Consider the following 263,806-nt stretch of genomic DNA (forward strand, 5'->3'; position numbering starts at 1 on the left):
TTATCAGACCAGTACGTAAAAGATTTTGGGGGAGTATGAATTGCACCTTTTGTACATGCACTCTTAATATAAGTTGTCTAAATTTTGACTAATTTGAAAAGTTGCCAATAATAGAGACTAGACTAATAAGACACGTTTCATTGTTTCAATCTTCAATGGTGAAGGCGAGCCCTCTCTTTAGACAAAGTGGTAAGATGCATAGCTAAGATCTCTACATCAACCTATGACTAAAAAGACTTTAAAGTAAGAACTAAACCCATGTACGTTATGTTCTTCGTGGTAGGTTCTTTGGGTTTTGTACCATCGATCTCACTCAAACCTCAGCTTTGACCCCATAGTTATTAGTTACTGTGAACTGTCAAAGTTAAGTGCACGTGCATGTTTGGTAAATGTACACCTAAGACTGTCTTCCTTAATTCTCCAACTATATATTATAATCTCAAAAAGTAATATAAACACAAACTAAAGTAAGCCTCATTAGTCAACTCCATTATCTGGTGTTTTGACCATGCTTTAAGTACTATAGACTGATTCCTTGTTTTAAGGGCATCTTTCTTCTAATTATAGGACTTTTATTATACTAATTTAAGACCAATAATCAATTAGATAGGCATGCATCAGTACTTGCCTAACACAACCATTATTAGATCAATATTCTGTTTCATCAACTACTGTAACTGCCTATGTTTAATACTAGATTGATGTTTTTTTTTTTATCTTTTTAAGCACCATAATGAAAGCTCGAGAATGAAACCATTATTTTATTTTATTTTCGTTTTATATTTTTACTCTTTCTTTTTTTTTTTTCTTATTTTAAGGAGTTTTCACCATAAAAGGATTGTCATAAAACCTCAATCTATATTTATAAAAGAAACTCTTATGCGATACACATAAAATATTGTGGTTTTTAAAAAGGTATCGCCCCATAATACAATATAATACTAGTATTTCACAAGTACATAATCTATCAATTCTATTTTTCCTTTATCTTTGACTATACTACTAAATACTAATACTATTTCATCAATTAGTCTAACATCATGCTTCTTTTCACTAGGGTATTGATGAAATTAATGAGGATCATGGTTGACCAATTGGTTATATTGTCCTCCTTCTATTCCTGTAAAAACCCCTTACAAAAAAATCTCCAATGTCTTACCTTTCTTGCAAAATTCTTCTTACCTAAACAAAAAAATGGTGAAAATAATACTTTCTCTATTTAAATAATTGCACCATTTGATTTGGGTACAAGAAAAGAGAAAAGGGAGTGCAAATGACATAAAAAACGGTGATCTATAAGCTCCAAATGGTTGGACGGGTAAGTCAAGTGATGAGAAGGTAATTATTTTAGGTTCAAAAAGTTTCTCATCATAGAAAATGATTTAACTAAAAAAAAGTACCAACAAAAAGAACATGATGCAACTAAAAAGCAGAGTAAGTATATACTCCATCCACTAATTTATAAAAAAGTAAGGTTATTAAAGAAGTTGAAGCGAGTCAATAATAGACAGGCCATGAGGCCAATAACACATCACCTAAATTAAGATTACGGGTCAATTTTGGCTCGAGAATGAATATGTGTGGACTCTTTTTTAGTGTTACAGAATTATTAACATACCATTATGATGTTATATTAACCATGCATATCTAATTAAAACACCTTAAACTTAATCATACAGAACAAATCGGGCTAGCATATTCATACCTACTAGTACTCCCTATATATAATTGATTAATTGAATAATGAAAAGCTCCTGATCTGCTATGCCTATATCAGCATCGCATGGGGGCTGGGGCAGAAGACTGCCGTGATGCCATGTGGCTAATAAGGGAAGTCCAGAAAGCCACTTACTTCAGACATAATACTCCTAATTTATTTAGCTTGTCCAGTTAATTACTTCTTAATTATTTAATTAATGTTGTAATTATTTTTTGTTCAAAGTTGATAATCATGTTTCTCAATAACCGGCCTTCCGACATTAAACTAAAGACTTTGTGCTTAAGAGAAAGCAATTTAATCAGGGAATAATTAATGATGTCAACATATTAGGTTTCAATGTTGTAAGTGATTGGAATGTTATATTCTTCAATTTGTTGGACAAATCCACTACATATACACATGAGGAATCATTTTTATTATACCTATCGAATTATTCTTTCAAGTTCCAGTCTCTATCTAATATGTTGACAATCTCATCGTAATTAAGTTTCAGAAATCTATTATATAGTATAGTACTCGAGTGATGACATATAATTAAAGAGTAGTAATATTCTTGTAAGCTAAGGTAATCTTGGTCACCATTAGTTTCATGTAAAGAGTCAGATTTCACCCCACCACTACAACCTATTATTTGTAAATTGTACTTATTCCTTTTTTTTTAATCAATATTCACATGTCGTAATAAAGGTTTTGATACATGCAACCTTTAGGATATAAAACATTAAATATATATTTTCTAAAATAGTATCAAGTTAGGTACTTATAACATAGTCACGCGTCAATTGATATAGTTAAGGTAAAATTGACCTCAAAGCCATGAACTATAGTGGGAGTGCGTGTACCAAACAACCCCAACTACGACTTATAACATAGTATGCGTGACAGGCGGTCCGCGGTCGGGATACTTGCCACTATGCTACAAACTTTCTTCCCCAAATTCCTTCTTATTTTCCCATGCATATTCCCTTTCTTTCCAAATATACGCAAAATTTTGAGAGAGTGAAACCCGCATGACAACAATGAGCTCAGCTTCATCTTCAAGTTTCAATAATAATTCAAAAACTAATTTAGGTAATGGTAGGATTCATTGTCGACATCGATTGTCTGCAATAGACTAAAATACTTGAAAGTTCAAAGACCACAATCAAGGAAAACACTTATATGGCTGCCCAATATCTAGCACTCGATTTATAGCTGGTGAGAATTAATTATGGTTGTTGACCTCATTAATGGTACAGACTGCACACAGGTCCATACTTTGTGGTGTTCTGGCTATAAGTCGTAGTTGGGACTGTTTAGACACTTGTGCTATAGCTTAAGGTGTTAAGGCCAATTTTGCTTGTAGTTAATGCTTATTTATTGCTTAATAATTTCATTTAACTTCTTAATTATATGCAACCTTAATAAGTAATGCATATATTATTTTGCTTGTAATAATAGTAACCCCATTACAACTTTAGACATTCTTTCAATAATTTAATGTATTCCTTTCGTTTTTTTTTTTCTAATTGAAATCTTTTTGTGAGAAAAAATGGTTCAAATTAGAATGAATTTTTCAAACAAATGATATCGATTAGCCGTAACCTTATTAAAATCTTAGTAATTCATACTAGTAAACTTATATATGCATTACCAGTGATCTTGCTTATACTAATAAATTAAACAATTAACTCACATAGCATTACCAACTAATAAATTTTACTTGTCAACCGTCGTATGTATAAGAATGTGTAAATTTAAATGGGTATATAGCTATAGGAGAAAAAGAATAGTTTCAAATAATATCTTGGTTACTCTTCAAATAATTTTCTTAATCCTCCCTCCCCCTCGCAAAACAAAAATCAGTATTATTACAAGTTCTTGATCTAGTTGCTGACGTTTTATAGGTAAAAAGGAGTCAAAATAAACATGGTGTTAAATGAATCAAATTAGTGAGGGATTACACAAAAGCATAGGTAGGTCCATGGCAGGTAATAAATGAGGCAGCCTAATTAAAGTAATGGATTCCAAGTTATAATGGACTTATTGGTCATCAACCTAGATTAGGATTTAAGGCATTAATAATCGGGTTACTCAGTAAATTAAAGTGGTAAATAGCCCTCTACCTTTATGGCAATTGTATAAGTTTTCCCATAACTTTTATACTTTCGCCGTTCAAATTAAATGCAACATATAGGTATTATTTGTGAAGTATTATTAATTCTTTTATACCTTTAATTCCCCATTTTCATTTTCCAATATTACTACTAGCACCAGCACAAGCTCCCAACAATTCTCTTTAGTTTTAAGCTAATAAATTTTCCACTACTTAATTAGTTAATTGTAATAAGGGTGTATGGTCAACATCGCTAAGAAAAAGTCAAACACAAATGTCTTTTTCATTCACTCTCTTTCTCAAAACGAGCTAGGGTCTAACGTCCACGGCTTACGTAAGGCCCACACGTACTTAGACATGCAGTGACAATTCATGCTAATTGCTACCAAGATTATCAACGCGATAAACTATAATTTCTACGCGCAATATTTTTGAAATGGTACGGAGGAAAACCAAATTAGACTGGCCTGGTATTTCCGAAGTATTTCCGTAGTATTTCCGTATGATTAAAACTAGGACACTTCAGAAAGTTATACTACTATCATTTAAGAGGCAGCATTTGGCACAGTGGCACATTTATTTTGTGTCAACAAATTAATAGGGCCAAGTTTTAAATATACAACTTTTACATCACAATTGAACCTTTAACCATTAAAAGTTGATCCAAAATATGTGAATTGAATGTTCCCAAAATTTGCCATTATGCTACAATATATTTGCTCCGTTCTTTTTTAGATGTAACACGTTGACTTTAGGTATTATTCATCTATGCACCTCCCCTTGATCATTAATTATGATTTACATATAATTAAGGAAAAATATATATAGTCATGTGCATCTTGTTAGATTCGTCTTGATATACACTTTCCAAATATGTATTTCTTATAATTTTTACATTTATAAACTTAAAAAAACTAATATGAACCCGGTGCACACTAATTAGTGTGCACCCGATCCATATCACGTGAGTTTATGATAGTGTATATTGATATGATATAGTGTATGTTAAAATGATATAGTATATATTAAAATGATATAGTGTATATTAAAATGATATAGTGTATATGTTAAAATGATATAGTGTATGTTAAAATAATATAGTGTATATTAAAATGATATAGTGTATGTTAAAGTGATATAGTGTGTGTTAAAATGATATAATGTGTGTTACAATGATATAGTGTGTGTTAAAGTGATATAGTTCACCAAAAAAAAGTGATATAGTGTATGTTAAAGTGATTTAGTGTGTGTTAAAATGATATAGTGTATGTTACAATGATATAGTGTATGTCAAAATGATATAGTGTATGTTAAAGTGATATAGGATCACGTGCCCGGGCCTGGTCCACACTATTTTTAGTGTGAACCGGGTCCACACAAGTCAGATTCTTATAAACTTAGAGATATTGTGAGTTAAAGTTGTGTCTCGACAAATGTGAAAAGTCAAATGTTAAATATATTAAAAACAGAGGGAGTATATATATATACACTTCATATATATAGGTATGATCCACTGAAACTAACTTTAAACTGAAAACGACCTTTTTATTTATTTGACAGATTTTTGCTCATTTTCAGAAATTTTCGGTCATTTTAGAAAATTTTTGTTCATTTAAACAAGTTTTTGCTCATTTTATATCTTTTGCTCATTTTAAGAAACTTTTGCTTATTTTACAAATTTTTGTTCATTATATTTTTTTGCTCATTTTATATTGCAATTATCAATTTTTAGTATAATAATTGGGTTTTAATATAATCCTATTCATATATATATTACATTTATAAATATGTTAAAAAATTTTTTATCAATGACGAGCTCTCTATTAGCCCAATAACTAAAATCCTAACCACTTTGGGGATGGTCAAATGAATTTTTTGCCCCCAAATAGTCTATCCATATTAAGGTTTGAACATTCTCATCATCAGGTTAAATACTAATTGGTTGAACTTGTAGTTTTTTTTTTTGTTTTTTTTTTTATAAGAAGAAGTGGTCCGGATCCTGTTCGGGTCTTAATAGTTAAATACTAATTGGTTGAATTTGTAGTTGTACATAAGGCATTGAAGTGATTTTTTCATACATTTAAGTAGGGATGTCAATTCAGTCCGAATCCGACCCTAGTCCGCCCCAATCCAAAGGAAAAAATCCGAGTTTACTCCGACAAAAAAGTAATCCGACTCCGACTCCGACTCCGTTTAAAAAGTCCGACTCCGAGTCGGAGGAGGGTCGAAGTCGAATCTCATAAAATAATCCGACTCCGACTTTGAGTCAATCAATCTTTTTTTCTTATTTATGTTAATGTATAATTTATGTATAACCTAACTTCGACTCTCAGCCAACTGTATTATATAGGATTTTTCTATTGAAAAATTTATTGTTTTAAATAATGGTAATATTTGAATTATTTGTACTATATAAGATTTCCAAATGATTATAAGAATAAATTATAGTGATTAGATTATTGTATTATAGAAGACTATTTTATCATAAAAAATGGGCAGAAAAATAAGTCGGGTCGGATTCGGAGTCGGATGTTCGGATTTTAAGTCGGATCGGAGTCGGAGTCGGATGTTCGGATTTTAAGTCGGGTCGGACTCGGATTATCGGAGTCATATGTCGGAGCCGGATTCAGATTTGAAATCCGACTTCTTGTAGGGTCGGAGTCGAATTATGCATAATCCGGTCTAAGTCCGACCCGTTGCCATTCCTACATTTAAGTGATAGTAGTATCTTTGTGTTACCAAACAATTAGTCGGCCTATGTATTACTAAAAAATTGTAGAAAAGAAAAAGGGGGGTGGGGGGACAAAGTGCCGCTAGTTGCAGGTTAGATGTCTGAACACAAGTCCCTCCTGTGGCAACTTAACTCCCTAAATTTCGCCATCCCTACCTCCCCCGTCCCCCACAACTAACGTGGCCGTTTATAATCCCTTTGATTATCATTCCCATCCATTACCTGATTACCATACCCACACCATACATTCTAAAATCTCCATTCTTTAATTGGGTGAGCATATTTATGGAAGCAGATAGGAGCCTAATTCATTAGCAACATATTAGACGCAGACCTAATTACTGTTACTAGTATCTTACGATAATGACCATTTTATGGCATTCAATATATACTACTATACTTTCCTACTTACTTCATCAAGACACATGCCATTTACTGTTTTTGTGTGTTGGATACTTAATTGTAAATATGTCATCAAATTGTTTGATTGCTATTAGTAAAGTCTTGTATGGTGGTACTAAATATTCCGAGATCAAATTTCTAATTTTCTCTAAATATGAACAGGTATCTTTAGGAAAATTGATCATTATCCCTTGCCAGATCATCATCTATTTGTTTTGTTCAAGTCAGACGTCAGAATTATGATACAATAATATGAACAAGTATCTTTAGAAAAGTTGATCATTATCTCCTATTAGATCACCACCTATTTGTTTTCTTCAAGTAGTCAGACGTCAGAATATGACACAATTTGTTTTCATCAAAATTTAAGAAAAAACATAATCATGTGGAGAAATATTTTTAGTTTAATCTCGATGTGTACTTTCAAATATCAAACTCTAATAATATTACTTATACATAGTTAAAGGTTGAATGCATAAATTATCAAAAAAAAACAACACAAATAAGCAGAACTTTAGGGCAGGGAAATATTTTATCCTTCAGGTTGTGATTGTATTTTACCCAAAAATTGTACTCCATCCCTTTCTGATACTTTTACTATATACCAATTGGGGTCGGCGTGACTGGTTAATGGTCTCTCGTTTCTTAACCAAGGTCTTGGGTTCGAGTGTTGGGTATGGAAAAAATCACAGATAAGTGAGATGTTGTCTTTTGAGGTACCCATGCAAACTCACGCAGAAGATTAGTCCACTTGCTGAAGGATGTGGGAAACTACTCATAGCAAAACAAAAAAAATACTTTTACTATATTCCTTATTGAAATGTTTATAATTATTTGAACAGTTTATTTTGTATAGCTTAGGCCCCAATTAATAGGTCCGTTCTCTCTTACGTTTTTTTTTTTTTTTTTGAGAGGGATCTCTCTTACTTTAATTTATCAGTACTTCAATTCTATAGCTCATTTCTTCATTTTATTGTTATTTCGGTAGTTTCTTTATTTCTTTAACCAGTCAAGGTTGCAGGTCAATGGCCGTACGAAATTGACACTTCGCACATATATGACCACTCAGGTGTGCAGGTCATACACCTTGAAAGTTGGAACGAGGGGGATGATAAACGGAACCTCACACCAAAAAGCCCCTAGTGAGATTTGTTCTCATGGCCTCATAGCTGATACAAACTTAAATACTAAGGATCCAATTAGATCTCATGCACACTCCTTTAATACACTAAAACAAAATAATTTATGGAGTATTATTACTAGTATGTTGCTTCATTCATATCTACCCTTTTAACCTCTTAAATGCTTTGCGCTTTATTTGAGCTCTTTTGCAAAGACAGAATATGAACCCAAATCATTTTAATTTATTAGATTTTATTTTCAATTTTTTTTTGTTTATTTAGTGGATAATAATCTATTTACCGTAGATTGACATTGTGCTCTATTTGAATTGTTTATACTTCTTTTTAGATGCTACACTTTTTTTAAAAACTTGTTTTAAATAGATGCATTACTTTTTTTTAAAAAATAAATCCTTTCTATCTCTCTCATATAATCCTATGACATGGGCCTCATTTTGTTTCTCTTTATCTCTATCATCTCAAAAAATTACCTGCGAGTCCACAATTTCAAAAGTGTAGCCTTTAAAAAGAATCTCATATAATCCTATGACATGGGCCTCATTTTGTTTCTCTTTATCTCTATCATCTCAAAAAATTACCTGCGAGTCCACAATTTTAAAAGTGTAGCCTTTAAAAAGAATTGAAGAAAGTATTACTTTAATTTTATGGTTATTATTGACAAACTTTTGTATAACTATTATTGCACAATACATTAGCATTTCTTATTTGATCCTATCCATTACTTGTACGAAAAGCCTCTGGTCTTTCAGCATCCAAAAAGAAAAATACAACAATTAAATAAAAATAAATACAAGGGGCAAGATGGGGGGACAAATTTTCTACATCATATGTTATAATAATATACATAACCCCATGGTCCCACCATCCATCACACCCCCTTCCCCTTCCAATCTACCCTTTAATTTCATTTATTTCATTAAAATATATTTTGACCACCCTTATATATACCCCCTCAACCCACCTTCAAAAAACCCACATATTTTCTACAACACCAACAAAAATAAAAATACCTTCAATTTAGAGAGATCAAAGCCAAAGTGATTAATTAGCAAGATTATTAATAATTAAGGTTATTTAATCATAATAATCATGGTAGTTTCTTCTCCAAATCCCCTAAAAAGAACCAAGAAAACAAAGGCAGTTGGAGTGCCAACTATTGATCTTTCTCTTAAGTATGAAGATAGGCTATCTTTATCAGACCTCATTGTTGAGGCTTGTGAAGAGTTTGGAATTTTTAAGGTTATTAATCATGGTATATCCTCGGATATCATCTCTTCTCTTGAAAAACATGGCCTCGACTTCTTCGCCATGCCATCGTCGGAGAAACACCTTGCTGTGGGTCCCAACGTCCCTAAGCCTTTTGGTTATGGCTTTCGTAACATTGGTAACAATGGTGACGTTGGTGACCTTGAGTACCTTCTCCTTCACGCTAACTTATCTTCCACCCGTCCACCTGTTTTGAGGTAATTTTTCTTATTATAATTCTTCCGTTTCTTAATACACGCAACATTTTTTTAGTTTTAGATGTTTCAAAATACATGCAACATTTTTCGCTTTTACGAACATTAATGTTGCATGTATCAAAATGTTAGGCAGACTATGCGTATATTGTCATACAAAAAATAACTAAATTTGGACGAAGGTAGTATTAGACGCATGTATATAGTATATAGTATATAGTATGGTAGTAAGTATGATGCATGGGTTAATTAGAAATTGAGATAGTAAATTAATGTGCCGACTTCAAAATTTACACATTGTCGGCCAGAAAATTAAATGTTGTCTAATCGTCCACCAAAAAATTTGTGAGAGAAAGTAGAACAGTTGACATGACGCGTAAGGAATATGATAAAAAATACAATGTAACAATATAATGTTAATGTTGATTTCTACATCATATCCTAAGCTTAGCTTGTCCTAGTACTACTATCTATCTTATGGGGTTAGGAAAGTATAAATGAGAGTAAACAGTGACATTTGCCCAAGAGAAATGCCTGGTAGTTTCGTTAGTTGAAATACATTATTTTAGGCTTATTTAATGATACTATAATGTAGTAGTACTACTACAATATGGGCTTAATTTTTTTAATAATTTTTTATACTACTTATTTATGACATTGTTGACTTTTGTTCTACAATTTCTTATTCAACTATATATTTAAGTAATCGTTTGTTAATGATTTCCAACTTTTCATTAGTTGACTTGACCAACTGTACTGTAGTAGACTTCAATGAACATATAATATGGAGAAAAATATCAACTTAGATATTTCTTTAGCTTTAAAAATGTGTTGGTGTTCAAGTATTAAACACAAGATATACTGTATTTTTCAGAAATATTCACAGTATATACTCCATCCATCTAAAATTTGTAGACGCACTTGATAATGAAAGAAAACTCAATAATGGACAAGTTCACTAGTGAACTAGGTGATGGGCAAGTCAAATTTACCAAATTACCCCTATTACATCTATGCACTAGATATATATGTTTTAATTTTTGCCTCATTCGTAATACTTCATCTGCTTCGTTTTAAATGTAACAAATGAATATTATTTGTGAGATATAAATATTACTTCGGAGAAAGTATTTGATTAAACAATATATATGACAACATCTCACAAGAAAATCCGAATAGTATTTGATTAAACAATATATATGACAACATCTCACAAGAAAATCCGAATAGAAGTGAATAATTATAGTTGCAATCGATATGAGGTGTACAAATACATATATGTTGTTGCCATGTTGGCATGCATTAATGCCATAGAATGTAGAATATGTACTCTAGCTGTTGAATGCAATATTGTACTAGTATTATTAAGTAAGCAAATGGACATAATAGAAAGAGTCTTATGACTATGTGGTTCAACAAGGGAAACGTTTACACATATCCATTATTGTGCAACGTATCATCATCTATGATAGCTACCTTCTCCACGTTGCTTCTTTATCACATCATTTGTTTGGTGAACTTGGAGGGATCATAATCAATAATCATTACTAATATATTCATGTCTCCAATACAACAAGAATATTCTTGTAGTATTCATATTCTAAAACTAGGAGATATACCACTTCATATGGAGTATACTTAACTAAAATTTAATTTTCTTATCTTCTATGACTTTGAATACATTTGATTATAATCTTATCACTCAATTTGAATACACTAAATTTAGTTACCTCACATTATCAATGTGGCAAATGAAGAAAAAGTTGAGATGGAAAAAGTAGTAATAATAAATCTCCATCTAATAATGTCCCTACATTATCCATGATGAAAATCAAACGTGAAAGTTTGAACTTTACATTACCTTTCAGGAAGTTATGTGAATTAGTTCCTATCAACTCTTTTGTTCGAGAGGTGATCATAGGACGGGTCCAATTCACATTTATTTAATGTAGGATTTTATCATGCTCATCTTATTTTTACATAATTTCAGAAAAAGTTTAGATAATTAATAAGTTTGGTTTAAGGAGTTCAGATTAGTTATATTTAGGAACAATAAATCGTTCTAATCAATTAAGTTAATTGTCCATAAAGGTGTAATTTGTTCTAATTAGTTAATTTTAGAGCTAATAAGTGAAAAAAATATGCACTCTTAGCCATAACTTAGTATTGGGGATATATATTTTCCAAAAAGAGGAAGTATGATAATTATGTGTGATTTGCTATACATGATATAGATGTTGAAATTTGAATAGGAGAGTAGTAATAATAGTGTAAAGTAGATAAACAGGGGATTCAGAGTCAGAAACATATTCAATGACTTCTCACTAAGAGATTTCTGATCTGATCTCTCTATCTCATATATCAAATCAAATCACCTCAACCAGATAAACGATACTACTATTGAATTTGTGAGTGAACAATGTGTCAGTTATCAGTGTCATTTTCCATATTCAGGGTGGAAGGTACTCCATTTACATCTTTCCAATTGAAGAATCCTCCCTACCTCTCATATTCACTCCAATATCACATGTTTTTTTTACATATCTTCTTAAACTTCAATTTGCTACAATAATTTGCTAAGCCGGATTGGTTGACCTGCGATAGATTTAAATACAGCATCGTGTTTATCTTTAAACTATATATTACAATTAAGGATAATTAACCCTTAGAAGGGTATATATCTAGCTAGATGTTTAATTCATATACTAGTATACTACATATTAATGTAAAAAGTCAATCATTTTGTATGATGGAAAAAACTTAAGATTTCTTTTAAAAAAAACAAAGTCAACTATTACCTTACTTGTAGATTTGATTGAAAATGTGGCATGAATTATGATGCAAATGTTAATTATAAATGAATCACATTTTAATATATAAGAGGTAATGAACATGTATTTATATTTATATATATGTGCAGTGACGCAGTAGATGATTACGTGGGGGCGGTAACAGATTTAACATGTGAGCTATTAGATCTGATGGCTGAAGGGATGTGGGTCCCAGATAAAACCATCTTCAGCAGGTTAATCAGAGACGTCCAAAGTGATTCTCTCTTGAGACTTAATCACTACCCTCCATTAGAAAACTTTGATACATTAATCAACGGTTCTAATGAACGCATTGGATTTGGAGAGCATTCTGACCCTCAGATCTTAACCATCTTAAGATCCAACGATGTTGGAGGTCTTCAGATTTCTATGCCTGATGGTTTGTGGGTCCCAGTTCACCCTGATCCTAATGCCTTCTATGTTATGGTGGGGGATGCTCTTCAGGTTGGTACTCACTTACTCACTCTTTCTTCTTTTTTTTTACCACTTCTTTTTAAGATTTCTCATACAAATTTAAATTTGTATGTACAATACAACCATCTTTATCCTAGCATCATTTTCTCAATCGTACGTGCTAGTTACAATAAGCTACATAGTACTATTTGCTATGGCCTATGGTTGCGTCACGTATTCTCCCAACTAAATACTGTAATGGTAATCACAAGATTTATAGTGACGTGACTAATTATAGCACAAATAATATAAAGGCGAATCTCTTGTGTTTCGACTTTGAATTATTGTATATATGTCTGTTTCATCAATTCGAATATACTATACGAAAGTTATAATGTACCCTTTTAGTTGATTTATAAAGACGTTAATAATAATAATATGATTGTTGATTAATAATTTTGAAAAATTAACGTTTGTGAAATAAATGTAGGTACTGACAAATGGGAGGTTCGAAAGTGTGAAACATAGGGCGATGGCGAACAATTCAGCAAGCAAGGCAAGGATGTCTATGATATATTTTGGTGCACCACCTATAAATGCAACCATATCTCCGATACAAGAGATGGTGTCACCTATGAATCCAAGTCTCTACACGCCCTTTACATGGGGGGAATATAAGAGAGCAATGCATACTTCAAGATTAAGTGATTGTCGTCTCAACCTCTTCAAGAGACGCAATGATCAATGATTTTCAATTTTAATTATGATCCATAAACCTAGTTTAGTACTAAGTTTATATTCAACAACAAGAGAAACTAAGGGGTGCCGGTGGTGGGGGAAGAAACTCCCATTTTTGGTATGGGAATATGGGATCCATTATGATGAATATCATAATTTTAACCTTGTGGAGTTGTGGTGGGCTATTTAGCTAGCTAGTTGATAGAGACACCTGGGAAAAGCAGAAAATGATGTATATAATCATGGGGTTTTTGTTAGGAGTTGAAATTGTTGGAGGGTGTTTATATCAAGTTATGGGTTTCATATAATTTGCGTATAAGACACCTTCCATTATTTCAATGTAATGTAGGCCTGTGGCTTAATTAAGCAAAGTATATCTATTAGAAAGTTAATCTTTAAAAGAAAGTCTCGAACTAGCTATAATCTGATATGACTTACTTTTCTTTGGTTGTTGAGCATGTACGATAATGCAATCTTTCATACTTGTAGACTTGTATTTAGAGATGGAAATGGGTTAGAATTGGACTGGGTTATACATAATCCTACTGCAACCCTATAAGAAGTCGGATTTTAAATAAAACTGAGACGTTGACATTCAACTTCGAAAATACGAATTCGATTCGACGTAAAAACCTAATATTCGACTCCCCACTTTGACCCAATCCAACTTTTTTTACGCCCCTTTTTTTAAGCAGAAAAATCTTATATATTACAAATAATTTAATCATTACTTTTTTTTAGCAATCATATGTAGATCTTATATAATACAAATAATCTAATTGTTACCATATCTGACTCCGACCCTCCTATGACTCAGAGTTAGACTTTTTAAACCGAGTAGGATTCAAATTATTATTTTCAAAGGTCGACTCGAACCTTTTTTTTGGGGGGGGGGGATCCGATGATTGGACCAATGTCGAATCTGAACTGTTTAGCCATCCTTAGAATGCCTTTAAATACCCTATTTATACTTTTTGGGTGCAACCTCAGAATATTCCCTAAATGGTTGGGAAAGCTGTCATATGTTTGTTTCAAGCCACGACAGTTCTTAAATTTGACCTCCCATGTCCCCAAGAGCCATCCCATGGCCTTCGATGCCTAGGCCTTCGGAATGTCAGAAATCGTGTATCAATTTTTACAGTTTAAGGGGCATTTTCGGACTCTTTTGGGACCCGTCATATTTTCTCCCGAAAATTTCATAGGGGCTCCAATATGACTTGTAACATATCTCGGGTGGTTGAGACTCTTTGCGTTATAAGCCTCTGAAGTCTAAATACACCCATTTATATTTTTCTATTGCAGCCCTAGAATGGCTCAAAATGGTCGTGAAAGTTGTCATATGTCCGTGCCAAGCCATGACAGTTCTTAAATTGACTTCTATGTCCCCATGAGCCATCCCATGACATCCGATGCCCATACCCCAAGAACCTCCGAAAGCGTGTATTAACCTTAAATTTCAAGCAGCTGTTTTGGACTCCTTCAATCCCTATCATATTTTTTATTTCAAAACATTTCTAGGGGATCCCAAATGACTTTAAATATATCTCGGATGCTCGGAACGCTTTGCATTGCTCAAAATGCCTATAAGCTAAGTACCCCATTTATACTTTTCCATTGCGATTCCTAAATGTCCCCGAAATTGATGTGAAGTTGTCATATGTCCGTTTCAAGCCATGAGTGTCATCTGAATGACCTCCCATGCCCCCAAGAGAAATCCCATGCCCTCCGGTGCCCGAGCCACGGGAAATGCCTAAAGCGTGTATTACAACCTCCAGTTTCGGTTGTTTTGGGGCCTTTCTGAATTATATAGGCCCGACCATATATATTTTTCTCCTCAAACTTTGCTAGGGGAACAACGATGACTTGTAACGTATCCCAGGTACTTGTGACCTATTACATTGCTTCAATTCAGAGTGCCTCAAAATACCTCCATCTATACTTTTTTGTGCAACCCCGAAATTGTCGTTGAAGCCGTTAGATGTCTGGTCTAAGCCTTGGGAGTTCTTAATTTACCTCCCATGTCCCCACGAGGCATCCCATGGCCTCCAGTGTCTGGTCCTTGTGAACGTTTGAAAGCGTGTATTAAAAACCCTCAATTATGGCGGTTTTTGGGCCTTTTGGGGATACTTCGGGACAGATAACATTTTCCTCTCAAAACCTTCCTAGGTGCTACTTCATGAGTAGTAACGTATCTCGAGTTCTTGGGACCCTTTGCATTTCCTTAGAATTACTCTCAATTCCCCTTTAAATTTTTCCGGTGCAACTCGAAATGGCCGTGAAAGTCGCTATATGGTTGTTGTAATCCATGAGAGTTCTTGAAGTGACCTTGCACGTCCCGAGGAAGCATCCCATAGCCTCCGATCCGGTGCTCGAGCACCGGGAACATCCGAAATCATGTATTATAACCTTTAATTTTGTATATTTTTGGGTATTTTCGGACCCTTCCTACTCAAACATATTTTTCTCACGAAACGACCTTTCTAGGAGCTCCGTCATGACTTGTAATGTATATCAAGTGCTTGAGACTCTTTGTATCGCCTCATAATGCCACTAAGTACCCCCATTTGTATTTTTTTGATACAACGCTAGAATGGCCCTCATATGACCGTGAAAGTCGACATATGTTTGTTCTAACCCATGGTAGTTCTTAATTTAACCTCCAATGTTCCCAGAAGGCATCTCATGGTCTCCGGTGTCCGAGTAATGTGAACGTCGGAAAGCGTGTATTACGAGTCTACATGCCCATCCATATTTTTCTTCAAACCTGCTTCTTAGGGACACCGGGATGACTTGTAATGTGTTTTGGGTGCTTCAGAGCTATTACATTGCCTCAGAATGCCTCTAAATACCCTATTTGATGCAAACTCAAATTCAGCCATTAATATGGTTATATGTCCGTTTTGAGCCATGAGAGTTCTCAAATTGACCTCGGAGGAATCTCATGGCCTCTGATTCTCGGGTCCTGAACTTCTCAAAATGTATGTGACTACTGACGTTAGGGGGGGGGGGGTTTCATAGATATCCAATCATTATTCTACATGTATCAAAATAGCTACGCAAGTTGGCGGTGACTTTTAAACCAATCAGTTGAATATAATGAAGTTATGCTAAAAGAGTAAATAGTCATCTTAATTTGTTTGGCCACCCAATTCAGCTATAATCATCACCTAGTAGGCTAGTATATCATGCTTCATTAAATTACATAATCGAAAAACTTGAAATATATCACATATAATCATTTCGATTTTAGAAAATTAACAATACATGCCTTCTTGATAATGACATATTAAGAAGATTGGCATGTGTGATGTGTGTTCCAATTAGTTGATGTTACTATGATAATGGTGCGATGAAAGTTCAAGTAATTGATGATAACACTTAAACTAATAATGATTGGCCAAAAGACTACTATAACATTAATGGAAATTTAGGCGTTTAAACAATATGGTGGAGAAGTATATGAAAGTATCTAAGAAAAGTAACGTGTTTTACTTCATTGCAAGTTTGCAACTATTAAGGAATTAGGCAACTATGACTATGATGATCCTTTTATTGCGAAAATATGTAAACATATTAATGGAGTAAGTACATTGCCAAGAGTTGTCAATTGACACTCCAAATATTATATAAACTAATTAATTTAATTTTTCATTGGCCTATTGAAAAACAAAAAAAAAAATTAATAGTCCACCACAATATATAGCTGACAACCTTAAAACCTTGTCTGTTAAAGATGTATACCAGAAGAATTGGGTTTGCATGGGCTTTGTGTTTTGATAGTACAACTAACTTGGATGCTAAAAGAATCTCAAATTCAGGCAAAATATTAGCTTCACCATACAATCGCCATAGCATTAATGTGACATGCTAATTTCAAGGGCGCGCTGGTTTCTTGTCCTAGTCATTTGCCTAATTTATTTGATGGTCAAGTTTCACAATTATGTTAATTGTTATTATAAAAAAACATTCAATTAGAGAGGTGTACAATAATTTATTATATAAGGGAAGTATCTTTTTGCATAGATCACTTATATAAACCTTAGCTTAGAAGTGATTTATTTAAGGTGACAAATTATAAGTAATCTTACCAAATTATAAGTAACTCATATTATATTGATTAGTAACTCCGAAAATAAGTAACTCTAATTAGGCACATAAACAACTCGACCTATTATTAGTAACCAATATTATAGTAGTAAGTAATCTCAAAATTATAAGTAATTCTAGTATATTGATTAGTAATTTCAAAATATAATATTAACTTTATATGTGGACTGACCACACCATTAACTAGGTATGACCAGCCACATATAAGAATATAAAGACTTTGTGAATACAGTGATATATTGGTAGTAATTTCTACTTTTTCTTTACGGTTTTTTGGACTTGATTGAGATTACTTTTTATTTTTGGATTCATGGGAATAACAATAATACTGTCATGATGTTGCATACTTGCATAAGTCGCATTAAGATGATAATTATTTGACAGAATGGTACACTATTAGTAGTTAGCTAAATTTCTTTATCATGTTTAGTGAGCACATGTGCATATCTTTACTTCATATGGGGCACACAATCCTCTAACTTCTCATTAGCTAAGTAAAATTTAGCTGAATGAAGTTCTTGCAATGACATGATGAAGAAACTATTGTTCTTAAGAGGAAAATAGAAGACCAATATCGACAGATAATATGTGTATTCGCCAATTGCGTCAACCAATTTAATTAAATAGGTGGAGTATCCCAACTCTAGTTATGTGATTTTCTCTTTTTTATGTTCAAATTGAATTGTTAGGTTGGGACAATTTTGTTGTCGTTCTTGTATGGTTAGTTTCCTTAGCTTATATTGACACAACTCACACTCAGTTATATATAGTTCATTCAACACTTGTAATTTTACGGTTTCAATAATATTATTTTGACCCTCAAAATATTTTTATTTATATATAACTAAAAATTATTAAAATATTACTTTTTAAAACTACACATCGAAGTAAAAGTAGTAATTATTGCATGAATTATGAAAGGATAAAATAGTGGGTATATATGGAGGCACGAAATCTTCCTACGAGTCACTTGTCAAATTGATTTAGTCTTCTACACTTGGGCGTGAGCTTGAGTGAATGGGACCAATCCATGATGTTGTGGCTATGTCTAGCTGTAGCCATTATTTGAAGAAATGACTGGATATCTTTGATTATTAGGTTGATCATAAGACTTGAAAGGGAAAAAGGTACTAAAAAGAACGAAAGAGATTAGCTTTGGGTTATTTTAGTATTAGCATTGCATTCTATCAATTGCTAATGATGGCCCAGATGATTGAGATGGTACTTTTATTTACATCAATCTTACAAGATAATCATGCTTGTTTACATAAGTGACATTTAACATTACTTTCATACAAAAATTAATCTTTAAAGGTATTAGGTGACTTTATTAAATTACGAAAAATTGAACTTGCTCTTTGGTATAAAAAAATCTAGTTAATAGCATCTCAATAGACGTTCTCTATTTAGTAGGTAGAACAAGTCTATATAAAATAGATAAATTAAAAAAAGTCCTCTTAATTCTCGAATTAACGACACTGTTAGTTAAATTATAAATCATTTTATTATGATCTGATATGAAATGACTTAATCTTTATTGATAAAGAAACATATTTAAAATGTTCGGTGTAAGGTAAAAATCATTAATATAATCGGTCAATTTCCTTTCATGTCACTTTCAGGAGACAACCTCATAATAGAACTAAGGTAAGAGAAATTAAAATGCCACCATAATATATACCCACAACTTCATGCTGATTTTAAAAGTTCAGTTTTATGTAGCTATCATTAGTAGTTGCTAATTGGTACTCCTACTAGCTAGCTAGCTAAGATGATAAATCTTATCAATTAGACATTGGCTCCAATGTTAATTAAATTTGTACAATTACAAGGATATTTGATCAAGTGCTCGTGTCGTATTGCAATAGGACCGAAGGCTTTTCCTTTAAAATATGGCAAAGAGAATGATATTTTAGGTCCCATAACTCTGTTCAAACAGTTCAACTCAGCACAACAGACTCTTTAAAAATGAAGGAAGAAAGTTTTTAGTAGAGTGATTTGATGGTAATCTTATTTTTGTTTTGATTTGCGTAAAAAACAAGAGTGTGAATGTGTGATTCTATGACCTCTATTTGATAGATTACTCATATCTTACTATCAGACCAAGTATTAGACGTGTTGAGATCCTCTAGAGTTTCAAAATAACTCTACATGGTAGAGTTCGTTAAATATTAGTCGCTGATTAAGAAAACAAAGACTTACTAATACATCAAATATAGCATAATCCCAATTAGGCCAATTTGGCTAATAATAGATCATTGACTGTTTGAATTGCATGATTATAATTGTTATTTATTTACTGACCAATTCAACTAATGCTTGGTCCACAAAATTTAAGGAACTACAATATTTCGGAAAATATCCCAAATTAATATAATAATGTTCATGAGCTTCTTCGGGGACATATAGTCAACATTGTTTGGCACTCAAATCATTATTGGTTGGTTCATTTGACATTTTTAATTAGTTTTTATGGTCATTCAATTGAGTCGATTATTTGAGTCAGTTGTTTGTATTGACGATTGTCTGTTAAAATATCTCGTACAATAATTAAGCTAAGCTATTAATTGTTAGCTACTACTTATGTCTTATGTTGGATTAATGCAACATTTCAAGTAGGGAATTTTTTTTCCCTCTTTAACCTTATATGATTTGGAAGAGCTAATAAGACTTAGTTTAGTGTTTGGTTAGTTTCAATTTATCATTTATGTGGTTTTTACTAAATTTGTAATTTCGAGTTTAATTAATACAAATTTTGTTGGCGTAAAAAAAATCCTCATACTAACTTTTTGTTGTTAGCTGATGGTTTAGTTGATTTTGTTGATTGGTTGACCATATTACAATTAAAGTCAGAAAGTAGTTAATTAATTTTGAAAAATACTACCAATATCGTCTATACATTAACATCTAGAGCGACATGTCGTGAAGATTAGCATTTCCCAATTCCCATAGGCAAGGATTACATGCAAAAATTGAAATATGGTTCAAATCTTCCAAAATCGGGAAGTTCTAGACGGAGGGGCTCCATATTCAAGTCCTTGTAGTAGGTTTGAACTTTATTACCTTGATTTTTTTATTTTTTTAAAAAAAAGTTAAGATGAAGAGAACGCACTTGAGGAAGATAAAGGAAAATTCTAAAATGAGTTATATAAGGTTTGATTTCTAAACCCCAAGAATATGAGGTGGAAAACGATGTCACTATTCCACCACCTCAACCTCACTTTATCATTACCTTGAATTGGATTTAGGAAGAGCTTGTCATCTAAACATGTCATATCTTATTACGAAAGTGTATTGTATTTCTTGACAAGTATAAATTCACAATAATGCATTTTGTATTAAGTAGAATAAACTAGATAGAGAAGGTCTTTTACAATGCAATAAAGTCACAAAGAGCAACGATATTAACAGAATCTTAACGAAGCCATAATTGATACTATTAGAGTAACATTGTATGTAAAAGGACGGTATGATCTTTTACTAATCGTAGACATGTATTGTAAACATTATATATATTGAATGTCAGGGTTAACCTAATCAGGTTAACACAATTATTCTCCATACTTTTACATATACGTCCCACAACTTTACTAATTGATAGATTTACTTACATATGTGTTTAGGAAAAGACTTATGTATTAAAATATTCATATCTATTCATTAGTCCATTTATATTTAATTATAAAATTCTAACTCATCAAATTATGTGATTGTATACTTAAAGCAACTCAAATTATGCTTTAATCTAAGATTTAAATGTCACATATTTAAAAGTTACAACCTAATAAAAATTAATTATGTCGAAAAGAACATGACCTAAAAAGTAATACTGTATTGTATGAATAGACACTCAAACTACTCGAGATGCAAAATTGCAAATATAGTTTACAAGTGATTGAAGCTACGCCTAGAGATCACAGATGGGACCTTGAGACCTTCACCTTACCAATAAATTACGTTCGCATCCACCATATTTTATTATGTCATGTTTTTACATCATATATATCATATCACTGATGAACAAATCTTTGCATTTTCCTTTTACGTCTAAACTATGTGGTTGTCCAACTACCCACTTGAATACTACTATCATGCAAGAGGAAACACCCTACCCTCATCAAGAAACTTTCAGGGCAAGAATTGCATGAAAACTCTTAAGTACTAATTAATTTAATTACTAAAACTCGTGTTACCTACTGCATTACCAGCTATTTTTTCCCACCAAAGACAATAACTTACAGTCTTACACCACTTATATGTCCTAATAAATCTCTTAGGCTCCGTTTGGTAGGGCGTAAAAGGTTTTCCCGGAAAACTGTTTTCCTCTATTTTCAGTTTTACATTGTTTGGTTGGCAAAAGAGTGTAAAACCATTTTCCCTTGGGGTAAAATTACTCTCCCAATGATGGAAAACCATTTTCCTTTCAAAATGAAGGGAAAACTATTTTCCTTATCTCTCTTGTACACTCCTCTCACTACCTCCTTACTTTTCCTTTCATTTTCTTTTCATCTCATCATTTTTCTTACATCGAACCAAACAACGGAAAACTAATTTTGGAATTGTGTTTTCCATTGTAAATTGTTTTCCATGAAAATCATTTTACACTGAAAATATTTTACGCCCTACCAAACGGAGCCTTACTGTCCAATTTCTAATCAGATCTAAAATTTCTTTGCCTATAATATGTAGACAAAAAATGCTCATCAACCTTTTGTGGTTAACTGTGTTAATGGAATTAATATTTCAAAAGTAGGTTAGAAATTAGATATATGATCATATCATAGTTTACCTTAAGATACGTATATATATATAAGGGTTATGACAATGTCATATAATTGCATTAACTACTACACATTTTCTTAGAATTAAGCTTTCCTAATTGTTGTACTACGTCAATTAAGGCGACATTTAGAGAAAGACTTAATTAAAATGGCTTCATTAGTCTTGTTAGCGAAAGTGCTAATGACATATCGCCGAGAGAAGAAATGCTTGATAATGACAATAATGGAGGATAATAATATCAGTACTAGTCAAGACAAGGGTATTTATGGCAGCGTCAACTTGGATGAGAAAGAAAAAGATGATATCCCATTTTATATGAAGATGAAGAAAATTGAGTATGGTACAACTTTTTTGAGCCAAGAATTAACTAGTTGTTCCTAGATGAGATATGTTTGGTTGATAGTGATGTTACTTTTGTGCATGAATTCAAATTAATATGTAAGTTCATAGGTACGTGCTATATAGTTTTTGACTTATTGGTGTTGGAAGTCCGTTTCCTACTACTACTACTAGTTCCTAGTCATAGATATGCTTTTCATGACTTTTCTCTCTGTACTCGCTGGTAAATCAAAGCTAGACCCAAGTGGTTTATTCAAGCACATCAAACTCTCAAAAGAAGCACCCATCAGGCTATCACTATCAAGTTGGATTCATTTGTAATACTTCCTCCTCCGTTCTATTTTAAAATGAAACATAGGGCTTTGGCACGGAATTTTAGGAAAAGAGATAGATAGAGAGAAAGAAAAAGCGAAAAGCCGTGTGATACGGAGAGAAATGAGAAAAGTATCAAGTAACGATTCATTTATTTTGAAATATGCAGCTTAAAATAATAACAAGTGTTTCATTTATTTTAAAACGAAGAGAGTAACTATCATCATTGCTATTGTGTAAAATGTAAAAACAGAAATGTATCAACAACCAAAAAAAATTAGAATCGTGCAGTTTTGAAATATATATATGTGATGTTACAGGCATATTAAAGATTTTAATCAAAATTATTGTATAGGGTCTTATAAGAAGTGTTGTAAGACTTTTCTAGCTACTGCACGATTCCCCCGATTCTGTATCGAAATCGATCTTTCTTGTAGCAAATACTAACTTGGATACTTACTTTAGTTCCAAGGTTCATAAAGAATTGTCACTATAGATCGACATCACCATTGATTTGCTACCTAGTAACAAGAACTTTAATTTGTAGGAGTCTATATATATAGGTTGTAGTAGTGTTGTACAAATTAAAGTTGCTAAATGATAGGTTTTCTTTTGGCTATATGAAATAGCCTTTTATTTGAGAAAAGTAACCCTATATTACATAACTTTGATTGGAAGATTTATTTGACAAATAGGTTTTTTTTGGTTCAAGAGACCTTTCAGAATGAATTTTTCTAGAAGTATAGTTAATGGAGAATAAAAGGTGATTAATTCCTCCAATTATATTGTTTGAATTAACCGTATATACGTAAGTTTCTTCTTTGGTTGTCTTTGTCTCTATCATCAATATGTAAGGTGATGGGTACTTCACTATAATTACATAAAGGCGTTCTTTAAAGAGGAAAGGATGTTCGTGTCGACTCTTAAATTCGCACAGTATTCTATCATTAATAGAGAAGAAATTAAAGTTTAATGTCAAGGATGATTACAGTAAACGAACCAATTAACCAATATGTTAAAATTCATTTGCTTAAGTTATGAGCGAATATTAAGGAGCACTTACTTTTGTTTATTAGAAGCCAAGCATGCACAATATCTGTATAGAAAACTCTATCATGGTCATAGATAAAGATGACCATGTAGATGTAATGGCCAGTATGATTTTAAGTTTTAAAGTGTAGGTTCGGCCAGAATTATTCTGATTCATTAGATTTTCATAATCATCTTTATTATGACCATGATAGATAATTCATACATGTATTAGTTAAATGATTTATCAATAATGCTATATGTAATATGATGAGAGTAGTAATTACTATACTACTTCAAAGAAAAAGCTCTACCAAATCTGTAGTACCTTTTCAATAGGACTATATATAAAAAATTGTTTGTTTTCCAAGACAACACTAATAAACACAAGTAGACATAACCAACTAACTTCTTTTTTGGTTTTGGTAAAATGAATTGCCTTACCGGATTAGAACCTTGCACAAACTCGCTCCATATTAAAAGCTAAGGCTAGACACTCTGAAGTGTCCCTAATAAGAATTAGAATTGAACTAGGCCAAGCTTAACATGGTAGGACATAACTAGCTAACTGCAGCATAACTCCATTATTTGAGACTCATAATAGATGTACACTTGTAATTGAAGAATTTAAGGTAATCGGTATAATTATGATAAAGCACGAACATAAGATATTAGTACCTGTACCAGCTAAAATTATTGCTCTTTTCTAACAAAAATCTTATAGGAGGGACAAACAAGAGGGGTCACCTGATAGAACTCAAAGGAGCGCAAGTAGCAGAAGTATCTATCAGTAAATAAGTGACATGCTATGCTACACGTATATATAATGCGAGAAATAAAATTCTATCCAATTATATATATATCATTATAATGAACCTTTGCTTCAAATTTTATATGCAAATTCTATCCGACGAGCCACACTATTAGTTCATTAATTGTGCGGTATGTATATCAGTATATGTGGACAATGTCAGGTTGGTATTGATAATTTTTTTTAAAGATAGGATGAATGGGACTCGTTTAAAGGAAAATAAAAGGAAAAATTCTCAAATGATTCTCATGAATTTTGATCCCTAGACCTCAAGGATATTTGGTGGGAAGCGATACCACTACTCTATCACCTCAACCTCGACTGTCATCGATAAATACTACTAAAGTTTTTATAGAGTCACGAGCTACTAATTCTCCATATATGTTGGTCACTCATAGGCGCAAATGGGTTACTCATAATTACATACCACTTTTATGCTACTTATTTTTTTCTTTTTCTGAATGATCAATGTTACTTAGATTTATTAATTAACTCTTAAATCTTGAATGGAAATAAAAGAATAGGCCATAGTGATAATATATCAACTATTCAAATGAATGGTATAAATATAATTTATTATTAAGTAGGAAAGGGATTTACCCTCACACGGATTAAAACATATGATACATTTTGAGGATCGAAATAGTAGAACCTACCTGATCATATATATATAGGGTAATTTTTAACCCCTTTAGGGTAAATTTTAACACTTTTAGGGTAACTTTTAACACTTTTAGGGTAACTTTTGCCAGTTTTGGGGTAACTTTATTATATTAAGGGTAGTTGTATATATTTGAAGGATAACTTTATTTATTATAAGACTAAATATTACCACTTTTAGGATAATTTTTACCGTTTTTAGGCTAACTTTTAGCAATTTTAGGGTAATTTCATATATATTTCAAGGGTAACTTTATGCACTTTTAGGGTAACTTTATATTGCGTGTTTATGAAATCTTATGGTTACATTACTTGGATGTTGTTGCTTTCTCTGATGTAAAACTGATAATCTTTCCTTGCAATTTTAATTTTCCTAATCTTTCGTTTCATGTGGTATTGTCTACTTTTTACTTTTGGTGTTCTCTCTGTTATTTTATCTTGTTCTTTATGGTGTAGCATACTCTGTTTTTATTAGTTTCAAAAATTGTTATTAGTTGTTGTATTAAAGCTCTTTGTTACCCCTCTCACTAACATATATTTGGCGAAATTCATACAACCTATTAGCACAATTGGCAAAATATTGTGTAAGACACAACGATGTAGGTTCGAATCCTTCATAGGTTTAACTATAATCAAAGTTAAAATAAGTTACCCTTAAAATCTAAAAAGTTGTCCTAAAAATGGTAAAAGTTACCCTAAAAGTGGTAATAGTTACTCTTATAATAAATAAAGTTACACTTGAAATATATAGAACTACCCTTAATATAATAAAGTTACCCTAAAACTGACAAAAATTACCCTAAAAGTGTTAAAAGTTACCCCAAAGGGCTTAAAAGTTACCTTGTTTTCAGTTTTCAGATTAAAAGCTGTTTTCAGCGGATCCTACCCTATATATATATATATATATATATATATATATATATATATATATATATAGGTCTAGCAACTACGTACATAGGCTTACCCAGCTTGAAAGCTTAGTTTAGCTCCTAGGTTCATAGAGGATTACCCATAGTTACACTTTAATTGACTATAATATCGTGTCAAACAATTGGTTAATAGTGATGTAAATTAACTAATGCTACATTAACCTGTTGTGTAATTGATCCAACTAAAATAAAGAATAAGAAAGTTAAGCCTCGTTCTTTTAAACTGAGGGTAATAACTTGACTGAACTGAACTAAATTGAACTAAACAGAACTGAACTGAAAGAAACTGAAATGTAGGGAGTAACAGAACCGAAGTAAAAATGTCCACTTTCAGATCGAATTTTCAAGTTGGGTTAACTTTTGCCAAATTAAAATTTTTACTCTGTGTATCAAAAACAAAAAGAGGTAGGTAATTTCATTTCAAAGTAAATAAAATAAAGTGGTAGCCTGGTAGGTACTACAGTTAACGTGAACAAACTCATTGTTAACGGCAAACGTCATTGTATCTTTGGTTAGGTATTAATATCAGAAAAGAGCTGTGCCTTAAATGTTATGATTTGGACATAATCAATTACTAACATTTATTATCGCTGCTGGGACCAAAAGTCGGAACCAAGAAACCAATGATTGTAAAAATCATGAAACAATAATCTTGTCAAAGTGCCTTTCATAACTTGTACGGTTGTACCCACCAATGATTTTTGATGTTATGTTTCGTAACTTAATACTAGATATTTCTAAAATATTAATGGTCCAAAGTTATTCAATGGGCTGGATAGAAATTAAAAGCTGAAGAAAAAGAAAACAGAGCATTGTTTTCTAGGTACATCAGATGTACCAAGTATTTGCAAGAAGAGGAAGATATCTATAATAATTATATGGTAAATGTTACTACTTGTTCCAACATGTGCCAACAAGATAAGCACAAACATAAGATATTAGCTAGTACAAGTACCATCAGTAATTAATTGCTCACTATTTTGATATTTTCTAACAAAATTTGGTATCCCTGTCAAATGAAAAGAAATTACCCTATGAGAGTTGGAATTGGCTCATGAAGATACCATCCACAGCTCAAGCTAGTAACTTATAATCTAATCGAGGAACTCTCTTTGCCAACTTGTCTCAAAGCCGAAAATTGTTGGCAAAGGAACCTAGTTCAAGGAATAAATAGTCTGCTTCCATTAAAACTGATTTCGCTCGAACAAGAAAAGCCTTCGGCAGGAGAAGTAGCTGGTTACTGCAAATTGTTTGGGTTTTCACATCAGGGTAGAATTGTCATACCATATCACAACTCATCATGATCTGCAGCCTCCGGGTCCGCATTATCAGTCGCTGAGCCATCAGAACCTTCTGGAGCTTCCTTGTCAGTAGAGCTTTCTTCACCAGTGCTGGATTTAGATTTTGAGGCATTTTCTGCATTCTCGCTGTCTGTGTCATTTTTTACGGGCTTCTCTACTTTGGGTTTTGGTTTTGGGATTCTATTCAACCTAGCAGCCTAGAATCAAACTAGCTGTCACTCATGGGTTCTTAAAGCATATAGAAGATGATAATTTTAGCATTGTGTCAGCATTATTTTTCATAAGAAGGATCAAATTTACCTCTGCCTGAAGTTGAGCCAACTTCTCATCAACTTCCTCGGAAGTAAAAACAGGGACACTTGAAGCAGGAATTCTGCGAAAATGTTTACAGCATTAGAGTTGGCAATTAAAAACCAAAGAACCCCATTAGTGTACCTATCAAATATCAATAGAATAATATTGAAGGATGCAACTATAACCAAATAGTAAGAAAAACACTTTTCATTCATTGTATTCAAACAAGATGTGAATTACTAAAAACCATAAAGAAAATTGGCTAATCAAACATTGGATCCCGCAAAATAATATTTGATGCGGAAAAGCACAGCAGATCAATAGAATCATGTCAAAAAAAATGTCGCCAAATATGATCAAATAAGACTTTTGTGGCTCTGGCCTTTCCAATCAAAAATATATATACTCATTCCAGAATAGTCCGAACACTTTTTTTTTGTTTCCACCAAATTAGTTTAAGCACTTTTATTTTTGGAGTGGTCCCACTATTATATCTCCATCTATCGATAAAATACCCAACTTCCTCTTTTCTTCAATAATAAAATACCCCCACCAACTCCAATCGCATTACTTTTTAATAAAATAACATTCGGTAACCACACTACAAGTCTACAACTTACTACGTCAAACAAGACCACTCCCATAAGGTGCTCTCAGCTGCCCCCAAATTGCAACCCTTCAACATGGGACACATTGTACAAAAATTCTTCAAATAGAAAAGTAACAGTGATATGTTACTTCTCATCTCTGTTGTTGATATGGGTAACATTAGGGGTTACTTTATCGCCAAAAGTGAAAGTGAGTCTGAGAGATAATATTCACAAAAATTTATAGTAGTACTTAGCAGTTAGCAACTGTTAGAGAAGAAGTTTTACTTATCCTGTTCAGCTTGCTTATCATCCAACCACTTCCTGAGCTTATCAGCACGATTCAAAACCTGGAAACTCAGATATGATTGACTCAAGTTAACAGCAGCGCAAAAAACCCAACTACCCAACATAAACAAGCAGAAGGCCAACTTAAAGATCCAGATGTTTACCTCAGTTATTCTTTCTTTTGAGATCCAAGATTTGTTTATCTCCCAGCCACGAACAATCTGAGATCATGGAAAAACTAGGTGAGCATCCTCTAAAAAAACAATAAACTTTCTTGCCGAGAGTTATTTGCAAGTTAACTTGTAATATATAATAAAATACGGTGGTCTTCAATCACATCTTTACAAATATATTAAAAGGCGTGCGAAAACAAGAAACTGTGCCACGTGGCGCTCTCCATAGGGAGTTTTCGTTCACGTAATTCATGTACAATAAAAATTAAGAAATTGCATAGTATAGGATTTGATCCCAAGACCTCAAGTACATATACTAAAGTTCTAACCACTAGGCTAAGTTGTATTTAGTGTTACTATCATAAAGTATTGTATTAATAAATGAATTTATTTCTTACCCGGAGCATAGCCCGGGCTTACTAACTAGTTTATATAACTGTAAGCAGCACAACATACCTCTGCTAGCTCAGTAAGATATCGTCTCGCTTGTTCAACTGCTATTGGACGAGCACTCAATTCATTCAATCTAGTGTAAAAAGACATTAGTCAAATATAAATATCTGGCTAGAAGGAATCTAAGATTCTCTCTTGGTGCCAAAGCCAACCTGAAAAATATGGGTTCACCAATTGCTTTTAACATCTTGAGACGTTCTTCAAATTCTCCAGCAGTAGCATCTTCCCCATCCATATAAAGCCAATCTTGGATCTGAAAACACCAAAAGGGTTTTTAAGAATTTTATTTCATAGAGATGCCATTAACTCGAGAAACTTCATGAGTAAATGACTTGCCTCCTCAAGCTTTCCAATGAACGATTGCCGCTCTTCATTAGTTGAAACTTTTTCAATTTCGCCTGATGAATCGATCTATTATAGAAAGAAAAATGAAAAAAGACATAATCAGGCATTATTTATAATGATTGACTACATTATTCTGCACCATGCAGCAAATTCTTCCTGTACACAGATACAGAGTCAAATGTAAGCAATATCAACATAGTCAGAATAGATGTCAAAGCATCATAATGGATGATTCATCCTATCCTGGATATAGATATGAACTCGGTGGCGGACCTTGGACCAAATACTTAAGAGGGCCAAGTTTTGATCGCCTAAACATTATATCAAAAGTTGAATCCTTTACCATTATGCTACAAGATTTCTTATATATCCAATACAACATATGTATTATATCCAATATGCCAAAGAAAGATATTGGGGGCTAGGCCCCTACCAGCCACAACTAAGATCCTCCTCTGGCAACTCCCTCAACCACTAATGACATAATGCATAAAGAATTATAAATATAGAATAACAGGCAAAATATAACACTTGCTATCCCCGTCTAGATTGATGATCCAATAAACTATTTAACTTTTAGCTTCAGGAGAGGATGTGATATATGTTTCAATAGGAAACCAGGCATTAAAACTGCACCAGAGTCATCTCTTCGCCAATAATACAGCCAACTGGATAGAAAACCCAGAGGCCAGTGTTTAAGAGTGTAACCCAGATGAAGATATCAAGCAGAAGGGCCAAACAGAGCAGGATTCACATAGTCCAACTGTCCAAGGAGAGTTTATGATTCAGGTTGATGATCCAAGAAACCTTTTTCATCTCTTGTCTGAGAAGAATGTGGGTATTACACTATGTCTGAAAAGGAGATCTAGACATTGCTACCGCACCAGAGCTTATCTAGTACATGCCAACTAGCAATAGAACCCAGAGGCCAGTATTTGGGAGTAAAACCCACATAAATACGCTTGGCAAGACGGCCCAAGAAAAGCAGGAATCACATATCAAGATTTTGAATAGATGAATTAAACTAATACCTCAAACCGTATTCAGAAAGAAATGGAAGTACTACAGAGAACGAGAATACTTCTTAAAAACCAGGCATCTATTGTGCATGATGCCACCGACATTGTCATTATGCAGCAACATAAGTAATTATATTTTTTGGTGATTGCTTGTGTAAAAATCCACCTAGGGCTACTGAGCCAGCACTCAAAACAGAGAAGACCGTTGCTTCCAAAATGAATCTGTTTTACTCCCATTGCTATGAAAAAAGGCATTCCAAATTGATGCAAACATATAAATGGTTAACTAGAAACCTTTCATATCAGCAACATGTTTGCAATAGATCAAATTCAATAAGAAAGGCATGAACCTTTTCTCTGGTAAGATAAATGTATTCTTCCAAATTATTCTTCAACTCTGCTGTCCTCCTCCGCTCTACATCTCTGTTGTTAAGTTCTGCCAGCTTACGCTTTGCATCAGCCAAAAATTCTTCTGATAGTGACATCCCCGGTCCAGTTGTCTTCTCAACTACCTAAATGTAAGCAAGAAATAATGTAAATAAAAATAATAATATAAAACTTCACTCATATAAAAGGTCTATTCTCTGACCCATATGAGTATATCAGCATGAAAAAATTACCTTCAAAGGCACCCTGAATGTCCGTTTCTTTAACTTCTTTTCAGTAACCTCTGCAATATTTCCTTCTGTTGCACTGGAGTTAGAGGGATTGTTTGTGTCACCATCATTCTGCAAATTTCCATTACCTTCTTCCGCTAAATCTCCACTACCTGATTCAGCTGATGTCGCTTCAACTGATATGTTTGCTGAAGTGGTGGAGTTATCCAAAGTCAGATTCTTTTTAGGAAGTTCTACCCACTCAGTTATCTCAATAACAGCCTCCGCACGATCTAAAGTTAGCACTCCACTTCTACTTAAAGAGAAATGTATGTTTGCCTTGATCGGAGCAGAAAGATTCCGAGATTCATATCTGGAACAGAAAAGCAATAGATAAATTTCAGGTCCACACACAGAACTTCCCAAATCAGGGGGAAAATCTTAGTGCTGAAAATAGAAGGCAACAGATACTCAAATCAGAATATGCTACATATAGCACAAGCCCACACCTCTCAGTGGCATTGGCCAATCCAGAGACTGTATACTGAGCAAATGTGGGAGAAGAAACACCAGGTGGCAGGAGGTCACTGCTCTCATAGGATAAAGACACCTCAAAGTCTTTTTTATGAAGAATTGATCGAAACATCTGCGATAAAGTAACCAAGATAGAAAAACAAAAAACATGATCAATAAAGGCACCAACTATTACTAATCATCCCCTAAAAGTCCTGAGGACAAAGTGAACTACCTTACTAGGGACCTTCTTCATGCATGGCACAAGGACTTGCTTCGTGCTTTCATCTTTCACAAGATCAACACCATCCAATTCCATCACATACCCATATGTAGAACCATCAATCATTCCCAATTTTCTATTCAATTTAATTCCATCACTTAAATTTGCTGCATGTAATGCAGCACCAAGAACTATAGCTTCATCAGCGTCCAAATGTTTGTCCAGCTCTTTCCTCCCAAGAAAGTCTTGAAGCTTAGCCTGTTAATTTTCATAGTCAAATTGATAAACATGGCCTCATATGAGCTTTTTCAAGGAGGGGAAACCCAGAGAGATTTATAACCTGCAACTTGGGAACTCGAGTGGCACCGCCAATTAATTCCACGGCAGATATCTCTTCAGCTTTCAAACCTGAATTCTGAAGGACTTCCTTTAGTGGGACCAGAGCTTTTGCCCAAAGGTCTTCACAGAGCTCTTCAAACTTCTCACGGCTTATAGAGCTCCTACAATAATGATAAGCGAAAAGGGAAATTCTTTAGCAACTTTTAGGCCACTTTCATTTGTTTACTATTATTTTCAATGGTTTACATTTTAGAAACAAAAAAGTGAAAGATGAAAGCAACATAAATATGAAGATGCTTGATCCCTGCAGAAAAGTACCAATTGCACCACATTGCCTATGATGGAGGGATGTGGGTCTCTATCTAATGGATTTAAGCTCTTGTAAGTGAAGCAACTCATACCGTTAGCCAAATTACCTTAATAAATGACTAGGCTAAAAGACCTCTTATTAACCAGATTGGCCTCAAGTCTCAACAACAGAAATGTATGCCCCCTATAAGCCATTCCATGGCAGGTTTCTAAGCACGTCAGCTTCGAAAAAAAACCAAAGCCCAATATGGGTTTTGCTATTGGCAGGAGTGCTGGTCAAACTTTTGGGCCCACAAACAATTCTTCGGCCTATCTAATACTCCCTTTGTTTCTATTCCACTTCCCTTTGTTTTAGGGAAATTTTTGAGTTGATATATCTATCTGTTATGGCCTACATTTTTTTCCCATTTCACCCCAGTATTCCCCACATAATGCGTCTCACATAGGTGTGTCAATGATACAAGTCGAGTTCGAGTTTGAGCTAGCTCGACTTGACTCGTTAGCATTTCGAGTCGAGTTTGAGTTGAGTCGAGCTCATTCGAGTCGAGCTTTGACCAAATCGAGCATTGACCGAGTCGAGCTTTGATTGAGTAGATTTCGAGTAACTTGCAAGTATCTCATGTTAAAAGCAACAATAAGGTAGAAAAATGTTGAATTCAAGTGTTTTGCTATTAATAATTGTGTATTCGAGCTTCTCACGAGTTTTGGATTTGAGTATCGAGTTGCTCAAGTCGACTCACTAACATCTCGAGTCGAGTTCGAGTCGAGTTCGAGTTCGATTCGAGCTCACTCGAGTCGAGTTTTAACAGAGTCGGTCTCGAGTAACTCATGAGTTGTCTCGTCTCATTACCACCCCTACTCTCACACTCTCACTTAGCCTCACTAAATTCATCTGCCCGTTAATCCCCCACCAATGGGTTCCCACCATCACAATTACCCCCATTAACTCCAGTAACCTGCTTTTATTAATTACTATTTACCCACTTTCTCTAAGTTTTTGCTCACGATTCTTGTAGGAATAACAAAAAGAAACATAGGAAGTACTTGATAGAGTGATCCAAAACGTTCTTTAGGTGGATTCTCTATTTCTACAAATGGATAAACACCAGTGTGGCAATATGAGAAAGCATTAACATAGGCATTGTATACACAATGCAATTATTATTCTTCAAAATAAAAGAAAGCACCTCTTACTCTGGGTAAATTACCTATACACTAGGTCACAGGACATAAACTCGCCTACTATTTCCTTTCCTTTCTCTACTCCTCATTAAAACATAAGCCAGCCTCGTAGATGATTAAACACATGGAATAATCAGAACATACGGCAATACTAGATAGCAGTGCAGTGAACGCAAAATACAATAGAGGGGAAAGAATTGGAAAAGCCTATAGGGACATAATTCAATTCGGTCTTTCAAAGATAACAATCCACAAACCTGAAATCACGGTCATCATAGATAGATTCTACTGATATTGGAGCCATTGTATTTGCACTCAAAATTTCTTTAGTACGCTTGACTTGCTTCTTCAATTTAGCCATTGCCTTGGGAGACTTCCTTATATCAACCCCATTTCCAAGTTGCTTATTGAACTCATCAGCAAAATATTCCACCAATCTTAATTCCAAATCTTGACCACCAAGTTCAGCATTCCAAGCTACATCCCTCACCTGCATGTAATAATAATATAAATATACTATAGTATAACGAACAGATGAACGTACAAGTTCGGCAAACAAGTGATCCAATGCACAAACTTTTACCCTACCTAGTTTCACTATATTCCTTTTTATAGGCAGAAGGAATTTTGCAGCACGGACCAATACAGAATCATAACCATTATAGCCCTCCCAACCCTAATCCAAATCAAAGTGCTTAAGTGGAACGGTAAAGGGTTATAATCCCTGATCTATTGGGCTGAACTGAAGTGCGATGAGCTGAACTAAAACTGTGAGCAAAGACTAGCTACTGAGTTGAGTTCAACTGAAATGTCCCAAAAGAATAGGGCCATAGTAATGCTATAAAGATGACTAATTTCATAGTAAAAACAATTCTATCTGTTAGGCTAAAATCGACACAAAAGCAATAGAATTTCACAACACTCACTTGGAACTTTGAAGTCCCTCGTGTAACTAGTGACTGAATGCATACAACATTGAACAACAAATCATCAAAAACCAATAAGAGACAAAGCTAAAACACCAAAGTTTGCCAAGTATTGCCTCAAGCTTTCATCTTTTGCCTCAAGATACAGTGAGCTAGACCAATCCTTATACTACCAATACTAGTAATACCCATAATGCAAACTTTTCTTCACTCATTAACCAGATTAAACATTTTTCAGCAACTTTAGCACATTATCAGCAACTTTATAAAGTAGACAAGTAAAAAAAAAACTATTACTTCAAGAAAATTAAAATGTACCAAACTTTCAAGAAAGAAGTGAATTATACCTGAAATTGGTTGGCAGAAACAGTTTTACCATACTCCTTAGTATCATACGCAGAGAAATAGACAAGAGCAGCATAAGTACTACTTGCACCCATATCATAAAACACAACATATTTCGACTCATTCGCAAACTTTTTATCAATTCCATACTGCAAAGCTGCCCCAGAATGCTCATTAATCAAAGATAACACATTAACACCAGCCAATTGAGCTGCTTGAATCACTGCCTTCCTCTCCGATTGCCCGAAATACGGCGGCACACTGATCACCGCATCTCTCACCGGAGTTTTCGAATGAAACTCAGCTAAATTCAACGAATAACTCAAGATCATCGCTAACATCTCCTCCAACGAATAAACCTCACCATCATCAACCTTGATCGCTGCAACACCTCTAGAATCTTCCACAATTTGATAAGGCAAGTAGAATGAATCGATCTTTTGTTTCGTATATTCGTAAGGTTTCGCAATTAAGTCACGAATTTGGGCGTAAACTTTATCAGGATAACGAGCGATCAAAGCCGCGGATTCTTCGCCGATCAATCGAATTCCAGAATGAAATGAGACCAAATTTGGGGATTTTCGTTTCGACATTTCGTTGATTGCGACTGAAATCGGTGGTTGCCCTGGTTTTAGGTTTACGACTGCAACTTTGAGCCATTCGGAACCTAGATCTATGCTTAACACTGCAGATTGAGATTTAATTGGGATTAATGCGAGTATGCATAATATAAACCCTAATTTTAACAACATTGCAGATTTCTAAGATCAAAATTTTCCCCAAAAAATTTATAATTCGATGAAGAAAACTTTGAGTAAAGAAGAGTGAAGTAAAGAGTTTAAGAGGGGTTTTGGGGAAGAAGATTGACAACTGAATGAGAAATGCAAGGTCATGGGAACCAATGAGGGAAGCACATGTGGAATATATAACACGTGGCAAAGTATGAGTCGATCTGTGCGTTGTTATTTCTGTTATTATTTGTAATGTATTTACTGTGTTGCAGATTCCAGAGAATTACGATTATGCAACTGACTTCTCTGAAAGCATAACGGGCTGGGCTCAGCAGATCTAAAACACCCAAACTACTACACATGTTGGCCCACTTTATTGTTTTGGTTACTCTACTTTTTCCAAGTGTTGTCCCAATTCACTCACTTCTTAATTCTTATACTCCACTCTTCTAAAACTCTCCCAAAAGCCATCGAACCTCATTTGCTAGCCATACATAATTGGTTACCGAGAAGTCAGGAACTAGACATGGACCATGGAGAAGAAAGGAAATCGTACTATTAGTTTTTCGAAAACTTATCAATCGTCTAAGAAAGGCTTCTCAACCAAGGCAGAGACACCCCCTATGAACGTTTTTTAATGGATATTTTCTTTTATTCAAATGAGGGAGCACCCGAGACTGTGACTATGTGAGAGTTAGTCGAGGTTTCCGTTTTCATGCTCAGGGTCTTTGCCGCTTCTAGCATTTCCAACCAGTTATTGTAGCTTAGTTGGATTTGCGAACTACAAAAAAGTTCATAGTTTACTAATACTTATAGAACCTCTTAGACACAACATGTTCTTCAAGGTTTAATTATTGAGATTTACCATGCATAAATACATAACTTTTTTGAATGAGAAGATAAATACACTTTTTTCCCATATCGATTTCAACCATGTAGGAGCCCGATACATTAGTTTAGCAGCCCAGTTATTTATGTGAAAGCTATTATTCCTTGTATTATTGTCTAACAACCTTCTAGTGGTACGGTTGGTCTAAATTGTCTTGTAATAAGTGTTGTTCTAAGTGATACAATAAGGAATAAGATCATATGTTGTGAGTGGTACTGATTTGTCGGGAGGAGCTTCTATTACCAAATTGAATATATACTTAGAGCACAAGGGTGACAATCTTGCTCTCTATCCCTGGAGGCCCCTAGACCCCGAGTTCTCTATTTTACTCAACCAATAATTATATATACGTTGTTAGAGCTAAGTGTCGATTATATGTTGACTATTTCCTTAATTGTTGTGCATTGTTCACTCACATCACAATCTTATCCGCACTACTAGTCAAGGCACCCAATAGCTTTGCTAGGACTAATAAGTGGCTAAGAAATGTGATAAGAAAAATAGCTAAGCATGAGAGTGTTGGAAAGAATGCTCTTATACTACTTGAGAAATATATATTACTTTTATTAAATAGAACGATAAATTACCATTACTAATAAACCATGATCCTAAGATCCATTAAGTTTACACAACCACAGATCAAAAGCAGAGTACTTAAACCACATTCTTCGAAGTACCAAAGAAAACCAAAGACATTATATACGGAAAAAAGCATCCAAATTACTACAAGTCTAATCCAGAACCATGGTGCTCTTCCTCCTTCACATTATGAAGTTCATTGGTTTTTCATGTAGTTAGCAAAATGTTAGAATAAGCATACTTCACTTAGAATAAGCATTTACATTAGACCCACTAGAATAATAATAAATAAGATGTTCAGAGCATTCTAGCTAGATAGATTTTCTCAACACTCTTTTTTAGTTTCATCTTTTTATAGAATCATTGTGTGACAGTGTAATTAAAGCTAGTCAATTGTTCTATAATGAAGAATAAACTAGTGACAAAAGAAACAAGTGCAGTAGATAGTGAGAAGCATATAAGATAGATGTAAAAATAAACCTCCCCATGTGAGTTTTACTTAAAAGATGGAAATTTTGTAAAAGAAAGGCGTTGAATGCGCTCGACACTTGCTAGTCCCCACAAAAAGGTGGCTATATTTTTCAATTCACGGGTGTTTGCTCACAAATACTCTACGATACAAGTGTCAAAGGACACCATGATTGAGGCACCTCAATTTTGTCAAATTCACCTCATTGCGAATTTGCGATATAAAGTACCTGTGTTGGCTGTGTATTACAACAAATCAACAATATGTGCTAGCTTTACTACATTTCTTAGCTTACACATGGAGAACATTTAGTGGTCCTATAATTATACCTTAATAAGTACTCCTATCAACAACAGCTTGTCCACTAGCTAACAATTTGGTAACTTATCAGTATATATAGTTCCCATCCGAAGAAAGTTTTTCATGTAGTTAGCAAAATGTTACGTTAATTACTGTTGAATATGGAGCCTTGCTTTGAGATAGTGTTGGAGCCTATAGGAGGTTAGCTCATAGCTGGTTGGTCATGAGTCATGACATGGCAAGGTATGAGTGAGCCAGAAATTGCAAAGTTGTTCATGAGTACTGACAATATCGATGATAGAAAATATATATATTTAGAATATTTTCTCTACGTATTTAGGATAAATTCTCGATCAATCGACCTTGTCACTTAATAAGACATCTCGATTGTGGACATTGTTTGACTGACACAGTTTTGCAATAATATAGGAGAACATATACAAAAATATAATTGAGGAAGAGAACGAATCCCCACTAATAATGATGGAGAATACAATTAAGAGAATTATAATCACTCTCATATACACAAAAGGACTTTGGGAAAAATTAATCTACTGATATAATTGACAATAACGCATTTTTAACTCTAGACATAATCTCACTCGATCTCTTATAATAAACCTGGAGCTAAAAATCTTTATGCACAGCACCACCGTATCAATTCTAATTTACGAATATCATCTGAGATACATAAACTATTTCAATAAAGGTCACGTAAAATACAAATTAAACACGTTAAAGGAAAGTGCAAAAGCTAACTAACATAGACTGATCCATGGACTAGGTTAGGAACCAAGTTCTTTTAGAACACGAATTCGAGACACAAACCCTAATTGGCCTAATACAACCAAGAAAAACAGGCTTGAAACACATGCACCTTAACTACCCGTACATATGTCATAGGAATGTCGCAAGGTTTCAACTACAACCAAGCAAACAAATTATAAATCATCATCATGAATCATGATGACCGTTTTGTCTTGGAATATATTGGTTTGATCTGAATCCAATATCTCCCACAAAAACAAAGATGAGGTATACAAGGCTGAAGATCTTTGACACTTTGTTGGGTAAGTTGATTTTGGCAGATAATGTTCCTGAAAGTCTAGCTAGAAAAATAGGCTGTAAGACACCACTCACACGGGTGAATGATCAACGACCCTGTGAACAAAAACCTTCGTGTCATAGGATGTTTTTTTTTTTTTTTCCTTTTGCATTGTGTACATTCTATCTTCTTGGTGCATCATTTCGTGCACTTTGTGGTAAGACCAATTTTTATGTTAGATTTATATTTAAATATATATGTATCTATTGTTCTAATTTGATGTTTACACATTCCACTAAGAAGACTTTGATCATAGAGTCAAATTTAATATAAATTTCACAAAAATATACTATGATGTATTGACGTGCGATCTAATCAGATTTGTTTTGACATGTCTTTTCAGTTATATATGAAATCATCATATAACCCTCTTTCTGGTTTCTTTGTTTTTCGATGGTCCAACCTAATTGGTTACCTAACAAAGAAAATGACTTGATTGTATAGGTTTTTTGGTGAATACAATTTTCTTAATTAGCAAAAAAATCATCATAGCCTTTACTAATGCATAATTTAAAATTTTAATGATTATATGTACGCATGAAATATTTATAGAGTAAACAACTAGGAACTTAAAAAATATAATTGAGTACATACATATGCTACTAGATTCATTTATAAATAATTACATAACTTATATTTGTACATACTCTCTATGTTTCTTAAAGATGTTCCTATGTTCAGTTTAAACGTGTTTCGAAAAGATCTTCCTATTTTCACTTAACTAATGCGTAAGATTTATTCTCTTTTACTTTTTTACCTTATTTGTAGACCGTACATAGCTACATAATTTTACCCCCTCTAACAATCACATTATTTCTCCTATGGGAAAAAAAAAACAACTTTTCACCTCTCTCTTTCTTGTCTTGATATTTGTTTTAGTATTGGAAATTAATCACGAAACATCTTTAGAAAACGGTGGAAATATATCCTTATATGTGTTGCATGTATTATTCCTACGAAAGTCTTTCTCACCCTTAGAAACAAGGCGTCATGCCAAGCATTATTGCATACACTATTTGGATATACGACGGTTCAATTTCAAGATATAATATCCTCATTAGAACTAATATAGACTTTTTATAATTACGTACACACTTTTTGAAATTGATTGTCTCATCAACTCAAATCATCGTAATTATTCATTTGCCGTAAATAATCTAAAATAGTCTACTCATGCATTATTGTAGTTGATGTCTCCTTATTCTCTTTCCATCATTATTACTGCATGCAAGTGGGTTATTTTTTAGAACATGCTGTTATTTTAAATATTTCAAAATAGTATATATATATGACTATTATATCCAAATGGAAGAAGTAACAAACGAAGCTGTAAATAAATTGATGAAGATATCTCGATACAGAATTTTTGTTTTGTTTGGGCATATCTAGAGTGTTTATCAGTGATCAAATCAAATAACTAAGCCAAGTTAACGTCCTTGAAAAATAAGGGATGCAAGAATAAATAATTGGTTGCACTCAATCACGCCACTGTCCTAAAGAAAATAATTATACTTTCTCTGTTTTAAAATAAATGAAACACTTTTTAAAAAGTATAAGTAGTATTTTAGTGATTTTAAGATGAAGAAAGTATAATAATATGCTAAATTGATGAGAAGATTTTATAAATTTATATACACATTAAACATGTTAAACTCATATCAAACTTGTATAAATTGATTAAAATGGTCTTGGATTAATAATATATATGCATAGAATGAAATAAATAATTGAGACGCCTCTCAATTCAACTAAAACGCTTTAATATTCTTCAGTATTACTATCTTTGTTTCTTTTTAATCTAGACATACAGTTTGATGTTTACACTTGACAACACATAACTTTGACCATTAATATCTTCAATTATAAACAAATAAAAATAATAAAATGTTCTAAATGGAAAAAAATATACCTAGACAAATATAACAAAATTTCACTTGACTATATTTTTTCTTGTATAAAAATCTCAAACGATGATTACAGTAAATTTTAAAAATAATGTCAAAATACAAAATGTATGCAATTAGGTTCTGCCGTGGGGGGTTGGTTATGTAAACTCCACTTCACTAAAGGTACCAAACATGTGGTCCCTTATATAAGAACCTTTCTTAGTTTATGTTGCTCTTAAGGGAAAGCTAAAAGGACAAATATTTGGCGCACCATGAACCACTGAGATCAATTATTATAAACACCATGAATGATTTGAATAATGCACTATTGCTAGCTCTTACATAGGAAAAGTGAACCAAAAAAAAGAGAGAACAATTTTCACAAACATAACGAAGCTCAAAGCGGCATAAAAAGCTTCAATCACAAAAATTCACGCAACTTGCATAGAGAACAATACAAAATAAACTACCTAAAATTCTGCGTGCATTCTGCACTAATCACTATGTTCTTTTTTTTTTTTTCTCCTCCTCTTGCTTTTCCCATTTTTAGTCAACAAAATTGCCGTGTCATACGGAAAGCACACGTATTATACTCTCTATTATTTATATTTATTAGCACTATTATCCTACACTTTATCGATAGAGGATCAGGATGTCTTGATCGAGTGGTTAAGATTAAAATGTTGTAACTTGCAAATGATAGATAATAGGTTTGAGTCCCCCTCCTTCTTTTTGTATTTTGTACTTCTTTATATAATGTTTTCAATATAAAATTTTGACCATTTATATATTTATTATATTTTAATGTAATTTTTTTAAAAAATATATATTTTAAAATTACACATTGAGATAAATTTAACAAAATCTTACATTACTATGTTAATATTTTTATACTAGTGGAAATTCATGATCAAAATTTATAAAATTTGATAAGTTTGATTCTTAGAATGTAAGTATTGCATTCTTTTTGAAATACAGGAAGTATCATTTAAGTGTATCATGTTATAGCATAATTAAAGTTATCTTTTTTATTTACTTATTTGATAAACTCTAAATGAGTATGCAAAAGTAAGTGAGATTGGTTCAATAAGCAGAAAATTAATAAAATGTTGATCATTTATATATTTGATTATACATATATACTCCCTCCGTCTTTTTTTATTTGCTACATTTTGCCATTTAGGGGTGTTTCAATTTATTTGCTACATTTGCAAATATTTCCATATATAGTACATAGGTCCCACACTTTATTTACAAATTTGCCATCACTCCCTTCTTGATTTTGTAAATGTTTCCATATATAATACATAGGTCCCACAATTTACCTATTTGCTTTTTTGTTAATTCTATTTATGTCAATGGTCCCCACTCCCTCCTTGGTCTTTGTGAAAAAGTGCTTGTAGCAAATAAAAAAAGACGGAGGGAGTAGTATTTATTACTCTATTTGTTCCAATTTCTTTGCTACTTACAACATGTTTTTTTTTCTACAATGGGGACACATGTATTTTTTTTATAGTCATGGTTCATCAATAATATTGACCATATTTTTTCACTTATGCTTGAAAAATGATATTATATATTCCTCATACTATGACCTTTTATGAAATTTTAAATGTATTAATAGTTAAAAATATATATTTATTTATTAGAGTCACAAAAAATAAAAATTGATTGACACGATCAACTAATCTGAAGCCAAGGGAGCACTAGGCACTGCTCTTTTAAGCTAATATTTAATTTGCTGAATTAGTTATTAGGTTCGAGCTATGTCCCGGGTAAGAAAAAATTTCATTCATTAATAGAATACTTTATGATAATAACACTAAATACAACTTAGTCCAGTGGTTAAGACTTTAGTATGTGTACTTGAGGTCTTGAGATCAAACCCTATACTATACAATTTCTAATATTTTTTATTATACATGAATTACATGAACTAAAAATCCCTAGGGAAAACGCCACATGACATAATTTTTTATTTATACACGCCTTTTAATATATTTGTATAGATTAAAGTACTGAATTGAACTTAATTTTGCTCATCAATTTAAATTGAAAATAATATTGCTAAACTGAACTGATGAAATAATAATAAATCAAGGAGTGAAGCGACAGTAAGTCCTTGAGTCAAAGATTCTGATCAAATTTTACAAGATTTAAAATTACAATTTCTTAAATAATAATATAATAATGTTGAACACTTTAGCAGTAATTCATCATGCAGTAGCTCAAGAGGGATAGACACAAGGTGGGATGATGAGTTGGAAGGGGAATCTGAACCCTAATTGCCTAGTATTCCAAACCTATATTCCAGGAGAAACACTTTGGTTCACCTATAAACTAGGGTTAAAGGGTTTAAATTAGGTCTTACAAGGTCAAGAAAAAGGTCTTACAAGGTCAAGAAAAATAAAAAGTGAAAAACATAAAATAAAGAACTTGTAGTAATAAAGCTCAGGTAGGATAGCACCAAATAAAGTTTAGCCAAATTTAATGACTAATAACAATAATGGTGAGCAGCTACTTCTTGTTCCTTCATTATGGTGATCATCATCAACAAATGTTTCTGTGTTTATTGTTGGGATATCATCTTCATGACAACCATGGTGCTTTATGGAAGCTGATGAGGAGAACCTACATATATATTTTGATGTATGTATGTCAAACAAATTAAAGCAAAGTATGAATTATTAATCACATGAATGAAGTATAAATTATGCATGAGATCTATGCTATTGAACACAATAAAAACTTCTGTTTTCTTTTTGTCTCATGCACTGATGGAAAATGAAAACTATAAATTAACATCAACTTTAGATGTAACAAATCAGATGCATATATATAAACACTAGCTTAGCTTCAAGTATTCTCAATCATTTTTCATTCAAAAAAATGTATCATAAATGGTTGGAGATGGTTAATTCATATGGATTTTAGATGTAAAAGATGCATATATACAAGAGATGTATGTTAATATGAAAATCAGACCACAATATATATACTGCTAAAGTAGGATCTATTATTGATATAACATACCTCATGTTAATTCAACCTAGCTTGGATTGGCTTGAAGATGAATTAAGATTATTGTCACTCTTTTTTATTGAAGATATGATATGATGTGATACAATAATGGGGCCGGGCCTCTTTTCAACAAAAAAGGATTGGTGTTAGAGAGAGAGAGAGAGAGAGAGAGAGAGAGAGAGAGAGAGAGAGGGGAGGGGGGGCTGGGAAGAATAAGAGCTCTCTAGGATAATATAGAATCAAAGATGGGGAGACTTTGAGAAGATATATATAGGGAACAAAGAGAGTATCCTACACATGGGTGACCACTTTTATCATTTTATTTTAATGGTTTTCAGTTTGTTTTATTTAGTTTGCTATTTTTTTTAACTGCAGAAGCAGACTATTTGGTATTAGTGATGGCCACTGGTGCGGGCTGGGCAGGCCGGACCGTGGGCCGTAGCGGGCTGGGCTGAGATTTCACGGCCCAGGACCGGACCGTGAAATTCATGGGTTGGGTGGGCTGGTCCGCGGGCTGAAAAGTCTTGGCCCACACCGGTCTGTTACCGGTTTTCATGGTTCGAGAAGCGGTTCTGGCGGTTCGTGGGTCTAGTGGGCTGGACTGGGCTGGCGGGCCGGCATGAGATATTTTTTTTTCAAAATTATTTAATCATTGAAATTATTCATTATTGTTATATAAAATCTTTAAAATGAATAAAAATATATACAATTATTAAAATTAATGAATAATTTCATTATTATAAATTTTGATTGAATTATAATATATGCAATTTGATTAAAATATACACAATTTGGTTCAATAATAACTTGGACTGGGTTGGTCTGGTTCATGGGTTAGGCTGGACCGGTTTCGTGGTCCGGGCTGGGCGGTTTTAGTAGCGGGCTTTAGTGGGCTGGGCTCAAGAAATCTGGCCCACGACCCACCCACAAATTTCACGGTTCGAGCAGGATTGGACCGGTCTTTTTGCGAGCCCAGCCCACACGGCCCATGAGGTGGGCTGGGTTGGATGGGCTGGATTGGCCCGCACTGTTGGCCATCTCTATAATTGGTATCATATACTTCCAGTTGATCTACTAGTTGAGTTCAATAGTTCATTACCAATGCTATCTTTATGCATGGATTGTTGGATATATACATTGGTGACTTATTATCTCAAAATAGATTAAAATTTGTATTCTTTTTTATTATTATTATTTGGAAAAGTACCCATGTAAAATACTCCGATCCTTATCATATTTGAAATGTTTGTTTTACAAATTAAATCTCACATATTATATCATATATGTAGACTTTTTACTTAAAGTTATTCCATCTTCTTCCCTTGAAAGTTCATGGAAAAATCAATTCAAGTAGATTTCCATCATAATTAATAACTTATATAATAAGTTCCAACTAGTTCAAATTAACACCATAAGTTCAATTTAGAATTTCAGATAAGTTCAGCATATAAACTTACTCCTAAAAGTAATCAAACTTCTCCAAAAATATAACATGTAATAACACTTCAAAAGTTGACACGGCCATTTTTATATAAAAAGGAAATCAACAATATCACATGATTATACTTCCTCCGTTTCTTTTTACTCGCTACACTTCTCATTTCACGGACTCCTAGGCAATTTTCGGAGAAGAGAGAGGTAGAGAGTAAAAAGAAAAGGGACCCATGTGGGAGGAGAGAGATAGAGAGAGTTTATTACCCAAAAAAGAAGTGTAGCAAGTAATGTGAAACTTCCCATAATGGAAAGTGTAGCGAGTAAAAAGAAACGGAGGAAGTATATGATTTTCCTTGTGTATAGGTCACAAATCAAAAACAAAGTAAAGTAAGTGCAAACATCATTATGGTAAAGAAAAAAAAAAGTAATAATTAGAGTGCATTCTATTCACCTTAAAAACATAGGAGCAAGCCTTTGTTTATATTTGCTTAGATATTTTGGGTACTGATTTCAATACATTCAAAGAAATGATGCGAAAAGAACGCACTCTATGGAGGACTCAAGAAGTTTTTTTTAAAAGAAGGAAATAAAATCTAAGGTAGCCTCTAACATAGTTCGGATAGTATAATACTTCAAGAGATCATTACAAAGAGTAAACAAAAATAAAAGGAATAGGTTGCCCTCATACCTGGCGCTAAATATTCCACTTAGCAATGAGGGGGTGATGAGATTTGAACCTGTGACCTTTATGTCACACTGGTTCTTGATACCATGTCAAAGGACCAACTCAACCAAAAGCTTAAACTAATGATTGAGGCCCCAGAAATAGATTTATACTCTATCAATAAAGTATTGAGATAAACTATGATCATATCTATCTCTATTATATAAGCCAAGGGAGGAGGTGTGGTGTCCTCTTTTGAAGTGCCTAAAATACCCTTAATGATCTAATTAATGGAATGAAAAAAATTACAAAAGCAAATCATTTAAAAATTCTCATTCCAACTTGCCATTTAAAACAAGTTTAAAATGGTATATGCATCAAATACTTCAATCAAAAATTAAATGGCCAAAATATTTATACCTTATTAAAAAAGATGGCATACATAACGTGCACATGAAAAGTCTGAACGTTCACTACCTTTGATACTCTTTAATTCAGTAAAACCAACTCATTATTTTTGTTCTTTCTGTTCAATATTCATTCACAAAAAATTAATGTTAACAATCACTCACAATCTTTTTATTTTTTTACAGTAGCGAATTAATGTATCTAAATTCATCTAACTGTTGAAATTTTCACATTTAAGTTTAATCATAAATAAAATACGAATGGAGTATCTAATAGAATAACAAATTTTAAAATTAACGCACGCATCGCGTGCATATGAAGGCTAGTACTAATATATTAAAAGGCGTTCCTAAACGTGGAACGGTGCCACGTGGCGCTCTCCCTAAAGCATGTATTTTACTCCATGTAATTCACAAACAATAAAAAAACTAGAAATTGCATAGCACAAGGTTTGATCCCATGACCTCAAGGTTATATATCAAAGTCTTAACCACTCGACCAAGTGATATTTAGTGTTACTACTCTAAAGTATAATATTAATAAATTAAAATTTTCCTTACCCGGGACATAGCCCGGACCTAATAACTAGTTTAACCTCAAATCTGCCGCTTAATTTGCCTCTCATCTTTCGATAAACAGGAGGATGGAATAGGAGAAAAAAAAGTGATAGTATTTGCCTATTTGGGTCGAATCTTTATGCGGACAAGGAATTCGAGCCTCCGAGGCTTATCAACCGGGTCATTTGAGTTATTGAGTATCATCGCTTCGTTTCTTTTTTTCCTCAAAACACACTTCGTTTCGTTTAGATTTTCGCGCTCGAAACTCGAATGAATCAGAAGAAAAAAAAGCCCTAATTTCGTCGATTTCCATTCAGTAGGGCGACTAAGAACCCTAATTTAGGTTCCAATCCTTTCTCCAAACTCAAAATATTCACCAATCGGCAATTATACATGATCCCATAACTTCCTAGGTCATAAAAAAAGCCTAATTTAGTGATCAAAATGGATGCTAAAGACATACTGGGATTACCCAAAAATGCACTGCTGAATTCTCAAGAGAAGAAGGCTAAGCCTCCCAAAGAACCTCAGAGAAAGCCCGATGGCATTTCTCGTGAGGTAATTTCTTTTTTTTTTGTTTTTTTTTTGGGTTTTGGCGAATGTTTAATTTTTAGTTGTTTTTGTGAATTACAGGTTTATATGCTTACTGGAGGAGTAGCACCTCTTATGCCGGCAATTGATGCGTCTCAGCTGAAGAAACGTCCGCCAACTGATGAGAAGGTCTGCGTTTCATTCATATTTGTTACAATGTCTTTCAAATTTGGTTTTGTTATATGCAAATTTGAGCTGTATTATCTTGATTGTAGCTAATTGTAGTCTTAAGTAGTTAAGTTTCATTCTATACCGGAAATAGTTATAAAGTAGCACTCTTGGTGGTTTTCTATGTAAAAGGATTCTGGCTGCTTTACTACTCGGAATCTTCATTGTACCTTAAGTTTTGTATGGATGTCAGTTAGTAATAATGTTAGAATATATATAGACATTTGACCATAGTTCACAAATGCGGTTTCTGTCGCAATGATGCGGTTGTTGTACAACCATATATTGGCTCAGACCATGAGATATCCCTTGAACCCACCTAAAATGTGGTTTCTTTACACATTTACGATGCGAGTAGTATCAATTCAATAGATTTGAAAACCTCTACAACACGAGCAATACAATGTGATGCAACCTTGTTTCGACAACATGCATTTTACACTTCAATTTGACTAAACAAATGCAATGTTTTCACCAAATGGTTGAGTCTGGCACCCGGACACATGTATGTGCACTACATTGGTAGTTACCGAGAATTACAACAGTTTTGTGTTCTTGGCATTTGGCAATGCTGAGTCTGAGCTAGGCTCAGGGTGATTGTGTTGCTCTACCGGTTTATTTGTTATACTAGAGTTGCTCGTTGATACAGGGATTGCTTTTATCTGGATCATGTATGTAAATTTATTGTAAGTCATTATTGTAAGTCACCCTTTTTTCATGTCCGTAACAGGTTACCTGGCAATGGCTTTCATTCACAAATTCAGCTCGGAAAGATAATTTGGAGCTCTACCACTGGGTATTTTTTTCTTTTTTAGCTTTTGATATTGTGATGAAATATGATGATAGTTGATCTCCTTTATGGAGTGTTATCTGATCTTCATTTCTGCTGTAGGTCAGAGTTGTGAATGGTGTTCCTCCAACAGGTGATTACCCTTTCGCCAAATATAATAAGGTAGGTGTATATATTGCTGATACTATGTCTTCACCAGCTCAAGAAGAGAAACATGTTAAAACTAGAATGAAGTGTGTTTTAGTCTGTTCTGTATTATGATTTCTTATTGGTGAAGTGTATAAAACAAGTTCTTGAATTTGTCTTTCATTTTTATTGGCTTGGAAGAAGAAGCTTTCCAAACTATACCATACTTGGGCTTGGGCTAGTGTTGTGCCCAGGGGAGGGGGAAGTTAAACTCCAGGGTACCATCATGTACTTCTCTTCCAGTCTCCAGGCTAGGTCATATGGGCCTTTACCCTACTCATGCCTGAGTTATGGTGGCCCTACCCCATGAGCTCCCATGTGATCTCATATTGTTTAGTCTTTTGGCTAATTTGTTATATTGCATCCTGAAATGACTTTTTTTTTGCTTCCATGTTCCAGTCAGTTGAAGTTATAAAGTACACGGACGAGGAGTACGAGAAGTACTTGACAGATCCTGTAGGTATCAATTAATAATTAATGCATTATAGCTTTTGTTTTGATCTTGACATCTCTTCGTGATATGAATGATGAATATGGATGTATAACTACTCAGTAGTCATTCTGCTGGCTCGGTTAGAGATCTGGCTCTGATGAAGCTCTTTTCTGTTCTTTTTCTATGCCTATTGTCTGTCTAGTCAAGTCGAGTTTGTTGGCCTTTCTGGTGATTTGACCCTGCACAAACATGTTATTTCCAAACATTTTAGTTGCCTTTGCTGGCCTCTTCATCCTGCATAAACATTTTATTGCATAACATCTACTTCAGCACATTGAATAATGTACACCAGCATTGAATTCATAGAACCATCTTGTTTCTGTTTTTTGCAAATTTTCTTTTTTTTTCCCAGAAGTGGACTAAGGAAGAGACAGATACCTTGTTTGACTTCTGTGAAAGGTTCGATCTCCGCTTCATATTAATAGCTGATAGGTTTCCATCACCTCGGACTGTGGAGGAGTTGAAGGATCGGTATTATAATGGTATTTCCCTGTTCGACTTACTTTCATCTTTACCGTGCTCTCACCCTCGCCCCCCTCCCCCACTTTCCTCCCACTCTCCATTTTTTTGAAGGGTTTTTTTTTTCATAAAAAAGTGTTAGGAAAATGTTGGGTTATGGAGGATACATGAGTATCTAAGTTCCTCAGCAATTGTGATGCTTTTATTACTTTACTTAAAAATGTATATTTTCAATAGTGTGCAGAGCTATACTAATTGCTAGAGCTCCATCACCTGCTGATGTTTCTGGGCATCCATTGGTAAAGGTATTTAAATTGATTGATAATTTGTGATGGCTGTAGTGTGGTTCATGCATCATTTTCTTATGTATTCTGCTTCTCTACTTCTATTTATATTAAGATTTCATTACAACCTGCATTCTTTTTGTAGGAAGGATACAATGCAAAGCAGGAGACTGAGCGCAAGCGTGCTTTGTCGATGGTTCTTTCTCAAACTAAACTGCAAGAGCGCAAGGATGCTGAGGTCTTTAACTTTACTGTGCTGTCACTAGTTTCAAGAACTATATTGTTAGTCGCAATGGCGATCTTCATTAGAACTGTGCAATTAGCTAACATGTTTAGTAATATCACTATTATATATCAGTGTCTTCATGCTATGTTTTTGTTTCTGTTTTGCAGGTTCTTGCTGAAGCCAAAAGAATCCAAGAGTCACGTATGTTGGCTAAGGTATGCTATGAGTTGGTAGACTGTCTCTGTTTGCTTCTGTTTGAATACCAACATTGAAGAGGATGTACTGATTTTGATTTCAATTACTGCATCTTTGTGACTGCTTTCATTTAATCGGATTGGTGGGAGTAATTGTGCCTTTAGAGGGTAATATTTTGTAAATTGGAATTTTCTGTTTTAGGGGTCCAAATTTATTCATCTAATTCTTGTTTTAGTATATTACATCATCATTCGTCTTAAACTCCAATGTGTTATTTTATGTTAGCTGGTCTCACCTATCCTGTGTCTTTTGGATTATCCCCTTTTCGATCTGATTGAGCAGTCAAGATTTGTTTTTAGCTATGAATTGGCTCATTCAAATGCTCTTGCCTCTTGGTTATTAGACAAGATATGTTCTTTTTCCCTCTGATTATTGATCTAGGCTTTGGTTATTATCAATAGAAAATAGTCCTTTTTTTTTTGTGATTGGAAGAAACAATCTTCTGCAGACTGCTTAGTATATACTATATTCGAGATGCTCATCACTGTTTGATAAGATTTTGCACCATTATGTGCTCGAATAGGGTATATGTATAATTATCTCAATTTATTTTACTATTGAATTGAACTAGGCTGGCTCTTGTTTGAACTTTTCTTTCTCCTGAAATCTCCTTTTCATAAGGTGAAAGGAACCAAGCCTAATTTCATGGCTTTTCCGCTGCCTAATATGTTGTCATTTGCTACAGGCTGAATGTTGCAATAGGGTAAACACGTGCTCAGTCATAGTATGTACTACTTAAGTATTTCTGTTGCCTTATATTGTGTCCATAACGTCTACTAGTTTCTGGATACCATATATTTCAATAATGACATAGGTTAAAGTTGGAATTTGTACCTTAATGAGGGAACATCTTTTATTTCTCCGCAACCTGTCCCCCAATTATTAATGGAGGAAAAAGAGAAAATGAGCCTATCATTCTTGGATTTTTCTTTTCAGGGTGCCGAAGAACCTGAACTACCATCAGCATCAGATGTTGGCGCAGAACACGCTGATCGGATTGCTCTTCCCGGCTCTGTGTCACCTGTTGCTGCAGCTCCGACTGCTGCAGCAGATAATGCAACCCAGGCCTCTCTTCGCATGGTGAGCTTCATAGCCATTGTCTTGCTTTACCAAATTGCTGGATAGCCTTTTTATCGCTTGTATTCTGTCAAGCGATCTGTATATTGTTGTAGTACCGATATATTTTCAGTCACTGTATCTTTATATTGGCTCGTGAACTATTTGCAGTTGCGCGTATACTTGAGGACGTATGCTCTTGACCAAATGGTACAGGCTGCTAGCGCTTCTGCGGGCCTTAGAACCATCAAGCGAGTTGAGCAAACTTTGCAAGATCTTGGGGTTTGTTCTATATATTTTTTCTAAAAGTTGCACTAATTTACGTGTAATGTACTGTTATTATGGACATGCTGTAATGTATGTGAGGCTGAAGCCATTGATGAGTATCAGGGTATCTATAACTACAGCATCTTCTATACGGATTGACTTATTAACCTAGCCCTCATATCCCAAGAATTGAATCTCTTCAGAGATTCTTGCAGTAAATGTTATTTAGTGTAGGAATTTGTAAGTTCACTTAATGACAATAATCTATCTGACAGTAAAGCTTATGCTATATACACAGCTGTAGCCTTCTAATATTGCAGTGTTTTGTACCTGACCATCACCATCCTCTGTGTGCATGTGTGTTTACATATAATCTTAAACGGTAATTTTTTTTTACTAGAATCTTAGACAGTAGTTCTAGGATAAGATGGGTGCAAAGTTATGCTTTGAGAGTAATTTACAGAGATGTGATTTCCAAGGGGATATGAAGTGACTTTTAATGTGAATGAAGCAAGCTTAACTGTCTTGTTGTGTGCGCTCATGTTATCGTAAAATATCTTTGCTTGCAAATGTTTTGCTTTATCTATTCATTCCTGTCCGTTGTTTTTGAGTTTAATCTGCAAACAACTGTCCCACTAAGCCCTAACGTACTAGGTGGGTTTTGGCCATGTAGAGTTATAGTTCGCATGTGTGAAATGCAAGTACGGGAAGTTCTTTGCAGCCACCTTAACCCGCGCAACCCAATCCTCACTCCCTTTTACCAAAGAAATAGGAAAATCCAGCCTGATTTCAACTTCCTAATTATGCCTACACCTTAAGATAAACACCCCGTTGGCCCCTTTTGACAGGTTGGTAATATTGTAGAGCAGGAAAGATAAACAAGAGATATAGATGGCTATGCTTTCAAGTGATTAATTTAGCAGCGTCAAATCAACTTGTTTTCTCATCTTACTTACCATTTTTTTTAAAGATCAAAACCATATATTTCTCAGGTTAACTTGAAGCCAAAGATTCCAACAAAAGCTGTATGTTCAGAGCATCTCGAATTGAGAAAGGAGATTCTAACTTTACTGAATCTTCAGAAACAGGTAATCTGCTCCCTGGATATAATATTTTGGGATTTACTTTTGTCTTTCAATTTTAACTCGGTTACTGTATGTGTTATCAGTTGCAATACAAGGAGGCAGAGGGTTCATCTTACCGTGAGGGATCATTTACTGAAACTCCAGGAACACCCAAGGTCTGAGATCAATGCTTTAACATCGTCATTAATCATAGTATATTGTATATTTGTTTTGGAGTTGCATGAACTGACCATTTTAAGCCTTGCTTCATCCAGTATAATACTCCCTTATTGGTTTTTTTCCCCTCTATTATGGAGTAGTTTTCTGATGTTTAAGAATAGTCGTTTCATGTGTATAAATTGAAACTTCATAATTGTGATGTTGTACACAAATTTTATTCTGTCTTTTACTGTATTGTCTCTGTTTAACAGCGCACCCCTCGACCTGGGGATCAGGACCGACCTTTCGTTCCCGAGCCTCTAAGTTTTGGAGGTAAACATTTCTAGCTTACTTGTGATTTGTCTACCAAGGATTTTCTAGACAGCTAGATATCTCACAATGTGCCCTGAAATTAATTCCAGGGGATAGAGTTGGCAAAAGGGACCAGAAAAGAAAGGTAAATGCAGTAGATTATGTAAAAACCATTTTGTTTATGCTCCTGTGTTAACACCCCCTCCCCTCCCCTCCCCTCCCCTCCCCTCTTCTTGAGATCTCTCAATTCCACAACATCCTTCTGAAATTATTTTTGATTACAACTTGCAGGGGCCTGGAAGATCATCAGATGCTCCATCATCACCAGCGACTAAAAGGGCTCGGAAGTTGAAAGCAGACGGGTGATTGCAGTGCCATGTTTGAAAACTAGGATATTTAGGCAAAATTTCTGATGAATGTGACTTATGTCGCTCTTGATTTATATGTTTTTTTTCCCATTTCTCTTTGTAACACAATACTAATTCATTTATATCTTACCATTGTAGAAATCAGGCAATTCCGTCTGTGTTTAGTATGAGGTTTAATGATACCCAGTTAACCATAATCAACCAATAGCGTTTCAAATATAGTTTATATCAGTTGGAAGACAAAGAAGTTATGTAAAGATATCAATAGCTCATGTTATGGGGAAAAAGAAAAAGCAAAACCTTGATACTTCCTCCATTTCTTTTTCTTGGTTTGATTGTGTAGGTTTGTTAATACACTTTTTTTTTAACCTTAAGTACATAACTACATTTTCTTATATAATGAGAAGAATTTAGAAAATTCTCTATGATTGTGAATAGTGTCAAAATTTCAAAATAAGAACAAAAAGAAAGGGAGTAAACACTATATTGGATCAAGAAACTGTTTAGGTTTTAATCCTTTTAAAAAAAACCATGCTTTCTTGTTATAGTTTGTTGCGGATTCTTTTTTCTTAATCTTTAGGCTATAAGGTTTTATACTTCCAGTAGTGGTGTTTGGGGGTAAGGAGAAGGAATCTCCTTACTTTTTACCCTACACATAGGTGTCTAACTCATAAATATAAAACCAAAAAATCATTGCGGTTGAGAACTTGAGGTTGATGTCTAGTCAAGGTTCTTGTCATTACCAAAAAAAAAAGTGACTCGATGAAATTTGTGTAATATACTATAGCAATAACCATTATAGTTGATCTAATCTCCTAAATTAAAGATCTTTTGGTCCTATAATATATCAATAATTGATTAAAGAATGTAATATATGAATAAAAAAACATCTTGAGTTGTGAGCCTATGATGCGGTGTCAACTTAAATTATTATTTTTCTTTTTGTCACCTTATTATCAACATCGTGTGGTTTGAGGATATTTGCTGCACTTTGAGCTACCAGACAACTCCCTCATCAAGAAACTCAACAAACATACAGTAGTAAATTGTTGAGATTTCACTATCAAATGTAAGAAGAGATGCAAAATCAAATTGCTCTTTGCTCCCATTTTTTGCCTTCTGTGCACGCCAGAAATGCACAAAAAAGATCAGTCTATATTGCGAGCAAACCCCGGTGCAGCAGCCTAAACCAGCAGGACAAAGTTAGACTTAAAACTTCTTGGCCTTTGATAACTCTCTCCTTGTTTGGTTCAGGCTTTTTCTTGGGCCCCCTCATCGACGGCCTCCATTCCCGGGTTAACCTCGTGAATTATCAGAGTGGTTCAGTCCACATTGGTCCTCTGCACACTAATATCTGGGTTAGAATTCTATATCCTCTCTCTGCTCTTTCTCTCTCGTTGATGAATAATGAAGATGGTTCATCTGGTTCAGGTTCCTTTTCTACTGGGATTGTTCTATGCCACCATTGGAATATTGCAACTCTACTTAGATGAAAGAGCTTCCCCTAATGCAGTCCCAGAAGGAAGCTTCAAGAAAACAGCTATCTCACTAATGTCAGTAATTCCTAATAACTATGATCATCCTGATACACAGAGATATACACATTAACGCAGAGTTTCTGTTTTGCTTTGTATCACAGATCACTGGTGCTATTTATTGAATTGAGTGCTGAGATGTATAAAGGAGGTGTTCCAGCCAACATTGAAGCCTATGCATTGTTTGCAGCAGCAGAATTTGTATGGTTTCTTGCTGATAGGACATGGTTCGGGTTTGCCCTTGCCTGTATTGTAGGCCTTGCTTGCCCACTAGCTGAGATACCACTGATGAAGTAAGATTGCTACAGCCAACCTCTTAGTTTTCTAAATAAAACTAGGTTTTTGAACATTGATTAGCCTAGATTAACCAAGGATCTCGGGTTCGAGTCCTTGGAACACGAGAGCACTCATTTGGAGAGCCTTACCGTCAACTAACCTTCTGGGCTTCAATCTGAACTAGTCATGGGTCAGGGTCCAGTAGGCTCTGCATCATCAGATGCTTTGGGAAAAAAAGAACTTTTTGGACTTTGTAGTATAAGTTAGAAAGCTTATCTGGCAATACAATAGGCTGTTTTTTTTTTTTACTTTGTAGAAATTCAGAACTCTGAGAGAGTGTTTCTTCTGCTATTTCACAGATTTTTCCATTTATGGTACTATCCTCAAGCAAACGTACATATCTTCGGAGAGGTAATTATTCGGATATAATAAAAACTTTGCTTGCCGTGCTTGTTACTGCTGTTCTTCACCAAGTTATATAACGAGGTGTCGTGTAATGTAGGGACTTGTGAGCTGGACTCTCACTTGCTATTTCGTTTACACACCATTCTTGATCAATCTTTCACGATGGATGAAAACGATATATCGTGCTGATGATTCAAAGGACGATACCTAAACATCAACCAGCATGTTGTACCCAATGGATGGCAAGAAAACACCACAAGAGTCAAGTAATGTTGACAAATTTTGTTGTACTGGATGAATGTATCACCTTGTCAAACTCAGAAATCATCAATTATCAATATACAAATTACTATGTGGTGCTCCACACCACTAGTTTGATGGCAGTATGGCATGATGTGGGTTACTCACTGGCATAAATAAAGATGAGTAATGTTATATGAGGTTACTCTGAATGCATATACAGGGTTCCCGACAAGCATAAATGGGGTTACTCATAATGTTGCACCATCGTTTGAGCCTGTGACACATCAAATAATGGAGATCGTACCATGTATGTACAACAGAAGGTTTTTAAGGCGCTGTGAGAATCATACAAGGATGTACCCATTTACATAGCAAACTGCAAACCTGAAAACTATACTTGTATGTACTGAACTCAGAAAGGTGAACATCACCTAGCTAGTAAAGATCACATTTGATATGTCTGGAAACCTCTCCTTGATAGCTGCTTTTATTCCCGAGCCAATGGTCTCTGGTCCCCCATATCTCACTGTGCAATCCCCACCCTCAATGGCAATTACTTCCACCTCTCCACCATAGTTCTTAATAGCAGGTCTAAGTATGTCTAGATGACGGTTCACCACCTAGAACAACAAAGTACTGTTAGACAGTTTGCAAAACAGAGTATTGATCTTATACTGCACATTCAAGAAAAAACATACCTCGACAGTTGTTTCATTCACTTGCTCGTCAATGACTTGCCGGATATCCTTGATTGCATCACCAAATTTCTCCTTCAGCACTCGTTCAATACCCATTTTCATGGTGGTCGTTGAACTCGGACAACTCTCACATGCTCCTGCAATGCAATATGAATTAACCACGAAAAAAGAAAAGCCACAAAAATACTTACTCCATTCCAAAATAAACTTCCAAATTACAGTATCTGGATATCCCTAAATAAAATCTTCCTCTTCTCCTTCAAAGTAAAAGTCAGTGGTTTGAGTAATGGAATACTTTTTCCTCTCTTATCATAAAACTTTCTCTTCCTTTCTTCTCTTCACCCACTTCGAATTATTTTAATCATATCCAAGACTCTCTTAATCGCATATAAAAACTGAAAAGTAACAGAGATGTGTTCGAAATAATCCCTGACCAAGACTTGAGCACATTTAGTAACGCAATTACAATACTCTACATGGTATATATTACAGCCTGAACCAAACCTTAATCACCCATCTGAATTGCTTGTTTATCACATCTTGCTACTGTGCTCTTAGTCCAATCTCAATGGGTAGTTGGGTACCAACAATAATAAATTGGCATCCCAAATGACCAAGAACTATCCAAACCCCTCATTATTATGACAATTTTGAACTCTCTCAAACTCTAGCATGGCAAGAACAGCTTGAGAGTTGAGATCACATCGCATTGACAATGATTTTGCTCAAGCTTGTTGATGATAGTATCTGCCACCATCGATGAGATGACCATCACCAAAGAGAACCCGGAAAATCCCAATCCAAGCTGTCATACATGGATTTTACAATACAAGGTCTTGTAGGTATGCTGTTGCCCACACTGACAACTCTCATTTCTCAAGCCAAGACCTAAAAAGATGTGTGGGACATCCTTGCTCATACTTATGCTCGTCCCACTTGTGGAAATATAAAACTAGATACATTCTCAAACAAATTGCCGTTTGCCAAAAGGTCACAACTAATACCATCTCCAACTCCGGAATAGCTCCAAAGGCCTCTATTCCCTATCATATGCTCGTTCGAACTAATGTACATGTTTTGAAATGGTGTCTTATGACTCCAGGATGCATTCCATAAGATATGCTGCTAGGCTACGGAAAGATTCTAAAATCGTGTATTATAGCCTTCAAAATTGGCTATTTTGAACTATTTTAAACATTTATAGACCTAGAATTTTTTTTTATCCGGAACCTCCATGAGAGTTTTGAGACACCATAAGACAATTCATGTGTGGTTGTGACCCTGTAAATTGACTTAAGTTGACTTCCATAGCTTGTTATATATATCTCACGTTCAAGCCAAAATAGCTCTAAAGACCTACTTTCCCCACCATATGCTCGTTTCAACTCATGGTTATGCTTTTAACTAGTCTCTTATGATCCCAAGATGCCTTCCATGAGGTCTGGTGCCCAGGCTTTGAAACGATCCTAAAAGCGTGTGTTGTGGCTTTCAAATTTGGCTATTTTTGGATCTTTCTAGACTTGGTAATATTTTGATCTAGGACCTTCCCGAGGGCCTTTGGATACCTTGGGTGTAATATTTGGTAGTTAGGACCCTCTAGATAAACTTAAATTGCCTTCGACAAATTTTTTATATATTTTTCTCGCTGAACTTCAAAATAGCTTTGTAACCTCCATTTCCCACCATATGCTCGTTCCAACTCATATATATGCTTTTAAATGATCTATGATCCTAGGATGCATTCCATGAAGTATGTTGCCCGGTCTATGGAAAGGTCTCAAAAGCATGTATTAAAGCCTTAGGTCCACCTACAATTAAACAATCACTGCTGCCCCAACATTCTCCTAACACCTCAAATCTCCATCCCAAAATGAGGTGGCACCCAAGACCACGTGGTGGCGCGATGCATATTTCTGTCAATGAATCTCTTGGGCTCAACCACCCTCCATGCAACACCACCACGGAACCTAAGATCATGTAGCCGCAGCCAACTGTAGTACATCTTCCTAAGCTCTCAATTAGTGGTGCCCCTCAGCATCTCTCTGCGCCTCAAGATGCTTAATAGAACAATGATCATAATAAGAAAAACCATTTTGTAAGAGATGATATCCAAGCTCTATACTAATATTTTCTTATACTCAATTTGTGAGGCAATACATCAAGGAATTATAACCAGCAAAACTGTCACTTGTAGAGGCACCCCAAGTTGTCTAGCTACTACCCAAAGGATCACTCTACCTTGAAACTGTACTACCTTTGACTTCTCTTCCAGGCAAGAGTGGAGGAAAATGAAGCATTATGCCAAATACTTTACTTAGTAAAGGATAGAAACAGGATGAAATAGACAAACTCTTGTTGCCATTTGACAAAAAAGACCAAAGATAGAACATGACATTTTCGATCACAATAACAGAAAATTTTAATGATGAATACTTAGATTGGACATCTGTTCTCCACCTTGTTTTTCAAGTATGTTGAGAGCTAATAGATTAACAAAAATTAAGTTAGTGCCAACAAAAACTCAGCTATGTCAAAGTTTGGGGCCAAATAAGAACTAGCCAAGTCAATTCAAAACTACAATAACTTCAGACTTAATGGCCAATAAGGTAAGTGAAAATCAGGTAAAAATAGTGTACTGTAGTCTAAACAGCATATAGATGACAAAGGCTGCCCACAATTGCTACAAACATAGGCTCAAAGTGTTATCAACACTTTAATTTGTATTCCCGCCACACATCCCCTAAAGTTATTATAAAGAAGTCATTCGGCTCTTGAAGTTGGTGATACAAAAATCCATATAAAATCAATGAGGCTCAGGTATGAAAAAAAAGCGGATAGTTTTTTTAGGAATGCAATGATCCCAGTCCTTATCTGATATCCTGATCCATGAAATAGGCAGCCAAAAAGGCAACAAAAAAAAGGGTCTATCATTGTGACTTTGGATATTGGTTCCCCTCAACTGATTGTGATGGCTGATACATGTCACACATATAAACTCAAATGAACCTTACATACCATTAGAAAGGAAAGATTAGTTCACAAAAACCTAACACCATAACCCTTAATATGAGATTATTAGATTGGTGATCCCATCACATTCTACAACCATTAGCTCTACTTCCGAATAACTTGTATTTGCCAACAATATCAAACATATTTCCATCAGCAAAGCTTCACCTTTGCACAACATGTGAAAAAATGGAAAATAATCTCTAACACAAGAAATTCAAGCGGCATGAATCACATAGTATGAAACTTCTAAAGCTGAAAATGTAAAACATAGAGATATAAACGAAAAATTAAACTTTTGAGCAGTTAGCAAACACTAAATATGATAATAAAAACCAAAAGTTCATTAATTAAAAACAAAAGAAAAGAGAAAACCTTGAAGTTGGAGAGTTATGACACCATCTTGAACAGAAACAACATCCACATTTCCGCCATCAGAAATGAGATAAGGCCTCACTTCTTCCAACACCAGGTCAACGTTCTTTGTTGTGAGTTCAAATTGCTTAGAAGAGTAAATTCCTGTAGACTCCTTTGAAACTGATGCTTTAATACAATTCCCCCTTTGGAAATTGACCCACTTCACAAAGTTGTGATTTTTCACTCCAAAGGTAGCAAACGATGGAGATTTATAGAATTTCTCTGGGTTTTTTGGCAAAGAGATTGAGATTGATGGGTTCTTGACCAATCCCACTGAGGTTATGGAAGCCATTGTTAAACAAGTATCACAACACGAATGAAGGCTGAAGCTGATTTTTTTTCTTGGTATAGGACAAGGACCGTAGAACACTTTCACATTGCAAAAATCTATTCTTGCCAGTTGCCACATGCCAAATATTCCCTCAAATCTCAATAGTGGTGTATTTTCCATCTTATCAATCTAATTTTCGCATATTATTGACTATTAATATCTTTGATTAAGAGCTTTGCTAAAATACGCCCTAAATTTTCCTAGTTACGCCCTAAATATGGTATTTTCATACCGTATTTATATACCTGCATTTCTTTCCTCTCTTTCCCTTTCACTCACTCACTTTCTCTCTCCTCTCCACCACAACTGCCACCAATTTCTCTCTCCTCTCCACCACAACTGCCACCACACCACCACCACCATATTCTTCTCCAATTTCACACTTCTGACTCCTATGTCTTCTAACAACAATGTGCCGGCACCACCACCTCCGACCTACCCCCGACACCCCACCACTGTAGTATCCCGGCCACCACCGCCGTACCCCCGACACACCACCACCATCCCCTTCTTCTCTCCTCTTTTTTCTTTATTTTCTGAATTTTTTTTTTAAAAAAAAGGGGAGGCATCCACCATGGACGGGCGTCCATGGCAGGCGCTCCACCACATGGTGAGGCGCCTGCCATGGACGCCTCCACCAGTGGTGGGGCGTCCATGGTGGACGCCTCCCTTTTTTTTAAAAAAAAATTCAGAAAAAAAGGGGAGGCGTCCATGGCAGGCGCCTCACTATGCGGTGGAGCGCCTGCCATGGACGCCTCCACCAGTGGTGGGGCGTCCATGGTGGACGCCTCCCCTTTTTTTTAAAAAAAAATTCAAATTACTGTTAATGAAGAAACAAAGAAGAGGAGGGTGGGTTACGGCGGTTGTGCTGCGGCGGTAGTGTGTCGGTGGTGCGGCGCAGTACTGGTGCGACGGCGACTGGTGCGGCGGTGGTGGTGCACCGGTGCCCAATTGTAATGTGGGAGAAGAAGGGAGAAAAGTGAATGTACATGGTGGAAAATCTGAAAATGGAAAAATAAGTATATTATACGTATTTAGGGCGTAACTAGGAATTCTAGGGCGTCGTTTAGCAAATGAGTTAATTAAATATTAGTAAAACTGCATATTAAATCAAGTACAAGTACAAGTACAATAAGATATCCTATGATCATAACTCTTTCATATATAAGGAGTATATATAATAAATATCATTTTAGGGTGTAGTTTTCATTTTATCGTTTTCTCGCTCTTCTTTTGTGTCCCTCCCTAGTCCTCCATCTAACCAACTACAATTTGCCAGATCCTTTTGTAACCTTTTAAATTATTTTTTGAGGTCACTAGATTATTTTGAAAAGATACCCACAATAATTGAGAATAATATAGAATAATCTATAGTTGAGATTATTATGAGATAATCGGTCATAGTTCAAATTATTCTACGAAATTTTCCTTTAATGCATAAGATCAAATTCAATAGTGAGTTCACAAAATGAACTTAGTATTGGATCTGAATCCTCATATTGACTCGATATCCATAAATCCAATACACATTAAATCCCGTGAAACCAACCAGATCCATTTTGTATGCACACTAAGACCTTGTTTGGTTGTATATAGGAAGTCATACTTCCTAGGAAGTTATTTTTTCCACGTATTTGAAATTTATAGGAAATGTAAAATTGTGTTTGGTTGATAATGGGAAGTATAACTTCCTATTACCTAGGGGGGCCTAGGTAAGTAACTTCCTCCATTTTGGAGAAAGTAGAACTTCTTAGGAAGTGCAAACAATTTCATATACTTCTACTTCCTAGGAATTTGTACTTCTCATGATTTGTTTTGTCAACCAAACAAGGCCTAAGTGCAATATAGTTGTTATTCTTAGAACAAAAAAGAGGGTGGTAGAAAATATTCACAATCGTAATGAATTTCTAGCTATATTTGGTTGTTACATAAGAAGTTATAAAAACACTAAATAAACAATATCCAATTCCATATCACGATTACTATCTCGACAACTTCATCTATTAAACCTAGTTTATCACAAGATTAATTAATGGCTATTGGTTACCACTTACCACAAGCCAATTAGATAGTGAAATCATTAGGTTATAATCCCGCCAAAACCTAATTAGCAAAAAATTAGCCAAGAAATTAGGATTAGGGGTGTAAGTGGATGGTACTAGATTTGATTTTGCCAAATCCAAATCCAGTCAAAAGTTTTTTAGATTCGAGAAATTGAGTCGAAGTCCGATCAAAATATTTTTTTGAGTTCAGTCCAATTCGATAGATTTTATCTTAAATCTGAATCCAGTCCAGTCTAGTTCAATTATTATATTATTTTTCTCCCCGATTTAGATTTAAGAATACACAACGTTTTCTCAGAATTAAACTTGAAATACTAAACTCATTATCTCCATTATATAAAATAAGTCATATATTTCTTTTATATTATATATATATAAATATTAAATATATATACATTTTATATATAAATATTAAATGAAAAAAGCTAAATGCAATCCTAAGGGCTGCATATAAGAAGCTAAAAATGGAAAAAACAAGCATTAACTGATCATTTATTACATAGATTAATGCAAACTTTTGTCATAAATTTACAATTAAATTTCATTTTAAGCAATGTATTTATGTCTTATATAAATATATATACTTCCTCCGTTTTTTTTAGATGTTACACTTTCTATTTTGGAAAATTTTAAATTAGATGTTACACTTTTATTTTGGGTAATAACTTCTCTCTATCTCTCTCCTATCACATGTTCCCATGGGACCCTTTTGTTTTTCATTTTCTCTCTCTCTCTCCTTTCCAAAAATTACCTAGGAGTCCGTGATTTAGAAGTACATTATATATATAAATATTAAATATAAAAGTATTTTTGGACTAGACTGAATTGAACTCGAAAGGGGTGAATCCAAATACAATAAATACAGTCTAATCCAACAAATTTAAAATAAAATGAATTAAACTTGGTACTTTTCACAATGCACTTACACCTCTACTTTTAGTAATTAGGAATTAGGAATTAGGAATTAGGATGATAATATTAGCACCCTCACAAAACCAGCTCAAGTACAGATAGATGACTAGAGGGCTTCGTCAGAGAGAATAATGACCAATGACCCCCTCGCTTTCTCTTCCCCCAAAATGAAAACGCAACTTCAATCTCAACCTAAACCCAAAAACAAGCGTTTTCTCCAAACCCAAACAAAACCCATTTCTTCTTCTTCTCCATCAATTTCCCCAAATCAATTTCCCCTTTTTCCCTTTGGATCTGAAGTTGAAGTTACCTCCGACGAAGAAGGTTTTACAGGTGCTTGGTATTTAGCTACTGTTCTTCAACCTCCATCTTTATCATCTTCTTCTGCGCGAAAGGTTTTGGTGGAGTATAAGAATTTGTTGTCGGATGAAAATGGGTCTGCACTTTTACAGGAATTTGTAGATATTGAATTTGTTAGACCTAAACCTCCGATTGATGAAAATGATAAGGTTTCTTTCCAAATAAACGACGTCGTTGATGCGTTTTATCAAGATGGGTGGTGGTCTGGTGTTGTTACTCAACTTGTTTCAGATACTAAGTTTAGGGTTTTCTTCTCTAACCCTCCTGATGAGATGGAATTTGATTCTTCTGATTTGCGTATTCATAAGGATTGGGTCCATGGCAAATGGGTTTTACCCCCAAATCAGGTATTTTTTTAGGGTTTTGAACTTCAGATTTTGAGCTCAATTTTGGGTTTTTATCTATGATTTTCTTCTTTTTTAGTGGTAAAGTAAGGAAGTTTGCGTGTTTTTTTTTTTTCTGGGTGTTTCTACTTTTATGGGGATATTCTTTTGTTGCATTTCTCTGAGGTTTCAGTTGAATTTCGAATGGACATTTATTGTTTTAGTCAAATTATGGTTAATAAGATACTTGCGTGAGTGATGTATGTAATATATTGGAGCTTTAACTTGCTTTTTCTTAATTAGGGCCAGTTCTTCTTAACTCCGGAAAGTTGTTCTTGCTGTTCGACGTTAGCGATATGATAATTCTAATGTTTGCATTACTCCTTAGCTCTTCATTTGCTGAAGTGGTCTGAGTTTTCAGCTCAATTGCCAGTGCTAGTTTGTTGCTGTTGTCTGACTTTTCAGCTCAATTGCGAATGATAGTTTGTTGTTTCAATTGAATTTATGAGTAGAAAGCCTCTTGTTTGACTGATCAACGGAGTATGTTGGAAGTTAAGCTGAGTGTCTTCATTGCTCTCCAGTGGCAATTGATTTTTTTGTTTTGTTTTTGGTGCTTGTCTCGGTTCTCAAATGCTTTAGTGACTTAGTGGGACAGAGGAGAGAGAGTGTACAAATTGGTTGTTTTATAAATTGGAGAGCAAATGTGGTTGTGAATTATTGTGGAATTAAAATGGGGCCAACCAAGTGCTGGCAATGTAGGGTGGAAAGAAAAATTCTATATACATATTAGGAATAGAGCAGAAGCGGACGAAAGCAGAAAGTAAAGGAACTTCAAGGAACAGGGAGAAGTAGTTCTCAGTTCAAGTTTCACTATGTTATATGCATCATTTTAAGGATATGACAAGGTCTAGTAAAATAGTCACAATTCTGATCTTTCTGCTTGGAACAATCTTTTTGTTTGGCAATGTATGCATCTCCTTGGAAATTTGTAAACCTGCTATATTAAGTTTTATTGCCTTAGATTACTATCTTGGTTTTTTGTTGGTTGTCATTCGTCACCAACTCTAAAAAAGATACATTTAGTAACAACCCAATATTACTAGAACAAAAAATTCGACATTACATACCTTTAATGCCTCAATTTCCTGAATATTTGGATTTAATTACTTTTTTGGGGAATTAAGTAAAAATAAGAAAAAAAAATATTTACCCTCCAAACAAGGCCAAATTGGTTAATAAGATCTAAACTTTTGGTCTACATACTGATTTTCAAATTCAGCACTTCAGGTTAGGATTTTCAGTTTGGTATCCCCATTTCTTACTCATCCATGTCGATCCTAATTGTAGTTTTGCGGTGGTCTGGTTGTTCAGATGTTTCTTACTTTTTGGAGAGATTATAGTTCTAGAGTGCTAATGTTAAATTTCATGAAGATTTTTGGATCCAGGTGTACAGCTTTTCATGCTACTTTCTGGTTGTCTTACGGTAAAAAATTCCTCCCCTTGAAGCTAGTCATGGATATTTAGATTATAGTTTCGTTGCTTGTCAGAAAGTTTAGGGGATCAGAAAGTAAGCTGGTTTTCCATTTTTTTTTCTATGAGTGCATATTGTCCTTTCTCTTTAAATAATATGCCAAGATTGATGTTTTCTGTTGTACATGATTCCCTCTCGAAGTTTAAGGTTTTCCTTTCACTAGTCTTCTCCTTTTGTGCAGCTCTTTTTAAGTTATGATACCTCCTATCCATACATCTAGAAGCTTGGTGGTTGATCTGGCCTTTTAATTCTTATTCTTGACAGAGAATGAGGGATTTGAATTTTAGCCCAGGGACAGCTGTAGAAGTGAACATTGATCCAGATAACTCTTCTGATGTCTGGTTCCCTGCAACTATCATTAAACAAGTTGCTAATAACTCCTTCTTGGTGGAGTATCAAAGCTCAAAGGAAGCTGGACTTCAGAAAGTATCCGTAGATTCTTTTCATATTAAACCTTCACCTCCTAGTTCGAGTAATAAAACGTTTAATTTGTTGGAAAAAGTGGACGCATTTTACGATTGTCGTTGGTTGAGTGGAGTGGTGACCAAAATTCTTGCAGACGGAAGGTACATAGTCTACTTTAAGCGCACAAAAAAGGAGAAGGAGCTATCTCATGCAGATTTGAGGCTCCACATGGAGTGGAATAATGGCAAGTGGATTCTTTCTTCCCAGGTATGCTGTGCTTTTGCCCTTGATTTTGAACTTGGAATAAAGTGAATTTCAGAATTTAGATTGCTATCATTATATCTATCCTTTTTGTAGTTTTATTTTGGGTTTTTTCACCAAATACTCCCGAGTTTTCACGAAATTCTCCGGGTACCCTCACACTTTTGAAAATACACTTAATACCCCTCAGTTTCAACATAATACATCCAAACACCTCTAATGACTAATGACGTTAACCACCTTGAGTCATTATTTCTAATTTAAACCATAATTAATCTTAATTCTAACCCTAATTCTAACCTTAAACACTAACCCTAACCCTCCCACCATCCCCACCCCAGCAGCTCCTTCATCCCCGTCAAATTACCCCACCCTCACCTCCACCCCATGTCGGATCCCCCCTCCCCCACCCCCGTCGAATTCCGCGAACTCGACTGCCGATGACGAGCGGGAGAGTGGGCTGCAGACGACAAGCGAGAGAGAGGTCGAGGTCGAATCTGGGCTGCGAAATTGGGGGGGCGTGAATTCGACGGGGGTGGGGGAGGGTGGGGATTTGACGGGGGGTTGGGGTGTAGGGGAGGCAGTGTTACCTAATTCGCCTTTTGAATTTGCCAATTCGCCCAAAATGAGCCAAAAATGAACCAAAACCGACCATAATTCGCTTTTCTCAATTCGCGATTCGCGGAAGAATTAGGTAACATTGATGCATCTTTGAAAAGTTCTATTTTGGGAGGGTTAGGGTTAGGGTTTAGGTTTAGGGGTTAGTATTTAGGGTTAGGGTTAAGGTTAGAGTTAAGGTTAATTAGGGTTCCGATTAGAAAATCAGGGTTACCAACGCCGTTAGTCATTAAGGGCATTTGGGTATATTATGTTGAAAATGAGGGGTACCGGGTGTATTTTCAAAAGTGCGAGAGTACCCGTGAAATTCGTGGAAACGGGGTATTTGGTGAAAAAACCGTTTTATTTTCTCTTCTTGGTAGAATGTATGTGTGTGTGCGCGCGTGTGCGGGGTCCTCTTTTTGTCATCATGTTGCTTCCCAATATTTGATTCTATTACTTGATTTGATTAGCTCATTGTGTTACGATAAATTACTAGCTGATTTTGTTAGTTGGTTTGGCCAAACCAACTAATTGCAATAGCAGGCTGCATCAAGATTATTGCTAAAATTAGTTGGTAGCTACTACATCTAAAAGACGAGTATGTTTTTTTTACCCTGTCTTGACGATAGTGGCTAGACCCTTATACTTGACACACATTTTTTTGAAAATGGTACTTACACTACTAGGACTTATTCCCATTTCTTAGAGATTGGGTCCAAATTTTGAACTTCACGTTATGAGAAATGAAGAAAAATATGGCTTTTTTTTTTGCACCCAGGGTGGCACGTGCGTGGGTATTAAGCTGGCTGGTTTTGGGTATGGGGATATAATAGTCTTATACTACTAGTTAATTGTTTAATGTGTTAATTGCTATTGTTAGACAAATTTAATTTATGATAATCATTCAAGATTTGAAATAAGAAAAGTTTACCTATACGAAAATATGTGTTTACTGTTTAGAACACCTAATTTAACTTAGAAAGGTAACACCCTCCCTCCCTTGGAACAAAAAAAGTCACCATGTCACTAACTTTCAGAAGTGGAAGGGTTAAAAATTCTTTAATCTCATTTGATTCCCTTTGCTATCGCCCTTCCACCTTTGATGCATATTTTACCTCCATTTCTAATTTCATTAAGCTCAACAAAGGCCCTATAAATCCTTACTGGAATTTTTTAGTTTTTCCTAGTGTAATTTCAACTCCGTCAAATCTAACTCCTCCATAGATATATCTTCGGCAAAGCTACTCCAACAAGTGACCTAGGTAGCACGGATACGGGGACGGAAAAATCAAAATTTCCGAAAACGGGTACAGCTTGGGTTTGGCAAATAACAAAGTAAATAAATATAATGCATCTAATAAGTAATACTGCCTTAAAGTCTTTTCTACATATAATCTCCATATAATTTTTGCATGAAAAACATTATAATAAGGTAATAAGTTTTGCACCTTCTTAGAATATTAAAATATATAGGGGGTCAAAAAGAAAATAGAAAAAAAAAATGTTAGTTGGACACCCATAAGTTATAACTTCTTCCATAGATAAGTCAGATCATGAGAGAGAATAGAAGGTTGCAACACTACAAGTACAACTTTATTAGAAAAATAAACAAATATGTTGTAGAGGTACTGTAATGGCTCATGCTCTAAAACCCTTACTTTTCACCTTCTCCTTCAACTAAAAAAAGTAAATCAGACAAGAAACCGAGGAAAGAAAAATTCGAGCATGACGGGACTGACTACCGAGCACTTGGACCGACTGCTGGCGACGAACGATGAGAAGGAGGAGCAGCGAAGAATTTTGAAGGAGTTTTCAGTTCAGGTGAGAGAGAATTTGAAATTCTCCAAAAACCCTTGGATGTGATAACCCCATCAAAATTTCATAAATTGACTGGGTACGTTTCTCCAGCTTCAAAAACGTCCCCATCCCGTACCCGTTTGCATACCACCCGTACTAGTTCTTGCCGCCATACCAACCTTCCCACATTCGTTTCGGGTACGAATCCCAGGTTAATCTGTCCCGTACCCATCCCAAACCCGGTACGAAAACGGTGCTTGGGAGGCGTACCCGTGCTACATAGCGAGTGACCTCTGGTGTTGGTGATGCACCTAGCAGATTTAGTTAGTTATTTTAGAGTTTCAAGTCTTCCTGGGGAGTGTGGAATCTACTTTTTTGGGCGAGAATTCAGATTCAAATTTTGCTAGATCGGACGTGCAATTGTTACTGTTGCTGATGTCAGTAAACTCTCTACCTCCTTCCCTTTTATTTTTTGTATGTTTGTCACTTGGTTGGTGGATATGGATCTATTGGAGGCAGTCACTTGGTTGGTGCATATGGATCTATTTGAAGCAGATACAGATATCTGCCATTGGCTTGTATGTTTCATAATAATTAGAAATGTTTGTCTTTTCCCAATTTGCTCATTTAAAATGCTGGATTGAGAATGTTTCCAAAATTTAAAACAATTGGACAATCCGCTGATGCTATCTTCTATTTAACCAAAAGGGTAATGCAACATTTTGACTCGTCAAACCTCTAATCCGCCTTTAATACGCTAAAAGTTAAAGAAAGAGCTCTTTACCAAAGAAGACCTGTTTCTCGTTTGTCGTTTCTAGTCGATGTTGGGTCTGCTTTGTCTTGGCTTTCATGCTACTCTTTTAACTATCATTGCATCATTTGCAAAATATGGTACGTGTAGTTGCAGGTGGGTATTACTCATGCAGCAAGATTCATCATGGTCTTCTAGTTGTTTTTGTTGGTTTCTTGTAGTGGTGATTATGGCCGGGCCGTGCTTTGCTTAAATAAGTGGCTCTTTTAGGACAAACCAAAATTTAGCGTAAATTTCCAGATTTTAGTTTGTCCATGGCTTGTCGTTTTTACCCAATAATCGGGCCGGGCTGGGCCCGTGCTAGATCAATGTTGATCACTTTAGACTTTCTTGTTAAAGTCTTTGGCCTTCCTTGCTTCTCATACTTTTTTTTTTTTCTTTTTTACATATTTTAACTCATGTTTCTTTTATAGGATACCTCGATGATGTCAGATTCTGAAAAGCGTTTAAGGCATGTTGTTAATGGTGGTAACAAGGAGAAGACCCGTGCCTCATCTGAAGCTTCAGATGCTATGAAAAACAATGATCAAGATAGAACATCTTCCCTAACTCTTGAGAGTTGTCAGAAAGAGTTGCATACGCCTGTCAACGAAAAGGATAATTACAGTAGCATAAAACCTAGTAACAAGAGAATGAAGCAGACAAGTGCTAATGGCGATGCTAGTTATTCCAGGCCTTCAAGAAGATTAAGTGAAAAGCCTGCATCTGGTGTGCCATTATCTCCTGAAACAAGCAAATCAAAGATGAAACAAATTGAAAGATCAAATTATGGAACGTCAGATCTTGACTCTTCAAAACCTGATCACCCTGTGCAGTCAAATTTGAAACACTCTGAAGATAGCAGTCAGCCTTCTGATCCTATGGAGATCAAGGTATATCTCTGGTATATTCTTTTTGTCATGTGTTCTGCTGTACTGAGTGCTGGATCTGTAGTTCTATTGGTCATTTCTTTTATTCTAGGGTTTCTGGGTAAGGCTTTTGAGGGCGAATATTTAGTCGTTGATTAGTACATTGGTTGGGACCGTGGGTCTAGATAGGTCATGTGTGTTTAAGGTTTTCTCTGTCTGAGCTAGTGAGCACAACTTAAATCCCAATGCCTGCTGTCACCCTCCTCCCCCCTAAAATATTCTTTTTCAGGTTAAATAATACAATGCTTGAAGATCCTTAGAAGATTAGTGTGACCAAGCTCAGATTCATAATCTAAGTTATGATGCTCTGATATAGATTCGAGATTCCGACATATAAAATGCAGAAAACAAGGACATGTTTAAGAGGTGTCCAATGTTAGGATATGGACTTGCAGATTGAAAGCACTAATTATTTTGATAATATATATATATGTATGTATATTTATATTTATTTATTTTTTTTTTTTTTTTTTTTTTTTTTTGGTAAATAGAGAATATTATTACCAAAGAGAGAAACGGTTAAAACCAACCATACAAACTGTTCAAACAAGAAACAAAAGGAGCAGACTACATAATATAGCTACTCATTTTCTTTACTCCTATACATCTCTGAAACATCAAAATTTGAGCTTGTTTAACAATGTCATCCACTTGAACAATCATGTTCTGAAATCGCTTGTAGTTCCTTGCCTTCCATATGAGATAGATTGAGATAGAGAATCCCATTCTATAGAACATATGTCTTGGTCTGCTTCCTTGAATTTCTCTTCTCTGTAACTCAGCTAGCCAAGCTTCTGGTTGTCTATTATAACCCATCCATTGAAGCATTTTCCCCCAAACTTCAGCAGCAAATTTGCATTGAAACAGAAGATGATCTTGTGTTTCTTCTGCTTCATTGCATAAACTACACATAGAGTCACATAGCACTCCTATTTTCTGTAATTTGTCACAAGTTGCAAGCCTGCCAAGGATGGCCAACCAGGTGATAAAATTACATTTTGGAGGTGCTGGGTTGTTGCATATTACTCGCTTCCAAGTAACTTTATCACTCGAACCCAATAGGAGAGTATATATGCTTCTAATTGAGTAAGTGTCTTTGTATAGCATATCATGACCTCCAGGAATCTTGTGAAACCACTGAATTGCTCCTAGTATCTTCCTAACAAGCCAAGAAGCTTGTTGAGGCAAATCTAAGCTTGCTAGGTCTCTTTATTTAATATAAAATTCATGAACCCATTTGACCCACAGTTTATCTTTCTTCTTAGCTATGTTCCAGAGTAATTTGCAAATTGCAGCTTGATTCCATAGCTTAATACACGTGAGATTCCAACCACCAGCAGCCTTGGGTAAACACAACTTATCCCAAGCAACAAGGGCTCTCTTAGAAGCATTTGACTTTCCAGTCCAGAGAAAAGTTCTACAGGCAGCTTGAATTAGCTTAATAACCTTTTGAGGTAAAATAAATACCTGACACCAGTACGCTTGAACCCCCATAAGCACGGACTTTATCAACTGAAGCCTACCAGCATAAGATAGCATTTTAGCAGACCAACAATCTACCTTCTGTAGGATTTTTCTGATGAGAGGTTGACACTGCATTACTGAAAGTTTTTTGGTAGAAAGTGGCACCCAAAGGTATCTGAAAGGGAAATCCCCTCTACTCCAACCAGTCTTCTCCATAATCTCCTCCTGAATCTCCATAGAAACACCCCCAAAATAAACTGAACTTTTAGCTAAATTAGCTTTTAGTCCAGAAACTTCACAAAAGTGAGTGAAACTCTCATTCATTTGCACAACTGATTGTGTATCTCCCCTGGTAAAAAGTAGCAAATCATCGGCAAAGCAAACATGTGTCAAATTGAACTTTTTACACCTAGGGTGGAACTTGAACCTCTTGTTATCTTTTAACCCTTGCAATGTTCTATTAAGATATTCCATACTAAGAACGAAAAGATAAGGAGAGATGGGATCTCCTTGTCTTAGTCCTTTCTTCCCCTCCAAAGGGCTAGTGAGACTACCATTTATATTGAATGAATATGATACAGTAGATAAGCAAGCCATAATCCAGGTAACAAACTGATGTGGGAAGCCCAGCTCAAGCATTAAGTATTTTATGAAAGGCCATTCCACAGAGTCATACGCCTTCTGGAGATCAATTTTCACCATACATCTTGGTGAAACATTTTTTCTACCATAACCCTTGATAAGTTCATGACTCAAGATAATATTATCAAATATTACCCTTCCTTTAACAAATGCAGCTTGACTTTCTCCCACCACATAACTCAAAATATTCTGCATTCTATTCGTCAAAGCCTTGGAAATAATCTTGTATAGAACACTACAACAAGCAATTGGCCGAAAATTCTTGATATCACAAGCATTTTCAATTTTAGGCAACAAAGTTACATACGTACAGTTAATTGCCTTAGGGAGAAAACTGGTTGTTTGGAATTCTCTAATAGCATTAACAATGTCATTATTAATGATAGGCCAAGCATGCTTAAAAAAATGAACATTGAAACCATCGATGCCAGGAGCTTTAAAAGAATCCATACCAAATAAAGCATCATGTATCTCCTGAGTAGTGAAAGGCGTACACAAGGCATATTGTTGATCAGTATTTATATTTATTTTTAAAATAACTATTTATAATTTTTTCATAAGGAAATGGGAATAGTTGGTAATAAAATAAAATTTTTGTTGTAAAGAAAATACAACTAAAGAAAGGTTTAAAAAGACTACAGAGGAAAACTAAAACGTGTCAATAGGTCTACTATGTGAAATTCTAAAGCATGCCATACTTTACTCCTCCACCCCATGTGATGTTAGCCCAATTGATTCCTCTTATGCACGGGAGAGAGAAAACAGAAGTGGTAGCTTGACATCCTAAAAAAATGGAGGGAAGAAAAGGAAACTTGGGAGCCCTATTTTGAAATATATAGCAGGCGTGGCAGGAGAAGGTGGCCGGAGGGGTGTTGATACCGGGAAACTGTACCAATTAGGTGGCCCTGACAAATGGAAGAAATTATCTTGATTGGTATTATGTTAGATCTCTAGCTTCACTTATAGATCTAGGTTAGAAGGTGGCTAAGTCCGTTCTCTCCTTCCTAGGCCCAATTTGTGGCCAGTGTCCACACTCAAGTCCAAGTTGTGTCAACACAGGTACGGCGAGGTAACATGGCGAGTCTGAGCATCACATAAGCTTCTTTGTACCTATCCAGCCAATTTGAAGCTCTATTAGCCTCTGTGATCATGATTAGTATTTAAACTTCAAATATGCAAGTTTGCATAGAGTTGTTTAGAATTGTATTGCTGGACAGAATCATGAGACGCTGAGCAAGCATGTCATGCGTTGGTCATCTTCAGGGCTCATTACTTTGTGCATTGAAAAGGTAGGGTAAGTTGCAGCGGTCTGATTTTGTATATTGATGCTTATTTATGGAAAATTGTGGGGAACCACCTTTTCTATATCACATCCTACAAACAATTGCTCCGTTCTTCCATGATAGTTAACATGGGGTAACTAGGCACGCTCTTAAGGCAGACCATTGAGGCTTTGACTATTAATATCTTGAATTGTATATAATGAACCTTTTAGTGCAAATTAAGGGAAAATTGCAGGAAACTACCGTTTTTAAATCATTTCCTACTAAGAAATGCTCCGTTCATACCATGATAGTTAACATGGGAACATATTCAAGGCACACTTTGAGGCTTTTCCTAATAAAATCTTTAATTGTTTAATGATGAAAATTATACTTTTTAACTTCTTCGGAAAATTCGCATTTAAATGAAATTTAACAAGATTTTACATGACAATGTTTATTCTTCTATACTCCCTCCGTCCCTTAAAGCATTGCTCATTTCTTTTGGGCACTAATGTTAGGGAAAGTTGAGAAGTGAGTAATTGAAATAGTGAAACCCATAAAAAAACAAAATAAGAAATCTAATTGGGTTAAGTTAAAATGGAAAAATGGGCAATCCTTTCAGGATGGAGGGAGTATTACTTAATAAATACTGTCCAGCTGGATGAACTGTGACCAGTCAAGTTTCTCTATGTTATTAATTGTGGGAATCCCTTTTAAAAATGAAAATAGACGAACTATCTCACGAGACAATTTGTTTAATCAACACCACCCTTTGATAGTTTTTGTGAGCTTCAAACATTAAGGCCTTTACTGGGAAAGTGCCTTACCTTTCTACATTTATTCAAATATCAAATAACCGGGCCTCTGGAAAAAGGAATGATACACCCGGTATGGCCTACAAAACCAATTTTACCCCTTTTTCTCCTAGTGCGCGATTGAGCCTCTATAGGTTATACTTAATGTTAAAACTCATGGAAACCATCACATGGTAGTTTTACTAAAATAAGTCATTTAATGTTTTTGTGGTGCATAGAGAGCCACTGAGGGTATGATGTAAGGGTTCGATCCTAGGTCTCGTGTACCACCCTCACAAGGCTTTATCAACGAAAATAGCTGTTATCCACAAGATTATCATGAGGTGGTCAATCATAATATTTTTAGAAAGGTGGCTATAAAAGGTGGTGCATAAAATCTAGTTACCACAAGTTTCCTTGTTTTAAATTTGAGTTACCTTTTAGGTCCACATTCATGCAAAAAGATGACCTGCTGGTGAGCAGAATAGATAATTTAGACCTAAATGCTTTTTTTTCCTTAGTTTATTTCATTATTGTTTCGAAATCTGTTTGCGACTAGTATGCTTGGCTGCATATTTCTTTTCAATTTGTCAAAACTTAAGGTATTCATCTTATAAATGTTTGCTCTTGCTTTTTAGGAGGACTATGAGAACCATTCTGCCTCAAGAAAGAGGGGAAGACCACCGAAACTACGGGCCCTGCTGTCAGGTATTTTAATTTCTTTTCATAGAAGTTCAACATCACTTCTGATTGAAATAGTTGGTTGACCACATCTTTGCATAAAATTTCAGCGGACGTACCTGGTGATACCGTTGACCAAACCCCAACTACAAGTGATGTGGTCACACCATATAGACCTGTAGTCCAAGCGTTGACACATAATGGCAAGATGATTGACTCACTTGGGGAAAGTTCAAGTCAGCATTTGAATTCAGAGCATAAGAGGGCTGTGGGGGATGAAGAGAAAGACGTGGATGATCAAGAAAGCTTAGTAAGCAATGTAATCAGATAGCTCCTTTTTGTTTGATCTGTCACTATGAAACCATTTCATTCTTTTCCAAAAACTTCTCTTCAATATCCTGATCGCCTTCAGCTTACTCTTTCATTCTTAATTTTTTTAATTAATTTTTTCAGGGCCCTCTTTTTTCTCTCATTTAGGGTGCTAATGAAGCAGGTTTTTTTTGTTTCCTTCCATGTAGGGGAGTGAGCAGCAGAAAGACGGTGAAGTCACCAATCTGAAGAGGAAGAGAGGCCGACCGCCTAAAGTGTTGTTTCTTCTTGGTAGTCCAAAGACTAAAGAAGCTGGTATACTTATATATAGGCTATAACCATCTACAATTTATTACATTGGTTGATGTCCTTGCAATTTTCATTGTCTTTCTTTTTTATTCGATGTAATTTTACCTTGGTGCTAGAATCTGTGGTGGAGGAGGAAAAGAATGATGCTTCTGATGCCAAAGATGATGATGAAAGACTCTCTCCAACAGCAGAAGTTGAAAAGCCTGTTGCTATCACTGAGCCTTCTTTGATTAACGACTCAGTACCTATTGATAGTAGTATAAAACGTGTGATGAAAATTAGCAATCAAATAGAGCGACTGAGTGACGTACGTAGGCTGAGTACGAGAGGTACTTCAAGGAGGAAAGCAAGAAAACCGCGGAGTGTCTCAACAGATTCAGTTATGGTGGATATACAAGAACCAATAAAACCTGTTATTTTGAGGAAAGGAAAGAAACAGAAATCAATAAAACAGTTTGAATCTCAAATTGAAGGTATTAACCATCTTTAGGTTTTGTTCTCTGCACCTGAAACAAGGTGATCCTGTTTGAATTAAATATGGGGTTCTGGTATGAGTTCTTGTTGGGTTTGGCATTGTCTGGTTCTTCTCTGATTGATATTTGATCTCCATCATGCTAATCTGTCTTGTTTCAATTTGATTCAATTTGTATTTATGAATATCTTAACTTATTTAGTATAACTATAGAAGATTTTATCTAATCTTTTTGATCTTGCTGCAACAAGAATAAGTAACAAGTTCCTGAAATTAGAGAATATAGACTCAATGCAAGTTAAAATTGGCCTTACGACTTTTTTATAGAACTTTTTGGTTGGGTTTGAGAGATGGTAAGCTGCTGAGCGTAATGGTACTTTCTTTCAAATGGCTGCACTGGATGGATTTATAAAGGAAAAATATATGTTCTTACACACTATTGAGTCAACTGACCATCTTCACACCCATCTGATAAGGGATGAGATCATTGAACAAATATAAATGATTGGCTGGTAGCAGCAGGTAGTCTTTTTTATCTGTTACTCGGAGTCCTTGAAGACCTTTGTAGCTGTCGATTCAGCTGTATTACTGGTGTCTTTCGGTGTTTGGAAATCGACACACATTGTTTCTACTGTGTAAGTTTATATTTAACTTTGCTGATGTGAATTTCTCTGTATTATTGGCAGATGCTGTAGATAACTCTAGAATTAGAGCCATTGATGTTTTCAACGATCGAGTAGCCAGAGATGCTAGAATGTCAAGCAATGCTTCTGATGATGATAGGCCATTGTCAGCCTGGTTTGAAGGAGCACACTCTCCTCCCACAACTGATGCAAGTAAGTTGCAGTATCTTTATGCATTGCCCTTTTTTAATATTTGTATTAAACAAAAATTTGCTGTTTGAAATTGCAGGAATATCTCCAGGTGAGGCTGTTGGTCAGTTTGGTGAAAGTGAAGAAGAAGAAGAAACTAAGACAGCACCTGCCGTTCAATTGAAAGAGAAGGAGCAAAATAAAAGGGAGTGTACCGCAGCTGAAAATGTCAGCCAAGACAAAGATAAGAATACTCCTGATAGACCAGATGAGATGCCATTACAATCACAGTCCACTGCAATTGTTCCCGTGGATGAACGAGAATTACCCTTTGTGAAGATTTCTCCTATTTGGGGACTGATCGAGTCCATGGAAGTTATGAGGCGGATTCCTCAAAAACCACATTTTCGCCCTTTATATAATTGCAAGGAAGAATGTCGTGAAGGATTAGCCATAGGTAGCATGGTAACTTTCACCAGTTTAGTGGAGAAATTATCAAAGGCTTCTTTTGATGACCCGAAAAGTCTGTTGGATGGGTATCTGGAAGCTCTTGTTGACTTGGAAGAACTAGGTTTCAATGTAGTACCGGTGAGAGAGCAGTTAAATATGCTAATATCCATAAAGGCCAGGTATGAGCAAGCTCAAAGTACATCTAAAGAGATTGATAGCCAGATCACGGAGCGCAATCTTGAGAAATCCAAGATCATCGAGGAGATTGCAGAGGTAGACAAGAAGGTAGCAGAGCTAATGATGAAACGGGCCGTAATCTTGTCAAAGAAAGAGAAAAAGGATGCCGAGATTACATTGCTGCAATATAGTGTTGATGCTGCCAAGGATTCCCTTGAAAGCGCTGAACAGGAATTTGAGAAAGTAGCTTCTTCACTTAGGTAACTGTAGTTGCTTGTATACATCTTTGTAACTCTTGCTGTGTGTACAGATATCAGCGGGTTTCAGATTGTTTGAAACAAACTAACTGTTGTATTGCCAAAGTCAGAGTAGGTTTAGGAAATACTTTTTAGCCAAGGCTAACAAAACTGAGCTTTTTCCTTAAAGAGTGAGGGTTTCATTTATCCTTCGGCAAACTTCAGGCAGCCATTTTTTTTACCAATTGGTTTTGCAATGTTGCAGTATGCTGTTAGTACTTAGTAGTGCTGTCCATTGGACCAGCTGTTATAATTTCTTTGCTTGAGGAGCGCTCTTTTACTTACTGCTTAAGTTGAGCGTCTAAATTTGAGGCATATATATATATATATATATATATATATATATATATATATATATATATATATATGCTGGTTGTCCATACTTTGAGCTTTTGTGACCGGTGGCCTTTTTGATAGTTGGTAATAAAGGGTGGTATATTGGTCAATTCACATGCTAATATTCATACTAATATTTGTCTTCTAAATAGCTCATTTTCATCATAAATTTGCATTATTCATTATTGTTTTATAGGTGGTAATTGGGGTACGGATTATTTAAAGGCACGTGTTTGAGAATTAAGTTTTATTACTATGAGTATTTATATGTATTAACATTAGCCCCGTTTATTAATGGTTGTTATATGGGTTGTCATTTTTAATAAACACGAAACAAAAAAAGATAAAAGTATGTGCAAACTTTTTTGCATTTATTTTGATTATTCTTTCATTCAAATTTGGGGGAAAAAAAACTACTACAAATTTAAGTGAATTAGTATAATCATTAGATTCTAAATATTTGTCGCGTGTTGCTTCAAATTCATTGTTACTCTAGAATATACACAATCGCTTTAAATTTCAATGTGTTAATATATTTCTGCATATTCGTTAATTAACTAATCAAAATAACCAAAACAACTTTAATCTAACAAAACTTTATAAAATTCGTCAGTTTCTATGTGACTGATACTATTCCACGAAAATACTACAAAAAAACAGGGGTAGTATTGTTTAAATACTAATGAAGTAAATCAACCATCAACGGACGAGATCTATACTAATATATTATAAGGCGTGCCTAAGTCAGAAACGGTGTCACGTGGCGGTTTGATCCCAGAACCTCAAGAACATACACTGAAGTCTTAACCACTAGACCAAATAATATTTAGTGTTATCATCTTAAATTATAATATTAATAAATGAAAATTTTTCTTACCCGGGACGTAGCTCAAACCTAATAACTCGTTTTAAACCCTTACCCGGGACGTAACCCAGACCTAATAATTAGTTTTAAACCCTAAAAGGGAAAGTAGAGATACTTAATAGACATAATATAATTCTTTTAAGGAGAAGATTAGTGATAATTTAATACTCTTACCACTAACAATAAAAAGAACAACTTAAACGACATGTCATAACAAAAGACTCCAAGATTTCCCCCAAATATAGCAGTTGGTAGAAAAAGTTTGACATAAATCAACTCCATTTTCCCACTTCTTCTTTCTACCTAAACTAACATCATTTTTCATCAACACAAAACTCCATTCATCATCTTCTCTCTCTAAACTTCCAACCTTCAACAATGGCGGAAGAATCAATTTACGAAAAAACCTTCCAAAAAGGCACCATTGTTGAAGTAAGCTCAGAGGACGAAGGTCTTCGTGGTTCTTGGTACACTGCAACTGTAATTCGAAAAATATCTCGTAATTCCCACAAAATCTTAGTAGAATACCACAATCTCATGACAGATGACGCAGGTTCGAAACCTCTTCGTGAATTCGTCGACGCCATTCTTATTCGCCCTATCCCTCCTCGTGAACCTCACCGTATTTTCTCTCTCATGGAAGAAGTCGACGCTTTTCATAACGACGGTTGGTGGGAAGGTGTAGTTACGAAACTTCTAGAACCTTCTAATTATTACTCTGTTTTCTTCCGTTGTTCTCGTGAACAGATCGATTTCTGTTCGTCCGATCTTCGATTGCATCGGGAGTGGGTCCCACCTAATTTCTGGTTTCCTCCTTTGGATTCTTCTCCTTCTTCTGGGTATGTAATAGTATTATCTCTTTCTCTCTCCTGAATTATTTAATACTACTATAAGTTTTTTTGAACTTTTGATTTTTTTGTGATTTCGAGTCAAAGGAGTGTACTTTATTAGTGGTTGCATGTTAGAGAAGAATGTGTAATTGATGGATAATTATTGTAGTAGTGGATTTAATTTAGGAAAGTTGAACACTCCATTAGTTAGTTTTATGGTTGATGGATTCTTGAACTGGTTCATTGGTAACACTCATTTAACATTCTATTATTTTGAAATATGTACTTGCAAGAATCTTTCAAAGAGAAGATAGCATGTGTTTAATAAGTGTGCTATAATGACAGCAATCAAGAAATAAAGAAACAAGAAAATTTGACATAGAGATCTGACGTGGTTCACCAATTGTGTATTAGCTACATCCACATACCGGGGGTAAACCGTGCTGGGTTGCTTCAAGCGTCAAATACAAGGTGTCTTATGCATCTTACATGAACTTTGGAAATTTTTTAACCCCAAAAGCTAGTTTTGTGATGCGAGTAATGTTTGATTGATATATAGCATAATTATGGTGGTTTGGATGAAGTGAAAAAAAGAATTTCTATGGTGCTTAATGATTTTTGTATGATTTAACTAGTTTTGTGAGACAAATTAAGTTTGGTCAAATCTGATCTATAATTTGAAGTTTGGTTAGTAATATTTTTTTATCATCATATAATTCATGGATGCATGGATCATGTTCACAATCATGGTATATGCTATCATACCGATGTTAGCCCCCGATTAGTGTCCTTCCCATGAAAGAGAAAGAAAATGAAATGAACAAAATTATGCTTATGAACTATATGTTGATTGGCAGCCAAAGAAAAAGAAATGGAGAAGATGGGAGAAATGGTGTTCATTCTGCTGGTGGTAGAGATAGGGTGATGAGGAATGTTGGAGAAATAAATGTTGGAAGGAGGAATGGCAATACTCCAACCAAGAAAGATGGTTTTTTGAAGAATATAACATGCCGGGAAGAAACACGGAGCAGTGACCTTATCATCAATAATGACAAGGTAACTAAGAAACGAATGGCTGGAAAACTGAGTGTAAGTAGCAATGGTGCGTGCAAGAAACATGGATTGGGAATGAATGGAAAATTAAAAGAACCTAGAAGGAGAGCTAATGCGGGTAAATTCATTATTGCTATTTGAAGTTTACTTTGGCATGGTTGCATTCTTAATATGGTGTTGTGCTCATATATATACTTGTCTTTTAGGACGAACCCTTATTTTTTTATAGACCAATTCTTTTAATAAATAGCTGAACAATATATCAAGATGCTTCGAAAATAAAAGGTTGGGATGTTTTAAAATGGCAGGGTGACAAATTTTATTAACTTTTGTAACCCCCTTATCTTTCTTATTCTCTTGTGCTTTAATACTAATATGAGATGACTGATGAGATGGGAAATTACAATAGGGGACTGTCTAAATTACCGCCTAATAATGGTGGTAGAGAAGCTTTGAATTGCTTTGTGCAAGAACAGTTGCCGGATGAGAAAAATGTGGCAATTCTTTGTGGAGATGCTCTATTTTTGGCTGTTAAAACTGAAAATAGTGTCAAATGAACGAACTATTTGGAAAAAACTTGAGGTCTTGGCTTCTGATATATATGCTTCAGAAATGAGCTGATTGAAAAACTTGAGGTCACAGCCTCTAATCCTACTATGCCTCAGTGTCTCCTACTCCCTTATATTGCATCCTTTCATTTTATAAGGCTGGCTGATCAGGCCTTGACCATTCAGTTGAATTCATCAAGAAATATAAGTAGAAGTTAATAATATTAAGACAATGGGTCTAGGCCATGTTTCCTTCTGCATGTTTGTTTAAGAATGTCAGTTTAATGAGTTCATTGACATGCTGTGGAATAATTTTTGATTGAAAACAGGTCGCCAACTATTTAAAAAGTGATGGATGACGCTCACTCTATCATTCGTTGTTTCTTTTTTAAGAGCTTTCTGGAGGATCCTAATCATCCTATGCTATTGATTAATTTTTGGTCATGAACAATTTCTTTTTTGGAGGTTGAAGGGTTACAGGCATTGTAATGGTAAGCTGCCCTTTCATTTTATCCTATCACAAGCTTCAATCTCCTTATTATGCTGTCCTCTATCATTATTTATTATTTGTGACTGGTCACATGTACCATTGGACGTTCTGTTTTGAATTTTGATGTTGTTGATCCTCCTGTAGGAATAGAACGATGTTAATGTACCCTAATGCTTCTGATTAGTACAGTCAATGCAAACTTTCAAGAGAGTCATCTGTAGTAGTATATAATCAATTGCCGTGTAGAAATTTTAAAACCCTGATCAACGATTTTCAAGTGCTGTGTAACTTTTTACATATACAGCAAGTTGGCAACTAAAGTCTACAACATTTTTTGCAATACATATTTTCCTGTGCTCACAGCAGATAAACGTGCTGACTGCAAATTGCTGAATGTTTATTGTTACGAGAATGCCACACTATATTATTTCTTAGTTTATTGAGGTCTAATGGAAATTTCCAAGTTCTAGAGATATATAGGATCTTACCTTTTGTGCTGCTCTTTTTTTTTTTAAGAACTCATCTTGTGCTTCACGTTAGTCTTGACTCTTAAGTTGGTTTATCTTTCTTGTGGGAAATTCTTTTGAGGATGATATTATGTTATCTTACAGAAGTTATTTGGGTTGTTTTAGCAGAGAACAACTGGGTTAGATATTCGTAATGAAGTACATGATCCAGTTATGGAGAATGCTCCCAGAATGTTGGTTGCAAGTGACCAGAAAAGCTCTTGATGTGGCTTTTGCTTTTCATAATCAAGAATATGTATTGTAGTGTAGTGTAGTGTAGTGTAGTGTGTACTCTACATGGCTTATTAAGGTCTATTTATGTCACTAATATAGAAGAGCTGGCAAACAATGTAAATTAACTGACATCAGCCAACCACGACATGTACTAATTACTTTATATATCGAATATGTTGGCAAACACAAACCGTGAGCCACGAGTGCAGTGATTTAAATTGGATTTGATCCCAAATTGTGGGTAACACCACGCGACTTTACCAACGGAATAATCTAGTTGGTATCTACTATCTACACATCATTGTTGTAATATTATTGTGCATTTTTCTTTTCTTTCTAGGTTGAGCTTAGCAGAAGCAAGGTTTTGCTATTGGGCCAATAGATCACAAACAAGAAGACATTATATGATGCTGATTGTTATAAAGTCTTTGTAGTATTGCGAAACTACATCTAGTACTGAAGTATATGTTTTTACAAAATATGTCTTCAGTACCTCTTTTTTTTTTTTGAGGGAATGTCTTCAGTACCTCTCTAATAGGAGTAATTGGTAAATCGCACATCATTTACTAGATGTAAATGTAACAATTCGTTGAGACAAAGTGACTTTACCAACACCGTTTGTGTTCCTAAGCTTCAAAATGGAATATTCATTATTTCATCGTTCTTCAAAAATGATGAAATGGAATATTCCTTATTTCATCATTCTTCCTAAATGGAATAGCCACCCGTGCTAGTAAGTAGTATCAACCCGAATTTCAGGTCACGCCCAAATTTGTAACAAGTAGGGTACGGGGTTAGTAATTTCTAATCAATAATACAACTAACTTATCCGAATTGTTACTACAGCCTAGCGTGAACCACCAACGAGTTTGAGCTACTATGAACATCAAAAGCTTCAAATCCTACACCACACCCGCTCCAAATTTCCCAGAAATCTCAAATTGCAAAAACATCAAAGAATTGAAACAAATACATGCCAAACTCATCAAAACTGCCAAAATTCACGACCCACTAATAACTGCAGAACTCGTAAAGTGCTCCGCTCTCTCACTTGGAGACCTCAACTATGGCCGCCTTCTCTTCTACCGAATGAACCAACCTAACCCATTCTCATACAACACCATTATTAGAGCCATTTCAGAGGTTGAAGATGACCCACTTGAAGCTTTGTCTATTTTTACACTTATGTTATGTGATGATTTTATCTCTCCTAACAACTTCACTTTCCCTTCTGTGCTTAAAGCCTGTGCCAAGCTCGCAAATCTGGGTGTGGGTAAGCAGGTTCATGCCCATGTCACAAAACTGGGTTTAGAAGATGATGATTTTGTGGTTAGTAATCTTTTGAGGATGTATGTTATGTGTGGTGTCATGGATGATGCTCATGTATTGTTTTCGCGGAGGATTTTGCATGATGATGATAATGTTAATGGTGTTAGTAAGAGGAGAGAAGATGGTGATGTAGTTTTAAGGAATGTGATGGTTGATGGGTATGTTAAACTAGGTGATTTGGGAGCTGCACGCCAATTGTTTGATAAAATGCCTAAGAGAAGTGTGGTTTCGTGGAATGGGATGATAGCGGGGTATGCGCAACGTGGTTGGTTTAGGGATGCTATTGAGATTTTTAGGGAGATGCAGTTGGTGGATGAGAATGTTAAACCTAATTATGTTACATTGGTTAGCATCCTTCCGGCGATTTCTCATATGGGTGCACTTGAATTAGGCAAGTGGATTCATCTGTATGCTGAGAGAAATGATATTGAGATTGATGATGTGCTTGGCTCTGCTTTAGTTGATATGTACTCCAAATGTGGGAGTGTGGAGAAGGCAATTCAAGTCTTTGAGAGCCTACCAAGAAAGAATACCATAACATGGAATGCTATTATTAATGGACTTGCTACCCATGGCCGTGCAACAGAGTCTATTCACTATTTCTCAATGATGCTAGATATGGGGATTGAACCTAGCGATGTTACCTACATCGGTGTTTTAAGTGCTTGTAGCCATGGTGGAAAGGTGAGTGAAGGCAAGATGTTCTTTGATCACATGATAAGGGTAGCTGGGTTTAAGCCTAGGATTGAACATTATGGTTGCATGGTTGATCTTCTAGGTCGAAATGGGCTCTTGCGTGATGCTGAGGAATTGGTAGGCAAAATGCCCATGAAACCTGATGCTGTTATTTATAAGTCGTTGTTGGGTGCGTGTAAGATGCATAGTGATATCGAGATGGGAAGACGAGTAGCCAAACATCTCATGGAAATAGCTCCTTCTGATAGTGGCTCTTATGTTGCTCTATCAAATATGTATGCATCTTTAGAAGATTGGGATGGAGTTACTGAGGTTAGGTTGTTGATGAAGAATAGAGACATAAGAAAAGATCCAGGATGCAGCTGGATCGAGATCGATGGAGCAGTCCACGAGTTTCTCGTAGAAGATGACTCACATCCGCATGTCAAGGAAATCCGTTTGATGTTGGGAGAGATATCTAACAAATTGCAATCCATAGGTTACCAGCCAAATACCAAACATGTTTTGCTTAATGTGGATGAAGAAGCAAAGCAGAGTGCCTTGTTCTATCACAGTGAAAAGATTGCTGTTGCATTCGGGTTGATTAGCACAAGCTCCCAAACACCACTTCGAGTAGTTAAGAATCTTCGAATATGTGATGATTGTCATTCTTCAATTAAAATGATCTCGAAATTGTATAGTCGGAAAATTATTGTCAGAGATCGGAAGCGATTTCATCATTTCGAGGATGGATCTTGCTCTTGTAATGACTATTGGTAATTTATCATGAAACCAATGATACTACAATATGAAGTATTTCATATACTCGTATCTAAGGTGTGAATGAGCTAATATGTTTGAATTCGCTAACGTGGTTGAACTTAGAATTCAACTTAAAGATACGAGTCTGAGCTTAAAAGATTACATAACTTCAACATCACATAAAAATAAACCCTCAAACATTTTCTTTCTCTTTCTGCAACCTCCCCCAACACAAAAACCCAACGCTGCCCAAGCACGCTCGTTGGAGGTCAGCTGAGCGCGCGTCGTTCTATCAATCGCTGGGGAGCCTGCCCACCCATGCTTTTTCACGTTTTTGGGCCATTTTTCGATCTCTCTGAGTCCTACGAGTTTTTTCGTCCCGGGCCATCCTTGGGGATCTTAGGAGCTTATAAATGGCTACGAGTGCCACAGACCTTCCTTTCTTGCCCTCATGCCTTATTTTGGCCCGATTGGCAACACTACCACTTTACTCTGTAAGGCCTCCAGATGGCGTCGAATGCCCCTTCCAGGCATGAGTGTGCCTTCTACGGGACTACCACAACCCTTCGATGCCACCCATGAGCACCGGTGCCCGGCCCCGACAAGAGCCCCGAGCCGTGGACTATAATCCACGCTTTTTCGCGTTTTTGGGCCAAATATCGACTTCTCCAGGCCCGACGACTTTTTTTCGTCCCGGGCCATCCTGGGGGTTCTAGGGTGCTTACTAATGGCTACGAGTGCAACAGACCTTGCTTTCTTACCCACTTATTCCTTATATCAGCTCGATTAGCAACGCTCCTACTTTACTCCATAGGGACCGGATGTCGTCGAATGCCCCTTCCAAGGTATGAGTGTGCCTTCTAATGGACTACCACAACCCTTGGATGCCACCCATGACCAGCGATGCTCGGCCCCAACCGGACCCCCGAGCCGTGGACTATAATCCACGCTTTTTCACGTTTTTGGGCCATTTTTCGACTTCTCTGGCCCTTACGACCTTTTTCTTCCCGGGCAATCCTGGGGGATCTAGGGTGCTTATTAATGGCTACGAGTGCCACAAACCTTCCTTTCTTGCCCACTTTTGCCTTATTTTTGCTCGATTGGCAACGCTCCCGCTTTACTCCGTAGGGGCTTCCGATGGCGTCGAATTCCCCTTCCAAGGCATGAGTGTGCCTTCTAAGGGAATACCACAACCCTTGGATGCCACCCGTGAGCACCGGTGCCCGGCCTCGACGAGATCCCCGAGCCGTGGACTATAATCCACGCTTTTTCACGTTTTTGGGCCATTTTTCGACTTTACGTGCCCGACGATTTTTTTCGTCCCGGGCCATCCTGGGGGGTCTAGGGTGCATAGTAATGGTTATGGGTGCCATAAACCTTCTTTTCTTTGCCACTTTTGCCGTATTTTTGCACGATTGGCACCGCTCTCGCTCTACTCCGTAGGGCCTCTAGATGGCGTTGAATTCCCCTTCCAAGGCATGAGTGTGTCTTCTACACGGACTACCACAACTCTTGGATGCCACCCATGAGCACCGGCGCCCGACCTCGACGGGATCCCCGAGCCATGGAGTATAATGCACGTTTTTTGATGCTTTTGGGCCATTTTTCGACTTCTCCGGGACCGACGACTTTTTTTGTCCCGGGCCATCATGAGGGATCTAGGGTGCTTTGAAATAGCTACGGGTGCCAGAAACCTTCCTTTCCGGCCCATGTTTGTCTTATTTTTGCGCGATTGTCAACCCTTCCGCTTTACTCTGTAGGGGATCCGGATGGCGTCGAATGCCCTTCCAAGGCATGAGTGTGCCTTCTAAGGGACTACCAGAACCCTTGGAAGCCACCCATGGGCACCGGTGCCCAGCCCTGATGGGAGCCCCGAGCCGTGGACTATAATCCACGCTTTTTCACATTTTTTTGCCATTTTTCGACTTCTCTGGCTTTACGAATCATTTCATCCTGGGCCATCATGGGGTCTCTAGGGTGCTTAGTAATGGCTACGGGTGCCACAAACATTCCTTTCTTTCCCACTTTGGCCTTATTTTTGCGCGATTTCCGCTTTACTCCGTTGGGCCTTCGGATGGCGTCGAATGCCCCTTTCATGGCATTAGTGTGCCTTTTAAGGGACTACCACAACCCTTGGATGCCACCCATGACTAGCGGTGCTCGGCCCCGACCGGACCCCCGAGCCGTGGACTATAATCCACGCTTTTTCACGTTTTTGGGCCATTTTTAGACTTCGCTAGGCCTTACGACCTTTTTCTTCCCGGGCAATCCTGAGAGATCTAGGGTGCTTATTAATGGCTACGAGTGCCACAAACCTTCCATTCTTGCCCACTTTTGCCTTATTTTTTCTCGATTGTCAACGCTCCCGCTTTACTCCGCAGGGGCTCCCGATGGCGTCGACGGCCCCTTCCAAGGCATGAGTGTGCCTTCTAACGGAATACCACAACCCTTGGATGCCACCCATGAGCACCGGTGCCCAGCCTCGACGGGATCCCCGAGCCGTGGACTATAATCCACACTTTTTCACGTTTTTGGGCCATTTTTCGACTTCTCCAGGCCCGACGACTTTTTTCGTCCGGGCCATCCTGGGGGATCTAGGATGCTTAGTAATGGCTACGGCTGCCAGAAACCTTCCTCTCTGGCCCACGTTTGCCTTCTTTTTGCGCGATTGGCATCGCTCCCGCTTTACTTGGTAGGGCTTCGAATAGCGTCGGATGCCTCCTTCCAAGGCATGAGTGTGGCTTCTAAGGGACTACCACAACCCTTGGATGCCACCCATGAGCACCGGTGCCCGGCCTCGACGGGATCCCCGAGCTGTGGACTATAATTCACACTTTTTCACGTTTTTGGGCCATTTTTCGACTTCTCCAGGCCCGACGACTTTTTTCGTCCCGGGGAATCCTGGGGGATCTAGGATGCTTAGTAATGGCTACGGCTGCCAGAAACCTTCCTCTCTGGCCCACGTTTGCCTTCTTTTTGCGCGATTGGCATCGCTCCTTCTTTACTCCGTAGGGGTTCGAATAGCGTCGGATGCGCCCTTCCAAGGCATGAGTGTGACTTCTAAGGGACTACCACAACCCTTGGATGCCACCCATGAGCACCGGTGCCCGGCCGTGACGGGATCCCCGAGCCGTGGACTATAATCCACGCTTTTTCACGTTTTTTTGCCATTTTTCGACTTTTCTGGCTTGACGAATTTTTTCTTCCTGGGCCATCATGGGGTCTCTAGGGTGCTTAATAATAGCAACAGATGCCACAAATCTTCTATTCTTGCCCACTTTTGCCTTATTTTGGCTCGATTGGAAGCACTCCCGCTTAACTCCGTAGGGTTTCCGGATGGCGTCGAATGCCCCTACCAAGGCATGAGTGTGCCTTCTAAGGGACTACAACAACCCTTGGATGGCACCCATGAGCACAGGTTCCCAGCCCCGACGGCAGCCTCTAGCCGTGGACTACAATCCACACTTTTTCATGTTTTTGGGCCATTTTTCAACTTCTCTGGCCCGACGACTTTTTTCGTCCCGGGCCATCTTGGGGGATCTAGGATGCTTAATAATGGCTACGGGTGCGAGAAACCTTTCTTTCCGGCCCATGTTTGTCTTAGTTTTGCGCGATTGGCAACCCTCCCACATTACTCCGTAGGGGATCCGGATGGCGTCGAATGCCCCTTTCAAGGCATGAGTGTGCCTTCTAAGGGACTACCAGAACCCTTGGAAGCCACCCATGGGCACCGGTGCCCGGCCCTGACGGGAGCCCCGAGCCGTGGACTATAATCCACGCTTTTTCACGTTTTTTTGCCATTTTTCGACTTCTCGGTGCTTAACGAATTTTTTCTTCCTGGGCCATCATGGGGTCTCTAGGGTGCTTAGTAATGGTTACGAGTGCCACAAACATTCCTTTCTTTCCCACTTTGGCCTTATTTTTGCGCGATTTTCGCTTTACACCGTCGGGCCTTCGGATGGCGTCGAATTCCCCTTCCATGGCATTAGTGTGCCTTTTAAGGGACTACCACAACCCTTGGATGCCACCCATGACCAGCGGTGCTCGGCCCCAACCGGACCCCCGAGCCGTGGACTATAATCCACGCTTTTTCACGTTTTTTGGTCATTTTCCGACTTCTCTGGGCCCGACGAATTTTTTCGTCCTGGGCCCATCTTGGGAGATCTAAGGTGCTTAGAAATAGCTAGGGGTTCAATAAACCTTCCTTTCCGGCCAACGTTAGCCTTATTTTTGCGCGATTGGCAATGCTCCCGCTTTACTCCGTAGGGGATCCGGATGGCGTCGAATGCCCATTCTAAGGCATGAGTGTGCCTTTTAAGGGATTACCAGAACCCTTAGAAGCCACCATGAGCACCGGTGCCCGGCCGTGACGGGAGCCTCGAGCCGTGGACTATAATCCACGCTTTTTCAAGTTTTTTTTGCCATTTTTCGACTTCTCTGGCTTTACGAATCTTTTCTTCCTGGGCCATCATGGGGTCTCTAGGGTGCTTAGTAATGGCTACGGGTGCCACAAACATTCCTTTCTTTCCCACTTTGGCCTTATTTTTGCGCGATTTCCGCTTTACTCCGTTGGGCCTCCGGATGGCGTTGAATGCCCCTTTCATGGCATTAGTGTGCCTTTTAAGGGACTACCACAACCCTTGGATGCCACCCATGACCAGCGGTGCTCGGCCCCGACCGGACCCCGAGCCGTGGACTATAATCCACGCTTTTTCACGTTTTTGGCCATTTTTAGACTTCTCTAGGCCTTACGACCTTTTTCTTCCGGGCAATCCTGGGAGATTAGGGTGCTTATTAATGGCTACGAGTGCCACAAACTTCCATTCTTGCCCACTTTTGCTTATTTTTTCTCGATTGTCAACGCTCCCGCTTTACTCCGCAGGGGCTCCCGATGGCGTCGACGGCCCTTCCAAGGCATGAGTGTGCTTCTAAGGAATACACAACCCTTGGATGCCACCATGAGCACGGTGCCGCCTCGACGGGATCCCGAGCCGTGGATTATAATCCAACTTTTACGTTTTTGGGCCATTTTTCGACTTCTCCAGGCCGACGACTTTTTTCGTCGGCCATCCTGGGGGATCAGGATGCTTAGTAATGGCTACGGCTGCCAGAAACTTCTCTCGGCCCACGTTTGCTTTCTTTTTGCGCGATTGGCATCGCTCCCGCTTTACTTGGTAGGGGCTTCGAATAGCGTCGGATGCCTCCTTCCAACGCATGAGTGTGGCTTCAAAGGGACTACCACAACCCTTGGATGCACCCATGAGCACGGTGCCGGCCTCGACGGGATCCCGAGCTGTGGACTATAATCACACTTTTCACGTTTTTGGGCCATTTTTCGACTTCTCCAGGCCGACGACTTTTTTCGTCCCGGGGAATCCTGGGGATCTATGATGCTTAGTAATGGCTACGGCTGCCAGAAACCTTCCTCTCTGGCCAACGTTTGCCTTCTTTTTGCGCGATTGGCATCGCTCCTTTTACTCCGTAGGGTTCGATAGCGTCGGATGCGCCCTTCCAAGGCATGAGTGTGACTTCTAAGGGACTACCACAACTTGGATGCACCATGAGCACCGGTGCCGGCGTGACGGGATCCGAGCCGTGGACTATATCCACGCTTTTTCACGTTTTTTGCCATTTTTCGATTTTCTGGCTTGACGAATTTTTCTTCCTGGCCATCATGGGGTCTCTAGGGTGCTTAATAATAGCAAAGATGCCACAAATCTTTATTCTTGCCCTTTTGCCTTATTTTGGCTCGATTGGAAGCACTCCGCTTACTCCTAGGGTTTCCGGATGGCGTCGAATGCCCCTACAAGGATGAGTGTGCTTCTAAGGGACTACAACAACCTTGGATGGCACCATGAGACAGGTTCCAGCCGACGGCAGCCTCTAGCCGTGGACTACAATCCACACTTTTTCATGTTTTTGGGCCATTTTTCAACTTCTCTGGCCCGACGACTTTTTTCGTCCCGGGCCATCTTGGGGGATCTAGGATGCTTAATAATGGCTACGGGTGCGAGAAACCTTCCTTGATGGCCCACGTTTGCCTTATTTTTGCGCGATTGGCAACTCTCCCGCTTTACTCCGTAGGGGCTCCGGATGGCGTCGAATGCCCCTTCCAAGGCATGAATGTGCTTTTAGGGAATACACAACCTTGGATGCCACCGTGAGCACGGTGCTGGCCTCGACGAGATCCGAGCCGTGACTATAATCCACGCTTTTTCACGTTTTGGGCCATTTTTCGACTTTACGTGCAGACGATTTTTTTCGTCCGGCCATCCTGGGGGTCTAGGTGCATCGTAATGGCTATGGGTGCCATAAACTTTTCTTTCCACTTTTACGTATTTTTGCACGATTGGCAAGCTCCCGCTCTACTCCGTAGGCCTTTGGATGGCGTCGATTCCTTCCAAGGCATGAGTGTGTCTTTACGGACTACACAATCTTGGATGCCACCATGAGCGCTGCGCCGACCTCGACGGGATCCCCGAGCCATGGAGTATAATGCACGTTTTTTTGATGTTTTTGGGCCATTTTGACTTTCCGGGCCCGACGACTTTTTTGTCCCGGGCCATCTTGGGGGATCTAGGGTGCTTAGGAATAGCTACGGGTGCCAGAAACCTTTCTTTCCGGCCCATGTTTGTCTTATTTTGCGCGATTGCACCCCCAATTATCCGTAGGGGATCCGGATGGCGTCGAATGCCCTTTCAAGGCATGAGTGTGCTTCTAAGGGACTACCAGAACCTTGGAAGCCACCCATGGGCACCGGTGCCGGCCTGACGGGAGCCCGAGCATGGACTATAATCCACGCTTTTTACGTTTTTTTGCATTTTTTCGACTTCTCGGTGCTTGACGAATTTTTCTTCCTGGGCATCATGGGGTTCTAGGGTGCTTAGTAATGGTTACGAGTGCCAAAACATTCTTTTTTCCCACTTTGGCTTATTTTTGCGCGATTTTCGCTTTAACAACCGTCGGCCTTCGGATGGCGTCGAATGCCCCTTCCATGGCATTAGTGTGCCTTTAAGGGACTACACAACCTTGGATGCACCATGACAGCGGTGCTCGGCCCGACCGGACCCCGAGCCGTGGACTATAATCCGCTTTTTCACGTTTTTTGGTCATTTTTCCGACTTCTCTGGGCCGACGAATTTTTTCGTCTGGGCCATCTTGGGAGATCTAAGGTGCTTAGAAATAGCTAGGGGTTCAATAAACTTCTTTCCGGCCGACGTTAGCCTTATTTTTGCGCGATTGGCAATGCTCCCGCTTTACTCCGTAGGGGCTCCGGATGGCGTCGAATGCCCATTCCAAGGCATGAGTGTGCCTTTTAAGGGATTACCAGAACCCTTAGAAGCCAGCATGAGCACCGGTGCCCGGCCGTGACGGGATCCCCGAGCCGTGGACTATAATCCACGCTTTTTCACGTTTTTTTTGCCATTTTTCGACTTCTCTGGCTTTACGAATCTTTTCTTCCTGGGCCATCATGGGGTCTCTAGGGTGCTTAGTAATGGCTACGAGTGCCACAAACATTCCTTTCTTTCCTACTTTGGCCTTATTTTTGTGCGATTTCCGCTTTACTCCGTCGGGCCTCGGGATGGCGTCGATTGCCCCTTCCATGGCATTAGTGTGCCTTTTAAGGGACTACCACAACCCTTGGATGCCACCCATGACAAGTGGTGCTCGGCCCCGACCGGACCCCTGAGCCGTGGACTATAATCGACGCTTTTTCACATTTTTGGGCCATTTTTCGACTTCTCTGGGCCTTACGACCTTTTTCTTCCCGGGCAATCCTGGGGGATCTAGGGTGCTTATTAATGGCTATGAGTGCCACAAACCTTCCTTTCTTGCCCACTTTTGCCTTATTTTTGCTCGATTGGCAACGCTCCCGCTTTACTCCGTAGGGGCTTCCGATGGCGTCGACGGCCCCTTCCAAGGCATGAGTGTGCCTTCTAAGGGAATACCACAACCCTTGGATGCCACCCATGAGCACCGGTGCCCGGCCTCGACGGGATCCCTGAGCCGTGGACTATAATCCACACTTTTTCACGTTTTTGGGCCATTTTTCGATTTCTCCGAGCCCGACGACTTTTTTTGGCCCGGGCCATCCTGGGGTATCTACGATGCTTAGTATTGGCTACGGCTGCCAGAAACCTTCCTCTCTGGCCCACATTTGCCTTTTTTTTATTCGCGATTGGCATCGCTCCCGCTTTACTCCGTAAGGGCTTCAGATAGCGTCGGATGCCCCTTCCAAGGCATGAGTGTGGTTTCTAAGGGACTACCAAAACCCTTTGATGCCACCCATGAGTAGCGGTGCTCGGCCTCGACGGGATCCCCGAGCCGTGGATTATAATCCACGCCTTTTCACGTTTTTGGGCCATTTTTCGATTTTACGTGCCCGACGATTTTTTCATCCCGGGCTATCCTGGGGGGTCTAGGGTGCATAGTAATGGCAACAGGTGCCACTGATCTTCCTTTCTTGCCCACTTTTGCCTTATTTTTGCTCGATTGACATCACTCCCGCTTAACTCTGTAGGGCCTCCGGATGGCGTCGAATTCCCCTTCCAAGGCATGAGTGTGTCTTCTAATGGACTACCACAACTCTTGAATGCCACCCATGAGCCCGGCGCCCGACCTCGACGGGATCCCTGAGGCATGGAGTATAATGCACGTATTTTTGATGTTTTTGGGCCATTTTTCGACTTCTCCGGGACCGACGACTTTTTTCGTCCCGGGCCATACTGGGGGATCTAGGGTGCTTAGTAATGGCTACGGGTGCCATAAACCATCCTTTTTAGCCCAGGTTTGCCTTATTTTGCGCGATTGGCAACGCTCCTGCTTTACTCCATAGGGGATCTAGATGGCGTCGAAGGCCCCTTCCAAGGCATGAGTTTGCCTTCTAAGGGACTACCACACCTTGGATGCCACCCATGAGCACCGGTGCCCGGCCCTGACGGGAGCCACGAGCTGTGGACTATAATCCATGTTTTTTCACGTTTTTTGGCCATTTTCCGAATTCTCCGGGCCCGAAGAATTTTTTTCGTCCCGGGCGATCTTGGGCGATCTAGGGTGCTTAGAAATGGCTACGGGTGCCATAAACCTTCCTTTCTGGCCCACGTTTGCCTTATTTTTGTGCAATTGGCAACGCTCCCGCTTTACTCCGTAAGGGCTCTGGATGGCGTCGAATGCCCCTTCCAAGGCATGAGTGTGCCTTCTAAGGGACTACCAGAACCTTTGGATGCCACCCACGAGTACCGGTGCCCGACGACTCTTTTCGTCCTGAACCTTCATGTAATATTTTAGTCTAAAATAAGTTTAAAGGCCACCATATGTGTGTTCTTTGGCATGGATTATCATTGAATAGTCTCCTATTGTTCAAGGATGCATCTCTTGAAGTATTTTTGGGGTTTGGGAAGTATAAATTTCACTAGTTTTGATTATGTTTAAAACTAATGATATTTTTTTTTCTACCCGAGCCCTTAACAAGGGCATTAAAATGATTGGGAAACTCTATAACATTACAATATATAAGTGATATGTTTTTTTTTGTTGGTGAGGATTGTAAATGAAACATTACTAATTTACTACTTCCTCCGTTTCTTTTTACTCGTTACACTTCTCATTTCACGGACTGCTAGGCAATTTTTGGAGAAGAGAGAGGTAGAGAGTAAAAAGAAAAGGGACCCATGTGGGAGGAGAGAGATAGAGAGAGTTTATTTGCCCAAAAAAGAAGTGTAGCAAGTAATGTGAAACTTCCAATAATGGAAAGTGTAGCGAGTAAAAAGAAACGGATGAAGTATATACAATAGTGATCCCGCTAAGTCGCTCACCAAACAAGGCTCAACAACCCACTGAAAGGGAAAGTAAGAGGTGATGTAAATTGTAGACCGGTGATTAAGTAGGCTCAACAACCCACGAATTTCCTATAAATAAGAAGCGCACGAGTAGCAGTTTGTCGCAATTAACCTTGAGTGCAGCAAATCCCAAACCGTTTGCTCTCTTCTCTTTCATCCTTGTTTAGATCTACTCTCTCACTCTCTTCGTCCAGGTACTGTTTTCTCATTTCTCTCTCGATCCTTTCTTTCTTTTTGAAACGTTTATATGTTTTTTTTGTCTGGTATGATGTAAAGTAATTCATAGATCTGCAGTTAATCTAGTATTAACAGATTATTCGTACTTTTTTATGAACAAAAATCAATAAATTCGATTGGTAATTTATCTAGGCTTCTTACTGAAAACTGCTTCATAGATCGGTCATTCTCCTTGCGAATAAGAATAGAAATGGCAAATCAATTTTCTATAATAAAAAATTGTAGCAGTTTCAAAATGAATATGTTAACATGCTTCATTTGCAGAATTCTTTTCGAAAATATAATCGTTGTTTTTTTTTCTCTAGTGCCAATTTTGTATATCATGCTAATTTCAGAACTGTGATGTGAACATGATCCATTGAGGCGAAGATCAGGCTTCCGTTTTAATTGGATCTAAAGATCTGGCTTTGATGCATTTGCTTAGACATTTAGATGGGTTTAGATTCAGTATCTTTGATGTCTTTAATACACTCACATGTTATTGGAAAAAAACATACGAGGAACTTCAACCCTTACTGTCCTAGTCCTCTAGTGTTAAGATTCTGAGTTTTCTTTCTTGCTACACATTCTTGAATATGAATAACTATAGGTGCTGCCTTGTTGTCGTAAATATTGTCAGAAGTGGAATTCTGATCTTGTTTGCTGTGCTTTGTGCAATTTTAGGAAATGGAGACCTTCCTATTCACCTCGGAGTCTGTGAACGAGGGACACCCTGACAAGCTCTGTGATCAGGTGTCTGATGCAGTGCTCGACGCTTGCCTTGCCCAGGACCCTGAGAGCAAGGTTGCTTGTGAGACTTGTACTAAGACAAACATGGTTATGGTGTTTGGTGAGATTACAACCAAGGCCGAGGTAGACTATGAAAAGATTGTCCGTGACACATGCCGTTCCATTGGCTTCACGTCTGATGATGTGGGTCTTGATGCTGACAAATGCAAGGTCTTGGTCAATATTGAGCAGCAGAGCCCTGACATTGCACAGGGTGTCCATGGTCACCTCACCAAGCGCCCTGAGGAGATTGGTGCTGGTGATCAAGGCCACATGTTTGGCTATGCCACTGATGAGACCCCGGAGCTTATGCCTCTAAGCCACGTTCTTGCCACCAAGCTTGGTGCTCGCCTCACTGAGGTGCGCAAGAATGGGACCTGTGCATGGCTGAGACCTGATGGTAAGACTCAAGTTACTGTTGAGTACTACAATGACAATGGTGCCATGGTACCTGTTCGGGTTCACACTGTCCTTATATCCACCCAACACGATGAGACTGTCTCCAATGATGAAATTGCTGCTGACCTTAAGGAGCATGTCATCAAACCCGTCATCCCTGAGAAGTATCTTGATGAGAAGACCATCTTCCACCTTAATCCATCTGGCCGATTTGTTATTGGTGGACCTCATGGAGATGCTGGTCTCACTGGTCGCAAGATCATTATCGACACATACGGTGGATGGGGAGCTCATGGTGGTGGTGCTTTCTCTGGCAAAGACCCAACCAAGGTGGACAGAAGTGGTGCTTATATCGTCAGACAGGCTGCTAAGAGCATAGTTGCCAATGGGCTCGCTCGCAGGGCCATTGTTCAGGTGTCATATGCCATTGGTGTCCCTGAGCCTTTGTCCGTGTTTGTTGACACCTATGGCACTGGAAAGATACCCGATAAAGAGATTCTTAAGATTGTCAAGGAGACCTTTGACTTCAGGCCAGGAATGATGTCTATCAACCTTGATCTCAAGAGAGGTGGCAATGGCAGATTCCAGAAGACAGCTGCATACGGGCACTTTGGAAGAGATGACCCAGACTTCACCTGGGAGGTCGTCAAGCCCCTGAAGTGGGAGAAAATCCCTGCGTAATGCCCACTAAATGCTACTGCTGCTCAAGTACGCGGAACCCATGCATGCTGATACCCTTTTTTAATGTCTGATCTTTTTCCATTGAATTTTTTCCAATTTCGATTCGATTCGATTCATGTACTGATTGAAATGAAATGGATTACTGTTTGCTGTTTTGGTACTTGAAAGTAGCCTAAAGCGTTGCTGGCAAGTATGATATTACTAATGAAGTGGGCATGATTTGGATGCTACTAAACCCTATTAATTGAAGATATTGTACTAGAACAAATGCATGCATTTTATGTAGTTGTCATTCGAATCTAACTTTCACAAAGGCTGCAAAACAATACTTTTCTTGTGAGACCTTGAGCCTTGGCTGTCTTGTTGTATGATATTGCGATCTACTAGCTGCTTTGACTCAGCTGCTTGCTGTGTGAGCTAAGTCATCGTTCGGCTGTTTCTTCAGCGATTAAATTAAGTAGAGAACTATGGCTGCTTCTTTCAGTCAACAACTGGCATTTACCGTCAACAGAAATCCCAAATATGAGAATATATCTTCAAACTGGAATTTCAGAAAGCAAAGCCAAGGGAAAACAAAATATTTTCTCGTCTTTGACAACAATAAGGCTGGTGCTTCCATAACATTTTTGTTCAACTATGCAAAAAAAGATGGTTTCAGCTTTAAAGCAATCACAACCTACTGCATGCTTGTCGCTCAAATCACCACGACACAATGCACCCTTATTTTGGTGAATACTACAGAAAAACAAGTGCAGTTAGAAGCAGGACATAAACTTTTTTAGACTCGTAAACTTGGCGCTTAGGCAAAGTTTGTATAAGCATAATTAGGAAATTGTATTTTATGTTTGCGATATTTCAAAGTAAAGGACAAGGTGGTTATTGAGGGCATGAATAAGGATAGAAGTAGACTGTCATATTTTATATAAAAGCCTAGACAGTCTAAAACAAAATGAAGTTAGATATTGATCTGAAAATAATACTAAATAAATTTAATGCCACTAATCAATATTTATAGACTTCTTTGCAAGATCCAACTTAACAAAATTAATTCACATTTGTAGAAACCTTTTGGAGGGTTGAAGATGAAGTTATTTACAACATATTTCAAGCTGATAATGTAAGAAGTAATTTACAACATATTTCAAGCTGATAATATAAGAAGTAATTTACAACATATTTTCAAGCTGATAGTACATGGGGCATAAACAAGTTCTGGACGAACTCAAATTCTGACCCTGCCAATAACATTTGAAAATAGAATGTGTTGGAAGCTTGATAAAAGAAAAAAAAATAATGGAAGAAGCAAAAAAGAAGCATAAAGCAGAAAGAAAATATGCACATCATTATTCAAATTCTTCGACAAACAAGGCAAGATGGCCATGATCCTTCAAGTTAGCGCTTTTGGCCCGACAGTCCAGCCAAGACGAACACCGGTGAATCCAGCATACTTAGAAAAGGAGGCGGTCTCAATAGCAACCTACACTAGCCATGACCACAATAGGTTAAGATATCTACAAGCTTTCTGTGGTCAAATAAAGACATCAACTAGGAGTATACAGAAACAATGCATGCATGATATATCAATAGGTCAGATGGATACGTTGTACTCAAAAGGAAGACCTAGTTAACTCCAGCAGAACTAATTAGATGTCGGACACAACTTGAGAGATATTATGCTCATCAAGCATTATTCTGGGAAACATAAAAACAAAAAGATCCAGAACTGAATACTGCATACCATTAAAATGCTTTATAAGCAAGATAGTTTTAGAAACCTACATCTAAACTGTCCAACAAGATATAATTTAAATCTCATGGAGAGCGAACTGCTAAGGACAAAAGGTGTATGCCACCAAAAGCATTAATAATGGTCAGTCATAGAAGTCAGAAAAAGTACAAAAGAATTTACTAAAACAGCCAGAGCAACGAGAAGTCGAGAACACATCATTTTTCCCTAAACCAAAGGTGTTTATTAGCAATTATCCAAATTAACCATGTTCCCTTCTACCTAGAAAGAAAATAATTGTGAATATGGCAATGGAAAACCAAGAAACCGACTGACAATTGGAGGGTAAATTTGAGTTCAAAATAAACCAGTTCACTGATGGAAAAAGTCAGAAGATGGTGACCAGAGAAGAATTGAGATACAAGGGTTGTTTTATATTACTTGCAATCAAATAAACTTTTTTTTGTGCTGATAAGCCTATTCAAATCACAAGTTCGTAATTCTATGGAGAAAGTAGAGAAGTCATACTTGTATGGAGAAACAGAGGGATGGGTACATACATTTCCCCCCCTCAACTTTGAAGAGTGACTGAAGCACTTGGCTCCAACCTATGTTGCTCGGACTTGGCCGATCGATTTCTGAAACTTTTGCATGATTTTTGTACAAAAGGTGTCTTAAGTGTCATACCTACACATAAGTGTCAGTAACCAACACGGATATTTGAGGTAAAATGAATAGTCAAATTAATGTAGGCTCCAACTAAGCAAAACCATCGAAAGAACTTGGAGCACTCGTTTGGTTCAACATATTTGGGCTCCAAACAACAGAATCAATTATATATTATCTTTCTTCTTGTTTGGTTCAACCCCTCCACAATCCATTACCATTACTCGGTGGTAATCTTACATTCCCTCCCCCTCAAGTAACAAAACCCATTCCCTTTTCATTCCATAACTTGAACCAAACACCCAATAAAGGTAACAATCTTTTACCATTCGTTCCCTTTCCATTACCATAGCTTGAAACAAACAAGCACGTAGGTTTATACCTTGAACAATAATGTCCTCGAAAAATCCACCAATTTAATCTCACTTGTTCATAAACCTACATTAGCAAGCAACCTGGACATCTTTCACACATCCTGGTTGAACCCAGTCAACCAACAAGCCGGAAAATATGGGAAGCTAAAAAGCCACCGAGAAAGCACCCAAGGGCAGTGAAGTAAGAAGTCGGTACACCTACTTGCATACAGGGGGAGAGTGGGAGAGGGGGAGAGCTGACCAACCTGGCCCAAGTTGCGGCCCTTTGTATTATAGGCTATCCCCCCAAAAGTTCAAGTTGTAAACTTATAGTAGCATACTATACCTTAATGTTTAACTTACTTCAGCGTTAGCGTTGCTCTGGAGTTTTTTGCCTGTATGCAGTGAGCCCCAGGTTCAAATCCTACTAGCCCATTGATCTTTTCTTTTCTAGAAATTACCCTTTTCTTGTCTTTTTCCATAGATTGTTCACCATTCATATATTTACAATCTTATCTTCTTATATTATCTTTTTATTTACTTTTCATAATAATATCACTAAATGTTTCCCTTTTGAACTCAATTCCAGAAGTCTTACTGCTTTTCTGTTAAATTTCAGATTGGCATGCAGAAAAGATTTGATGTATTCCACTTTTTTATAACAGTAAAATCCTACATAGTAAAGAACAAACAACCCACCTTCAAGAATTCACTCAGCATTGTAACTAATCGAATACAAAGAATTACATATTAGTGAAATCATCGTAACGCTACACTAGCAGCAGGAAATGAAGTATAACACACTAATAAGATCAAGCAACATTATATCACCTCCTTGGCTCCAGGAATTTCAAATATTGAGCGTGGGCTGTCATCTGAAATATACATAGCATATGCAGAATCATAGACAATAATTGACCCATTGTCCTTAGCAAATTGCACCAATTCCGTTAGTTGCTCTCTTGTTGCAGCAGCACCAGTAGGATTGTTTGGTGAGCAAAAGAAAATCAGCTCTGTCTAGCGAACAGCAGGAAAGAAGCCATTCTCAGGAATACACTTCATGTACTCAATCTAACCATACTTCTTCAAACAATCCTGATATTGTCCTGTCTGTCCCATTGTAACAACTCAAGTCTACATACGCCTGCAGCCCAAAAAGAACCTTCCAGATTCGATGGTTGCACGACAAAATAATAAATGGGTGGTTTGATGACCATCTGGGCAATTCAGATGGTGGGAAGCAACCGGGATACATTATAAGTCGTGTCGCACCTCATAGGAAGGTTCTTGGCGAAAAATATGACCGGGGCCAGAGGAGCCCTAGAACAGTCAAAATTGAAGCCTATAAGTCACGCTTTTAGACGTCCACGGGACCTATGAACCGAATGTCCTGTAAAGTCTCGAGGGGACATGGAAGGTATATTAAGGACTCCCACGGCTTTGAACGGACACAATAACAACATTTACGACTGTTTCGGGGTCATTTCGTGGCTGCACAACAAAATCATAAATAGATGTTTTGATGGCATTCTAGGGCAATTCAGATGGTGGGAAGCATCCGAGATTCATTATAAGCCGATCCGCACCCAATAGTAAGATTTTCGGCGAAAAATATGATCGTGTCCGGAGGAGCCCTAGAACGGTCAAAATTTAAGGCTATAAATCATGCTTTTAGATGTCCACATAACCCGTGCACCAAATGTCGTGAGATGCCTCGATGGGACATATTATGGTATATTAAGGACTCCTACGGCTTTGAACGGGCACAAGAACAGCTTTTACGACCGTTTCCACGTCATTCCGTGGCTGCACAACAAAAATAAATGGGTGGTTTGATGACATTTTTGGACAATTCAGATGGTGGGAAGCACCCGGGATGCATTATAAGTCGTGCCGCATCCTATAGGAAGGTTTTTTGCGAAAAATATGACCGGGCCCGGAGAAGTCCTAAAACGGTCAAAATTGAATGATATAATTAGACATCCACGGGACCAGTGCATTGAATATCGTGGGATGCATCAAGGGGACATGGGATGATATATTAAGGACTCCCACAACTTTGAACGGGCACAAAAATAGTTTTTACGAACGTTTCGGGGTCATTTCGTCTGCATGACAAAATAATAAATGTGTGGTTTGATGGCATTTTGGGACAATTCAGATGGACCCGAGATGCATTATAAGTAAGTCGAGCCGCACCCCATGGGAAGATTTTCGGCGAAAAATATGATCGTGTCCGGAGGAGCCCTTAAACGGTCAAAATTGAAAGTCACGCTTTAAGATGTCCACGGGACCCGTGCACCGAATGTCGTGGGATGCCTCGAGAGGAACATGGGATGGTATATTAAGGACTCCCACAAGTTTAAACGGGCGTAAGAACAGCTTTTCCGATTGTTTCGGGGTCATTCATTGGCTGCATGACAAAATCATAAATTGGTGGTTTAATGTAATTCAGGGGCAATTCAGATGGTGGGAAACACTCGGGATGGATTAAAAGTCGTGTTGCACCCCCTAAGAAGGTTTTCGACGAAAAAAATAGCCAGTCCCGAAGGGGCCCTAAAATGATCAAAATTGAAGCCTATAAGTTACGCTTTTAGACGTCTACGGGACCTCTGCACCGAATGTCGTGGGATGCCTCGAGGTGACATGGAATGATATATTAAGGACTGCTACGGCTTTGAACAAGAAAAAGAACAACTTTCGCGATCGTTTAGGGGTCATTCCGTGACTGCACGACCAAATCATAAATTGATAGTTTGATAGCATTCTAGGGCAATTCGGCGAAAAACATGACCCGACCCGGAGGAATTTTGAAACAGTCAAAATTAAAGGCTATAAGTCACGCTCTGAGACGTCCACGGAGCCGTGCACTAAATGTCGTGTGATGCCTCGAAGAGACATGAGATGGTATATTAATGACTCCCACGACTTTGAAAGGGGGACAACAACTTTTACAATTGTTTCGGGGACATTCTGTAGATGAGCGACAAAATCATAAATGGCAGATTTGATGCCATTTTGGGGCAATTTATATAGTGGGACGCACCCGAGATGCATTATAAGTTGTGTCGCATCCCAAATGAAGGTTTCCTGCGAAAAATATGACCTGACCCGGAGGAGACTTAAAACGGTCAAAATTAAAGGACAACTTCTAGATTGACCTAAATCACGCTTTTAGACGTCCACGAGACCCGTGAAACGAATGTCATGGGATGCATCGAGGGGACATGTGGCGGTATATTAAGGACTCCCACGGCTTTGAACGGGAAAAAAAACAACTTCTACGACCGTTTAGGGTTCATTCCGTGGATGCACGACAAAATCATAAATAAGTGGTTTGATGACATTCTAGGGCAATTCAGATGGTGAGAAGCACCCAGGATGTTTTATAAGCCGTGTCGCACCCTGTAGGAGAGTTCTGAGTGAAAAAATATGACCGGGTCCATAGGTACTCCAAAACGGTCAAAATTGAAGGTTATACGTCACGCTTTTAGACATCTATGGGACTATGTACTAAATTTCATGGGATACCTCGAGGGGACATGGGATGGTATATTAAGGACTTCCACAGCTTTAAACGGGAACAAGAACAACTTTTACGATCGTTTCGAGGTCATTCCGTGGGTACACGACAAAATCATAAATGGGTGGTTTGATGACATTCTGGGACAATTTAGATGGTGGAAATCACCCGAGATGCATTATAAATCGAGCCGCACCCCATAGGAAGGTTTTTGGCGAAAAATATAACCGTGCTCGGAGGAGACCTAAAACAGTCAGATTTAAAGACTATAAGTCACGCTTTTAGACGTCCACGGGACCCGTGCACCGAATGTCGTGGGATACCTCAAAAGGACATGGGATGATATATTTAGGACTCCCACGACATTGAACGGGAATAAAAACAACTTTTACGAACGTTTCGGGGTTATTCTGTGGCTGCACGACAAAATCATAAATGGGTGGTTTGATGGCATTTTGGGCAATTCAGTTGGTGGGAAGCACCCGGGATGCATTCTAAGTCGTTCGGCACCCTATAGGAAAGTTCTGAGTGAAAAATATGATCGGGCCTAGACGAGATTTAAAACGGTCAAAATTAAAGGCTATAAGTCACGCTTTTAGACATCTACGGGACCTCTGCACAATATCGTGAGATGCCTCAAGGGGACAAGGGATGGAATATTAAGAACTCCCACAACTTTGAACGGACACAAGAACAACTTTTAAGACCGTTTCAGGTTATTATGTGGCTGCACGACAAAACCATAAATTGGTGTTCTGATGGCATTTTGGGGATATTCAGTTGGTGGGAAGCACCCGGTATGCATTATAAGTCGTGCCGCACCCAATAGGAAGGTTTTCGGAGAAAAATATTATTAGGCCCGAAGGAGCCCTAAAACGGTCAAAATTGAAGGCGATAAGTCACGCTTTTAAACCTCTACGGGACCCGTGCACTGAATGTCGTGGGATGCCTCGAGGGGACATTGGATGATATATTAAAGAGTCCAACGACTTTGAACGGGCACAAGAACAACTTTTAAGATCGTTTCGGGGTTATTTCGTGGCTGCACAACAAAATCATAAATTGGTGATTTGACGTCATTTTGGGGCAATTCAGTTGGTGGGAAGCATTATAAGTTGTGTCGCACCCCAAAGGAAGGTTTTTGGCGAAAAATATGACTGGGCCCGGAGAAGACATAAAACGGTCAAATTTAAAGGCTATAAGTCACGCTTTTAAACGTCCACGTGACCCGTGCACCGAATGTTGTGGGATGCCTTAAAGGGACATGGGGTGGTATATTAAGCACTCCCATGACTTTGAACGGGAATAAGAAATTTTACGAATGTTTCATGGTCATTCTATGACTGCACGACAAAATCATAAATTGGTGGTTTGATGACATTTTGGGGCAATTCAATTGGTGGGAAGCACCCGGGATGCATTATAAGTCGTGCTGCACCCTATAGGAAAGTCCTGAGTAAAACAAATAAGCGAGCCCGGAGGAGCTCTAGAACAGTCAAAATTGAAGGCTATAAGTCACACTTTTAGACATCTACGGGACCCGTACACCGAATGTCATGGGATGCCTCGAGGGGACATTGGATAGTATATTAAGGACTCCCACGACTTTGAACGGGGACAAGAACAACTTTTAAGACTATTTCGGGGTAATTTCGTGGCTGCACGACAAAATCATAAATGGGTGGTTTGATGGCATTTTGGGGCAATTCAGTTGGTGGCAAGCACCCGGTATGCATTATAAGTCGTGTCGCGCCCCAAAGGAAGGTTTTCGGCGAAAAATATGACCGGACCCGAAAGAGACCTAAAACGGTCAAATTTAAAGGCTATAAGTAACGCTTTTAAACGTCCACGGGATCCGTGCACCGAATATCGTGGGATGCCTCAAAGAGACATGGAGTGGTATATTACGCACTCTCACGACTTTGAACGGGAATAAGAACAACTTTTACGAACGTCTCATGGTCATTCTATGACTCCACGACAAAATCATAAATGGGTGGTTTGATGATATTTTGGGGCAATTCAGTTGGTGGGAAGCACCCGGTATGCATTAAAAGTCATGCCGCACCCCATAGGAAGGTTTTCGGTGAAAAAAAATAAGCGGGCCCGAATGAGCCCTAAAACGGTAAAAATTGAAGGCTATAAGTCACACTTTTAAGCATCTACGGGACCAGTGCACAGAATGGCGAGGGATGGCTCGAGGGGACATTGGATGGTATATTAAGGACTCGCCTGACTTTGAACGGGCACAAGAACAGCTTTTAAGATCGTTTCGGGGTTATTCCGTGGTTGCACAACAAAATCATAAATTGCTGGTTTGATGGCATTTTGGGGTAATTCAGTTGGTGGGAAGCACCCGATATGCATTATAAGTCGTGTCGCACCTCATAGGAAGGTTTTCGGCGAAAAATATGACCGGGCCCGGAGGAGACCTAAAACGGTCAAATTTAAAGGCTGTATAAGTCACGTTTTTAGACATCTACGGGACCCGTGCACCGAATGTCGTGGGATGCCTCGAGGGGACATTGGATGGTATATGAAGGACTCCTACGACTTTGAACGGGAATAATAACAGCTTTTACAACTGTTTCGGAGTCATTCCGTGGCTGCACGACAAAATCATAAATGGGTGGTTTGATGGCATTTTTGGGCAATTCAGTTGGTGGGAAGCACCTGGGATGCATTATAAGTCGTGTCGCACCCTATATGAAGGTTCTGGGTGAAAAATATGACCAGGCCCGGAGGAGCCCTAAAATTGTCAAAATTAAAGGTTGTATAAGTCACGATTTTAGACGTCTGGGATGCCTTGAAGGGACATTGGATGGTATATTAAGGACTTCCTTGACTTTGAACGGACATAAGAACTTTTACGACCGTTTCGGGTCCATTGCGTACCATTTTGGCCCAATAACACACTTAACTTCTTTTTTTTTTTTTGCATTTAGGCCCTACCGTCCATTTTTCATCACACCTAAAACATAAACCCTTGTCAAGTTTGTATTGTAACTCATCATTGAGTCTTCTTATCTCTTCGACAGGTTAGGCTATGGGTATGTGGTTGTTGGTGGATCTAGATGGTTGGTTTGAGTATGTAGTGAAGTGGAGTGAGGCTACACGCTGGTTGTGATGAGACATGAGTAGGTGGATTTTTGTGGGTGATTGGTTAGGCTATAAGAGTGGGTTGGGCCAGTGGTGTAGGAGCGTCACTCCTCCCACCTTTTCTTCGGATAGTAGTTGAGTTTGGCTTCAATTTGAACGCCTAAATCCATGGTATGTGCCAAAGATTTAGGCCCAATAATTCTAAGCTCATTCTTGATGTCTTCTTTCAGCTTACTTACAAATTAGGCATGGTCTATAGTTTCTGGTATGCCTTCTAACGGGGCTAACAATTCAATAAACCTCCTAATATACTCCACTACTCCACCCCACCCTCGTGCTAAAGGCTGAGCCACTTCTCTTGGAGGGATCCGAAACTGGCGCAATATCATAACCTTCATCTCCGACCACCGGGAGATCGGTCGGCGACAATTCTCCCATTGATACCACAATAAAGCGTCCCCATCGATGGAAACCACCGCAGTTGCAACTTGCTCTTCCTCCGTTAACCGGTAAAATTGGAAGAATTGCTCCGCATGCATGAACCACCCATCAGGATTATCCCCCCAAAAAATGGGTAGATCCAATTTTTTGGCCCTCCAACTTCCACCACCGCAAAACCCACTAAGGTACCCAACCTCATCTTCAAACTCCTCCAAGCGATGTTCCCTTCCACCTCTCCCTCATTGGTAGCTCCTCCACTTCGCGAGGTGAGTGATCTCCCCTGCCTTTCTCGCCATCGTCATCTCTCCGGTCTCCTCGGTTTTATAACTCGAGGCGCCTCTTTGCCAAAGTTGCTTAGTGGCCGACTCGAGGTTAGTGGCGATACGAGCAGCGAGTGTTTGCTGTTAGTGGCGATACGAGCAGCGAGTGTTTGCTGTAGCGTCTCGAGTGCTCGAGAACCCGCTGTAGCTACCTCCTCACTTAGCGAAATTCCTTGCTACACTTGCTCGATCCGCTGGGAATGGGTTGCCACCATGTTTTCTATCGCCATAATTCTTTCTGATACCAAATGCTAAGATTTAGGGGATCTCAACTAGGCAAACAGTAGAAAAATACAATAAAAAATAGCACAATAGTAGGATAGTTTTGTATTAAGCAAGATTTAAGAATCTCCTCCTAACACCCCTTACTTTCGAGAGGCAAGGTTCTCTGCCATTAAATCACTCTCCATTCTAATTTCTGGATACTTCCCTCTTTGGGCGAGGCCCCTATTTATATATTTACACACATGCCTTTCTCTCTCTATTACTCATAACTAATTTCTGTTATGATGTCAGGAATTATGCTATTCCTCCTCCACTCCTATGTTGCCTTCTTTCACTCCTATGTTGACATGTGTCCCTCCATGTGTGAAGACGTCTGGACCCTTCCTTCCTCTCTTCCTTCTTGCATATGTGTAGATAATAGATGAGTGAGTACCGGGCTTAGCCGTATCAAAGTCTCAAAGATAAGCAAAAGAAGAAAAGAAGAACGAAGAAGAGAAGATAGGGGAAGAGAAGTGAAAGCAGGAGAGATGAAAGTCGTAGAAAAAGAGAAGATCAAAGAAGAGAAAGATAAAGAAGATTGCTCGACTGCAAAAGATGGGTCGGGACTGATGGTGGATGGCTCCTAGGCACCCTATGTGACCTCCAGTAAGTGTTGACAGCCATCAATTGTCACCAAATCTTGAATTACGAGTTTTTTCCAAATTTAGGGTTTCTTACTCACGGTTCAAAATGATGAACATAAATGCAATTAAAGGCAAGGTAAGTTTACAATTGAAACTTCACTGATTTTTTAAAACTTTTGACTCAGGTTTACTCTCCCTCCTTTCTCTCCTTAACGAGTAACAAGTCACTCTAGAGCATTTTTGGCATACAATAGTGAAGATTATTTTGAAATAATCCATAGTTTGAATCATTAAAAGCGGATGGGTCATAGTTGGGATTTGCCAATTAATTTTTCACAAGGAAATAACCTCTCCTATGTTACCCGGACTCGCCTAGGAGTGTCGAGTTTGGGTACGGATCCGAGTGTCGGGTACGACACTTCCAAAAAATCAGGACACGGGGACACTGTCCGGATTTTGGACACGGGTACGGGTATGGCAAAATTAATATTCTATAATATAAAATTCAATAATTAATCTGGTAATTCAGATTTTATAAATGTCTGTTTGTAATATACTAATAAAATTAAGGTATTTGTTTAAAAACAAAAAGAATAACAACCTAGCCATAGGCTAAGAAGAACAAAAATGATTTTTAAAAAAAACAGAACCAAGGAAGGAATTGAAAAGAGAGAAAGAAAAATAAAAAGAAAAAAGAAAAGTAAAAGAAGAAATGTCACGTGAAAACAGAACAGAAGAAGGAGAGAAAGAAAAAGAAAAGTAAAGGAGTCACGTGGACTCATAAAGGAAAAGGAAAAGAAAAACAAAGAGAAGGTGACTAGGTGAGGCGAGAAGTTCGAAGAGAGAGAAGAAGAGAAAAGTGAAGAAAGGATACAGCAGTAAACATACCGACGAGTTTGAACCTCCGGTGGCGAGTTTGAAGCTCTGGTCGCTGAGTCAAGGTGAGTTATCGCCTTTTCCTTTTCTCCTCTTCTTCTTTTCTTCTCTTCTCCTCTTCGAACTCTAGGGTTAGAGAATCTAGGGTTTAGAGTCGCCGTGTCCGAGGGAACTTTACCGGATCCGACACGTATTTCGTACCGGTGTTGGTGTCGTGTCGTACCAACACCGGTATATGGAAAAATTTGCCGAGTCTGGGTAACAGAGAACCTCTCCATTCTCTATTTCACAAAATTTATCGAATTAGATTGATGGTAACCTCAAAATCGTAAAGAGCACACTGCTCTTCTAATTTTAGTTTAGCAATAACAATAAACTATCTCAAAAAAATAAAAGTATGACCATGATTTATGAGCCCATAACATACATTAGTGACCGAAAGCCACTAATGTTCATAAGAGGTCTTTAGATAAAATTTAGATGAGGTAACCAAAGCTTCTTATTGCAGGCGCAAAATTATTACAAACACACGTCACACAAACATCTGCGCATATACACCCGCACAAAGAATACTAATATGTACTACCTCCATTTCCAAAAAATTAAGACCGTGTTTGAATTCTAACGTAGTATCGACCATGAAGTTATTAAATCATGTATTGCTGGTACATTGATAAATAATCTTGTTAGGCTTTTATATACCATTGTCTATTTTATAGATCACCATTCCATAAATTTAACCAAAATAATTGTTTTTTTAAAAGACGAAGACTCGTAGCTGAATATGAAGTTGTTTGCACTGATTCTAGAAAGAAATCGCAAAACAAAATTGATGGTAAAATCTTGTTTTAAAAAAAAGTTCGCCTATTATTTGGAAATGGAGGAATGTGATGTGTCTATGTAACTATATGAAAATTTCCCCTAGCACACAGAAGAATTTCATTCTCATCAACAACACAAAAAGAAAAGGACCCTAACAAATACTTCCTCCGTTTCTAAATAAGTGCAACACTTCTTGTTTTCAATGCATTATTTTAACCATTAATATCTTCAATTATCAATAAGTAAAAATCATAAAAAGTTGATATTAAAAAAATTCACATTCAGACGAATCTAACAAGATCCCACATGACTATGTTTTTCCTAAACCCTAAATCACTAAAGCTAATTAGAGTTTAAACTGTGAATAGTAAACACTATGTAAATGTTGCACTTATTTAGAAACGGAGGAAGTATATGAGAAGGTTAATGTTACACCAAACCAGCATACCGGATAAGATGGGTCTTGAACAGCTATTGATATATCTGATCCAAAAAGCATCTGTCACAGAAGAAAAGAGTACAAAACTTTAATCATAAACAAGAGAATGAGATAGAAGGTGAAACACTCAAAAAAATTCAACGCAATCTTGTTCGAACTACCCCCATGTAAACCCACACCACAGTTAACAATGAACAAATTACCACCAAGCTTTAGATCGATGTAGACTAGAAATATACACTCTCCATTCTTTTTCACTTCTACCACTTTAACTTTCACATTTGTCAGCATACAACTTTGGAATTACTAAAAGTTGTTATTTTGAAAATATACCATTCAGACAAATCCGATAAAATCTGAGTTCATACGAAGTAAAAAAAACATATGGTTAAATTAAAGTATGTGAATAGTACAAAAGTCAAAGTAATAATAGATTTAAAGGGAAAATATATACATTCGTTCCTTTGGTAGGAGCTTTTTTACTTTGGACACTGTAATTAACTTTCACCATATTCTCTTACTAATATACTTCCTTTGTTTCATAAAATTTGCTACAACGAGAAAGTTGGGAGTTTTAAGAAAAAGTATGAGTATTTTGAGGGAGAGGGAGAGGGAGAATGGGGGACCCACCCTTTTTAAATAAAAAAACATTTGTTAAGGAAAAAGTATGGAATTTTGAAGGAGAAAGTGGGAAACCACAAACATCATAAGGGTAATTTTTAGAAAGTTTAGGGGTAAAAAAGTTCATTTATGATATGTAGGAAGTGGTGTGACATTTCCATTTTAAAAAAGTGTAGCAAGTATTTTGAAACACATGAAGTATATATAAACAAATGTTGGTATGATAGATGTTTTATACACTTACTTCAATGTGTATTTTTCATAATATACAATTTTTGTATTTATAAAGTTTACACTCATAGATATAAAATTAATGGTCAAAGTTGTGCATTGACAAACGTGCAAGTCAAAACGTTGCCACTAAAAAGGAGGAATTGTATGTCACACTTAGCTCATCAATAATTCAAAGTTCATGTTACACGGATTAAAACCAACCTGAAGTCGTGATGTCACACTTAGCTCCGGCGAGACAAATATATCACCTTCTTCAATGTCGAGGCTTCCATAAAACGATGAAGCAATTGCATATCTTACTTTCTAGAGACATCAACATTGTTTATCATCTTTAGCCACATGCAATATAATTATAACAAAGCGAACAAACATATACGCAACATTGAAACATTTGACAAATTATGTAATTTCAGGAAAAGATGCATAATAATCAAATAATGTAATGCCTTCTTAGAATTTCTAAACAAAGAAACACAGGTAATCCACTCACAAAGTACTCAGCATCATGTATACCTCATCGAAGAGGTCCACATTGATGTAGTAGACGCAGCAGTTCACTTACAATTTGCAATATCCAAGAACTATCTAGCATCATGGAAGTCTCGCTAACTTTACCTTCAGGAGATTTTGAAGAAAATGGGTGCACAGAAAGGGCAGAGTGAAGACACGAAAGTGGTTTTCAAGAAGATAGAGAGCACCGGACAATAAAAAAAAATACTCCCACGCTGCTGTCACATCCGTACCATCTCCCAACTCCTAAGACTTTTTTTTCCGGCAACCAACACTTATCCTCCCCGAGTCCCCGCCACAAGGGCTGCACTCCAGCAAGCAAAGAAGCAGCTGCTAAATTTTATAGACACAAAGGCAAGGGTGCCATTTCCTTCCTTCTTAGCCTTGAATCTACTATTATACAGAGTGCTAACATAGTCCTTGAACGGACACAACCACAGACCTAACACTCGGAGCAGCTGATGCATTGAGCAACATGATTACAACTAATGGCCAAAAACAAAGTTTGCCAGCTTAGTGAAATGACCGAGGGAAGTAGCAAAATTATTTTATCACAATCTGAAATGATTGCAACTGATTGCCCTTTGGAACAAACAGAGCACATAACAGTGACACAAAGTCGTGGATGGCATGAGCACATAAGCATTACAAGATAGGAACTGAAGGACACCAGAAAATCCTCCAGCAAGGCTAAATTCGATAGGTAAAAAAGAATTAGATTAAAAACGCAACAAAGGAGTTCTCTCCCATGTACCAAAGGAGAACAAGGACAAATACGGCTAAAGCCTCAAGTTATGGGCAAGGCAATTTATAGAGGAAAGGCAAGTGACACTGAAAAACTGTAACTTCACTCCAGCTGTACGCAAGCCTCAAGCAATGGAACTCGAAACCTTCACAACTGCACACTAAGCCCTCTGCAATCCGTTGGTATACTTTGTTCTCCTATACCCAACAACAAGAACATTTTTCACTAGACATGGTTCAACCAAGCCAACCCAGAGAGAAAAACATGGTTGTGGTTGTGGTCGCGATAACGATCGCGGGAATGGCTTGTAATGGGGAAATATAACGTTTAGCGGCCGTCGCCACGTGAATTTTTTTTAAAAAAACATCACATGGCATTTTAAGCTTGTTTTACCTTTATATTACTTTTTACATAATACTATGTCCAAAACTGTTATAAATACAATATTTGGGGTACTTTTAATGATAGTCAAAAATATGATTCCATACAAAAGCTTGTTAGAAGTATAAAATGACACTACTCCAAAAAGAGAAAGGGAGAAAAAGAGAGCAATTAAAAAAATCACTGGCATTATGGAATAAAAAGAAAGGGGGAAGAAAGCAGAAGGGAGAGAAAGAGATAAGAGGTATTGACGTTTGCTAAAAAAAAGCATCTCACATGAGTAGGTTAGTGTCGGGTTTAAAAAAAGAGAAAGAAAAGATAAAGAAGATAGAGAAAGAGATAAGAGGTATTGACGTTTGCTAAAAAAAAAAGCATCTCACATGAGTAGGTTAGTGTCGGGTTTAAAAAAAGAGAAAGAAAAGATAAAGAAGATAGAGAAAGAGAAAAGACGATTAGATCGTAGGAGGGAGAACTAAAGAGAACGAGATGATGAGAACTAACCTCAATTAACCGCTGCCGTTCATCAGAAACTCTTGCGCCAGAAGATGCCGGACATATCTCGCCGGCAACCTCTGCAATGAACGGCGAAGCAGTGGCCCTCAATTGCCTCCCACACATATTAGGGTTTTTTCAAATTTAGGGTTTCCATTTTAGGCTCCAATTCAAAGTAATTTAATTGAGGGTAACTGCTCGAATTTAAGTTCTAAACCCTAGGTAAGATTTTATTTGAATAGAAATGTTTTTTTTATATTCATTTCAGATCTTGGCATTTTGCTCGTCTTTTTATCCTTCGGCTTGTTCTTCCCATCTGGTCCTCTGATAAATAACGTCTGTTATATTAATGTAATGGTTTTAGAACATCATGAACCCGTTACGTAAAGGTCAAACGGCCGAGTTTGGTGTGAATTTCAATTCACCATTCTATAACAGGATTTTGCGGAATGGCTGAGTTTTTCTTCCATGGTTCGACCCAAAAAACGGTAAACAAAAGAACCAAAGAGGAAGAACGAAAGTGCCAAATAGAGGAATGTCATGGACAAAAAAAGAGGAGACGATTAACACATACCTTCTACTTAAGGCACAAGTAGCAAAGACTAGTAAAGATGAAGTTCCTTCTCCTAATTGATCATAGAGAAAGAAAATCAAAAGCTCTACTCCATACTTGATCCAAGTAAGTGAAGCACATTACCGTACTCAAATCTTCTAAGATAAGTAAAGTAGTGATATTAATCAAAATGATGCAATGAGAGAATTATTTTTCTTTTCAACATCTCATAGAGGTATGAGACGAACTTCTAAGAAAAATTTTCCTACAAAATAAATAAAGAAAATCTTTAACCCAGCAAGTACTATCTAAACCATGCTATTAAAACTTGGCTGCATCACGGCATTATAAGGGTTTTGCGTTACCACAACCAAGAGAGGCCCTGCAACAGTAGCAAACCATCTTTCTCACAAATGTGGTTCCACTTCCACACCATCACTTTAATCGTGGTCACATCGAGATTCAGAATCATGCTCCGAACCAAGCTAGATAGTTTCTTATCACTAGGCTCACGTCCAAACTGGACTTTAATTCTTAGTATTCCTAACAGACATAAAACCTAAGGATTATATTACCCTGGGTCGAGAGAGCCTACATAGAATTTAATAGTGGGTCACAAAGTTTTGTGTTTCTTTCCCTAAAAAGGCTAACCAGCCTATACAAAGATCAGGCATAACAGCCCTCCTACTTGATCCTCCAAATGCCAGCAGAATTGGTAGTTGAATTTAAGATAGGAACAACATACATAATGCAAATTTTTTAAATAAAAAAAAGGGAATAAGGAAACAAAAATTGCCACATACCTTTTCACCTTATTCAGCCCCACAACCACTATAACCTTCTAGCATTGACAGGTCATGTGCTCTCTACAAGTTTGGTACACACAAAAATCGTTCAAAGAAATGAAAACAAAAATCTGGAAGCAGGACAAGAACATAATACAGACTACAGAGACAGATCATATTTTACTTTGTACACTAAATTGTAGTACAGGTCTCCACATAAATGCATTAAAACCATCCATCAAATTCTAAGGCAAATGAAACATAGCATAACCACCAAGAAGAATATAAGAAACCAGCCAACTAGACAACTTCTTTTTAAGCCTAGACAACTTTTTTGTAAGCTCACAAGTTACTACTAGACAACAAGGCTTAGCTATTTCAAAATGTTTGTAAGCATGTGAACGAGACGACTAAAAGAATATACAGTAATTATTGAGTCAGAGCTAAATGATGAAGCAACATTAGATAAATGCCAAACTTGGTATCAATGAAATAGAAGAACCATAAGATTCTAGAGTTGCGATTTCAAAAAAAAAAAAAAAAAGTACCTTAGCCATAGATGTTATAATGTCAGGTATAGGCTCAGTAGTGTCACCAATTCCAAGGCTTATCACTTGAGCATCTGGATATTTTACCAAGTGTGCTGCTCTTCTTTTGGCAATCTGACCACCAACAACAAGACGTGCAAGATAAAGAGCATGATTAAAGAAAAAACTGAGTAAAGAACACACTAGATAATCCATTTCAAAAACCATGAAATCAAGTTACATCAACAAAACTGGGGAAAAGATTGAAAGTCACACAGAATATATTATGAATGATAGCAACAACGTTAAAGGAAAAAAAAATCCAAGAACAGGAATTTCAGCCATCAAGCATTCAGTTTAGTAGCTTTAGGGGAGGTTTGGTGCTCTGGTTATTAATAGTGTAGAAACTGGATTGACACGATCGAAGAATCAGGTGTAGTGCTCGAACTTGAACCTAATACCTTGTGCTTGGTTCAAAACAACGATCAACTTAATCTCCAATCTGATGTTATTTTTACTTTTCCGAATCAGGTTTCAAACTATATATATTTATTTTAATCTTGCTTTTTTCATAGAATTCTCCAGTACTATATATATATATACTATTTCTGTTTCTAAATAACTGCAACATTTTCCATTTCTCTTCCCTACGACTACCACCACCCAGACCACTACTCCCTTTCTCTTCTGAACCCTTCTCCATCCTCCCCCATCTCTCTATCCTCTAAACTAAACCTCTACACCTTTGAACCACCATTTTACTCACCCAAAATCACCACCGGCGGCCGAATTCCATAAGTTCCTTAAATCTTCATTGATTTTTGAATTTTGAATTACCACTCCTCCTCTCTCCCAATTTCTTCATTTAATAGAAATTTTTCGTAGATCTACAAATTTCATTTTGTACGCCATGGCTTTGCCTCGTAAGACTTGTCGGAGTTTAGGCTTAGAAAACGAAGAGACTGAAATGGAGGCGATTGCAGGGAAGAGAGGTTGTGAAGAGAGACTGAGAAAATGGAGTTCGTTGGTGGCCTTTATCAAGAAAATCTCCCCTTGATTTGCACACAAGGAGAAGAGAGTTGAGGAGAGAGACTAAGAAAATGGAGTTCGTTGGTGGTTTTCATCCAGAAAATCCCCCCTTGTTCTTCATTGGTGTTGGTGTGGGTGGCAGTGGTGGTGGTGATGGCGGTGGTGATGAAAGAAGGCGCCAGCAAGGAGTGGTATTCGTGAAAGAAGGGTGGCAGCGGCCATGGTGTTGGTGAAAGATGGGCGGCAGCCGCAGTGGTGGTGGTGGTGGTCGGGATTGTGGGTGGGTGGTGGTTTGGTGGATAAATCACATAGATTAATTGTTTAATCTTTTGTTTCATTGTAATTAAATTCCCATTTTACCTTGTAATTGTGGTCCCCAAAAATCCTTCTCTAAAAACATTGGTATTTGTGTCCTTTCTCTATGTTGCACTTATTTAGAAACGGAAGTTAGTACATATATATTCCCTCCATCCAGCGTAATATGAACATACACCAAAGCCCAATTGCGCTGGAGCATTTCCCATTCCAAAAAAAAATTGCATCACCTGCGTAAGATGAATCTATTCTAAGCCAAAATATACTCCCTCCATCCAAATATAATTGTTACATTCACCCCAATCTAGAGGATATAGTGTAACAGATTGGCTTAGGGGGAAAGGGCACTTTTGGTAATGCAATATAATTCAGAAAGAACTTCGATGAGATTGCAAAGAGGTTGTCAACAAGGCTCTGTGAAGACATAGGGCACATAATTGATAAGACTTTGACAACAATCAAACGTGAGATTCAATTTATTAAAGAGGAGTTGAAGGAAGAGGAACTCAAAGAGAAAGAGCTCATGGAGGAGCAGATTGGAGAAGATTATAAAAGAACTGAAAACAGCCTCAAATATGTTTTGAGTGAATCTGGTTGCTCGATTGGTACATATCAGTACATACTTCTCTTATTTCTATAAATTACAACACTTTGACCTTCATCCTTGCCAACTCATAACTTCAAACAACAATATATTATTAAAGGAAGTTGAAATTTGAAGAAGACACGTTAAGACAAAACAAATCTATTACACTACTTATGGACACTTATTTTTATGTATTAGTTTTGAAATATGGTCAAATGAGATACGTGAGTAGCGCCCGAGTCAAAGTGTTCTAATTTTAGAAAAGAAAAGAAAAGAAAAAATAAGTAACATACTGAATGAATTAGTAGCTTAATACTCCCTCTGGTTTTTAGTATTAGTTTACTCCCTTTCCTTTTTGAGTCAATCCCTTGTTAGTTTACCCACGTTTTTCCTTTTTTAGAATGGTCCTACAAATTGTTTATTATTATCTTTACCTTCTCACTCTACTTTTCTTGACCCACAACATTAACTTTAATACAATATGGCAATATATAATACTTTATCTTTTCTTCTATGATCCACATACCTATTTTTCCTAAAACTTTGTGCACAAAAAAGTGGGTAAATTAATAAAAATCGAAGGGAGTACCTGTCATGAATATACAGTATAATAGGCAATCAAGTAAGAAAAATAAGGTATCAAATCAACTATTATAATTTATTAAATATAGTTCAGCAAAAACAAGGTGTTCCCTAGAACTTGCATAAACAATTCAGCGTGAGATAAGCTCATCATTTTTTATGGCTAAATTCTTCTACGGGTATCAAAGTTGAATAGAATAAATAAATGAAACAACTCTCAAGTATGTATTTAGTTGAGTAGCAATGCCTTTTATGAAATCTTGAAGGTAGTTAGTGGCAGGTAGCTTAAGTTTATGACGAAAATTGGATAAGGCTAGGTTCTCCTCTTACTTACAATAATGATTTTGAGCTTAAATAAACTAGGATAGAGCTTAAATAAACTAGGATAAGAAGAAAAAAAGTTCAATGCAACAAAAATAAGTATAATTCAACAAAAAAAAAAAAAAAAAACTTAGTTAATAAAAACAAGTTAGAAAAAAATGCAAGTAATAATAATATAGTAAATGTAACTTTTGTTTAATATTAAAGGGATAGGTTTTTTTCCCTGAAAAAAAGGACAGGTCCCAATCTGCGATAGTTTCTCGTCAAGTTCGTTTAGGCTTTAACAAAAATGAAAGATAGCACAAAGCTCATCAATTTGCATCAACTTGAATAATGAATATCCATCTAAAATAATATAATGACCCTTTTATATAGGGTCATTAGGTTAGCATAAACCCTAAACATAAGATAAAAACTTAAGAAAACCTTAACTTCAGAATAATAGTATAATATTACAATGAGGAGCCCCGTCCATCCAACTCACATATTAAACCCACAAAATCAACTTATATGATGTTGGCTTGTAAAAATACCCAAATATTAAAAATCATATGCAAATAATTAAGTTTGAATTTCCCATTTAGTTAGGCATCATTAGTTCAAGAAGAATAAGAACATAGAAGTATAATGACAAGTAAAAGTAGTAAAAAGTAAAAACAGACCTCGGGGAAGAGATAACCAGCTTGAAGCATAGCCATATTCGAATTTCGTGAGACCTTAGTTGTGTAAGCTTCATCAAAAGTAGAAAGCAACATCAAATAGGAGGTAATCCAATAAAAATGAACTCAAATCAAATTGAAATGTAGATCAAGGGGATAGGAGTACCAGTGTGTTCAGCAGATGGAGTTGCAACACATTTGCAAACCCCTGCATTTTTTACTCTACCATAAACAATATGAGCTCTGCAACTCAGCATAATACTATGTTAATAAATAATATAAGGAAGAAAAAAAAAACATAAAGGAATTGTGAGAGCGAAAACGTACCTGGAAGAATTAAAATTGGAGGGGGAGAATAAGGAAGACGAAGAAGAAGAAAGGGTCGTTGACACAATTAAGTGATAATTGAGTATTGACTACTGCCATTGTTGCAATTATGAAAATACAATCGACGGAAAAACTAATTAGTCAAAGCTCAGGGAGCAATGGAAGCACAGAGAAAGAGACGCAAAGCAGTAGACTGGTAGAATGTAGAGAACCAGATTAGGGTTTAAACAAGGGTTCCTGATGTTTTCTAATTTGTGTTTTGACATTGTGATTAGGTAAAGATAATCGGAAGGAAGCATAAGAAACTGAATTCTCCCTAATTTTAAGGTGACTTTTTTTTTTTGGAACAATTTTTAAAAAAATTCGGCAATATTTATAGATTATACTTCTATACGAATCTATTGAATTATTTCACGATTTATTTAAGGTTTTATACTAAAGTATTAAGTATTAATTATTAGACCAAGTGATATGTAGTGATATTATCTCAAAGTATAATATCAATAAATAAAAAAAACTGGGTTGTTAAATGCAGCTATTAGTTAAAACAAATGAGTGTTTCAATTGATAAAATTAGTTAATTAGTGAGATGTCAAATTACTTAGGGTGCGTTCTCTTTACATTAATAAATTTAATTTGGTTTAGTTTCAGGTCTAATAAAACCAATTCAGCTAAGTTTCAATCAGGTCCAATCAGATATAATAAGGTCCAATAAATTTTTCAATTATTTAAGCAATCCCAATTCCTATTGAATTATTGCTTATTATCAATCTCTCAATACTGAGATATTGGAAGTATAATTGACTAATTGAGGCACTTGAATACTTGAAAAGTAGGCGACGCGTTGTTTGTGTACGGGAACGGGAGTGGGACAGACAAAGTGAAGTAGTCAAGAAAAGGCCCAAAAAGGCACTAATCCAAGAAGTATTAACTTATAAGATGGGGCGTTTAAAGTTTAAAGACTAAAGAGGGATAGAGGATCACAATTGACAGGAATAAGGAAAGGCGGACGAGAGAGAGAGAGAGAAGGAGAAGGTGCGCAGTAGCAGACAGCAGTAGAGTAGAGAAGTAAACAAGTGTGTGTAGCAGACAGAAGAGATGGGAGGAGAGGAGGGGGCGGCAGAATTGTTACAGGGGAGGGCGGAGGCAGACTATCGAAAGGCGAAGACGTCGGTGTGGTGGGATATAGAGAACTGTCAAGTGCCAAAAGGATGCGATCCTCATTCAATCGCCCAAAACATCACCTCTGCCCTTATTAAATTGGATTATGGCGGTTCCGTTTCTATTTCTGCTTACGGCGACACCAACCGCATTCCTTCTTCCATTCAGCACGCCCTCTCCTCTACCGGCATCTCCCTCAATCATGTACCTGCTGGTCAGTCTTCTTTCTTTGTCTTTCCAATCTCAATTTTCATCTATCCTAATTTCTATACTAGTATATATTTATACAATCTTCACTTGCTTCAATAAACCAGGTGTTAAAGATGCCAGCGACAAGAAGATTTTAGTTGATATGCTCTTTTGGGCTGTTGATAACCCTGCCCCTGCTAATTACCTCTTAATTTCTGGCGATCGCGATTTCGCCAATGCCCTTCATCAGTTGCGTATGAGAAGATACAATATTCTTCTTGCCCAACCCTTTCAAGCCTCTGCCGCCCTTGTTGCTGCTGCCAAAAGTGTCTGGTTGTGGACCACTCTCGTTGACGGTGGCCCTCCTCGTTCGGACAATGCTAATGCTAATGCTAATGCTAATGCTATTTCTGATAATAATAACAATAATACTCTCAACCTTCATATGCCCGATAACAACCTTCTTTCTCATTTGCCTCCCAATAATCCCACTCCTGCTCCCAAATTTAACGCCCCTCCCAGAACTGCCCCAGGGGATTCTAAATCTAAACCCGTCTATGTCCGCAAGAACTCCAACCAGAACCATTCAAGTCTGCAAAAAGCCCAAAGCATGCCTCCTGAGGCTCTCCAAAGTAAGAAACTAGATTATACTTGCCACTTGGACCATACTGAACCTACAACACTTAGAAAAGCCCCACATGAATTTTTTGGTGCTAACAACCATATTGCCTCTGCAGGTCCCTCTACTTCCAGTAGCTTCACTGCCAATCTTGACCCTTCTGCTAGGAGTAGGTCTGACTTCATCGCAAATCAACGACCTCAATACTCCTATCCATCTAGGCCTACCAGTGTTCCTGTTCATTCTAATTCCGCTCCTGGAAACCTATATCCATCAAATGCAAGTAACCATACTATCAATTCTGTGTATTCCAGACCTGTAGGTCCTCCTATCTCATCAGCTTCTTTCACTAGTGTCCCTGATATGGGTAAATTGTGCATATCTCAGCACCCGAATTATATCCAAAATCCTCCTAGCTTTTCACAGCAAGCTAGAGGAGAGCCTAAGCTAAATCCGCACAGGTATTCAAGCTCTGTGAACCGAAACTTGCCGCACAAAGGCTCTAATATGCATTCAAACCATCCTTCTTACCGGAATGGACATTCATCTGCTCCTGCATCTACTTCATCACCTTTGCCCACCACCAACGTCGCTTCAGGTGCTCGTGTACAACATGGAGCTGGCACAATATCACCACCCTCTGAATATGAGCAGGGTCTTGCCGGGCTTATCTTGCTTGCTTTAGACAGCCTTAGAAAGGAACAGATTACGCCAACTGAGGCAAATATAACAGACTCTATCCGCTTTGGAGACACAAAGCACCGTAATACTGATGTGAGAAAGGCCCTGGACTGTGCAGTTAAGCAGAACATGGTAGTGAAGCAAATGCTGGGTCAAGTTCAGCTATATGTTATTAAGAAGCAACTGGTGTGGAAGTGTGTAAATCCAATGGGAGCCAACCCTAACGAGTACCCAAAGGAAACATGGGATAAAGTTAAGGAGTTTCTTACTTCTTCTGATGGACGATCAGCCATAATTGCTTCAGCGTGCGGGTAATAGTTACTTTCTATTCACTATTTGTTAATTATAGCTTCTTGGAGTTTAATTTTGTTTATTCTTATAATATCTACGCAGGTATGAAGCTGCACTGATCTTGAGAAATTCATGTCTACAAGATCTTTCTCTGGGCAAAGCGCTCCAGATATTGAACATGCTAATTGCTCCAAAGCGATGGATAAAACACCATCCATCAGGATGGCAGCCCGTTACCATTACACTAACCCAGGGTAATGTTGCAACAGGTAATGAATCCGGTCCTTGATTGAGGATCTGCTAAAGGGATGGAAAGTAATACAAATATTATAATTTTGTCCACCATATTGTCATGCTCTTATTGGTGGACTACAAAGAAATCTACTTTGAGGTGCTTTATAGCTTTTGTCAGATTGAAGGGAACTTGTTTACGGGATGTGGGTGGCAATGATTGGTGTGGGTGGAGTATTGGTGTTTATGTTTTTATCTATGGAAGCATTAATCTTCTCTAGAGAAAGGGAAGGTTGTATGGCAGTCTTCTCTAAAAAGTAAGTTTTAAAGGCTCCAGAGTTAGTATCTCTGTGCACCACAAATTTTATGCTACAAATTTATGTTACAAATTAGGGGTATATGTCTGCGCTTCAATATGAATTATTGAGGCATTACACATTTCTGTCAACTTAAGAGTATGTAGGATATTATGAAGCCAGCATGGGGCAGGTTAAGCAGGACATAATTGAAACGGAAGTAATCAAAAGTGTTTCTGTTCTGACTGCATTGGAAGTGCTTTAAGATTCTAAAATATCAAAAGGTTTGCTGCTTTTGTTGATGGTAACATTATGCTTATTACAAGCATAATTTAGCGAACAATGAAGCTACGACTCAACTTTATGGATAATCCAAGACAATGGGCAAAATGAAGTATGTTGGTGGCGTATTAGGCGTGCTCGGTGGTTATGTGCATGAAGCATACGTATCAGCTGAATGCATATTCTGAAGACTTCATTAGATCCAATGTATTGCTTATGAGTCTTTCTTTTTGTTTCTTAAAAAATTATGTTAACGCTCTGTAAATTAGATTTTAGAATTCTTTGTTTCCGTTTGTAACTTGGCTTAGATTTTGAAATGGTCTTTTTTAGGATTCTCTGCCGCGTTTGTTAATTCAACAATAGTTTGTATTCACTTTTATTTAGCTGCGTACCAAGACTATGCCAAGTGTTATTATTGTTTGTAGCAATGCTACTATCGTTTCTCACCATAATTGTACAATTATGCTTTAATCGTCTATACATTAATTAGTGCCAGGATTGGTATATTTTCGTGGACTAAAATTTAGGTCGGAAAACTTATGTGAAAACATGAGAATAGTAAAATAGTAGTAATTAATTTTCCTAAAAATATAATCCTTTTTTAAAATAAGACATGGTAATTCTTATATAGTGAAATAGTAATCCATTGTTAAAATGCTGAAATAGATTCCACATGTTGGAAAAGTGATACTACACATTGTTGTTATCAGAGGAACTCAACCCTATTTAACGACCATTCCAAGATTCCGGTCGTCTTCAATTCATAAACAAACAATGCTTTAATGGCAGTTGGCACCAGAAAAGGTGAATTCATAGATCAAACAATGCTTTAATGGCAGTTGGCACCATAAACAAACAATGCTCAACTCCATACCAAGTTACCAAAAAGTGAATTACCAAAGCTTCTCTGTACTGCACAGAATTTCGACAAGTAGACAACAAGGGTTTTGAGCTGAAATATGAACATTTGATGTTTTCTGATAGTGATGAAAAGCTAAGCCTTCCGCACTTCCGATCATAGCATTTAAAAGACTTTCACATAAATTTAACAGTAGAGTTTCTCTAACACAACATCTAAAGAATGAAATAATGGTAATACTATTACATTATTTTCTGGGTTGCAGCCTGCAGGCTCCATTTAGCACAAGTCAATGTCTAAACTCTGATATTAATGTTGTGCCATCCGGGAATGAGCTTCCACTCGATTGATTTTAGTGCTTGGTGGGCTGGCTCTTATTCCTATATCATCATATCATGCTCCTCAAAGGGGACATATAAGTATATGTATGTTTAATGGGCAAGAAAACTATGAACAACGGTAAACTTCTTGGTCGATAGTGTAGCATTTCCCATATAAAGAGACTGTCTATCATCAAGTCAATGTCTTCAATACTCCATGCTAGACAGAGGAACTAGATTTGGCCAGTTTTTTGGATTAAGGAAGAAAAGGATTATGAGATGGATTTGCTTCCTTTTCCTTCCTGTAAGTCCTGATTAGCAAAGCAACAATAGTCATATCAATGAGCCCAGTACACCAGTAGTATTTCATCAGTATATCTTCATATATCCAAGGACAAAATTGGTAGTTTAGCATTCTGCATATTCAAGGCTTATGTTCTGTACCTGATAACGTTTAAACCTCCAAGTCCAACTGTCCCAAGTATAATGAAAACAAAGGGCAGGCCAACTGAGAGATGATGTCTTCCCCCTCCATGCACCCTTGGTACCCCAGTCCGCACGACCCGTGTGTATGTAACTAATGGTATTTCAGTATGACAGCTTGAATAAATGTAACGTCTTTTTAAAAACTTGATACATGCTTACCTGAAGTTAAATCTCCTCCACCTGCAGATCCATTGCATACTATATTTAAATTAATATTTCAACCAAACCTAAAAATGCATCTCTAAGCTGACTAAGAAAATAAACAAGTTATGGTTTCAAATCAGTGACATCATTATATCAAGAAATCAGAGCAAACGTTTCCTTTGAATGCAAAAATGTTGCCGTGTTATGGTTCAGTCTTCCAAATAAAAATGGAGGAATTTGGCAAAAGACCTCCTACAAGTTTTGGGATTGTTGGAGTTTATAAGTATAAACTATGTTTGCTTCAAGAGAATAGATGGGAAGAGTAAGGTTTATAACCATTACTCTTCCTCTACCCTTTGAATTGTGTAGCAATGAGGCTTTCAGTGGGTATGCGTTGATGTGGTGTTACCATACGCGTGCCGCCGGGTCCGGGCTAGGGCCATGGGTCATGGTTCATAAACTTAACAATCTTTTTGGGTCAATAATGTATCACCATTTAGGAAGGGTTTGGTTGAGGGGTGTCAAGAAAGGGAAAGGGTTTCCAAACTTATGTTTCCCTTACTTCCCTTACTTGATGTTTATTGATTATTTTTACCTTTCCCTTTACCCATTTTTTCAGTTTAGAATTACCCCCCTTATCCAACTCCCCCAAAGGTTTTGGATACCCCCAAATCCCTCTACACCATAACACAATTGACCACCCCACCACCACCACCACCACCACCACCACCACCAACAGGCTAACCCTACTGACCACCACCACGACCATATGAGCCACAACCACCACCCTCCACCTAAGTCGCCGACCCCTGCCACCCACTGAAACCCCACCCCACCCGCCGAAAACATCCCCCCAACTGCCGAAACCCCACCCCAGTCCTTGGAAACACCACCATAACCGCTGAAAACCCCACCCCGCCGAAACACCACCCCAGCCGCCGAAAACCTCCCCCCACCCGCCGAAACCCCACCACAACCCTCGAAAACCTCCCCCACCCGCCGAAAATCCCAACCCAACCCTTGAAAACCTCCCCCACCCGCCAAAAACCCTAGTCGAGCCCTCGAAAACCCCCCACCCGTCGAAAACCAGCCCAGCCCTCGAGAACACCCCCACCCGCCGAAAACCCTAGCCTAGATGCCACTGGTCGCGCGGCGACGTCGGTGCTAGCATAAGTGAGAGAAAGAGATGGGGGAGGGAGGTAAAGGGTCAACTTTTGTTACCCTTTCTCTTGTCTAACCAAACACTAAATTGGGGGGTTTGGAGTTCCTTTCCTTTCCTAACCTTTACTTGATTCCTTTCCCTTTCCCAACTTCCAACCAAACGCCCCCCTTAATGACCGTTCTTTGTAACTGATTAAGTTAGCGTTTTTTCCCTCAGTATTCTAGTATTCCTTGGGTACACATAAACACATCTTCTTCTCTCTTCCAATTTCCTCGATTATTCTGGGCAATATTCAAGAGCGTTCTCAATCTGCTTTTCTGTCAACACCGGAAAGGTAGAAGTCGTGTATCCCTCGAGGTTGGTTGTTGTGAGTACGTGTGTTGTTGCGAGGTAAATTCATCTTTAGGCAGTGATCATTTCACGCAACGGTTATCAGATAAGTTTGTTTAAGTTGTTACCAGTTTACATTCCTACAAAAGTCATCAGGCTATTATGTAATTTTTATCAGCTCTTACAGTGCCATTACCTATCTTCTCTCAAACGAAAAGTTCGCAATTTACCATTAACAATCGTCCTTATATTCCAATTCACTACATTTTGACATGATATAGACCATGACAAGGGAAAGATTAACTTTCACGAAGGTAAGCATCGAATTAAATAGGTCACTTCATGACTAGTGTGCCCAACTTATAAACATCACTGATGAAACATCTAATAAAATTGAACTTCACGACTGAAACTTTGAAAAATAGGGGATACTTTCACTCCTGCAATCTCATTAGAATTTCTGGTCCTTTTCATTTGCATGTTAAGGCATAACAATTTGTCCTCTTTTCTTACCCTCTCACCCCCCCCCCACCCACCTTTCCCACAAAGAAAAAGAGGGATTGACATGAATAATCCCACATTTGAATGATTCGGAATAATCCTTACTTTTGATTAATTAAGAATAATTTCCAAGTTTCAGGGGACCTTTTCAACAAATCCGAAGTGCTATCCTTCCTACATAGTACAATGTACCCAAAAAGGACTCAAAATATAAATTTGTAACACTTCACATTATTTTTAGAATGCTCCCCAAATTTTGGGATTAGTATATGTATATAGTTGGGATTTTTGTGAGTATGGGCAAAAACTAGGACTATTCTAAAACAAGATAAAAGGACATCTCAACGGTGGATCAATAAGGAAAGTATTACCTAACAGATTGGTTTGTTTGCTTATAACCATGCGTCATGCAGAAAATTGGAGCTTAATTAGCAATAATTCCCAGCTTAAAATTTATGCACATACCACTCTACACTCTAAAATGCATCTCATCTTGGAGATTTGTTAATAACAGTATTTTTGGAAGTAGAAATGAGGTGAGATAGGACAATCTAACAGAAATTTTCAAGGTTATTATCTGTTGAATTAGAGAAACAAAGGTAGGTGATATATAGCTATTCGCAACCAAAGAAATTGCAAACAATAACCAAAGAATTACCAGGCAAAAGGCAATTGTAGGCTTCAGAAATCTGCAACAGAGTGAAACATTACCAAAATAAGATTGCTTCCATCCACATTGACCCCAAAAGAAAAATAGAATGCGTCCATATACATTGTGGAAACCCTCTATATCCGACTCTCTTTTCTTTCAATTTTGCGGCAAGGGATAGTATTGTCATTACAGAGCAAGAACTATTTTGTCATTTGCAGTTATTATGTATCATACATGCAAAAAAAAAAAAGATTAAAGTTCAATACTTAACTGCAACATATTTTAGCAGCCAAGCATTAATCATATACTTATAATATAGTTGGAAATTTAATTCAATCATATATAGTGTTTTATCTTTGTTCCTCCAATCCTATCTAGTATGGACGCATTCTTACCATTTTGAATTGTGATTCAGCATAACTTCTTTTGTCAGCTGGAAAACGGTCAGGGTGAACATCCCAAACCTTCCTTCTATAGGCTGTTTTCACCTGCAATCATGGTCAACAGCGTGATTCATCTCAAGAAAGTAACACAAGTTTTAAATCAGACTTGTAAATATGTTGCACACAAGTTCTAATATATGAAAGTTTGAAAAAGTGGTGGACAAAAATGAGTAAATTCAAGAAGAACATTAAGCTGTTGAAATCTTGCTGAAGCCTAAAGGTGCAATGATCAAGAAAATATACGCAGACATAGACCTTAAGTATCCGACTGGCGACTACATCTCAAAATTTCTCTTACCACTGATTTTTTTTGTCATCATGAACAAGAGATGCAGAAAATAAACGTTTCTCCTAACTTGTATTCATCCTTGTTTTACTCGATCACACCAAGTGCTCAGAGTCAGAGATGATGACAGGAGAATCATGGGCAAAAGTATGAAATTCCCATTGAATGAAACTTTCACCATAAACTAACTTCATGAAATCGTTAATAAAGGTGAAGTTGATTAAACTAGAAGCAACAAACCCTAAACCCCAAAACCAAACCAAACCAAACCAAACCAACCCCTAAGTCCTCACACATGCTCATAGTTATAGTTCACACTTGACAGAGAGATGCAATTGATAATTGATAATTGAAACTGAAAATAAAAGAGGGATGGGTTACAGGTTGTCCCTTACCTGAGAATAGGTGGGACGAGAGTTGGGAGGGAATCCCAGTAGAAGCCTGGCTTCTCCACTCTTCATTCCCCGATCCTCAATACAACGACAAACCCCAACCCTCCAACCCTCCAACACCACTATAATGAATGATCTTTATCTTCTCTTCTATCAGATTTTTTAATATATCCGCCTGGTTTGCTGAGGAGATGTTTTCATGTAAAATTAAAAGTTTTAACTTATATTAGAGGATTTTTTTTTTTTTTTTATAATTTGTAACTTCATTAATCATCGATGAGGATTTAACTCGTCAATTCTCTAATTAGAAGTTTAAACTTATATAAAAGGATTTAAATAGTCATTCTCTTATTTGAGTATTAGAGGTTTCAATTAATTTATTGAGTCCATAAACTTCTTTTTGAAAAATTTGGGAGAGCAGCTTTTGACATTAAAGGTTTGATAATTAGTGTACCAATTATACTTATGTCTTAAAGTTGTTAAAAAATTACATTAATAAATAGATTATGCAGATTTTCTTATTGAATCATTTTATACAATAATGTAGCAATCATCTATTAACTACTCCCTATGTTTCATTTTAATCTACACACTTACACTTTTTACGTATGCCAATACAAAACCTTGAGGACATATATCTTTAGTTTTTTATTTGTAAAAATTATAAAAAGTACATATTAATAAAATACATGCTAAGACGAATCTAACAAGATCCCACGTGACTATGTTTTTATTCACGTATAAATCACAAACGATGGTCAAAGTGCAATTTGTGAATAGTGTAAAATGTCAAAGTGTGTAGATTAAAATGAAACGGATGGAGTATTTACCAAACATTTTTATACAAACAACTAATGCAATCATCTAATACAATCAGCTATCAACTATCAGCTAATACAGTCAACTAACAGCTAACAGTTATCCACTGATTGTCACACATGTCCATCATATTTCACAATGTTATTGAAAACAAAACAATGAAGTAGAAATGCACAAAGTAATGTGGAGTAAATCACTAAATCTGAAGAGAGTATGATGGATAAAGTATAAAATTGGAATGGATTTGAAGTGGGTGTATATATTAAACTAGTGGAAAATTGATATAAAACGATCTGGAGTTTATAATTGAGTCTGAGGGATAAACACACTCTAAGTCACCTTTCTACCTCAAAGGGGTCACTTTTATTAAAAGGATCACAAGTTAAAAGGGTTACTTTTGATTGAATTGACCCCTTTAAGACAAGGCTTATCTTATTATAAATCATATTAAGACGGGCTTGTATGAAATTTTCTACTTATATTTTATACTCCATATATGTGCACCGTGCTTGAAGTGCCCGTGCTACAATTAACCTACCATGTAGAACTATTTTGAAAAGTATTACCCACCATTACAGATTACGTTAAGTTGATGTAAATGAAGAGAAATTTTGTTAAAAAAAGTTATAAGTTGAGATTATTAATTCATAGAAGTATTAAATTTTTTGTTGATTTTTGATTAATTTTAAATATGTGTCGTTCTTTATTTCTTTGGTTAAGTAGGAGACAAAAAAAAATGTTATAATGTTCTTTTTGGTAAAGTGCTAGATTAAGTCTAACTAAAATCTAATATAAAATTTCCTTGCAAAAAAAATCTAACATAAAACCAAAACTAACTAGTATGCACTAATAATGTATTTTCTATTTTAATTTTAAAATTCCAGTGACAATTGCTTTGTTATCTAAATAAAGAGAATTGACAGGTTTTTGAATGATGCATTTTAGCACCAAAAGGGGATGGCCACATAGAAACCAAGGGAATGTGAGGCGGAGAAGGAGCTAGACTAAAAATTATCTTGCTCCATCAAAATATTAGTGGTATAAAATTTTTCACACCATAATATCTTACCTTTACAATTGTGATAGAGTATTGTGAATGAACACAGAGAGTTGAGAGAGATAGAGAGAAAAACAAAAGCTCTCTTTTTCTCATCTCTCTGTTGTGTGAATCATGAGAAGATATATAGTTACATTGTAATAAACATATATATTCATATCTAACAAAAAGAAAAAAACAAGGGTTAAATACTTATATAAAAAAGTAATTGTTATTCAAAACAAAAGAAAAAAGAGAAAATGGGAGGTAGGGCAATGTTGTTGGTACTATCCATCATATTGATGATTGGACTAGGAACAAGAGAGGTGAAAGCCCATAAGTTGTTCGACCGTAAATTGTTATTAAAGGGGCTTGTGCATGCCCATGTGCAATCTGCTCATGGTCAAGCCCATATTCACGCTCAAGCTCAAGATCAGGATCAACTTCAAGTTCAAGGTCATCAGGCTCAACTTCAAGCTCATGCTCTGAATTTAGCTAAGGTCCAGGCTCAACTTCAAACGGACGCCCAGACCCAGGATTTAGCTAAAGTTCAAGCTCAAGCTCATGCTCTGAATTTAGCTAAGATTCAGGCCCAGGCTCAACTTCAAGCCCATGCTCAGGCTCAGGCTCAAGCTCACGCTCAGGTTTCAGATGTAGTCAAGCTTCAGGCTCATGCTCAACTTCAAGCCCACGCTCAGGTTCAAACCCAGGCTCAAGATAAGCATAAGGCTCAAGATCAGGCTCAAGATAAGCATAAGGCTCTAGATCAGGCTCAAACTAAGCCTAAGGCAAAAGCTCAATCCCCAGCTAAAGCTCAGGCTCAATCTTCAGCTACACAAGCCCATCAGGCCCAAGCTCAGTCTCAGACGCAGGCTAAATGTCAAGATCAACTTCAAGCCCACACTCAGGCTCAGGCTCAGGCTCAGGCTCAGGCTCAAGCCCATGCTCATGCTCAGTCTCAGGCTCAGGCTCAGGCTCAGGCTCAGGCTCAGGCTCAGGCTCAGGCTCAGGCTCAGGCTCAGGCTCAGGCTCAGGCTCAAGCCAATGCTCAAACTCAGACTCAAGCCCATGCTCAGGCTCATACTCAAGCCCATGCTCAGGCTCAAGCTCAAACTCAAGCTCAAGCCCATTCTCATGCTCAATCCCATTCTCATGCTCAATCCCATGCTCCGGATCAAACTCAAACCCACACTCAAGCTCAAGTGAAGCATAAGACTCTAGATCAAGCTCAAGCTAATCCTAAGGCTCAAGCTCAATCCCCTGTTAAAGCTCAGGCTCAATCTCCACCTACTCAAGCTCAAGCACATGCTAATGCTCAAACTCAGGCACAAGCTCAGGCTCAGGCTCAGGCTCAGGCTCAGGCTCAGGCTCAGGCTCAGGCTCAGGCTCAGGCTCAAGTTCAGGCTCAGGCTCAGGCTCAGGCTCAGGCTAATGCTAATGCTAATGCCAATGCCAATGCCAATGCTAATGCCAATGCCAATGCCAATGCTAATGCCAATGCCAATGCCAATGCCAATGCCAATGCCAATGCCAATGCCAATGCCAATGCCAATGCCAATGCCAATGCCAATGCCAATGCCAATGCCAATGCTAATGCCAAGGCTAAGGCTAAGGCTAAGGCTAAGGCTAAGGCTAATACTAATGCTCAAGCTCAAGCTAAACCTCAAGACCAACTTCAATCCCACACTCAAGCTCGGGATCAGACTCATGTTGAGGCTCGTGCAAATGTCAATGCTCAAACTCAGGTTGATCATGTTCATGCTCGTACAAGTGTCGAAGGCGTGAAAGCTAATGTCCAAGTCACTACAAAACCTGTTGTAGGCGGTGTTGATTCGATGAAGATGGTGAATGAGCTTTGCGCGACAGCCACATATAAGGATGCTTGCATCAGGAGTTTAAGCTCGTTAACGAGTAATTGCGGCAATAATCCTGGTGCATACTTAAGAAGTGGTGTAAAATTGGCTTTGGATGAGATAACCAAGGTCTCCACCCTCCCTAACACCCTCCTCCCAAAAGCCAACACGGAGAGGGCTAACTCAGCACTTAAAACTTGTACGGATCTTTTGGAACAATCAATGGACCGCCTTAAAATGGTTTCTGATCAAGTGGGTGGGGCTGATCTCAACAAAACTCTAAAGGACCCAACGGTTGTCCTAAATCTCCGTCTTGAGCTAGGTGATGTCAACACCTTCTCCACTAGTTGTTTGGACGAGTTCACCGAAGCTCAGGCTCCACAACTCCAACAACTTATGCAAGCCGGTATTGCCAATGCCCAACAACTTGCAATTAACATGCTCGACATTGTTTCCACCTATCAATTTTAACCCTTTTTTCAATAATCATGTGAACTATGTACAATTACATTAACGTTATGATCTCATACTTATTTATCTTCTTAAGTTGAGATGTATATATTTCATAATAAAAAAATGGATGTGTATCATTAAATGATCCTTTCGTTTTAAAACTTGATCTGAAATCATAACTTTTTGTTTAGTATAATGTATAAATGCTTCAACTAATACTTTTTAAGTAATACTAAGTTGTCGGCCTAAGTGAATTAAGATCCAATTAACCAACAATCAATATACTAATCTATTTATTAAAAAATCTTTAGGAGGAAGTAAGTTAGGCCGAGATATTATTGCACATTAATCTCCGCAAAGTAATAATACTTTGGGGATCGAAACCATACAAACAAGTTCAAAACTCCCCTTCATATGGGAAAAATTGGAAATAAAAGCCAATGAAAGCATTGTGAACTGTAGTGACCACGTTGAAAACATCGCTTTCAAGTGATTAGTCAATTTCTAATACAAATGTTTTATGCCTATGTATACTCCTCACTTTTAAAAAAATATACAAGTGTAAGGTATCCAACACATGACCTTTGAAATAAAAAGTAAGAGTTTAGCCATCAAAACACTATGACTTTATTGTCTAATGTTTCAAATGATATATGATGAAGTCTTGTAATAATTATAATTAGCTAAAAAGACTTAAACAAATATATACATATCTAACACTCTTATTACGTAACTTACAAGAGAATATTGATATCATATTCTCTTAACAAAATTCTTTTTAAGGTATTGTTTTCAAACTCAAACCTTTTTAATTTTTTTTTACTTATCACGTCGTAACGTGAATTTTTCAATTTCTTAATGGATAAAAAATATGAAAAGTAGCAAAATAAAGTATGAAATTTAAAAATAATAACATAATTGTTTATTGTAACTGACCCGAGGCAACGCCTGGGAAAAAAAAAGTAAATATATTAAAAGGCATGCTTGACAACGTCTATGCGCCACGTGACACTTTCAATATGCCACTAGAATTTTGCCACGTGTCTTAACCAACAATAATTTAGGTGATCATTATTTTAAAAAATATATATGCTAAATCTGGGCTCGAACCCCTAACCTCAAGTGAGGATTTTCAATGATTTACCATCTAATCTAACATCTTTTAGTGATTCATATTTCCACAAAATTATAGTTATGTGTTGTAACTAGTAATGTGGCAGTTAATGCCTACTTCTATAAAGTATTTTATTTGATTTCTTTTTTGCAGTCATCCCCTTGCTCCATCTCTCCTTTCGAAATTCACCATGATCGTTGTTAGAGTCCTTTAATTCGTAATTAATGGGGTACCGTTGCAAATTATTGTTGATGCTAATCATATCTTATTGTTGTTGTTCGAGAATACGAATCAGGAGATGAAGTTCAAAGGACCAAATGACCTATTAATAAGAATTAAGTTACAATTACAACTACACCAAGTGATATATGGTGTAATAATTTTAAAATTAAATTATTAGTAGATGAAAAATATAAATACCCGAGATATAGCCCGGACCTAAAAACTAGTTGATATTTATATATATACACATTTACCTATGTGAAGGCGACTTGGCGTGATAATATTAAATGGCCACACTATATAATAATTGTTTAGTTTTTTTTTTTTAAGATAATAATTGTTTAGTTTAGGCTTTCATCTATCAATTCAATAATTTAGATAGGAGTGAGTCCAACATAATTCGAAATCCGTCCTCTCTTTCACAGTACATGTAATATATTTTTTTCACATACAACAACAAGCTTTTTTGGATACTAATATCTCAAATGGTGTATAATTAAAAATCACGAAAGTTCATTTTTGGAGTCCTTGCATTATCAAGACAAATTTAACAAGATTCCAATTGACTATGTTTTTTCTTACATAATGGTGAAAGAAATATTGTCAAAGTTGGCTGATGAATAGTAACAAAATGAGAAATGTTGCATGTATTGTGAAATGGATGTAGTACGTAGTAAGGAGCTTTTTGAATATATGAAAAGAGAGAGTAGAAAATTTTTAAGAAATATAAAGAGTATATGTTTTATGAAAAGAAGATAGAAAAAATTAGGGTTAATTGGCTAGAATAGCACAACCTTTAGCTCAAGTGCAAGGAACAATACAACCTTAAACGGGTGCAAAGCGTAGCACCAACTTAAACATGTGGTGCAGAAAATAGCATAAATGACACCGGAGCACGGAGATTCCACCGGAGCTAGGGAATCTCCATTATTTTAATATTTTCTTTAATTCTCTCCTTTTTTATATTAAAATCACGTGCCTAACCCCATTTCTTTTCTATTTGTCTTTCTTCTCTTGAACTGCCAACTTTCAACTTCAATTTAAAAAAAATTGATCTTCTCTTTACTCTTTTACACTACTGTGCTCTTTCCTCATTTTGGGATTTTCTTCCCTGTAAAGTGCATTAGCGCCAATATCGAAATCAAGCCACTGGATTTACTTCTATCATCATCAATAATTGACGTGTAACAATTGTGGCGGCTGATCTTAGTTTCTACTAGCTCGATATTCACTGTTGATTCATGGTGTACAACGTCAATCTTAGGATTTCAGGTAAGACTACTCCATGTGCTGTTTGTAAATGGGTTGGTTAGATAAGCGCCTGCTTTGAGGTCGCGCCATGTCTTTTTGTGTGGTGAATTAGTATGGTAGAGCTTACTCATGTGGGCTGGGAGTAATGTGAGGCTGTGGTGGAGATTGGTTTGGTGTGGTGGTGCTGCAATGTTTGGGGCAGAGGATGACGTTGTTGGAGTGGAGGTGGTGTTTGGTGTGGTGAAGGAAGATGATGGTGCTGAGGGCGGTGGTGGGGTTGTAGTGTTGTGGGCTAGGGAAGAGGTGATGGTGATGTAGTGTGGTGGAGGTTAAGGAATGGTGTGTTGTAGGTTAATTTTTGCATTTTAAGGCTCTGTTCCTCGAGAAGAATGTATGCAATTTAACTGGAGGAGAAAAAGAGAAGAGAGAAATAGAAAGGAAATGGGACAGGCACGTGACTTTAACAAAAAAGGGAGGGAATTAAAAGAAAATATTAAAATAATGGAGATTCCCTAGCTCCGGTGGAATCTCTGTGCTCCGGTGCCATTTATGCTATTTTTCGCACCACTTGTTTAAATTGTGCTACACTTTGCACCCGTTTAAAGTTGTGTTGTTCCTTGCACTTGAGCCAAAGATTGTATTGTTCTAGCCAATTAACCTAAAAAATTATCATTAATAAACTGTCATAACACATGTACAACAACAATAACTATCCTTAATTAAGTTAAAAGGTGATCTAAATATCAATGAGAAATATTTAATCTAATATACTACTTTTCTTTGGTGCTGAACATCTTTTAGACATGATGCTAATTGATAAATTGCAATCTACCTTCATGTCGATGTTCAACCAATAAAATAGTTATCATTTAACTAAAGAATTATTTAGATATATACAACCATAATATAGATGGAGAAATTTTTCAAAACGGAGGATCAATTATTAGACATATACTAAAAACTAATAGAACTTGAAAATGAAGGTGATGCGAATTAAAAGAGTAGAGCTTAACCGGTAGATTCGATGGGAGTCTACAGTGTGCAGATCCGTGTTCGATTTTCTCAATCCAACCCGCCTCTCGAACTGGTCCAGCGCTTTACATTATTATTTATTACTTGTTCTATTAAATGGTTAAACTCCTCCTTTTGTGATTAAGCTCCTATAAATTAATAAACATGTTAAAGCATGGATGTTTTTATGGTGACTTTTTAGAAAAAAAAGGCAACCGTAATGGTTTGATGTGAACCACACATTGCTTCACATGAGCACTTGTATATATACGATGTTAAATATGGTATCTTTCTTATTTTTTGTATTTACATTTTAGAAAGTTCATGTTATACGAAAAAGTTATGGATAACTTCCAAAATAATATTTCATTAAATTGAAATTATTTAACGTATTTGAAATTTATGATTTACCAGCTTATACAGTAAAATACAAGACATTATTCAGTTCCTTGAAATACAATGAAAAAAAATCTCAAAGCAGGGAAGGAAGGGAGAAAGAGGAAGAAGACGAAGACGAAGAAGGGGTGGGGGACTTCACAAGGGGAGGCTTCTCGGTAGGGGGGAGGATAAGGATGGACTCAGCGATGCGGTACGAAGGGAGGGGGAGAGGGGTAACTAGACGACACAACGCGAAGGGTGAGGAAAGGGGGCATTGGGAGGCATGCGTGGAAGGAGGGGCCGGGGAGGGGTGAGGTAGGGGAGAGGGGGTTGCGGGTTTGGGGAGGGGCGAGGGAACGGATGGGGAAAGGGGAGGGGGTTGCAGGTATTGGGAGGGGTGGGAGGTTGTTGTGGGGGTGGGGAGGCTGGTAGTTTGGTAGTAATGGTGGCTTGTTGGCGGTGTTTACGAGTCCAGGCGGCCAGGCCAGACATTCGGGCCATGGGCCGAACTTCCTGGCCAGACGTTTGACCCTTAACTAAAAAAATTTTGAAATTTTTTTAAGTGGATGAACGTCTGGCCAGACGTTCGACCCTTATCCCCAAAAAGATTTCGAAATATGGGTGGTTGACGAGGTGGTGGTGGGGCTTGAGGTGGGCAGTGAGGGCTGGAGGTGGCGGTGGGCTGGTTGTGGCAGGAGGTGATGGGCCGGGTAAAGTTAGAAAAAAAGGAAGGGTAAAGTTGAAAATGTTTGGTGGGACCGGGGTAATTTTATGTAATTTCGGGACGATAAATAAAAGTCATTTCCTTTTTCTTTGTAGTTTTATTTGTTGTGTCTATTAAGTAGTCTAACTTTCCTTTAAAATCACGATAATTATTGAAATTATAGTGGCAAAGAAGAGATCAAGTCCTCTGTTTTTGTTAGTGAATGATGATTATTTTGCAGTTTGTACATAGGATAGGAGTAGTATTAAGTTTAAATACATCAATAATGTTTATTCTTAAAATAGAGAGGGTTTTTCTTGCACTAGTCCATATTAGTGTTTTTTTTCCTAGACCCCTCTTGTAATTTATTTTTTCAAATTGGTCTTCTTACAAAATCAGTTTTCTCGATTTTTCCTCCACTTTATTAGTTAAAAGTACTTTGAAAATTAAAGTATTTAAACACTAGCATATAAAATCAAATGTAAATATATAATACGTTGTTGAATTCATCTCAACATATTAGTAATGTTGCAATCTAACGAAATTTAGAGGAAATATATTAATAGCGCCACTACAAATTAGCTTAGTCTTATAGTCATGTATATCATACTTTGAGAACTAGTGTAAGTCTCCATAATATAAAAACAAAACTAGCGTAAATCTCCATAATATATAACCTTAACAAATGAAGTACATGTCAATATATAAACTCATATAAAATTTTGCTTAAGTGTCCTAAAATGTCAAACCGATCCTGATAAAGGTTAGAAACTAAAGTAGTGATTAGATAACTTTTGAGAAACTTTTGTAATCCTAACGTTTCACTGTTAAAGGGAGAGGTTTACTTAGTTTGAAGTTTCAAATATCAAGTAAAAAAATGTGAAAAAGTCCAGTTACCTCTATTTTAAAACAGGGAGAAATACTTTTCTTATAAATTAAAGCAGGAAAAGATGAAACATCTAACTACCAGTCTACCACCAAAATCTTATGTTTGACATTGCTATATAAATATATTTGTATTTTTCTTTTACTTGAATAAGACATATATGTAGCAAAAATAATACTAGTTCATATTCACTCGTGCATGAGCCATGGAGTATAAATTTTATTTTTGGTGCAAATGCATGGAGTATAAATGAATGATGCATATGCACACCTTATAGAGTTATATTTACCATTTGACTATATTAAACTTTGACATCACATACAAAATATTATGACTGCTCCGCAACTTGCGATGAATTATGCATGGTGTGTTATTAAAGCATGGAATATAGCAATAAAGGTGGCGAGCCACCCAGGAATCAAGTTGTATTAGCTATATTCTAGCTAGAGAAAATAAGCAAAGGAAAACAATGGATGTGAGATAAATAAGGGATAATCTTAATTTAAGCATTCTCATTCCTTAAAATGATATCAATGTAAAATGTTTAACTCCATAAAACATAACTGCATTTCATTGAAAGTTTCATATTATACAGCAGAGTAGTTGGAAAATAAAGACAGGGAGTTGAGAGAGATGGAGGGGGCAAATTGAAAAGAGCTCTCATTTCTCTAGCTACCTCTCTGCAATTGTATGGAATAAATGACAAAATAAAATTTTTTTTTGAAAACTTTTGCAATATACTGAGCTTGATTGTTTTTTGCGGCATATATATATAGATAGCTAAAAAAAGAAAGAAATGGGGGGAAAGGTGGTGGTATCGGTGATATCCATAATCTTGGTGATAGGTGTTGTAATAGGAGTGGTGGCAGTTGTGCATCGAGATAAAGGTGGTAGTCACAAGGATGGAGGTAAGGATGACGAGAACTTGTCATCTTCAATGAAAACCGTGAATGCACTTTGTGGACCAGCAACATATAAGGATGCCTGCATTAAGAGTCTAGGTTCGGTGGCGCAAAACCAAAGCGCCACTCCACATGACTACATAAAAGCTGGTTTCAAGTTAGCATTGGAGGAAATAACTAAGGCTACCAATCTCACTGATACCCTTGTGCCAAAAGCCAACTCAACCAAGAAACCCGAGATGACTAACATGGCCATTGAAAGTTGTAAGAATTTGTTCGACCTCGCTATAGATCGCCTTGATGGTGCCCTTGAACAAGTACATGATCCTACAATATATCAGGACCAAGAATTAGTATGGAGCCTTCGTCTTTGGCTTAGTGATGTTGTCACATTCGCCACTAGTTGCGTCGATGAGTTTGGAGAAGCAGAGGCTCCTGATCTTCAGAAAATCATGCAAGATGGTGTTGTTAATTCCACTGAGCTCACCATCAGCATGCTTGACATAGTTACCTCCTTTAATCAAGCCCTTGGTAACTTAGACCTTTCCCTTAATGCTACCAATTTGGCTGAACAGGTTAAATCTACCAGTGCTAGTCGTCGTCTCCTTGGCATGGCTACTTCTGATGGAGACGGCTATTATCCCAGATGGTTGTCTGCGTCAGACCGTAGGCTTTTGGGAGAGGGAAAGCAAGGCCCCAAGAAGGTGAAGAAGAATAAAGATAAAGGGTCTGGTAAGGGAAAGAAGGATAAGACAAAGAAGGGGAAAATAGGAAAGAAGGGGAAAGGTATTGCAGCTGGAGCAGGTGCAGCCGCAGCAACAGGAGCTGTTGTAGCTCCTGCTATTGTACCCGGTATGAAGCCTAATGCGATAGTTGCACAGGATGGTAGTGGCCAATACAAAAGCATCACACAGGCTCTGAACGCACACCCAGGAAAGAACATACAAGGGCGATATGTGATCTATGTGAAGGCTGGAATCTATAAGGAGGATGTTTTAGTAGGAAAACAACAAAATAACGTGTTCATGTACGGGGACGGGCCAACAAGAACAGTGGTAACAGGTGATAAGAGTTTCTCAAAGGGTGTACAAACATCAAAAACAGCTCCATTCCAAGTAGAAGGTTTCGGGTTCTTTTGTAAAGACATGGGTTTTCGAAACACAGCGGGTCCAGCAGGGCATCAGGCAGTAGCTTTAAGGGTGAATGGTTTACAAGCAGTGTTCCAAAATTGTTTCTTTGATGCTTACCAAGATACCTTATATGTACAAGGTGGATCACAATTTTTTCATGATTGCCAAATATCAGGAACAGTTGATTTCATATTTGGAAATGGTGCATCATTGATTCAGAATTGTAGGATAATTGCAAGAAAGGGAAATCCAGGACAACAAAATCTAGTGACAGCGCAAGGTGGATTAGCAGCAAACGAGGCGACAGGAATCGTTATACAAGGGGGTGAAATTCTTCCAGGAAGAGATCTATTCCCAGAGAGGTTCAAGGTTGAGACTTACTTAGGGAGACCATGGAAGGCTTATGCTAAAACAGTATTTATGGAGACTATGATGGGTGACTTGATTCGACCTGCTGGTTATTTTCAATGGCAATCACCAGAGGGAAAGAATAACCATTTGACAGCCTTTTATGGTGAGTACGCTAATCGTGGACCGGGTGCCAACACTCGTATGAGGGTCAAGTGGCCTCATGTTAAGGTTTTACAAAAGCCTGAGGCACAACGTTACTCAGCTGCTATCTTTTTAGCAGGTGCTCCTTGGGTCAAGGCAGTTGGTGTGCCTGTCAATCTTAATGTTGTTTAATCACCACTTCTCACATCAAATTTACTTATTATCTTTTTTTTTTCCTTTTCCCTTAGGCCCAATTAAATTTTAAACACATACGTCTCTCTTTTTAGTAATTAGAACTAGTTTTTAGGCCCGAGCTACACCCCGACTACATAGTGACAATTTTCATTTATTAATATTTCGCTATAAAATGATAACACTAAATATGACTTGGTGTAGTAGTTAAGACATCAATTGATGAGGTTGAAGTCATAGGATCAAATCTTATCCAATGCATTTTCTAAGTTTTTTTATTGTATGTGAATTACATGGATTAATAAATCTTAATAGAGAACGCCACGTGGCACCGTTCCTTATTTAGGAACGCTTTTTAATATATTAGTATAGATATAGATAGATTTTGTATTACTTCTACTTCTACCTTTACTCAATCTGCAGGTTCTATCATTGCTGCTAAATCCTGACTAATTAGTTATCCACAGACCACAATGCTCATTTTTTTCATACTTTGCACCTTTAATTTAATTCTATGTGCAATTATCTAGCACCTGTTTTAGCCTTAAATAAAGTTGCAACCAAGTTGTACTGTACAGCGATTTAATCTAAGAATACATTGGGTAAATGGCTTATATATCGTGAATGTACAACAATTTTATAACATTCCAAGTAGATTACGTCTTAAAAGTAATATGTTACACCATAACTTATTTGTATAATATGTATAATGACATAAACCCAATAATTTGTGTTCCAAGTAAGGTGATAGTTTTGTAAGGTTATTCCGTGACTCTCCAAAACTCCTACATCTATGTAGTTTTTTTTTTTTCTGGTTTTTTAATCAAATACCCCCAACAAATCACGAAATCCGCCATATACCTTCAATATTTCAGATATTTATCATATACCCTTGAGTTTTCAAAATTGTGCGACATCTACCCTTTTTCTAACGGACGTTAAGTCGCCGTTAGCTTTATTTACGATATTGCCATTATTAACCCCTAACCCTAAAATCTGAACCCTAATCTAAACCCTAACCTACCCTTCACCCTCTCCTATACCAACTCCTGACACCCTCCTCCCCTCCATCCTACCCCCTCCCTCCACCGCCGCAGCTTTCCTCCCCCTCGCCGTGCCAGCACAGCCCCGTCCTCCTCCCCTCCGCCGCAATCCTCCACCTCCTCCCCTCCGCCACAACCCTCCACCTCTTCCCCCTTGCGAACCCAGCCCCCTAACTCACCCCACATCGATTTACTTCCAGCCACTGCAAGCACCACATGAAGCACGAGTTTGCACCGACCGAATCTGAGTTCCAACTTGAAGTTAATTGACAAATTTTCAATTACCCCCTCCTCGAATTTCAACAACGCAGGCAAGAGATCTCCGCAATTCAGGGGAGAAATTCTGCAGCGCCACTCCCTTCCCTTCGATTTATCTCTCCCCGACGCAAAATAACTCACTCACACCGACGTTTCCCTCTCTCTCCCTCCGGTCGTTGCCGCTGTTGTTGTTTTAGTGGCGCGAACGCCAAGGAAAAGTCGACAAGGCCCCGCGCAGGTTCGTTGTTTTGGTGGTGCACAGGTGTGAGTGCGTCGGGGAGAGAAATCGAAGAAGAGGAGTTGGGGGTAGGTTGTGGCGGAGGGGGGTTGGGCTGGCGAGGGAAGGGGGCTGCGACGGTTGGAGGGTTGGGGGAGGGGAAGGGGTTTGCGACGATGGAGGGTTGGGGGATGGGAAGGGGATGGTGGAGGGGAGGGGGAAGGGGTGGGTTAGTGTTTAGATTTTAGGATTAGGGTTTTGATTAGATTTTAGGGATTAAGATTTAGGTTTTAGAATTAGGGTTAATAATGGCAAAATGGTCAAAAAAGCTAACAGCAAGTTAACATCCGTTAGAAAAAGGCTATTTGCTGAACATTTTCGGAAAATTAAGGGTATATGGTAAATATTTGAAATATTCAGGATATATGGTCGATTTCGTGATTTATCGGGATATTTGGTGAAAAAACTATTCCTTAATTTATAAATTAGCCTTTCTGCAAGATTAATCTCACAGAAGAATATTAACGTTACCATTTCCTACTTTGATGCAGGTTAAACAATGTGCTAAAGATGATGAAAACATTTCAAAAATCATGAGGTACTTAAGAGTCTTGACTCATCATGCCTCCCTTGATCCTTTATCTATCTATGCAAATATATTAAAAAGACGTTTCTAAATAAGGATGTGGCACTGTCCCTAAGGATGTTTCACTCTATATAACTCACATACAATAAAATAAAAAATAGAAATTGCATGATATAAGTTTTAATCCCGTAATCACAAGTTCATATACTAAATTCTTAACCATGAAATATAATTTTGGAAAATTTTCGATCAAACACCTGGCACGGGATGATTAAAAATTGGCAACTCACTCACATGGCAACTCATTCTGTCCATTGTTGGTTTTGTCACCTGACACAAATCCTTTAACCTTTTCAAATTATTGTTCATTCATTTATTTCAGAATTAATGTGTAGCAAAAAAGATGACTCCCGCTAACGTCATCTGTAAGCTCGATGGACAATGACAGAACACAATGAAGCTCTAGTTAAAGGAGAGACAAGTATACCAAATGAGTCTAGACTTCAAGGGTAACCTTAAATTCTAACTGGCTGAGAAAGTTGCAACGGCATCCATTTCCTGCTGTAAGAGAAGAGCATCAATAAATACATCTAAACTCTCTCCCTGCAACACCTCATTTACTGAGTGATGAGTTATTCCAACACGATGATCAGTGACACGTCCTTGCGGGAAGTTGTACGTACGAATTCGTTCAGATCTGTCACCACTGCCGATCTGTAAGAGATATTAAAACTTCTGAATGACTAACCAAAGAGAACAACAACAAAGCCTTAGTAGACAAGCCAACAACACTAACGCATGCGAGGCTGCAACAACAAAGCCTCAGTCCAGCAATGATTTGGGATAGGCTAACAACATGAATCGGCATGGATAAAAAACAAAGCCAAAATAATGCTTGCCACGCTCGAGGATAAAAACTTAGGTTAAGGCAACTTCACCTGCTCGATCCGAAGCTTTGATTGGCTCTTCTGAATTTTATATCTCTCGACTTCATAAAGCTTCGCATAAAGTATCTTCAATGCTTTGGCCTTGTTCTACAAGCAAGAGCATATAAAAGGGAGACAAAGTATGGAATAATGACAAGACAACATCAATATGCATATAGTTCGGTATGCCTTCGTGTTATCACCATACAATAAGGCTCCCTCTCAGAATAGCATCACAAAAAAAGTACTTCCTCCGTCTTTTAATATCCGTGACATTGCAATTTGCACAAGGACCAAGGAGAGGAGAGAGGACCAAGGAGGGGAGAGAGATACAAAGAAGCTAAAAAGAACCTCCATATGCTAGGAGAGAGAAAGAGAGAATATATTGCCAAAAAGTCAATGTTGCAAGTAACAGAAATTTTCCTAAAATGGGAAACATTGCAAGTATCAATAAAACAGAGAAAGTACATAGCTAATATGACTTGCTAGGGCTGTGATTACCCTTTGCTTTTGTTATTTCAGTTTTTTTTTTCTTGCTCCAGACCTAATATCATGTGGTGTGTAAACCTAGAGCAAATGTATGCATACTAAATCAGTAAATTGAAGGAAAGATTACTTTTGTAGTGGTACTGAAATTTACTTTTACTTTAAGGCTCCATTTGGTTGAATGGAAAACAATTTGAACCGAAAATTATTTTCGAAGAAAAAACATTTCATGGGAATTGCAGATTAGGGGGAAAAGTTAGAGAGAAAAGGAAGTGAAAATGGAAGGGAGCAGATGGATGGGGGGGAAGTAAAGAAGAAGAAAAAGAGTAGGGAAGAAAATGCGCATTCCTTCATTTAATAAGGAAAATGCTTCCATCCTTGGGAGTTGGGAGAACTATTTCCCACCCTTCACAAACCAAATATAAAAAAAATGGGAAAACTATTCATTATCAGAAGTTGCACGAAGCCTCATAGCAAAGCACTAAGTTAGGTAGTTTCACCTGAAATCTCTCTCCTGGTAATTGTCATTTGGCAATTGAGTGGACAAAGCGACAATTGTATATTAGGGCACTTCCTATTGGCTAAATACAGCAAATTTTATTCTCCCCATACCCCTTGGCCCTTATTTCATGGCTTCATCAATATAGCCTACAGCTCTTCTGCTCATTCATTTTCCTTTTTACTCGCTATGTTCCATTTTCAAACTACAGATTTTAAATTCATCAATTGACTTTGCCTAGGTAAGAAGATTGATCAGAATAACCATAGACAACTAAAATGAATGGCATGCTTGAGTTTACAAGATCAATAGCTCAAAACTCACATTTTCCAGAAAAATGAGACCAGAATTTGAAGCAAGGAATGCAACATGCCATCACTTACCATGTGCTGTGATCGTTCATCTTGAATAGCCACTGTCAGCCCAGATGGGACATGAGTTATCCTCACAGCACTATTTGTAGTATTAGCATGCTGACCCCCTGAACCACCAGAGCGGTAAGTATCAATTCTCAAATCTTCATTCCTCAATTGGACATCGACCTGCAGAAATAGGTAATAATAAGTCTATGAAGTCATACAGATTACACACGACAATCCAAGAACAATTCATCAGGAAAATAAAAATAAGATAAATTGAGAAGATCCCAAAGATAACTGGTGTATACATAAAGCTTCAAGCTCACTTACTGCTGAAGAACACCAGTTCAATTGGTTTACAAATTGCAGTTAAAGTATAACATAAGATAAGACTGAAGTGACTTAATTTTCCGAAACAGGTTCAGAGAACATGACGAACAGCTTCATTATAGAGGCTACTATAGCATGATCAAGACAGAAAAGTACCTCATCAGCTTGAGAGAGAATAGCAACTGTTACAGCACTTGTATGAACGCGGCTGGACTTCTCTGTCACAGGAACGCGCTGAAAAACAATAGGAGGAAAGCAATGATTATTATAAACTGTTGGAATATTTTGGTTTTACTCACAGCAGCTTTAATACCTGAACTCTGTGAATTCCACTCTCAAACTTGAGCTTCCCATACACACCAGCCCCCGAGATCAATCCAACAGCTTCCTGGCAGGTACTCGTATAAAGAAAATACTCCATGACCATCACAAAATTGACAACAATATATTTCATTCATTTTAACCCATGCAATGACGTGGAAACCACCTTTGACGATCAAAAGATCAACGTAAATCTAATGCTAACTATTTCAGGCATACCTTGAATCCCCTAAGATCAGACTCTGTTGTATAAACAACTTCAAATTTCCATCCCTTCTTCTGTGAGTACCTCTCATACCTGCCCAGTGTCAAATACAAATATTTTTAGTTAAGACTGTGTCATATTTTATAAACATAGTGGGTGATTCAAAGTCATAGATGGCCGCAAACTGACATTTTGAATATCTCCATTGCAAATAAAGAAGCTTCTTCACCTCCAGTACCTAGTTCAATAGCTAGTATTAGTTCCAGATTAAGAGAACAGGTTTTAAAACCCATGTACCTTGTAAAGGGTGCTGCCCACCTGCTCTCACCTCCAGAATGCTGTCCCTTTCATCAGCATCATCCTTTGGAAGCAATGATTTCAGCAGCAACATTTGCATCTTCTTTTCTTCTTCAACCGCCTGATTCAATTCCTCATATGCCATCTTAAGCATATCTTTCTCGTCAGCACATTCAGCCATGAGTGACTTGAGACCATCAATTTCCTTTAATGTCGAAAGCAGGTCAATATTTCTGAATAACCTTCTCCATAGCATAAAATGATTTTGTAGACACTAACAGTCTCACACTATACAATATAACAGCGGCTTAATGCTAGTAAGACAACATTATGAAATCTTAATAAACGATTGATTTTCAAGAAAGAAAGAAAAAAACACCAGATAACATCAAACAAAATCAAACACCTCTTTCAAATTTGTGAGAGGTTTACATTTGGGCAACCAAAATGGTTCAAACTTTAAAATATTCAATTGACAATTCCATTTTTGAGTTAAAGTTCGATGTCATAAGGACAAAGATGGATATCTCTTCTAAATTTGGCTTTGCTCAAAAAGCAAAATCCAATTTCATATACTCTGATTCTGCTAGTACAAGTGAGATGTAACATAAAGTTGGACATAAGTGTCAGAATTTGTATCATTGACGTGTAATCGTGTATCTATTTTTCATGTTCATCGAAAGGTTAGAAGTCAAGCATATAATAATACAAGAGAATATAGAGAGCAAAAAGCAACAGTAGCAAACTCCAATAGGGGAGCACCATGGTTCGAAGAAATTTCTCCTCACAATTCACATACAACGAATATTGGGCTTACTTAACATGCGCATAGTATTCCAATGTCGAACGTCGTTTCTATCTTATAGCCAAGAGAAAAGGGAGAACAGTATACCTTCTGTTTGGCCCTCAAGTCCTGTATTAAGTCCACAGAACTTCGGAGTTTCCTGAGCTCCTTATTGGCTCTTGCGTACTCTGTTAATGAGGCATCTGGCTGTCTTCAATTGTCACGAAACACAGATGATGATTGATGATATGTACTCAATCTTAAATTTAAGAATGGTTCATGGAAGACATTATCGACGCATATAATTGTGGAAAAATATATATCAATACATTCTTAGCAGCATTGAACTGTGTTAAAATATTAAACATGATATAATCTAATTCTGACTCCTAAAAAATACTGGTTTTGGACACATATAACAACATGAGATGGATGAGATTATCAGCAATTACCGTGTTGACGAGATCCTGGAGAAAAGCACTCCTCCGCTCAATAGCTGACAACCTTTGCTCCATTATCTGGATGATGTCGATTGATAAATGAGGTTGAATTTCTGCGAAAAAAAGGATGCACAAATTATTCGAATTTAATTTGACAGCAAGTAAGCATAAAGAGTAGCAGAAGTTGCAGAAACAAACCAGAAGTGGATAGAAATCGAATACACTCAGCAAGAACAGATGTTGATACGCGAGGTGATATTTTTGACAAAGCAAAGCAATATCCATTCAATTTCCCCCTGCACATTGCTAACGTCCCTAACCCTAATTTTAAGTAATTTTTCATTTTCACTACTTCCTAATCCCTGATTCTCTATTCCACTCACCTTCTTCTTGTTTCGTTTAGCAAAAACATTAATTCCATTTCACCATTCTTCTTCGCATACACTATACAGACAGAGTTTTATCACCAGTCACCACCGTCCACCGACGGCCGCAGCTATCAGTATTGCATTTCTTTCTCGTCTTATGTAACACGTCAATGGTATTGGTGGCTGGTGCACATCCTAGTACAATCAGATTTTTTTTTTTTTTTTTTGGTACATAAAGAAAGTTAGGACACCCTTCTCTCAAGGGAGATTCCTAACGAATCTAGAAGAACTAATTTATTTAATAAAGGTTCCATAGAAACATCCACGTCTACCGATGCAGCAGAACTATTGTGACCTTTTTTTTATAGAAGATCTGCTACCCGATTAGCTTTATGCTTGATGGTGTAGAACTAAATTGTCGAAGCAAATTTCGAATGTCATCAATTAGGGTTTGGATAGTCCAGGGGCAATTGTAATGCCCTTGCAACACTCTTATAACTACTTGATTATCTCCTTCAATATATAAATCTTGAATATGCTGCTGAATGGCAAGTATCAATCCATTTCTTAATCCCCAGGCTTCAGCAACGAGAGCAGAAGTTTGGCCAAATCGATAAACTTGAGCGGCCACAAGAAGACCAACGGAGTTGCGAATGGCAACACCGGCAACGGCTGAAGAGTCAATGACTGAACCATCAAAGTTAAGCTTGAAGTAATTGGGAGGTCGAGGCTGCCAGCTAACTGCGATGGAAGTAGGGGACCTGCAATAGGAGGAAGTGAAGAGATAGTAAAGGAAAAATTCAATCGTAGTTCGCATAGTCCATTCCAAATACAAATGCCAGGCTCTGTAATAAATTCGATTTAAATTAAGCACAATTTCCTCTAAGATAATTGAGTTGCGATCCTTCCAAATACTCCACAAATTGTAGCAGAACAATTGAAAGGCCTCAGAGTAGGAACGTCCTAGTACAATCAGATTGATATCGCAAAAGAGTAGCTCGTAATTAAACATGCATTTTAATATTCGCTCTGTTCTATATTAATCGATTGATATACTCTCCTAAAACGCCACTTTTTCCCTACATTTTTTTTTGGCAACGGGTAAATTTTGCATTAAGTAAAATTGGAAGTACATCCTAGCGGTAGTACAACCGTACACAAACAAAGCAAATTGAAGCTAGAGGAGCTTCTTTTTTTTGGTAAAACAAGAGGAGCTTCTTTTCGTACATATTCTAAGGAACAAAAGTAATGTATTACATATCGAGACCGACTTAAATTTAGCACGAACAATGATAGGAGGAATTGGGGACAGTGTCTTGTTGAAGAAGACACGATATGAACGGAAACCTGTTGAGAGACGACACCATACAATATTCAGAAATAGATTGTCGCAGTTCCCAAGGCCCTTGAACAGAAACGACTTCCTGGGATCTTACTGAATGAAGTAACAAAGAAGCTACGTCTATTGGTAACTTCTGACCCTGCTTCGAGGGTAACCAGAGTTTAGTCTCACGAGACTGAAACTCTAAAAGGGTGGAGGTCGAAACTTGTCCCAAATTAAATTGGGGGGCCTCCCACAAGATGCATTTTTTGAGTGTGATGACTTTGAAAGTCATCACATGAACTTGGTGTGAATTATAATAAAACAATTCACCCAAACTACGAATTCGAAGACCCCACCACGACATCTCTAATTTAGAAGATCGAACCATAACAAGATTAATGGAGCCATCACCTCTCATTTTACCCAATACTTGAGCCCCTACAAATTCATAACTGGATCTTAATAGATCTAAACTAAAGCTTAGACTAGAAACATAAACAAGACAAAGAATATAATCCCAAAACATAATACTACGCCGATATCAACGCCGCGTAACCTTCAGAAAACTGCAAGACAAACTTAACTGTGAGCCAGACGAACCAACAACTAACACTAGCGGGGAACAGGGAAGGGGACACTAAACTCTAAGTCTCACACTAGGGCGGGGGAACGGGGAGGGAGAGCTTATGACTTACGACTACCAAAACTAACACGGGATCGGGAAAGGAAAGGCTACATGTAACGTCCCAACTACTAATTCACTATTTAATATAATCTAATTAGCAGCGGAATACCTATCTAGTCGCGGCATTATTGTCGCACCTTCTGTTAGGAAGGTGCAAGGCTACAATCATATAACATATTTAAATATTAAGAGATATAATATAAGATGTTGGAAAACCTATTTAGTCGAGGCATTACAGAGGATTACCACCTTATTAAATCATCTAGTAATAGTGCTACTAACTTGTAAGGTTAACTTAATTAGAATACAACTAACGACAACATAACGTCCGTTAGAAAAGAGGTAGATGGTGCACAATTTTGAAAACTCAAGAGTATATGGTGAATATCTGAAATATTGAGGGTATATGGTGGAGTTTGTGATTTGTCGGGGGTATTTGGTGAAAAAATCGTATAAGGAAAAGTTATTGTTGTAAATATTGTGGGATATAAATCGGATTATTTTATAATATAATCTAGTAATTTTAATATCATTTAATTATAGGCTTATAGCAACATTAGAAAAGTAAATATTTACCGAAACAAATTAAAATTTGAGATTGGATAAAAAAGCAAAATAATGTTCCTTTTTATTTTTGGTAAATAACTTCATATGATTGTAGTTGTCGCACTATGAGCACAAGACAACATGAGACATCCAAACTACATGCCAAGAATGTGGAATCCATAGATATATGGAACCATATATTTAGCAACAAAAACGGAGAACCATATATATTTAATAGTTTGAGGATTATCAGGGGATATGAGGAAGAGACAAGTTATTCTAATTTTAACATGCTCCTTTAAAGTTTATATAAAAAAAATAAGCTCATCCTACACAATTAATTACCGCATATTGTATGTTTAAAAGGAGTGAATATATTAAAACAGAGAGAGACGGAGGTTGGAGATAGAACTCTCTCTTCTTCGTCTCTCTGATGTACGTTGTATAATGCATTAATTAAACAAAAATATTAAACTCATTCCCCTCGTTGAATATTTATATAATTCCTTCAATCATTAATAATTAGTAAAAAAAAAAAGAAAAAAAGGAAAAAAAAATTGATAAGAGGGGGGAAGGAGAAAATGGGAAGCAAAGTAATAGTATCAATAATATCCATCATCTTGGTGGTTGGGGTTGTAATAGGAGTAGTAGCGGTGGTAAACAAAGGATGGGGAAAAGGTGGTCATGATAATGGTAAGGATGATGAGAACTTGTCAGCCTCGATGAAGACCGTGAATGCTCTTTGTGCTCCATCTACATTTAAAGATTCATGCATTAAGAGCTTAGGTTCTGTGGCTCAGAACCAGGGCGCCACCCCTCAAGACTACGTCAAAGCTGGCATTAGAATGGCTTTGGAAGAGATAATAAAGGCCAACAACCTCACTGACACCCTTGTCCCCAAAGTTAATGCATCAAAAAATGTTGAGAGGACTAACATGGCTATCCAAACTTGTAAGGACCTCTTCAATTTGGCTGTAGATCGTCTTGATGGTTCCATTAATCAAGTTCAAGATCCTAAAATGTATAAGGATAAAGACCTTGTTTGGAATGTCCGTTTATGGCTCACTGATGTTGTCACCTTTGCCACTAGTTGTGTTGATGAATTTGATGAGGCTGAGGCTCCTGAGCTTCAAAGAACTATGCAGGATGGTGTTATCAATGCCACTGAGCTTACTGTCAGCATGCTTGATATCATTACCACCTTTAATGAAGCTCTTGGTGACTTGGGTCTTTCTCTTAATGCTACCAAATTGGTTGACCTTTCAGCTGTGGCTAATGTTACATCAAACGTCGTTGTTAATAGTCGTCGCCTCCTTGGCATATCCATTGATGGCAATGGCTACCCTACATGGCTGTCTGCTATGGACCGCAGACTCTTAGGTGCCAAAAAAGTTGGAAAGAAGAAAATGTACAAGAAAAAGAAGGGGTTTGGTAAGGGGAAAAAGAAAGGCAAGAAGGGAAAGAAGGGAAAGAAGGGAAAAAAGGGAAAGAAGGTTGTAGCTGCTGGAGGTGCCATAGCTGCAATAACAGCTCCTGCAGTTGTACCTGGTATGAGGCCTAATGCCATAGTTGCACAGGATAGTAGTGGCCAGTTCAGGACCATCACCGATGCTCTTAGGGCCCATCCAGGAAAGAACATACAAGGACGATATGTCATATATGTTAAGGCTGGTATTTATAGGGAGGATGTCCTAGTAGGAAAGGAACACCCTAATGTTTTCATTTATGGAGACGGCCCTACAAGAACAGTGGTAACAGGTGATAAGAGTTTTTCTAGGGGGTTTCAAACATCTAAGACAGCTCCCTTTAATGTGGAGGGTTTGGGGTTCTTTGCCAAGGACATGGGATTTCAAAACACTGCAGGTCCCAAGGGGCATCAAGCCGTGGCTTTAAGGGTCAATGCTCTTCAAGCTGTATTCCAAAATTGTTGGTTTGATGGCTTCCAAGACACCTTATATGTCCAAGGTGGGTCCCAGTTCTTCCGTGATTGCCAAATTGCTGGAACTGTGGATTTCATCTTTGGCAATAGTGCTACCTTGATCCAAAACTCAAGGATTCTTGCAAAGAAATGTGATCCTAACCAAATGAATTTAGTCACAGCTCAAGGTGGAGTAGCTGCTAATGAGCCCACTGGGATTGTAATCCAAGGTTGTGAGGTCCTTCCTGATAGAGAACTTTTTCCACTTCGTTTCCAGCTCAAAACCTACTTGGGTCGTCCATGGAAGACATATGCCAAGACTATATTCATGGAGACTCTGATGGGGGACTTGATCCAACCTGCTGGGTACGAACCATGGGCTGGAAATGCAAACATCAACACTGCATTTTATGGTGAGTATGCCAATCGTGGACCAGGTGCCAACACAGCTATGCGGGTCAAGTGGAAGAATGTTAGGGTCTTAGGTAAGCCTGAGGCCCAGCGCTACTCTGCTGGTATTTTCCTAGCCGGTGCTCCTTGGGTTAAAGCTGTTGGTGTTCCTCTCAGTCTTGATCTTGCATAATGTGTTTGTATGAGAAATCAATTCTCTAGCTACATTTACTTGATCACTTTCTTTCAAGATTCATTATTTTGAGAGGAATCTCCAAGCCTGATTCTTCTTACCTTATCTTAGTATGTAACCCACTCTTATTGATTTTCTGGTTTACTATACGTTGCTAATGAATGAACTGATATGGAAGTTTCCCAACTTACACTTTTAATGTAGGACAAGCACTCTACACATTGCTAATGATGAATTGATATGGAAGTTTCCCAACTTACACTTCTAATGTGGGACAAACACTCTGGCTAAATGATATTTACTTGTTTGTGGCACTTAAAAATCGCAAATTTCAATTTTTGAAGAGCAAAAATCACTTCTCTTTTACATTTAAAGATTCGTTTACAAATGATCATAACAAAATCATGTGCCAAATCCCTATCGTTTTTTGCTTGTGGCTTGCACTCAAAGGCGGATCTAGAATTTTACTATTGTTTTTTCGGGAGGGGGAGCGAGGCGGGGGGGGGGGGGGGAGAGGAGGGCTTGGCCATAAATAAAATTTAGTGGGGGCAAAATGATATTAATAAGTTTTTTTAATAGGCAAACTATCTATTATACAAAAAAAAAAAAAAAAAAAATCAAAAAAAATTCAAGTTTTACAATTATTTTTTTATTTTCTCAAGTTCAAATGAGATCAATTTATGACCCTAAAAATGAGTTTAAGGGGATTCGAACACAAGCAACAAACTTCAGAGAATCAGAACGCAACCATTGCTCTGCGTCATTCTAGGTGATTTTAAGATGTAATTTTTTTATTATATAAACTAGCTCAATGCAAAAACACAAGCTGGATTTTTCTGGATGGGCCGGTACCACCCAAGACCCTTATTGGGTCCGCCTTTGCTTGCACTTAACTTATCCATGTAAACGACTAAACATACAATAATTTCTTTTCTGCATATCGTGCGGCTATTTGGAAAACAGTTTTTGTAGCTCTTGTCTATGATGTGATGATGACATTGAAGTCACTGACTGTCCATTCTGCTACCTCCTCTTTGTCACTGACAAAAATTTCAGTCCCCATATCAATTGAAGTCCATATTCTCTTTGCAGGAGTAGTACCAGGATCCTGAGATGCATAATGTGTGGCAATATATTAGTGATCGCGAGAGAAACGAAGCGAATATTATTGTATACTCCTAGTTAGATTTATTAACTTAATACTGTAACATATTACTAGGAGAAAGAATGACAACCTGATAAAAATAGAGCCTACTTGAAAGGCCACCAACATCCAACTCCCAAGTAGTAGGATCACCAACCCAACCTTGGCCAGGTTTGGTAGGATATCCATACTCACTCCAAATAGGATGAGGCAACAACTGAAGTATCTCTTGTGCCTGAGGATTGCTGTATGGGTCACATGCGTCAGACGGTTGCTCTGGATGCTCTGCATTTCCGGGACGACAGTAGTAATGGTAGGCACTATATGGGAAGTGGGTGGTGTCATTCCTGTGAATCTTGGTGTTATTCGGTGTAATGTGATAGGGTGGACAAGACTTAAGGCTAGTAGAGCTACACCACGCTGGGGTTTCAGGGTTAATGATCATCTCACTGTATCTTGTAACATCAGTGAGTACATCCCCATCACATGGATTTCCGTTGTTTTTCCAGCAGCTTCCGATATCAATCAAGTAAAACTGACTCTTAGGTCCTCCACCTTGCTTTATATCCAAATGCATTCTCACTTTGAAGTTTGGGGACACAGGAAGCTGCAGGTAAGACCCAAAAAAACTATATCACTCCTAGGCTAGATAGTAGCCTAGTACTATAATTGTTGTTGTGGTACTCAATTCGGTTACTTGCAAGTTGCAACTAAATGAAATTAAACATGGTCATATACTGAAATAAGCAGACAAAGGATTTCTGGCTGGCATACATTCACATTGTACGCTATTAATTTTTATGCTGTGGCGGGAATTGAGTAATAATAAACTTTACAAAATTAACCCACATTGACTTGAATATAGAATTGGTGTATCTAATTTGATTAAAAAGTAGAATAAACTAATTGACCATAGCAACATGAAACTGAAATAGATGATTGATCACCCCAATTTGATATGAACGAAACTCATCCAAATGATGCATTTACCACCTCTAAATTTATTACTAGTCAAATAATTGATGCTTCGTCCAAATCAAATTGATGCTTATTATTATATTTTATTTAATTGAGCATAAATTTTACCGCTAATAATTCTATATGAAAGTTACGTGGACAAAACAGAGATCAGTCCGCTACTATATATGTTGAAGTACCAACTACCAATAGAGGTGAATAAAGTAATAAACAAAATCTCCAGAGAACGTCACGACAAAACCCCAAACTAGGACAGATCATAATCTGGGGGTTTTAGCAAACAACTTTATTTGGTGGAGACTGGAGACTGGAGAAAGGAGAATCACATGGATCTTGCAAACTTAGTCAAATAATTGATGCTTTTCAACAACTTTGTAACACCCGTAGGGCCGAATCTAGTTGAAATATTTTAAACTTTATCACCACATTTCTTATTCTTTCTTGAATATGTTTCCTTATCGTGAATGGAAAATGCAAATATAACTGGTAAAGAACACTCCATTCATTTGGAAGCAGTTTAAACACTATTTTTGTTTATTACCTTAAGTCCCTTACCCATACTAATTACTATACTAAAAAGAGAAGAGATGAGGTTGAAATAGGGAACTTACAGTTTTCAACATTCCTCGTGTATTATAATGATAACCTCCAGAGAAGCCTTGAGTAGCATCTGCCCTAAGATACAGCATCAGCCATGGATACTTTTCGGATGTTTTAAGCTTATGTTTGAAATCCCAGCTCCCCTGTCTAAGTTGCTTCTTCCAAGTGACTTCATAATAGGAGACATTGTCGATACCACGGCTAATATCAGAGTCTAATTCATAGGTACCTCGAAAACCACCCGTCATGGTGGCTACATCAGAGTCATGATCACGAGATAAAGAGGTGGGTTGATGGTAAAATGCAGGCTGATTCATGCACCCAGCTCCAAAGCAAGGGAACCTGCCAGGAGGCGTATAAAAAGGCCCAACTTTTTTCCCATTCTGAGGGCACAGACCAGAACTGGTATCAAAATTACCATTCTTGAGCATAACCATCCAGAATTGCCATGGTTTTTCTACGTCCTCCTCCGCTTCAACCTGGCACAGGCTTCCCAGATAAAGCTCCTTTTGGGCGGCATAAAGATCTGGGTTTGACAGAGCTTCCATTCCCAAGCCTGGGAAGGGCTTTCCCACTCCAAGCTTGTTTTGTCCTTCCGTCACTTTGTGCTGTATTTCAACAGAAGACGCCCCTCTTGATCCTGATCTATCTCCTTCTGCGCTTTCTGCTTTACCTGCATATGCATTGTGTACTGCCAATTGTCATGGAATGAAATTACTCTTACTAACGACAGTTGACAGATACTACGTACCGGTACTAAGATGTTAAAAGATTCAAACCTACTTGTATAGTAGTATTTCTCAGGAAATGGAAAATGTTTCATGATGTTGGTGGAAGATGTAGTAGGGATGAGATCAAAGCAGTCAGCGGCTCGGGGGCTACCCATAGCAGGAGCTTCATGCCCAACTTCATTGCAGAAATTCCAGGCCTCAAATGCAACTCTTAAAGCGTCTCTCTTCATCCCTGGATCCCCCACCGCTGATTTTTCATTTCCATTGGCACAGAAAACTAACAAAGTGACCGCTGCCACCATTACTAGCACTCTCCACTCCTCTTTCATTTCTATATTTAATTTACAACTACTCACAACAAACTAAGCACCAATAGTATTAACGCTGTAACTTATACTCCTCCTACATATTAAGGAACATGAGCAACAACTACTACTGGTAGCTGAATTAAAGCAAGTTACCACCTCCCTGGCTTTCCCTGTTCTGTTCACATGTAGTCATGTTGATGTAGGAAAGAGAATATATACGTTCCTTGGCGGGTAGAGTTTAAATGTTATGGTTTACCAAGGAGAGGGGGGGGGGGGTGTTAGGAGGGACCAATTTATGAGCATTTTTATTGCTTCACTCAGTTTACTTTTCCATTTATCACATTTGCTTTTTCATGGTATCCAAAGCTATTCTTTAATTATCAATATCTAATCTATATAGTATATATCTAAAATCCAAAGTAAAAACATGTCATATTGGCACATGTACTCCTCTCCCCTGCACAATCAAATCTAAAACCCAAAGCAAAAATATATCATATTGCCACGTGTATTCCCCCTCTCCCCTACACAATCAAATGAGACGTGTTACAAAATAAAAATTTGTTTTTAAGACTGAAAACCATAACCTCCCATTTGAGATACAAATACACTAACCAAATACTTTACAATCTCATGTTAAAGACATAATAATATTTCTATTTTTAAAACAATTAAATACATATATATACATTTATACTCACTAATCTAATGCTAATAATAGCATGTCCCACTCCTACCTTTGAGTACTCTCATTTTTTTTTTTTTAAAATATACATTCAAATTTTTAAAACTTCATAATTAACACTACTACACCAATTAATACATAAACTATATTCTTATACATTAACCTAAATTTCAAAAATAAGATAGATATAGAGAGAGGTATTAGAATTACAAAACACCTGACAACTACACCTTCCCCATGGCCCATACCCAGGCCCACACACCCAAAAAAAGGAAAAAAAAATTACAAGCTTAGCTGGAAGCATGGAACTGATGACTTGAGATTTGTATACAGTATACTGTCATCCTTTATTGAAGTACATTCCATCATCCCTTTTTTTTACTTTTTGGAGAAAACAAGCATATTCATATATTCAGCCGAGCAACCACTATCATTCTATCGTATACTACATGTTTGTTAAAAATTTGCCTCATTTTCTGTTTTGATTTGTTATTACATGTACAATATAAAACTACTTTCTTCGCCTCCCATTAGTTTGCCTTCATTTGTTTGCCCTATTGTCATTTGTAACTTGGTTACTTTTCAATTTTTGGTTAGGTGGAATTAATATATCACAAAATAATTTCTACTTCCTCCGTTTTTTATAATAAGTGCAACATAGAAAAAGTGGGGAATACCAAAGAATGTAGAGAGAGAAAGTTGGGTCCACAATAAAATAAAGTAACTCAAGTGATGAAATACAAAAATTATGGTCCCCTCTTGCTTTTTGGTGGCATATTTGTAATAATATTAAGCTTTTTTTTACCATTTTGAGCTTGGTTATACTTATTGTGACTATTCCAAATAAGAAAAGTGTTGCACTTATTAATAAAGGGAGGTAGTATTAGATAAGCTAAGGAGAGCTATAATGTCCTTCTGTAAAATTATTTTTCTGCCCTTCACTTATCAAAATATATTATTTTAAAATATTCATTTTCTTGTTGATCTACAATTATGTGTAATAAGAACTAGTTAAGATTGTCTAACGTATAGTAAGATGTATGTATGCATAAAACTTTTCCCCTTAAAAATATGCTTAAAAAGAGAGATTTTTCGATTGAAAACTAATATAACTACAACAATTCCAAAGCACTACAAAGTAAGAACTTGCAAAATTTATTTCTACCTAAACTTCCAATTGCATTTCCAATTTCAAAGAACATTCATACCAAGAAAAATAAGAGGATAGTCTCATCTATTTATTTTTTTAGCTTTTATATATGATTGTCGTATGCGTCGATTAGGATAATCTATTTTTTTTATTTAAAGGTTTATTATAGTCGTTTTTGTCAGTTAAGGTATTCCATCTCATCATTTTATTTTAATGTAGATATATGTCATGATTATTAGATATATTATTTAAAAATATGTTCGTAATTCAAATATATTAAAGAAATAGGCTTATACGATCCAATTAGTCAGTATTGTTAAGCAATAAATTACACATATGTTAAAGAAATTAGCATATATCATCCAATAATATCAACCTATAATACATTATGAAACATGTTTATTTATCACATTGAAAAAAAGTTGCTAATGATCATATTAAACTACAATAATATTAGCGCATCTAACGCTTTTAAATGTTAGTATTGATGTTAATATGTCGTCGCACGTGTGCATATGAGGCTAGTAGCTACTATTGGATGATTAGCTCTTATCACTCTTCCCAACTGGAACACACATTGAATTTTCTCAAACTCCTCGCTTCAAGCAATCTGAAGCACCTTATAGTAGGCCCAAAAGATTAACAGGTTCACTAGATTTTGGTTGGCGGATTGTGTCGAGGCCATTGCATATCTCAAAGACCCAACCATGAAGGCAGAAAATATATAAGAATTATAGTTTGCTAGTTTATGAGAGTAGCCTCTATGCTGCCCTCCTTGAATGTAAAGTCCCTAGGAGAGATGTATTGTCGACAGAGCCCATGACTTACCCGAATGGATTCCTAGGCACACTTCTCCTTTTTCCTCCATTTTCCGTCGCCAAAAAAAAGGAAAAAAGAAACTGGTACGCTCCTAGACTCCTACAGGCTCTTCAAGTCTAGGTCCCCCTCGGATTAAGTGGATGATGATTGGTGAATGGTAATATTGTGAGACGTAACCAGCTGTGCTTCTCCAACGACCATACTACTTTCAAATCCAGAAATGCTAGCCGCGCTCTTTTGACAGGCTCTCCTCTCACGTATCTCATTGGAAATTCACCTAAAACCCATTGTAATGCAAAAACAATGATTCTAAAACCTGCAAATATTAGCATTGTGATGCAAAAACGATTTGCAAACCAAATATACTTCATTTTTCTTTGTTTACTTTCTTAGGCTGCATTTTGGAGGAAAGATACCAATGCAGCTCATCTTTCAGAATCGGTACATGAAAACTAATGCCACATATCCAACCTAATACACCAGTCCTCCTTTCACTGATCCATATATAGTCATTTACTTTGGACAATTACCCTAACAGGATCAATCATTTGGCTTCTCTTTATTCAAAAGTATCCATCCTCATCAACACCCAGCTTGCTGAAGTTAGGAACTACCATGCTGATATATAACAAAATAAGGTTGAAGGCAAGAAAAAGTAACTACGAGTTTTTTTTTCTTTTCTTTACAAAGCTCCACAATGATGCTGATATATAACAACTAAGGCTACTTAACCACAAACTTAACAACTACTAACATTGAAAGGTAAAATTGACGGTGACTGTCAAATGAATATCTCATGTTATATGGTCACCAAATGCTACAATTCCTATCATAAGTATCTATAACAATCTTATAATAAGCATAAGACAGAACTCCATTAAACCTGTTCCAAGACTTCCAACAGCTTTTCCTCAAAAAAAAAAAAAGCCTTCCAACAGCTTGCAATGGAGCATATTTCCCCGTTAAGAGACTATAGCGGATAGCCTTTAGACAAACAAAAAAATTGCCCAAACTTGTTTCAGTTCATAGCGCACCACATAATGTCATAATAGTTTTGCATCCCTCTTTCCCAAGTCTGCGTCTGAGAATTGGTGGTCACGAACACGCTAAAACAGATTCAATTACAATGCAACCTTATAGCCAACATTCATTAGCCTTCCGATAGAAAAGCTAGCAATAACATTTGCTTTTAGATATTTCACGGACTCATAAAATTTTAGAATAAGACATCCCGTTTTTTAAACAAAGAAGCAACATATTCCTTTTTGGATATTTCAAAGAGGTTGCAACATTTCTATATTCAGTATTTTTTAATGAAATGGACAAAAAAGCCCTATTTAGCTCACCAACTTAAAACATCAATCACCCTCACCTACCTATAACTCTAAAAAATTTCATGACCCTCTCTCACCTACCTCCATTTTATAGACCTAAACCATTCAAAACTATTTCTCATCTATGTGCCACTTGGCTCATCCAAAACTATTTCTCATCTATGTGAACCAAGTTAGACAAAGAAGCAAAACATGCTTTCCCCCATACTAATCTCTGAATTACCTTGGCCATAATGAAAGGTAGCCACCCAAGCTTATGGTTTGCATTGATTTTTTGTATCATGTTGTTTGTATGATCCCCAAAGATGCCCTTTTTCAGCAGCCTATACATAGTGCATTGGGTAACCTCCAAAGCTATTGCAAAAGACCTTATGATAGTCCTTTGTTTTTGTGGTGTCTCATTATACTCTGTACTGTTCCTTCCACAAGCTCCATTTTTTCTGTTTCACATCAGACCCATTTTGTGCTTGTTCACTGTGGTCCTACAAATGTTAAAGTCGGCAGCAACTTTGGTGGTTGTGCCATTGGGAAGCTCGTAAATAGTGGCTAATGATAAAGAGAGTGTTTACTAAATGTGTCCTGCAGTCATTACTGACTATTAAGCTCTGGGTTCTGTTTTCTCAATGTATCTTCATGTTAGCATCAATATTCTCATTATCAAAACCATAATCTCAGTTTGATTCATTTGTTCATTCAAGATTCATACCTCTTCACCTTGGTCATCTTCATCAACTGATTGCTGCATTTTTTTAAGCATCAGCGGCTCATCCATGGAGATATCGCCTTCTGTGTCAGCAGCAACTCTGTTGCTCCAAATACCAAAAAACATTTCTTCAAGTTGAACTGACACATTAATAGCCATGTGGCCATCATGAGGGTCCATGATTCAGCCTAAATTTATTTTATTTTATTTTATTTTTGGATGATCAATTGTGTGCTGCAGTGTTTGAGCAGCGTTATTTTCGTGACTTCACATGTAAAATCAGTGGCAATACTGTTAGAATTGCGATCCAAATCCAAGAGCTTAAAGTTGGAAGCGATAGAATTGGATCGTTAAAATCGCGATCCTAAACCAATTCTATCGATCCTACAAAAACTCGCTAAATAGCCTATGTATTGTGTGGGAAAGCGGCCATGTCCATAAAAGTTCCTATCTTTAGTTCAAAGCCGCGGAAAACCAAAACCCTCTCTATCACTAATATTATAGTGGTGGGATGACCCGTGACTTGTGAAAAGTTACCCACCTTTTGGGGGGATTTTGTTTTCAAAAACTTCAAATTGGAGGAAAAGTTGCGCAACATTTTGGCAGATTTTGTTTCCGAAATTTTCAAATTGGAAGGAAACTTTAAAATTCAGCCTCCTCATGATGTAGTACCAGGGTATTTAAGTATAGTGGTGGCTACATTTCACTTTTGGGAATTGTTATTTTATTCATAAACACATCAGTAGCTTTGTCACTTCGCACTCTCATGCTATCTTGATTTTTGTGTCGAAATCAAATGTTGCATCCTTTAAAACAGGAAGCATATAACATGAGAAAGTGTACCTTTGAAGTGACATCAAGATCAAGTAGCTTTGAAGCAAATAGAGATGACTGCAGAACAAAAGCACAAGAAAATTAATTCAAAGCAAGAGACTAGAAAAGCCAGAAAATCATAAACTTATGAGATTTTACATGAATAAGGCAAATGCTCTGATATTGTACATAAAGATCAAGTAGCTTTGAAGCAGACAGAGATCACTGCAGAATAAAAGCGCAACACGATTGATTCAAAGTAAGAGATTAGAAAAGTCAGACCATCATAAAACACAACTCAACCCACAAGGGAAGATAACGCTTTGATAGTATGATTGCACAAGAATAAACACAAAAACATGGGTCAATTACAGATCAAGATATCAGCAGTTCTGTTTGTCACTGTACATATTTTAGTGCCACTGGTGGAACTTCACAAATAGAGTTAAGAACATTTTCTTTCAACATTCTCCAAATCTCAGCACAGATGGTCATTCTTTCTCAGTGCATGAGATTTGCAGCAAAATGAACAATAGGTAATGAATCAATCCCTTTACCCATTTTTATAAAGAAGATACTGGGAAGCATGTTTAAATGTTAATGTATATACTAGAAAATAACTTTTCTGCCTTTTGTCGCACTACCGTACTACCTTTTTGTTTTTGCAGGAAACAAAAACTGCTGTAGAAAATGTATAAAGTATCTTTAGGTCAACTAATCCCACTCATGTGTATGGTGTAGATGCAGAAGGCACAAAGGGCGGACTAGTGGTTTTTTCCTGGGAACCTTTTCTATTTGATCTAGTTTGTCAAACTAAAAACTATGTACTCTGTAAAATAGAAGCAAGTAATGGGAAGCAGTGGCATCTGTTGTTCTTGTATGGCGAATCTCAACATTAATACCGGCACCTCGTATGCGATGAGCTAAGTCATCTACTTTCTCACTACAATAATTTTTTAAACTATCGGGGACATCTATCAGGTTGACAACTATGAGGATAAATTAGGTGGTACACCTTTAATCTGAGGATGGGATGAAATAATAGAATGGAAACAATGCCTAAACTTACAAGATATTCCCTTTCATGGGCCGAGATGTACATGGACAAACAACAGAGAAGATAATGAACTTGTGATGGAAAGACTAAATCGAGCCTACGCCACTCCAAACTGGTTGGATGAATTCCCAAACACCACCATTCTATGCACATTTAGATCTAATTAGCTATGCCTTTATACTTCAGTTCCGGTCAGCTCAGGATTTCCAAAAGAAGACTCGTGTAAATCAGTTTTTATTCTAAACTAGCACTAGCACTAGCTCAAACTCTTGAAACACGCATTTGAAATGATGCTCTTTGTATTGCCCATTGCATTAGGACTAATAAGCCAACCTGCTAAGCATTTCATCAACATTAGCCAGTAACTGCATTATGCCCTCAGTCCCAGCTAATTCCAGTGCAAAGAGTCTATCGCGTAGAATAACAGCTTGAGTCATCTACTGAGAAAGATATTCCCTGAACTGAGTGCTCATAGCAGAGGACTCATCAATTAACATCCTATACTAGATTTGAGGAGCACAATCCTAAACCCTAAACCCTAAACACTGACCCTTAGTAGCCAGAGACCTAGCTATCACCTCCTACTCTAATTCACCAGCACACATTCTAGTATTGATAGTAATAGGACTGGCCCTAGCGCAGTCTTTAGCCTCCAGTGAAGGAATTTGTCCTTCGATCAAGTTTAGCAATTACTAGTAAAGTAGTAATAGTATAGGATAATTATGGAGATTACCCTGCTGGCTGCTGCTGGACCTGTTTTGCTCCTTCCAACCGATTCTGTCCTCTGAAAAAGCTGCTGGCGCTTTTGTGTCAGTCTCTGCGTGCCTCCGATTTCCTTCTCTTCTTCTTCTTCTTCTTCTTCTTCTTCATAAGGGATAGTCTGATATGGCATTTTAGAGTGCGTCTGCTTCTGCAATTGCAATTGTCGCAGTGTCGCAGAATCAATCGGAAGATTAAGCGCAGTTGCCTTCTCCATTTGCTCATCTTCGCACCTTTTCATTTTTTTTTTTGGATTAACTGCCAAGAACTATCTTTTACTGCTAAGGGTTGGGATGGGAATTCAAACTGTAGACGAGTTAGTGTTGTGTGTACTTAGTCCATAATAAGGAAAAATTATAAAATAGTATTTTTTGTAGTACTGATTTTGTGAACTACTATCATAATTATTTTATTTTGTCAATTAAGTGTTTTAATTTTTCCCCTAAAAAAAAGTGTTTTAATTTTTTATTTTCAATATATTTACTTCATTTTCCGGCCAAAATGATCAATAATCCGATATTGACTTCAATTCTCCCTCCAAATTTTGCGCGTGTATTGCACATAAAGTCTTTTAACTCCTCTCTCCCACTCGCCCAAAATACTTCCATTTACATCCATCCCTTCCCCGAAAAATAGGACCCTTGACCATTCTCATCAAAATTCTCCCTACCAACCCTAAATTTTACCTTGTGAAAGATAATTCAACGGTTGGAAATTGGATTTCAATTTAAGTCTTTTTCAATTTCAGAGGTATATTATATTAATTCCTTTTAGTTTTATTTTCGAAAAATCAGAGCTAATTTTTTATTTGTTATAATCTTATACAAGAATGTCTTAATCAAAGTCTGGATCTTCCTTAGCAAAACGTACTAGGAAATGTGGATGTGGAGTCCCAGTTGCTGAAAAAATATCATGGACTATTGATAATCTAGTGAGGAAATTTATAGCATGCAAATGTTATGATAAGGAGAGTGGGCACAAGGGTTGTGAGCTTTTTATTGGGTGGACCAAGGTTCAACTAAATGGTAGAAGGAAGAAAGAGACAGAAAGGAGAGAGAGTATTTATTGAAACTAAATTGAGGTTGGTGAGAAAGTAAAGAGGGAAGATGGAAGATAGATGAAAGAGTGGAAAAAGAGTGGGAGCACGCTCCATCAAAAGCAAGAAAAAGCGTAAAATTTGGAGGGAGAATTGAAGTCAACATCGAATTGTTGACCATTTTGGTCGGAAAATGAAATAAATATACTGAAAATAAAATATTAAAGGATTTAAAGGTACTAGTTGACAAAATAAAAAATAAAGGTATAGTTGACAAAATCTGTTTCCTATGGACTAAATACGCACAACACAACACCAACTCGTCCAGAGTTGTAAGATTTGTTTTGACGGTTCGCAGATTTCAAAATCCTCCTTGTCTATCGTGGGTTATCTATATTGAGTGTTGAGAAACTCACAGATTGTAATCACTTGGTCCAACTCTCCTCCTCTATTGTATCTTTTCTCCTGAGACCTGAATTGTTGAGAACTTAAAATTCACCTAATGAAGCAGAAGACAAGCTTCCAGAAGAATGTTACTGTAAGTCATACAACTCATAACTCAGTTGTCTCCATGTCCATCTCCCTCTTATAAATCATTAATATTTACAGTAGTATACTAGTATGTAGTATCTAGTAAGGGTGTGAATTAACTCATTAAGCAAAGCAGCTGATGATATTAACTGGAGTATGATGGAAACAAAAACTTAACTATGAGCAAAATAGCAGGTAAATATTATGATTGGGTTGATTGCAATGTGTGGTATGCTGGGCACGGCTAAGAGTGGAAGCTGTTCACACGCAAAAGCTCGTCAACGCCCTCATCCTCGCCTACACAGAGTCTCCATTATTGAATTTGGGGCTGTTGGTGACGGCGTCACCCTGAATACCAATGCCTTTCGGAATGCCATCGACCATATTGCTGCTGTTAACAAGGGTATGGGTGGTGGAGCCTTGCTCTACATCCCAGCTGGCCTGTGGTTGACGGGAAGCTTCACCCTTATCAGTCATCTAACGTTATGGTTTCATAGAGATGCTATCTTACTAGGATCAACGGTATAACGTTCAACTACCTCCAAATCTTATCTCTTTAATTATAACACTTTTCTCTTCTACTAATACTTATCATCAACTTAAATAACTTTCACTAATAAAAAGCTTAAGTGTTACTATCAACTAATTGTTACATCCAAGTCTCCTATGTTATCCTTGATAATACTAGTAGAAACTAATAACTTATGGCATGTTAGAAGATGTAATGATTTTAATAGTAAAGCCAAAGGATATTTCTTTAATTTACCTCTAATCTAATCGAATGTGGCCTATATTATCTATGGATAATGGATGGAGCCTAGGCTTGGAGGAGTAGTTTGGCTAACTAGTGAGGTACAAATTACAATAGTAGTAGCCTAGTAGGGGACTACTAGTCTACTACTAGTATCACTGCTCAAAGCAACTTATCTGTTCCAACCCAGATCTTCCTGTGGGCTGCCACACCTTATGAATATAATGATTTGTGTATCAGAACTCAGGTGATTGGCCTGTCGTAGATCCTTTACCATCATATGGGCGAGGCCGAGAATTGCCTGGTAGACGACATCAGAGTCTTATTTATGGACACAACTTGACGGATGTCATTATTACTGGTAGGTGAAGCAATATGTATTTCCTGGAAGAAAGAAATACTACAATTTTGTGCTTTGTTTTGCTTCTGTCAATTTTTCTTCTTTTAAACATCAGCAAGATAAACTCATCTCTGACTAATGTGTACAGGTGAGAATGGAACAATTGAGGGTCAGGGAAACATTTGGTGGGGCTGGTTTCACAACAAGAGCCTCAACTACACTCGGCCTCACTTGATAGAATTTATCAACTCAACTGAATTAGTCATCTCAAATTTGACATTTCTAAACTCACCCTTTTGGAACATACACCCTGTATATTGCAGGTATGTTTTGTGATCTATGCATCATAATTGGCAATTGTCATTGCCATTGCCTTTTGGGGTACTGACATTTCTCATCGAAGACAAAAGTGAACATTTGTTTCTTTTTTTGAAGGGAAAAAGTGAACATTTGTTTTGATTCTATTTAATACTTTTTCACTATTCACGCCACAGCAAGGTGATTGTCCAAAATCTTACCATTCGCGCACCTTATGATTCCCCCAATACAGATGGAATTGATCCAGGTGAGAATTTTCATTTTTTGTTGGACTAAAGGCCTGCTTTATAAGTCAATTTAATTATATACTAGGTATTTGAAAATTGAATATGCTTATCTTATAGTACAGTGATCATTTGATGCTACCTCAGCTGTTCAATTGTGAGAATGTTGTCTGTCCAGATTCTTCGAATGATGTTTGCATTGAAGATTGTTACATTAGCACAGGCGATGATTTAGTTGCAGTCAAAAGTGGGTGGGATGAGTACGGCATTTCCTTTGCTCGTCCAAGCACAAATATCAGCATCTACAGGCTGCGAGGAGAAACTCAAAGCTCAGGGATAACAATTGGAAGTGAAATGTCTGGAGGAGTGTCAGATATCTATGTAGAAGACCTCTTTGTTTTCAATACCAAAACAGCTATTACAATAAGAACGTCTCCAGGACGGGGAGGTTATGTTAAAAATGTTTGCATATCAAATATGTCAATAAGGAATATAACTACAGCTATATGGTTTAATAGTCAGTATGGTGAACATCCAGATAACCAATACAACCCAAAAGCCTTACCTTTGATAGAAAAAATTACAATTAAAAATGTTGTGGGAGACAATATCAGAGTGGCAGGCCTGCTGGAGGGTATACAAAGGGCTGATTTCCTTGACATCTGCTTGTATAATGTTACCCTAAATGCTAACTCAGCACCTCCATGGCACTGTTCACATGTGCAAGGATATTCCGACTTGGTTTTTCCACCATTGTGTGAGCCACTGAGGGAGATCATACTTCCAGAGCATTTCTCAGATTGCTACCACTTCACACCTAACTACTGAGGAGTGAGGAGATGGACTGATTCAAGCAGAGGGCAAAACTCTTCTCATGTTTAACAATGTAACAACAAAAGGCTTTTCTTCAAGCACTTGTATTTAGGTTTTTCCTTCTTTTTCCCTTTATCTTTGGTTGGATAACTGTTATTGATTGATCTTGAATCATGCAATTGGGTTTGGAAGACATTTTAAGAGCTTCTATGATGCAATTGCTTGATCTGCCAATGAATATACTCTTACCTTCTGCTTTGAAAAAATAATAGTTCATTGACTCCCATAAATTTTCTCCTCTTTATAAGCTAAGAAAGCAATGAGCTAGCAGATATGAATAAGTTGGGACCAAACTATGGATCCACTGTATAAATTGCATTTGATTAACAAATCATCAGTTCTATAAAGTTATGAAAGAGTTCTCAGAGACTGAGAATACAAGTATCACTGCCAGTACTATATCTGCCTATCTGGGGGAAGTCTCTGCCCCGTCTTTTAAAATAGGACATAGAACCTGCTTCGATGTATAACCCTCCAACTCCCTCGACACTTCGGTTAATTTCAAGTCAAAATCACTTTTGTATTTCTGATTTGGCAGTGCACCTGCATTGGATAGAGTAGCTGGAGAGCCAGAAAATCGTCTTCTTGGACTTGAGAATCTCACTGGTGAACCTGGATGCCTTTCTTTTGACTTGAGAGGTGCCATTCTCATTCCAGTGCTGTCCAGGTCTCTTTCTGGCTTCCCCAGTGGCCCTTTTTTCATCTCAAAAGGAAGCGGATTAAGTAATTCAGGTTCAACCATTTGCTTCTCCTTGGCCTTTTCTGCAGCTTTCAAGGCTTTTTCTTTACTCATCTGTATCAGCTTCCATGGATCAATGCTGGCATGGAAGTGTGAGTTCTGGTTCATGATGGAGGTGCCAAGTTCAGGGTCAATTTTCACAGAAAATCGTCCAGGGCTCTGAATATATTGCAGTAGGTAATTAGTAAGTCAAGAATAGCAGACAAGTATTCAATATTTTTAACATAAAGGCAGGCTGCAAAGGCTCTACCAGATTTGTTCGCATAAACTGAGACATGACAATTGGTCTTTTGGGTGAAGCAGGTTCACTGCTATCATCTGACGAGAAATCTGAATCATTTAAAGGCTCCAATCCACTAAACTGATTTTCCTCTCTCATAGCCAATATGTAATCATATGTTCTCATTCCCTGCAGCAAATATAATTGATAGATATTCAGACTTCAAGCAGGCTATGTTTGACATCATCTCTACCTGCAACAGGCATCTTGGTATGCTTGAACAAGTGGTCCAATTCAACGCTAAGCAAGAAATGTATAACAAAGTACACCAGAAATCAAGGTAAATTGCATGCACATAATTTAGCTAGAACAACGCATCAACCATGCTTCTTTTGGAATGATAAAAGATGCAAGGTTGCAGAATTCGTACAGATTACAATTTAGTAAGATTTGACGCCCGTAGTTTCGACTACGCTCCTATAATCCCAACTATTGGTTAACTCGGAATGGTCCCAACAATCCCAAATCAGCCCCGCATGATTCATGACTTGCTAACAAGTCGAAATAAAGGAGCTGGTGATGGCCAAATTTTAATAGGTTATAAGTCATGGAGGACTACTTTGGATAAAGCCTTTGGGACCAATCTAAGATAGAAGGTAATTTGGATGTTTAAAGAAGAGGGGGCATTGTTTAGACAATTGGTATCAATTCTGGGAGAAGGTATCAGCATTTATAGGTGTCCAAGAAGTTTTTTTTGTGTTAGAATTGCAAATTGATAAATCTTAACTGAGTTGCAGAAATAGTTTCAGATTTATGAAGACAACACTACATGGTACATGAGCTGCAGTGGTATAAAGAATGTGCTAGCAAAAAAGGGGTGACATCACATACACAAGCAAGATCTTACCTATGAAGACACAAGCACTAGTAGCAGCTTAAACTTTTTTTCTTTTCAGGGTATAAACACTAATGAATTCTCGAGAACTCAAGAGTCAAGACTCAGTTAGTCGAGCTAACAAGTATCACTCATAAAAAGTAGCCATCATGAGTACCTTGCGAATGAGGACTACATGAAAGAAAAAGAGTTGGCCAAGTGCTGCTGAACCATAGGCTGTCATCAAAACCAACACAGCCTACAAGATGACAATGTTAGGAAATAGTATACGATAAAATGTTAGGAATATGGAGAGAAGTGATAGGATTGTTACAGATATAGCAGCAAGAATTCCCCTAGGAAAGTTGGTGTGAAGTTCCCTTGCTAATTCCTGATCCAGATTTTTCTTATCAGCGAAGCAGCGCACAAATATGGCAATAGCTGTTCCTCCTTGAATGGAAAGCTGCAATGATTTCCTTGAGTTGTTGATGTGAAGTAATTATTGAAGGGAATAACAGTGAGGTACAAGGGATGAAGAAATGTACCATCAAGAGGACTAATATCATAAGAAGGATAAAAGTAGTGTAATTCTTTTTCCCCACACAATTGTTGAGCCACTGCAATGGAGTAGAAGATAGAGATGGGAGTTAAAAAAAAAAAAAAAAAAAAAGATTGAATAGAGTGATTGATGGGGTTTGAGATGGGGTTTTTGTTACCCGGCAATGATGATCGAAGCCTTCAACGCAGCGATTACAAGTCCTGCAGTGTTTGCTATGTTTTGTAACATGGAAGTTGCACAAGGAGCAAAAGGAGAAATCTTGATGTTTATGACTAGGATGAAGGTGAGGTGAAACAGAATCATCATCGTCTTTGGTTACAAGAGGTAAAGGTAGCAAGGGGGGGTGAGAAATGGGAGTATGAGTATCTAGCAGGTACTTCCTCCTAATACAAGTGTTGAGGATTTTACGCTCCAACCTCCTAACCATGTGTCTGAATATGAAACCATAATTTAAAACTTTATTAGTCTTACTCTTCTTGAGCTTCCTTCTTCCCTTTTGAGTATTATTATTATTATTATGTCTATTTTTGGCGGACGGATCAGTTGCTGTGCATCTAATAAATACAAGCATAACTGAGAGTGCCTGAGAAATGAAAAGATTTGAAGATTACTACTAGTCTACTACTGTATACTGTATACTTTACTAGAGAGAATAGAAACTAATAATAATAAGTTGAAGTTTTTACCAGCGAGGAAAAGATTGTTATGACTACAATTTGAGCGATACGGTTGCCAAGAAACGGCCCCAGAAAGCAATAGAAAGAAGCCAACAGGAAAGTGTAGACTGCCATTCCCACCATCTGTCAGAAGATTCATCAAATTCAAGTTTAAGTTTTCAAACCAAAATTAATTAGCTTCCTTAAATTAAAAAAAAAAAAAAAAAGAAATATAATAATTACCTGTAAAGGGTGAAGAGGACGCTGCCAACCATGGCGCCTGGCGTTCATTCGTACGCCTTTGCTGGCTTACAATAGCTAAAGAGTAGAATTACAGTAACCAATTCAGATAGGAGATAGCCAGACTTTGGTATTCAAAGAGCTTTGGTGTTGCTCATAATTCATTCATTCATTCGTCTTCATTGTTGTCTGCTCCAAACAAAACCAAATATATCACCCCAACGGTCTTTTTCTCCAGCTCCGTGTTTTTTTTGAATTTTGAAAGCTAAGAAGCATCTTAGTATCTTACAACTTACAAGCCCAGCAACAAACACCGGGCCCCCAGGCCCCAACCAATACTCTGGGACTGGAACAAAATACTCTTCGTTACTCATTAAACTTGTACGCCAAAGATTGGACACTATTTAGTGGGGAAATAAAATATTAACTCAAGGGTCTTTATTGAAAAACCTAATAAAACATACCAATATAAAATTATTCATTCATATATTTTTTTGCAATGATTAATATAAATATACTAAGAATTTTATGTAAATAAAAAGAAATTGTACTAAGAATTTTTGCCCTTCAAAATTTACAATTCATAACTTTGTGGACTAATTAGAGGGATCATATATGAGGTCCTGCATATTTGTTGTTGGTCACTATAAACTCCTGAAAGTTAGTGAAATTTCATTCTTCAAAGGTATTAATTAATTGGAGGTATGGATATTGGGAATAAGATGTTTGATGTTTGATGTTTGGATAGAGAATCGAATATTGGGAATATGATATTTGAAAGAAAATTGGAGGTTTGGATATTGGGGATAAGATAAGCTAAAGAACCAGTTACATCATATTTGGCTTTAGATAATACATCAACATAGATCATGGCATTATGCATCCGTAAGCACAATAATGAGTAGATATTTCAGTAGAATTCGTGATCGCTTAAAGATGTTTGGATAGAGAGTCTCAAGTATGATATGCAGAAATTATTTTGCAGGTATATATAATTCTTTAACATAATAGAATGAAAGACATAGTCTTAACTCAAGTAGTTAATAATAGGATCAAAACTTTTTCATTTTTATTATAGTAGTATTCTAATACTTTATTTACTATTCAAAATTTATTTTACGATGTAGCTTATTAAATGTGACACTTTATGCGCTTAAAATTTCATTTTTACGTCAATAGTTTGATTAAAGGTGAATATCTTATTTCATGATTATCTTTTAATTGGCAATATTAATATCTTAATTACAAAAAACTTTTTCTAAAAAAAATATAATTACATCAAATAATCAATATCCAGTTTTTGTGATACGATTGTGCCACGACAATTAGGACTTGTGCACTTTCTCACAACGGGGACCTCATTTCATTATTTAATGAAATATCTAATTTTTAAAATTTGATAAGGAATTAAAAGTTCAAATTAATTTGAAAACTACAAAATCGCAGAAAATTGAACAAAGGGAAGTTATGGGTCAATGGTTGTTTCCCCATGTATTGATACCTACGTCCAAAAAAAATTTAAAAATAAAAGAAAAGAGAGAGTCAAATGTCAAGATAATAAATTTTCAAAATCAAAAAGTTTACTTGTTAGAATTTGAACTAAAATTACAACACCTTAACCATTACTCTATATTTAGGAAACTAACTACACTATATCTAAAATTTAAGGGGGTCATATTCCATCACTCACCCCACGCTACTCCAGATTTGCCCGTCTCTCTCAGAAAAAACTTATATAGACATGTTTCACACTAATTTGATTTTTAGTGTGGACCTAATGCTAATACATGTGATTTATGAAATAAAAGATTATTGTGCCAAATAATACATATGTAAAAGAGGAGTTGGTGTAAATTGTAAAAGGCGACTGTGACCAGAAAAATTAATATGTTAAAAAATGAAAATTTTCATTACAATAAACTAAAGTAAGAAACGTTATCTATATAAAAAAAAAAAACTTTTTGTACATTTATATCATAGCACATTTGTGCTTCATAGTATATTATTAAACTGACATACTTTAGCAATTTTAGTAGTTCTAATTTACACAGAGGAGTAAGCAGCAATCAATTCAGAGGCGCTAATTCGGGGGAAGAAAGAGGATTTATTTTAAACACTAGCAGATGATGAGGATTCCACAGAACTGAGTGGATTAGGATTTGCATCACCAGTTTTACTATCTTTTACATTGCTATCGAAGTTTCCCTTCTTCTGCTGCTCTTGATCCTTCACCAACACCGGTTGAAACTGCCAAAGAAAGCAATATTGCAGGTTAGACAAGGGAAATCTTTAGATTTCAATGACTTTTTACACTAGATTATTAGTGTCCACTAAATTTGCTGATTGTTATTCCTAAAGGGTAAGGGAACTTAAATCCTCAATAAATTCCATCTTTGAAGGCTCCCCCTCCCCTCCCAAGGAACTGCTGGTGTCCTTTTTGTATCATTTTGGTATCTATCAGGGTACCCAAAACCTCTCGAATGGTTCCAATTGGAAGAGATATGGGTATCAATCATCTGATATATACAAATTGAGATCTCAAATTGGGATCTATTAGGTAGAGACCTAAAACCTCCTCTGATCGCCCTCCCTCCACCCCTCCCCCCAACAAAGTAGGAAAGAAGACTCAAGAGTCGAGACTCATAACATTTGAAAGCACATGGTACTAGTTCAGACAAGGACCTGGTAAACGGAGTAGATAACATTTCTTCTTATCTGTGCCATCATTTCTAAGAAGAGATTGTAGCCCTCCAGCTTGTATTCTATGAGTGGATCCCTTTGTGCATAACCACGAAGGCTTACAGCTTGCTGAACAAATTTAATAGCTTGCAAGTGTTCCTTCCATAAGCGATCAATGTTGCTCAAGATAAGAAATCGCTCTGCTTCCTTCATCAGGCCTGGTGCTTGTTTTTCCACCATTTCCTGAAGCCAATAGAAACAATATCAAAATACAACTATAGAAACACATCAGACTGCGAAAGAGGACTCGAACCTCCATTTCACCACCAAAAGGCACCTTGAAAGTGATTCTTATTCCATAAATATGATATCTATCTAGTGTGTATGGAATATATAACAAAGGTGGAGTGTTGGAACCACCAGCTTCCACAAGTATAAATGTGTACTCAACAAGTTTATCCACCCAGATTGTCTCTTTAACCAGTTAAAAAGTCCAGTTAAAGGGCCTAAAGACCAACGCGACCAATTCCCAACGAGTACTATAAAGAGAATAGCATCTCCATTGAGAAGTGGGACATTTAGAGTGAGACATCACAGAGATGAAGCTCAGGTAAATCCTTATATCTACAATCCTGCGAAGTTAAATCTGGTAGGAAGCAAGAAAAAGGACATGAATGCATTTATGGGACTGTGGAGGTGTTTGTTATGACATTAGCGACGCTCATGTTTCATTTCTTTCTTCATTTGGAAAGGAGGGGTGCGGCAGTGAACCCTTCCTGACCAAATACTACACATGATCGAAAGGCTAAACGCTAAAATTAAGCAATACACAGAGATAGAGAGAGGGGCACAACAAGAAAACCAACATTGAATAGTACTATAATAGATGCATAATAAATACACAGAGCAAAAGGGAATGGAGAGCTTTTGATAGCAGAAAAAAAACATACCTTTTTCTGCAGGTATGCCTCACGACCACAACGATGAAGGTAATCTCGCAAATCTTCGTAAGTTGAACAGTTGTCTGAGAGCAACTGTGGGGTTAAATCATTCAACAGATAACAATACCTAGAAAAACAAATAACTGTCAAATAGATAGAATCGCCTACAGGAGCACAGAGGATGATACAACCAGTTGACCTAGCCACTAAAGAAGTTCTAAATAAAAGTAGCCAAAAAACGAAGTACTTGAAAGGTTCTTAATCATAAGTACCCTAATAAACTAACACAAACATTAGATTGTCAAGATATAGACATTAGAAGTCACTGAGATTGCATTAAAAGTTCAGAAAATTTGTTCAACAGAATCAATCATATCAAAAAAGAGCGAGAGGTTGCTAAATCATGCAGGTCCGATCTACACTGTCTGATTTTGGCAATTATGATGTCCTCATCGTTGCATGAACTGTAATACTTAAGCAAACCACAGAATTGACAACCTTGTCAAAGAGAAGTACAAGGCCTCTGCACCTCTGCAGTGACTGAGTAAAACAACTGCAAAATTGCTACAAAGAAGAATTACGCAAATGAAGTCAGAGCAGTTTATCTCACTGTTGAAGTTTTGCAATGAGCTTTTCAAGATCCCAGCTTTCCTTCGGCACATCAGAACCAATATTTGCCTGTCCATAAACAGAAGACGATCAAACATTAGGAGAGCAGGAAGATGGTACGAACAAGATAAGACAAGAATAAGCATTTTCTTCAGATCAACAACGGTCACCTCTAGTATATCATCCATTGTTAGCTCAGCGTACTCAATAAGCAGGGATTCAAGACTGTCAGACTCAAGGGCTCGCCTTCTCTCCACATAAACTCGGTCTCTTTGGCTGTTTAATACTTCATCATACTCAAATAATTGCTTCCGTATATCAAAAAAATAATTTTCCACTTTCCTCTGAGCTTCATCAAGTGCTTTCGTCAGCATCTTTGACTCAATGGGCAAGTCTTCAACTCTAAAAGCTCTCATAAGACCCTAGAGGTACCAATCAAGAGTGTGAGAAACATGGGAGTTTCCAGAAAAAATACAAAATAAAATAGGGAAAAGAGGACGGTAAATACTTGTATACGGTCACCACCAAATATCCGAAAGATGTTATCTTCAAGGCTAAGGAAGAAGCGAGAACTTCCAGGATCCCCTTGCCTCCCACTTCGACCACGTAACTAGATCAGAAAAAGACAAGTTAATCGCATAACTGCATAAGATTTCACTTTTTGACAGCATTACAAATCATGAAAAGGCAAATAAAGCGAAACAGGAGACAGTATGAGCAAAGGACAAGAATCCCTTCTTAATCCCGCATTGAGATGCAAGTGAGCTAATATAGTAGCAAACTTTTAGGAATAAAGATCCAGAAATAAATAAATAAAGTCAGGTACTTCCTGATCTCAAATATAATATAGCAAGTCACCTGATTGTCAATACGACGTGATTCATGGCGTTCAGTTCCAATGACATGAAGCCCGCCAGCTGACACCACCTGTTATATAGCATAGTCTATTTAATGCAACTTACATTGATACTTTATAGTTGAGACATAATTTTATTGCACACCTTTTTCTTCTCTTCGTCTGTGTAAGTTTTATACTCTTTAGCAATTTCCAGAAATGCATGGCGAAGCTTTGCAATGACTTCATCTTGAGCAGGACCCTGACATTTACCCACAAAGATAATCAGGCATGATATTATCCTGTGCTTGTCCACTTGATCAATCACATATTTCCCTTGAAAGGAGTATTATTATGATTTTAGTATCTATAATCAGCAATGCTACCCTCCAGCAGGTACAGGGAAATCACTCCGTCTAGCCATGAAGAGATTCTAATGCTTTCTCGCACAAATCATCTCTTCTTCAATAATTAAGAGGAACAGTGTCAGGACGTTATACAAGTTACCCTAACTATAATCACTAATCACTTCTCTATCCTGCTTAACTTGGAACTTAAGGTGTTTTTAAGTAAACGGGTCAGGACTAACGGAAGCACAATCAACAAAAGATATATTGAACTAATATAAGGTGAGAAAATGAAGACAATGACAAACACGATTTTATGTGTACAGCCCCTCCCTTAAAGAGTAGGGGAGAAACCACCAAAGTATTAGCAATCTGAGGAGCAACTCTCTCTTCATAATCACAGAGACGCACCTGCACAATCTTCCTAGACTATGTATTACATATTTCCTTTTCCTCTCTTCACGAAGCTCTCAATGTGCTTGCAATATCTCACTAGATTCCAAGGTACCGTGAAGTATAATGAACCATGCCTTCTTCAAATAGAGCATGTATTCCTACCCTTATGATATATTATAGACTCTTCCTAGATCGAGAATTTAACAAGTATTATAGGAAACTAATATTCTCTCTTCCTAAAAATATCGACAATCAATTAGGAACTGATATTCTATCATCCTAAAAATATTAACAATCAATTAGGAAATAATTTCTCCCCAATCCTAAGCAAACTAGAATAAGGAAACAACAGCTAAGTTGGCTGCCGAAATAGGAAAGACTTTGCTGGACCAACAAGTGTCCTGGACGCACTCCCATGTCAAATTGTTAGGCTTGTAAACCTGACAACACATTCAAAAGGGAAAGCATGGAGCTAGACATATTGGAGTACTGTAACTCAGTGAAGCTGTGTTGGATAGCTTCATTCCAGCAAGAAAGATCCCGCTTCTTAAAGAGAAGACTAGTTAGTGGCTACGGCAAAGCCCTGAATTGTTTTATATCTCATACTTATTGAGTAAAAAAAAATTTATGGTTATCACTTTATCAATGGTAAGAATTTGGTGCTGAAAAAAGATGTAAATGAAAAAGAAGTACGTCATTTTGTTTACATTATGCATTTAAAACATTGTAGCTTAACTCTTGATTTCAAAGAGAAACCAATAATATCATAAATAAACTTGATAAGATTAACAATAAGAGTGTAGTGGAGTGATGTACAAAGATCTATCTTCCATGCTTGGGTTGTGGGTCTGAAACTGTATGTTGACGATCTTTGCATCTTGTTACGGTTTTTCCACCATATACCCTTGAAAAAAAAATTATTCACAGATACCCCTACTTTTTTCAGATATCACCATATACCCCTGAGTTTCTAGAATATTACAAAAAAAACCTTTTGACTAACGAATGTTAGATCTCCGTTAGTGGATAACCTAATTAAACCCTCTAACCCTAATTAACTCATATAAACCTAACCCTAACCCTAACCTTAACCACCACCACCCCCAACCCCACTAGCCCCCCTCCCTTCCACAGCCCCCCTCCCCCTCCCTTGATCTCCCCCGCATTCCCCCTTCCCCTACCCCGCAGTCCCCCTGGATCTCCCCCGCAGCCCCTCGCTCCCCTGCCAAAAGAAACACAAAAAGGGGGGGGGGGGGTAAAATTAGAGCAGGAAATTCAACTTCATTACCTTTTCACATGAGTAAGAAAGTCTTTCCTCTGCTTCAAGCTCACTTACTGACCTCTTCCCCCAGGTTTTTACAGCCAATTGCACTGCTTCGTCAACCAATTTGGTGTTTTCAAGAGACAGTTTGCAAGGGAACAAAGTTTCTTTTACCTGACATTACGGACATTTCAGAGCCATAGGCCATAAAACACATAGGAAGAACTTTACCGACATCAACACTCGTAGACAAGCAACAGCTAACCTTCCAAGTTTTCATAGGAGGAGGCTTCTTCAAGGAAACAAATCCTGTATCACCTGGCCTAACTACCCTGCAGCATTCATATAAAATCTAAAACATTAAAGACAGAAGACTGTTACAGGAACTCAGCAATCAAGAATAGTGACAAGTGACAATAAGCCTTAGAGTCACTTCCCAAGTGGAAGCAAAATGAAAGAAGTAAATACCAACCAAACAGACCTTTTTGCCCAGGTGAAATTAGATACAAAGATCTTGAACAATCACTGGTCTACAATAGGGGGAGTAAATGGCACTCCCTCCCCCTCTCCCTCTCTCCCTCTCCCTCCCTCTCTCTCTCTCCCTCTCCCTCCCTCCATCTCTCTCTCTCCCCCCCTCTCCCTCCCTCCCTCTCTCTCTCTCTCCCTCTCCCCCTCTCTCTCTCTCTCTCTCTCTCTCTCCCTCTCCCCTTCCCTCTCCCCCCTCTCTCTCCCCCCTTCCCTCTCCCCCCCTCTCTCTCCCTCCATCCCCTCTCCCCTCTCTCTCTCCCTCCCCTCTCCCCTCTCTCTCTCCCTCCTCCCTCTGCATCTTAGCAGTACTACAGTAGCATTGTAACAGCACATGTACCAACACAAATTCCCAATTCCGGGTTCCTTGCAGGTTCTCTGTCTTTCTCTATATTGTACAGTGACCACTTGTCGGTACCATTATTCACAACTTTTGTATTATTCATATTGGTGCAGGGGTAGAATAATAAATAAAAATGCAACCTTTAAAATAATAAAGTATAACACTATCCTGAATTCGTGCTACATACGTGATAAATTATGCATAAATTCATTATTTTGTAATATAGTTCAATAATGATATTAATAACTACTATTATATGTTTCACATGTCTACTAGCTTTGACTTTGGAAAACATGAAAACTTATTTTTGATCGGGAAGGGGGAGACAAATCTTGTTCAGACAACAAAAAGAAAAGATAACGGACCGAGAAGTCCACAAAAAGTGAGTTATTTGTCTATAAAGGTTACAAATGATAAGAGGTATCAATTGACTGCTTAGTTTTTTAGTTGTTTCTTATTATCCATTCTTATGGGAGTAATATGCAATATTTTCTGCTACAGATTTCTCATTAGCAATAACCTGCAATAATTACTTACAAGAAAGAAAATTTCTTGAGGTTCAAAAATTAAACTTGACCGGCAAAAACCAACATTTTATAGAAGCACCATGACTAAAATAAACCTTCACAGTGCAACTGCCAATAACGACAAACACCATTCCTAGTTTCCTACTATAGACAGGGATGCCAAGTCTCAAATGTGAAGACATGTCCAACCTAACCCCAATTTTTACAAGCAGAGGCTAGTGGAATTCTCCACGTATCCAAATAGCAATCGTTTTATACACACCCAAAAGCATGAAGAGGTCGTAGTATTTGAACATAGAGGTAAACTTTATTAAATATACAAGTAAAATTTTAGAACATTCAGGTTAAACTTTTGATTTTTAACATAGTAAAATTCGTCATTCATGTGTTTTGGTGATGTCTTTTCAATATATACATGTAAGTTCATATTAATTTAAGGTCGGTGATGTGTTCCGATGATGTTTCTTCTCTATGATCAGTAAGTTTATGTTGCATGTTCAAGATCTATTTGTTGTTGATGTGCTTTAATAGATTTTCTTGTGCATGTTCAAAAAATATACATATATGCTATAGGTTCTAAAACGGTGATCTGGAAACTGGTGCATAAAATAATGTGCCCAAATATAATTAACTCTAATAACTTCCACATATACAAAGAATTTGACTAAATCCAATTAAGATTGCAATCATATTGTATACAAATTTATCTTTTAAGTAGACAATGGCCTATGAGGCCATGATCCTAGATTGATATCATAGCATTGTATTCATGAGTTAGGTTCAACCTTGTTCTATGAAGTCTTCTTGTTGCCCAAAAAGGACAGAAAAAAATTGACTTGCTGAATTTGGAGGATGATTGTGTTAGCAATTCGGCGATGCACATAAAAAAAACAGATTATTGAAGGTATCGATTCCCCGACAATATTTCAAGTTCTGATTATGTAAGATTTTGTAAAGTGGTGTCAAGTATAAGCTCCACTACATTACCAGACTTTTCTTAATTTTGTAAATAACTTAAGACATGAGATTTTTAGTCCGCCTTCGTTGTTCTACATGGATTACACTTACACTCCCTTGGTACTTAATTATGCATCAGATATGGTTCTTAATTATTTATCATGTGTGATGTTAGCAATGATATTGTAGAATGAATTTTGTTTTCCTACAGAAATGAATAGAAAACTTCAAATGTTTATGGAAGGGGGTATTTGTTTTCTAGAAACCCACAAATAAAGGATTTCAAAAAAAAGAGCACCATGCTATCTATTGGTATATAAAATGCTCATATCACTGCATTTTAAGTATTAACAAAAAAGTATATTATCTTCATTGGCAACACTACCTCTATACTCTGAAAACCATCCCTCTTTATGTTATCATCCACTCCTTTAAGTTATTCAATTTTGTTTTATCCCAAATGGTAACTAATTTTCTATCTTCAGCTCTCCTTGGCCCTTGCCCCACCAAACGGATCGACTTGGTCCACAAATACGCCAGTGTTTCTAATAACTTCCTCTCTTTCACCCAAAAATATTATACCGACTCCCTCTTACTGCTTGGAATATTAAAAAAAAAGGATTAAGTGGTCGAATAATTTGAAAAGCAGGTAGCATTTCTTTCTAATTACTTTTTTGTTCAATCTTCTAGATAACTAGAGCAAAAAAACGCGGATTCTTTCATCAATTTCAGTCATAGTACTTCTATTTTTTTTTCCAAACAGAAAAAAGAAAAAAATAGAATTCTACTTCTTTTAGTTTTGCTGGCGACATTTCTTATTCTTTTTGTGGGTGATAGAAACAAAGGTAAAATAAGAAACAAAAAAGGGCTAGTGCCAAAACTATCATTCCCTTGAGCTATCATGACGAAACTTATATTTTACTCCCTAAGTCATCAAATACATTTTCCTTTTCTTTTGGGAACATAGTTATAGAAGAAGGGTTTGGGTGTGCCTTAGTCGCATTAAACTTGAACCAAAACTTGGAAGAGTTGGTTACTTTCTGATGTCACCAAGGGGAGGGAAAACAGAAAAAAAAAATATTAGAAAAAGGGAAATATTAATTTGAATATGTGGGCCCAGTCCAAATACGGAAATGGGAAAAGTATTAATACAAACATATATTGAAAAATGGGAAATCTATTTGGGGACGGAGTATATAAATCGCAATTTTAAGAGTTTGTGACTTTGACTCCAAACAGCCACTAATGAGTAATGACAATGACAGCATGACAATAACACCTAAAAAGTTTCATCAATAGCAGCATGGAGGCAAAATAGCAACGACCCCCTCAATCATAGACAGCAATGGACAGTCGAACAATTTTAAAAGACAAATAGCAATGAACTGCATAATTTAATAGCAGTACCTTGGCATAAGCATCTCTCGAATTTTCAGCCTTGCCATAAATTCAGCATTACCGCCAAGAATGATGTCTGTTCCACGACCAGCCATATTTGTAGCAATAGTTACTGCTCCTAAGCGACCACTTTGGGCCACAATCTCTGCTTCTCTTTCAACATTCTCAGGTTTTGCATTGAGAACCTCCACATAAAACAATAATCAATCCACATCACTGTTATTTGATATACTTTGACCATCTATCATGGTGCATATTGCAAAAACATCAATATTACTAAAGCAATTTCTTCACTTCACCATTGTTGGATAAAAGTTACCTCATGAGAGATACCAGCTTGATGCAATTGCTCAGACAGTAATTCGCTCTGCTCAACACTTGTTGTCCCCACAAGCACCGGTCGTCCTGTCTTGTGCATTCTTGATATTTCCACCACAACCGCCCGCCATTTTCCAGTTGTGGCTCTAAACACAACATCGGATTCTTCCTACAAGAACAGACGGTATTTAGAGCTAGTTAGCACACATAGTATTTCTATTGGCGAAGGCCGAAGAGAAAGGCTAGGCCCTACCTGATAACTCTGATCTTATTATCAATACTACTAGGAGTTCAGGAATATCTTTCCTTTTTGCAATAACTCAAAGTAGAAAAGTTCTTTAAAAGGCTTAGTATAGGAAAGTCCAATGTGGTGTGGTGTTTTCCGCCAAGAACACTTTAGCAACTAACTCATACATTACATCACAAAAATTTCCCGCATTTTTCATTTTTCCTTCCCCAACTAAATTAAGAAGTTAAGTTGCGATGTAATATTCTACGCATTTGTTCATATTGTTGAGTGACCACTGGTCTGAGAATGACAGGCTGTACTCTTCAAATGAGTAAAATGAAGTCTAAAAATCGCCCTGCGGAAAATGCTCATGAGAGCTCTATCTCTATCCCAGACAATAGAAGCGCGGAAACTGACCACTTCTTTAACGAATAAGGAAGCTATTGTCAAGGGTCACCATGGGTGTTTAAGGCGAATAAGAAAAAAACTGTTGAGCCTATCAACCACCACCAATACTGTGTCCACCCCATGAGACCGAGGGAAACCTTCGAAAAAAATCATTATGATATCCTCTCAAAAATGTACAGGGAATGGAAGAGGTTGAAAAGTTGAACACACCCACGAAGTGATTCACACGAAGCAAAAAGCTGTCGACAATTGGAAAAAGCTTGCACGTATTGTTTAATTGCCTTCCCGGCTTCCCATTCCTAGCCAGTACCACTCCCCCACTATGCGAAGGTAGGTCTTGGGTTCACCAGAGTTTCTTCCTACTGGCAAATATGAACTCTTCAATTGTTTCCCTATTCACCGATCTCCTTTGTAATAATGTGAATGAAAAAGTGGCGTTCAGGAGAGAGAAAGGGGAAATAATAAAAAGTTATTGCGTTGATAATCCAAAACCTTGGTATTGGTTGGACGTTGATACTGTGATCTTACTCCTTCCTTGGCCTAATCAATGTGAATGTAATGAAAAAGTTTAAGAGGGGAAGTGGGAAATGAAGAGACCTTCCGTATCATGGGTTTGTTCGTGGGAACAATAGTAACTTTGAGTTTGTATATACTCTCAAATTCTGCAGTTTCAGTAGCGGCGGTGCCGGTCATCCCACAAAGTTTAGGGAACTGCACAAGAGAAAAGATCATTACAAGATATCTTAGACACAAAGATCATTACAAGATATCTTCAAAATAATGCTCTTAGGAGATGCAGATACCTGAAGAAAGAAGTTCTGATAGCTAATTGAAGCCAATGTTATTGTTTCATTTTGTATAGGTAAACTTTCTTTGGCTTCCACAGCCTGGTGAAGCCCATCACTCCATCGCCTCCCCTACGATAATTCATAGACATTTAATACAGATAAAGTCAAAAAACTTCATTCACTAGCAAAGAGTCATATACTTCATGTCGGCAACTCAATAATGCAACCACTATTGCATCAAAGATAACACCTTCAACAAAACCATTTACAGTACATATGTTTTCCTTATTTCCACAAGACTACAATATACAACTGACAGATACACTCTGAAAGTATACTTGTAAAGTAATGTTCCTCAGAAATTCTGATGAAGGGGTTATAAGCTGGTGAAAAGAATGATGCCTTAATGCCTAAACAAACAAAATGCATTGCAGGAAAGTTTTGATTTCCTTTTTTCCTTTCTCTTCACCAAATGCTGCCCACTTAAACCAAACAGCAGCTGACTGAAAGCAAACAATCCACCACATTGTTTAAGGATGTCTAGATATTCGATATCTCACCACCAACAAGATCTAGACTGCTAAATATTACACTTGAAGACCAGCAGAAAACATTCTTCTCATGAGGGGGTTGTAGATGCAATTCTCATTTAAAACGAGTGCGTAAATTGCCTTTTAAAGCTCATTCAAAAAGGTCTTGCGCAATGTCGACTTGAAACAAGCCTGTAGTCATATATCCGAGGAATATATTTTATTTTTATGATTACCCTTTACAAAATGGGTAACCGAACTACATGAAGGAATGGTTCTGTTTTAAATTTCTAACTTAGTACAGTGTCAATCAATGTCCAATATCAATAATCTTAGCAAGCTCTCATGGGTTATGTCAAGATATCCTCTTTCTCCTCTTTTTGACATTTTCATGATGGAGTCTTTCAGTAAATAGCCAAGTAAGGCTCTCAAAATTTTGCCTGCAAATTATCATTTTGCTCTTGCTCACTGAAAATAATAAATTCATGCAAACCTAATGAGCGGAGTTTAAGTTATTAAAGATCTGCTCTTCTGGTTTCCAAATCTTGTAGCATGATTTAAGGCAAGTATAGATAGACCGTTTCACATTGTTTTGAGGGGAACTCTGAGTGCGTTAAACCCTAGACTTAGTTTTCAACCTTTAAAAGTTAATTGCTTTTTATCCAGAGATTGCTATTCAACGTTCAAGATCTATTGTTCAATATTACTTTATCTTTCTCGTATTATGATGTTGATATCTTAATTGCAGAACTACTCGTTCCATCTAAATACATTCAAATGTCAGCAACCCATTTTCTTTATGAGTTAGGACCACAATTCAAATCACCTCTACTCTTTCCTCAATACAATATTACCCATAATTTCCTATACCATTAACTTTTCTAACAACAATAAATTTCAAATGCCCCACATTAAACTTCCTCTTAATTTATGTGCCAAAAGCAAATGGGTAGCATATTGAGACGAATAAATAATTTTTTTTATAATCACCCTCATGCTCATTTAATTATCTTTATGTGTATGAAATCTAGTCTAATTATGCCTTGAGTGGCTTTCTAATCAAATTTATGGAAACCACTAATGTTATGTAGGGTTTAGTTAATTGTGAATTGATTTCATAATCTTTAATATTATGATTTTGCTAGTAGTCACAACAAATCACTTTTAACATTGGATATTGGCATTACCTAGTCAAGCAACAATAGATAAGTACTTTGGATAGACCTTAAGCAATAGGCATCACAACCCTTGACCTCCATGAATGGCTAGGTTTGGACACACTACAGTTACTACCAATGCTTTTAGAATCATTTTCTACTTTGAATCAAAAAGGTGAGAAGGATCCAATCAGTAGGATTGGATCGTAACATCGTAAGTCCAAGGAAAAAGTATGATGCTTATTATGCTATAATAGTGAAAAGACTCGTGTTAAAAGTTTAAACTCACTAATAATCATTTTCTTCATTCTCAAATGGTGATAGTATTTCGATACTCTAAGATTTGTATAACATGAAACTGAAATATAATAGGAAAAGAATATGTGAAATTTAATTTATATTTTTTAAAGTGCGATCAGATCATAATAGTGTAGGATTGTAGAATCGTTTTAAGATCCTACCATGAGAATTTTTTCAGTTGAGTAGAATTAGAAGCGTGTTCAAACTTAAAATTCTACCTAGGGTTGAGAACAGCCCGGCCCCTTCGGATCGTAAAATCATAGGATCTTATTAAGGAAATAACCTTTAAAAAAACTCCTCACCGTTCTGGTTGAGAGTGGAAAATGCTTCTTGTAACTGAACTCCAAAGCCATAAAATTTAGTCGAAGTCCCCCGACACTATAGATTGAGTATACTATATTACAATTGAGAATTCTTACCAGCTCCTCATTAAAGTAGTTAACCATCTAAAATGCTTTTACGGAATAGACAGCAGTAAGGTGAGTGAGTCCTCTTTCTCTTTTTTGTTTAGCATTTCAAGATTTAGGGTAAAGAGTAGTTAACCAAAGTTGTACAGAATGGCAGAGAAATTTCTTCATCACATCCTCCAAAGTTTTGACCTCAAGGAGTCATGGGCTCATGAGGAGTAAGTGACGTCTAGAATTTTCATGCCCGTGAAATTTCCACATCAAACATTTGAAACATAATTAGAAGTTTCTCACATGTGGAAGGAGCATCCAGCATTGAGAAAAAAGGAAAGAAAGACATGGTCAAGCCAATGAGGTAAGTGGGTCATGCAGGACTCATACTCAACAGACGCATAGTATCAAGTAGAATTTAGGAAAATGGAAAAAACATTTCAGACGATACCAGGGTTGGGGGAAGAAGGACAAAAGAAAGAAAACAGATAAACTGAACCATGATTCAGTTTAAAGAAGTACTGCAAAGACAAAAGGCAATCTTACCTGCATTACCCGGCCAGTGAACTCGTCCACTATAAGGATCTCATTACCACGAATTATATAGTTCACATCTTTCAAAAATAGTTCTTTCGCCTTGATTGCATTGAGAATGTATAGTGCCCATTGCTCTCGAGGATCATACAAATCCTCAACATCTAGAATCTCTTCAGCATCTTGATACCCCTGCTCCATGAGTAGAACTGTTTTCTGCTTCTCATCAACCTAAAAAGACATCAGTTTAGAAGTATCCTATAGTGTAACCATCATCCGGTAAATATCATACAGCTTCCAAGGTGCTCACTACACAGAAGAAGAAAACATTTTATAGTATATCTAAGTCCAGTTTCCTACTGTATAGTGTACGTCTTGTTCGAAGGCAGCTGCAATTTTTGCTGCTTTATAGTAACGATCACTAGGCTTTTCAGCAGATCCAGATATAATCAACGGAGTTCTTGCTTCATCAATAAGTATAGAATCCACCTCGTCAATAACGCAGAAATTGAAACCCCTGAGTACGAGCTCATCGACACTCTGCAGCATTCAAGAGTACATTTAGCCAAAAGCAAAGATTTGAGAGAGTTGATCTTGCAAGTAGGAGCGATGAAATGGTCAAAACGAGGCAATAAGTTGTTAAATAGTAATTTGAAGAAGCTACTTTCCGTGGCAAGGTTATCTCTCAAAAAATCAAATCCAAGCTCACTGTTAGTGACATATGTGATGTCACACAAGTAATTTTCCCTCCTTACTTCACTTGGCATGTTCTCTGGTGAAACAGAAATGGACAAGAAATTCATGAATTGGTGAAACAGAAAAGGGCAAAAAAGTTGAGTGTTTGATGATAACAAGTGTAGAGAGGGGTGGAAAGGAAAAGGGAGGAAGACTTACGCTGAACAAGGCCAACCTTGAGACCAAGAAAACGAGGAACTTGACCAACCCACTCACAATCACGGCGGGCTAAATAATCATTAACAGTGACAACATGAACTCCTTTACCAGTCAAAGCATTGAGATAGGCCGGTAATATGGCAACTAATGTCTTGCCTTCTCCAGTTCGCATTTCTGCTATTTCTCCTTTGTGGAGGACCATGCCTCCTGCATACAGCATATTGACATAATGATATTATAGACTAAAGTAGTACTGGTACAGACAGTATAACGAAGAAGAGGAAAGGGGAATGAATACCAATGAGTTGCACATCAAAGGGACGAAGGCCTAAGACCCTCTTGGAGGCTTCCCTGACAACAGCAAAGGCTTCCTATGGAGAAGTAATTGAAATGAAGCAAAGCAAACAAAGAATCAAAAGAAAGGAATGTCATGCTCATGGATATTAGATAAATTAGGTAATACCGGAAGAAGAGAGTCTAGAGATTCGCCGGAAAGAGCGCGCTGGCGAAGGAGAGAAGTCCGGTCTCTGAGTTGGGAATCAGAAAGAGCAGAAATTTGGGGTTCCAACTGATTAATGAGAGAGACGGTGGATGCATACTGCTGCCTGGTGGATTCAGCAGGGTCGCCACCCTTGAAATTGAACAACATATTTCCCAAATTCAGAAGGCCTCCTCCCTGTGCTGCTGCCCTTACCTGTACTAGTTCCCCTCTTCGATGCTGATCATGAACTATGCTGCCTAGACCTAGACCTAGACCTACTACACCTACTACACCTACACCCACTACACCTACACGACGACCCCCACTTCCTTTAACATCAATTCCTCGCTGCTTATGTTTGATTGGACAAGAACAACAACAAACACACACAGACGATGCACCCCTTGCACAAGACTCCATCGTCGCCCCAGTTATTGATTTTTTTGCTCCCGTCCTTTTTTCTACAGAAACAAACCAACAAGTTACAAGGATAAGCTCAATTTCTGAGGTGGCTATTGGTGCGGGCTCGACCCACGTCGCTTTTCTTTAGAGTTTAGCTCATCTTTTCGTTTTGAAATTAATTAAATTAAGTGAGTCAAGCTTGGTTTCTTTAGCTTCCATCATATACCTCATTTCACAAAATTACTATAATTAACAATAAATCTCTATTCTACAAGGCAACTAGGGGGGACACCAAAATATTAAAAGCCCCATTCTACCCTTATTGAATAAATCAATTTACATATTCTATAAAAAAAAATACCAAAAAAAAGAAAGAAAAGAAAATACGTAACATATTACATAACTGACTCCTTAATATAAAAAAAAAAAAAAAACAAGAAAACACCATAAATAAACAAACGTGTACGGCTTAACTGCTAAACATATAACCACCCAATAAAATCCCTTAATAAAGGGAAAAACTGCAAATAAACACGCCAGTTTCTAAATCTTTCATTCTTAAATCTTTCATTCTTAAATCTTTCATTCTTCCACTTCTCCATTCAATTCTCTGAACAACACAACCACATAAACAAACCACAAATCAGAATACCATTTTTTCCACCAATACCAGGTAATTACAGTGATTTATTCACAAAAATATAAATACATCATTTATTTTCTGGCATGAATTTTATGCAGGGTACTTTCACAATTGTTGTAATACATGATCCAATAGAAGCAAAACATTGTTGGATGTGCAAGGAAACAGTAAAAATGTATTTTCTTACTTCTCTCACACAATTTTTTCATTCTGTAATATGATTTCATAGTGATTTTTGTGAATATTTTATACAGAGAAACAACAGAGATAAAGTAAAACGGAAACATTAGAGAGGTTTGATCGCACATTACATTGGTGTGCTTTAATTCAGAGTGCAATCTCAAGTTCAATGCAACTTCCAAAGGGCTCAAGTACAACTAAGATAACACTCAAAAAAGGTATGTCTTTTAACATTGTTATTGAGCCACATTTAAAATCAAGTCTTTCAATTTTATTGTGTGATTAATCAAAATGTTAATTTCTAAAACAAAATTGACTTTTAGAATTAATATTGTGTGGACAGAAGCTAATCATCACCATACGAATAATCTCAAGGTATGTCTTTTAGTATTAATATTGTTGCGGGTTACGAAATCACTAATTAATCACACCATACGATCCACATAATTTCCAACAGCAAAACTATTACGGAGATAACTGTGTTCTTCGATGTACAAATTGAGTATTTTATTTGGAATTTGAAAAAAAAAAGAACGATCGCCAATTTTAGGATACAACCCTATAATTTCTCAAACCAAAATTAAGTATTCTAATGGATAAATAATTCTAAAAAACCAATCTTTTCATAAAAATAATTACAGTGTTCTTTTTTATAAAAAAAATCGATCCATACTAAATCGAATAAAACACCGACAATTTACAATACATACTATTTTTGCGTTTCTCGAATTATAAAAAATCATTCATTTTTCAAGATAATTTTTTCAGATATGAATAATAATGCGAAAATAATACTGAAAAATTGCAATAACAAATTTTTTTGTATTTTACTAGCATGCAAATAAGAATGTTAAAAGATTTCAAACTCACCTCCTCAATTACAGTTCGAATCCTCCATTTCTTCTCTCATTTTTCCTTCCTCCACCTTAAATTTTTTCAAATGTTTGATTCACCGGAAACAAAATCAAATTATTTCTCCAAAAATTCTTCCTCCACCTTCAATTAGTACCGTGATTTGTTGTGTTTTTCAGATTTCCATTTAAAGCGAGAGGGAGAGCAGAGTTACAAGGGCGGTAGGGAGAGAGAGGAGACGCAATGACGGTGGTGGCAGCTTCGGGATTCAAAGTTTCGTGGTGGTAGACGAGTTACAGACTTATAGGGAGTTTAAAGAGAGAGACGAATGGTGTAGAACAATAGAAGTAGAGATAGAAATTATAAATAAAAAAAAAAGAAGAAAAAGAAGAGGAGATATATGTACTTTCAATTTATAGTAGCTTATTTGAAAACATTTGATAACATTTTTTTGATAGGAACATTTGATAATATTTGATTTTGAAGTGTGGTGAATGGTGATACTTGATAGTATTGATGATATACTCGCTTATTTCAAAGAATTAATTGTATTTTTTTCTCTTTATTTTTAACAAATCATATGTACTCACTACTACTAACAATCATAATTTGTTCATTATCAACCACTAAACACATATTGGTTAGTGGGTATGAGAGTGAGTATAATTAAAGAAAGAGGTGGCTTAATAGGGATTAAAGAGATGGCTTAAAAGCCATTCTTTTGTAATGTTTGTGGCTTCTTTGTTGAACGACACTACCTATTTTATATTTATTATTGTACTTTGGTGTCACATTGTTGCATTATTGAGACTTTTTCCCATACAATAAAAATGATGATATAGTTTACTTTACTATATTTGTGCTCAAATCCAACTTCATGTTCAAGTTTAGGATGTATATATATTTATATTTTAGTTTGAGATTTACAAATTTGTTGTTTATAATATAGTTATTACTTAATTTTGTGACTATTGTTGGTTTGTTTTTAACCAAGTGACAAGTAAAACTAGATGGAGTGATTTTATGACTACTGTTGGTTTGTTTTTTAACCAAGTGACAAGTAAAACTAGATGGAGCGATTTTATAAGTAATTATATAAATGAAGTTATTAACAATAATAAGGATTATAAATTACTATATATTAGAATTACATTAATGAAAAAATAAATGATGTATTTTGATCGACCTTCACATTCGCATTCGAAAATTTTGGAGAAATAAACTACATTGCTAAATTGTATACATTATTATACTGTTGGACTATGAATATGTTCTTTTTTAGGAAAAATTTGTAAGTAATTTTTCTATATACAATACTAGATGAAATTCGACAATTAAATTTTTGATAGCGATTTCGCACGCATAGCGTGCATATAAGGCTAGTCTCTATTATATAAGGGAAGGGGGGAGCAATGGTGTCCTCTTTTGAAATACCTATTTTGCCCCCTTCCCTTCCTAAATTACAAAAGGAATGTCAAATCATAATCGGCACTCAAAAAAACTACCGAAAATTAATTTGCAACACTCACTTACAAATCACTTAAAAGAAGAAACTTTACAAATCACTCATACAATTGAGAAAATCACGTTATAAAAATCACGCAAATCACTCAAATAATCAGAAACTTTATTAAAACTTAAAATTACATACAAACTAAAACTAATAACCTAGAAGTCAATACATACAAAAACATTTACAAAAATTTACTTACAAATACTATTCTGAAGAACCATTCACAATTAATGGTGGGTCATGATAAAAAAATAGAGGTGTATTTGTAGTGAAATTGAAATTTAGAAGTTAGACAAGGAAAAAATATTTTACTTTTTTATATGTTTCCTATATATAATGAAACTTTTACATATATTTGGACCTATCTTTTTCTATTATATAATAGCGATTGATTATCAAGGTATAAATGTTTATGTAAAATATCATTCAAGAATTAAAGTACAACTCTCAATTATATAAGGAAAGGGGGAGCTATGGTGTCCCCGAATGAAGAGACTATGTTACCCCTTCCCATTCTAAATTACAAATTCACTTACAAATCAAAGGGGGTTCAAACAAAAATACAAAAATATAATTATAACAATCACTCACAAGTTAACTAAAAAAATTGCATAACTAAAATGAGAAAACTTTACAAAAACTTAAAAATTCACTTACAAACTACAACTATGAAAAATTGACTTGAAATCAAAGTGTCCACTTTCTTTACAATTTATGAAGTACTGTACTTAATTCAAAAATCAACTAAAAAATTATAATATTAGAAATCATAAATAAATTCAATAAAATTTCTATTTTGTTCATAGAATTTAACTTTGAAAAGTAAAAAAAAAAATGAAAAGATTGGTGAAAGACTTAAGTGACAGAAACTAAACCAATCAAATTTTGCAACTAAAAATAATTATAATTCGTATATATATCTAATTTTCAAATTTTGACTCTTATGCTGAAGAAAATCAAGTTTATGTTTCGAAAAAATTCTAGTATTAAACATATGGTAATACATCTTAACGTAATAAAAGGATATAAAATCAATATAATAATTTAAAGTTTTTTAGATTAATTAGCTTTCTTATTTGAAAAGTTATATTTGTACCCGTCAAAAAAAAAAAGTTATATTTGTAATAGTAAAATAAACACACATGATGAGTAACGTATTACTGTTAATGATATATTAATATATATAGCATTTATTATATAATTAGTCCTTAATAACTATTAATCGTCAAGGTTAACGGGCAGAGAGGGTTCCACTTCCACCGCACGATCTAGATTTGGGTGTCATTTGCATCCAAGGTGTAATACTCCGTATTTTTGGGAGTTATTCTTTTAAAAATAAGAAAAAATTATAGTATTTTTAATATTATTTTTGCAAATTAATATAGTTTGGGTAAGCTTACAGTTATAATTTAAATACACAACCTACTTTTTGTACCTAATATTTATGTTTTAATTTGGGGTTGTGCAAGTGTCCTCCGAGCATGCTCCAAAACGCCCAAAGAAAGTGTATAGAAGGCGAAAAATCGCACAAAATTAAGGAAATAGCTAACAAACTAGCCTAAACTAATTCAAAAAAAAAATACAATACCAACTAAGAGATATAAAAATGTAAAGTGATAAACAAGACATCCGTGACGGGTCGTGACGGGTTTGCACTGGGTGGAGACTAGGCTGGGTTAGAGACCCTTGACATGAACACGATCCGTTTAGTTAACGAGTCAGGTGTTTAAACTTGAACTCATCCAACGCAACCCGCTCAACCCGTTTAGTGCATCTGCCTTTAACTCAAAGACTAATGTAAATCAAGGAGGAACTAATACTTTTTCACTTCCACAATCATATCAACCTAACAAAGATTGTTTGAGTTTTACAAACCAGAACTCAAAATTAGTACTACTTAATTATAATTTACAAACCAAAGAGAGAAAGCTTAAATATTTCACTCAAATTAAAGTTCAAATCAACATCAATGCAATGCTGTCTTTATAGTTTTCTACCGAATTCTTTATCGTCGTCTTCCACTCTCATATGAAATAAATTTAAAACATAGGTCACCTTTGTCAATGTTAGACTTGTAGATAAAAAAGTGAAATAAGATGTAACACCTTGATAATTTTATTTTTTTCAAAAATCCTTTCAAATATAAAACTAGATAATCATCAAAGCATTATCGCCCGTGTGATTACGTATCGGCTTATGCAAAATTTTGCAGCGTAAAACATATAACTAACTTTAGGATAAAAATTTTATAAATAACAACGTTAACTTTAAAACCAACCAACAACGTTAACGTTAGCTCCAAACCAAATTAAATATAAAATGTATCAATTAAAGTATGATAAACTATCAACAAGCTAGACAAGCTCTCCATTTCCGAACCCCCATGATGCATCATCTTCACACCTGTAAATGACAATGCACGAAAGAATCTGCTCACCAAAAATGGGTCATCACATAATTAATAAGACAAAGCCATGATCAACACAAACAAACAAAACATGTAACCAGCAAAACTTGTACTGCATAATAAATAAATAAATAAATAAACAATCGTAATATGATACTAATAAATATTAAGCAAGGATAAATAATAACATAATAATTGCAGATAACTTTTACTGAACTAAACTTTGACAATATTTTTAATTCTTTAAATGGAATAGTTGTTGGACCGAGTTGTCTAACTAAAACCAACCTTCCATTTGAAAGACGAAATACGGGTGTGATTTTGTATTCCCATTATCTACGATATCGAGAAACTTTTGAAATAAAAATAGGAATAGTGATCAATCCGAACTCAGCAAAAGCCATAGCACGCTCACCATGTACCCGAAATCATGATTGTCCAGCTTCAGACGTGCACCTATCTAAATTACTATCCAAGTTTTACTTTACATGATTTACCATTCATTACTTGTTATGACACACAAGCAACACATACAATATATAATCAAACATTCACAACTTTATTTTTATCTTAGGATTAAATAAGTGATCACACAGCTTACAATCCAAGATTTATTCTTTCTTTAATCCAATCTTATTTATTTGTTGAACATAGCAAACAACCAACTTACCTTTCAAAGGTATAAAATATCAACTTACCAAATAAGACCATCGATCCTCATAAAGTAGTGAAATAATAATAAAAAGGAATAACATGATTCATGCCAATAAATATATTAATTCCCCCATGCGAGTTAATAAAATAAAGTTCCCAACCAACATGCTTGCATCAATCTTCTATACAAACATGATATAAATCTCATAATGTAATCTGATAATTAACATGTTTGCTCAGAAGCATAAAACATACAAAATCCAACATAATAACAATCATATATGAACTCACATTTATATAGTTCCCATACATGATACTACATAATTTTTCTTTTTAAAATCATGATACTACATCAATCAACACATAGGTATATACGTACTTTGTGTAGACAAATTGATAGGCCACTACTTTAACAACCTTAGAAATCGCCTTGAGAGAATTCTCCGCCTAAAACAACCCATAAAATTTATAATCAATACTCAAAGAAATTCCAACAACTTTAAAATGCTTTAAACCTACTTTGAAAATATTTAAAAGTATCATCAAAATTTCAATTACTAATATTTCCTAGCATAATACTACTATACTAATCATTAAAATCCTTAAAACACAATTAATAACATCCTTTTAAAAATTCCAGCAACGTATACTTTATTAAAAACTCCTTTAAACATACTTAAACTTATAAGTATAATCAATTCCATAGTTCAGAATATACTACTATGATTTCCCAATCTTTAACACACTAAAAATCCATTAAAAATCTAATTTAAACATAATATTTAAATCAAAGTTGTTATTTCTTCAATACATAAATTATATGATTAAACTAAAAATAAATCTTAAAACATAATCTTCAAATAAAACTTGAGGATGAAGAAATGTAATCAAACCAACACAAAGGAAAGGAATACAAAAAGGGATGCCCACGTGGAGGTGGCAGTAGCGGTAGCAACATGCGGTGGTCGGTGGTGGCTTGATTTGAGGGGGGAAGGTTTCTTGTTGAGGAGTAAAATGTTTCTTGGAAAAGAAGAAAGAAAGAAAGGAAGAAAACGTGAGAGAGAGTGAAGGATTATGGGGAGCCGATTTCTTGGGTGCATGGAGTGATGAGAGAGAAAATTATGTGGGGAAAACTTGGGGTTAATTTATTTATATATACTTCATCCGTTTCACAATAAGCAAAACACATTCCTTATTTGGGATAATCACAATAAGTGAAATTAAGCTTCAAATGGTAAAACAAATTATTCACTCTTATTACAAATATACCACCAAAAAGAAAGAGGGGACCACAACTTCAATAATTCTTCACCCTACTTTATTGTGGCCCAAACTCACTCTCTCTAAATTCCTTGGTAACTCTCCACTTTATCTATGTTTCACTTATCCTGAAATGGATGAAGTATGTGTTTTCCTTTTAGGCACAGGAAAAGGCAATTGGGCTTTAATATAGTTTAATGACGAGTAGGATTGATGATTGAAACTCCTAGCACCACTGTAAGTCCTTTTCATAATCTAACTAGTATTTGGGATTACTCAAACCCATTTAAACTCCTTTTTCAAATCCAAATAGTATCTTAAATATTTTTCAAAACATGTCTTAACAAAATGTTTAAATTCCTTAAATCCTTAAAATCACTCATTTGACTTTAAACAGGTTGAGAGAATCAACCCTAACCTGACCCGTTTATTAGGCTGGTTGTGCCGTGTCAACCCATGAATGTAAGCAGGTCATATCCCTCTATCCAAACCCGCTAATAACGAGTCGGATTTGAATTGTGTTGGCGGGTTGTGTTGGCTCTAATCTTGGTTGGCGTTAACAAAATAAAAGAAGAAAAAAAAGAGAATAAAAAAAGAATGGAGTTTTTTGTGGTGATATACGAGGGTAATAAGACATTTTGTGGGATACCTTTTTTTTTTGTTGGGATATACGAATCTAGATTTAAATTTTGTTAAAAAGTACTAAAAACACGATTTTCGGCGAGAAACATAAATTTCCAGCCTTTGACTTGGTAGGAACTCGCTATTGAGCCACAAATTAAACAGTGAGGAAGTTGGAGAAAAATAAACGTAATAGAAGCAATTGAATATCACGCACTATACAAAGAGTAATTAAGCAAGTCAAAAGCCGAAAATTTGACTTTGTTGCCAGAAATAATGTTTTTGATACCTGTTAACAAAACTTAAATTTAGGTTGGTATATCCCACCCAAAAAATTTAGGGTCCGTTCATTATCGTTTTTTGTTTTCAGTTTTCGATTTTTTTAAAACTAAAAACCAAAAAATGGAAACCAAAGAAAGTGGTTTTTCCTTTTCACTTGTCAGTTTTTAAAATAATCATATTCCTAATATATTTGACTAACTTTTTATTTAGGAAAAATTGACAATAGAGGTCTGAACTTTAGGTGATAATTTTTAAAAGGTATGAACTATTGATTAACCTGTGTAGGTCCCAATTTTAGGGGATCTTAACTTTTAGCGGGCCTTAGTGACTTAAAACTGGCTTAATAGGTCATCACTTGTAAAACTTGGGTCACATCAGAAGGGTTAATTGAGAGAGGGATGTAGGAATTAGGTGAGATATTAAAACGAGGCCCGCTAAAAGTTAAGACCCCTAAAGTTGGGACCTACACAGGTTAATCAATAGTTCATACCTTTTAAAAATTATCACCTAAAGTTCAAACCTCTATTGTCAATTTTCCTTTTACTTATTTATTATAGTACATATATTATATGACTTTGAAAATAAAAAAAAACCACAAAACAGAAACGGATTCTTAATGAGATATATCCTTATAAAATGCTCTAATATCCTTATATATGCCAAAAAAAAAAAAAAAAAACTCAAAAGGAATAAACCGGAACAAAGAAGAATTTCTAAATTGTAATCCTTTGTGGTGTGAAGTTGAGTCTCGAGTCTCTCAGATCAAGAGGCGTTTGGATTTGAAAGGCAGAGGTATATCGATCTATTCGGATGCGACGCCATCTTCGCCATGTCGATACCGAAGGAACCGGAACAAGTGATGAAGTTACGAGGAGGATCTGTGCTTGGAAAGAAGACTATCTTGAAGAGCGACCATTTTCCTGGCTGTCAGAACAAACGTCTTTCTCCTTCTATTGAAGGCGCCCCCAATTATCGTCAGGTATCATATGTGTCTCTCTTTTATAAGTTTACTCTTCAGGTTAGGGATGTGTATCAGTGTATATCGTATGGAGTATGGAGTATGGATTATGGATTATGGATTATGGATTATGGATTATGGATTATGAAGTTGAAAGTCTTTAATTCTTTTAGGCGCAGGCTGTTGGAACCGGATCATTTGTCTAGTCTTTCCGCCTTTGTTTCTCTATTTGAGTGTTTTCTGGGGATTGCAAAATATAGTATTAAGGGGATTCATGTCTTTTCATTAGAATTCCCCACTCTCCTAAACTCACCAAAATTTAGATGTAGTATTGGCCATTGAGGGTCCCGAAATGCTCGAGATGTAAACTTCATTTCTTGGAACTTGGTGGTGCGCTCATTGAGTGCGTTTCGTGTGCAGTGATTTAACCCTCACCTTGTTTCTAAGAATTTTATCAATTACTTTATTTTGATTACTTCCGTCCTTACTTCATTTTGTGGCCTTGCATCTTATATAGTTTGAGGGCATGTTTTTTTTTTTTTGATTTGAGTCCTATTTGCTTTAATGCTAAACTGCTAACTGAGATGACCTTGTTAAGGGCTTGGTTTGTACTTAGAGTCTTGGAACTGTTAACAATAACCTAATTTTTGAGGGCTAAATTGATTTATGTAACAATAGAATACACATGATCTTTTAAAGAGTGAGGACAATGGAGTCAAGAAACTTGGTGGGATTGAAATTACTAGAGAAAAAACCTCTTGTACAATATTAGGTCTACTTTATCATTCAGTCCTAGTGTAGTAAAACCCCTAGCCTTGATGGGGATCTCATTTTATTTTCCTAGTCTTTTCTCTTCATCTTTGTGGAGGCGGCACTGGGGGGGATATCATTAAAAGTGGTGAAATACACAAGTAAAAAGGCGGTCTGCTCTATCCTTTCCTTTACCCTTTCTTGAAATCCTCTAAACAAATGCCCCTTTTATCCTTAAGGTTTTAAAAATGCTTTTCTATTAAAGAGGTTTTTGTGGAGGGGAATGATGGGATGACTTGGCATCATTGTATTCGAGAGCTTCTGTTTTTTCCTTGAAAAGTTGCCCATGAATTGCCCTCTTTTGTTATTTGCAAGACAAAAGCTCTGCCTAAAGTTTGTTTTTCCACTAAGATAGCGGTGATAAAAGAAAAAGCTTTGTCATTTTGTTGCCGTTTGTGCTAAAAGGAGGAGGAGTCTGTTAATCATCTCTTCCTCTTTTGTCATTAGGTGCTTTCTCTTTGGCACTTATTGTTAAACTTGTTTGGGCTCAGCTCGGTCCAACTTTGTTCTGTGAAATGAAAGATATTTGTTACCTAAAAAAGGATGGAAGAAGTTTGGCTTGTCAATTTTTCAGATGATCACACCTTCACAGTTTGGTGGTGCACTTGGAAGGAAAGCAGCCAATGGATTTATGAGGGTTTAGCTCTCACTTGTGAAGGTTTCACATTCCATTTGTTGAGAATTTAGTATAGTTTTCCAGCAATTTTAGTTTATCAGTGTCACTTGACTTCTCTTGATTTAGAGAGAAATTGCTCCGCCATAACTCGAGGTAACAAGCCCTTTGTCTTTACCCTGTATGTAAATGGGCGACACTTCTTTGGGTCGTTTTTATATAATTCTTTAGTAATTATAAGAATAAGATAAAAACCACCAATCATACCGACATACCCATGCAACATTTTTGCTCAGATTAATTCAGTTGCACCCTTTTGCTCATGACGACAAGATTTGCATATTAATTCTTTACTTTTATGTATGTGCTTGACTTCTTGTGGAACCATGGGAAAGTTGAAGTATATTATGCACTATGTAGTTTGAAGTATGTTATGCACTGTGTAGTTTGATCTCTTCAAATTCCGTTTATTTATTTCTTTTCTGAATTAAACTATCATTTTCATGAACATATATTGAAAAATGGCCAAAAGAGATCAAGGAGAAAAAAATATGACGTGTTCATTTTTTTTGTGTATCGATTATGTTCCACTTGTGACATTGACATCTTGTGTGTGTATCTGGGTGAGATGTTATGGTCATCCTTTTTTTTAGCATGCTAGCCCTTGCTTACAATTTGTTTGGTAGAAAGGATTCTGAAGGAAAATGAAGGAATTCGAAGGAAACATTTTAATTTCTAGTGTTTGGTTCAAAACTAATATTATAAGTGATAGAAAATGGAAGGAAGTGGAAGGAAAACTTCTTTACAAAATTTTTCATTTTCCTTTACTCCTAAAATTGAAGTTTTTTCCTTTATTTCTCTTGCCTTCCTTCTTTTACTAAAAACGAACCAAGCAGGCTGTTAGTAAAAACAACATTAGTAGTAAATATATACTCCCTTTGTATTTTTTACTTTACCCACTTCCTTTGTGCGTGTTTGCCAACACTTTTTTGGTGCCTCAAATATTTCTTCATTGAATATTAGTAAAAATTATAACAACTGAGTACCAATAAGGTACACATTGAGACGAATTAAACAAGACCCCACATGACTATATCTTTTCTTATATCGAGAAGAATTTAGAAAATTTTCTGCCAATAGTGTCAAAATTCCAAGTGGGTAAATAAAAGAATTCAGAGGGAGTATTATTTTGTTTTTTTGCATGCTAAAATTGGTTTTCACTTTGTCATAGCAAATAGCAAACGTAAAGCATGCAAGTGTGATAACAATTGGTGGGAGCGTGCAAATTTAGTAAATTTGTACTCTTTTGTTATGTTAATATTTTATTACGGTGGGACAGTGACTAATTTAGAATTTGTTCTATCTTTTAGAAAAGGAAAATGCTCAACTTATGTTGGAATGGAGGTAGAATATTATTCTTGGGCTTTTTTCGTTTTTACTGCATTGGTGTTCGATCAATGTCATTCTAACATGTGTGACTGTGTGTGGACTGTGGTCACTTCACACTTTATTTTGGACTAATAACATGATTTTCCTCCCCGATAAAATTGCCGAGTATGGCGCTTGTATACATACATGTGTGTGACGAGTACTCGAGTCTTAGTAACTTAGACTAAGTGATTAATAATGGTTATGCATTGTACATTAAGTGTCTAATGAAAATACAACCTCTTCATTTTTGCCGGGGTGAGTCTTTATGTATGAACTCTTTATGCTCCCCTAGCAGAATCGTCATATGAGGAATCAGAGTAATGATTATGATCTTCCTCTTCTGTGTCTTCTTTTACATTTTTAACTTTTGTTGTTAAGATGAGAAATTTCAAGTATATATACTCTAGCACATTAGAATGTCTTTTAAATCTCCTTTTTGGTGTAACCATCAACAGGCAGATTCATTACAAGTTCATGGGGTTGCTATTCCTACCATAGATGGTATTCGAAACGTTCTTAAGCACATTGGAGCACGAGCGGACATAAAGAGAACTCACGTATTGTGGATAAATCTTCGTGAGGAGCCAGTAAGTGTTGCTTATTTTTTTTCTTTGATCTATGATGATAACTTGTAATCTTGCTGTAGTCCGATGATTTTGTTAGGCATTATATATGTCCAACTCTTTATTCTATACTGATGTATGCCAACTGTATATCAGTGCGAGCATCATAGCTATTAGCATATATGGATTTTATTACTTAATATTGTAGGAATTTACTGATCTAGCTCACATCAACTCCAGAGCGACCCTAGGATAAATGGAAGATAAAGGAGACATCTGTATTGGGGAGCAGGAAGCCAACCAAGAAACTATGTAAGTAGAGTGAGGGAAGACAATGTAGACTGTAGAGGATGAAACTGTTTGATATCAGTATTAGGTTTTGAAATGCTTTGAGAATATCGATTGGTTAAGAGACTTATTCAACATTATCTGGAAGGTTGGAGAGAATGCACTTTGAACTAATTTATATGGACAGAAGTGATGCTCCCAAAACTATCAAGGGATATCGCTTATTAGCTCACCACAAAGTCGTGGGTGAGAGTGATATGGTGTAGATTAAGAAATTGTATGAGCATTGCAAAGAACCAATATGAGTTCATGTCGGGATGATCTACCATAAAATAAATACATCTTATGAGAGAAATAATGGAATATTGAAGGCCGAGGAAGTTAAATCAGCACCTTGATTCATTGTATTATAAAGCCATTGCAAAGGTTTTTGCCTCTGGATTAGTGAAGTATATTATCAGCCTTTCTATGTCACCTTGAGGTGTTCACCGTATTTGAGCTTGATGGTGTTTTTCCCTATAGCATTTTTTTTTTCATTTGTAAATTTCGAAGCTTCTTTATCTTAAGAGCTTCATTCATTAAACTTAAGGATCCAATGCTAGACCTCTAGCATGCTCGGGACGACAAACATCTTCCTCGTCACCAATTGCTAGGCCCTTGTCAGAATCACTGTTAGCCCATAGGAAGTCCTGCTCTATTTTTTTTCCGATAGCCACATTAGTTACGATAGTGAACATGCCCAAAAATAGGGGGAAACGGGAGTACTTATCAATGATCATCTAAGTCCTAAATCTTCAAAGTTGATTTATAGAGGTACGGACTAGGAAGAGTGTGTGAGAGACGGTCAAAGAGGGGGAGTTTTCTTTTGAGATATTTATGGTGCAAGATGTTTTTTATTGGAACTTACTGAATCAATAGTGGTCTTTCTTAGCTTAGGGTGGTCGTCCTAGAGACTTAGGTGATGAACTAAACAGAATGCCATAATGAGTTTTGTTGAATTTCAATTTTTTTTGGGTTGCACGGTTTATACGATGGATCATACGATGTTCTATAATCATCGCGGTTACCCTCTGGAATCTCTCGTAGTTTGTTTCTTTTTATCCAAAAGAAAGGAGTAATAATGCCAAAGTGAAGACACTTTTTTGTCAACAGTCTCTTTGATATGTTTTTTTCATGTTATAAGAAAGGAAAAAGAAAAGGTAGCGTGGTTTTTGGGGAGTCCAAATAGTGCTATCCATGTAAATTAAGTGGTTTTCTAAGAAAGATCGGATGATGGAGTCATATGTTCTTTTGTGTTTTGACCTTTTTTGAACAAGTAAATGTGGATTATTTCAGAAAGACACCAACAGGGTCTGACCCTTTATGACTTGTGAGAAGGCTGGAAGCCCAGAATGAAAAACATATTCGCTCATGCTATCATTAGAACCTTGACCAAAAAATTATCGAAAATATGAGTGCCATTCATCAAAGATAATTATCTGATTTTGTGTTCTATAAGATTTGATTTTCTGTGTTTAATATACTCTTTGAATCAAGACCACTGGGTAGGGGTCTAGCTGTCTAGGGGAGTCTTAAGCACCAAAACAAGAGTCTACAAAAAGAATTGAAAATTCTATTCTTGATTTTTTTTGTGGACATGCATCTGGAGCAGGGTGATCATGTCTTAGTAAAAGCTAAGAAAGTAAATAATTAGTATCTGAGTTGCATGAAGAGTAAATTGATTCCTTTTTTCTCATCTATATATTTTCTCTTGACTGTTAAACCTGCTTTTTACTTTGGTTCTTTTTTTGATTATGTTTTGGTAACAGGTGGTATACATCAATGGCCGACCTTTTGTTTTGCGTGATGTTGAAAGGCCTTTCTCCAATCTCGAGTATACGGTATGTTTCCGTTGAGATAACTCCCACTTGGAAAGGAAGGACCAAAAGAATAAAAGAAAATGCTCTTAGGTCCCTTGCTTTTTCTGAATTTATATCTTAGGTCAAAGACTTTATTGGATTATTTGCCTCTTGTACTACTTGGTGTCTTAGTTGAGGAAGGGTCTTCTCTTCATGCTTGTGAACAACTTGTCTTTCCATAGCATTAGTTGATTGCTTTCTTTTTTTGACTTTGATCAATATGAGTGGGATTCTCCTCTTCACACTTACTCTTGTACCAATGTGGAAGTTGGCATTCTTGTCACGCACCTAAAAAAAAAAGTCCTAATTAATCCTCCGAATCATGTAGTAGGATAAGTCAGGGTCAATCCTACACACAAATTTGTTCTATGATTAGCTCTTGAATAATGGTGAAACTAGAGGGCATCAAAATACTTATACAATAAAGCTTCCCTACTTTCATACCTATTCCTATGGACTCATGCAAGAAAGAGACATTAAGCATAACATCACAATTAAATTCCTAGCAATCCAATCTACTTATTCCTATATAGATATTTTATGGTCTTAATTAAAATATATAAATCCGTCAAAATCCAACTGTTGTTGTCATCAAGAAAATGGAATCATAACAGTACTAGTCATTCCTAATCTAGTATTGTAATATTAACAATCAATTAGGCAAGAACAATTCAACACTTAATATAGGAATTTAAAGGTATAATCATGAATTAATCTTTACTAGGATTCAACTTAGCACATAGATTAAAGAACTACTCAAGCATAATTGAAACAAATAAACAAACTAGAGAAGAATAATGAAATTTCATAGTAGAAAAAAAAAGAGAAAATAAGAAGAAAATGAAATACTTAGATTAGTGGAAGAAAGGCATAGTCTTGAAGAACAATGTAGATCCACAAGTTTATCTCTCTAAAAATCCATAAACTATAAACTAAGTAATTATGATAATAATTAAAACTCTCAAAATATTGTTTGGAAACCTAACTATATCCTTTTAAATACAAAACCGACTTAAATTAAGTCATGCGGAAAATTCGGCATTATAGCAGGTTGTGCCTTTGTGCGTAGTCGTGCAGACGACGCAAAATCTTTTGTTCCTTTTGTCTTCAAAGTTGCGCGGACAAGTAAAGATGCGCTTGGTCCCACAATACATTTCATGGTCAAGCGAAAACATGCTTGGTCCCGCACATTATGCAAAATTATCATCCTTTTAATTCCATATCCTTAACTCAATTTATCGCCTTTGGGAATCCACAATCTATGATTTTTACGAACTACCTTGGCCTTCCTTAATCAAAATCGGTTTCAAAGACCTGAAAAGCACATTAGTAGGCAAAGTATATCAAATATAACATAATGGTTCAAAAAGCAGCTCAAATTATGGTCAAATGAACCTAAAATGCACTGAATATGATAACGAGACTTAAATGCTACTAAAATGAAGACTAAAACCGAGTTATTATAAGTGCTTCCGTGATGGTTGAAAGATTATGGAGACGGATGACACATGTAGAGAAGAGAAAAGAACAATGATAACATCTTGGTTGATAATGATGTGTTTTTGAAATGCTTTTGAGTTGTTTAAGAAAGTTTTAGTTCAATGCTAAGACATACTTCTTGTGCTCTCTTATTGTAAGTTGTAACACCCTCCAAATTTAAATAAATATATAGTCAAATAAATTTAGTTTTCAAAAATCATTTATTCACACTTGGAGGATATTACCGCCCATTCACTCTCTAAGAGTAAACGAAAGGTTAAGAAAAATTAAATTAATCCAACTATTTGAAGTTAAGAATACTATTACAACCAAAAGTTTAGATAAAAACTAGAATAAATAATTCCAAGATAGAATAACTAAATAAGGTCATCTAGGTTAATTATTTAAGTCTTCACACACGAGATCCTATCACCAAGTCCAACCTGTAAAGTTACAGAAAAGAAGACAACAAGAGAGACAACTCCTAAAAATCATAAAAACTGACTAATTCGACTCCATCTTCCAAAAATAAAAATTTTAAAAATAAGTTTTGATTTTAAAAGAAAGATGATCAATGTTAATATTTGGGTTTTAAAACGTGTGTATTAATAACTCCAGACACAAGTCCCATAATCTCCGTTTCCTAAAGATCTTCCCTCTTTCCGTTTAAGTGCGTTTTCGAAAGATCTTTCCTCTTTTACTTTATTCCTTAGTTGGAATTTATTTTCCCTTTTTACCCTCTTATGTCCCTATCATATGGTCCATCATTACATTATTAATTCAATTTTACTCCCTTTCTCTCTCCTACTTTAACCCCTTTTTTATTTGTTTATTTATCTTAACCCCTTTCTCTCTCCTACTTTACCCACTCAATACCCCACACAAATGAATCCTTCTTGGTATCTCTAGGAATAGTAACAAGGAAGATCTTTAGAAAACGGAGGTAGTAACATTTAATAACACAATTAACACCAATAATTTTTAGTTAAGAGAGAGAGAGTGTGAGCGCCAGGACTAATTCTTATTATCCTCCTACTTCAAGAAGAGGTCGTCACTCAAATATAACTATGTCCAATATCATAGAATCCCTAGTGTGCACACCCCTTCTTGGATCACAACAAATAGAAGAAAGACAACACTTCTGTATCGTATATAATAATCAACTTATAGATAGCTATACTATCATATAGGGCAACGTGTTGAACACCCTTTCGGGCTTCATTACCTTCCTTAGTTTTATTTAATAAGTCATAAAGTACACAAGTTCTTAATTTGATAATCATACAATTCCAGAAGTTCTTTTAACATAGAACATATTCTAGTCAAAAGTTCTCTACAAGAATATTCATATACTAATACTTTAGTAGTCCTTGTTCCAAAGTAATCGCTTGATAATAAAATATTTATATTATTATTAATATTATAATAACATACTCCAGAGAATCATACTCTTAGAATATTAGTCTATAAATTATTTATCACGTACATAGCCACATAATCACACAATCACATAGGTAACTGTTTTACAACGGGAAACAGAGTACGATAGACATTGAAAATACCTCGAGTAGTGCAAATACAATAATAAAGTTACCCCTAGAAAGTTCCTTCTACAAAATCTCCATCTATAATAATAAGTCCAATGTAATCAAAATTGTTAAATTAAGGGTAGTAGATACTATGAACTTTTACCTTAAAATATAAAACCAAGTGTGAAAAGTTGTACATGTGTCTTTGTTCAAATTTAGAGTGGAAAGAAAATGATAAAATAATATAATATAATAAAGGATTTTTTTGTGGGGAAGGACCAATTAAGATAGGGTTTTTATGGGGAAACACCACTTAAATTTTTTTTTGGAGGGAAGAACCAATTAAAATACTTTCATTGACAACTTAACACCACATTACGATTTGCGGCCAAATTGTCAACTTTCTGGTGTTACAATTTTTTTCCCTCCAAAACCTCGTTATTTTTGTTTCTCCTCCCCCCCCACCCCTACGCCCTACACACTGGAAACCCCCCCCCCCTCTTAGTCCCCTACCCGGAAATCCTTTCACTTTCCTTTTCCTAGCTTCATCCTTCTTCTTCACCTCCCAATCTCAAATCATCCAACCCCTTTGGAGCTGGTTGCCCCCCCTCTCGTAGTTCACCTATCGTAGGGTGCAGGGGAAGAGGATTCCGGAGTTCATGATTTCAATCCTTCTTGCTCTTTCTTTTCTTCTCGGACGGTCTTCTTTTTTTCTTCCTAGCTTGGGGTTTTCAATTCCGATGGGTAGGGCGTAGGGGTGGGGGAGGAGGATTCCAGTGGGTAGGGCGTAGGGGTGGGAGATGAGGATTCCGGTGGGTAGGGCGTAGGGGAGGAGGAGAAACAGAAAGTCGATGTTTTGGACGGAAAAATAAGTCAATGCCGGAAAGTTGACAATCTGGCCGGAAAATCGTAATGTGGTGTTAAGTTGCCCACAAAAGTATTTTAATTGGTCATTCCCTCCAAAATTTTTTTTAAGTCGTGTTTCCCCACAAAAACCCTATTTTAGTTTGTCCTTCTCCACAAAAAACCCCTATAATAAAATAAAATAAAAGTAAACATGTTTCAAAAAGTAAAAGTTGTAAAACATCTTCCTTGAATAGTATGTACGAAAGGACAAAAGGAACAGAAGAAAAATAAAATTAAAATAATAAAACAAGTACATAAAGTAAAATTTAGTATAGTGAAGTAGAAAAGAAGGAAGGAACAAGAACTGGAAGTCCAGTTTCTTTGAAAATAAAACAGAGGGGTTGCAAAGAAGAGAAGGAAGAAGGAAAGAAGAAAGAGAGAAAAGAAGAAGAAGAAGATGGTCGGCTGGCCAGCAATGGCGCCGGTGGTGGTCGCGGCGGCATGAAGCAGACTCTTTTTGCTTCTTTTTCTCTGAGATTTCATTTAACAAGAACATGGTGTTTTACAATTGGTTTTACTTACCTATTGAAATTTGGAGTAAAATGACGATTAAAAGAGAGGGGAAGTGCATTATTTATAGTCATAGAAGAGAGAGAGGGGAACAACTCAAGAAGGAAGGAAGATCTGATTGAAACAAAGGAGGAAGGTTTGAAATTGGTTGAGAGAAAATTTTGGGGTGCTAATTGATTGTGTAATCAATTTGATCTAACTGAATGATTTCTTTTTCTTTTGGAAACCAAAATCCCGCGAGCATCTTGCATTGTTTGGAACTGTTCTTTTTTTCCCTTTGAAATTCAGATTTTCCAAAGGCAATTCAAGTAAATATATTTTTTAACTAAATAATAATATGAAATGCCAAAATAATATTTATAATTTGGTATAGATAAAATCATGAATTTTATAATTTGGACAAAATAATTATTTAGAAATTTTTAAAATTTCCCATTTTGGGAAGTTTCATATAGAATGCATGATTGCAGTACTTGGTAATGGGATCTCTGTATCTCTCTCTTATTACGTGGGTCCGTTTTGTTCTCTCTCTTTAACTCTTTCTCCTCAATGAGCTCCTTAATATGTGTGCCGACCCTAATGATGCAATCATATTCGAACGGAGGAAGTTTATAAGAAATGAATGGGGAGTAGCTCGTAGTCATGTATTTATTTATATTTGTTAGTTTAAATCATAATAAACGTGAGGCTATTGGTTCAAAGGTATCTTGGTTTCCATATATTCTTGCTCTTGGTTTAGTGAACCATTTACATCTATTGTTCGTTTTCTTCAGCTCTAATATTTACCATCACAAGGTATAGTTATTTTCTAGTATTGCTATTAAGAATTAACTTACTTTAAGGATAGAAACACTTTGGTACTAGTTAAGAGTTTTGTCCGCATCATCACTTGCATCTTTAATTTTTTCCTGTAGACTTTCTTGCTAAGTATGTGTTAGATTGATTTGTTTCAGTCTGGGTATGATGTTCCTGAATCAATTAGGGAATTAACAGGGATAGGGTGGAAGATATGGAATCTAGGTTGAAGGAAGATATCTTGCTGGAAGCTGCAAGGTGCTAAATCTGTCCCAATTCATGCTCTCTTGAATGGTGTCAATGATTTCTGGTCAATTCATCTTCTCTGCTTGAGTCAACTTATTTTTTTTGCTTGTAGATATGGAAACAAGACCCTTGTCACTGATGAGCTGCCAGATGGCCAAATGGTAGACCAGTGGGAGCCAATGACTTGTGATTTTGTGAAGACTCCACTTGAGGTATGCTTGTTTATATCTGGTTTTTACACAGCACAGATATTCGTTTGCCATATTTTGAACTAATTTCCTTTGGTTAGGTATACGAGGAGCTAAAGATGGAGGGTTTTCTTGTTAACTATGAACGAGTTCCTGTTACTGATGAGAAATCGCCTAAAGAATCTGATTTTGATATGCTGGTATTTTTTATTCTTGTCACTTTCACTCTGCTCTTGGTTTCAGGGTTTAGACTGTGTATATTTGACTACATAAAACCTTATTGTAGGCATGAGCCCTTTGAGAGGCATTATTATATAGAAGTATGATATAGTACTACCTCTATCTCTTTTAGATGCAACCTTTGATTATTTTAATTCACTCTCCAAAAAAGGCAAATGTTGCATCTAAACATAAATAGAGGAAGTATATGATATATACATATTCTGGTATGTTCACATGCACATTTAGATAATTGTATATATAATTATTTTTTAAGGTTGTTGGTACTTGGTAATGGGTGCCTTAGGACTCCTCGAGAGCCACAAACAAACCTAAAGGCTAGAGTGGACAAAAATCACCCACATCTGATTACCCGACCTCCGACTTGTTTTAGTCCCAAAAACAACGGCTTGAAGTCGAAACAAAAACCAATATAGTTCGACCCGAGCCAAACTTGACCCCAAAATCAAAGAGATCTGATTATCTTATTACAATTCTTACCAGAAGATAATTAAAATCGAATCTAGCAGACTTAAAATCGATCCAAAAGAATGATAATCCAAACCCGACCGAAGATGGTTAAACCTGAGAATAACTCGACCTGAAATTACCCGAACGTAATCTACCTAATCTGAAATCGATCAGAATAATTATGACCCAAATTAGACATGGAATAGATTCAAAGACAACTCGTAATTCAAGTGTCTAAAAATCAATTCTAAACACGACCTAATATAAACTCAAACATGACCGGTAGAAAGTATTAATCTCAACTCTAATAAATCAAATTTCGATTCTTTTTCTATACGAATTCAAATAACAACATAAAGTTTCATGGCAATATTAACAACCACAAATAAATAAATACAATAACTTGAACGGAACACGACCCGAAGACCACTCGAACAAACTATAAACCATGAACTCCAATATCAAATTGAACTGATTTTCTTGACCCGATTCAACCCGAGCTATCTAACCGATATCGACAGAACCCGAAATACCATGGATTCGAAACATACTTGAACCTGAATGCACCCGAACTGACCTGAGCTCAACCTGAAGATAAAGTTTACCTGAAATGACCCCACCTGCACCAACCCAAATGACTCGTTTGCCACTTCTAATAAAGACTGCTTTTGATAATCTTTAAACATCTATCATTTTTTTACTTAAAGAACAAGCTAAATTTCAATCAGGTAATCCTTTCGTGAAGTACAACAACATTTTGTTTGCTACATATTCCTTTACTTTCAATCTCTTTTTCTGGGTATCAACTTTTATTCCTTGAATACATGTGCTTTTCGTAGATAATAAATCTAATAAATATGCATGTCTCTGTGTAGTTGAAAAATTGGTAGAGGACTTCAATTTGTTTAACTTCAAGTAACACTTCATGCTTTTTGTCCCTTAAACTTGTGTACATTGCTGTATTGCTTCCAATAATTTCTGCATCTACAATTGCAAAGCTATATCTGTCATTCTTCCGTTTCCTTGTTGAAATTCATGCCAATATTCATATCCATTACCTCTTTCTCATCTGTCCATCTAATTTCATGAGCAGTCCAATACAAAAGGAATATTTTCATTTGAAAGATTCATACATACATCAGTTGCAATTTGAAAAATATGGATTACAATATTAAATTTTATTGAATAATATATGTGTTGATTATTTAATGTTTCTGCATTTCCTGTTTTTCAGAACTATCCTTTGTGTACTGTGTGCTATATAATTTTTGTTTGACGTACACTATCAGCTTTTCCCATGAAAGATATTTCCTTGATTTATATAGAGAGGATTAACCGCATCATAGGGAGATGTATGAGCATTATAGCATGGGACAAGGATGAATATGTTTAGCAACTTTGAACAAGATGAGGAGTTGGTTTCGGAAAATTTGTTATATACCGCCTAATAAAAGTGGCTTTTATTTAAATACTTCCTTAACCCCCTTTTTTCTTCTTTTGCCTCCTTTTGTCACTTGGTTTGCTTTTTATCCTCTTCTCACCCTTTGTCTCTCTCCCCCTCTCTTTTTCCCCGCCTCTAATTTACTGTCCTTATCTCTCACTAATTCCTCTCGTCTAGCATATAACATGGGAAGTGAATTTAAGAAAAAAACCCTAGCCTTTTCACATTTATAATTTGAGAAAGGACATATATTTTTGATGGCTTTTTCACATACATTACTTCTTCTCCTTCTATTACCAAGTGGTGAATGGATTATGCTAATTCAACAAGACAAGCACAATGGTCGGGGCTGAAATACAGAATAAAGTGCGATGTTTATGGTGGAAGTACAAGAACACGAGAAGAGTTTAATGAGAGATGAAGAAAGAAAAATAAGGGTAGAGTGAAAAATCGGGTAGAAAAAGGGGGGGGAACGAACGAAGAAAAGTCACGTGTCACAGTGTCAGTCTCAAAGCCAAGAACAAAGAAAACCTCGAGCAAAACTTACCACTTTGCCACAAAAAGGCACTTTCATAAGGTAGTTTTTCACAAAAAGTCACTTTAATAAGGTAGTTTTTCACAAAATGCTCAATGTATATAAAACCACATACATGCAATAATCCTTTATAAGGTAGTTTACCCACAACCTCTGGTACCTGGACTCGGCAAATTTTGCCAAATATGAGTGTCGGTACTGCATGACACCAACACGGGTACGAAATACGGGTCGGATCCTTCACTTTGCACTCGGACACGGCCAAAGTAGAAGAGGGAGAAATATTTGATCTAATGGAAGAGAAATACAAATAAAGAAAAAACACAAGATTAGCAAATTTGCTCCATACCTTCAAATGCATAGAATTGGAGATTGATTTGTACCAAATAATAATATATCACCTTCAATTTTCAGATCTAGGGGTTGGGTAGTAAACCCTAGATCTGTAAATTGAAAGTGAAAGTGTCAGAGATTATAAACTGATATAATGGGGATTTTGCACGTCAAGACAAGGCGCATTTACTGGTTGAATTTGCGTTGCCGTCGATGATCTGTCACAGGCAAAAATGAAGATGAGAAAACATGTAGAAGAGAGTGTGAACAAAATCCAGAAAACAAAAGGTCACTGTACTTGGTCAACTCTATTTTGACTTTGGGAGAGAGAAGGGGAAGAGTGGAAGACCACGTGGGAAAGTGTTTGTCATCAATTATTACTTTCTTTTTAAAATTTTATATAATTTTTAGAGCTTTGGACTTTTCAGTTACCTTCTTGGCTCTTTTTAGATAACATAGCAGTAAGCCACTAGCTCGTGCCCTTTTTTCTTCTTATATTTTTTATTTCAACGTTATAAATGGATAATCCTAAAACATAAATTAGCGGATTAATTATTAAATTTTATACTACAAAATATTAATTTTACAGACCAGTACTCTTGTCCAAATTTCGAACAAAGTCCCCAATTTTTGGAAGTGTCGTACGAGACACTCGAATCTGTACCCATACTCGACACTCCTAGTCGAGTCCAGGTAACATAGCCCACAACATTTTTTTTGTAACGTAGTTTTTCCTTTTTTTTATTCTTATTTTTTATTATTTACAGAAAGGCAACTTTCATAGGGTAGTTTTTCGCTAGAGTCACCATAACAAGGTAGTTTTTCTCAAAATGCTCAATGTATATAAACACACACACATATATACGTATATGTGTGTATAGGTGTGTGTGATCAAACCTCACTAGAGACACTAAGGGGGTGGGGATTCCATATATCTCCTTCCCTACTCCTTAGGGGTCTTGGCGCCTTGCCATGAAGCTCGATAGGTTGATCCGTGTTGGGTTGAGTTCCAGTTTGGCACTTCATCTTACCAACCTAAGTTATTATTTTTAAAAATACTCTTATATACTTGGCGTGTGTCTAATGAGATATGAAGGTGTAGGAGATTTGCTTAACAGGATATTAGACTTTGTGAGTTGTGCAGGATTGTGGGTATTTTGGTTGGACTAGTTAGTAAAGTTTCTCTTGCTTCTAATTTTGTTTATTAATCTCCCCCTCCCCTTTATTATTTTGTCTGTTACATTTACATTGCTTTGCTAGTATGAGTGTTGTCTGCCGGATTCTTTTGTTGCTGCTTTATATCATGTTTCTTGTTTGAAGTCGTTAATTTGAAAGTGGCTTTCAGGTTAATAAAATTACTCTAGTGGACCTTAATACTGCGGTAATATTTAATTGTCAAATGGGACGTGGGCGAACAACAACAGGAATGGTGATTGCTACCTTGATTTACCTCAACAGAATTGGAGCCTCTGGTAATTCATACTTCATCTGACTGCTCCTGTTTGCTCTGGCATGTTAGGATCTCTATTTTTTCCATTTCTATCTCCTTTTGGGTAAAATTAGGTCAAATTATATTACTTTTAAGTAAGTAAATAATATCTCAAATGAAGATTTCACCAAATATGAAACAGCGGGAGTTGTACTGAATCTTGAAGCTGCCTTTCCCAAAAAGCCTGTTACAAACTCTAAGATAAAAATCTCATCCTTTCGCTGTGTTGGACGCTGCTTAAGGTTGACCCACTTGTTCTCAAAATTGTCCGATAATATTTTACATAATTCATTATGTACTATGTTGTAAATATGCTTGATATCTATAATGATTATTCATCAACCAAACATATAACCCGCTCGTACTATGTCAGATTTGGTCATATTATGTTTAAAGGATACTTCTTAAACGAATAAGACACAAATGTGATAGAAGAACCAGTTCATTTCAATTTTCGGAAGCCGCATTGACCAAAGATTTGTTCTATTTATCCATTACAAGCTGCTTCCACAAGAACACGACTGTTTTCTCAAAGGCAACCATGTCCGTAATTCTTTTCTTTCATGAGTTCAATACCTGCCTTTTCAATCTCTTTTTTTTTTTTGAAATGGGGTTTTTCAATTTACCAATGGATAAGGATTTAATTTGATCTGTACTACTTTGGGTTAGGTTGGGTATAAGCACATAAATCTAAGGAAAGCAGATCCAATCACTATAAGGTCAAACTAGCTTTTGTGGATGAGGCAGTCTAAGCAAGAAAATCACGGAGTATAATACTACTTTTTGGAGGAGTATAATGAATTTATTACCCCAACTTTGCATTTTCCAACTTCCAAGTTTAATAAGTATTTCTATTTCCTACAACATGATATTTGACCAAACCTATCATATGATTGGATTGCGTATATGGTGAATAAGTAATTACATAAAACATGTATGCTCCATCCTATTATTTATATAGATAAACTCTAACTTTATATACATTACCCAACTTGAAATCCCACATAAAGTTCGTCTCCCTCTTTTGGTGCGTGCATGTATTTTTAGTTGCAAGGCGTGTTTTATGTTTCTCTTCTTTTGACCATGCTTGGAAAAAAGAATGTTTTAATGCGGTGAGTCACTGTTACGCAATGAACGTCGTGGCGAGAAGGCCGTGATTTTCGTGGCGTTATGTAACGGCATTTCACAGGAGGGCAAATTGAAAATCTGTTACATGATGGCCGTTACGTAACAATTTGGCCGAGTTCTAAATCCTTCCGATGCTATTGATCTATACCATCATAAAATCTCTCTCCAATGTCGAACCAGAGCTACCTCCCAAAAGTCTAATATTTGCTTATATGGTGTGACTGATTTTGCCAAAGTTCTGAGGATGTAGCTCACAGGAATCAAGGTTAGAGCTCTTATATTCCAGTTTCTATGTGCGCCATTGTCTTCCAGAAGCATTGCTTATGGTGAATTAATGATTGCCTTCGGCTCTGCTTAATAAAAAATTCAAATTGAACCGCTCAGGCCGCCTTAATCAGAGATAGCTCATGTATTCTGTTATAGTTGGAATTTGCACCTTTCGGACTTTTGTTTTACTTCTGAATGGAAATCAAATCTCCAATGTGTAGATATCCTATCCAGTATCCGGAGTGGCTATTGATATCTTTTATTTCTTGGGCAGAGATATATAAAAGATACAGGAATTGGAGGGCTGGGGGGGGGGAGAGTATTGACCAATGATACAAGGAACGAAATTCGATACGAAACGCGGGACGGAAACGGAAACGGGAAACGCTACCTTGAGTGAATCGGGAACGTTTGGTGTTGTGAGTTATGACAGTTTTTTTTAAAGGCCCAACTATACCTAGCCCACTTTAATGCTTTCTTTAAAACCCTAATTGGTAAAACTTTAAGAAAAAGTTAAAAAGAAAAAAATAAAGAGAAGGGGAAGGGGCACCGGCACACCCACGTAATTAGAAAAAACTGACTGGAGGCCCATTAAATGAAAAAAAAAGAGAGGAAGACAGAGAAAGGAAATGTCGGAGGCTAGGGAAAGAATGAGAGAAAGCCAACTACCGACCGCCGCTGCCGGAGATCCGGGGATCTGACAACACCATCTGGCTCGGAATTCTTGCTAGAACCAAAGCCCCATGGTAATTTATCCTAGTATAAGCATTTTCCTCTTCAATTTCCAGATCTAGGTTTTCGAATCAACCCTAGATCTGTGATTTTTCATCTTCTTTTCTTTCCTCCTCTCTCTCTCGGTCCTCTAGTGTCGACCCTTGAAGAAGAAAAAGGAAACGCCATGACCACCGTACTGAGACGCGAACCCCAGCGATTTGGGTCGCGTTCGTTCCGCGATTCGGTACGAACGAACCAGAACGCGATTCGGCCGTACGTCCCGCGTTTCTGGTTTCACTGGTATTGACATCAGGGTAGTGGAATCATGGAACATAACTGCTTTGTTGAAGCTGCCGCAATTTGCGAGCAATGGGCCGATAAATTTTGGTCTAAGAGGATCATGAGGTATCATGAGTAGGGAATACATATCTTGGATGTTCGAAGTTCTCTGCCATGTCGAAGTTCAATTTCAGCTTCCAATGCTCAAATGGTAGATGCAGTGGGTGAAAAAAAAATCAATTCGCAATGGCCAGAACTTGGGGGTCATGACTTCATCTTGCATAACTCTAAGCATGGAACCCATGCAATATGTACCCCATCTTCCTTGACCTGGCTGATATTAATCTATTCGACGCTGATTACTCATACCAAATCTGACTCGAACTAACACAAATCTATGTTAAATCTGAATATGTTCAAACTGGACTGGATCCAAACCAAATACAAAGCAATCACATGAATACTCTAGCTCCTTCGTCTTTTACTACTTGCAGCATTGAAATGTGCATGAGGACCAAGGAGAGGAGACTGGAGAGAGTTAACTGGAGAGAAAAAGAGAGTATATTGCCAAAAATGTCAACATTGAAATGTGCATGAGGACCAAGGAGAGGAGACTGGAGAGAGTTAACTGGAGAGAAAAAGAGAGTATATTGCCAAAAATGTCAACATTGCAAGTAATAGAGAACTTTCTAAAATGGTAAATGAAGTATATAGCTAAAAACTGTGAGTTTTGACCTTTTATGTTCAGCAGGGATACCAAGGAGCAATTCTATTGGAAGAGTTTCTGATTTGAGCTGTGGTGCTGACAACTTGCTTAATTCAGAGGACGCAATCCGTAGAGGAGAGTACACTGTCATTAGAAGTTTGATCCGTGTTTTAGAGGTACAACCCATTTTGTTTCTTTGCAGTGTAAGTCAACTTCAGATTTTTCTGATTTTCGATCTGATTTCTATTAATGAATGGTATACTCAGGGTGGTGTGGAAGGAAAAAGGCAGGTGGATAAAGTAATTGATAAGTGTGCCTCTATGCAGGTTTTTCCGCAACTACTTTCTTATCTACTTCTATTTGGTCGAATTGACTATCTTTTTTTTATTAGTGATAAAGGACTGATTGGATAGACTTCAAGCGCCAAGGGGTGTCACCCAAATACAAAAGAGGTGCCAAGGATAAAAAAAAAGCCCAATTTCTCAAGCTATCATAGAAAAATTTATTTACAAAATCAAGAAAATTCACGCAACAGTCACAAGCTAAAAACTGACTCCAGCTGCACAAAAGCTTAAAGAAATGAACTTCAAAACCTTGATAAGCAAAACCATACCCTCAAAAATCCGTTGTATTTGCATTATATCCAATGTTCGAGTTTGCTTAATGTGGCTTCTAGAGCAAGCTGCATTATCATTTGTGGACTGTCGCATTAGAACATAAGTGTAGTTAGACTACTCATCAAAATTTGTAACACATGTGAATAGCATCACATTTGCCTTTGAGAAAACTTTGAAATGCTTATATCTTCATAAAATAGGAATGTGAACTGTTTAAGAGTATACTTCAAGCTCAATTGTTAGGTCTGAGATAACTATTCCCCTGTTCCTTAATAGAGTTAACATCTCGTTTTTGCATGGAGACTAGAAGAGCGGAGAAGTAGAGAGAAGAAATTGGGTAGGTGGGTGGGGCTCAACTTCAAAAAGTATGAGGAGAAAGTCACTGAAAGAGTAATGTTAAGGACTTTGTGGGACATCCGAATGGAAGATGTCAACCATATACAAAACATGGCTAGAACATAAGTATACAACCTTCAAGAGGTCGGTGCTCATGTGTTTACTTATTTAATTGTTTTTTTTTTTTGGGATATTCTCTTTGGTAACCCTTAGTTTTGGAAAATTGTCATCGGTAACCATTTTTTTTAAAATTAATTTTATACAAAATAACATTGTACTTTTGCATAATTAAAAGCGAGCAGAAGATAAGGGAACTTAGCTTGGCGGAGCTATGATGAGAGGGAAAAATAGAGTAGATGGGGTTTTGGTTTTCCAATCCGGAGATCATTGGATTTTAGATACTATAGTGAATTGGAATTCTAGATTTCTCTTCCATTTGATTTTTTCGATTTTCGGGTCTCATCAGTTACCACCATAAGCACAACAATTCACCATTGTTTGCCGCTAAATTTTGCTGGAAAACATCATTACGAGCAACCTAATTGCCGGAAAACATCCATCAAATACTTCAGAATGTTGTAGAACAAGAGACCCATGATTCGCTCACTTCCTTCGCAAGTTTTCTCTCTCCTAATGGCTTCTGTTATGGCCGATGCTGCAGTTGGGTCTGCTTCTCAGTCACAACATTGCCGTTTGTCGTTTTAGGCTGGTGTCTGCCGCCATGCGTCTGCTTCTTCTTGTGGTTTCTGGCATTTGTCTGACGGTGACAAAGAGGGAAGGAGGAGAATGAAGATGGGTTTCTTTTTGGTGAACCTTGATTAGGCAAAAACAAAAACTATCAGTTGGGTTAACGTGAAAACCCTCATTAAGGCCACACTTTGAATTATGTACAAGTATAGTGTAATTTTGTACAAATAATTTTTTTGGTTACTAATGAGAAATTTCCAAAGCTATGGGTTACCAATGAGAATATTCCTTTATTCTTTTTGGGGGGAGGGGAGTGGAAGTGTTGCTGTGGACAGTAGGAGGGTTATGAATAAGTAACTAATCATGTCCTCTCTTCTACAATCATTGCTTGGTTTCATCGACATAAGCAAGATTAAACGGAGTATTGGAAGCTTTATCGAGAACCTATGATCATGTTATTGGTATATGGACATATAGTATTGAGGACACAGGCTGCTTGGTATAAGGTTGACTGCAGCTATATTACATCCGTGCAAATGAAAACTGGAATTTCTAAGAGGTGAAGCTTTGTCATAAAAGTGTCTTCCATATCTTGCACTTAGCAATCTGAGATGTTGGAACCAACTTCTACACCTGAGGCAACCAACCTTTTTTTTTTACAAGCCACCAGTATTCGTTCAGCCTAACTTTGTCGACCCTGTCAAACTTCAAATAATAAGTTCAGGACAAATCTCATAGAAGTGCTAACTGGTTTCATCACTGTTATAAAGAATCTGCATCATCAATATCATTGCAAGAACTATACTGAGCTTCTTTGAATAGAATTTTATCTCCAAATACACCTAGATGAGTCACAGCTGTAGCTTGGTTCTGCTGTTCAAACCTCATGGCTTGGATGAATATGATGGAAGTATTGAAATTACTGATGTCTCAAAGATTATTTCTTCCAGAGTTATGTGGTGAACAATGAAGAATAAATGTTGCCAAACAAAAAAAGATAAATATATAGAATTTTAAGAGAACAAAAGCATGCTCAAATATAAAATAACTCAACATCGATATGACAATAATATTTAGAAATCAAGCTCAGCAGTAGATACTGTAACAAACCCCGAACACTCTAAATTAATAATGTCATTTAACCTAGCCACGTGGAAATGAAGATGATGGAAGAATGAAAGAAACTGGAAACCAGCTCACGAGTTTGCATGGACCAAAGTTGGGAAGCCATCCCTAGCCTCCCTAACTTAGAGCAAACTCTGGCTGGAACTAAGTAAGGGATGACATTAATGGTCCAACAATAGAAATAACCCTTTGTGCAGCCCTGATTCACCGACCCAAAGTGTGGCCTACTCTTCTATCGGGACCCCAACGGATGTCTAACCCTTGATCTAAATGTCCTCATTATACTCAAAATAAAATCAAATGTCCTTCGTGGCTTCAAATTGCCACAAAATTATCACATAAGATCCCAAAATAATACTTCATAGTCCATAATCAATAATGACTGCAACTCATCATATTCTACGAAATAAACGAAATCATATCACTTTGAACCCATTTATTTATTTTTGAATAATTTATGCATCCAATAATCTATCCAAGTAATAGTCATTCAAACAATTCAATCAACCTAGCGCAATGAATTGCACCTCAAATAGAAAGGATCAACGTTTGTCTTACGGAATTTAAATATTAAAATATGAGCTCTTTTGATTAGAACATGATTGTAAATATTCAAATGACTTGCATCCCCTCCAAAATGCTATAGAATATGTTTCTCCCACTGCCCACTCATGCCAACATGAAAGAAAAACACTCTGGTCATGTCCAACCATTAAACACCAACACCCTCTGCAGCACGCAAGCAGACCTCCAGCATGCCTCGGTATCCAAAAATTGCCGCAGCCTATGCCAGACTAGCCATGCCAAGCCACACTCATGGTTACCCACTGTCTGCAGACATATGCAGACATACCCGTGCACATCTACAAACGCTGACCTGCAAAATCACGACACTACTATGCACATCCGAAAAACTAGCAGAGCACATCCGCTGACCAGCTTTTGCAATAGATTCAACAACCTTGTCTGCCATCACGCTCAGACCTACATAAATCAACTGTGATAGGAGCAACTTTAAATTAGCCTACACACATGACCCTGCACATATGCACCTGGTCGCCTCGGGTACAGCTATGCAGCCCCAACTGATTACGCACAACACCACACCTCTTTTAAGCATGTGAACAAGTGCATTGTAGTAAACTTTAAACTAACTTGCTTAGATGTTTAAAAACAAGTAGGATGGCAAATAATAAATTCCACAAATGATTGGTCACAAATGCTATGCTTACTACCATGTATTAAATATTACCACTTTAATATGATTTATCAAAGATTAAAGACATACAACTTATAAGCAGTAAGAATTCAGCAAGATATGTAGCATTCCATAACATATTCTTCATCACGAAATAAAGAGAATCAAATGAAGACTACGCTAGTCCCAGCCTATCATGAACCCTCAAAGTACTAAACTATGTAAGTTCACCCTTGGCTACGTTGATCTTTAGAGGAGTGTAGATTATCTCGGACACTTTGCCGTCGAGCTTCCAGTAGTCCTCTTGAGTCTTCACACCTTTATTTTGCAACACACGAAATAAACTAATTAATCAATAAGCTTTAGACATGAAGTATAAATGATTTAAGAGAACTTGAATTTTACCAAGAAGAAGAGGTGATGCAAGATTAAAGTAGGGAAGGAGGAGAAGGATTAAGCAACACATGTAGTGGAGGTGAGATAGAGGTTAATACTGTGTGAGGCGTTTCTAACTAATTGTAGAATTCTACCGAGAGGGAGTTAGAAGGAGAAGGTTCAAGTAGACGAAGAAGGGAATGGAAGTGAAAAGAGTAGTGGGACACTATGGACTGTTTAGGAGACTAAGTAAACTCCACATGTTAAATAAGAAGGATTAGAAAGAGAAAAATAATTAAAAGAACCAACAATCAGAATTATGCTAGCCATTTACCAGAATACTCGGCCAAGTAAAAGGAAGTAAGTTAATAAAGAAAGTGGTTTCTGAAGGTTGGTGTTGTGAAAGGAAAATAAATAGAAATATATAATTATAACCTTTATAACTAATTAAGACAATGAGTAAAATACAATGTAACATTGGACAACTTAAGGTTTAATGTTAAGTTAAACACACACTTGACTAGAAGATATATTAGTTGTTAATGATATGTAGTTTAACCGACTAGTCTATCAACGATAGCAGAAAAAAGGTACTATAATTGAATAAACGAATAAGTTTCAGACACTTATTATATAAGAAAATATAATAAGGGTAATTACTTGACAAATTGTAATACTTACTAGACGAAACTAGCTTATTTATTGAAGTTATTTAATATATAATGATAAAATTAACGGGCAAAAATTTTCAGGTGTTATGCTATCCATAGTTCAAAAATGCGGTTTTGGTCACGATTGCGGTAACGGTCACGATGATGCGGGAACATGGATGATGCGGTTGTCGTACCACCAATTATCGGCTTAGACCATGAGATATCTCTAGAACTTGCCTAAATTGCGTTTTTTTTTACACCTTTACGATGTGAGTATTATCGGTTCGGTAGATTTGAAAACCTTTACGACACGAGTGATACGATACGATGCTGCCTTGTTTTGACATCATGATGCTATCCTTTTTTTGGCTCCTTTTTGTACATGGATTACACTGTTTGGTGTCTCGCCTAATTATACTTTTCACTTGTATAAATGAAATAAGCTTTACTACAGTACTACCTCGAGAAGTTTCTATTAATTTATTTTTGACCTTTATTTTGCAGAATTTACGAGAAGCTATTGCTACATATCGTAACAGTATTTTACACCAACCAGATGAGATGAAGCGAGAGGCTTCACTGTCTTTTTTTGTGGAGTATCTGGAGAGATATTATTTTCTGATATGTTTTGCTGTGTATCTTCACACTGAGGAAACAGCTGTAAACCCCAGTTTTCCTGCTCAGTGTAGTTTTTCTGATTGGATGAGGGCGCGACCAGAACTTTATAGCATATTGCGTAGGTACTTATTTTAGGAAAAACTTTGAGGAATAGTAATGCATGATATCTGTATCCTTTTATGCAAATTCTTATTCCCATTCATTGTATTATGTCTTTTCTAATCTAGCTTATATGTAGGCTATTGAGGAGAGATCCAATGGGGGCATTAGGCTACCGTAATGCAGAGAAGTCACTTATTAAGATGGCTGAATCTACAAATGGTCGTCCTTATGAGATGAGTGTGGTTGCTGCACTGAGAAATGGAGCAGTGCTGGGCAGTCAAACTGTCTTGAAGAGTGACCATTGCCCTGGTTGTCAAAACTTGAGTTTGCCGGAGAGGATAGAAGGTGCCCCAAATTTCAGAGAGGTTCCAGGATTTTCCGTTTATGGCGTGGCAAATCCAACAATTGATGGCATTAGATCTGTTATTCAGCGCATTGGTAGCTTAAGAGCAGGTCGTCCAGTTTTCTGGCACAATATGAGAGAAGAACCTGTTATCTATATAAATGGAAAACCATTTGTGCTTCGTGAAGTTGAAAGACCTTATAAGAATATGATGGAGTACACTGTACGTGCATAAAGCTCCCTGCAATTGCTCTTTAAGTATGCCCATCTTTAGCTTCAATCTTTGAAGTCTTAATAAAACTTCACATGAAAATAACTAGTTAATATGCTCCTACATTCTTAAACTGTATGGCTGTAACTTTTTGATAATATTATAATTTCAAAAATGTCATGTCCATCCAACTCAGATTTTTTATCTAAGCTACAGAGCAAAACCTGCAAAGATTACAAGAAATATACTTAGGCTAGAGTTGTTTAGTCAAACTGTTTAATCAAGTAATTCTCTGTAGTCCCTTTGATTATTCTCTTCTTTAAAGGATTTTGTGGATCATGATTGTGATATCAAATATTGTTCATTTTTTTTTTGGCTCAGGGTATTGATTGTGAGAGGGTAGAAAGAATGGAAGCTCGGTTGAAAGAAGATATTCTGCGTGAATCTGAACGCTTTGGAGGTGCTATTATGGTTATCCATGAAACTGATGATGGACAAATTTTTGATGCGTGGGAACATGTCAACTTTGATTCAATTCAGACGCCACGTGAAGTTTTTAGCTGTCTAGAAGCTAGAGGGTATCCAGTTATGTATGAACGTGTCCCCATAACTGATGGAAAGGCTCCAAAAAGTTCTGATTTTGATACACTAGCAAAAAATGTTGCCTCAGCTTCAAAGGACACTGCTTTTGTTTTCAATTGTCAGGTAAAACGTTTTCATAGTTGATACAAGCTGTCATTTATAGTGCTCATGGTTTGCCTATGAAGGAGAGTAAATGTGGCTGAATTCCCTTCCAACTTTTGTGCAGATGGGAAGAGGAAGAACAACAACTGGTACTGTCATAGCCTGCCTTCTCAAACTAAGAATAGAATATGGTAAACCTATACGAATCTTCCGTGATGAGTCCGTAGGTGAAGTGGATGATAGTTCTTCATGTGGTGAAGAAACTATGGATGATTTGTCAGCATCTAGTTCAAGTACTGTTGATCAAGGAACAACTAGAAAGCCAACTCGCACATTTGGCATTAATGACATCTTGCTACTGTGGAAGATTACAAGATTATTTGATAATGGTGTTGAATGTCGTGAGGCGTTAGATGCTGTTATTGATAGATGTTCAGCTTTGCAGAATATACGTGATGCAGTCCTACGGTACCGCGCATTATTTAATCAACAGCGTGTTGAGCCCAGGGTGAGAAGGGTTGCATTAAATCGTGGTGCTGAGTACTTAGAGCGTTACTTCCGTTTAATCGCCTTTTCTGCGTATCTTGGGAGTGAAGGGTTTGATGGATTTTGTGGCCAAGGAGAATCAAAGATGAGTTTCAAGAGTTGGTTGCAAAAAAGACCTGAAGTCCAATCAATGAAATGGAGCATAAGATTGAGGCCAGGACGGTTCTTTACTGTTCCAGTAATGTTTCTTTAGCTTATTATGATACTTAAAAAGAAACAGAAACCATAGTGAATATTCTAATAGTTTTATTTATCTTGTCCTTCCTCTTAAACTCATTCATCTGACTTACTTGGCTTTTCTGATGCAGGAAGATCTGAGATCTCCCTATGAGACTCAGCATGGAGATGCTTTAATGGAGGCTGTTATCAAGGCTCGAAATGGCTCCGTGCTAGGGAGGGGCTCTATACTTAAAATGTATTTCTTTCCTGGTCAAAGAACTTCTAGTCACATAAAAATACATGGGGCACCTCATGTTTACAAGGTACAATTGTTTGTTGCCCTGCTGTTCCTTACCTTTTGTTTCTTTGAGAGAGAGAGATAAATACTATCTAGGAGAAAGCAAATAGTCAAATACTCCCTCTTTTCACAATTAAACGTCATGTATACTATTTTGACTATTCTACGTAAAACATCAAATATCATGTTACTAAATTGAAAATTTACTCCATCCAATCGTCTCAAGTCTCAACCCATGTGATGTAGAGCTTTCCACTAACTATGTGGGATTTTCCATTGACTCTCTCTCCCTTTTGATTAAATATTTTTATCTTTGTTTCTACAGTATGTACCAGAAGGGCTATATTTCCCTGCTATTTACTCTTTATATGTGTGCAAACACCTGAAAATGACGTATATTTGTGGACGGAGGGATCTATTTATTTGTCATATAGGTCGTGCACATGTTTGAGGGCAATGTATGCTCTGTTTGTTATCTTAAATCCTCTTTGATGTCTTCTTTCTGGAACGCTAGGATGGGCGGGTGGAAGTATCTGCTTTTTTTCTTGAAACTTTCCCTTGTGATCGGCAATGAATGATGGTGCCCTGAATCCTTCTTATACTTTAATCTTTGAAATCTGAGACGGGGAGACAAAAATATGCTCATCGAATCTTTCCACAACATTGTCCTTCATTCTTTCATAGGAACCTTAGCTCTTTCAATAAGTAGTGTGTGTTCCTCATGTTCTTCATCTAACAAGTGTATGTTCCTCCTTATTGAAACAAACACTAATTACTTTCATTGACTTTGCATCACAGATTCACAGTCTATTGTCAAGTAACCCGCATCTCCCTCGAGATCAAAGCTAATAATTCGCAACTTAGGCTCTTTCCCAATATAGTGAGGGGCATCCATCCAAATTTTACTAAACAAATCGACCAATGAGTATACATCAGGATGAACTCTGAATTTCAAACATCGTATACATCAGGATGAACTCTGAATTTCAAACATCTCTTGTTTATGGTACTACCTCGTTTTTTTATTTGCAACAAATGTTTTTTTGCCACAAATATTAAGGAAAGAGGTGAGAGTAAAATTTGACCCAATTGCCCACTTTTTGTATGTAGGATAGGTAAAGTGGGGATAAAATGGTGAAATTCCCCCACAACTTTTACCAAGAAAGGAAATATTGGTTATTGCATCTAAATAAAAACACCTAAAAATGGAAATTGTTGCAACTTAAAAAAAACCGAGGAAGTATAAAATCAACAAGGAGCTTGTTGAAAGACTAAATAAGGACGAAAAAAAAAGCATTTGTTGACGCAAAGAATTTACCCACTTAGCCAAGATTTATCGCACTCATTAGACAATAGTGCGTATATTAACTAAAATTGGAAAGTAGAAGACAATTATTCATTGTTTATGCACCCAAGGCCTAAGTGTCATGTTAATTTGTCGTACGTAGATTTTGACACAAAAAACAACATACAAAGTTCCAGACACCCTTTCAACATTGTATAATTACAAAGTAAACCACATGATGCTTGCAATGGGTCACCATGTGATCTCTTCTTTGATGAAATTTGGGGCTTTAAATGTCTTTGATGCACTTCCTCTATTTTTAATAGAGTTTCTCCCTTTCTTTCAGTTTAAGGACTACGTTACATAAGAGAAGACATGGGGTGGGAAGGAATTGAAATTTAACGTGGGCATAGCAGAGACATATAACCATAACAGAGGTTCTAATAGAGTTATGGGCAGGTCTAGTGGGAAGTGTAATCTATATGATATGACACTTAATGGAATTAGGGAAAACACGAGTCACTGAAGTCCAAATCTCAAAGTGGAGTCATCCGAAATCTTAAGGCAGCAGAAAGTGGAAATTTGTCTTTTCATATTTGCCATTTCGGATGTTGACATTATCGACTCTGCTTGGTCTTGAACGACAAAATTTTTTTTTGTCTAGTTGGAAAATCATTACTTATCAACTGATGTATTACTTGATATGAATTCGTATCATTTAATATTTCAAATCACGTAGTTGTGTGATTTTCTTTGCCTATTTCTATTAACCTTTGGTGTGGATGTAACATTAGATTTTGATTTTTTGCGACTGTGATAAATGACATATAACACAGCCAAGCTACGATGAAATAATGTGGTTTATGTTGTATCTGGATGATATTGCATTGGTGAATGAGCATAGTAATGGAGCTAATGCTAAATTGGAACAATGAAGGCAGATATTTAAACCTTGAGAGTAGATGGAGTGTAGTTTTAGCAATTAAGGATGTGGTAACATTGGATGGATAAAATTGTCCCATTAGGGAGTGTTTTAAGTACCTTGGATCGATCTTATAGAGAAGTAAGGGTATTGACCAACATTTGACTCATTGGATTTAGTGGGGGTAGCTTAAATGTAGAGGGCAACCAGGATTTTTTCACTCCTGCATTGTAACTCCAAGGTAGAAAGGAAGCTTCTATAGGACAACTATTAGACCAACGTTATTATATGGGTGCAAAAGTTGGGCTTTAGGAAATATCATATTGGAACGATGGGGAAGCAAAGATAAGCATGTTGAGATGAATTTTATGGGTGCAAATGTTGGGCTTTAGGAAATATGATATTAGGGAGATGGGGGTAACAAAGATATGCATGTTGAGAGTTTGAGACGAATCTGTGGAATTTCATTAAGAGATAGAAATTCACAATGAGGATATTCAGTTGTTGGTTGGAGTTGCAGGCTTTAAGGGTAAGATAGAGAAATTCAGTTGTGGTGGTTTGGGCATATGAGGTGTCGTTTAGAGGATAGTGGAAGGTTGGAATGCGGGAGTTTATATAAGACGTCGGGGAAGTCAAAAATTACTTGCATGGAGGGTGTTAGAAATGATATGAAGAAATTAAGTTTGCATGAGCACATAACACTTGATAGAAGAGAATGGCGGCAGAGGATCCATGTAAATGACCACCAGAGATAGGATGCATCATTAGTTGCTATTAGGTAGCGGAGTAGACTTGTATGAAGTGAACTAGTTTCTCGTATAAGGTTTTGAATTCTATGATTTTCGGTTCTGATAGACATATTGTTTAACTTTTTGTTGACCTCTTATATCCGTATGTTTATGTTCAATCCAGGGCGGTTGATTGCTATGAGAGGGTTAAGTAGGTTGACCTCTTTCTTCTTATCTTTTTACCTTGGATTGGGTGTCCTTAGCATGTTTATCTCTCTGAAAATAGAAGCCTCAGTGTATTGAGTAGCTATGTGAGCTGGACACAGTTGTTTTGTAAGCGTACTAGTGCTGACATTACTGGACACAAATATGGGTACAACTGCAACATGTTTACCTAATCCTCCTTTTGCAGTTTGATGTGTCTCCCAGAAAAAAAGAGAAAGAAGAGTATGAAGCAGCTGTTTTATGCTCCTAGATACGCTTCTAATTTCTCTCAGCTGGATTCTGGTATGCTAGAATGGTGTGTGGACCTCTCTATTTTCCAGTATCTCCTCTAAACACTTTGAAACTAGATAGGTGGGTTTGGTGGTGGTGAGAGCAGAAGATTCTTTAGAGGTCTGTCTTTTACCTCAGGAGTTTTTTAGGGTTCCTTACTTTCCCTCTTCCAGTATCCACCATTGTCTACTTGCTTTTAAACTTCCTTGTCTTGGAAGTCCTATGACCTTTGTACTACTTTCTACCGTTACTCGATCAAATAATTTATTTTCCTGTTACACTGGTAAAGTTGTGGCCAGTGGGTATCAATTAATAATGGGACCAGGTTGGTGTCATTCATTTTTGCATTCTAGAAGTTATTAAAGCTAAGATACAAATATTTATGGCATTTTATTTTACTAGGAAAATTTGTTGAAAAGGACCTCTCTTGACACATTTAGGGGTTGTTTGGTTAACATTATTTAACATAGGAAGTTAGAAATCCTAGGAATTGGAATTGTTTGGTGTTGTTTGGTTGACAAATTCATGGGAAGTAGAAATTCCTAGGAAGTTCCACTTCCCACAAAATGGAGGAAGTCAGGAAGTTACTTACCTAGGGGGACCTAGGTAAGTGGAAATTCCCATGAGAATTTTCATTTCCCTTGAATCACCAAACAATATCTAGCAATTTCTAGGAAATACAATTACATGGGAAGATAATATTCCAAGGAATTTGCGCTTCCTACATTGAACCAAACGAGCACTTATTGTGAAATAGCACCTTTCCCTTTTCTTCTGGTGCTAATACCTTATAAGACAATTTTTTTTTATAACGACGTTTTACTCCTATTTTCCAACCTTATTTTTGCCCTCTTCATTTGTTGAGTGACTCTCCTTGATTATCTCCTCTACTTCTTCTTGCTCTAACTCCATCATCTACAACTTTCTCCCTCCCCCTTACAGTACCACCTCTAACCTAGTACACATGACCCAATAAATCTCCAAAGTATCACTTTGATAACAATTGAAATAATTAATTAGTGTAACTACAATTATGAACCTACAATAACATTCTCCATCTGTTTTTTAATTAGTGTAACATTTGACTTTTCACACTTGTCGAGGCACAACTTTAACCTACAATATCTCTAGTTTTATAAATGTAAAAAAATATAAGAAATACATATTTGGAAAGTGTATATCAAGACGAATCCAACAAGATCCCACATGACTATATATTTCCTTACATATAAATAACTATTTATGGTCAAAGGGAGGTGGATGAATAGTACCTAAAGTCAATGTGTTACATCTAAAGAAGAACGGAGAGAGTACCTTTTAGGAATTGAGATATTCGAATCACTGTAAATCTATAAAACCCACAAAATTATGGCATTAGTTTTCAAAATGTAAAATAAAGGTGGAATAGGTTCACTGCAAGGGGAAGACATCACAAATAGATAGAGATTGACATTGACACGGTGCAGAAATGGAAGACCACTCAATGTCCTTTTAAACGTACTTCTATTACCAAATATATCGTGACTTCCATGACGAAACCAGAAATACCAAAATACTCCGTCCGTCTTTTAATTGTTAGACTTTCCTTTTTGAGCCTTTTTTTAGTAGTTAAACTCATACTTTTTCCTGTTTAGGTAATATGACCCACTGATTTTTACATTCTCTCTCTAGCTTTTAGCTATCTCTCACCTACTCTTTGCATTCTCTCACCTGGTTTTTACATTCTCTCTCTTGCTTTCCGACTTCCTCTCCCATACTTTTTCCATCTTGGTTATACGAAAAAGTGAAGTATAACTATTAAAAAAGAACGGAAGGAGTAGAGAATACCAAATAGGTAATTTTGAAGCAATTTTACACAATTTGCAATCAAGGTTTTAAAACTTGGTTGCCGTGGTGTATTGCAAAACGGTAGTGTACTGCAGTCACGATTGACTCGCAGCGCAGCAGAGTGGAACTTTTTACTACTTGTAATGGCCTAAAATCGATTTTAACCAGCATTAGTATTGGCTGTAATGGCCTAGATATCTTAATGACCTTATTATTGGCCAAAACGGCTTTGTAAAAATCATGTTTTCTGATAATTAATTGGCCCTTGGCAACACGGGTAATTTGGGTTGGCAAGCTCCAAAACCTGTAAAAAACGGCTGGTTCAGCCGTGATATAAAACCATGCTTACAACAGGGCATTTGTACGTGGAATAGTATATTGACTAATTACACGGGAATATTGTGATATAGATGTGACAAGTGACTCAAATAATGATTAGTTGATCTATATAATTATTGAGTTTGGATAATCTTAGAATTCAAGGTTGCAAGTAGTTCTTTGATGTTGATTTTATTATTGTGGGCCCTTGGGTATCCAAAGTTGTCATACTTAATTATTGGGCTATTTTAGAATATTAGTTAAATAATAGATACTTTTGTTTAGTTAGTTATTTTTCCTAGTTGGACTAGGGAACTAGGTTATTTTCCTATAAAGATAGACCTGGGTCTGTATTTAAAAGAGAACGTGTTCTGAGATTAAGTTTTATGTGAAGGTTTTGTGAATAAACCTTTGAGAGAATTCTTGTTAAGAGTTCGAACAGGTTGATGCCATTGTATTCAATCTTAGAAGTTGTTGCCTTCTAAGTTTTATCAATCAATTTCACCATTAAAATCATCTAAAAACCTTCCATCCATCAAGATCCATATCAGATTGGAAAATGAACATTAAAGCGCACTAATGTCTTCATCCCAAACTCCATATAATAAGAAAAGCTCGCAATCTTGCATGTGTCTGCTATATCATCATTAACTGTAAGGAAATGGTGCTGTTACTCCCCTTGGATCTCACAAACAAGGCGCATTATCTGCAGTGGAGAGAGAGAGAGGGGGAATATGAATAGAGCATAGTCAGTGAAGAACGAAGGAGAAGAGAAGAAAAAATCAGAGGAGGAGCAAGGGTGTGTGTTAGGAAAAGAAACCAGAATAATGGAGAGTGTTAGGCATGTGCTAAAAGAAGAGGTTAAACTGAGGTCTAGAGGTTGTTCACTGTAGAATGCCAAGTGCCAAGTGCCAAGTGCCAAGTGCCAACTAGGTTCTGTATTCAAAAGCTGTCTTATGGGGTGCAATCTCAAATAAACGTGAAAAAGATGTTTTTTTTTTTGAGAAAAAAATAATAGAACTTGTACAGATAAAAAAGTTCTGTTTTTTGATAATGTTTACAAATACTTCATGATGAAGAAAGCATCTTTTCGGTTGTTTTGCCTCAGAAGTGAAAAGAGACTTTATTTTCTGTAGGAATTGTTTCTTTGCTTATTTTATTAACTATATTTATATCCGAAGAATAGTAATTATTTTTATTATAGGGTTAACTCCTTCCAGTTTGCTGATTCTGAGATGGTTGAATACCGTTATTTGCTGTCATTGACTCATTGTACTGATAAATTCGAAAGTACTTGTCATTCTCTCACTTTGCATGTTATTTTCTCCTCAGGTGGAAGGATACCCTGTCTACAGCATGGCAACTCCTACTATTGCTGGTGCTAAACAGATGTTATCTTTCTTGGCTGCTAGTGGATCCGTGGATGGTGGACGAAAGTTAGTAATAACTGATTTGAGAGAGGAAGCTGTGGTATATATAAACGGTACACCTTTTGTTCTACGGGAACTGAACAAAGCAGTCGATACACTGAAACATGTGGGAATTACTGGTCCAATGGTTTGTTTCTGCTACCTTAGTATCATTAAACAAAAGATGAAGCCTTAGTTAACAACTTACTACTCTCTCCCTTCTGTAAATCATGAAGGTGGAACACATGGAAGCACGTCTGAAAGAAGATATAATATCGGAGGTTACTCGGACAGGTGGACGGATGCTTTTGCATCGAGAAGAATATAGTCCGACTGTAAATCAATCTAGTATTGTTGGATACTGGGAAAATATTTTCACAGAAGATATCAAGACTCCTGCAGAAGTTTATGAGGCTCTAAGGGATGAAGGCTTTGATGTATCATACAAGAGAATACCATTAACCAGAGAGAGGGAAGCTTTGTCATCTGATGTTGATGCAATACAGTACTGTAAAGAGGAGTAAGTAACTCGCTGTTATTTATTCTTCTTTTCAACAATGTTGGTTATTGAGGCGAGCACTTATTGGACATTGGGAATTATTGGACTGTTTGACACATTAATTGTTTTCAAAAGCATTGTCAATGCTGGATGCTAAAATAGATTGTCTTTAATTTGCAGGTCAGCAGGATGCTATTTATTTGTGTCACATACGGGGTTTGGAGGAGTGTCTTATGCAATGGCGATTATATGTGTTAGACTATATGCTGAGGGAAACGTGCGACTTGATGTTCCAGCATTAAGAGTTTCATCATCCCCACTTTCAGTGCCTGATGACATGTCATGTTGGGCTTCTGATGAAGTGGCACTCAAATTGGGTGACTATCGGGATATACTCAGCCTAATAAGAGTTCTTGCTCAAGGACCGAGGAGCAAAGCAGATGTTGATGATATCATAGAAAGGTAAGATTTAATGGAAGTGAGTGTAGTTGGAGAAAGTGTGTCATTTCGAGCTGACTTGTCATTTCTTAGTTTTGTGGAACATTTTATATGATTCCCAAATTCAATGAATTCTTCAAGTCTTTATTAGTCCCACTTCCCCACCTTCAAACAAAGGCAAAAGGAAGATTAAGGTAAATCTGAAGATCAAGGTTGCATTCTCTTCACCTACACTTATCTCAATGAACTTATTAAACCTAACTGGACTTGATCAGCCTGATTTAACCTTATTTTACACTTGATGAGACCTGATTGGACCTGGTAAATCCTGAAACTTTATTTTTAAGGTGAAGAGAACGCTACTAAAGCCACACACCAAATGGGGGATCAAACCCTCATGATCATCCTTATCCTTGAAAGAGACTTCTAGAAAGAAGAATAGAATAAAGAAAACAACAGAGAAAAGGGACATGAGCAATTTTATGTGGAACCCAAGATTTGGGAGATAAAGCACCCAACTTGCACTAGGAATAGAAAAAGATGACAAATAATTGTGTACAAAGCTATCAAAGATCTGTCTGTAGCTTTTTTCTGTTGAAATGAGAATAATAGCTTAAAACGGCAATATGCATATTCGTACTTGGGCATAAACTAAGCAACATTAATGAGTAGGATCACGTGCATGCATTGGATTTCTAGACCAGCATTGAACATGGACGTGCTATTTTGAACACAAACTGTGTAGGCAAGTGAGTGGCAAACCAAAAATTTATTTGCCTTTGGTGAAACGGAAACCAGCCAACACAGAATTGCTAAATGCAACATACTCGTATTGACTTAGGCATCTGCTTTCCCTTTGCTACGCTTCTGTATTCTTTGATGCACACACTTTTTGCTATTCCCAAGCCACCGTAGGCACACCCTTATATCTCCTATTGGCAAGTACCACCTTCCCATGTTCCCAACAATAGTATTGAGACACTTTTATTTTTTTTTACTTCATCAATACTTGGAAGAAGTGAGGAACACTTGCTTTCAAAGCTTAAGCTTTGTTAATGCGGTTTATCCTCATGGAAACCCTGCGATAGTTTTAGTGCATGAAATGTGCTACACCTAGTTGCCCACCTCGGCATCCTCCCATGAGGTTCAATACTGTAGGCACAACAAGCAGGGTAACGATCTGATCATGTAAAAGGACTTAAATGATGTGAGGAGTTAGTTAATTCTAGGGAAGGGGAATCCCGCGGTAATAAATGGATTTTCCAAGGTAGAGCTTTCTCATGTAAGGGTCCTTGTTTTTTTTTTTTTTCTGCATGGCTAGAGTTTAGTGTGAAATTCGGAACAAGATCTACTCCCTCTGGTTTCATTAGTTTACCACTTCTTTAGACACTAAGTTTTAGGAGAAATAGGTATGTGGGTCATAGAAGGAAGAAAAAGTATTAAATTATTGCATATTGTATTGAAGTTAATACTGCTGGCAAAGAGAAGTGGAGTAAAAAGGACACTGGGAAAAATTTATTGTAATGATGATAATATAAAATTGGTAGGTCATTCCAAAAACGGTTAAAAAAGAAGTGGGTAAACTAATAGATGACAATTCGAAAAGGAAAGTGGGTAAACCAATAAAAACGGAGGGGATACGTTTCTAAAGTTTGTAGATAATAATTTTCCTAATAGGTCAAGGATTTAACATTTTAGGCTCTAGCCTTCTTTTTTTTCTTTTCACCCCTTTTCCTCCATTAGAGTTTTCAGTTCTCCCAAATATCTTATTATTCCCCCCCTCAAAATCTCAAACTCCATTCTTAGTTTTAAAAAGCACGCCCAAGGCGCGCCACTAGGCGTAGGGCTCGCCCAGGCGGCGAGCAAAATGCATCTGTCACCCAGGCGAGGCGAGCAACAAGAGGCGCTCGGAGGCGCGAAACGCATCTGTTCACTTTTTCGGCTGAGGCGCACGTATGGGTCACGCCCCCTCTTCATTTTTCTTTTTCCACGTTTTTGAATTTTATTTTGCTCGACCCTTCGTTTTTCGCTTGTGGAATGGTAACCCTAGAACGGGCTTATAAGCACAAATGTCTCCTCTGCTGGTGGTCGCCTCACTGCTGACCAGCCTGTACCTCGCCGGTGATCTCAGGTAAGTTTTCTTCTCTCTCTTCTCGTTATCTTCTTCGCCTCTTCTTTTTCTTCCGTCGTTCTAACTTCTAACTTCTTTTTTTTCTTTCTTTCTTTCTTTATTTCTTCTCTCTGTATTTCATTTTAAAAAAGCTTTGTTTTCTTTGATGAGTCAGTGACTCTTCGATCTCCTTTCCCCTCTTTCTTCGATCCTCTTTTCTCTCCCTTCTTTTTTTTTTAGAGAATTTTATCTCTTCTTTGACCTTCCTTTCACGCCAGCTTCTTTGCTATACTTTTTGTATTCTTTTCTTTTTTCCATTTTTTAATGTCGCCTAACAGAAGTGGAGTAGAATTAGGATTCTGACTCTTTTTTCAACTTCTACCCTTTTTTTTAAAAAAGAAAAAGTAAGGGATTTTTTAATTCTTGTTATTTAGACATTAATTTGGGCTCATCCTTTGAAATTCAGTACCCAAAAAAATAATTAAATAAAAAATAATAGTGTGCCTCATCTACGAGATGCGCGCGCCTTCGCCTTGCGCCTCTCTGTGCCTTGCGCTTTGCGCCTTTTAAAACTAAGACTCCATTATACCATGACTAACCTGACCATTACTATTAAGACCTATCAAATCGCCAGCTCCGCTATCATCAACACCCATGAACATTATAAGCCGGCATTCTATAACGGAATGGCAGAGTTTTAATTTCTTGCTTGCAACCATAGATGGTAGATAGTTAGACAACGACCAACTAAGAGAGATAATCCGAGACAGATACTGCAACACATAGAAGCTCTTGATCTTGAGTTTCCAAGGCTGAAGCTGATCACCTTACATTGTTGTCATGGTGGATCCATGTCAACATTAGGGGAAGGGGGGAGGGGGGGTGTTGTGGTAGGCTGTGTTTAAGTGGTGTTTGTGGATTAGGTGGTGATGCGGTGGTAATGGGATTTTTTCAGTACTTTGATGATGGTCGAGGATGAGAGAAGTTGAACGGCATGACTCACATGTGTGGAAGCAAGATAATTAGTGAGAGGGGAGGATTTTGTTTTTTTTTTTTAACTCCCTGGTACCACAACCAAAAAAAAACTAATTTCATTCCTTTCGCCTCTTAAATGAAACACAATACAGAATTAGGGGGTTTCCAGATTACTTTCCTTATGCTTTCTTGATACCATTCCTTTTCTTAGTACTGAAATAAACAGCTTCGAGTCTTTTTCAGCTTTATTGCTTATTGGAGAAAAACAAAAAAACAGCACAATAGTTTGTGGCGCTTTTTGGTTCAAAGGATAAGTTAAAGCACTAATATTCAGTATGAGAACCATAGTAATGCTGCCATATTATAATCTAATATAACCGGGTTGTTGATTCTTCTTTTCCATCTCATTTGCCTTCAAAAAGAATTTACAAGTAAAGAGCGAGCTATTCGTCGGAAGGGTGAATACCTTATGTTTTTTCATGTGTTATGGAAGTTTTGAGAGACTAGGAATGTCAGTTCCTACAATTTTGACATGGCAACAATCCTTTGAAATAGATGTACATAAATTGTTTGGAAAACCAGGGGCCTCATTTCCTATTCCCCATGGTGAGTATTCATCAGAAAGTTTCATGTTTTGTAGGCATACCAGGAGGAGGAACCTATGTGCTTGGCAGTCCTTTGGATGTAGTGGTTGGTGAGAAAAGGTGGAATATTCATAGTTTAGTTTCTTGCCGCAAATCCTTGTGGGATTATTGATCAAGTTCCAGTTAAGAAATACCTTATATGGGGTTATGTTATGTCCCATGCACTTGAAGTTGATGGAATGAAGGACACACCAGTAGTAAAGAAAGGCTATAGCTCATCACAATAAATCTTTCATAAATGATTGGAAATGGGCTTGGGTATATAAATTAGAATACAGAAGGATAATTACGGTGTTAGAAGGCGTGATCATACTTAAGAGAACAATTTGCAATTTTTGTCATTTAGGGTAAAATCTGGGTTAGCATATCTTCTATATAGATTAATGATACTTTTTCCTTGTCTGGAACAGAGAGAGTTGTATATGGAATTCTTCAACTTTTTTGTAGGTAGGTAAACTTTATGATGCTCCGATTCAGGTACAAGTGTTCAACACAGGTGCCGATCCGAGTGTCGAATCCGGAAATTCCATCAAGGACACTGGGACACGTCTGAGAAGGATCCAAATTTTGAATTTGGAATCAGCGAACCCAGTAACTTGGAGGAAAAAAAAATATTGGCTTACATAATTTTTTTAAATATGTTATAGCTGTTTTTGTGACTGAGAAAAAGTTTACCCGAAAAAAAAAGAGACAGTTGCTCAGGTAATTCTAAAAAGAGATAAGAAATGGAAAATGAAAAGTCGGAGAATAATACTCCATGACTTTTTTCTTTTTGGAAACCCTCCACATGACTTTAATAGTTAAATTTACCCGCCCACATTTAATTAGTTGGAGAGAGAGAGGCAGAAAGAGAGAGGTAAAGAGAAAGATGCGACATTTAAGAAAAACGAGAGAAGAAAGATATGTGCAGCTTGCTGTCACTCAAAATGCTGTCCTCAATTTGCTTATTTTCTCAAGCCTGCTGTGGACTGTGCATCTGCTGTGTCCATTTTGATCATGCCGTGTCTGACTCGTATTCTGTGTCCACACCCGGGTTGGGTCAGTTTGACACAGACACGACAGGGAAAAGTGACGAGTCCGGGCATCACAGGGTAAGATGAAGGGCCCTACCAGGCCCGAATCTCTCAAAGTGGATAGTGGCCTAGGCATTTTGGGAGTTGGGGTGGGGGGGGGGGGGGGAAGGTTAAGACCTTAAGATTGGAAGGTTCTCTCCTTTCGACTTGGCCAAGCTTAGCTTGGTAATGGAGTTCTTACAATTGTATATGGAGTTGTGCTTGGTCACTAAGCTAAGTATTCCAACCTCCTTTCCCCCCACCAAAAGTGTCTGTCGTGCTAGGAATCATGTTAAATGCAAGAAGCTGTGTGTTTAAGCCAATGAACTTGATTAGCGTGCAATTCTTTTTCATTGGTCGCTTTAGTAATTTTTTTATTTGTATGCTCTATCTTTACAGATGTGCAGGAGCTGGACATATACGTGATGACATTGTCTCCTATACTAAGGAACTGAAGCAAGCCTCTCATGGCAATGAGGAACAACAGGCATCCCTTATTGATATGGGTGTGAAGGCATTAAGGTTAGACAAATCAGCAGCATTATCTCGAAGTAATATCTTTGAATTATTTTATGTCTACTCTGCGTTTATCTTTATTTTTCACTCTTGTGAAAGAAATAAAATTTATAAAAAATTATGGGAAGAATTACCTTTTTAATCATTTCAGTTTTGCGCATCGTGTTATGTGAAATTGTACATGTTATGTTGTAAATTTGACAATAACATCTGATTGTAAGAAACAAATTCAAAAAGATCAATGGTATTTCAATCTATTGTATTGATTATTAGAGAAAGCATTTCCTCTCCTTCCTTTCCTCCTATACAAGCATGCACCCCAATAGCCTTACCACCACAAAACCCCCACCTCTGTCCAGCGTCTTTGATTTTAACTGAACTTCCCCTAATTGAGCCCTTATTTAACCCAAATTGCAAAACTTTATATTAAATTTCCTGAATTTGAGCTTCCTATCTCAGTATTTTGGACAGACTTTTGAAACGCCACAATAACCCCTCAGTTATGACAGAAATTGGTTCAAGTTTCTGTGAATTCTGTGAAGTGGTTTAAATTTCTGAAGAGAGCAAATATAATTAAAAGACTGAAATAAAATTAAACAAAGAGAACTATAAATGTCAAGGTCTAGAGGGTTTCGAAGAGCGCAAGCATAGAGGGAAATGCTAAAGTATTCACTAGAGTACACTTAGAAAATAAGCAGACCCAAAGATCAATTCAATAGCAATTAATGTCAATCTACCTTGATTATACAACCCTAGGTCTATTTACTATAGTTAGAATATTCTTGCTTCCGCCTTCCTACACTAACAAAGGAAAAGGAAAAATAATCTAGGAAAATAAAAGCCCAATAAACACATCTAAAGAATTACCTGATGAACTAAAGTAGCCGAATAATAAATCCTATAAATGGAGCATGTTCAAAGTCCCAAAACAACTGAATCATGTCCGATAGTAAGGTAAAACCAAGAGTGTTAATTTAAAAAGTAGTTACAAAAACGGAACCTGATTATCTTTCCCTCCTTCCGAAAGTAAACTTGTCCTAAGTATCATCTGCAAGTCAAGTCATCAATTCACTTGGTCGTGAAGTAGCACAATGGTCAAATTTGAACTAATCTTTTAATCAAGGATTAGAATATGTAGTCACCAAGGCCAGAAGGTTGTACATGCCTCAGAAATAATAAATTAGCTTTCATTTTCTTCTTGTCAAGATTAGGCATAAGCAACAACTCTACAGCAAGAGCTTTTTGTTAGGGTGTAATGGATGCAACCAGACTCTTTACATCATTGTGCTATATTGCTATGGACAATCCAATAGTACAGAACGAACGCTCATAGGTAAGCTGTGACACCACAAATTGTGCAGTGTATCCATGGAGAATGTTCATCAAAGCTTGCTTCTTGACCAGTGTTACCTGATTCCCTAATTTCCCTGCCAATCGCGAATTGAAAAAAGCGAATTATGGTCGTTTTGGTTCATTTTTGGCTCATTTTGGGCGAATTGGCAAATTCAAAAGGCGAATTAGATAGCGAATTAGGTAACATTGTTCTTGACTTGTAGCTTATGACCATCATGTAACCAATTAAGGTTGTGAGGAGCATGATGCTTTGTTTTAGGAAGCTTCATAACGCCCACCAACTTTCTAGATGCTAAGATGTCATATTAGTGATACTATACACAATCATGAATTGTAACCAAAGAGAAGTATAACAAAACTATCCTAGGAAAGTAAAATCCATGATGTCTAAAGAATTGATTAATGAACCTATTTAAAGGCTAAAAATATGTAGATTAAATCCTATTATAATTAATGACCTCTCTTATATAATCCTTATATTAAGTGTACTGAACATTGTTACCTGGTACGTAGAACGTTCCGGAACGTGGTATGGAAACGGGAACACAGAACGCAGCCTCTAGAGTAAACCAGATGGAATCCTAGACCACGTACCACGTTCCGAGACACGTCTCCTGTAACGTGAACGCGGCCACGTACCACGTTCCTAGTATCAATGGTACGGAATATCCAATAGAGTTCTTATGTAAAAAAGTACGGATAGTTATGTTAAAATAATAAGGTAGGAGGAGTTGCCTAAAATTTTGGTTGAAAAGGTTGGGAATAGAGAAACAAAGCACCCAGCTTCTGATGTTGGTAGTGGAGCCTAGATGGCATGGTCACGCAATCTTAGAGAGCTCACGATTTTGGGGCTGGAATGTTTGAGGGATGCTGTGGTGGTAGGATCATAGGGGTCTTGTACGAGGAGGACTAAAGGCAACTGCCTTATCTGACTTTTTCTTTTTTATGAAGTGAGGGTATTTTTGTAATTTTAACAGGGTTAACAAAAGTTAACGGAATGTACAGCGTAAAGGGGTCAATTTTTAAGGTTACAAAAAAAAAAAAAATAGTTCTTGTTTGTCGACCAAATACAATGTCAAAACTTATAGTAGATAGATACTAGGTAAATATTTGGTTGATGTATATTTTCGTAGCTATATGGAGTATATTCTTCAGCTGTGTTTACTTAGGATTATAGTGTTTAGACTTGTATTTGCTATGCAATCACTCACCCATTAGAGATCGAAACCTACTCTAGCATGGTGATCTTAGCGATCGGTCCATTGCCCCTAACCTACTTATCACTCTCTTCTAAAACCTGCCTCCTCTTTTACCGGATTGTCGTGGCTGTCTCCCTTGTAGTCCTCTTACCCTGACAAATTTTACATCACCTTCCCTCTATATTTTTCGTGACCACACAAGATGGTGTTTAAAGAGAAAGAAGCGCTACCACATTACCATTACTAACCTATACCTCCCTTCTTCTTGCTCAAACCATGAGCAATATATTGGTATTTTATTCCTTACTCCTGATCCACAAAAGGTCCAAGTCATGGATCACATCAATGACACTGCACTTGATCCCACCATCACCAAGACTAGGTGGGATCAACAGGTTGCAAATTGTTTCTACAAAAGTATGACTAAGGATTTTATTATTATCCTCAAAGCAAGATCACATCTCTATTTACATGTCAAAAACCTCTTCAATGACGACATAAGTGCTAGGCAACGTCATAGGCTTATAGCCTAAATCCTATCAAAATGGGATCGGTAGCATGAGTCAATATGTTCTCTTTGGTGGTTGTTTACATGGATCCTGTGCTTCCACTCTTCTATTGGGTGATGCATGCACCTCATACCTAATTTCCTTATCACTTTTAACGCCCTCCATCCAAATTGATAATAGATGGATAGAACTTGGAAAGCAAGAATCCTAAATTCCAAGTTAACAACCTATTTGAACCTCAGTGAGAATTTCCACACTAAGTATTCAAGCAAAAAGCTCAACACAATATTTAATATCATAAAACATCCTCCCCCTAAAATAATACAATGACCCTTTATATAGTATTATTCTACTAACATAAACCCTAAGAGAAATAAAACCCTGATGAACTCTCGATCTAAACATGATACATAATATTATATATTCCCTTCGTTTTCTTTTAATTATTAAACTTTCCTCGTTATCCCTTTTTTTAAAATTGTTACACTTTTACTTTTTCCTTATGTGGTGACTATCACATCAATTTTTCACACTTTTCCACCTCATATACTCCACCACCCATTTTAATAATCCACCCAAAACCTTCCCACTTACCCTATTTCTCTCTCCCTTACATTATTTTAATGCTTCTTTAACATTTACCAAAACCAAACATTCTTTTATTGTACTTTTTCCTTTTTTTTTGCACAATTTTCTTAGTTCTCCATCAAAGAAGTGTAACAATTAAAAAAGAACCGAAGGGAGTATGAGCCGTTATAAATCGAAACCCACAAATCAAACCATTTAGTCTTGACCTGTGAAGTTACCAAGGCCCATATATTTTAATACCCAACTAAATATTTATGTTTGGATTGACCTTTTGCTCCTGCATCATTATTCCCTTCTTAAAATATGATTCGTTGTTGAATCCATTGTCCTTGTTTTTTCTTTCAAAATATGAGTTTCTTTCCGACTTTTTTTATGTTGTTCTGTCATCTATGCTAAGTAACTCTCCTTGAATCAATCTGCAGGAGGTATTTTTTCTTGATAACGTTCAGGTCTTACCTTTACAGTGCTTCTGCAGCTGAGACTACATTCTCTTCATGGATGGAGGCTCGACCAGAACTGGGCTATCTCTGCAATCACCTCAGAATTGAAAAATGACTTTAAACAAGAATCTTTTTGATACGATGATACTGACTTTATCTCCTTGTGCATAGATTATTACAAATTTGCTCTGTCATAGTGTTACTGCATTATTTGCGGGAAACCTTGTGTCCTGGCTGACGAGGTTCTGGTCCAATATAATAAAATGTATGTGCCATTTATGGATGTAATACTTTCTCTGTCATCACGTCATAATTAAAATTGATTTTCTTGATTGCCAAAACAGCACTTTCATCAGTACTTAATAAACAATAATCCATTATCGTTGCAAGTGTTCTCTCTCCTCTGCAACAACTATGGTTCGACACGAACTTTTCACCAAGAATTTTATTACCAAACATAAGTTTATTTTCCCTGATAGTGGGCTGCTAAATAAAATCGGATAACTCATGACCCTATAACTCCTTATCAAGATTTTAGCCTATAAGTCACACTTTTAGACATTCACGAGATTCGTGTACTGAATATTGTGGGATGGCTTGAGGGGATATGAGATGGTATATTTAAAATTCTCACGGCTTTGAACAGGCATAAGAAAAACTTTTAAAACTGTTTTGGGACAATTTTGTGGCTGCACCATAAAATCATAAATGGGCCGTTTGGTGGCATTTAGAGACAATTATGTTGGTGTGAAACACCTCAGATGCATTATAAGTCGTGGTGCAACCTATATGAAGGTTTTGGGTTAAAAAAATGTCTAAACCCGGAGGAGCTCTAAAACGGTCAAAATTGAAGGCTATAAGTCATGCACGGGACCCGTGCACCAAATGTCGTCAGATGCCTCGAGGGGACATGTGATGATATATTAAGAATTCTTACGACTTTGAACAGACATAAGAACAACTTTTACGACTGTTTCGGGGCCATTTTGTAGCTGCACCACAAAATCATAAATGGGTGGTTTGATGACATTCTGGGAAAATTCAGATGGTGTGAATCACCCAAGATGCATTATAGTCATGACGCACCCCATAGGAAGGTTTTCGGCGAAAAATATGATCGGACCTGGAGCAGCACTAAAACGGTCAAAATTAAAGGCTATAACGCTTTTATACGTCAACGGGATCCATGTACCAAAATGTCGTGGGATTCCTCGAGGACACACGTGATGTTATATTTAGGACTCCCATGGTTTTTAAAGGTCAGGAGAACAATTTTTACGACCGTTTCGGGGTCATTTTGTGGCAGCGCGACAAAATAATAAATGGTCGTTTGGTGGGCATTATTGGGCTATTCAGATGGTGCGAAGCACCAAGGATGCATTATAAGTCGTGCCACACCCCATAGGAAGGTTTTGGGTTAAAAATATGTCCGGGCCGAAGGAGCCCTTAAAGGGTCAAAATCGAAGTCTTTAAGTCACGCTTTTCAACGTCCTAGGGACCCGTGCACAAAATGTCGTGGGACGCCTCGAGTGAACATGGGATGGTAGATTAAGAGCTCCTACGGCTTTGAACGGGCATCATAACTACTTTTTTGATAGTTTCGGGGCTATTCCGTGGCTACACCACAAAATCATAAATGGATGGTATGATGGTACTCTGGAGCAAATCAGATGGTGCGAAGCATCCGAGTTACATTATAAGTCGTGCCGCACCACATAGGAAGGTTTTCGGCGAAAAAAATAATCGGGACCGTAGGAGCCTTAAAACGGTAAAAATTGAAGGTTATAAGTTACGCTTATAAAGGTCCCCAAGACCCTTGCACCGAATGTCGTGGGATGGCTCGAGATACAGGCTGATTCAAGTTATATAAGTCACCGTTTTTTGGGTTCCGGGGTCCCCAAGAATAAATTTGGGGAAAAGGTTCCGGGTGGCTCATTGGGTCATATAAAGAAGCCACACATGTTTTTGGGAGCAACGGAAGACGTTTGAGGGCGTAATTCAGCTATAAACCCCGTTTAGCAAAGTACGGAAAAAAAAACCGAAATGAGCTCTACGCTTGGAATTTAGGGCCGGAAACGAGCGTGTGGCCTCCAATAGAATCCTGAGCCATGTGGTAAAAAAATCGGGCAAAATCGAGACATGTCCCGAAATGGTGCAAAACATGCAGATTCAAAGGCTATAAGTCACTGTTTTTTTGGTTCTAGGGTCCACGGGATGAAATTTGGGAAAAGGTTTCGGTGGCTCATTGGGTCATATAACGAAGCCACACAAGTTTTGGGAGGCAACAGAGGACGTTTGAGGGCGTAATTTGGCTATAAACCCATTTTCGGCCGATTACGGAAAAACTGTGGAAATGAGCTCTACACTTGGAATTTGGGGCCGGAAACGAGCATGTGGCCTCCAATAGAATCCTGAGCCATGTGGTAAAAAAATCGGGCAAAATCGAGACATGTCCCGAAATGGTGCAAAACATGCAGATTCAAAGGCTAAAGTCACTGTTTTTTTGGTTCTAGGGTCCACGGGATGAAATTTGGGGAAAAGGTTTCGAGTGGCTCATTGGGTCATATAACGAAGCCACACAAGTTTTGGGAGGCAACAGAGGACGTTTGAGGGCGTTTGGCTACAAACCCATTTTCGGCCGATTACGGAAAAACTGTGGAAATGAGCTCTACACTTGGAATTTGGGCTGGAAACGAGCGTGTGGCCTCCAATAGCATCCTTATCCACCTGGTAAAAAAATAGGGCAAAATCGAAACGGTCCGAAATGGAGAAAAAACAGGCCGATTCAAAGGCTAGTCACAGTTTTTTGGGTTCCGGGGTCCCCGAGATGAAATTTGGGGAAAAGGTTCCGGGTGGCTCATTGGGTCATATAACGAAGCCACACATGTTTTTGGGGGCAACGGAGGACGTTTGAGGGCGTAATTCGGCTCTAAACCCCGTTTCAGCCGAGTACGGAAAACGGCCGAACTGAGCTCTATGCTTGGAATTTTGGGCTGGAAACAAGCGTGTGGCCTCCAATACGATTCTGAGCCACGTGGTAAAAAAATCGGGCAAAATCGAGACGGGTCTCGAAATGGTGAAAAACATGCCGATTCAAAGGTTATAAGTCACTGTTTTTTGGGTTCCGGGGTCCAAGGGATGATATTTTGGGAAAAGGTTCCGGGTGCCTTATTGGGTCATATAACGAAGCCGTACATGTTTTTGGGGGCAACGGAAGACGTTTGAGGGCGTCATTCGACTATAAACCCCGTTTTGGCAAAATACGGAAAACGGCCGAACAGAGCTCTACGCTTGGAATTTGGGGCTAGAAACAAGCGTGTGACCTCCAATACGATCCTGAGCCACGTGGTAAAAAAATCGGGCAAAATCGAGACAGTTCTCGAAATGGTGAAAAACAGGCCGATTCAAAGGCTATAAGTCACTGTTTTTTGGGTTCCGGGGTCCCCAGGATTAAATTTAGGGAAAAGGTTCCGGGTACCTCATTGGGTCATATAACGAAGCCACACATGTTTTGGGAGGCAACTGAGACGTTTGAGGGCGTAATTCGGCTATAAACCCCGTTTCGGCCGATAACAGAAAAACTGTCGAAATGAGCTCTACACTTGTAATTTGGGGCCGGATACGAGCGTGTGGCCTCCAATAGCATCCTGATACAAGTGGTAAAAAAATAGGGCAAAATCGAGACTGCTCCTGAAATGGTGAAAAAACGGGCCGATTCAAAGGCTATATTGGTACATATAACGAAGCTACACATGTTTTTGGGGGCAACGGAGCACGTTTGAGGGCGTAATTCGGCTATAAACCCTGTTTCGGCCGAGTATGGAAAAACGGCCGAAATGAGCTCTACGCTTGGAATTTGGGCCCAGAAACAAGCGTGTGGACTCCACTAGAATCCTGAGCCACGTGGTAAAAAAATCAGGCAAAATCGAGATGGGTCCCGAAATGGTGAAAAACAAGCTGATTCAAGTTATATAAGTCACCGTTTTTTGGGTTCCGGGGTCCCCAAGAAGAAATTTGGGGAAAAGGTTCCCGGGTGGCTCATTGGGTCATATAAAGAAGCCACACATGTTTTTGGGAGCAACGGAAGACGTTTGAGGGCGTAATTCGGCTATAAACCCCGTTTCAGCAAAGTACGGAAAAACAGCCGAAATGAGCTCTACGCTTGGAATTTGGGGCCGGAAATGAGCGTGTGGCCTCCAATAGAATCCTGAGCCATGTGGTAAAAAAATCGGGCAAAATCGAGACATGTCCCGAAATGGTGAAAAACATGCAGATTCAAAGGCTATAAGTCATTGTTTTTTTGGTTCCAGGGTCCCCGGGATGAAATTTGGGGAAAAGGTTTCGGGTGGCTCATTGGGTCATATAACGAAGCCACACAAGTTTTGGGAGGCAACAGAGGACGTTTGAGGGCGTAATTTGGCTATAAACCCATTTTCGGCCGATTACGGAAAAACTGTGGAAATGAGCTCTAGGAATTTGGGGCCGAAAACGAGCGTGTGGCCTCCAATAGCATCCTTATCCACCTGGTAAAAAAATAGGGCAAAATCGAAACATGTCCCGAAATGGAGAAAAAACAGGCCGATTCAAAGGCTAGTCACAGTTTTTTGGGTTCCGGGGTCCCCGGGATGAAATTTGGGGAAAAGGTTCCGGGTGCCTTATTGGGTCATATAACAAAGCCGTACATGTTTTTGGGGGCAACGGAAGACGTTTGAGGGCGTAATTCGGCAATAAACCCCGTTTCGGCAAAGTACGAAAAACGGCCGAACGGAGCTCTACGCTTGGAATTTGGGGCTGGAAACAAGCGTGTGGCCTCCGATACAATCCTAAGCCACGTGGTAAAAAAATCGGGCAAAATCGAGACAGGTCTCGAAATGGTGAAAAACAGGCCGATTCAAAGGCTCCGGGTACCTCATTGGGTCATATAACGAAGCCACACATGTTTTGGGAGGCAACTGAGAACGTTTGAGGGCGTAATTCGGCTATAAACCCCATTTCGGCCGATAACAGAAAAACTGTCGAAATGAGCTCTACACTTGTAATTTGGGGCCGGATACGAGCGTGTGGCCTCCAATAGCATCCTGATCCAAGTGGTAAAATAATAGGGCAAAATCGAGACGGGTCCTGAAATGGTGAAAAAACGGGCCGATTCAAAGGCTATATTGGTACATTTAACGAAGCTACACATGTTTTTGGGGGGCAACGGAGCAAGTTTGAGGGCGTAATTCGGCTATAAACCCTGTTTCGGCCGAGTATGGAAAAACGGCCGAAATGAGCTCTACGCTTGGAATTTGGGGCCAGAAACAAGCGTGTGGACTCCAGTAGAATCTTGAGCCACGTGGTAAAAAAATCAGGCAAAATCGAGATGGGTCCCGAAATGGTGAAAAACAGGCTGATTCAAAGGCTAGTCACAGTTTTTTGGGTTCCGGGGTCCAGGGGATGATATTTTGGGAAAAGGTTCCGGGTGGCTCATTGGGTCATATAAAGAAGCCACACATGTTTTTGGGAGCAACGAAAGACGTTTGAGGGCGTAATTCGGCTATAAACCCCGTTTCAGCAAAGTACGGAAAAACGGCAAATCCTCTACGCTTGGAATTTGGGGCCGGAAACGAGCGTGTGGCCTCCAATAGAATCCTGGCCATGTGGTAAAAAAATCGGGAAAATCGAGACGTGTCCCGAAATGGTTCAAAACATGCAGATTCAAAGGCTAAAGTCACTGTTTTTTTGGTTCTAGGGTCCCCTGGATGAAATTTGGGGAAAAGGTTTCGAGTGGCTCATTGGGTCATATAACGAAGCCACACAAGTTTTGGGAGGCAACAGAGGACGTTTGAGGGCGTTTGGCTATAAACCCATTTTCGCAGTACGGAAAAAACTGTGAAATGAGCTCTACACTTGGAATTTGGGGCCGGAAACGAGCGTGTGGCCTCCAATAGCATCCTTATCCACCTGGTAAAAAAATAGGGCAAAATCGAAACGGGTCCCGAAATGGAGAAAAAACAGGCCATTCAAAGGCTAGTCACAGTTTTTTGGGTTCCGGGGTCCCCGGGATGAAATTTGGGAAAAGGTTCCGGGTGGCTCATTGGGTCATATAACGAAGCCACACATGTTTTTGGGGGCAACGGAGGACGTTTGAGGGCGTAATTCGGCTCTAAACCCCGTTTCAGCCGAATACTTAAAAACGGCCGAACTGAGCTCTATGCTTGGAATTTTGGGCTGGAAAAAAGTGTGTGGCCTCCAATACGATTCTGAGCCACTTGGTAAAAAAATCGGGCAAAATCGAGACGGGTCCCGAAGTGGTGAAAAACAAGCCGATTCAAAGGTTATAAGTCACTGTTTTTTGGGTTCCGGGGTCCAAGGGATGATATTTGGGAAAAGGTTCCGGGTGCCTTATTGGGTCATATAACGAAGCCGTACATGTTTTTGGGGGCAACGGAAAACGTTTGAGGGCGTAATTCGACAATAAACCCCGTTTCGGCAAAGTACGGAAAAAGGCCGAACGGAGCTCTAGGCTTGGAATTTGGGGCTGGAAACAAGCGTGTGGCCTCCAATACGATACTGAGCCACGTGGTAAAAAAATCGGGCAAAATCGAGACAGGTCTCGAAATGGTGAAAAACAGGCTGATTCAAAGGCTATAAGTCACTGTTTTTTGGGTTCCGGGGTCCCCAGGATTAAATTTAGGGAAAAGGTTCCGGGTACCTCATTGGGTCATATAACGAAGCCACACATGTTTTGGGAGGCAACTGAGAACGTTTGAGGGCGTAATTCGGCTATAAACCCCGTTTCGGCCGATAACTGAAAAAACTGTCGAAATGAGCTCTACACTTGTAATTTGGGGCCGGATACGAGCGTGTGGCCTCCAATAGCATCCTGATCCAAGTGGTAAAAAAATAGGGCAAAATCGAGACGGGTCCTGAAATGGTGAAAAAACGGGCCTATTCAAAGGCTATATTGGTACATATAACGAAGCTACACATGTTTTTGGGGGCAGCGGAGCACGTTTGAGGGCGTAATTCGGCTATAAACCCTGTTTCGGCCGAGTATGGGAAAACGGCCGAAATGAGCTCTACGCTTGGAATTTGGGGCCAGAAACAAGCGTGTGGACTCCAATAGAATCTTGAGCCACGTGGTAAAAAAATCAGGCAAAATCGAGATGGGTCCCGAAATGGTGAAAAACAGGCTGATTCAAGTTATATAAGTCACCGTTTTTTGGGTTCCGGGGTCCCCAAGAAGAAATTTGGGGAAAAGGTTCCGGGTGGCTCATTGGGTCATATAAAGAAGCCACACATGTTTTTGGGAGCAACGGAAGACGTTTCAGGGCGTAATTCGGCTATAAACCCCGTTTCAGCAAAGTACGGAAAAAAACGAAATGAGCTCTACGCTTGGAATTTGGGGCCGGAAACGAGCGTGTGGCCTCCAATAGAATCCTGAGCCATGTGGTAAAAAATCGGGCAAAAACGAGACGTGTCCCGAATGGTGCAAAAACATGCAGATTCAAAGGTTATAAGTCACTGTTTTTTTGGTTCTAGGGTCCCCGGGATGAAATTTGGGGAAAAGGTATCGGGTGGCTCATTGGGTCATATAACGAAGCCACACAAGTTTTGGGAGGCAACAGAGGACGTTTGAGGGCGTAATTTGGCTATAAACCCATTTTCAACCGATTACGGAAAAACTGTGGAAATGAGCTCTACACTTGGAATTTGCGGCCGAAAACGAGCGTGTGGCCTTCAATAGCATCCTTATCCACCTGGTAAAAAAATAGGGCAAAATTGAAACATGTCCCGAAATGGAGAAAAAACAGGCCGATTCAAAGGCTAGTCACAGTTTTTTGGGTTCCGGGGTCCCCGGGATGAAATTTGCGGAAAAGGTTCCGGGTGGCTCATTGGGTCATATAACGAAGCCACACATGTTTTTGGGGGCAACGGAGGACGTTTGAGGGCGTAATTCGGCTCTAAACCCCGTTTCAGCCGAGTACAGAAAAACGGCCGAAATGAGCTATATGCTTGGAATTTTGGGCTGCAAACAAGCGTGTGGCCTCCAATACGATTCTGAGCCACGTGGTAAAAAAATCTGGCAAAATCGATACGGCTTCCGAAATGGTGAAAAACATGCCGATTCAAAGGTTATAAGTCACTGTTTTTTGGGTTTCGGGGTCCAAGGGGTGATATTTTGGGAAAATGTTCCGGGTGCCTTATTGGGTCATATAACGAAGCCGTACATGTTTTTGGGGGCAACGGAAGACGTTTGAGGGCGTAATTCGACTATAAACCCCGTTTCAGCAAAGTACGGAAAACGGCCGAACGGAGCTCTACGCTTGGAATTTGGGGCTGGAAACAAGCGTGTGGCCTCCAATACGATCCTGAGCCACGTGGTAAAAAAATCGGGCAAAATCAGGACAGGTCTCGAAATGGTGAAAAACAGGCCGATTCAAAGGCTATAAGTCACTGTTTTTTTGGGTTCCGGGGTCCCCAGGATTAAATTTAGGGAAAAGGTTCCGGGTACTCATTGGGTCATATAACGAAGCACACATGTTTTGGGAGGCAACTGAGAACGTTTGAGGCGTAATTCGGCTATAACCCCGTTTCGGCCGATAACAGAAAAACTGTCGAAATGCGCTCTACACTTGTAATTTGGGGCCGGATACGAGCGTGTGGCCTCCAATAGCATCCTGATCCAACTGGTAAAAAAATAGGGCAAAATCGAGACGGGTCCTGAAATGGTGAAAAAACGGGCCTATTCAAAGGCTATATTGGTACTATACGAAGCTACACATGTTTTGGGGCAACGGAGCACGTTTGAGGGCGTAATTCGGCTATAAACCCTGTTTCGGCCGAGTATGGGAAAACGGCCGAAATGAGCTCTACGCTTGGAATTTGGGGCCAGAAACAAGCGTGTGGACTCCAATAGAATCTTGAGCCACGTGGTAAAAAAATCAGGCAAAATCGAGATGGGTCCCGAAATGGTGAAAAACAGGCTGATTCAAGTTATATAAGTCACCGTTTTTTTGGGTTCCGGGGTCCCAAGAAGAAATTTGGGGAAAAGGTTCCGGGTGGCTCATTGGGTCATATAAAAGAAGCCACACATGTTTTTGGGAGCAACGGAAGACGTTTCAGGGCGTAATTCGGCTATAAACCCGTTTCAAGCAAAGTACGGAAAACAAACGAAATGAGCTTACGCTTGGAATTTGGGGCCGGAAACGAGCGTGTGGCTCCAATAGAATCCAGAGCCATGTGGTAAAAAATCGGGCAAATCGAGACGTGTCCGAAATGGTGCAAACATGCAGATTCAAAGGCTATAAGTCACTGTTTTTTTGGTTCTAGGGTCCCCGGGATGAAATTTGGGGAAAAGGTTTCGGGTGGCTCATTGGGTCATATAACGAAGCCACACAAGTTTTGGGAGTTAACAGAGGACGTTTGAGGGCGTAATTTGGCTATAAACCCATTTTCGGCCGATTACGGAAAAACTGTGGAAATGAGCTCTACACTTGGAATTTGCGGCCGAAAACGAGCGTGTGGCCTCCAATAGTATCCTTATCCACCTGGTAAAAAAATAGGGCAAAATCGAAACATGTCCCGAAATGGAGAAAAAACAGGCCGATTCAAAGGCTAGTCACAGTTTTTTGGGTTCCGGGGTCCCGGGATGAAATTTGGGGAAAAGTTCGGGTGGCTCATTGGTCATATAAGAAGCCACACATGTTTTTGGGGGCAACGGAGGACGTTTGAGGGCGTAATTCGGCTCTAAACCTCGTTTCAGCCGAGTACGGAAAAACGGCCGAAATGAGCTCTATGCTTGGAATTTTGGGCTGGAAACAAGCGTGTGGCCTCCAATACGATTCTGAGCCACGTCGTAAAAAAATCGGCAAAATCGAGACGGGTCCGAAATGGTGAAAAACATGCCGATTCAAAGGTTATAAGTCACTGTTTTTTGGGTTCCGGGGTCCAAGGGATGATATTTTGGGAAAAGGTTCCGGGTGCCTTATTGGGTCATATAACGAAGCCGTACATGTTTTTGGTGGCAACGGAAGACGTTTGAGGGCGTAATTCGACTATAAACCCCGTTTCAACAAAGTACGGAAAACGGCCGAACGGAGCTCTACGCTTGGAATTTGGGGCTGGAAACAAGCGTGTGGCCTCCAATACGATCCTGAGCCACGTGGTAAAAAAATCGGGCAAAATCAAGACAGGTCTCGAAATGGTGAAAAACAGGCCGATTCAAAGGCTATAAGTCACTGTTTTTTGGGTTCCGGGGTCCCCAGGATTAAATTTAGGGAAAAGGTTCCGGGTACCTCATTGGGTCATATAACGAAGCCACACATGTTTTGGGAGGCAACTGAGAACGTTTGAGGGCGTAATTCGGCTATAAACCCCGTTTCGGCCGATAACAGAAAAACTGTCGAAATGAGCTCTACACTTGTAATTTGGGGCCGGATACGAGCGTGTGGCCTCCAATAGCATCCTGATTCAAGTGGTAAAAAAATAGGGCAAAATCGAGACGGGTCCAGAAATGGTGAAAAAACGGGCCTATTCAAAGGCTATATTGGTACATATAACGAAGCTACACATGTTTTTGGGGGCAACGGAGCACGTTTGAGGGCGTAATTCGGCTATAAACCCTGTTTCGGCCGAGTATGGAAAAACGGCCGAAATGAGCTCTACGCTTGGAATTTGGGGCCGGAATGGTGAAAAACAGGCTGATTCAAGTTATATAAGTCACCGTTTTTTGGGTTCCGGGGTCCCCAAGAAGAAATTTGGGGAAAAGGTTCCGGGTGGCTCATTGGGTCATATAAAGAAGCCACACATGTTTTTGGGAGCAACGGAAGACGTTTGAGGGCGTAATTCGGCTATAAACCCCGTTTCAGCAAAGTACGAAAAAACAACCGAAATGAGCTCTACGCTTGGAATTTGGGGCCGGAAACGAGCGTGTGGCCTCCAATAGAATCCAGAGCCATGTGGTAAAAAAATCGGGCAAAATCGAGACGTGTCCCGAAATGGTGCAAAACATGCAGATTCAAAGGCTATAAGTCACTGTTTTTTTGGTTCTAGGGTCCCCGGGATTAAATTTGGGGAAAAGGTTTCGGGTGGCTCATTGGGTCATATAACGAAGCCACACAAGTTTTGGGAGGCAACAGAGGACGTTTGAGGGCGTAATTTGGCTATAAACCCATTTTCGGCCGATTACGGAAAAACTGTGGAAATGAGCTCTACACTTGGAATTTGGGGCCGGAAACGAGCGTGTGGCCTCCAATAGCATCCTTATCCACCTGGTAAAAAAATAGGGCAAAATCGAAACGGGTCCCGAAATGGAGAAAAAACAGGACGATTCAAAGGCTAGTCATAGTTTTTTGGGTTCCGGGGTCCCCGGGATGAAATTTGGGGAAAAGGTTCCGGGTGGCTCATTGGGTCATATAACGAAGCCACACATGTTTTTGGGGGCAACGGAGGACGTTTAAGGGCGTAATTCGACTCTAAACCCCGCTTCAGCCGAGTACGGAAAAACGGCCGAAATGAGCTCTATGCCTGGAATTTTGGGCTGGAAACAAGCGTGTGGCTTCCAATACGATTCTGAGCCACGTGGTAAAAAAATCGAGCAAAATCGAGACGGGTCCCGAAATGGTGAAAAACATGCCGATTCAAAGGTTACAAGTCACTGTTTTTTGGGTTCCGGGGTCCAAGGGATGATATTTTGGGAAAAGGTTCCGGGTGCCTTATTGGGTCATATCACAAAGCCGTACATGTTTTTGGGGGCAACGGAAGACGTTTGAGGAAGTAATTCGACTATAAACCCCGTTTCGGCAAAGTACGGAAAACGGTCGAACGGAGCTCTACGCTTGGAATTTGGGGCTGGAAACAAGCGTGTGGCCTCCAATACAACGTGGTAAAAAAATCGGGCAAAATCGAGACAGGTCTCGAAATGGTGAAAAACAGGCCGATTCAAAGGCTATAAGTCACTGTTTTTTTGGGTTCCGGGGTCCCCAGGATTAAATTTAGGGAAAAGGTTCCGGGTACCTCATTGGGTCATATAACGAAGCCACACATGTTTTGGGAGGCAACTGAGAACGTTTGAGGGCGTAATTCGGCTATAAACGTCGTTTCGGCCGATAACAGAAAAACTGTCGAAATGAGCTCTACACTTGTAATTTGGGGCCGGATACGAGCGTGTGGCCTCCAATAGCATCCTGATCCAAGTGGTAAAAAAATAAGGCAAAATCGAGACGGGTCCTGAAATGGTGAAAAAACGGGCCGATTCAAAGGCTATATTAGTACATATAACGAAGCTACACATGTTTTTGGGGGCAACGGAGCACGTTTGATGGCGTAATTCGGCTATAAACCCTGTTTCGACCGAGTATGGAAAAACGACCGAAATGAGCTCTACGCTTGGAATTTGGGGCCAGAAACAAGAGTGTGGCCTCCAATAGAATCCTGAGCCATGTGGTAAAAAAATCAGGCAAAATCAAGATGGGTCCCGAAATGGTTAAAAACAGGCTAATTCAAGTTATATGTCACCGTTTTTTGGGTTCTGGGGTCCCCAAGAAGAAATTTGGGGAAAAGGTTCCAGGTGGCTCATTGGGTCATATAAAGAAGCCACACATGTTTTTGGGAGCAACGGAAGACGTTTGCGGGCGTAATTCGGCTATAAACCCCGTTTCAGCAAAGTACGGAAAAAAGGCCGAAATGACCTCTACGCTTGGAATTTGAGGCCAGAAACGAGCGTGTGGCCTCCAATAGAATCCTGAGCCATGTGGTAAAAAAATCGGGCTAAATCTAGACATGTCCCGAAATGGTGAAAAACATGCAGATTCAAAGGCTATAAGTCACTGTTTTTTTGGTTCTAGGGTCCCCTAGATGAAATTTGGGGAAAAGGTTTCGGGTGGCTCATTGGGTCATATAACGAAGCCACACAAGTTTTGGGAGGCAACAGAGGACGTTTGAGGGCGTAATTTGGCTATAAACCCATTTTCGGCCGATTACGGAAAAACTATGGAAATGAGCTCTACACTTGGAATTTGGGGTCGGAAACGAGCGTGTGGCCTCCAATAGCATCCTTATCCACGTGCTAAAAAAAATAGGGCAAAATCGAAACAGGTCCCGAAATGGAGAAAAAACAGGCCGATTCAAAGGCTATAATTCACAGTTTTTTGGGTTCCAGGGTCCCCGGGATGAAATTTGGGGAAAAGGTTCCGGGTGGCTCATTGGGTTATATAACGAAGCCACATGTTTTTGGGGGCAACGGAGGACGTTTGAGGGCGTAATTCGGCTCTAAACCCCGTTTCGGCCGAGTACGGAAAAACGGCCGAAATGAGCTCTATGCTTGGAATTTTGGGCTGGAAACAAGCGTGTGGCCTCCAATACGATTCTGAGCCACGTGGTTAAAAAATCGGGCAAAATCGAGACGGGTCCCGAAATGGTGAAAAACATGTCGATTCAAAGGTTATAAGTCACTGTTTTTTGAGTTCCGGGGTACAAGGGATGATATTTTGGGAAAAGGTTCCGGGTGTCTCATTGGGTCAGATAACGAAGCCGTACATGTTTTTGGGGGAAACGGAAGACGTTTGAGGGCGTATTTCGACTATGAACCCTGTTTCGCCAAAGTACAGAAAACGGCCGAACGGAGCTCTACGCTTGGAATTTGGGGCTGGAAACAAGCGTGTGGTCTCCAATACAATCCTGAGCCACGTGGTAAAAAAATCGGGCAAAATCGAGACAGGTCTGGAAATGGTGAAAAACAGGCTGATTCAAGTTATATAAGTCGCCGTTTTTTGGGTTCCGGGGTCCCCAAGAAGAAATTTGGGGAAAAGGTTCCGGGTGGCTCATTGGGTCATATAAAGAAGCCACACATGTTTTTGGGAGCAACGGAAGACGTTTGAGGGCGTAATTCGGCTATAAACCCCGTTTCAGCAAAGTACGGAAAAACAGCCGAAATGAGCTCAACGCTTGGAATTTGGGGCCGGAAACGAGCGTGTGGCCTCCAATAGAATCCAGAGCCATGTGGTAAAAAAATCGGGCAAAAACGAGACGTGTCCCGAAATGGTGCAAAACATGCAGATTCAAAGGCTATAAGTCACTGTTTTTTTGGTTCTAGGGTCCCGGGATGAAATTTGGGGAAAAGGTTTCGAGTGGCTCATTGGGTCATATAACGAAGCCACACAAGTTTTGGGAGGCAACAGAGGACGTTTGAGGGCGTTTGGCTATAAACCCATTTTCGGCCGATTACGGAAAAACTGTGGAAATGAGCTCTACACTTGGAATTTGGGGCCGGAAACGAGCGTGTGGCCTCCAATAGCATCCTTATCCACTCGGTAAAAAATAGGGCAAAATCGAAACGCGTCCCGAAATGGAGAAAAATAAGGCCGATTCAAAGGCTAGTCACTGTTTTTTGGGTTCCGGGGTCCAAGGGATGATATTTTGGGAAAAGGTTCCGGGTGCCTTATTGGGTCATATAACGAAGGCGTACATGTTTTTGGGGGCAACGGAAGACGTTTGAGGGCGTAATTCGACTATAAACCCCGTTTCGGCAAAGTACAGAAAACGGCCGAACGGAGCTATACGCTTGGAATTTGAGGCTGGAAACAAGCGTGTGGCCTCCAATACGATCCTGAGCCACGTGGTAAAAAAAATCGGGCAAAATCAAGACAGGTCTCGAAATGGTGAAAAATAGGCCGATTCAAAGGCTTTTTGGGTTTCGGGGTCCCCAGGATTAAATTTAGGGAAAAGGTTCCGGGTACCTCATTGGGTCATATAACGAAGCCACACATGTTTTGGGAGGCAACTGAGAACGTTTGAGGGCGTAATTCTGCTATAAACCCCGTTTTGGCCGATAACAGAAAAACTGTCGAAATGAGCTCTACACTTGTAATTTGGGGCCGGATAACGAGCGTGTGGCCTCCAATAGCATCCTGATCCAAGAGGTAAAAAAATAGGGCAAAATCGAGATGGGTCCTGAAATGGTGAAAAAACGGACCGATTCAAAGGCTATATTGGTACATATAACGAAGCTACACATGTTTTTGGGGGCAACGGAGCACGTTTGAGGGCGTAATTCGGCTATAAACCCTGTTTCGGCCGAGTATGGAAAAACGGCCGAAATGAGCTTACGCTTGGAATTTGGGGCAGAAACAAGGTGTGGACTCCAATAGAATCCTGAGCCACGTGGTAAAAAATCAGGCAAAATCGATATGGGTCCCGAAATGGTGAAAAACAGGCTGATTCAAGTTATATAAGTCACCGTTTTTTGGGTTCCGGGGTCCCCAAGAAGAAATTTGGGGAAAGGTTCGGGTGGCTCATTGGGTCATATAAAAAGCCACACATTTTTTGGGAGCAACGGAAGACGTTTGAGGGCGTAATTCGGCTATAAACCCCGTTTCAGCAAAGTACGGAAAAACAGCCGAAATGAGCTCTATGCTTGCAATTTGGGGCCGGAAACGAGCGTGTGGCCTCCAATAGAATCCTGAGCCATGTGGTAAAAAAATCGGGCAAAATCTAGACATGTCCTGAAATGGTGAAAAACATGCAGATTCAAAGGCTAAGTCACTGTTTTTTTGGTTCTAGGGTCCCCGGGATGAAATTTGGGGAAAAGGTTTTGGGTGGCTCATTGGGTCATATAACGAAGCCACACAAGTTTTGGGAGGCAACAGAGGACGTTTGAGGGCGTAATTTGGCTATAAACCCATTTTCGGCCGATTACGGAAAAACTGTGGAAATGAGCTCTACACTTGGAATTTGGGGCCGGAAACGAGCGTGTGGCCTCCAATAGCATCCTTATCCACCTGGTAAAAAAATAGGGCAAAATCAAAACGGGTCCCGAAATGGAGAAAAAACAGGCCGATTCAAAGGCTAGTCACAGTTTTTTGGGTACCGGGGTCCCCGGGATGAAATTTGGGGAAAAGGTTCCGGGTGGCTCATTGGGTCATATAACGAAGCCACACATGTTTTTGGGGGCAACAGAGGACGTTTAAGGGCGTAATTCGACTCTAAACCCCGCTTCAGCCGAGTACGGAAAAACGACCGAAATGAGCTCTATGCTTGGAATTTTGGGCTGGAAACAAGCGTGTGGCATCCAATACGATTCTGAGCCACGTGGTAAAAAATCGAGCAAAATCGAGACGGGTCCCGAAATGGTGAAAAACATGTCGATTCAAAGGTTACAAGTCACTGTTTTTTGGGTTCCAGGGTCCAAAAGATGATATTTTGGGAAAAGGTTCCGGGTGCCTTATTAGGTCATATAACAAAGCCGTACATGTTTTTGGGGGCAACGGAAGACGTTTGAGGAAGTAATTCGACTATAAACCCCGTTTCGGCAAAGTACGGAAAACGGTCGAACGGAGCTCTACGCTTGGAATTTGGGGCTGGAAACAAGCGTGTGGCCTCCAATACGATCCTGAGCCACGTGGTAAAAAAATCGGGTAAAATCGAGACAGGTCTCGAAATGGTGAAAACAGGCCGATTCAAAGGCTATAAGTCACTGTTTTTTTGGGTTCCGGGGTCCCCAGGATTAAATTTAGGGAAAAGGTTCCGGGTACCTCAATGGGTCATATAACGAAGCCACACATGTTTTGGGAGGCAACTAAGAACGTTTGAGGGCGTAATTCGGCTATAAACGTCGTTTCGGCCGATAACAGAAAAACTGTCGAAATGAGCTCTACGCTTGGAATTTGGGGCCAGAAACAAGCGTGTGGACTCCAATAGAATCCTGAGCCACGTGGTAAAAAAATCAGGCAAAATCGATATGGGTCCCGAAATGGTGAAAAACAGGCTGATTCAAGTTATATAAGTCACTGTTTATTGGGTTCCGGGGTCCCCAAGAAGAAATTTGGGGAAAAGGTTCCGGGTGGCTCATTGGGTCATATAAAGAAGCCACACATGTTTTTGGGAGCAACGGAAGACGTTTGAGGGCGTAATTCGGCTATAAACCCCGTTTCAGCAAAGTACGGAAAAACAGCCGAAATGAGCTCTACGCTTGGAATTTGGGGCCGGAAACGAGCTTGTGGCCTCCAATAGAATCCAGAGCCATGTGGTAAAAAAATCGGGCAAAATCGAGACGTGTCCCGAAATGGTGCAAAACATGCAGATTCAAAGGCTATAAGTCACTGTTTTGTTGGTTCTAGGGTCCCCGGGATGAAATTTGGGGAAAAGGTTTCGAGTGGCTCATTGGGTCATATAACGAAGCCACACAAGTTTTGGGAGGCAACAGAGGACGTTTGAGGGCGTTTGGCTATAAACCCATTTTCGGCCGATTACAGAAAAACTGTGGAAATGAGCTCTACACTTGGAATTTGGGGCCGGAAACGAGCGTGTGGCCTCCAATAGCATCCTTATCCACCTGGTAAAAAATAGGGCAAAATCGAAACGCGTCCCGAAATGGAGAAAAAACAGGCCGATTCAAAGGCTAGTCACAGTTTTTTGGGTTCCGGGGTCCAAGGGATGATATTTTGGGAAAAGCTTCCGGGTGCCTTATTGGGTCATATAACGAAGCCGTACATGTTTTTGGGGGCAACGGAAGACGTTTGAGGGCGTAATTCGACTATAAACCCCGTTTCGGCAAAGTACGGAAAACGGCCGAACGGAGCTCTACGCTTGGAATTTGAGGCTGGAAACAAGCGTGTGGCCTCCAATACGATCCTGAGCCACGTGGTAAAAAAATCGGGCAAAATCAAGACAGGTCTCGAAATGGTAAAAAACAGGCCGATTCAAAGGCTTTTTGGGTTCCGGGGTCCCCAGGATTAAATTTAGGGAAAAGGTTCCGGGTACCTCATTGGGTCATATAACGAAGCCACACATGTTTTGGGAGGCAACTGAGAACGTTTGATGGCGTAATTCGGCTATAAACCCCGTTTCGGCCGATAACAGAAAAACTGTGGAAATGAGCTCTACACTTGTAATTTGGGGCCGGATACGAGCGTGTGGCCTCCAATAGCATCCTGATCCAAGTGGTAAAAAAATAGGGCAAAATCGAGACGGGTCCTGAAATGGTGAAAAAACGGGCCGATTCAAAGGCTATATTGGTACATATAACGAAGCCACACATGTTTTTGGGAGCAACGGAAGACGTTTGAGGGCGTAATTCAGCTATAAACCCCGTTTCAGCAAAGTACGGAAAAACAGCCGAAATGAGCTCTACGCTTGGAATTTGGGGCCGGAAACGAGCGTGTGGCCTCCAATAGAATCCTGAGCCATGTGGTAAAAAAATCGGGCAAAATAGATACATGTCCCGAAATGGTGAAAAACATGCAGATTCAAAGGCTAAGTCACTGTTATTTTGGTTCTAGGGTCCCCGGGATGAAATTTGGGGAAAAGGTTTTGGGTGGCTCATTGGGTCATATAACGATGCCACACAAGTTTTGGGAGGCAACAGAGGACGTTTGAGGGCGTAATTTGGCTATAAACCCATTTTCGGCCGATTACGGAAAAATTGTGGAAATGAGCTCTACACTTGGAATTTGGGGCCGGAAACGAGCGTGTGGCCTCCAATAGCATCCTTATCCACCTGGTAAAAAAATAGGCAAAATCGAAACGGGTCCCGAAATGGAGAAAAAACAGGCCGATTCAAAGCCTAGTCACAGTTTTTTGGGTTCCGGGGTCCCCGGGATGAAATTTGGGGAAAAGGTTCCGGGTGGCTCATTGGGCCATATAACGAAGCCACACATGTTTTTGGGGGTAACGGAGGACGTTTGAGGGCGTAATTCGGCTATAAACCCCGTTTTGGCCGATAACAGAAAAACTGTCGAAATGAGCTCTACACTTGTAATTTGGGGACGGAAACGAGCGTGTGGCCTCCAATAGCATCCTGATCCACGTGATAAAAAAATAAGGAAAAATCGAGACGGGTCCTGAAATGGTGAAAAAACGGGCCGCTTCAAAGGCTATAAGTCACTGTTTTTTGGATTCCTGGGTCCCCGGGATGAAATTTGGGGAAAAGGTTCCGGGTGGCTCATTGGGTTATATAACGAAGCCACACATGTTTTTGGGGGCAACGGAGGACGTTTGAAGGCGTAATTCGGCTATACACCCCGTTTCGGCATAGTATGGAAAAACGGCAAAAATGAGCTCTACGCTTGGAATATTTTTGCCGGAAACGAGCGTGTGGCCTCCAATAGAATCTTGAGCCTCGTGGTAAAAAAATCGGGCAAAATCGAGACGGGTCCCGAAATGGTGAAAAACGGGCCGATTCAAAGGGTATAAGTCACTGTTTTTTGGGTTCCGGGGTGCCCGGGATTAATTATGGGGAAAACGTTCTGGGTGGCTCATTGGGTTATATAACGAAGCCACGCATGTTTTTGGAGGCAACGGAGGACGTTTGAGGCCGTAATTCGGCTATAAACCCCGTCTCGACCGAGTACGAAAAAACGGCCGAAATGACCTCTACGCTTGGAATTTGGGGCCGGAAACGAGCTTGTGGCCACCAATAGAATCCTGATCCACGTGGTACAAGAATCGGGCAAAATTGAGATGGGTCCCGAAATTGTGAAAAACAAGCCGATTCAAAGGATATAAGTCAATGTTTTTTGGGTTCCGGGGTCCCCAGGATGAAATTTCGGGAAATGGTTACGGGTGGCTCATTGGGTCATATGACGGAGCCACACAAGTTTTGGGAGGCAACAGAGGACGTTTGAGGGCGTAATTTGGCTATGAACCCATTTCGGCCGATTACGGAAAAACTGTCGAAATGAGCTCTACATTTGGAATTTGGGGACGTAAACGAGCGTGCGGCCTCCAATAGCATCCTGAACCACGTGGTAAAAAATCAGGCAAAAACGGGACGGGTCCCAAAATGGTAAAAAACAGGCCGATTCAAAGGCTATAAGTCACAGTTTTTTGGGTTCTGGGGTCCCCGGGATGAAATTTTAGGAAAAGGTTCCGGGTGGCTCATTGGGTCATATAACGATGCCACACATGTTTTTGGGGGAAAGGGAAGACATTTGAGGGCGTAATTCGGCTATAAACCCCGTTTCAGCAGAGTACGGAAAAACGTCCGAAATGAGCTCTACGCTTGGAATTTGGGGCTGGAAACAAGTGTGTGGCCTCCAATACGATCCTGAGCCACGTGGTAAAAAAATTGGGCAAAATCGAGACGGGTCCAGAATTGGTGAAAAACAGGCCGATTCAAAGGCTATAAGTCACTGTTTTTTGGGTTCCGGGGTCCACGGGATGAAATTTCGAGAAAAGGTTCCGGGTGGCTCATTGGGCCATATAACGAAACCACACATGTTTATGGGGGTAACGGAGGACGTTTGAGGGCGTAATTCGGCTATAAACCCCGTTTTGGCAGAGTACGAAAACGGCCGAAATGAGCTATACGCTTGGAATTCGGGGCCGGAAACGAGCGTGTGTCCTCCAATAGAATCCTGAGCCATGTGGTAAAAAAATCGGTAAAATCGAGATGTGTCCCGAAATGGTCAAAAGCTGGCCGATTCAAAGGTTATAAGTCACTGTTTTTTGGGTTCCGGGGTCCCCAGGATGAAATTTGGAAAAAAAAGGTTCTGGGTGCCTTATTGGGTCATATAACGAAGCCACACATGTTTTGGGAGGGAGCGGAGGACGTTTGAGGGCGTAATTCGGCTATAAACCCCGTTTCGGCAGAGTACGGAAAAACGGCCGAAATGAACTCTACGCTTGGAATTCGGGGGCGTAATCAAGCGTGTGGCCTCCAATAGAATCCTGAGCCACGTGATAAAAAAATCGTGCAAAATCGAGACGGGTCCCGATATGGTGAAAAACAGGCCG

General features: G+C 37.6%; 20 protein-coding genes and 1 long non-coding RNA gene across 48 annotated transcripts; 13 read left to right on the forward strand and 8 right to left on the reverse strand.

The window, feature by feature from the left end:
* Positions 1-9,054: 9,054 nt before the first annotated feature.
* Positions 9,055-13,935, forward strand: LOC104894825 (gibberellin 2-beta-dioxygenase 2). The gene is made up of 3 exons (XM_010681162.4): positions 9,055-9,553; positions 12,471-12,825; positions 13,265-13,935. The coding sequence occupies exons 1-3, from the start codon at positions 9,180-9,182 to the stop codon at positions 13,520-13,522; spliced, it is 987 nt and encodes a 328-aa protein (XP_010679464.2). The 5' UTR covers positions 9,055-9,179; the 3' UTR covers positions 13,523-13,935.
* A 13,390-nt stretch (positions 13,936-27,325) lies between these two features.
* LOC104894826 (heat shock 70 kDa protein 17) lies at positions 27,326-36,327 on the reverse strand. The gene is made up of 14 exons (XM_010681163.4): positions 35,377-36,327; positions 34,361-34,593; positions 32,614-32,773; positions 32,286-32,531; positions 32,047-32,183; positions 31,562-31,910; positions 31,292-31,453; positions 29,914-29,988; positions 29,730-29,830; positions 29,581-29,650; positions 29,116-29,172; positions 28,952-29,013; positions 28,083-28,155; positions 27,326-27,979 (listed from the first exon to the last, which is right to left on the reverse strand). The coding sequence occupies exons 1-14, from the start codon at positions 36,124-36,126 to the stop codon at positions 27,770-27,772; spliced, it is 2,685 nt and encodes an 894-aa protein (XP_010679465.1). The 5' UTR covers positions 36,127-36,327; the 3' UTR covers positions 27,326-27,769.
* An 11,211-nt stretch (positions 36,328-47,538) lies between these two features.
* Positions 47,539-54,259, forward strand: LOC104894829 (SWR1-complex protein 4). 3 transcript variants are annotated; one of them, XM_010681167.4, is made up of 16 exons: positions 47,539-47,975; positions 48,051-48,137; positions 48,907-48,972; positions 49,069-49,128; positions 49,552-49,608; positions 50,001-50,127; positions 50,342-50,409; positions 50,534-50,626; positions 50,782-50,829; positions 51,806-51,949; positions 52,097-52,207; positions 53,185-53,280; positions 53,361-53,432; positions 53,688-53,748; positions 53,838-53,872; positions 54,019-54,259. In XM_010681167.4, the coding sequence occupies exons 1-16, from the start codon at positions 47,862-47,864 to the stop codon at positions 54,091-54,093; spliced, it is 1,314 nt and encodes a 437-aa protein (XP_010679469.1). In that variant the 5' UTR covers positions 47,539-47,861; the 3' UTR covers positions 54,094-54,259. The 3 variants fall into 3 exon arrangements, with proteins under 3 accessions (XP_010679469.1, XP_010679468.1, XP_048493593.1); XM_010681166.3 differs by having other exon boundaries at positions 47,540-47,975; positions 49,998-50,127; XM_048637636.1 differs by having other exon boundaries at positions 47,913-47,975; positions 49,074-49,128; positions 49,998-50,127.
* An 811-nt stretch (positions 54,260-55,070) lies between these two features.
* Positions 55,071-56,694, forward strand: LOC104894828 (hypothetical protein). The gene is made up of 5 exons (XM_010681165.3): positions 55,071-55,453; positions 55,527-55,648; positions 55,735-55,923; positions 56,266-56,317; positions 56,409-56,694. Exons 1-5 carry the CDS (start codon positions 55,175-55,177, stop codon positions 56,520-56,522), a joined length of 756 nt encoding a protein of 251 aa, XP_010679467.1. The 5' UTR covers positions 55,071-55,174; the 3' UTR covers positions 56,523-56,694.
* A 30-nt stretch (positions 56,695-56,724) lies between these two features.
* On the reverse strand, positions 56,725-61,118 carry LOC104894830 (nifU-like protein 1, chloroplastic). Its single transcript, XM_010681168.4, has 3 exons — positions 60,637-61,118; positions 57,253-57,389; positions 56,725-57,174 (listed from the first exon to the last, which is right to left on the reverse strand). Exons 1-3 carry the CDS (start codon positions 61,085-61,087, stop codon positions 56,986-56,988), a joined length of 777 nt encoding a protein of 258 aa, XP_010679470.2. The 5' UTR covers positions 61,088-61,118; the 3' UTR covers positions 56,725-56,985.
* Positions 61,119-64,091: 2,973 nt separating this feature from the next.
* Positions 64,092-78,836, forward strand: LOC104894831 (DUF724 domain-containing protein 2). Of its 4 annotated transcripts, none has more exons than XM_010681170.4 (9): positions 64,092-64,691; positions 66,463-66,870; positions 70,486-70,944; positions 75,784-75,853; positions 75,937-76,136; positions 76,345-76,450; positions 76,561-76,917; positions 77,603-77,752; positions 77,829-78,836. In XM_010681170.4, the coding sequence occupies exons 1-9, from the start codon at positions 64,116-64,118 to the stop codon at positions 78,617-78,619; spliced, it is 3,117 nt and encodes a 1,038-aa protein (XP_010679472.1). In that variant the 5' UTR covers positions 64,092-64,115; the 3' UTR covers positions 78,620-78,836. The 4 variants fall into 4 exon arrangements, with proteins under 4 accessions (XP_010679472.1, XP_010679471.1, XP_048493606.1 ...); XM_010681169.4 differs by having other exon boundaries at positions 64,093-64,691; positions 75,937-76,145; XM_048637650.2 differs by having other exon boundaries at positions 64,551-64,691; positions 66,380-66,870; positions 75,937-76,145.
* A 1,177-nt stretch (positions 78,837-80,013) lies between these two features.
* On the forward strand, positions 80,014-86,348 carry LOC104894832 (pentatricopeptide repeat-containing protein At5g48910). Of its 2 annotated transcripts, XM_048637602.2 has the most exons (5): positions 80,014-80,691; positions 81,028-81,153; positions 81,540-81,853; positions 82,613-82,774; positions 83,854-86,348. In XM_048637602.2, exon 5 carries the CDS (start codon positions 84,393-84,395, stop codon positions 86,295-86,297), a length of 1,905 nt encoding a protein of 634 aa, XP_048493559.1. In that variant the 5' UTR covers positions 80,014-80,691; positions 81,028-81,153; positions 81,540-81,853; positions 82,613-82,774; positions 83,854-84,392; the 3' UTR covers positions 86,298-86,348. The 2 variants fall into 2 exon arrangements, with proteins under 2 accessions (XP_048493559.1, XP_010679473.1); XM_010681171.4 differs by lacking the exon at positions 81,028-81,153 and having other exon boundaries at positions 80,020-80,691.
* A 9,805-nt stretch (positions 86,349-96,153) lies between these two features.
* Positions 96,154-98,363, forward strand: LOC104894834 (S-adenosylmethionine synthase 2). Its single transcript, XM_010681173.4, has 2 exons — positions 96,154-96,312; positions 97,019-98,363. Exon 2 carries the CDS (start codon positions 97,022-97,024, stop codon positions 98,201-98,203), a length of 1,182 nt encoding a protein of 393 aa, XP_010679475.1. The 5' UTR covers positions 96,154-96,312; positions 97,019-97,021; the 3' UTR covers positions 98,204-98,363.
* Positions 98,364-99,191: 828 nt separating this feature from the next.
* Positions 99,192-120,673, reverse strand: LOC104894861 (LL-diaminopimelate aminotransferase, chloroplastic-like). 8 transcript variants are annotated; one of them, XR_007270489.1, is made up of 8 exons: positions 119,984-120,673; positions 119,823-119,899; positions 119,660-119,713; positions 116,186-116,299; positions 112,373-112,474; positions 111,326-111,376; positions 100,490-100,616; positions 99,192-99,680 (listed from the first exon to the last, which is right to left on the reverse strand). XR_007270489.1 is itself a non-coding variant. In XM_048637661.1 (8 exons), the coding sequence occupies exons 2-8, from the start codon at positions 119,868-119,870 to the stop codon at positions 99,596-99,598; spliced, it is 723 nt and encodes a 240-aa protein (XP_048493618.1). In that variant the 5' UTR covers positions 119,871-119,899; positions 119,984-120,673; the 3' UTR covers positions 99,192-99,595. The 8 variants fall into 8 exon arrangements, 3 of the variants coding, with proteins under 3 accessions (XP_048493618.1, XP_048493620.1, XP_048493619.1); XR_007270488.1 differs by having other exon boundaries at positions 100,458-100,616; XR_007270486.1 differs by lacking the exon at positions 100,490-100,616 and adding an exon at positions 101,780-110,336.
* Positions 120,674-120,826: 153 nt separating this feature from the next.
* LOC104894835 (uncharacterized) lies at positions 120,827-124,179 on the forward strand. 3 transcript variants are annotated; one of them, XM_048637660.1, is made up of 4 exons: positions 120,827-121,358; positions 121,459-122,231; positions 122,340-122,944; positions 123,027-124,179. In XM_048637660.1, exons 1-4 carry the CDS (start codon positions 121,082-121,084, stop codon positions 123,211-123,213), a joined length of 1,842 nt encoding a protein of 613 aa, XP_048493617.1. In that variant the 5' UTR covers positions 120,827-121,081; the 3' UTR covers positions 123,214-124,179. The 3 variants fall into 3 exon arrangements, with proteins under 3 accessions (XP_048493617.1, XP_010679477.1, XP_010679476.1); XM_010681175.3 differs by having other exon boundaries at positions 121,459-121,965; positions 122,071-122,944; XM_010681174.3 differs by having other exon boundaries at positions 121,459-122,944.
* Positions 124,180-124,636: 457 nt separating this feature from the next.
* Positions 124,637-130,817, reverse strand: LOC104894862 (uncharacterized). The gene is made up of 5 exons (XM_048637623.2): positions 128,583-130,817; positions 128,194-128,224; positions 125,558-125,578; positions 125,357-125,489; positions 124,637-125,223 (listed from the first exon to the last, which is right to left on the reverse strand). The coding sequence occupies exons 1-5, from the start codon at positions 128,583-128,585 to the stop codon at positions 125,169-125,171; spliced, it is 243 nt and encodes an 80-aa protein (XP_048493580.1). The 5' UTR covers positions 128,586-130,817; the 3' UTR covers positions 124,637-125,168.
* Positions 130,818-131,423: 606 nt separating this feature from the next.
* LOC125494098 (general transcriptional corepressor CYC8-like) lies at positions 131,424-133,487 on the forward strand. Its single transcript, XM_048637646.1, has 3 exons — positions 131,424-132,137; positions 132,222-132,518; positions 132,573-133,487. The coding sequence occupies exons 1-3, from the start codon at positions 131,424-131,426 to the stop codon at positions 133,485-133,487; spliced, it is 1,926 nt and encodes a 641-aa protein (XP_048493603.1).
* Positions 133,488-139,830: 6,343 nt separating this feature from the next.
* Positions 139,831-141,788, forward strand: LOC104894836 (probable pectinesterase/pectinesterase inhibitor). Its single transcript, XM_010681177.4, has one exon. The coding sequence runs from the start codon at positions 139,831-139,833 to the stop codon at positions 141,748-141,750; it is 1,920 nt and encodes a 639-aa protein (XP_010679479.1). The 3' UTR covers positions 141,751-141,788.
* A 2,409-nt stretch (positions 141,789-144,197) lies between these two features.
* Positions 144,198-149,063, reverse strand: LOC104894837 (peptide chain release factor 1, mitochondrial). 3 transcript variants are annotated; one of them, XM_010681178.4, is made up of 11 exons: positions 148,700-149,059; positions 148,514-148,614; positions 148,170-148,268; positions 147,299-147,482; positions 147,170-147,218; positions 146,995-147,073; positions 146,768-146,842; positions 146,611-146,688; positions 146,149-146,307; positions 144,793-144,888; positions 144,198-144,568 (listed from the first exon to the last, which is right to left on the reverse strand). In XM_010681178.4, exons 1-11 carry the CDS (start codon positions 148,842-148,844, stop codon positions 144,377-144,379), a joined length of 1,257 nt encoding a protein of 418 aa, XP_010679480.1. In that variant the 5' UTR covers positions 148,845-149,059; the 3' UTR covers positions 144,198-144,376. The 3 variants fall into 3 exon arrangements, with proteins under 3 accessions (XP_010679480.1, XP_048493551.1, XP_010679481.1); XM_048637594.2 differs by lacking the exon at positions 144,793-144,888 and having other exon boundaries at positions 148,700-149,063; XM_010681179.4 differs by lacking the exon at positions 148,170-148,268 and having other exon boundaries at positions 148,700-149,060.
* Positions 149,064-151,893: 2,830 nt separating this feature from the next.
* LOC104894838 (probable pectinesterase/pectinesterase inhibitor) lies at positions 151,894-154,102 on the forward strand. The gene has a single exon (XM_010681180.3). It carries the CDS (start codon positions 152,006-152,008, stop codon positions 153,923-153,925), a length of 1,920 nt encoding a protein of 639 aa, XP_010679482.1. The 5' UTR covers positions 151,894-152,005; the 3' UTR covers positions 153,926-154,102.
* A 593-nt stretch (positions 154,103-154,695) lies between these two features.
* On the reverse strand, positions 154,696-165,313 carry LOC104894841 (hypothetical protein). Of its 8 annotated transcripts, none has more exons than XM_048637632.2 (7): positions 164,981-165,313; positions 163,221-163,268; positions 162,381-162,477; positions 157,431-161,446; positions 156,659-157,320; positions 155,161-155,676; positions 154,696-155,033 (listed from the first exon to the last, which is right to left on the reverse strand). In XM_048637632.2, exons 4-7 carry the CDS (start codon positions 157,705-157,707, stop codon positions 154,905-154,907), a joined length of 1,584 nt encoding a protein of 527 aa, XP_048493589.1. In that variant the 5' UTR covers positions 157,708-161,446; positions 162,381-162,477; positions 163,221-163,268; positions 164,981-165,313; the 3' UTR covers positions 154,696-154,904. The 8 variants fall into 8 exon arrangements, with proteins under 8 accessions (XP_048493589.1, XP_048493591.1, XP_048493587.1 ...); XM_048637634.2 differs by lacking the exon at positions 162,381-162,477 and adding an exon at positions 163,350-163,415; XM_048637630.2 differs by adding an exon at positions 163,350-163,415 and having other exon boundaries at positions 157,431-162,477.
* Positions 165,314-166,348: 1,035 nt separating this feature from the next.
* Positions 166,349-169,237, forward strand: LOC104894842 (probable polygalacturonase). 2 transcript variants are annotated; one of them, XM_010681186.4, is made up of 6 exons: positions 166,349-166,580; positions 166,766-167,095; positions 167,565-167,685; positions 167,813-167,987; positions 168,159-168,229; positions 168,385-169,237. In XM_010681186.4, exons 1-6 carry the CDS (start codon positions 166,545-166,547, stop codon positions 169,032-169,034), a joined length of 1,383 nt encoding a protein of 460 aa, XP_010679488.1. In that variant the 5' UTR covers positions 166,349-166,544; the 3' UTR covers positions 169,035-169,237. The 2 variants fall into 2 exon arrangements, with proteins under 2 accessions (XP_010679488.1, XP_010679489.1); XM_010681187.4 differs by having other exon boundaries at positions 166,350-166,580; positions 166,769-167,095.
* A 116-nt stretch (positions 169,238-169,353) lies between these two features.
* LOC104894843 (protein S-acyltransferase 18) lies at positions 169,354-172,741 on the reverse strand. The gene is made up of 8 exons (XM_010681188.4): positions 172,371-172,741; positions 172,158-172,271; positions 171,629-172,054; positions 171,458-171,529; positions 171,247-171,375; positions 171,091-171,171; positions 170,069-170,227; positions 169,354-169,977 (listed from the first exon to the last, which is right to left on the reverse strand). Exons 1-8 carry the CDS (start codon positions 172,416-172,418, stop codon positions 169,486-169,488), a joined length of 1,521 nt encoding a protein of 506 aa, XP_010679490.1. The 5' UTR covers positions 172,419-172,741; the 3' UTR covers positions 169,354-169,485.
* Positions 172,742-174,237: 1,496 nt separating this feature from the next.
* On the reverse strand, positions 174,238-191,665 carry LOC104894844 (protein translocase subunit SecA, chloroplastic). 2 transcript variants are annotated; one of them, XM_010681190.4, is made up of 21 exons: positions 191,318-191,665; positions 189,205-189,683; positions 189,040-189,112; positions 188,742-188,948; positions 188,516-188,619; positions 188,208-188,387; positions 187,860-188,078; positions 184,944-185,057; positions 184,738-184,851; positions 183,505-183,672; positions 183,195-183,370; positions 179,701-179,767; positions 179,463-179,609; positions 177,598-177,693; positions 177,455-177,523; positions 177,105-177,206; positions 176,767-177,018; positions 176,598-176,665; positions 175,997-176,114; positions 175,050-175,289; positions 174,238-174,614 (listed from the first exon to the last, which is right to left on the reverse strand). In XM_010681190.4, the coding sequence occupies exons 2-21, from the start codon at positions 189,640-189,642 to the stop codon at positions 174,477-174,479; spliced, it is 3,090 nt and encodes a 1,029-aa protein (XP_010679492.1). In that variant the 5' UTR covers positions 189,643-189,683; positions 191,318-191,665; the 3' UTR covers positions 174,238-174,476. The 2 variants fall into 2 exon arrangements, with proteins under 2 accessions (XP_010679492.1, XP_048493584.1); XM_048637627.2 differs by lacking the exon at positions 191,318-191,665 and having other exon boundaries at positions 189,040-189,108; positions 189,205-189,346.
* LOC109135049 (uncharacterized) lies at positions 189,683-191,777 on the forward strand. The gene is made up of 2 exons (XR_007270482.2): positions 189,683-190,442; positions 190,522-191,777. It is a non-coding gene; the product is annotated as an uncharacterized LOC109135049 (long non-coding RNA).
* Positions 191,778-198,521: 6,744 nt separating this feature from the next.
* Positions 198,522-243,437, forward strand: LOC104894845 (uncharacterized). Of its 2 annotated transcripts, none has more exons than XM_010681191.4 (19): positions 198,522-199,015; positions 202,304-202,435; positions 204,508-204,579; positions 210,004-210,074; positions 210,175-210,274; positions 210,352-210,450; positions 214,595-214,721; positions 217,875-218,008; positions 218,099-218,158; positions 223,328-223,563; positions 223,680-224,109; positions 224,479-224,802; positions 224,906-225,505; positions 225,636-225,809; positions 232,692-232,916; positions 233,005-233,288; positions 233,448-233,729; positions 238,886-239,008; positions 243,074-243,437. In XM_010681191.4, exons 1-19 carry the CDS (start codon positions 198,866-198,868, stop codon positions 243,204-243,206), a joined length of 3,756 nt encoding a protein of 1,251 aa, XP_010679493.1. In that variant the 5' UTR covers positions 198,522-198,865; the 3' UTR covers positions 243,207-243,437. The 2 variants fall into 2 exon arrangements, with proteins under 2 accessions (XP_010679493.1, XP_010679494.1); XM_010681192.4 differs by having other exon boundaries at positions 198,524-199,015; positions 217,878-218,008.
* Positions 243,438-263,806: the final 20,369 nt, after the last annotated feature.

Source organism: Beta vulgaris, chromosome 5 (genome assembly GCF_026745355.1).
Source record: "Beta vulgaris subsp. vulgaris cultivar EL10 chromosome 5, EL10.2, whole genome shotgun sequence".
Classification (NCBI taxonomy): Eukaryota; Viridiplantae; Streptophyta; class Magnoliopsida; order Caryophyllales; family Amaranthaceae; genus Beta; species Beta vulgaris.

Excerpts from the sequence above, each read along its gene's own strand:
- LOC104894825 (XM_010681162.4), top strand. The coding sequence starts at position 9,180 with ATGGTAGTTTCTTCTCCAAATCCCCTAAAAAGAACCAAGAAAACAAAG. Across the intron at positions 9,554-12,470 it reads ACCCGTCCACCTGTTTTGAG|TGACGCAGTAGATGATTACG; the intron begins GTAATTTTTCTT and ends ATATATGTGCAG. Across the intron at positions 12,826-13,264 it reads TGGTGGGGGATGCTCTTCAG|GTACTGACAAATGGGAGGTT; the intron begins GTTGGTACTCAC and ends AAATAAATGTAG.
- LOC104894826 (XM_010681163.4), bottom strand. The coding sequence starts at position 36,126 with ATGTTGTTAAAATTAGGGTTTATATTATGCATACTCGCATTAATCCCA. Across the intron at positions 34,594-35,376 it reads TTTCTGCCAACCAATTTCAG|GTGAGGGATGTAGCTTGGAA; the intron begins GTATAATTCACT and ends TATTACATGCAG. Across the intron at positions 27,980-28,082 it reads TGGCTCAACTTCAGGCAGAG|GCTGCTAGGTTGAATAGAAT; the intron begins GTAAATTTGATC and ends GTTTGATTCTAG.
- LOC104894829 (XM_010681166.3), top strand. The coding sequence starts at position 47,862 with ATGGATGCTAAAGACATACTGGGATTACCCAAAAATGCACTGCTGAAT. Across the intron at positions 50,410-50,533 it reads CTGGGCATCCATTGGTAAAG|GAAGGATACAATGCAAAGCA; the intron begins GTATTTAAATTG and ends TTCTTTTTGTAG. Across the intron at positions 51,950-52,096 it reads CCCAGGCCTCTCTTCGCATG|TTGCGCGTATACTTGAGGAC; the intron begins GTGAGCTTCATA and ends AACTATTTGCAG.
- LOC104894828 (XM_010681165.3), top strand. The coding sequence starts at position 55,175 with ATGCAAAATCAAATTGCTCTTTGCTCCCATTTTTTGCCTTCTGTGCAC. Across the intron at positions 55,454-55,526 it reads CTCTGCACACTAATATCTGG|GTTCCTTTTCTACTGGGATT; the intron begins GTTAGAATTCTA and ends CATCTGGTTCAG. Across the intron at positions 55,924-56,265 it reads GCTGAGATACCACTGATGAA|ATTTTTCCATTTATGGTACT; the intron begins GTAAGATTGCTA and ends GCTATTTCACAG.
- LOC104894830 (XM_010681168.4), bottom strand. The coding sequence starts at position 61,087 with ATGTGGCAACTGGCAAGAATAGATTTTTGCAATGTGAAAGTGTTCTAC. Across the intron at positions 57,390-60,636 it reads CATAACTCTCCAACTTCAAG|GAGCATGTGAGAGTTGTCCG; the intron begins GTTTTCTCTTTT and ends ATTGCATTGCAG. Across the intron at positions 57,175-57,252 it reads TGAATGAAACAACTGTCGAG|GTGGTGAACCGTCATCTAGA; the intron begins GTATGTTTTTTC and ends TTGTTGTTCTAG.
- LOC104894831 (XM_010681169.4), top strand. The coding sequence starts at position 64,116 with ATGACCAATGACCCCCTCGCTTTCTCTTCCCCCAAAATGAAAACGCAA. Across the intron at positions 76,918-77,602 it reads GTTTGAATCTCAAATTGAAG|ATGCTGTAGATAACTCTAGA; the intron begins GTATTAACCATC and ends TATTATTGGCAG. Across the intron at positions 77,753-77,828 it reads TCCTCCCACAACTGATGCAA|GAATATCTCCAGGTGAGGCT; the intron begins GTAAGTTGCAGT and ends TTGAAATTGCAG.
- LOC104894832 (XM_048637602.2), top strand. The coding sequence starts at position 84,393 with ATGAACATCAAAAGCTTCAAATCCTACACCACACCCGCTCCAAATTTC.
- LOC104894834 (XM_010681173.4), top strand. The coding sequence starts at position 97,022 with ATGGAGACCTTCCTATTCACCTCGGAGTCTGTGAACGAGGGACACCCT.
- LOC104894861 (XM_048637661.1), bottom strand. The coding sequence starts at position 119,870 with ATGCAGGGGTTTGCAAATGTGTTGCAACTCCATCTGCTGAACACACTG. Across the intron at positions 119,714-119,822 it reads TCCATCTGCTGAACACACTG|GTCTCACGAAATTCGAATAT; the intron begins GTACTCCTATCC and ends TACACAACTAAG. Across the intron at positions 99,681-110,067 it reads CCGGAGGTTCAAACTCGTCG|GTTGCTATTGAGACCGCCTC; the intron begins GTATGTTTACTG and ends TGGCTAGTGTAG.
- LOC104894835 (XM_010681174.3), top strand. The coding sequence starts at position 121,082 with ATGGGAGGAGAGGAGGGGGCGGCAGAATTGTTACAGGGGAGGGCGGAG. Across the intron at positions 121,359-121,458 it reads CCTCAATCATGTACCTGCTG|GTGTTAAAGATGCCAGCGAC; the intron begins GTCAGTCTTCTT and ends TCAATAAACCAG. Across the intron at positions 122,945-123,026 it reads ATAATTGCTTCAGCGTGCGG|GTATGAAGCTGCACTGATCT; the intron begins GTAATAGTTACT and ends ATATCTACGCAG.
- LOC104894862 (XM_048637623.2), bottom strand. Across the intron at positions 125,490-125,557 it reads TGGAGGAGATTTAACTTCAG|TTACATACACACGGGTCGTG; the intron begins GTAAGCATGTAT and ends AAATACCATTAG. Across the intron at positions 125,224-125,356 it reads GGAGGTTTAAACGTTATCAG|GACTTACAGGAAGGAAAAGG; the intron begins GTACAGAACATA and ends TTTGCTAATCAG.
- LOC125494098 (XM_048637646.1), top strand. The coding sequence starts at position 131,424 with ATGGGAGGTAGGGCAATGTTGTTGGTACTATCCATCATATTGATGATT. Across the intron at positions 132,138-132,221 it reads AGTCTCAGGCTCAGGCTCAG|ACTCAAGCCCATGCTCAGGC; the intron begins GCTCAGGCTCAG and ends GCTCAAACTCAG. Across the intron at positions 132,519-132,572 it reads AGGCTCAGGCTCAGGCTCAG|GCTCAGGCTCAGGCTCAGGC; the intron begins GCTCAGGCTCAG and ends GTTCAGGCTCAG.
- LOC104894836 (XM_010681177.4), top strand. The coding sequence starts at position 139,831 with ATGGGGGGAAAGGTGGTGGTATCGGTGATATCCATAATCTTGGTGATA.
- LOC104894837 (XM_010681178.4), bottom strand. The coding sequence starts at position 148,844 with ATGAAAAATTACTTAAAATTAGGGTTAGGGACGTTAGCAATGTGCAGG. Across the intron at positions 148,615-148,699 it reads TCGATTTCTATCCACTTCTG|AAATTCAACCTCATTTATCA; the intron begins GTTTGTTTCTGC and ends TTTTTTTCGCAG. Across the intron at positions 147,219-147,298 it reads CATTCTGGAGGTGAGAGCAG|GTACTGGAGGTGAAGAAGCT; the intron begins GTGGGCAGCACC and ends CTATTGAACTAG.
- LOC104894838 (XM_010681180.3), top strand. The coding sequence starts at position 152,006 with ATGGGAAGCAAAGTAATAGTATCAATAATATCCATCATCTTGGTGGTT.
- LOC104894841 (XM_048637633.2), bottom strand. The coding sequence starts at position 157,707 with ATGAAAGAGGAGTGGAGAGTGCTAGTAATGGTGGCAGCGGTCACTTTG. Across the intron at positions 157,321-157,430 it reads TGAGAAATACTACTATACAA|GTAAAGCAGAAAGCGCAGAA; the intron begins GTAGGTTTGAAT and ends ATGCATATGCAG. Across the intron at positions 155,677-156,658 it reads CACGAGGAATGTTGAAAACT|CTTCCTGTGTCCCCAAACTT; the intron begins GTAAGTTCCCTA and ends TCTTACCTGCAG.
- LOC104894842 (XM_010681186.4), top strand. The coding sequence starts at position 166,545 with ATGAAGCAGAAGACAAGCTTCCAGAAGAATGTTACT. Across the intron at positions 166,581-166,765 it reads GCTTCCAGAAGAATGTTACT|CAGGTAAATATTATGATTGG; the intron begins GTAAGTCATACA and ends TGAGCAAAATAG. Across the intron at positions 167,686-167,812 it reads GACGGATGTCATTATTACTG|GTGAGAATGGAACAATTGAG; the intron begins GTAGGTGAAGCA and ends TAATGTGTACAG.
- LOC104894843 (XM_010681188.4), bottom strand. The coding sequence starts at position 172,418 with ATGAACGCCAGGCGCCATGGTTGGCAGCGTCCTCTTCACCCTTTACAG. Across the intron at positions 172,055-172,157 it reads TAACAATCTTTTCCTCGCTG|GCACTCTCAGTTATGCTTGT; the intron begins GTAAAAACTTCA and ends TTCATTTCTCAG. Across the intron at positions 171,172-171,246 it reads GAATTCTTGCTGCTATATCT|GCTGTGTTGGTTTTGATGAC; the intron begins GTAACAATCCTA and ends GTCATCTTGTAG.
- LOC104894844 (XM_010681190.4), bottom strand. The coding sequence starts at position 189,642 with ATGGAGTCTTGTGCAAGGGGTGCATCGTCTGTGTGTGTTTGTTGTTGT. Across the intron at positions 188,949-189,039 it reads CTTTGATGTGCAACTCATTG|GAGGCATGGTCCTCCACAAA; the intron begins GTATTCATTCCC and ends TGCTGTATGCAG. Across the intron at positions 184,852-184,943 it reads ATCAGAACTTCTTTCTTCAG|TTCCCTAAACTTTGTGGGAT; the intron begins GTATCTGCATCT and ends TCTCTTGTGCAG.
- LOC104894845 (XM_010681191.4), top strand. The coding sequence starts at position 198,866 with ATGTCGATACCGAAGGAACCGGAACAAGTGATGAAGTTACGAGGAGGA. Across the intron at positions 224,110-224,478 it reads AGAATATGATGGAGTACACT|GGTATTGATTGTGAGAGGGT; the intron begins GTACGTGCATAA and ends TTTTTGGCTCAG. Across the intron at positions 225,506-225,635 it reads GACGGTTCTTTACTGTTCCA|GAAGATCTGAGATCTCCCTA; the intron begins GTAATGTTTCTT and ends TTTCTGATGCAG.